The 288,358-nt window shown below is 38.0% G+C and overlaps 1 protein-coding gene across 4 annotated transcripts; it reads left to right on the forward strand.

Annotated features, from left to right (window-relative positions):
- The first annotated feature begins 32,697 nt into the window (after positions 1 to 32,697).
- On the forward strand, positions 32,698 to 241,102 carry LOC136856841 (DNA-binding protein Ets97D). 4 transcript variants are annotated; one of them, XM_067135016.2, is made up of 12 exons: positions 32,698 to 32,947; positions 71,586 to 71,642; positions 74,251 to 74,350; positions 92,344 to 92,513; positions 104,620 to 104,809; positions 114,970 to 115,099; positions 127,085 to 127,232; positions 176,640 to 176,768; positions 195,527 to 195,739; positions 209,393 to 209,554; positions 221,321 to 221,544; positions 240,656 to 241,102. In XM_067135016.2, exons 3-12 carry the CDS (start codon positions 74,262 to 74,264, stop codon positions 240,800 to 240,802), a joined length of 1,602 nt encoding a protein of 533 aa, XP_066991117.1. In that variant the 5' UTR covers positions 32,698 to 32,947; positions 71,586 to 71,642; positions 74,251 to 74,261; the 3' UTR covers positions 240,803 to 241,102. The 4 variants fall into 4 exon arrangements, with proteins under 4 accessions (XP_066991117.1, XP_066991116.1, XP_066991119.1 ...); XM_067135015.2 differs by lacking the exon at positions 71,586 to 71,642; XM_067135018.2 differs by lacking the exon at positions 71,586 to 71,642 and having other exon boundaries at positions 104,671 to 104,809; positions 240,656 to 240,945.
- Positions 241,103 to 288,358: the final 47,256 nt, after the last annotated feature.

Genomic DNA, 288,358 nt, shown 5'->3' on the forward strand with positions numbered 1-288,358 from the left:
TTTTCTTTCCCAACAAATTGACATGTATTGTGCGCTAATGTTTGTGCTGAAGATGCATATTGATGTACTATATACAAGACATTGTTTACAACTTATCACAAAATTCAATTAATATGCTTATAAACATACCTACTGAATGAAACTGCCGTTACATGTAGGTTTCTATTCCATAGTCTTCTACTTTTGTTGTGGAATTTTCTCATTGTTTAATGTTAGAGTTGTGAATGTGTTTATTTAGCATAATATATTTTTTTACATTGCTAGTCCCTTTTTATTTCTGTGTGTTTGATAGTTGTCATAATACATTTCTGCCTCATTATTCTGTTTGTATAATTGTTTGCCAGTGCTGAAATCCTATATGTCATGTTTGAGCACACCTCACAGGCTGGAAGCTGAATGATTCTATAATAATGTATATCTATGTATTTCCTGTGTCAGTGCATTTAATTCTGTTATTTTTATTTTCATGTGGTCCTTGTATACTGATGCGGAACCCCATTCTCTTGCATATACTGTGTGCTGCTGTCTTGCTTTTGAAGGGATTTATTATTTGTTATAATATCAGCCTTGTGTTAATATAAATCATACATTTGAAAATAAAGCTGTTTTGAGGTGTGAAGTTATGTTCTCAATAACAAAAAATTGGCGCATGGCTTTTAGTGATGGGAGTGTCCGAGGAAAATTTCTCTCGCCAAATGCAGGTCTTTCAATTTGTCCCCCGTAGGCGACCTGCGCGTCGTGATGAGGATGAAATGATGATGAAGACGACACATACACCAAGCCCCCTGTGTCGGCAAAATTAACCCGTTATGGTTAAAATTCCCGATCCTGCCTGGAATCGAACCCGGGACCCCTGTGACCAAAGGCCAGCACGGTAAACATTTAGCCATGGTGACGGACTTCTCAATAACAAAGTATGCCATACGAACTAGGGGTATCAGGACATTATTTACAACATAGTAAGTACTTGAAGAAAATAAGAATATATGAATTACAATTAATCGGGAATGGAGGTAGTAATGCTGCATTATAATCGACAAAATGGTGGGGCGATGGGCAGACGGAAGGGGGGGAGTGGGAGCTTTGGTAAGCATAACCGGATGTGCGTGACTACGCCGGATGTTGCTTCTCTGCGCTATATGTTTATAATAACAGATAGGTATCGCACACAATGCGCACTGTGGTGCTATCTCTCTTTCCGGACTGAAACTACTAGCGCCTTCTGGCTTGGCACCGAAATTCAGAATTGAGTTTCATCTCTATTCTATTCTATTCTATTCTATTCTATTCTATTCTATTCTATTCTATTCTATTCTATTCTATTCTATTTGATTATGCCGGCACCATTCAGAAGAGCGAAATAATGTTAACGTTAATACCACACTCTGCTGACTTGTTCGTTAAAGTTAACGAGGTTGTTACAGTGTTCTGTGAAACGTGATTTCTATAAGGCCACATTAATTAGAACAAGGTGGTGACTAATGCTCCGTTATCGGAATTTTAACAGTGGTTGATGCAACTGGCGCTAAGTGTTGTAATTGAATTGATGCCGTGAAATACAGCTTACATATTTTTTAAAACTGGTAAAAATAATGCATTCGGTATAAGCTCATAGATACATGTGATTCGATTATCTGCCATACATGCTCAAAAAAGTAATCTCTATATCTCGAAATTTCGATAACTCGACATAAAGGACGGGGGGAAAGCCTACTGTCGTCACACATCGATATACACCACGGCTCCTCGGGGCATCACAGCGCCACACATCTCACATTTTTGATCGGCCGGGTGGCCTCCAGCTCTAACTGTCATCCAGCCGAGCCATAAAGCATATAGGCCTGACACCAGAAAGGAAGTCGGCCTTCCCAACCATGCTCACCTGCATCATTCCCGATGTCGAACCTACCATCTCAGAAGACGACGTTTGCCTTGCACTCCGATCAGCTAACTTCGACGTCCACGATGTTTACCGGCTGTTGGATGGCTCCAGCTTAACACCGTCATCACAGATTCTCCTCTACCTACCAACGCGGGACGACTGGGAGCGCCTCCTCGCCACCGGAGTCAGTAAACATCAACGCATCTACCTCGTGGAGCCTACTCCTCTCCCCATCTTGGCCCAACTCGCTGCAGTTCCGACTACTCTGCCCATCGTAACCTCTACTCAACTTCATACACCATCACCACCTTCATCGCCCTCAGTTTACCTCACCACTACAACTGCCACCACCACCACCACTACTACCACTACGACGTCTGCCCATACCCCTTCCTATATTCCCGTCACTACGATCACGACTTGCCACCCCTTATCTACAATGTCATCATCCCTCCCTCTATCCTCGACTCCCACACCACCTAGTCTTCAACAGTTCCCCGCCACCCCATTGGATTCGATCGCAGCAGCACCACCATCAACTCTACAACCCTCATCAGACAACGCCGAAGCAGCCGCAGCCACATCGTCAACACCGCCGCCGCCACCTACATATCTCAACGGTATGCCTAGCTGCGTGCTCCGTGGCGTAGACCCCGGCGTCTCTGACCAGGGCATACTTCATACACTTCGAACAACAGGAATCCCCGCCCGAAGTGCGTCGCGGATACTAAAGAGCTCCGGCCCTACCTACATGTTTCGCCTCCAACTTTCAATGCCAGCTCCTCCTACCTTTCAACCTCGTCAAACCGTCTGTCCGCCCTTTCCCTCAACTACTATTTTCTCCCAAACCTTTCCAACGCCAGATATCCTTCGAATCCTCACCACTTCCCTTTGTAATCTCACCACCACCCTCCACCTCCTAACTTTGCATCTCTGCCCTAGAAACCTCAACTAAACATCCCACTTTCACACATCTCCTATCATTTCTCACTTCGTTTACCCACCTTCCTTCTCCCTCACATCTACTTGACCCGCCTGCATCTCTTGGCCAGAGAGAGGGCGTAACCCTCTAGGCGGCCCGCCCCAACCCTTCAGGGTGGGGAATGTAAACTTTGGTAAAAATCTCGAAATACACACACACACACACACACACATCTCATGAGAGATCCTCAAGCCTACTGCCGGGGACACACGCACAGGCTTCTCTTCTCCAAATTGGACTATGCTTACGTCCACGCATCCCTTCGTCATTTTTTGCGGCCGGGTGGCCATCACCTGTAGTTGCTACTCAGCCGACACCCAAAAACAAAGGTTGACGCCTCCTTGGCTGTCACATTGAACACCTGCGCCATCCTAGACATTGCTCCAGACATCTCCAAAGATGATATCTACACCGCCATCCGCTCCGCTGGCTTCCGCATACATGACGCCTACCGGCTATTGGACTGTACATGTTCATTGCCATCTCCACTGATTCTCCTCTACATATCAACGTTGGACGACCAAAAGCGCCTCATCGACGCCGCTTATACCCCGTGGAATCTACTTCTCCATCTATACTTGCCCAACTCTTCGCCCACACTACCACCCTTCCTGTCGTCCACACGCCGTCAACCTTAACCTCGCAACAACCCACATCGACTTCCTCTTCCCTTTCCCCTACAACAACTATCACCACCACGACTTCTGCCACGACGCATTTGTCCTCCTCTCACATCCCGGCTACATTTGTCACGACTAGCCACCCATCGTCCATTATAACCTCCTGCCTTCCACTTTCTACATTTTCTACAACGGTAAACACCATCCTCCTCATAACAACACCTTGGCATCCTCCGACTCAACGCCGCCATCACCTCAATCATCGCTTCAAGACAACGTCGCAGCAGTACCACCGACATCAACGCTCACGCAGCAATTCACATCTCATCATGGTCTCCCCACCTGTGTGATCCATGGGCTCGACCCTTACATCTTCAGCCAGGACATCCTACAAGAACTTCACGCCGCCGGAATCCCACCTGTCGTGCGTTTCGCATTCAGACCAGTTCAGGGCCAACATATATGGTACGTCTCTTCCTCCCGAATATCTCCGACGTCCAGCGCCTCATTGCCACCGGAGCCCCCATCTATGGTCACCAATATAGAGTGGAGCCTTCTCGTTAACTCCAGCACGCTCTTAAACCTACACAATCCGTCGTCTCCCCCGGCCGACCCCTCCTCCCGTTACACCTCCTCAACCCGTTAGTCCACCCCCTCCTCCAACTAATTTCTTCTTTTCGCCACCACCGTCCCCCAATGACCTTTTCCGACTCTTAATTACTTATCTTGTAACCTTCTCATCGGTGTTTCATCTCCTCGATCTTCAACTCCCTCATCACCCTCTTCCTTAAAACTTTTCTTCCTTCAGTCCCGCCATGTCTCTCTTAAGTCATATATTAAAACCGTCCACATGCACCTCCCTATTCCACAATTCTACTTCTCATCTATCTAACCTCTCCTCTTCGAACACACCCTATCATTTCTCACTTCGTTTACCCAACCTCTCTTTTCCACACATCTCTTTGAACCGCCCGCATCACTTGGCCAGAGCGAGTTCGTAACCCTCTAGGTGGCCCGCCCACCCCTTCATCTACAGTTGCTACCCATCCGACCCCCCAAAACAAAGGTTGACGCCTCGTTGGCTGTCACCATGTAAACCCACACTATCCTAGACATTGCACCCTTCACGGTGGGGAATGAAAACGAGAATACTAACAGTAACTCGAAATACGCGACGCAGCGCACAACACATCGCTTCTCGAGGACACACACCACTATAAAACAGGACGCGCGTATCTCAGCTCTTCGCAGACAATTCTCCTGATATTTTTTGCCCGGCCGGGTGGCTTCACATCTATACTTCAGCTCCCAGTCGGCTACAAAAAAGCAAAACGGCTGACACCAAAACTTGGAAGTCAGCCTCCCCAACTTACCTACCTCTCTATCCATTATGACCACCAGAACCACTACGACGACGGCTTCCATCTTCCGCTTTATCTACCCTCCCATCACGACTCTAAAGTATTCCCATCCTTCGCCTCTCCTTACGACTTCATGTCCCTTGCCTCCATACCGTGACTCGTCCAGCTACATTCAACGCCCGTCACCAGCAAATACTTCCACTTTCCCTAACCTTCAAACCCCTGCTCAACCTAGTCTTCAGCCACTCAACGCAGTTTCCGCCATCGGAGCAACCGCACCACCGCAGATAACATCACCGCCACCGCCATTTTCTCCCACCACAGACGAAGGACCTGCCACGCCTGTCACCACTTCAGCTGGCTCCGCACAACCACCGTTGACACCACCATCTTCTCAAGCAATGTATAGCTGCGTAATCCGCAGAGTCGATCCTAACCTGTCCGACCGGGACATACTACACGAACTACAGGCAGAAGGTGTTCCAGCACGGTGAGCCTTTCGATTCATGAATGCCTATGGTCCCACCTATATGGTCCAACTCCATCTGTCCACCGACGAAATGTACAGCGATTCGTCAGCAATGGTGCCTACATCTACCGCCATCTCCATAAGGTAGAAGCCTCTCGCTCCCCACCCCAACCTTTTCTTCGCCATCCTACCAACACACGACGTCGCACACTGCCAGCTTCTCCTCCTTTTCAACCTAATCCGTCCCTCCACCCCTACCTCCAACTAATTTCTTCTATCAACCTCCTCCGCAGTTTGAACTCCTCCGACTCCTCACCAACTCATTATGTAATATCACAGCAACCCTCCACCTTCTAACCCTTCAACACCATCCTAGTACTCTCAATTAAACCCTCACTCCTTCACACACATCCCCCAACATTTGCACCCTTTCCCTCTATCAACTTATCTCAGCCTCTCCCACCTTCTTCATTCCACACATCTCACTGTTCTCTCCACCTCTCCCGGCCGGAGCGAGCGCGTTACGCTCTAGGGGGCCCGCTCCTCCCCCCGAGGGAGGGGAATGAAAACGAAAGAAACTCGAAATATATACTTTAGCCAAGACCAACTACAATATTATCAGACCTGAATGCATATATCAATGCATGACAAAATGGCTGCGAGCCACGCGTTAGCCGGCGTATGGGGACATGTTTGTACTCAGTATGGTTTATACCACGCACCGTGTGGTTGGTTGAGGTTATCTTGTTACTGGATTCTTCAATTTAATTATTTATCCACCGAGTAAATGTGTGTGTTAAATAGTGTTGCAGTGTCATTTTATTTGTTATCTGGATATTTTTATTTTGTTAGGGATATTTTGAATATTTAGAGGTTATTTCAGTAAGTGGTGAGAAAGTGAACACATTATAGATTTTACTTCATTCATGTGAGGTTCAGAAGAAATGCGTTAAACCATTCCCTCTAATAGTGAAGGAAGATTATGTGTTGATTGTGAAGGTGGATGATAGGTCTGTTATGAACGTTGCATCAGTGAGTTTGAAAGTTTCAAATTCATTTGCAGTTCAAGAGTTTCACAAAAATTTGTGTTTGCCTACAGAGCATTCTGGGTTTATATTGAAATCTGATGCTTGTGAAGACCTGAAATATGACAGATGGACGAAGTTTGGTAAGCCACCTCACAAGTTAATCTGATGATAATATTGGTCTCACTGATAGACTTTCTCTTTTGATTAACTTTTTGAAAAAATGCTCTTGAGTTAGACTGTGAGCTTAATGCAGATTAGAACTAGTAAAATAACATTTGTGAATGTTTCTGATGGCACAATCCAGTTTCTAAAATTAATTCAAAAGTGGTGGTCTGTTTGTAGTGTGCATCATCCGATGAAAGGTACATGTACCTTAAATGAGATGCTAGTCTAATTACTGGTCCTGATAACATGAAGTTTTCATGAATGGAATGCCATATGGCTTTTAGCGCCGGAAGCGTCCGAGGACAAGTTCGGCTCGCCAGGTTCAAGTCTTTCGATTTGACTCTCGTAGGTGACCTGCGCGTCGTGATGAGGATTAAATGATGATGCAGATGACACATACGCCCAGCCCAGAGTCAGCGAAATTAACCAATAATGGTTACATTTCCGGACTCTGCCGGGAATGGATCCCGGGACCCCTGTGACCAAAGGCCTGCACGCTAACATTTTAGACATGGAGCTGGACGAAATTTTCATTGCTTACATGTTTAAAAACGTACATAGACTTATGACACACGTCATAATCAGAAGGAAGATTGACACACACACACATATCACAGTGATAGAACTGTGTAAATATATTTTCAATAAGTGCCACTGGTCTTATGTACTTACTGCCAAAGTGTTAGGTGTATTGAAGGTGTTGTCTGCGAAACTTGGTGAATTTTGCTTTGAAAGTCTTCGCTCGTAATGATTATAACAATAGCCATGATGGTATTATTGATAATGAAGATGCGTTAGAACCTGCATTAGAAGCAGTAGTTCATATCACAGTTCCCCCTGAAACACTGTGGTGTTTGGTCTGCATTGCTAGGTACGCCAGTTTAGAAGTGATTGAAATATTTAAAAAAAAGTATGATCTATGCGTTGAAATGTTGCAGATTAAAAAAGACTTGCTTGTGGATAGTGACAGGAAAATGATGATGTAATTTAATCTAGTGAAGAGGGGTGGTTTGAAATGTCCATCATTGATAGTCATGGCCTTGTGTTTTAACGTGTTCAGACTTTTCAGGTGTTAATTAGTGACAGTTGCAAACCATAATTTCTTAAGTTACAGAATCAAAGAGAGGCACTGGTAATATTAGGCCCGGTTTCATCAACACATGTCAGTACTTAACAAGGTGTTAAAAAATTTGAACACACAATTTAAGAAAATTTGCGTTTCATCAACAACTGTTAACGTTAACATGTGTTAAACTGCGTATTTAAGTTAACACCAGACATATCCCATGTAAAAAGGTTAAAATTAGCATTTAGCAACCTGTTCCAAAATGGCTGCTGTGAATCTCCCTTTAGATGCGGAATTGCTCTATTTAGATCTTTTACACAATAATCCTGATCGAAGAAGATTTCAGCGACGTAATGACTTTGAAAATTTGACGGATGCATAATTTATTCATAGGTACCGTACAGGTTATCGAAAATAGTCGTTGCTAAGGTTGTTGACGAAATTCGAGTGAGATTGGAATATCCTACGAAGAGAAACTTAACTCTTTCTCCAATATTGCAGGTACTGATAACATTACGATTTTATTCCTACTGGTTCTTTTTCACGTAATGGTCGGAGACGATGTTGGAATTTCTAAAGCCACTGTTAGTAGAGTTGTTTGTCGAGTGTCTGAAGCAATAGTATCCATGAGAAGGAGGTATGTAACATTCCCTTCAGCAGAAGAACGTCGGAAAATTATCCGCGACTTCTATGGAATAAGCCGTTTTCCTGGTGTTCTAGGTGCAATAGATTGCACACATGTCAAGGCCGGTCTCCACTGATTATCATTTAACACCAACATTTTAAATTTAACATTTTACAATTGACATGTATATTGTGATTGTGTCTTCCAATTAACTTTGCATGTTAACTCAGAATGTTGAGGTTAACACTTTTAACATGTTGGCGTGTTTTCCGCTCCAAGTGGAAAGCATGTCAAGTCAATTCGTTGTTCGTGAGATGTTGGCACAGCTTCGGCAACTTCCTCGCCGTTTCCATGTCAACAGATAGCCAAACGACGCAAACGGCGTGCTTCTTGTGAAGTGGGATTATAGTTACAACACTCATTCTCTTTGTTATAAGCTACAAATACAGTACCAGTACCGGTACGCGCACGTGTGTCGTTCTCTCTGCACTATACTAAAATTTATAGTCAGAAATGGAGTGGAGCAAGATTACTTTGGACTTAATTAATGATACAATAGAAATGCCTTCTTTGTGGGATGTCTCATGAAAGGAATACAGAGATAAAGCGAAAAAAGCCTACAATTTCCAGGAACTCTAAATTATATATAATTGTTCCCGCGAGTGCATTGAAAAGAAACCTGGCGCCCCTCCACTCCCAGTACAGTCGAGTATTGCAAAAAAAAGTCAGCAGTCGGGTGCGGGAGCGGACGAAGTTTATACTTCAAGGTTGTTTGCTTTTGAAGCAATGAGCAGGATGAAGGGAGGAAATGTGTCTAATAAAACTGCATTTCTAAGTCATAACAAGAAGCAACAGTAGCAATAACAAAGGGCCAAATCCTATTCATCTGAGTCCATTGTCCTTATTTGAAAATACTAGATACCACCTGAATGTATTACCACAAATTTATATGATGAACTACTTAGGGCCTATATATAAACAAAGCTTACGTATAGTAATGGTTAATTATTGTTACGGATTCCTTCTATTCCAGTAATAATGCCGAGGTGTAAAACGGGCAAGAAGAGAGATCCTATTGATGCAGATGCAATGAATGCAGCAGTGGCTGCTGTTACGGCATCACCAAGCAAATGTATTTCCTTGCGTGAAGCATGCAAAGTTTATGGTGTGAAACTGGGTGCTCTACTCAAGCATTTAAAGCTGTACAGGAACTCGGGATCAACCGATCCATTTTCATATAATGTTCGCTATTATACCAAGAAAGTTTTTTCTGAAGAGGAGGAGAAAGCTTTAGTTGACTATTTGCAGACATCTGCCAAAATGAATTATGGCTTAAGTAAAAACGCCGCTCTAGAATTAGCATACAAGTATGCAGTTGCTAATAAAAAACGAATCCCACGTCAGTGGAAAACTAATGAATTAGCAGGAGAAGAGTGGATGCGTCTTTTATGAAGCGTCACTGTGACAAACTTTTTCTAAAGAAACCGGAGGCAACAAATCTTTCACGAGCTACCAGCTTCAACCGAACAAATGTTGACCTCTTTTATAATAATGTAGTAGATTTACATGCTGTGTTTGGGCCAATACCTCCAGAAAGAATCTACAACGTAGATGAGACAGGTTTATCAACTGTGCAAGAACCATCAAGTGTTCTAGCTCCAAAGGGCATGAAGCAAGTGGGTGCTACCACTTCTGCTGAACGTGGAACCACCGTGACTATGATAGCTGCAATAAATGTCATCGGAAACCACATTCCTCCTATGTTGATTTTCCCCAGAGTCAACTTTAAGCATTTCATGCTGCAAGGTTCCCCTAGTGGAACTATTGGAGTAGTGAATCCCTGTGGATGGACTAATGAGGAGTGCTTTTTACGGTTCTTGGAGTATTTCATTAAACACACAAATCCCTCCAAGGAGAAGCCTGTTCTAATGATTTTTGATAATCACGAGTCACATCTAAGTTTACCAGCCGTTGAACGTGCCAGAGATGTTGGAATAGTTATGCTGATTCTCCCTCCACATACTTCCAATAAAATGCAGCCCCTTGATCGCAGAGTTTTCGGTCCCTTTAAGACTTTCTATTATCAGGCTCTTGATTCATGGCATTCCAATAACCCTGGGAAGACTTTTGACATTTATGGAGTTGCTGAGCTTGTTGGTAAAATCTATTACCGTGCTTTCAGCACATGCAATATAATCAGTGGTTTCAAAGCTACTGGTATCTTCCCATTAGATCCGGGTGTTTTCACAGAAGATGACTTCCTAGGATCATACGTAACCGACCGTCCATTCACACAAAGCTCTATGCCAGACACAACTATGCAGAATTCTCTCCCTGGCACCTCAAAAACAACCGCAAATCAGACACCCCTAGGAACCCAATTATAAATTCACAATCGCTTGGTAATTTTCCACATGAATCATCGGAAGGTTTTAACGTCCATCAAGTCCTGTGAGTCAGGTGTCGCATGAAAACCCAATCCCAGTTTCCCCAGTGGAGATTCAACCGTATCCCAAAGCTGCTCCAAGAAAGTCTAGCAAACGAGGAAGAAAAAGGGAAGAACACAGATAATCACCAACACACCAGAAAAGGAGGAGATTAGAATGAGAAAAGACAAACAAATGAATGCAAAAAACCAAAATCAGTGAGGTCAAGAAAAAGTTGCAAGAAAGTTTTACAGAGTGATTCAGAGGATGAAGATTTAGGTCCAGAGAATTTTAAAGACAACAGTGATGAGTGTGATGACATAGTGGCTGATATCTTGAGAGATATATATTATTTGAAGAAACAGGAGATATTCGAAATGAATAACTGCATTGTTGGTGAATTCATGTTAGTTAAATTTTTGAAAAAGAAAGGCAATCCTGATTATTTTGTCGCAGAAATAGTTGACTGTGACTCTGAAATTTCTGAATATCAAGTGAAATATTTGAAACGTATTAGGGAAACTAATCTATTCATTTACGAGGGGATGGGAATTTTTGATGTTAGTGAATCTGATATAGTAATGAAACTACCAAAACCAATGCAATTTGGCTCATCACGAAGACAGAATGAGCAGCTAGTTTTTGATGTTAATTTTTGTAGCAGTAAATATAATGTCAAGTGAGGATACATGACTTAAATTGTAAATTTTTTTATGCTTAAAGTTTCAGAGCCACTTGGTACTTAATTGTTTAAGCAACGTATATCATTGAGAACAAGTATTACATTTTCACTCTATTCCTCTCAATATCTGACTGATGACCAATGTTCAAAGGTACATGAGGGTGTGTTCAATGGTACACGACCATCCTGTACGTTTGAACAATTGTTCTCAATAATTATTTTTTTATTAATAGAAAATGTGTGGTCCAATATAATAATTGATGTATGATTTCATTAAAAACATGTTAATCTTAAATAATGAGTAATAAAATATGAAGAAATAAATAAAAATGTGATTTATTTCCAAAAATTACAAAAGTGTTCAAAGGTAAAACAGCCTCCCCTACCAGCATTTGTGGATTGTGCTGCCTGCTAGTTTGAGGTGTAGGAACCCGATGTTCTCTCTCCTGCGACATGTGATTGTGAAATGGTGCACTTTTGTACCGCGGCCATGTGGAGGTCTACCTGTGAGCGTCTGCTTGTGTTCGTCTTCGTTTTACAACTGAATTTCGAAGGAAATAAAGGATTTCTTACAGTTCCAAGTTATGTATCTTTTTGTTAAGGTAGATTACTATACAAGCGTATATAAAATAATATTATATTACTTACGAATACTGAAATACTGCAATATAAATACGGAGACGTACTTAACCTCAAATTTTAACTCCATGATATTACGTATTCTCACAATAAAATTGGGAGAAATAGTAACATAATTTATAGCATAATAGTGAAATCAGACCTTTATTGATAGATCTACGCATAATTATCTTTTGCAATTGATTGCTAAAATATAATACGATGAATTAAGTCAAGTTATGTCATGGAATTTTTCCTTTGGTAGCTCGTGAAGGGTCTGTCTAAAGATGAAATAGAAGATATTGTTCTCTATCTCCAAAACCAAGTCTTTGAGTCGGATGATGGAGAAGATGACGATGCTAAAGATCGTATGCCAGTAACACACCATCCCATTCACGATGTAAGAGGCAGAGAAACACCGAGATCATTGGTCTTATTGTGGAAGGTAAATATGAATTTTTTTTCTTAATACTGTGTACCATTGCCCTAGTCTGTCATTTTAGAATGTTATTTCTTCGTCCATCGACCCCTTTTGTGACTTGGATGATTAGATGTTGGATTTAACTGTCTTTTCTGGGTTCAAGTCTCGATCGGTCCATGTGATTTTTTCTGGAAAATGTGAAGGTCAGTCTCTTTTTCTCCAGACTATGAGTAAGTAAGTGAATGAACGAACGAACGAATGAATGAATGAATGCATGCATGCATGCACGACTGAAATAACTGATTACGGGGCTGAAATTGACTGAAATTGTAACCGAAGATCCGGGCCTCTAGAGTCAGCCCAGTTCAATAACTCAGAGCTAGAAGGGGTACTGTTTCACTCCTGACCTTTTCTTTGTCTGGAAGCAGGCTTAGACTTATATTGTTAATTTATTAGTTTACAGTATTAGTTACTATAGTTCAAACTTTTAATTCTTGTCTGCAGTACTAGAGGAATTCTAATGATTTGTCATGAGATGATTCTAAGTGAATTCAAACTTGAATGCAAACTGCTAGTTACACAACTAAGCCAGCAGGAACTACCATACCTGAGTCGTCATCTGAATCAGAGGAGGATCAATCAATCAATACTGATCTGCATTTAGGGCAGTCGCCCAGGTGGCAGATTCCCTATCTGTTGTTTTCCTAGCCTTTTCCTAAATGATATCAAAGAAATTGGAAATTTATTGAACGTCTCCCTTGGTAAGTTATTCCAATTCCTAACTCCCCTTCCTATAAATGAATATTTGCCCCAGTTTGTCCTCTTGAATTCCAACTTTATCTTTCCTACTTTTATAAAAGCCACTCAAACTTATTCGTCTACTAATGTCATTCCACGCCACCTCTCCGCTGACAGCTCGGAACATACTGTGCCGTTTCCATGTGGAACATGCGCCACAGCGAGAGTAAAAAACAACGAGCAGAGGTCCAGAAACATGGCGCCGGAACAGTCTAGGCGAGAACTCGAATACAAACGTTGAATACGCGAAGAAGTGATCGTGAAGAGAGAGACTTTGCTTCCATCTTTGAGCGGAAAGACGTGTAAATATTTGTAAATAATGTTAGAATTAAGTTAAATGTAAAATGTAGAGTGTATAAAATAAGACTAAACCAAAGATCGTACATATAGGGCAATGTTATATAATGTTAAACATCGATAGTTGTTAATAAGGATGGTGGCGATATCTAGGTATCGATAGATGTAAGTAGGTACTTAAGATAAACTTCCACATCTAGTGTGTAATTCTGTATTCCATGTCTTGTTTTAAAACGAAAAGGAAGATATTAAAAGCCTGTTCATTGTTCATTGTTGTTGGTGTCTTTCGTGACTGACGATAACACATGAGTCCAACCACACCTTTCAAGAAGAAGAAGAAAGTTGTTGGTGTCGATGTAATGGTAATGTGAAATTGATACACGGAAGCTTAAGACAAGTTGTTGCTAGATGAGCATGTTATCAGTGTACATGAACCGAATGTGAAAAGAAGTTATTAGGTGGTATGCACGCCGCAAATGAATGCAAACAGTGCGAAATAACGACGTAATACTCACAATCGTACAAGGCAAAGCCATTACAAGGGAAGCAACGCAATACGTAAAAGAAATTGTCTGTATCTTGCAAACATCTACATATAAGTGGAAGACTATGCATTGTTGGTTCAATAGTGATTGTGTGTGTATTGAATAATCTAATGTTAGCCATTTTCAGGTGTGATCTGCATGAAAGTAAAATAATAGTGTCAGAGGGATATCCAAGAAATACAATTACACCGGAGAACATGGAGAGCTAGATGAATAAAAGCACGTCCAGCTGAGATGATGGAGTGGTTACGAGGAAGGATAACTTTGGCCTAGTGCTTCCCAATACCCGGGCCATCCAAGTCAGTAATGTTACACACTCTTTAATAATAATAATAATAATAATAATAATAATAATAATAATAATAATAATAATAATAATAATAATAATAATAATAATAATAATAATAATAATAATAATAATAATAATAATGCCTTCTGCATTTTATTTTATGCAGCATTTATTTGCAGTCTATTTTAGTTACTAGTATCTTCAATGTAGATAGTAGTGTACACTGACTGACAGAGCAAATGCAACACCAAGAAGGAGTGGTTCGAAAGGGATGAAAGTTGGGGAAAAAACAGAGACGGCACGGACGAATAATTTATGTTTATTTCAAACCGATATGCAGGTTACACAATGCGCACGGCATCGACTCAGTAGGATGTAGGACCACCGCGAGCGGCGATGCACGCAGAAACACGTCGAGGTACAGAGTCAATAAGAGTGTGGATGGTGTCCTGAGGGATGGTTCTCCATTCTCTGTCAACCATTTGCCACAGTTGGTCGTCCGTACGAGTCTGGGGCAGAGTTTGCAAACGGCGTCCAATGAAATCCCACACGTGTTCGATTGGTGAGAGATCCGGAGAGTACGCTGGCCACGGAAGCATCTGTACACCTCGTAGAGCCTGTTGGGAGATGCGAGCAGTGTGTGGGCGGGCATTATCCTGCTGAAACAGAGCATTGGGCAGCCCCTGGCGGTACGGGAGTGCCACCGGCCGCAGCACATGCTGCACGTAGCGGTGGGCATTTAACGTGCCTTGAATACGCACTAGAGGTGACGTGGAATCATACGCAATAGCGCGCCAAACCATGATGCAGCGTTGTCTGGCGGTAGGGCACTCCACAGTTACTGCCGGATTTGACCTTTCTCCACGCCGACGCCACACTCGTCTGCGGTGACTATCACTGACAGAACAGAAGCGTGACTCATCGGAGAACACGACGTTCCGCCATTCCCTCATCCAAGTCGCTCTAGCCCGGCACCATGCCAGGCGTGCACGTCTATGCTGTGGAGTCAATGGTAGTCTTCTGAGCGGACGCCGGGAGTGCAGGCCTCCTTCAACCAATCGACGGGAAATTGTTCTGGTCGATATTGGAACAGCCAGGGTGTCTTGCACATGCTGAAGAATGGCGGTTGACGTAGCGTGCGGGGCTGCCACCGCTTGGCGGCGGATGCGCCGATCCTCGCGTGCTGACGTCACTCGGGCTGCGCCTGGACCCCTCGCACGTGCCACATGTCCCTGCGCCAACCATCTTCGCCACAGGCGCTGCACCGTGGACACATCCCTATGGGTATCGGCTGCGATTTGACGAAGCGACCAACCTGCCCTTCTCAGCCCGTGTAGGCTAAGATGGTGATGTTGTTGATTATTAATTGCGAAGCGATGTCGGCCATGGTTGTTCAATCGATTATCACGAAACTTCGGACGCCTCGTAAAGTCGTCTGTCTGCTGGAAATGCCTCCGTTGACGGCGGCCTGGCATTCTTAGCTATACACGTGTCCTGTGGCACACGACAATACGTTCTACAATGACTGTCGGCTGAGAAATCACGGTACGAAGTGGGCCATTCGCCAACGCCGTGTCCCATTTATCGTTCGCTACGTGCGCAGCACAGCGGCGCATTTCACATCATGAGCATACCTCAGTGACGTCAGTCTACCCTGCAATTGGCATAAAGTTCTGACCACTCCTTCTTGGTGTTGCATTTGCTCTGTCAGTCAGTGTATATACAGTACATGTCCTGAAGTAGTTCGTCAAGACGTAATAATAATTACACAATGAGCGACGTGATATTATGTTATTTGGCCTGTAGTAATTCATATACGCGTTTGGCGACTCGGTATTCGAAATTCTATGATATGTGAGCGAACGACTTGTTATGTCGGTAGGCGACTTCGGCATCGTTTATATTATGATTTGGTATCGTGATTACTGAAAAGCACGAGCTTATGCATGCGTATGTAACAGGCATTAGCATTGGATCAGCATATTTATTGTGAAGTTAACATAGGTAACGCAGGTAAATGGATACGTGATGTAATATAAGCACGGAGACACCGAACGTTGAAAATTTAGGCTACGTTGTTCTTCGGATAATAATTGCAGCATGTTTACTATAATTACGAGTATGGTTATGAAGCAACGGCATATCGGGGTATCAATGAAGATGTTCTGCAGGTAAGTGATACAAATGTAGTGAAGTTATAAGAAATGATATTAATGAGAGTCGACGTGAAATAAATAATGATAATAATGATGATGAGAATGCCAAGTATATTAAGTGCCTGCGATGGTGATAGTTATTGTGTTGATAAACAATATAGTGTGGGAGTGATATCGTGATATGCTATTGATGCGTGGGCGAGCTCACGTGAGGTTCCGTGATTCAAATAGTGAAAAGTGCTGCGCCGTGAGAATTATACAATAAGTTGAGATGTGACAGTGAAAATTCGTCCTAAATTCGTTACGTAAAACGTGCTATTTAACTGTGTTATGTTACTGTGAATTTGGATAAAGTATATGGGTGTGTGATGTTCATTTACAAGCTAATGCTGAGATTGTAATACCCATGTATGAGTGAATGTTGAGGTTGTAATATTCATACATGAGTGAATGCTATGACTGTTATGTTGATATATAAGTGTAGGCTAAGATGGTGATGTTGTTGATTATTAATTGCGAAGCGATGTCGGCCATGGTTGTTCAATCGATTATCACGAAACTTCGGACGCCATATTCGGAATTTACGTTCGGTTATTAGGATTTTCAGTTGGTACGGTGGCGATACGCTTGCGGGTGTAGAAAGCTTGCCACGCACATAACTACGAGGACACATGCCATGATATCGGTTAGGTTAGGTGTTTTACTTCATGGACATAGTAGTTAGGTTCAAGTAGTAGAGATATCGTGTGATGTTTTATTGATATTTGAGTGTACATATTTCTTGTTCTTACTTGTGTTGTTTCTTATTATTCATTTTTTTGCAGTAGCATTAAGTTAATACGATCCTCGAAGGTATGTGCGAGGATTGGCGTGTAGCTATTGTTGCGTCAAGACGAGCCTCATCAGGACGGCATAAGTTAGTTAGGATGGTGATGATTATTGATTTTTAGTTAGGATAGGTATCACATAAAAAAGGCATTATTATTAGCTGGACTTGACGCAAATGGGATTGAACTTCTCCTATTGTAAAACTGGTATCAATCAAAACAAACAAAAAAGGGTACCCAAAACAATGATAGTAGAAGAAAAGAATATGATCATGCAGGTGATACATTCAAACAGAACAGGTTAAAAAAAAAGATATCGGAAATAATTATTAATTTCAAGGCTCAGGTGTATTAATGAATAAATGTACACTGGTGTTCGTAATTATGAATAGCTCTTAGAAAATGATGATTGATTAATTCAAATTCACTGCATTACGTTGAAATAGGTCTAAATTAATTGAATTACGTCAACCGCTTTTGTGTCATTATCAATGATTCCAAATATCTAAAATTAGGATCACGCTTTGGTTACGTCTTAGTTAGGTAGGATCACTTAAATTAATAAATAGAATTCAATCCAGAACATCTCCATTATTTCATTATACAATAGATGTAAACAACCTTACCTGTTAATTTAATGGAAACTTCAAGGTCATATTGAAGTATGAGTAACTCTAACCCAAAACAAAGTCATGGTCGTTGCATGCATAGCACCAATCATAAGAGTAGATAATGCAAACTGAATAGCAACGGATTGAAAACCTTAAGACAGAAATTCAGAAACATTGCCGCCCGATAGGATTCCAAATCCGATTTCCACCACAGATGTGACACGTATTCATCTGAACACATTAGCTAGCTGCGGCACACACAAAGACCTGCGACTGTCTGAAATAGCCCCACAACAAGAAGAACATGTTAAGACCCTGAGTGTAGAGTGCTCCCCGTGCTAATCCATGGGGCCAGCCGCCCGTAAGGGTGCATATATTTTTGTCACCCAACAGTGCGGCTCGACGCGATTGCATGCCGCGAAGGGTGTAATACCACTTAGTCGAGCAGCTCTTCTACTTTCTCTCAATTCTTCCCAAACCAAACTTTGCAACATTTTTGGAACGCTACTCTTTTGTCGGAAATCACCCAGAACAAATCGAGCTGCTTTTCTTTGGATTTTTTCCAATTCTTGAATCAGGTAATCTTCTTGAATCAGGTAATGATCATCATACACCAGCAGATCAATATCACTGGGCCAAATTGTGTAAAACGTCCGATGAATTAAAAAATGCCCAGTTTCTACAAGATTATGAGCCAAAGGTTGATATAGAAAAGGTTTTTTTTAGCGCGATACGGAATGTCATGTAAAGTAAAATATCAATTCATAAAATAAAATTCTGCTTGAAAGTATTGTTTGATATTTTTCAATAAAATGATATGTTAACGAGTCATGATTCATTTTTGAGTTCCTTTATTATATGTGATAAAAGACTCATAATCTACTGTAATATTTTCAGGAAAATGAGGTGGTATATTATTGTACCATGCCCACTTTTGATTTTACATGACCGTTATAGGGCACTGGTACAATAATGTACCACCCATTTTGACTGATCAAATGGTCATAAATAATTGTAAAATAGAAGTCTACTAACAGCATGCTTTGTATTAAGTCATGAAAACGCAAAAGATAATTATAAGTTGCCAGAGGACCTTATGCCCTATAAATGATTATGTTAATCATCATCATTATTATTATCATTATAATTTTAGACCGTTATGCCTTTCAGCGTTCACTCTGCAAGCCTCTGTGAATTTCCAAAATGTCGCCAAAATCCTCTATTTGCAACTAACGATGTGGCCTCGTTTAGTTCTATACATCTTATCTTTAAATCGTTAGAAACTGAGGCTAACCGTCGTCGTCTTGGTCTCCCTCTACTTCTCTTACTCTCCATAACTGAGTCCATTATTCTCCTAGGTAACCTATCCACGTCCATTCGCATGATGTGACCCCACCACTGAAGCCGGTTTATACGTACAGCTTCATCCATCGAATTCATTCCTAACATAGCCTTTATTTCCTCATTCTGAATACCCTCCTGTCATTATTCCCACCTCTTTGTACCAGCAATCATTCTCGCTACTTTCATGTCTGTTACTTCTAACTTATGAAAAAGATATCCTGCGGCTTTCGCTCCCGTAAAGTTGGTCTGAAAACTGACCGATGTGAAGATAGTTTCGTCCGGGAGCAGACTTCCTTCTTACTGTTGAACGCAACTGCGAGTTCACTGCATTCGCTTTACCTCAGCTTGATTCAATCTCGGTTACTATATTACCACCCTTTTAGAACACACATCCTAAATACTTGAAATTAGCTACCTGTTGTAGCTTTGTATCTCCAATCTGACATTCAGTCCTCTCGGATTTCTTACCTACTGACATAAATTTAGTCTTCGAAAGGCTAATTTAAGGATTGACAGATTGAGAGCTCTTTCTTGATTCGGTGGGTGGTGGTGCATGGCCGTTCTTAGTTGGTGGAGCGATTTGTCTGGTTAATTCCGATAACGAACGAGACTCTAGCCTGCTAAATAGTCGCATCCGGTATCCGTTCGTGCTACCGGCGACAACACATCTTCTTAGAGGGACAGGCGGCTTCTAGCCGCACGAGATTGAGCAATAACAGGTCTGTGATGCTCTTAGATGTTCTGGGCCGCACGCGCGCTACACTGAAGGAATCAGCGTGTCCTCCTAGTCCGAAAGGACCGGGCAACCCGTTGAACCTCCTTCGTGCTAGGGATTGGGGCTTGCAATTGTTCCCCATGAACGAGGAATTCCCAGTAAGCGCGAGTCATAAGCTCGCGTTGATTACGTCCCTGCCCTTTGTACACACCGCCCGTCGCTACTACCGATTGAATGATTTAGTGAGGTCTTCGGACCGGTGCGCGGGATCTGCTTCGCGCAGTTTCCGATTTGTCTGGAAAGATGACCAAACTTGATTATTTAGAGGAAGTAAAAGTCGTAACAAGGTTTCCGTAGGTGAACCTGCGGAACGATCATTACCGAAATTGTTTTTAACAAAAAACATTTCGAGAAGGAGGGAGTCGGACGGCCCCGCGCGGTCCTCTCCTCCGGCGAGGCTCCCTCGAGGAGCGAGACTCCTGCCGAGCCCGCTGTTGCGAGCTCAGGCGAGTCCTGTTCGTACTGTGTAAGCGGCGGCCCCGGCCGTCGCCGACAGGGGGAGTGTCGCGGTCCGCGTCTTCCACGACGCAGACGTTCGGCATTGGGTACCTACCTCCTCGCTCAGTGGAGGGTACCCGTCGCGGCTTCGGCCCGGCGGGAAGGTTTTATGCACTATTTTCAAGTTCCAAGATATTATACTGCAAGCTTTCGGCACAATCTGCCATTAAGACCAAGTCGTCAGCATAGGCCAGAAAGTTTACTACATATCCACCTCACTGAATCCTTCCCTGCCACTGTATACCTTTCAGCAGATGATCCATGTATACTACGAACTACAAAGGTGAACAATTACAGCCTTGTCTAACCCCTGTAAGTACCCTGAACCAAGAACTCATTCTACCATCAATTCTCACTGCAGTCCAATATTCAATATAAATGCCTTTGATTGATTTTAATAACCTACCCTTAATCCCATAGTCCCCCCGGTATGGTGAACATCTTTTCCCTCGGTACCCTGTCATAAGCTTTCTCTAGATCTACGAAACATTAACACAACTGTCTATTCATCTCGTAACATTTTTCAATTACCTGGCGCATACTCGATATCTGATCCTGACAGCTCCTCCGTGGTCTGAAACTACACTGGTTTTGATCCAATTTCCTCCCAACCACTGATCGCACCCTCGCTTCCAAGATGCCAGTGAATACTTTGCCTGATACACTAATCAATGAGATACCTCGATAGTTGCTGCAATCCTTCCTGTTCCCTTGCTTATAGATAGGTGCAATTACTGCTTTTGTCCAATCTAGAGGTACCTTACCAACACTCCATGCTAATCTTATTATTCTATGAAGCCATTTCATCCCTGCCTTCCCACTATACTCTAGCATTTCAGGTCTAATTTCATCTATTCCCGCTGTTTTATGTGTATATACACAGCGGAAATATTTGCAGGTCATCAAGTGTTGTTACATATTAAACATTCAACTATCCAAAAAGCTCTCATATGTAACGATTCTCTCAGCGTTATTAAAGCATTAGAAAATCCGACAAAAGCGGAAAATTGGTATATAAAACCTAAGGAAACTACTGTATAATTTAACTATCCTAAATCGTTCCGTCTTATTTACGTAGATTCCAGGACATTCCGGAATAGAAGGCAATATCATGGCTGAAGGACACGGCTTAAGATACTATACTGCAATCCCACACAATGACGTCTGGACACTATGTAAGAAATTTCTCCGAGAAAAGTGGAATGAACAATGGCGCCAATCAGCACAATTTAAAGGCAAACATTTATACAATATCCAAAATACAATTGCTACTAAACCATGGTTCGCAAAAGGACAGTACCCCCGACGTCATATAACTACTATACTTGAATCATGCTTGTACACCGGAACATCTGTATTGTTTAAAGATTAAGGATAACAACTTGTGTAATTTTGGTAATTATGTCGGTACTATAAATCAAATCTTGTTTCAATGTGATACATATCCAAGACAGCAACAACGTTTCATTTCCAACTTAATATCACTCGGCTTGCAACTTCCTCTATTTCTTGTTTAGTGTATCATCTGACAGTTCCCTTAGCAGAGTTACTAACTTTTTTCAAGATTGTAATATCACGATATCCCTTATTTGTGGTCTGGTCATGTTGGTTTATTGTAGTAAGACGCCGTGATAGATCGCACTGGCGCGAGGATGTAGAACCCTGTGTCCCTGTGCTAAATACCTGTGCTCTAACAAATGTAGACTTGTTCATGCCAGTAAGATAGACGTCTAGAATATTCCAAATGTTTCTTTCATAAACAACCTCTCCCAATAAAATAGTTCGTACTTCCGTTTCTCCCTACCCCTCTAATCTGTCCTTTTGAACAGCCCCTTTGATTAGTAATACTTAAATCAACCCAGTGACTGGACGTATTGCGATAAGCAGAGTCCAAGTAAAAACGAAAATCGAAGAAGAAGGTGAACCTTCAGCATTCTTAAGGGCGGCTCCCACCTAGTGGAATGGAATGGAATCGAACCGAACAGAATTTGTTTCTAACATGTGTTTAAATGGGAGATAGAGATGGCGATCGCCACGAGTCGAATTGAATCGAACCGAACGGAACAGGTTTCTCTGCCAAGAATATTTTTCAACAAGTGGAGCGGAATCGAACAGAATTATCAAGATTCGTGCTACTTGGTAAACGGTCGGGTCAAGATCTTTCGGACGACCATTTGGCGGCAAATGTGTATCAGCTTCAGCTGGAAAGTCAGCTGTTTCTTGGATAGGTCGAGAACGTTCTTTTTGTGATAGTTTATTTAACTTATTATTACTAGACATCGACAATTTATCAGTTTAGTTCAAAAATATAATTTCCTCTACTACAAGACCCACGAGCATTACTCCAAGAACGTAAAAATAATGCCTGGAAGGAAATAAGCAAGGCTAAGGAAAACCGAACCTATTAGAATATTCAATTTTGTGGTAGGTTACTGTAGTCTATATACAATGTATTTCATAATTTTTGTTGACTTCATCACAAAATCTTGTTATGTTTAAGTCCACACACAGTATATTCGTACGATAATTGACATCACATCTCACATGGGATGCAACTTTAAGTGTTTATTATATTTACAGTGAACGATTTTATAAGTGGCATTCCCTAGGTTTCAAACTGTCGTATATGTGTTCCTAACAAGTAGTAGGCTACTCTATACGAAACTGCTCTGCTGTGGACAATAAATTCACTTTACGGCCTTTAATTAATGTTACAGAGAGTTGGCCGTGCGGTTAGGGTCTGAGTTCATATTCGGGAGATAGTGGGTTAGAAACCCACTGTCGGCATCCCTGAGGATGGTTTTCTGTGGTTTCTCCATGTTCATGAGAGGAAAATGCTGGGCCTGCATCTGAATTAAGGCCACGGTCCTAGCCCTTTCCTATCTCATCGTCGCCATAAGACCTATCTGTATCGGTGCGACGTAAAGCAAACTGCAAAAAAAATGTTGAGTCTACCTCGATTTTTAATTCATCTTGCCACGGGACGCAATCTACTGCATTAAAGTAGTTTTAAAATGATCACGGTCTCCCATTGCATCTGAGGCAGCATTTCCTCCTGTAAAATTGAACTTTTCTGTTAAATTCTACTATCTGTTGTTCAAATGGCAATACAGTACCGGTAACGCTGAAGTAGGCCTACCGTCGAGACTTAGCTTAATCGCTCAATAAACATTCAAATAAGTTTGAGTACTCTCCGTTGGTTTTCTTGTTAATTTCATGCACGCAGAAACTTCTCCGATCTCTCGTAATTTTCTGCCTCCTCATACCTTCTATCAGACCGTCCATAGCAAGCTTGAAGTTTTACGTAGAGTTCTGTTCGATTCTGTTCCGCTAGATGCAAGGTAGATGTGAGCGGTTGAGTGGAAATTTCGGCTGTTCGGTTCGAGTCGATTCCACTAGGTGGGAGCGAGCCTATACACTTATTTTTCAGCCATCTTTCCTTAGCTGTCCTGTACTCTTTATAGTGTGTTTGGCCTTAATTTCTTTGATTCACTTTAATATGGTGCTGCGCACCGGTGTAACTTTGCCATCAACGAGGTAGAATAACATAGAGGGGCTGCATGCCTTACATCAGTGCTCCCTGCGGAAGCAAGTTGATAAGGGGCAGCCATGTCAACGGTTGTCAAAACAAAGCGAATTGGCACGAGAACATATGTTGAGGTGACAGCGAGATCGAGTATGCCGATTTAATTTCCTAAGTTTTCCTAAGTTTTCGTAAGTTTTAAGAAGTGAAAAGATAGATTCGCCCTTTCAAGAATGCCAGCTTAATGTTCAGTGTACGTTTGTACTAATCGGAGTAATAAAACAAAGGATATATCGTATTTTAAGTAAGTATTATGAATGATAGCTGAGATTCATTTTTGTAATTTCTTTTTGCAATTAAACCCATTTTATTGTTTACGCAGCGAAGGTACGGATAGCCACGGTAATTATTTGTCGGATTATGTTTCGGATTTCCTTTAAAGAACAAGGATTTAACGGGTCAATGCGTTTGAGGACAAAAAGAGAATAATGGTATCCTACTCAATACATGCTTATGCTCTGTACATTTCGAACATAAGTGCATGTATGAAACATATGACCAACGACGATTACTGGCAAATGCCGTTCCAACCCTATTTAATTTGCATTCACATTTACACACACAGAAAATGGAGCGCCTAATGCCAAGGAAACGTATCCCCGAAAAGTCACCTAATTCGGTCAAACGTACACCAAGTATGGTACATACAGTACTTTACTGCTATTTGTGAAGTTTATGCAGCCTTTATTGTAGATGTCAGTTACATTGGTATTTAAAACTAGGCTACACTTTTTAACGGACAACTTTCAAGGTTACCTTTCAGCGAGTAATTCCCGTATGATATGGTAATGGGAAAAACATGATATGCCCCCTATATTATAATCAATAATTACATTAGACAATAGGGATGTATAGAACTAGAACCGATAGAGCGCACTGCTGTTGTACTGGGTAAGCGCAATGCGCTCTTCATTTGTCTCCTGTGTACTCATGCCGCTAAATAACCACGAATTTAAGTTGTTTAAATTGTTATTATCGTGACTATGCCGAGCCATTGCAGTGTTCCTCTTTGCAAAAATCAGGGAAGCCCAGTTTCGTTTCACCAGTTTTCTACAAAATAGAGAAATGGTTATTAGAAGGAAACATATCGGTGAGAAGAATCTGACCGAAAATATTAAAGTGTGTTCCCATTATTTTCAACCCGGTGACTTCACGAAAACTTTGTTGGGTAAGTGCGACTTACGAAGGGAAATAATTCCTATGTTCTACCTGTAAACTGAGTAGGCATTTCGATAACAACCACCGAATTTATGCGTTTGTATTTAAAGGTGAGAGAGTAAGATTAAAACCAGGCGCTGTTCCATTGCTTTTTCCGTGGACCATGAACACAACAAAAATAAGGAAGAGGCCATACATCAGAAAATTGCCGGATTACCAAGATAAGCCTACAATCTGCAGAAATCACATTCTTTGAAGTACGGGAAGAAATAATTAATTATACCCGAAGAAGTGAATGTAACATTTGTAACTCCCATTTTCAAAGACATCAGCACTCAAACAAATACTACAGGTAATTTGGTTGTAGAGCAAACAATGCGTAATTCTGATGCCATATTGCTTTATACAGTGTATGTAGACGTCTAAAATTGTAATTTGGTGTTTGCTGTTCCGGGAGAAAACATACAATTTACAGATATTCCCTCTTGAATCCAGACAGTGTTTCTTCTTGACAGTTATGAAGCTGCAATATGCCCTGGAGCCTGCTCCAGCAAAACATTCACATTCCCCTCCTATAATGTCACCAGGTACTCCTAAAATAAGCTTCACATTATAGGTCTCACGTTTTCTGTACTCGGATTTCACCGCACTGCATTTTAGAATTTCTTTTTTTTTTGCTAGGGGCTTTACGTCGCACCGACACAGATAGGTCTTATGGCGACGATGGGATAGGAAAGGCTTAGGAGTTGGAAGGAAGCGTCCGTGGCCTTAATTAAGGTACAGCCCCAGCATTTGCCTGGTGTGAAAATGGGAAACCACGGAAAACCATTTTCAGGGCTGCCGATAGTGGGATTCGAACCTACTATCTCCCGGATGCAAGCTCACAGCCGCGCGCCTCTACGCGCACGGCCAACTCGCCCGGTTTTTAGAATTTCACCCGATTGAAATTAACCTTTTATAAACGAAACAAACTTTTCACTGAAAAGTCTGTATCTAGCATAACACAATGATTTGTAGTTGGAAACAGGTGCTCCATCTTTTGCCGATTTTATAAATACGAAAAAATCCATCAAATGCAAATTGTGATAATGATCTTCACCTTATGGCTGATGGTCAAATCTTCAAAGGAACCGGCACTGGGAAACTCAAGAAATTAACATGCCTTTGGTGGTGGACAAGGCTGTATTTGCAGTTTCATGAAAGCCTTCATCCTTAAAAAAATACAAAAATCGAAGTCTATAAGCAAGGGGAGAAAGGCGTATTTAAATTTCTATTTATGATTTAAGTCTTGTGGAGGTATATTTATATATTTATCAATGTACAATACTGAAGTAATTGTAATCTTTAGGAAAAGGCATGCTGACTCCTATTCATTATTTGGATAATAAAGCGTGTTATTATTTTCTAATTTCCGCTGTAACGTACTAATTCTTCCTTCCTCCCGCTAGTTTTAGCGTCTCTGGTCTGTAGCTCATTTTGCAGCTGTTTAACGCTTAAACGCTGAAAATCTTCCGTAATATACTAGGGGATATACCTATACAACTAATTAATATAGTCTTGGAGTAAAATTAGAGAAGATACAATCGGCTTTAGCTCAGAAAACTCGGTCGCATTCTATACACTGCGCGCAGCTGACTGGGAGAAACATAAGACGATCGCCTTGCGCTTACCCAGTAGTACACGGGCGCTATCTGGCGCGAACTTTCTCTGCCTACATCCCTATTATAGTGGTACGTTACTCATGGGCCACCTCTGTGATGTAGTGGTTAGCGTGAGTAGCTGCCACCTCCGGAAGCCCAGGTTCGATTCCCGGCTCTGCCACGAAATTTGCAAAGAGGTACGAGGGCTGGAAACGGGGTCCATTCAGCCTCGGGAGGTCAACTGAGTAGATGAGGGTTCGACTCCCACCTCAGCCATCTTCGAAGTGGTTTTCCGTGGTTTCGCACTTCTCCTCCAGGCAAATGCCGCGATGGTACTTAACTTAAGCCCACGGCCCCTTTCTTCCCTCTTCCTTGTCTATCGCTTCCAATATTCCCATCCCCCATCAATGCCCCTGTTCAGCATAGCAGGTGAGGCCGCCTGGGCGAGATACCTTCCCTCCTTCCCAGTTGTATCCCCCGACCCAAAGTCTTATGCTCCAGAACACTGCCTTTGAGGCGGTAGAGGTGGGATCTCTCGCTGAGTCCGTGGGAAAAAGCAACCATGGGGGGTAAACAGATTAAGAAAGAAATACAGTACTCATGGGGATGCAATACTTTTTAAAATATGATCAGAACGAGGTTGTAACCTATTGTGGGTCCCTATCATTTTTTGGCTTTCTGTCAAAAATACTTATGTCTACGGTTTTTTTATTGTAATTTACGCTTAAACACAACAGCCAAGCAGGGTAACGCTCTTGTTCCGATTTCAAGGCCTATTCATATGTCACTGTGCGATGATTTCGAACTACCCTACAATAAACTGATCGTGATGTTGGCATCGTGCCGCAATATGGTGAAGTGGCGGTATTTGCAGTCTATGATTTTTAATGCTTTAAGCATTCGGCAACGGTCTTTAATTCTCCCCTATTGATTCTAAAATGCGTATTTTCTACACTTTTCGTCATTCAAGGGCCATGCCCTCTTGCTTGTGTGATCACAGGAAACATGGCGGACTTTCATTCTATTTGCTTCACCCAACGAGCTAGAATAACATAGAGAGGCGGAAGCGCTGCCTGGGTGAACCTAATAGAACGAACGTCCGCCATGTTTCCTGTTGTCACACAAGCAAGGGGGCATGGCCTTTAAATGACGAAAAGTGTAGAAAATGCGCATTTTATAATCGCTGGGGGAGAATTAAAGTCCATTGCCGAAAGCTTGAAGCATGAAAGTGAATACCGCCACTTCATCATATTGCGGCACGAGGCCAACATCACGATGTTGATTGTAGGGTAGTTCGAAATCATCGCACAGTGACATACGAATAGGCCTCGAAATCGGAACAAGAGCGTTACCCTGCTTGGCTGTTGTGGTTAAGCGTAAATTAGAATAAAAACGATGGACATAAATATTTATGACAGGAAGCCTTAAAATCATTGGGACCTACAATAGGTTACAACCTCATTCTGTTCATATTTTTAAAATTATTGCATCCTCATGAGTACTGTGAGGGAGGGCTGCACCTGCTATGCTGAACAGGGGCCTTGTGGGGGGGAGAAGGAAGCGGCCGTGGCCTTAAGTTAGGTACCATCCCGGCATTTGCCTGGATGAGAAGTGGGAAAGTGGGAAACCATGGAAAATCACTTCGAGGATGGCTGAGGTGGGAGTCGAACCCACTTCTACACAGTTGACCTCTCCAGGCTGATAGAATCCCGTTCCAGCCCTCGTGCCCCTTTTCAAATTTCGTGGCTGAGCCGGGAATCGAACCCGGGTTTCCAGGGGTGGCAGCTGCTCACGCTAACCAGTACACCACAGAGGCGGCCCATGAATACTTTACCACAATAATCGTTTAGTGTAATTATTTATTATAATATAGTGGGGATATCATGTTTCTCCCATTACCATATCATACTGGGATTACTAGCTGAAAGGTAAGCTTGAAAGTTGTCCATTATGAAGTGTGGCATAGTTTTAAAAACCAAGGCAACAGACATCTACAGTAAAAAAAAAAAATAGTAAAATGCTGTATTTATCATACTTAGTGTACGTTTGAACGAAATAAGTGTTTTTTGTGGTTACGTTTTCTTGGTGGTGGGCGCTCCATTTCGTTTATTTGTAAATGTGAATGAAAATTAAATAGGGCTGGAAATGTACAGAGCATAAGCAACTGAATTGAGTGGGATACCATTTATCTCTTTTCGCCCTCACAACGCATTGTTCCGTTAATACCTTGTTCTTTAAACGAAATCTGAAACAAAATTCGACAAATAATTACCGTGGCTATCCGTACTTTCGCTAAGTAAACAATAAAATGGATTTAATTACAAACAGAAATTACAAAAAGGAATCTCGGCTATAATTCAGTAATACTTACTTAAAATACGACATATCCTTGGTTTTATTTACTCCGATTACAACAACCATACGCTGAGCTTACGGCTGGCATTCTTGAAAGCGAGAATCTATGTTTTTACTTCTTATAACTTAGGGAATTAAATTAGCATGCACGATCTCCCTGTCACCTGAACATATGCTCTAGCTCCAATTCGCTTTGTTTTGACAACCGTTAACATGGCTGCCCCTTATCAACTTGCTTCAAGCAGGGAGCGCTTATGGCAGGCATACAGCCCCTCTATGTTATTCTAGCTCGTTGGCTTCACCCAGGAAGCGCTTCCGCCTCTCTATGTTATTCTAGCTCGTTGTTTGCCATCTAGCGCTTTTTATTCCTAGACCCTTCGAATGTTTTTTTTACAAGTGGTTTACCTGAAATGTCCCCTCTTTGGTTCAGTCCAGGGGGGTGACACTTCATGGGGAGCGTCCGAGGCAGTTCTGAGATGGGCCAATCGATCTCCGCCAACTAATGAAAACTAAAATTCTCTTTTAGAGGGTTAATTTAGAAGGCAGAGGTTGGCATTACACATTCAGTTACGTGGTACAGCAAATTCAAAACACAACACCGTTATCGTTGCGCGCGAAGGGACCTTGGTCGTACGGTATGTAATAGTGCTTGTTAGACGAAAATTTGTTGAGATTCTTTCGCATTGAACGAGATTTTTGATCCAGTTTTTTGAGAGTATGGTGTGAAATTATAATTATGCGCGTTCTTAATGTGAAGAAATAGTATTATGATCATGAACGTACTTCACATTGAACTACCTAGCTGTTGCGAGTAAACGTCTGTGTAATTGTGCTTCTTACCTGCTGTTTGGAATAAATAAATTCAAAATATAAACTGTGTGCATTATGCTGTGTTTTACTTTCATCCTTTACTTATCGTGTTTTCCATTACCATACATAAAAGTCGTGGGAAGGGTTCAACGAACGAACGAAAGAATGAGGTTATGTTAGATCGTGATTTAGGTAAGTATGGGCGTTTTGGGGTTTTATATGAATTGCATTAACATTTCCAGTAATCAATGTTGCATTTATCACTTAATAGATGTAAATTTACATTAAAATGCGAACGGTGAAACAACGATACAAGCTAGCGTTATAACAGTATTGCCAACATACAAATACGGTAATTGCAATTTACTTTTCAAGTAAAAGACACGAGAGAAGCTTTAGATACAACTTTCCTACCGAAATACAATCATTATCTCTATCACAATTAAAATTTTAACAAAGTAACAACTATCATCATCGTGTTTACTACGAGGTACTAACGTGGGATTTATTTCCTTATGTTGGCAGAGAGAAAGTGGCCACTGTAGCTTCCATGACCTGTTTTCTCAGTCAACTTATAGGAGCACCGCCGTCTCGATCCTCCTATACTGCCTGCTCTATGCGAGCCTTTTTGCGACTGCGCTGCGACAAAATTTCTCCGCTAGATGGCAGACATAGACGCACAATGTTCTAAAATTATTCTAATGACGACAGCCTACAAAACGCTATGCAGTTTGGTCATATGTTCACTAAAGCTCGTAAATTACATCAGTGATATTAAATATCGGCAATATTACCTGTATGAAGTCGCAGTTGGCCTCTTCATGCACAATTTAAAGATTTTCCTGGACGAAGGCTTGGAGTGGTACCGCACTTTTTGTGTTCTTGCCAACGCAATATCAAATAATAGAGGTCTTACAAACTTGGTTAGGATAATATCACTAACAGTTTGCTGATGTTCTTTGACCTCACACTGTAACAAAACACATTCTGGAAGGTATTTTTTCTATTTGTTTTACGTCGCACAGACACAGATAGGTCTTATGGCAACTATGGGATAGGAAAGGCCTAGGAATGGGAAGGAAGCGGCCGTGGCCTTAATTAAGGTATAGCCCCAGCATTTGCCTGGTGTGAAAATGGGAAACCACGGAAAACCATCTTCAGGGCTGCCGACAGTTGGGTTCGAACCCACTATCTCCCGGATGCAAGCTCACAGCTGCGCGCTCCTAACCGTACGGACAACACGCCCGGTATTCTGAAAGGGCAGACGTCGCAAGTCCTCGTATTACGATCGTACGTTTGAAGAACTTCGACAATAGGGCACAGCAGCTTAAACAAACTCCTAGAGATGCTTCACCAGAGCGACAAAACAAGGTTTTGGGTATCGAACTCCTCCTCTGTCCTAATGCATAATCAGTTCTATTTAGTTGTGTCGAAGCTCTAGGCAGTGAGATGTTGCTGACACAAATGTCACACTCCATCCTCTCTTCTTCAACACGAACCGAGCACCCGCAAATTAGGATCTGATTTCCTGTTTCTAATTTGATTAGAATATTATCGTCTGGATACCTGATGTTGTCCAAAATGTGTAAACATGAAGACGTTTGTTGTGTGATTGCCCGTCACAATTCTTATCACAAGGAATCCACCATCCTCCACGGCGTTAATCACCTTCTGAAAAAAAGCAGCCTGTTTCCAGTCATTCGACCGGGTCAGGAATGGAGTGAATGAAGCCCCCATCTAGCAGCGAGGATATGAATCGTGCCGGTTGCCGAAGCCTGTCGTACTCCTCCCGGGCAATGATTAATGAATAACAAATGAAATGAAATTATATTCGAGGGTGTTGCTGGAATGAAATATGACAGGGAAAACGGAAGTATCCGGAAAAAACTGTCCCGCCTCCGCTTTGTCCAGCACAAATCTCACATGGAGTGACCGGGATTTGAACCACAGAGCCCAGTGGTGAGAGGCCGGCGCGCTGCAGCCTGAGCTGCGGAGGGTCCATCACATTCTGAAACAAGGTGTAAAGGCACAGGTGCGAGAGTAATCTGAGAATATCCAATTACTTCCTTTATTAGGTCCTAGCCTAGATAAAGCCGACACCCGCTTTTCTCTTAATTCCCGTCTAGACGGTATTTCATGGAGTGGTATCTTCTCTGGCTGTGAACAACCTTGCCTAGACTGGCAAAATGGTACACAACAGTTGAATATTGGGGGGAAAGAATCTGAAGTTTCAGTTCTGCGAAAAATATACCTTACACAAACGGAAAGAAACAAGTACCAACACCTTAAAATCACTTTTGAAATATCTATAAGCATAACATGATTAATTCATTTCACTGTTATATACAAAATATCGCTTGTACGAACGGAAGTGACCAGACACGTTTACCCGTTGTACGAAATAACTCAGGTTTTCCACACATTCATACACCAACAACACGGTGCTACCCCCCACATTGACAGCGAAGATTGTGCGTCTACTGCTGCACTCTTACGGCGACTTGGAGAAATATCGGTAGTCGCGCCTTCCTGTGTTAAAATAGTGGCATAGAGCAGGCAGTATAAGAGGATCGAGACGGCGGTGTATAGGAGTGACGGATCTATTTCTCTTATATGATCCTTGGTTCAGTCTAGTAAATACTTGTACTCTATCCTCTTTGTACTTGTACTCAGTGCCCGTGTATGAAGTTTTGTACGTTGTGTCAAGGATCTGATGACAAGCTGTGCAGAGCTGGTGTTCAACGCAAATAATGTGTTAAATAGGGTACATACATAGTTATTCAGTATTTCTTGTGCGGTGGAGCAATGTTCGCGGCGATTCTTTTTACGTTATGGACGTACTGTCTCGAGTGGAGTTTTCCAGTGCATGACATTCTGTTTGAAAATTAGTGTTGGTCACCGATATATCAAATTCAGGTAAATAAATGCTACCTAGTTCACGATCAGAGGTCGAGAGCCCTGTTGCTTATGTGTGAGGGACTGAAGGTAATGCGATGTCTTGTTTTATGGAGATAAGGTTAAAGTTGTGTAGGGCCAAAGTTTACCTCAGCATGGTAAATAAACAACGTAAATGTCAGTTCACCTGTTGCAACAGTTATTTATATCACCTAGACAATATTTCCGCCCATGGACTCATGATCGGAGCTCGAGGCACAATCCCTAAATTTCTTGTACAGGTACGGGATTCTCTCGGTCTCAACCGGACACGACTTCACGACATCGCTATCGCCACAATACGAGGTTCAGTAACCATACTCCGCAACCATCTATATAACTTCTGAAGGACAACACATCATGCCACATATAAAATTCGTTCCAAACTTATTCCTGGGCCTTGTGATGGGTATTTCTATCTGGCATACTAGCGAACTTAGAAGACAAAATACTGTGTAGTTGATATACTTTGTCCTTGTGGCAACCTCCTCATGGGGGAAGTTGTATTAATAAAAAACGATTAATAACGTAGTGAAGGAAAGACGTATGGTATACAGGTACCTACGTTTAACTGCAGCTGATTGTGCCGGACGTGTGGAAGCAGTGTCATTTTAACTGTGCCTATCATGTGATCTTTACTCACCACACATGGGCCGTAGCAACAGTATTACTCACCACACATGGGCCGTAGCAACAGTAATATCTGAGGGAATGTTTTAGTTGAACTGATCGTTACAGGTGAAGAAAATGGAATGTAGATGGTGTGTTATGTGGTCAGTTTTATCTTGGAGTTGGGGCCATTTGGATGTGAATTTCTTTTACCGCTGGAGGTTAAAGTTGAAAGCTAACAATGATTATTAAGAAGGTGGGTAAAAATATAGAAACCGGTACTCAAGGATTATTACATAGAACGTTACTTGAAATGCTTCCAAGTTTACCTTATAATGATCATGGAAGAGATATGTGTTCACTACGCTTGCCAGGGACCATCCCGCCCGCCATTAGAAACACATTTACTTTTATAACCAGAAATACTGTTTTAGGTGCCATACTCCATTGCTTAGAACGGTGATTGGTTCACGTAACTAAGAGGATGACGTCACTGACACCTAGGATGAGGCCGAGAATTTGTTACCAACCATTGCCACACTCTCTTAGAGAGGCTCTTTTCTATCGACGCGGCGTATACTGTCCGCACGGCAGGGAAAAAGGTAGTTTAGTAGTTGTTACCTATGTTTGCACATCCAGGCCAATCTTTGTCATGAGAACAGTGGCCCCTTTGGGGCCACACTCCCTTCAACAGGCTCTTTTCTATCGCCGCGGCGCATACTGTCCGCATGGCAAGAGAAAAGGTAGCCAAGTTTAGTAGTTGTAACCTATCTTTGCACATCCAGGCCAATCTTTGTCATGAGAACAGAGCATTCCCTTCGAGAGGCTCTTTTCTATCGCCGCGGCGCATACTGTCCGCACGGCACGAAAAAAGGTAGCCAAGTGTAGTAGTTGTAACCTATCTTTGCACATCCAGGCCAATCTTTGTCATGCGAACAGTGGCCGTTTCGGGGCCACACTCCATTCGAGAGGCTCTTTTCTGTCCGCATGGCAAAAAGAAGAGTATAGTCATATCAAACCAACAGCTGGCAGCATTGTCGTTCCTCTCAGCGCTCCTTCTCAGTGCTACTAGTGCGACAGTGAACTGGCGTGCGCCACCTAGCGGTGGCTCGTGTTACTAAACCTTGAGTACCGCTGTCTATAGTTTTGCCAGAAGGGGTTGAAAATTGTAGGCCCAAAACGTTAGGAAGAGATGAAATCACTGTAAGTTGTCAAGGAGCATATTATGACTGCAGAATTGAAGCGGATGGGTATTTCAAGCAGGGAACTCTGTTGTTTTTATTTTTGAGCTGAAGTGCTGCAGGTAGAACTGTACTAACCGGGCCTCGAGGATTATAATATAAAATGTTACGTTAAATGCTGCTATTCTCACCTTAAAATGATTGTGGAAGAGGGAGATATTCAATACACTTGCCAGGGACCAACCCGCCCGCCCCTAGAAGTACATTTACTATCTGCGCACTTTTTAGTGATAGATTTACACCCTAGTGCTGAAGTGGTCGACTTCGGTTATCTTCGAGATTCGTATTGGCAACCTTTGAAACACAAACTAAGAATCGCTTATCATCGCTGTGCGACATCTGGCGTACACTTTAAGTACTCGTACTGTTGTTGTTTACACAGCAAAGCCAAACTATAGAATTCATGCTAGGAACACGTTTCGCAACGGGAAATGTTATATAGTATATATTGTGTGTGTGACACAGTTGTTAGCTTAAAATAATAAAGGTTTATAAAATTCATATCGATCGATCATATTATCGATTCAATTCAGATTTCATTTCCATTCAGTTGGCAGTATTAACGGAACCCTTCTTACTTCTCCAACGAGTACAAAAATCTATCACTAAAAAGTGCGCATACTATACTTTTATAACCAATACTGTTTTAGATGCTGTACTCCATTGCTTATAATGGTGATTGGTTCACATATACAGTAGAAGAGGATGACGTCATTGACACCTAGGATAAGGCTGAGATTTTGTTACCAACCATTGCAGAAGAAAAAAATTATGAAGCGGCCAGCTGCGCATCTCTTTGTTTGGTTCTTGCTACATCTTTTGACCATCACCTTTACCTCAAACCAGCTAGCTCATTTATTATTGTGCTTAGAAGATAATGTTTTGCACATTAGAAAAGACACAGCAAATGCAGTGTAGGTCATAATTGTACAAACACCAACTAGCGTTTCCAAGTTCAAGACTTTATGTGGAAAGAAAGCAAAAAAACTTCCATTCATCTTTAAAAGGGGATGGGATGAGTTGAAGCATTTGTGTTCAGAATCAGCTTCTTCAGTTTTTGAAATCTGACTGCATTAAAATGGCACAGATTAATCTCTTGGATACCTAAGGTTCAAACTTTTATTCAAGAAAGCTAAATTAAATACCTAGTTATCAATACTGGTTAAAAAAGTTTTGTTGTTGAACTGCTTGCGATTTTAATGTTCCCTTGGATTATTACTGACTGATGAGAGAGAATATTATTGTTTTCTTATATGAGTGTACATGATTCAAAACTTGGCCACTGCATGTGAGAGTTTTCAAATAAAAAGTCATACTCCTTTAATACAGATGTTACATAAAATTGGAGATCCAGTGTGACTGTACATGAGCAATACCTCATCCCACAATGTTCTTCCAGTCTGTTATCCTCCATGGATATGCAGTCCATCAGAACAACGTTCATTGTGTTAATTTTCCTTTGCTTAATGTGTAAAGGAAAATTAATCTTAAATACATTATACTGTAGGAGTGCTTAAATACTTCATGAACATACACAAGGTTCATTTTCCTTTACATTTGGTCATAGGTAAATGAACACAAGGAACATTGTTCTGTTGGACTGCATATTCATGTGTGGCTGGGGGCGTTCAGTTTTAAGGAAGACAGTGAGTGGGAAGATCATTGTGGGATACGAGGTATTGCTCACGCACTGTCAAATGACTGATACCAAGAAATACACATGGTTATAAGTTTGCTTGCTTGCTTTCTTTTATTATGTTGGTCTAGGCTAACATATGGGTAGCGATTCAGTTACAAGTACTCATATGTCAGAAACAGTAAAAGTATATTAAAAATATGTAATGCTATACATGAATTAGCAGAGAAGAGAGATCCTTCCTTTGTTCTTGCCTGGGACCTGTCAGTCTGTCTCCTTACTTATGTAGAAGAATTAAAACAAGACTGTGTTGCTATTGGTCAGATGTGATGAAGGCAAGTTTGCTTTCATCTCCAGTAGAGCTTGCATCAGATCTGGTGTCAAGGTTGCCACTTTTGGTCAAAATAAGGGAAGTGTCCAATTTTGATACTGTATTACAGACCAATGGTCTAAGCAGATCAGTGTCTAACCTAATCAGACCATTGGCCTAGCAGACCGATGCCGTTTTCCAGGGGATACTAGGGGCCTGTAGGCTGCTTCGTGGCTCAGACACGAGGGTTTATGGCCGAAGATCCCCTTTTTTTGCTTGTGCAACAAATGTTCTTGGCACATTCTTGTCTTTTGCCATCCAGATGTAATGCTACTTTGGCCCACTCTTGAACATAGAATGCTTTGTTGTGTAGGTTAATGTGCCAATATTGGCTGCACTTTTTGATGAATTCTGCCCCCTCTAGAGACATCATGGTCTTGATGTTGGTGTGGGGGCTTGTGTGCTTGTTGATCCCGAGGGCTGTGCCAGCTGAGGGTTACCAGTGCTGGACTGGCCTGGGAGTAGGACCAGACTAACAAGGTGTCCTCTGAGTTGTGTAAGAGGTGCCTGTGCTCCGTCATCTTCATTTCTGTTTCTGCTGTACCTTTACTATCGTAACCTTCTTAATTTTCATTTCTCAGTTCAATACGGACAAAAATGAAATTCTTAGATTTAAATAAATTTTACCGTGTAGCCAACGTCTCTGCCACTGATAGTATAAGTTTGTACGAAGGTTTCATCCTCCCTCGATCACAGGTTTTGGGTTGTGGTGAGGTGATGCAAGGCTACTGGGAGAGTAGTCGCTAGTGGCCCACCTTCAGATACCATGCATCTTCTGGAGTATAAAGCCTTACCTCGGTGTGCAGGGCTCTGCTTACTTCCCGAGCTACTTATGGGATCAAAATGGAAATTATGGTTAATTTAGATTTTGATTCATCTAAGGCTGTCGGCCCTCATACGGCGTCTTTAAAAAAGTGTTGTGAAGAAATGTAAATAGTTCAACAAGGTTGACCTGAATAGAAAAGAAGTAGGCTACCTGGTGTGACGTTGGTGATCAGGTTTGTTTTTGGTGAATAGCACAACATCAGCATAGAGAAGGAATCGGGGTATCGGTTGGTGCAGGTCTGTTTTGACAATGTGAAGGTGATGATAGGGCTGAGCTTTGGTGGATGTCAACTTCTTTGCCAAAGTTAGTGGACACTCCTGCAACAGCTTGGATGTACCCTCATAGCCCTGCATAACGTGCTGCACCCACCCGACAAGCTACTGGGACATCAATTTGTGGAAGTGCTCATCAAATCAGGTCATGTGACAAGTGTTCAAATACTTTTTCGAGGTTCAGGAAAGGGAGATGGAGTGATTGTTCTTCTCATGGTGCTTCTCAGCTAGGAGCTATACAACTTAGATCGCTTCAAATGTACTGGGGAGCCCGAGTATGTACTCGGGCAGACAGCAAAGGCGTTAACAGTTTCATTCCACCATCTTGTCAGTTTTTGCATTCCACCTACCACTCTTATCCCACAAACTTTTTTGGCTGTTTGTAATATGGCATCCTTAAATGATTTCCATGCTGCCTCTACATTTTTTAATATCTGTAGTTCTTTCTGCCATATGCATTTGATTATTTACTTCAGCCGCATATAATTCTCTTTTCATTCCTTAAATATTACCAGTATTTATTTTGGAGTACTACTTCGGGTTCTCCACCTTTGGTGTCCTAAATTGCGTCTTCATGACCAGTAATTGTGTTGTGTACCGAGTTCTGCACTGCAGAATACTCTCATATCTTTTATAGCATAATGTGTAGATGACATATACGTGAAATAATCTATTGAATCTCCTCTCTCATAAGCAACAAAATTTGTCATTTTGTGTGGAAAGAAGGTTTTTCCAATCAATAGCTGGTTCTCAATGCAGAATTCTACCATTCTGTTACCATTCATGTTTTGTGTACCTTCAACTTTGTGATTTCCCATACAGCCAAAATCTAAGTGCTGCATCAGTACTGATTTGTGAGCATTCCAATCTCTCATTAATACAATAAGGTCATAGTCTCTTGCTTTGTATACCCGGTTTTCTGCAAAGTGCAATAGAAGTTATCCTTTTAAGCTCTTCCTTCAGTCACTCAACGATTTGCATTTAGGGCTCTTGCCCAGGTGGCAGATTTCCTATCAGTTGTTTACCTAGCTTTAAAAAAAATGTTTTCAAGGAACTCAAAAATTTATTGATCATTACCCTTGATAATTTATTCCAATCCCTTACGCCTCATCCTGTAAATGAATATTTGCCCCAATTTGTCCTCATGAATTCCAACTTTATCTTCATATCATGTTCTTTCCTACTTTTGAAAGCTCCGCTCAAGCTTATTAGTTTACTAACGTCATTCCATGCCATTTCTCCACTGACAGCTTGAAACATACCATATATGATATAGATGTTGATTTCCATAGGGAACCTGAAATATTTGTCCCGAATGAGTAAATTTATAATAGGCTTACCAATATAAATGGTCCGTTATTGGAAATGTCCAATATCCTGGAAAACGATCTGCATTTAGGGCTCTTGCCCAGTGCGTCTTGGTGGGTGTGCTGTTTAGCACACTGGGGCGAAACGCTGGCAACCAGGAATGAGTTAGCTGAAAAATTCATAATGTCCAATAACGGACCATTTATATTGGTATTACATACCATATAGTCGAGCATCTCATCCCCGCACTCCCAAGTCTTCCCAGCCTAAAATTTGCAACATTTTTGTAACACGACTCCCTTGTCGGAAATCATCAAGAACGAATCATGCTGCATTCCATTGGATCTCTTACAGTTCTTGTATCAAGTAATCCTGGTGTGGGTCCCATACACTGGAACCATATTCTTATTGGGGTCTTACTAGAGACATATTTGTCCTATCCTTTACAGTGATCTCCCAAGAAATTTTCATCAGCCGGGTGGCAGGAATGATTAGCGGGTCAGAGAATTGTATTTCAAAATTGATTATGATAAAATCTCAATGAATCCCCCCCTCCAGGCATTGACAATGATATCAGACAGGTAAACATTAACTGCAAAATTGAAATATGTTAGTGTTATTATCACAAGCAAGACATAAGAGTATTTTGAACTAGTGTTCTACTGCTTGTCCATAATCGTGTAACTCTGGGGCTTATAACTCTGAAGTGCCATACGGGTTTGTAATATCATTACATAAAATAAATATCATGCGGAATAGAGTGCTCGTGTCTCTTGTGCGATTCCACGGTAATCCATACTCCGCTCACGCTCGACACTAAGCTATAGTCAAGCTAAACATTGAAACTCTGATGTAATTGATGCAATTTTGCTGACAATAATGAAGATTATTAAATAAAGAGTTTTACAGTATTTACGTTTTAATTTGGAGCACAGACGACTCAAATATGTATTAATGTTATGTAATGAGCAAATGTCTATGTATTGTTAGCTGGGCGCTGTGTAAAAACGGCAGGGCTGTGCGCCTGTTAAAGAGATCCTAGGGAGAAGACTGCTTTACATCCGTACTACATCTGTCTACATCTTACTACATCTGTTTCTATTTTCTAGAAATTTAGCCACCTATTCAGCCACTCTTTTGTCTAGTGCAATAGTCCTCATTTTTGACAGTAATCTCCCATGGTCTACCCTGTCAAAAGCCTTGGATAGGTCAACAGTGATACAGTCCATTTGCTATATCTTGCTGGAGTCCTGCATTTGAGCTTCACTGAAATAACCATTCCTAAACACGAACTGCCTTCTATCAGTCCAGTTAGTGATTTTGCAAACGTGTCTAATAATTTCAATCTAAGAATTTCATTTTTGTCCGTATTGAACTGAGAATGGAAGATAGGAAACTTAAAAGGGTCCACCTTTACAATACAAAAATGTTATAGTTTATTTACAACATATATTTACACTTGGAACTAGTTTCGAGGCTGTTTGGCGTCATCTTCAGCCAAAATGTGGGAAATAGGCTAGCATGTAGACATTTATATTACACAAGGCGTTACATTAAACAATACACATCTTACGAGGAGATAAAAACAGGGACGAATGTAGAAACAAATGAATCGTTGAGAAAGCAAAAGTTATAAATATTAAAAATAACCTTAACCACACATCTTGCAGTGCGAAAATATTCGCCTTGAATGATTCCCGTTTGCCTACCATCAGTCACAATCCGATTGGGGACTTTTCATTATAATGGCAAACACTCACTCTCCACCTGCCTTTTTACATCCTCAGAAAGACTGTCTTATTGGTTTTCCCAACTGAAATCAACATAGGTCATTACAATGACGTCAGTAGGAATGGCACAATGATTCCGAATCATTCAAGGCAAATATTTTCGCACTGCAAGATGTGTGGTTAAGGTTATTTTTAATATTTATAACTTTTGCTTTCTCAACGATTCATTTGTTTCTACATTCGTCCCTGTTTTTATCTCCTCGTAAGATGTGTATTGTTTAATGTAACGCCTTGTGTAATATAAATGTCTACATGCTAGCCTATTTCCCACATTTTGGCTGAAGATGACGCCAAACAGCGTCGAAACTAGTTCCAAGTGTAAATATATGTTGTAAATAAACTATAACATTTTTGTATTGTAAAGGTGGACCCTTTTAAGTTTCCTATCTTCCGTGTCTAATAATGTTACAAAGAATGCTTTCCCACAGCTTACAAACAACACCTGTCAAGCTGACTGGCCTGTAATTATCTGCCTTTTCCTTTGTACACTGGGGAACTATTGCAACTCTTCATTTGGTATTGCTCATTCATGCAAACAGTAATCAGATAAGTATTTCAGACTAGCTGATGTTCCCGTGCTTCGCTGCGAAATTCTCAATTGTATACAGAATTCTAGGTTAGGTAGTGTACACATTGTGAGCAAGATTGCATTAAATTGCATAGCTCTTAACGTTACCCTAGAAACGCGCCGGGGATGTCACTAAACGTCTTTTCTCATATGAAGACTTGATTAGGGAATTTTCATTGTAATGGTAGGCCCGTTTGCCTACCAACAGTCACAATCCGATTGGGGACTTTTCATTATAATGGCAAACACTCACTCTCCACCTGCCTTTTTATATCCTCAGAAAGACTGTCTTATTGGTTTTCCCAACTGAAATCAACATAGGTCATTACAATGACGTCAGTAGGAATGGCACAATTAAAAGCAATGCTTTCATATGAAATAATCAAATGAAAAATGCGACGTAAAGCCATTAGCAAAAAAAAAAAAAAAAATCCTTCACAACGATGGTAGGGTATTGGTTTGGAGGAGACAGAGTACTGAGGAACTATGTCAGCCTCCAGTCTTGAGAAAATTGATGGTGACATGGGTAAATTTGTGTATTTGAATATTTTCCAAAAGTAATCACAGCAGTGTTGATGCCTTGGGTCTTGCGAGAAATTCTTACTTTCAACAAGACAATGATCCAAAACATATAACGAGAATTGTATGTCTGTTGTTGCTGTACCACACTCCATACATTCTCAAAACCCCAGCTCAAAGTCTGGACCTGAACCCGTTCGTGCACCTGTAGAGTGTATTTGAAGCAAGGTTTAGAAAACACAAAATTCGTAGTAAGACAGCTTTGAAAGAATGTCTCTTACGGAAAGGCAAAGTATTGCATCAGAGACTACAAGATGATTTGTCCATGCTAAGCCAAATGGTTTGTGGGAGGTGATACATAGGAGTGGTATCCATACAAAATATTAAAGCAATTTTGGCTGTTATATGTTTTATTATCAGTCAGTGTATGAATACTTATTTTACAGTGCAAAAGGATACTTGACAGTCTGTATCATCATCATCATCATCATCATCATCATCATAAGTTCTGCCATCAGGTCCAATCATGCCTGTGACCTCCATATCTCTCGATCTTGTGCCCTTTTCTTCACTTCTGCATAATTTTCCTTTCTTTTTCTAATGCTGTCTAATAACTGGTATTGTCTCCTTCCCCTTCCCCTTCCTCGTTTTCCTTTTATCATCCTTTCAATTGCTACTCATAGTAAAGTGTTGTGTCTTAGATTAGGCCTATGCCCTATCCAATTTTTCTTCCTATTTTGGATTGTAGTCAGCATGCTCCTCACTTCTCCCACTCTCTCCAGAACTTCCTCATTTTATATTTTATCTTCCCACTTTACACCTTCAATTCTTTGCCAAATCCACATCTCAAATGCCTCTATTCTTCTCTGTTCTTCCTTCCTTGATGTCCATGTTTCAGTGCCATATAGAGCTATACTCCATACGTAACACCTTGCAAGTCTCTTCGTCAGATCTTTCTCTAGCGGGCCACAAAGCAGTTTTTTCTTCTTGTTGAAGCTTTCCTTGGCTAAAGCCATTCAAGCTTTTATGTCTGTTATAGAGTGAAGGTCTTCGGTCACAATACTTCCAAGATACTTAAACTTATTCAACTGTTCAGTAATTTCTCCCCCATCTTGATTGTCGCTTTTTCACCTTTACTTCCAAGTATCATTAATTTGGTTTTCTTTTTATTTATGCTCATTCCATACTCTTCACACTTTTTGTTTAATTCTCTCAGCATTTTGCGGAGGTCTTGCACATTTTCAGCTATTACTGCCATATCATCAGCAAATCTTATACATTCAATTCTCTTACCTCCAATGTTGACACATCTTTTACCATCCAAGCATTCACAAATCATTTCCTCCAAGTAACTGTTAAACAAAGTTGGTGATAAGCAGCAACCCTGTCTAACACCTTTTCCCAGTCTGATTTCTTCTGTTAATTCTCCTCTTATTCTCACTCTTGCTGTTTGGTTGTAATATAATTGCTGGGCTGAGTGGCTCAGACGGTTGAGACGCTGGCCTTCTGACCCCAACGTGGCAGGTTCGATCCTGGCTCAGTCCGGTGGTATTTGAAGGTGCTCAAATACGCCAGCCTCGTGTCGGTAGATTTACTGGCACGTAAAAGAACTCCTGCAGGACTAAATTCCGGCACCTTGGCGTCTCTGAAAACTGTAAAAGAGTAGTTAGTGGGACGTAAAACATATAGCATTATTATTTATGTAATATAATTCCTTGATTAGTCTTCTCTCTCTCTCTCCATTCCACCCCATTGTTTTTTGAGTATCTCCAAGAGCTTATCCCACCTCACTTTGTCTCAGTCTACAAAGACTGTGCATACCTTTCTCCTATGACTTTCAGTAAGCCAATGGCATCCCTTGTGCCTACTCCATGCCTAAATTCATATTGTTCTTCACCAATATTATTCTCCATTCTTCTGTAAATCCTTCTGTTTATTGCTCTTAATAGTATTAGCTGCATGAGAAATTAAACTTAGTGTCCTGTGTTCTTCACATTTCTTACTATTTTTCCTTTTTTCTATTGGTATTATATTTTCCAGAAAATCTTTTGGCCATTTCCCCTTTAAGTATATTTCTTGACAAAGTTTTACAAATACATCTTTTCCTTTCCCCTGCAATACTTGAGTGGTTCAACTGGTATTTCATAACTGCTTTACCATTCTTCATTTCCCTAATAGTTGCCTCTATTTCCTCTTCTAATATACTGAACCCAATCTGATCTTCATTTCATTTTCCTTCTCCAAATTTATATTACTCTCGTCTGGTCTGCTGTTCCAATCATATAACTATTCTATGTACTCTTTCCATCATTCCTTAACTATTTTAGGCTCACTCACTAACTGTCCATCCAATGTTTTAATCTCAGTCATTCCACTTCCGTTCCTTTTATCCTTGAATGTTAATTCCATAGCTTCTTTGTACATCATGTTATATTTACCTTCACTTTCCAACTGTTCTATTTTGCTGCAGGTTTCTCTGATTCACTTTTCTTTAGCATGTTCATTCTCCCTTCTTAATTCATTGTTTAATTTTCTATACATCTTTCTTCCTTCTTGAGTGTTTACATTTTTTCATTTTCTCCTTTCTTCCATTTTGTCCAACATTTCTTCAGTTACCCATTCCTTTCTTATTTTCCTCCTCCGTTTTGTTCCTAGAACTTCTTTTGCTGTCTATTTAAGATTGTTTCTAAATCTCTCCCATTTTTCATTAACACAGTTAGCCTCATTCTCAGTTTGTAATCTTTCAATAAGCCTCTCTTCTAACTCTACAATATTTTTGTTTCCTTTCAAATTTTGAAGGCATATCACTTCATTCCTCTTACTTATCCTAACTCTTTTTAATTTAATGCACAGTTCTGGAACAACTAGGTTGTGATCAGAACATATGTCTACTCCTGGATAATATTTTGCATTTTTTAAGCCATTCCTATATCTTTGTTGTATCTAAATATAGTCTATTTGGTACCTTTCATTTGTAGTTATTGACGATGGTTATGTACTTAAATGAATAATAGAAAAGGGATGGTGTATTTATGTGTTTAATTAACACTCCAAGTATCGTGGGGACGAACGTGAACATGAATAATAATCAGAGGGAATATAGATAATATTAGAAACACAGAACATCAATATATAGAAGTCTTCAAAACATAAACAAAGTTCAAGGAGTTTATAAACATATATGAGTTTATATACACATATTAATACTCGAGGCCGCCACACACTCCTTCCACGGTGACAGCGTCCATGTATTTTCGAGGGAAGGTGACCCTTCGACCTGATCTGGCGATCCGTGGTGCGGGTGTATTGGGTTGAGTGCTGCCTGTCTTCTGAAGGCTGACAGTCTTTGGCATGGAACTCGACGGAATGTCCAGGGTAGTTTCTCCAGATGTGTCTTCCTTGTTGTCCGATGATTGGTCTGCCAGAAGGAAGGCAGGTTTCAATCTGTCAATGCTAATAGTTTGTTTCCCTGTTTGCATCTCCACCTCGAAGTGTTTGTCACTGCGAGACAAGACTGGATATGGCCCGTCATATGGTGATTGAAGAGGTGTTCTGATCGCATCATGTCGAACGAAAACGAACTTGCTCGTCATCAGCCGTGGGTGAACAGAGATCTTTTTGCGGCTGTGATGTTCTGTTGGGACTGGTCTTAGGTTCCTCAACTGTTCCTTCAATTTGAAAACGAAGGTTGGGATATCGGTTACTAATTTCTGTTCGTTGAGAAATGCTCGTGGTAACCTAATTGTTGAGCCGTAAGTTATTTCCACTGGCGAGGTGTTGACTTGCGGAATTATGTAGGAATGAAGTCCTAACAAAACCAGAGGAAGCTTTGAAAACCAATCATCAGACATCTGTGCCTTCAAAGCAGATTTTAATTGACGGTGCCAGCGTTCAATTTTTCCATTTGCTGCCGGATGATATGTTGTCGTTTTAATGTGGACGATGCCCAGTGTGCTTGTGAGGCATTTGAAAAGTTGACATTCAAACTGCCTTCCGCGGTCAGTAGTTATGATACGAGGCACGCCAAAACGAGATATCCATGTTGAGACTATGGCAAATGAAACTGCTTCTGCTGTGATGTCAGTTAATGGAACTGCTTCTGGCCATCGGGAGAAACGATCAATAATTGTTAGTAAATAGCGATATCCGTGTGATGGAGGTAGTGGTCCAACTACGTCCACGTTAATGTGACTGAATCTTGGTGCCGTTGGAGGATAATGTCCCACTGCACTGTTAGTGTGTCTCCAGACTTTACTTCGTTGGCAAGAAATACATGCTGATGTCCAGGTCTTTGCGTCCTTTCTTAGTGATGGCCAAATGAAGTGCTTTTTTACTAAATTAATGGTTGCTTGAATCCCAGGGTGAGCTAGATTGTGAAGCGAGTTGATAATTGCTTGTCTTAGTTGTTGAGGTACATATGGACGAATCATATCTTCAGTCATGTCACAAACGAGTTCTTTACCATTGGGCAACATTATTGTTCGAAGTGCAAGTGACGTATTCTTAATGTGTAGAAGTTCTATGTCACGTTGTTGGCTTTCTGCTATTTCTTCCATGGTAACAGTTGGAGGTATAGTGATTGAAGCAATTCGTGAACAAGCATCAGCTGCGATGTTCTCCTTCCCAGTAGTGTAACTTATGCCTGTGGTGAACTGTCCGATGAAACTAATGTGTCAGATCTGACGTGGAGAAGCTTTGTCTGAACGTTGCTTGAACATGAAAGTGAGTGGCTTGTGGTCGGTGTAAATCGGAAAATCGCGTCCTTCAAGCATGTACTGAAAGTGCTTCACCGCTGAGTAGGCAGCGAGGAGTTCTCTGTCGTAGGTAGAGTAATTCCTCTCTGCATTTGTCAGTTTCTTAGAGAAGAATGCTAATGGTTGCAGATTATTGTCTTTGATTTGTTGCAGGGATGCACCAATAGCATAATCTGAGGCATCCACCATTAAAATTAGTGGTAAATTTGAAGATGGATTAGCTAGAAGTGCTGAATCGGCCAAGCTATTTTTTAGGTCATTAAAGGCTTGTCGAAGGTTTTCTGTCCAATTAATTTTTGTTGTTGTCATTTTTCTTAGTCCCGTGGTGAAGGTTCAAAAGCTTTGCTTGTTTACTGGCTGAATTTGGCAGTGCTCTTCGGTAAAAGTTAATGAGGCCAAGAAACCGACGCAGTTCTTTTATTGTGTTAGGTAGCGGATAGTCAACAATGGTTTGTACTCGCTCTGGTAGTGGTCTGATTCCTTCTTCAGTTATCATATATCCCAGGAAAGGTACTTCTGTTGAACTGAAAATGCATTTGTTCAGATTGATTCTGATGTTGAACTTACTGAGGCGTTCGAAAAGCATTTGTAGATGCTTCTTGTGCTCTTCATCATCTTGTGATGCCACTAGGATGTCACCTATATAACAGTACACGAAATCGAGGTCTCTGAGTATACTGTCAATATATCTTTGAAAAGTTTGAGCCGCATTACAGAGTCCAAACGGGAGTCGCAAAAATTCAAACAAACCAAATGGAGTTATCACTGCTGTCTTAGGTACATCGTCCAGATGTACCAGGGATGTGATGATTAGCTCTGATAAGATCTATTTTTGAAAATATTTGTTTTCCAGGTAGTTGGCTGTTAAAATCTTGAAGGTTAGGAATAGGATATCTGTCAGGCTTGGTGATGTTGAGAGCACGGTAATCTCCGCAAGGTCTTGAGGATCCGTCTTTCTTGGGAACTAAGTGAAGGGGACTTGCACAGGCGCTCTTTGACGGCTGGCAGATTTTCATATTGATCATTTGTTGAAACTCTGCTTTAGCTGCTTTGAGTTTGTCTGGTGGTAGTCGTCGTGCCTTTGCTGCTACAGGATGTCCTTCTGTGACAATGGTATGATAAACAGAGGTATCTGGTATGTCAGAATGAACGTTTTCATGGAGCAAGTTGGGAAATTTCTTTAGAATGTCAGCACGTTTTTGATCTGGTGGCATTGCATAAACTGTTTCTTTAATCAATGTGCCAGGTGTCTCTGCTGACGTTAATGGGTCAATGACACGCCTGTTCTTTAGATCTACTATGAGGTTGTAATGGTGAATGAAGTCTGCTCTGATAATCGGTGATTGCACATCTGCAATTACGAAATTCCATGTGAAATTGCGCCGTAAGCCCAAACTGAGTACTAGTAGACGCTCTCCGTAAATATTAATACCAGTGCCGTTTGCTGCATAAAGTTTATGATCTTTTTTTTTTTTTTTTTTGAGCGATCACTATCCGAAGGCGGAATCACAGAAATATCAGCTCCGGTATCGACCAGGAAACGACTTCCGCTACTTCTGTCTGTGAGAAATAGGCGGCGTGAAAAATGACTCCGATCACCTGCCGCCGCTAGTGTGGAGCGTTTGAGTTTGAATGCTTGTTGGAATTCTGAGCGGAAGGTGGTTGATATGAGCATGGGCTCTGACATTTCTTTGCCCTGCTGCGATATTTAAAGTGATACCAACATAGTGCTCCATTAGGATTAAAAGAATGGGCTGACCTGGACCTGTCTCGTGATCTTCGTGGTGAGGAACGAGATGAATGTGATCTACTTCTTGAAGAACGTGATGTTTTCAGTTCATTGATTGTCAGTGTTAATTCAGCAATCTGCATTTCTAGTCTTGAGATACGATCGTTACTAACATCATTTATTTTATTGACTGCAATGGTGGATGGTGCCTGCGCGGTTTGAGCACAAACATTTAACCCCGGTTGTGAAATTTCAACTGTTTTGTCAGCCATAGTGGCTATGGTGTCCAGATCATCTTTACTCGTAGCTAATATAGAACGTGCGGTAACAGGAAGCCGCTGCATAAATATGGTTTTCAAAAAAATCGTCCTTGACTTGCATACTGGCTAAAGTTCGCATCTCACGCAAGAGCTGAGTTGGCTTCTTATCACCTAATTCTAATTCTATTAATAATTTCGTCACTTTCCTATTCTCTGACTCTTCAAATTCCTGAATTAGTCTTGCTTTAAGCTCTGTGAATGGAGTGGTAGATAATGGTCGAGATAAAAAGTCGGAAATTAATTCCACAATATCCGCTTCTAATGACGCAACAACGTGATTAAATTTCATGGTTTTGTTAGTGATACCCAACGTAGTAAACTGTTTCAACTTGAAGAAACCATACCTTTATGTTTTTCTTCCAGATGGGCGGAATCTTCACTGAAATGCGAGCAATACCCCCCTCGTTCCATACTGTTGTTGGCGGTGGATTTGTTTCGTTGCTGGCATCGGTCATTTTCACACTTGACTAACCACAAAATGTGTTCCGCACCGTATTTTAATATCACGTCGGGAGTCACCAATGTAGTTATTGATGATGGTTATGTACTTAAATGAATAATAGAAAAGGGATGGTGTATTAATGTGTTTAATTAACACTCCAAGTATCGTGGGAACGAACGTGAAACATGAATAATAATCAGAGAGAATATAGATAATATTAGAAGCACAGAACATCAATATATAGAAGTCTTCGAAACATAAACAAAGTTCAAGGAGTTTATACACATATATTAATACTCGAGGCCGCCACACATTATTCATACTGGATGTCCAAGTATACCTCTGCCTTTTACTGTTTTCAAACAATGTATTGCCAATAATAATCTTGTTTCTTTTACAGAAGTCAACTTACATCTGACCTCTGTCATTTCTAACTCTGAGCCCATATTTCCCAACTATTTTGTCTTCACGTCCTTCTCCAGCAATGGCATTCCGATCTCACATTATCACCACACATGCATTCTTAATTTCTCTTCCACTAATCTCTTCTATTTGGTCATAACATTCCTCTACCTCCTCTTCTGGGTGTTGAGTGGTTGGCATATAAATTTGAATTATTACTAAATCTTTCTGATCGCCTTTCAGTCTTAGCATAATTATTCTCTCATTTACATATTCTATCTTCAACACTTTTGGCTTTATATCTTTTTTCTTAATTAGTATTCCTATTCCATGTTGTCCACTACGCTCAGCACCTGAGTAATATAGTGTTTCTGTATTATGTGTTGTAAATGCTTGTTTTTATACCTGTTGTGCTATGGTTGTGAATGAACAATGTATATATTACAAATCTAATGAGTATTTTTGTTTTCATACCAGCAAAAGTACAGTTTACTTCTCAATACTTCTGCAGTTTAACACTAACAACTTAATGTCACCCCTACTTGTCTTCATGCTTCCTATATTGTCATCACCACTTCCTAGTCCACCCCGTTTCCGTGAATGTGCCTCCATATAGCTCTTCTAAACAAGCCCTCCTAACTTATATGTATCATTGCGGTTGAAGTGAAGGCCATCTGAGCGTAGATCCCTATCTCCTACCCACTGAATAGGATCTATAAATCTCACTCCCAATGTCCCACATACCCATGCCATAGTATCATTTAAATCTCCAATCACCCTCCAGTGAGTATCTCTCCTACACAGTATGCCACCATTAACAATCTCTGCTTCCTTAAACTTCTTCCGTGGTGCTGTAACCAGATCCCACCCATCCCCAATTATGTTGCCTTACGTTACTGGTACCAACATGGAACATTACCACCTTCTCCTTACCCTCTTCCTTCCCTTCTATTTTTCTCAACATCAGCCTTAACTTAATACCTGGTTAACATTCTACCATAGTTTCCTTTCCTCCACGTGCTTACTCCAAATACTTGACAGTTGAGTCAGTCATGACCAGAGCCTCAACCTCGCCCTCTTCATTAGATCCCCTCCTTCTCCTGGTCTCGCGAACTTCTCTGACACCTGCAGAACCCACTTCCTCCTCTGTTTTCTCCCTCTCACTAGCCTGTTCTACCTCCCTCTTCCTATCCTTTATACTACATTTCCCTTCCTTACCCATCCTTTTCCTCTTGCCCCATCCCTCCTCTGTAACACTTCCCTTATTTCCATCTTCACTCTGCTAAACTGAAATGACGTATGGCTTTTAGTGCCGGGAGTGTCAGAGGACATGTTCGGCTCGCTAGGTGCAGGTCTTTTGATTTGACTCCCGTGGGCGACCTGCGTGTCATGAGGATGAAATGATGAAGACGACACATACACCCAGCCCCCGCGCCAGCGAAATTAACCAATGATGGTTTAAAATTCCCGACCTTGCCGGGAATCGAACCTGGGACCCCTGTGACCAAAGGCCAGCACGCTAACCATTTAGCCATGGATTGATCTATCTGCAATGACTTATATCGATTCCTCACCAATACCTCTCCTTTTCATTTTTGTTGATCTTTAAACATTAGTCTGCCTGTCTTCCACAACTTTTCCTCTTGTTTCCCCTCCCTCTTGCCTACCTTCTGTTCTGTCCATTGATTGTGGAAGATCTATCTTCATTCCTGTCCTTCGTTACAAGTCTAATTATCTGATCTCCCTCAAGCTCACTATCTCATTCCTCATCTTCCTTCCCACTCACACCCACAGTCCTTACACCTGCCTCTCTCAGCCATTCTTTTATCTCTTCGATGAAATGTAAAATAATATGGAAATATCAACAGAAATCAAATAGTGTAGGCTTGTTCTGTGAATAGGTATAGCTATACATGTCAAAGGAAGGAAATAATGAATACTACAGAAAGACCACGATAATAATGCAATCAGGAAACCAGGTGATAGAATAACTACACTGCACTTCAATTTATTCAAGTTAAATGTCTTCTGATTATAACATTTTTGGAATAAGAGACTAACTATAGAAATGTATAGCTACACTAAATATGTATACAATAGTTAGACATATTTAACTACTACTACTTGCAAACAGGAAATAAAGCAAGATGCTATCTAATAAGAATAATTATGCTACTATTCTAAACTGCAGCTAAACCTATCCTAATTACAGCAGTATAGCTCTAAAAGAGCTAAATTTCTAGAAAGATATTTACCCTACTACATAAATATTTTGCAGTATTAAAATAAGCCTAATAAATTTTATGTTTTCTGATTACACTATACCCTTTCTTCTCAACAGTGGCTACCATTGCAATATTTGAATACAAAGAGCTGAAATAATCGAGGACAATACAACTGTTAACTATTTGCCAGGTAAATACTGTATATTGTTGAATTTCTGTCTAAAAATACAAGGGTATTGTCCATGCCATGGGGGAAAAGACAAAGGCATGAATAAGGGACTGCCTGTAAGGGTGAACTATAGTGGGGACTTAGAGTGCTACATTAGCTGTGAAGTCTCTACAGGAATCCCGCAAAATGATGGCAAACGGGACTCAGGTAAAAGGACTTCGGGTCAACGGCTCTAAAGGCAGATAGATTAATGCCCAATGGCTGAGGAGATGAAAGAAGAGACATCCACTGCCTTGTGCTTTCCGGTAACACCTAAAAGCTAAAGGTGAGTTCCCTGAAAGATCAAGCTCCAGCAAGTTTGGAGGCTGATTCATCGTAGGGCTAATAACTCACTCGAGTAAGACAAAACCATTCAGAGAAAACATGAAAGAGAAGCTGGACAGACTTCAAAATGGCAACTAAGCCAGAATAGGACAATGAGAATTGGTACATGGAATATCACATCACTAACAGGAAAAAAAATTGTACATGAAATGGAAAAGTATAATTTGCAGATATTGGGAATTTTTGAGCTTAAAAGGAGAAGGAATAGGTGATCTTCAGCTAGAGAAAGGATGTACTCTGAAGTAAGCAGAGATCAGAGAGCCAAAGGAGGAGTTTGTATCATCCTACATGAAGCACTGATTATAGGTGGTGAGTGGTGGTGATTGTTTTAAGAGGAAGTACAACTGGGCAACCATCCTCTATAACACTAATCAGAAGGAAAATATGGAAGGGATCCATCACTTCAAAAAAGGAAGATATCGGTCAAAGGAAGACAAGGGCCATGAAGGGCGTGAAAATGAAAGACTCCCTAGCCCTCGCAAACCTAATAGCGTCAGGGTCAGAAAAGAACAGGAGTTGACCAAAGGAGGTCAGATAGGATACATGAAAGTGAGGAGCCTGGCACAAGTAAGTGAAAGCAATGCCAGGAGTCAGCTAAGGGCCCCATGGTCGCCATCCCATGCTCCAAATTTCAAAGCCCCTGGGGCCTATTTTAGTCGCTTCTAACAACAGGCAGGGGATACCATGGGTGTTATTCTACCGCCCCCATCCACAGAGGGAACTGATTATAGGCCCAAACATAATATTCTGGGAAGCTGTAAGCACCAGAATTATAAGAATAAGCCTTCAAATGGAGGACAGAGTCTCATGGATCTAGATATATGCTCTGATTAAGGATGTAATCTCTACACCAATAAATACACATTTGATATTTAAAATCAGCCCTGTCAATACTCAAGAGTTATTACTCTAAGCATTGACAACGCTGATTTTAAATATCAAATGTGTATTTATAGGAGGACAGATTGCAGTCAATACGAATCATTATAAAATCAAACCACAATGGTTAACTTAATAAACTGAGGATGTAATGTTGGGCATGAGTGGTTGGCTGGTTGCTTGTTCCAAGAGCTCTGTATTACCTTAGTGATAAAGTACTTAATACTTTTTGAAATTTAGTTAATTGTGTGTGTGATCAATGTATAAACATTGGCATTTAGTGTTTATTTAAAATAACTGAGATTACTGATATTTAGTTAGATTTCACATTGAGTAGTTCCGTAGGTGTTCAGTAGATTACATGTTGTAGATTAGGTTTCACTCTGTTTCGATTTTGGACTGGAAGGAAGAAATAATATTTTTTAAAATATTGGAAGGTTTGTTGGTAGAATACTTACAAAGACATGATATAAGCAGTTGTAACTTCCGCAGCATTTACATTCGTACACACAATAGACATAGTATCTCCACAAGCAATTTGCCGGTTCCACCTATCACTTATGGGGGACCAGAACAAATTCAGAATATAATTAAATCAGAAATGACCTGGAAAAGAAAGCAAAAAAGCAAGAAAATTTAATAACGAATCATACATGAAAATGTTACTATTAATTAGACACAACAGACACTCAGCTTCTGTGAACACATATATGACAATGTCCACACTTCATAGATATTAGTGCAGATATTAAAATATTACTAACTGAAAACAATAGACAATCATTAAATATAAAGGAGACAATAGAAATACACATCCCAAAAATATCCAACCGGAATAACAGCAATGGTCACATGTATCTAAAAGATTCTCCAATCTTTCCTGAATGAAATAACATTTCAGTAAAGCACATCAATTTAAATTCCCTGCAAGTATATCATTTATTAGTTCACTAATGCTCATTAACTCATTAAACATTCCCTGAATTATTTCCAAAGCTATTACAAATATAATAATAATAATAGACTATAAGTACAGTTCCGCAAAAGCAGTAACATCGCCTAAGTTACTGATAAACAAACCAGCTGGTGTAACACCATCGAAGAGAAAGGAACCAAAAGATGAGTACTTCATTAAGAAAACTTCTAACATTTCAACAGTTATTTTTTGAAGAGTATACACTGAATTTTAACATGATTTTTTTTTTACACCTTAATATTCATCAATTCTTCATCATCATCTCATTGTACAGTTCCAGTTTCCCGGGTACTGTTAATGAGCCTCTTCCACTTCTTCCTGTCCATATACAACTTGTCATGGAGAACATCATCCACTGTCCATCCTCTGGTAACTAGATAAACCTTGATCATATCCCTCCGTCAGGTTTTAGGTCTTCCTGCAGGTCTTTTTCCCTCCACCTGTCTTTCCAAATTTATTCTGGCTGTTCTTGTACGTTCCATCCTTATCACATGCCCTACAGGAATTATCAGTTCATAATATAGGTAATAATTACAAATAATAATAATAATTGTGTGATTTCATAGAATAGTGGCCAAGAGGATTCATTGTGCTGACTCCACGTCGCCATGTAATTACGTTAAGCAGTGGTCACTCCATAGGCCAAGGCCTGTTTGGTTTGGTATCGCTGCAATCTGTAGTTAGATAATAATAATTAGCTAATAATAATAAAGTTCATATATCCCAGTAATTGCAATTCAAGTTCCTGGAGTAGTAGGAGTAGTTTTGACAGAAATATTTTTGAGAAATTATCGTAGACAACCTCGTATTTTTCAGCAGGCCTAATTAAGGACAATTTTATTCTCCATCCCGTGGAGTAGGGAAAATAATAGTAATCCACCTGCTGTAATAATCACATATCCGCATTTCAGTTGAAAATTGTAGTGAAGATAAGGTATATTAGATAGTATCTTGGGTGTTGTATTTGTGTTTTTCTTTGTGTACGGCACTGCTTTTGATACTTAACCATTCAACCAAATGCAAGGTTTCATTTCTATTAGAGAATAGTAGGATAAAGTAATACTAAAGAAATAATCTTCTGTCTTCACGTTTAACTTTGTTGGTAATCCTTGAGTACGGTAGTTCTTGCGAATTTCAAACTTTAGGCCTAATTGCAATTTTCATTTCTATTTGTGCTTAATAATAACCTATTGTAATTAGGATACTTCTGAACGTAGTTTTTAAACTGTTGTAGTGTATTGTAGTGACTTATTAGAAATTAGAGTGCTTATTCTATTATTTTGAGTACCTAACTTAGTCTTGCGAATTTCAAACTTTAATTGTAATTTCCATTTCAGTTTGTGCTTTGTAATAACCTGTTGTATTATAATTTGGATACGTCTGAACTTAGTTTAAAATCGTAGTGTGTTATAGTAGGTATCTTATTATAAATTAGTGTGTTTATTCTATTACTGTGAAATATTTGTGTAGTATAGTATCTGTAGTATCTATTGTATCTGTATTAACTCTCTTACTCGAATTCAGTTGCAGTAATTAGGGTAGACTTGACTGCAGTTTAGAATTTTGTAGACCTAATTCTTGTGTATACTTTCGTTTTTCAGTAATTAACAGCAATTTTCATTCTGTTAGGGTGTTGAAGAAAAAAAAAATCTTACAACTAAGTAGTATTGTAGTGTAGTAGTAGCTTATATTAATTATCTTGTTGTGTGATCTTTGTGAACTATCCTAGACAATATTTCTTTCCTTTCATTTTTATAGGCAATATTTCTTTCCTTTCATTTTTATTTGCACATAATAAGTTATTTTATATTTCCTTTACTTCCCATTATTCCGTAAATAATGGCTATGCAGTGCAAGTGTAGGAACTATGGGTGTGACCACGCATTAAGGAGTATGAGGGAGGAGTTGGAGAGTTTGAGGGAGATAATTAGGATTCTGTCAGAGGACAGGAAGAAAAGTAGACCTCCCTCAAATAATGTACAAGATATAGTAGGTGTAAAGGAGGGATGGGAAGGAAATGGGGGAATTGTAGAAGACAGGTGGTCTAATGTTTTAAGGGGAAGGAGATTGCAGGCTAAGGGCTCTGTTCAGGATCAGAATTCAGGACAGGTGTCTGTGAGAAATTGGTACGAGTCACTGCAGGTAGAACAACTGAGGGAAATGAGGAACAGGGCACTGTTGCTGACGTGTGGAAGTAGGAGGAAGGGAAAAAGTAGGAAAGGGAAATGTAGTGTAATGGAAAGGAAAAGACAGGTGGAACAGGGTCATGGGAGGGAGAAAAGGGAGGAAGAAGTAGCTTCTGCAGCAGTGAGAGAAGATAGGGCTGACCAGGAGGGGAAGGGTTCAAATGAGGTGGGTAGGATTGAGGCTCTGGTCATGGGGGATTCCATCGTTAGACATGTGGGGAAAGTGTGTGGAGGAAAGGGAACCAGGGTAGGGTGTTATCCAGGAATCAGGTTGAGGCAGATGTTGAGGAAAGTAGAAGAGAAGGAAGAGGGAAAGGAGAAGGTGGTAGTGTTTCACGTTGGTACTAACAACGTAAGGCAAGCAGGTATAAGTACCAACATAGTTGGGGATGTGTGGGATCTGGTAAATGCAGTACGGATGAAGTTTAAGGAAGCGGAGATTATCAGTGGAATACTGTGTAGGAGGGATACTGACTGGAAGGTGATTGGGGATTTAAATGAGACTCTGGAGTGGGTGTGTGGGAAACTGGGAGTGAGATTTCTAGATCCTAATGGGTGGGTAGAAGACAGGGATCTGCGCTCAGATGGCCTTCACTTAAACCACAGTGGTACATATAAGTTAGGAAACTTGTTTAGAAGGGTTATAGGGAGGTACATTCAGGGAAATGGGGTGGCCTAGGGAGCGGTGTTAAGCAAACAGGGAACTGGAAATCAAGTAGGGATGACATAAAAATGTTAGTGCCTCAACTGAAGAAGGATTGTAAACAAAGGAATCGAATTAAGTAATTTAATAGATATATACTTACCAGATATTGTAATAGGAGTTAAATCATGGCTGTGAAAAGATATAATGGATGCAGAAATATTCTCACGGAACTGGAGTGTGTATCGTAGAGATAGGATAGGAATGGTATGAGGGGGAGTATTCATACTGGGGGAAAGAAGAATTTGTAAGCTACGAAAAAGTTATGGATGAAAAACATGAAATTCTGGGTGTAAGGCTCATCTCTAAAGATAATAGGCAACTTGATGTCTTTGGAGTGTACAGACCGGGAAAGGGTAGCGCTGATGCTGATTCACAATTTTTTGATAAAATAATCAGCTATGTGGGAAACAATAAGGAAAGGAACGTGATTGTAGCGGGTGATCTCAATTTACCAAATGTCCGTTGGGAAGGTAATGCAAATGACAGGAAGCATGAACTACAAGTGGCAAATAAGTTAAAATGGGAAGGTCACCTGATTCAGAAAGTGATGGAACCAACTAGAGGGAAGAATATTTTGGATGTGGTGCTGATAAAACCAGATGAGCTCTATAGAGAAACCGAAGTAATAGATGGTATTAGTGATCATGAAGCTGTGTTTGTCGTAGTTAAAAATAAATGTGAAAGAAAGGAAGGTATTAAAATTAGGACTATTAGGCAGTACATTATGGCTGATAAAACAGACATGAAGGAGTTTTTAAAAGTAACTGTGATTGCTGGAAAATGGTAAATAAAAATGTAAACAGACTCTGGGGTGGATTTAAAGCAATTGTTGAGGAATGTGAAAATAGGTTTGTTCCTTTAAAGGTGGTAAGGAATGGTAAAGGTCCCCTACTGTATATTATAACAGAGAAGTAAAGAGACTAAGGAGGAGGTGCAGGTTGGAACGAAATAGTTAGAAATGGTTATGGAAGTAAGGAGAAATTGAAGGAACTTGCTGGGAAATTGAATCTAGCAAAGAAGTCAGCTAAGGATAACATGATGGCAAGCATTATTGGTGGTCATACAAATTTTAGTGAAAAATGGAAGGGTATGTATAGGTACTTTAAGGCAGAAACAGGTTCAAAGAAGGACATTCCAGGAATAATTAATGAACAAGGGGAGTGTGTATGCGAGGATCTTCAAAAGGCAGAAGTATTCAGTCAGCAGTATGTAAAGGTTGTTGGTTACAAGCATAATGTCCAGATAGGGGAGGTGAGGAATACTAAAGAAGTATTAAAATTTACCTATGATGATAATGACATTTACAGTAAGATACAAAATTTGAAAACTAGAAAAGTAGCTGGAATTAATAAGATTTCTGGGGATATACTAAAGGCAATGGGTTGGGATATAGTACCATATCTGAAATACTTATTTGATTATTGTTTGGTTGAAGGAGCTATACCAGATGAATGGAGAGTTGTTATACTATCTGCGCACTTTTTAGTGATAGATTTACACCCTAGTGCTGAAGTGGTCGACTTCGGTTATCTTCGAGATTCGTATTGGCAACCTTTGAAACACAAACTGTGCGACATCTGGTGTACACTTTAAGTACTCTTACTGTTGTTGTTTACACAGCAAAGCCAAACTATAGAATTCATGCTAGGAACACGTTTCTCAACGGGAAATGTTGTATAGTATTATATATTGTGTGTGTGACACAGTTGTTTGCTTAAAATAATAAAGGTTTATAAAATTCATATCGATCGATCATATTATCGATTCAATTCAGATTTCATTTCCATTCAGTTGGCAGTATTAACGGAACCCTTCTTACTTCTCCAACGAGTACAAAAATCTATCACTAAAAAGTGCGCATACTATAGTAGCCCCAGTGTATAAAGGAAAGGGTGATAGACATAAAGCTGAAAATTACAGGCCAGTAAGTTTGACATGCATTGCATGTAAGCTTTGGGAAAGCATTCTTTCTGATTATATTAGACATGTTTGCAAAATTAATAACTGGTTTGACAGAAGGCAGTTTGGGTTTAGGAAAGGTTATTCCACTGAAGCTCAGCAAGATATAGCAGATATCCTGGATTCAGGGGCCAAATGGACTGTATTGCGATTGACCTATCTAAGGCATTTGATAGGGTAGATCATGGAAGACTGCTGGCAAAAGTGAGTGCTATTGGACTAGAAAAAAAGTGACTGAATGGGTGGCTATATTTCTAGAAAATAGAACTCAGAGAATTAGAGTAGGTGAAGCTTTATATGACCCTGTAATAAATAAGAGGGGAATTCTTCAAGGTAGTATTATTGGACCTTTATGTTTTCTTATATATATCAATGATAGTAAAGAAGTGGAGTCAGAGATAAGGCTGTTTGCCTTTGCAGATGATGTTATTTTGTACAGAGTAATAAATAAGTTACAAGATTGTGAGCGGCTGCAGGGTGACCTCAATAGTGTTGTGAGATGGACGGTGGGCAATGGTATGATGATAAACGGGGTTAAAAGTCAGGTTTGGAGTTTCACAAATAGGAAAAGTTCTCTCAGTTTTAATTATTGTGTTCATGGATGAAAGTTCCTTTTGGGGATCATTGTAAGTACATAGGTGTTAATATAAGAAAAGACTTTAATTGGGGTAATCACATAAATATGATTGTTAATGAAGGGTACAGATCTCTGCACATGGTTATGATGGTATTTAGGGGTTGTAGTAAGGATGTATAGGAGAGGGCATATAAGTCTCTGGTAAGACCCCAACTAGAGTATGGTTCCAGTGTATGGGACCCTCACCAGGATTACTTGATTCAAGAACTGGAAGAAATCCAAAGAAAAGCAGCTCGATTTGTTTCGGGTGATTCCCGACAAAAGAGTAGCATTACAAAAATGTTGCAAAGTTTGGGCTGGGAAGTCTTGGGAGAAAGGAGACGATCTGCTCGATTAGTGGTATGTTCCGAGCTGTCAGTGGAGAGATGGTGTGGGAGGACATCAGTAGACGAATAAGTTTGAGTGGTGTCTTTAAAAGTAGGAAAGATCACAATATGAAGATAAAGTTGGAATTCAAGAGGACTAATTGGGGCAAATATTCGTTTATAGGAAGGCGAGTTAGGGATTGGAATAACTTACCAAGGGAAATGTTCAATAATTTTCCAATTTCTTTGCGATCATTTAAGAAAAGGTTAGGAAAATAACAGATAGGGAATCTACCACCTGGGCGACTGCCCTAAATGCAGATCAGTAGTGATTGATTGATAATCATCTTCTTTGATTCTGGAGACTATGGAGTGATGAATTTAATGTTTTGATTTGACTGTGTTATCTTGGATGATATACCTTATTTAATTAATTACCCTAATAATAATAATAATAATAACAATAACAACAACATTCTGTTTTACTTTACCAGATGACAGAGTAAAGTGGAACTCTCTTGGGCGATCTGTGGCTGAGTTTTAACTAATTAAACTCATTTCAGTTGTGTCAGAATAACAACAAACAACATATCTAAAAGATTCCCTGTAAATTAAATCACATATCAGTAAAGTACAGCAATTCAAACTCCATTAAATTATGGTTTTTGCCAGTTTTTTTTAACATTGCACCAACATATCAAAGGTTTTTGGTGACGCAAAGATGGGGAAGTGATAGGATTGGGATGGTGATGTCCATGGCCTTAATTAAGATACAGCATTCTCATTTACCTGGTGTGAAAATGGGAAACCACAGGGCTGCCGATGGTGGTATTTCAACTCTCCATCTCCTGAATACAGGTTAAGCTACGCACCTCAAACTGCATGGCCAACTTGCTGATGTTCATTAAACATTCCCTTTCCAAAACATTTTAAAATCTATTGAGTATTAAATATTTATTACCAGGGGGGATCAAATATAAATGGGATTTTATTTAAATTCATTTATTGAAAAACACAAGGCCATTACAATTTTTCCCCCCCACATAGTTTCCTGCTTTGGAAATGCATTTGTCCTAGTGTATGGGCAGCTTTTTAATGCCCTTATCACAAAAAGAACAGGGTCGTGTCACCAGCTAGTCGCGCACAAAGTCTTCCTCACTCTCATCATCTTCAAATTGTTGCCCTCCTAGAGCTTCTTTAAGCTGTCCAAACAAATGGAAATCACAGAGCGATAAGTCTGGGCTGTAAAGGGGATGATCAAGTGTAGTCCAGTGAATTTCCTGTAGCTTGGAGACTGTTAGGTCTGCAGCATGGGGCCATGCATTGTCGTGGAGGAGGATGACGTGTTGAATCGGTTGGTCCTGTCTTTTCCGGTGATATGCAACCCTCGCCTTGTTCAACAGCTCGTAGTAGTAAGCAGCATTGATTGCGCGTTGCTCATGCAAAAAATAAATCAGCAAAATGCCTTATAATGGAAACTGAACACTTTAAAAGTATTTGAAAGATCGCCTCCGTAATGCGCTAGTAGTTCTACGGGTGTCTACCATAAGCACTAGCCTCCAGGGAACCTGTTGTGCTACCATCTTGCAGCGTTTAGCTGAGCTAAAACGACACGCGATTGTCTTGGTGGATAACAATAATAAGCGATCGTCAGCTCGGAGCCGTGAAGAGATTATTGGAAGAAGCTAGCTCTTGCTGTTACTGTTGGGTTTTTAATTATATTCCTGAGTTAAAGCAGAAAGAAGATGATGTATCACCTTGATACGGGGTGATCCGATCTCCGTGTGGCGAGGGCCACAAAATGTTTGTTTGAAATTTATTTTAAAATTTCCTGCAGAAACTGTGAGTAGCCTTTTCAATTCATTCAACCCGGAGGTACATGAATATGCGAAGCACTAAACGTAGTGGAACTTAATTGTGTTGTTCGGTATATCTTCATCTGAATTTCTCTAGGTGTTATTTAAACATCTCCATGAGAATTTTTATTATCAAAGTGACTATGTTAAAATTACCTTGGATGTGATTAATTATCAGATTCTTATGGGGGCGTATTGTAATAATTTAGGAAATTATGTTTGTCCACCTATCACTCCGGAAATGTCTCCTTTAAACCAAGCTATGTTTTAATGTCTTAAAAGGTGTTGTCATAGAGAGTATGTTTTACTACGATACTTAAGAAAGTGTATCATAACACCTCCTGTGTTTTACCTCGTATCTATTCTATTGGGATAATTCTGTTAACTAGTTGAACTATCATGTAAAGGTAGATGAAAGCCAGAGTGGAAAATTGTTTCTTTAACGGCTAATTTTTCCTTTGAAGGTTATCCTTTGGATGGGGTGCCATTTTGATTTTTGATCATGTGACCCGGTTTCCATGGCGACCTTTTCTATACATGGGTGGGAGTTTTCTGCGCTACGTTTGTCATTTGACATTTTGGTGAACATCTGACGTACTGAAAACATTCTCGGGTATCTCTGTGTTTTGAGTTTTCGGAAGTATTGATTAGACCTTTCTGGGATGTTTTAATTCTGACAATCTTGTAATCGACTTCTCATTCATGTTTTGATTTGGTTCCCGAATCGTTCTTGGTGGAACTTTGGAACTAATACTGATTTTCGTGATTCCTAATGGATCATTCTAAAGCCGTCATTAGAAACATTTCTCTGCTCCGCTCTCATATTGCAGGGTAGAAACAAGGCCTTAAATTTAGGATTTAAATTAATTAGAGCTATTTCTTTTCTTCTTAAATGAAAAGTTATAACTGAATTTAAGTACCTTATGGTGAAAACAGTTTCTACTTTTTCAAAACTATTAATTTTTAATGGTCCCATTTCACTTAATTCTTGTTTTCCTTTGATTTAATTTGGGACTTACTATTTAATTGGTCTGTTCTGTTTCTTAGTTTTCATTAAAGTTCTTTGAGTTTTAATACCTGTTTTATTTTAGTCAGTAGTAACTTATTTTCTCGGTTATAAAATTTTTTCCTTATCCACCTGACCTTGGTGGGCCCTAGCATTTTCCACGCATTGGTACGACCTTCTGTTGGGAATTTCCTTGTTCGTACTGCCCAGGGTTGTCCAACAACTGTCGAGTTATACCTCCTCGAAGGTACGCGACAGCCTCGCCGATCGAAAAACGGTTGCAAGAACATTTCCAGCTGACAGTCGAGTATTGGCTTTCACTGGTGCTGCCTCCCCTTTCCTCTGCCACTCCTTGCTGGCTTGTTTGGATTTGGGAGTGTAGCGGTGGTCCCATGTTTGGTCACAGGTGACGATCCGACTCAAAAATACATCCCCTTCTTCCGCAAATCTTGCTGTAAGCTTGTGACAGACCTCCAAACGCCTCAACTTCAGATTTTCGGTCAAAAGGCGAGGGACCCATCTGGAACACACTTTACGGAACTGTAGGTTGTTTGTGATAATTGCTTGACAGCTCCCATAACTGATTCCGATTTGTTCTGCAATTTCTGAAACTGTTGCCTGTCGATCATAGTCAATAATGTCTTTAACCGCACTAATGTTGTCGTCTGTAATGCTGGTCCAAGGAAGGCGGTCGTGTTGCTTATTTTCCACATGATCTCATCCTTCCTTGAACTTTTTATGCCAGGCAAACACATGTGTCCTTGACAATGTTCAGGGTGTCCACCCGTATGGAAAACCTGGGAAACAGGGAAATGTCAGGGAATTCAGGAAAAAATCTGGAAATTCATTCTTCTGCCAGATAAAATTTACATACCATATTTATCCGTGTAATACAAACACATTTTTCAGTTTTTATAACATTAATCTAGGGCATGTCTTTTATGCCAGGAATAAATTTTAATGAATAGTTAAAGTGTGATCTCGAATGTGAAGTAATCAATAATATCAATAGCTATATGATTGATCGATCGAATTTTCATTGTTTTGGTCTGCTTACTATTGAATATTCTGTGTTGTTGGGGAATGGTGAGCTCGATGAATTAGAGCTATATTGGGATCTCAGTTTTTTTCCAGTAATGTTTCCAGACTCTGAAACAGCTTCGAAAGTTCAACTGCACGGAACAAAAGTTGCATATACAATCACTCATGGTTTGGCTCTCTATTTCCATAAACAAGTTCTTGAGATGGGTAGTAAGTGCACACATTTCACCGTTGGGTTTGATGAGTCACTGAAGAAAGTTTCTCAGATAGGCCAGATGGATCTTGTAGTTCATTGTTTCAATCCTGATAGTAATGAAGTATGCACTTCTTACTTTGATTCCATGTTTCTTGGTCACTCTACCTCCTCAGATTTGTTAAATGGTTTTTTGCAAGCACAGCAAGGACTCTATCTAAAAAAATTACAAATTTCAGTAGATGGTCCAAATGTTAATAAAAAGTTCCTTCAGGATTTTGGTAATTTATTAGATGATCTAGATGCTCTTATTTTGTTGAACATTGGATCTTGTGGCTTGCATACTGTACACAATTCATATAAAATGGCAGTAAAAGAAACCCAGTGGAATATTGCAGAATTTCTTCGTGCTCTTCACTTCTTGTTTTGCTACGCTCCTGTAAGTCGTGCTGATTATATACATTATTCAGGTTCAAATGTATTTCCTTCGAAATATTGTGCTATAAGATGGCTTGAAAATTTTCAAGTCATTGAACATGCTATAGATATCCTACCTAATGTCGAAAAATATGTGGAAGGAACAAACAGAGACAAGAAAATCCCAAGCTGTAACAGCTTCAAAATAGTATCAACTTCACTTAAAGATAAGGTTCTTAAGGTCAGGTTGTCATTTTTATTATCACTTGTTGGAGATTTGGAACCATTCCTAAAAGTTTCAGACAGATTTCCCATTTGCATCACTCCTTTATGAATCTTTCATTGATGATAAATGTCATGACAAGGTTTGTTAAGTCTGAGTCACTGCAGTCTTCAGAAAATCTCCTAAAACGTATTTAGACAGTAAAGAAAATCTTCTGCCTGCATCTAAAATTGACATAGGTTATGCTGCTAAAGCAGCACTTCGTGGCAATCCTGGATTAAATGATAGAGATATATTAGTGTTTTGCACAGATTGTCTAAGAGGAATGGTTGCTTTGTGCAAATAGTTACTGGAAAGGTCACTGCTGGCATATCGTCATCATCTGCAGTTTCCAGCTGTTGGCCACATCTGCTCACCGCTAGCATATAAAACAGACTGAATTAATTTCTTTTTTCGATCCAAGTGTAGCCAAGTAGCCTCTAAGCAGCAGACTGCTAAGGATAGCTTTAAATGCCTTTGTTGAAAACAAATGGATCTCGGGTAATGAAGCCGTTCATGTACAAAGGGAGTTCACTTCTGTTTGTGAGAATGATACTTTGAAAGAAGTGAATTCTTTGTATTCTAAAGACGAGAAGTTAGATCACTTTTGGCTTTACACTGTTCTTCCAATAGTAAATTTGAACACAGAAAAGTTGGCTTCATTTCTCAAAATTATACTAATATTGTTTCATGGAAATGCTTCACTTGAATGTGGTTTTCCTGTTAATAAAAAAAATTATAGTAGAGAACATGCTACAAGTATCCCTTGTAGCACAAAGAATAATATATGATTCTATCCCAAACCCTGGTGGAATTGAAAAGGTCTCCATTAATAAGAACATGCTCCATGCTGCAAGGAGTGCTCATGCTTTGTACATTCAAAATCTAAAGGAGAAACGTGAAATATTGGAAGTAGAAGATTCTTTTCAAAAAATAAGAGAAAGGCCGCTTTGTTGCTGAAAGAATTAGAAAAGAAGTGGAGGGTGATGGCAGAAGCTCGAGTCGTTGGTGGCTACAAAGAAGTTTCTTCGCTGAAGCAGTAATGGTAATACATTAAAAAAAAACTTAAAGTGAATTTAATCAGACTAAATTAAACTTCCAAGTTTTAATATGCACATTAATTGCTCATTTATTTTTTTGGATGTTAAGTTTTAAAAATGTATTTTAATATTACTGACACTTCCTTTATAATTATGTTTTTTGTTATGTGTCAGGGAAAAAAATGGTTATGTCTGGAAAACAGGGAAATGTCAGGGAATTTTAAAATCTGGATTTGGTGGACACCCTGATGTTTGATCACCGAATTGTGCAATCTCTGACTAATTTCCGCTGCTGTAACTCTTTCACGAGCAAGAAATTTTAAAATTATGCATTGCGCACTGGAGGGTGCACCTGTTGCTCCAGCATCGTGAATGTTACTGACGAAACGGCAGGAAATATCTAACAGCACGCTCTCCCCAATTCTAACGGTTCCACCTAGGCATAGCAGAAATGGGGGGCCATTCCTACCAATGGTTCATGTTCAGGAACTAAAATCCTGTTTATATTTGATCGACCGTACATATTAAAGTATAACTATAGATGGCAGTGATACCAAACCTGATGGGTTTTGACCGCTGCTCAACCTGAAGATTACAGCACAGTGAATCCTCTTGGCTGTCATTTTGTGGAATCACACCTTTTTCTTGGTGCCTTATGTGTTGCGGATGTCGGCGAACATCATTGTGATCTCTTTTCATATGTCAGCCCTGAAGGGCTCCTCGGATGTCATCTTGCATCATTTGTGAACATTATCCAACCATGAAATCCTCCTACTCCCAGGTCCTCTTCTCCCATTGACCTTTCCTTGCAAGAGAGCTGCAGAAGGCAATGCTTTGATTCGTTTCACATTATATGGCCTGGACACTGCAGTTTCCTCTTCTTAATGGCAGTGGCGTATCCTGGAGTCACCACCGAGGCATGCAGCTAGTAACGATGCAGTAGCACAATGTAGTACCCATAAGTAAATTCCAATTCCACTGACCCTAATTACATGTAGGTGAACTCCACCCTGCGATACTCTTTGTGTAATTCCTTTGTGGCGTCACTACAGAAGTCCTCACGTGATTTCATTTCAACAAGAAGATCCTTTTTTATATACATAATTTCTAATGCAGAGAGACAACTCTGACATATAAAGCTCGATAAGACCACTGGTCAATAGGAATTTCTGGATTTGAGCCACAGTCTTATCTTTGAACTGTTCAGAAGTGAACATTGCCCTCAATTTGGATTTAAGTTATACTATATCAAAATATTTCCCATAGACTTTGATCGGTTTGCTGAATTGCTTTTTAGGAAAATCGCCAGAAAAAATAATAATTTCGTACACTCAAGCATTTCAGTGAAGGACAAATCTCCCAATTGATCAGAAGTGATATTTTAACTGTGCTAGAATAATATCATGTATTTCCAGGTAAAACCTCCTATACTCATCTTTAACCGAAAATGAAGTTTCTTCTTTTCATTGGTGGATCAAATGTCTCTTCTGTTCTGTCCCAGACATTAGCAAATCCACTGTTTCGCATTATTAACACTTTAGTTTCTAATGAATTCACTTCGCGGGTGCAAAATGCGATGTCTACGGTCTTAGATTGAAGGATGTTAGGTCTATATGTGACATCAGTCAATGAAAACATTTCATTAAACAAATTCAGAAGAAAATTGAACTGAAATTCTGTTAACTTCGCAAGAAACCTGCTTTCCTCATTGATTGTAATGTTATTCCAGTTCCCAGGTTCCTCCAAAATACTTTCGTAAAGCTCTTGGAGAGGAGCACGATATTCTGCGATGGTCTGTACTAATCGGCTGGAATAGTTTCACCTTTTTGGAGCTAGCTTAGGAAACCTTTTCTAGAGGACATTGTCCAGCAGGTTAGTTCTCTTAGAAGAACTGCAAAAATGTGTCGCAAAACCACTCATCGTTGCGAAGAACATACGGCATTCTTTCGTGCATGACAAAGCCTGAGAAAGAATTAAATTAAGTTTGTGCGCGTAGCAGTGGGTGAATAAAGCTTCAGGAACCATTTCTTTTAATTTAGCTTGCACACCATTCAGCTGACCTGCAAGCACCGCTGCTCCATCGAAAGTCTGCGCAACTAATTTGTCACGGCAGTCAAAGTTATCCAGACACTCAATTGCAAGTCTCACCAATGCATCCGCTCTCCTATCAGAACTCACATTATAGGAACCAAGCAATCTTTCAACAATAACATGAACATATCTGAGAGCCAAGTAGATTTACTGTAAGTTTCTGGATTGAAAGTGCGAACATAATTCTCGTTTTCAGTTTTTTAAAATTTAAATTTAAGGCTTTTCAGAGACTCTTTCTTTCTTTCTTTCTTTCTTTCTTTCTTTCTTTCTTTCTTAATCCGTTTACCCTCCAGGGTTGGCTTTTCCCTTGGACTTGGCGAAGGATCCCACCTCTACTGCCTCAAGGGCAGTGCCCTGGAAAGTGAGACAGTTAGTCGGGGGATACAACAGGGAAGAAGGAGTAGTACCTCATGTAGGTGGCCTCACCTGGTATGCTGAACAGGGGCCTTGTGGGGGGAAGGAAGCGGCCGTGGCCTTAAGTTAGGTTCCATCCAGGCAATTGCCTGGAAAACATGGAAAACTACTTCAAGGATGGCTGAGGTGGGAATCAAACTCAGTTGACCTCCCGAGGCTGAGTGGACCCCCTTCCAGTCCTCATACCACTTTTCAAATTTCGTTGCAGAGCCGGTAATCGAACCACCTGGTCCTCTGGAGGTGGCAGCTAATCTTACTAAGCACTACTCCACAGAGTTAGGCCGTTTTAGACTCATCCATAGTTAATACATAACACGTCGAACACAAGGAATAGCACAGAAACAACACACAAATAATGAATTCACTAATCAACAAAACACAATGAATGAACTCCCTAGTCAGCCACTACTTAAGCACTGGAAGTAAATCACCCCATTGACAGGAGTCACTTTCATCACGTTGGGCTCTCGCTTGCTGTAAGCTTGGACATGCCGACTTTCCCCAAGTTCTTAGCAGATGGCAGAGGATAGCACATGGATGGTGACCAAATTTCAATTGCAGCGACATCATTTGGAGGGTTTCAGAACTATGTCTGCCACCGAATGCAATTTAAAGATTGAATGCGTTACGTCCTTTCTCTTTCTCTTGCTTTCTCTTTCTATCGAGAGTGGATTAGATGGCAAGACTACACCAGCACCACACGTAGTCAATCAACGGAACTAGTGCAGTTGCGCAGAAACTTTGAACTGCTGTGAGATGAAATTGTCAATACCTGACTTGAAGCAACCTCAAATCGTACTTCAAACAGTTTTTCGCCCTATCATAACGCATACAGTGAATGCCTTGCATGCAAGGAGAATACGCCCCTGCTTAATGGTAAACAATATCTACGTTGAGGTACTTCTTCGTCGGACACATGTTGGACCCATGTACTCTTGAGCAGGCACGTGTAGATCCACGTTTCAAAGGCTTGTATTTTCTTCTCCATAGCATCGATTAGTGTCCAAGCTTCGACACCATAAAGAAATGTGGAGTAGTCGTATCACATCCCTCTTCACATTTAGGCTGAGGTCATGACTGTATAGCATTTTTTCCCATCTCAGTGAAGATGTTTCTTGCTCACTCTGTGTAGGTAATTAGTTATTCTTTCAACAGGTCAACTGTTAGCCTTGAGTATACAGAGTGGTACTTCATGTTCGCTGCTGACCCTGTATTTTGTCTTTTTTAAATTTTCATTAAGGCCTTATTGAAGGCTGGCATGGCACACCTTGTGTGAGAGTTTTTGCATCCCTCGATACTGTCAGCTATGAGTCCAGTATAATCTGCATGTCGTATATTCTTAACGACTTTATCGTTCACCTGTATTCTATCCGAAACATCATCAAGCACTTACCTAAAGATTTGCTCAGAGGTTGAACAGCAGTAGCGAAAAAAACAAAATCCTGTCGCCAGCCTCTAGTGATCTTGACTGGCTCCGAGAACTTGTTCTCAAAGCATACAGTCTCTTCTCAACCTCAGTAGAGGTTTTGAAATATACAAATGTCTTTTCCATCCACCCCTGTGCTCTTCAGCGCATTGATCTTTTTGTCATGAAGACTCCTATCAAAGCCCTTTGAGAAGTCCAAGAAACAGCCATACGCACCCTGGTTGATGTCCCTACAATGCTGGAACAACGTTTAATTCCAAACAAGGTCTCATAGTTGCCCAGACCTCTGTGGAACCCAAATTGATATTCGCCCACATTCTTCTCACATTTCTGATAAATTTGACTGTGAATAATTTTTTGGAATACTTTCAAGGTGTGACTCATAAGGCTGATTGTTCAAAAGTTACTGCATTCTTTGTCACTCACTATCTTTGGCAAGGTAATGAATGTAGATATCAGCCAGTCTCTTGGGATGATGCCAGCCATTAGCATACACTTTATTGTACAGCTTTGTTAATGTTTTGACACAATCCTTCTCCATGGCCATGGCCTTCAATATTTCCATACGGATGTTATCTGGCCTTGCAGCTTTTCTGCTTTTGGCAGGTTTGATTGTTCTCTTGACCTCAAAAATGGTTATTTCAGGGCCTGCAGTGACATCCAGTTTTGACTGCTCGATACGATTTTCATCCTTGAAGAGATTTTGAATATGTCTCCCAAACATAGTTTTTGCTCCGCTTATAAGACAAGGTTTCTATGTTCATCCATGTTTATCTTTGAGCTCTTCTATTTCCATGCACAGTTCACTCATATAGTTTGCTTTGACTTCTCTAATTTTATTTCTAATTTAGTTTTGAATGACTCTATAGACAACAGGTATCAGCTTCATTTCCCTCCTTTGTTCCATGAATTGGAGTATCTGTCTGTCATGGAGGGCTTCTTTTTGTACTGAATAGTGGTTCCCTTCAACTGTTCATCAGCAACTTTAGTAAGCACTTCACTGAAAGTATTCCACAACTTCTCGGGCTCCATATCTTCGGCATTTAATGCCACCACCTCACTGTTTATTGCTTCTCTTACTCGACTCTGAATGTCTTCGCACTTGATTTTCATTAAGGGCCATTTTGTTGAAAAATTATACGTTTTGCTTTTTATGCAGAAATATTATTTGGAATTTGCTGATTAATTTGGTAGATGATTTATTAAATTTGATTGACTGGAGCAATATTTAATTTTTCATTTTAATTAGCTGCATAAGACATTTTTAGGATTTCATAAACCATTGGTTAGTTAAAATGAATATCTCAAGAACTATAAGGCCCCGCAGGGCTGTGGTTTGATTTAATTCTAGTCGAAATCTTGCTGCATAAGTTGGTAGGACTGGCAGAACAGTTGTGGTTCTTGTTTTATGTTGTACAAGCAATATTCTTGGTATAACATATGTAATTTTTTCATTCTTTGTTCTGTTGTGCTTGTGTATTATTGATCTTGTGTATTAATTATGACATTTCATTATGACAGGAGCAAAAGGAGTGTTCAAGAAAATAAAAAAACAAAGGAAATCTTTAAGTTAGCAGTTTTAACATTAGTGGGATAGGCCATTCATACTTCCCTCAAGTCATGTATGTGCTCATAATGTTTGCTTTTTTTTTCTTTCCACAGCTTTGTTGCTAGTTGACACTCTGCAGGGTTGTGGTCCGAATTCACATCTGCTCCTGGGTATGTCTAGAATAAAATCAATTGGTTTATCAACACGTTATCAGTGCAATCTGATGGAGCTTTCCAGTCTTCTGTCTGGGTGGTAACTTAAACAGTATATTTGTGATGATTAGCTTTTTCTCTCTGCAAAATTGCATCTATTGATCCCCTCTTGGGTTTCTGAAACCAAGACGAAAAGTGTCCATGTATTATCTTCTTACCCCCAACCTACTTTTGCATTGAGGTCACCCCCGATGAGCGTTAATTCATTCTTTTTTATGTTCTTTAAAACTTCTTTGAATTGAGCTTGAAAGTCCTCACCTTCATATTCACTATTGTTGCTAGTCGGTGCATAAACTTGGATGATATTAATGGGGTAGGGTTTTTTGCTCAGCTTAATAATGACGGCTCTGTCTGAGTGAGGTATGCAGTAGTTGAAAGATGGCTGCATTCATTGGTGGGCAATGAATCCCACACCATAACGATTATTTCTGTCATCATTCCTAGTGTAGTCAATCTTCCAGTCATTCATTTCACATTCTCTGCTGTCCTTTCCACCACATCTCACTGATGCTCAAAACATCAACATGCAGTTGCCTCATGTCTTGACTCGTATTATGAATCTTTTCCACTTCATACATATTCCTTGACATACCACATGCACATTTACAAGGCTGGCCGGGAATTTTTTAGCACCCTCTGACCATTTAAGGTCTGCCTGGAACTGAGGGCCGGTGGTTATTGGTTTTCCAACCATGTCAATTGTACTAGAGATTTAGTTATGCAGTGGTTTCTTCCGTTGTCTTCTGTGTTGCAGCGTCCTGACCATACTGCTTGATTCAAGCTCTGCCCAGAGCTGTCCAGTCTCCGACCCTTGGGAATATATTCTCCTCTTCGACCTGAAGCTGGTACTGATTGGGTTGTTGCCTCGAACCAGATGGTTTACAGTGGCATTTCCTCCAACTGCGGGACCATCACCCTCCCTGAGACGTTCATCTGTCCAAAGCCGTTGGACCCCAGCGGTGACGAGTTATTTATTGTCTCTAGCAATACATTCTACTCCATTCTGTATCAGGATTACCTAGCTAGACACTACTATTAATTACCTATTATTATGAATTGCTGAATATTATTGAGAAGTGTAAAAACATTTATGTTAAAATTCAGTGTATACCCTTAATTATTGAAACATTAGAACTTTTCTTAACAAAGTACTTCTCTTGTGGTTCCTTTCTTTTTCCTAACCTTCTATATGCCAACATTGTACATCGAGTTTCAAATGGACTTTTTTCTGTCTTTCAAAACAGAATTTAAATTAAACTATTGGTACTTCTGCTGGGTTTGAAACTGTGATGTTGGAATCGGGAGGCTGACACTACCATTGATCCTCGGAGGGAGCTATTTGCCATGACAAAGATCTTAGCAGTAATACAGAAATGTTGTTGTTGTCCTAAATATATATATATATCCAATATCTCTCCATTATCCTGATTCATTTTATTGAGCTGGAAAAAAAAGATTTATTAAACAAATCTGGGTTTTTTTTCCCAGTCGCCTCACTTTTTCAGTCCTACTGTATGAATTAGATACATGGACAGGTAAAGGAATTCGTTGTCGAAAAGTCTGTGCCTTGAAATTATGTACTGTTGTAAACATTTCCACGTTCTTTGGACAGTTAAGAATTAGAATGCATCTATAATAAAGGAACTGAAAGGGGCCGATGACCTTCGATGTTAGGCCCCTTTAAACAACAAGCAGTAGAGAGCAAAGGAACTGAAAATTAGAAAATGAATGTGTGACACTATCATTGAGAGGTTCTTGCATTGTTTTGACCACATAGAAGGGATATCAAACTCTAAATTGTAGAAGATAAAAAAATGTTTCTTGACCGAGAGGTAGAATTACTCATCAATTATTTGCCCAAATCTGTAAAATGACTAGCAGCCAATTCCATCTAACAGTCCATCCACATAGAAAAAATTCCAAAAGGTAGAAGAGGAATGTTTTTCAGACAGTTGCTATAATAACTGTGAAGAACTCAAATTGAAAGAAGAGATTTTTAATTCATTCCTTTTATAATCACCTCTGGCTATTAATCTGCTCTACTGGAACTGGTTTAACATTTCAAAATCCTTCGACATATGAAGCTAGTTAAGGTCTTAAAACACCATTTTGATTGTGTGTTTTCACTGGTAGGTTAGATGGTTTAAATTGATGTTAAGGCATGTATCACTTTTTGTTGTGATGCACAGTTGTTGCAACTAGTATAAACACAGATAAAAGTAAATTATAAGAAAGTTTTGTTCTGAACATTTCTAGTTAAGAGTATATCTGACCTACAAGGTTATGTCTCGTAAGATGTGCATTAGATCTTCTATTTTCAAGGTGTTTCCGAAAGCCAGTAACATATTTTCAAAACTTAGTTATATCTTCATTAGGTCTGGAAAAGCAGTTTATTGATGTAATTTTTTCTTGATAATTGTGTGGATATAATTTTGAACTAGACCCTATAGTATATTAGCTCATTACAAATTTAATTAAACATGTTGGAAATTTGTTGTGACTGTTTTACTTCTATCATTAAGGCATAGAAGGGAATTGCTTAGTATTTTATGATTTTGCATTTTAGATGGAGTAAGAATGGATGACCAGGGTCATGCAGTTTTTATTTTTAAAGTGGATGAAAATGGAAGAAAGATATATACCCTTGAGTCTGATGGCAGGAAAAGGTAAGCAAGCTTATTTGTGATTCTTTCTGATATTGTTGATTTTGTTGGATTTTTTTTTAGCATATTGTGGGAACTGAAGTAATTGATATAAGATAGTGTAATTTTGTAAGAAAGTTGGTAGTGTTTATGTATACTTTTCATGCCTTTGAAGAGACACCAGCTTTTTTTCTGTCATTGCTATTGAGTCATGCAGTTAACTTTATTAACAAACCATGAATGTTGATAGCTGTTTTTAGGGACAAAGTTACAGGATTATCAGCTTTAACTAGATGTGAGTGGTCACAGCATGCCTGTCGAATTTTTGCAAATTTTGTCTTCCTTGTAGAGTTCCTATGTGTGAGTTACTGATGCTGTGGTACTGTGTTAGAGTACTAAAGTTGGAAGACATTTTAAGTCGGTTTTTGTTACGATTTTGAATGGATTCATGCTTCAGAATATTCCCAGAATACCTTGATTTTCCCTTGTTCCGATTTCTACAGTGCCTCAGGGTAAGGCTGTATACAAACGTCTGTCATTTCATTGCACAGGGACTGTACTTGCATCGACTTCTTTAGTAACTTCTGCTGTTGAGTCCTTCCATCTTGCCTTGTAATCCAGCCATTGTTTTTATGAGATCTTGCTTCAGAATCCTCTTCTGACATTGTTACCATGTGTCCAAGCGAGTCTCTGATGTCAAGTATCACTTCAGAGCTTAAAGAGCAAATCTGCAGACGTAAAGCAAATTGAAAAAAAAAAGGACCATTGACTGTGATGAGTTGGAAGAATAGGCGGATGAAGAATTGATTTCTGAGTTTGAAGATCGTGTCAGTAATGCATGTGAAAGAGTGCCTTCTGTTGACAATTACAACTGTCCACAGCCTGTACGAAATAGTGTAGGCACTTTTCTTTCTAAAATTGGGAATATAAAATGGCAGTTGCATCCAACAGCACGACATGGTCACTTCCCAGCTTCGGACATCATCAAGAGTACCTCTGGAGTTAGCAGGCAATTGGAGTAGCACCAGAAAGAAATCTCGGAATTGAGGGTAGTATCTGATCTCACTTTTGAGTTACATGGCCAGAATATTGCGGGTGACAACTTTTTTACGTCGTACAATTTGGGACAGCTGCTTCTGAAAAGGAAATTGACTATGTTGCAAAACGCATGTCATCTACTTATGTCCAAACTGCATTCAATAAGAAGAAATGTAAGAAAAGAACTGTAGTGTATTCTAAGATTATTGTAATGAAAACTGTCTGTTATTTCAAATTTATGTGAGTATTTAAATAGGAAATGTTCCTTAATAGTTTTGTGTATTATTATTATTATTATTATTATTATGTCTGACTCGGCTGAACGGTCAGCGTACTGGCCTTTGGTTCAGAGGGTCCCGGGTTCGATTCCCGGGTGGGTCGGGGATTTTAACCGTAATTGGTTAATTCCAATGGCAGGGGGGCTGGGTGTATGTGTTGTCTTCATCATCATTTCATCATCACGACGCGTAGGTCGCCTGCGGGAGTCAAATAGAAAGGCCTGCACCTGGTGGGCCGAACCTGTCCTGGGATATCCCGGCACTAAAAGCCATACGACATTTCATTATTATTATTATTATTATTATTATTATTATTATTATTATTAGAGTCTCCGTGGCTCAGGCGGCAGTGTGCCGGCCTCTCACCGCTGGGCTCCGTGGTTCAAATCCCGGTCATTCCATGTGAGATTTGTGCTGGACAAAGCGGAAGTGGGACAGATTTTTCTCCGGGTACTCCGGTTTTCCCTGTCATATTTCATTCCAGCAAAACTCTCCAATATCATTTAATTTCACATGTCGGTCATTAATCATTGCCCCAGATGAGTGCAACAGGCTTCGGCAGCTGGTACAATTCCTGTCCTTGCCACTATTTCAGAAGATTATTTAACACAACGCTTAAGAATAGATTCTGAAAGGAGAACACAACACAAAAATACATATTTCGTTATTTATTGCTAAATATGTATTATGGGAATGTAATAACAATGCCGTTAATCCGGTGCCTCTATGTCCAACCATTCTCAAGTTATGTGCGGAAGTAGTAACTGGTCGTGTCGTCACTGCGCTGTAGAGTCTACCTGGCAGCCTTGACGCTGGGAGTAAACTCGCGCAATATTTTCCCGCACTCCACCTGCTACTGCCGTGTTCTTCTGTTGCCAGTGTTAGTGGGTTTATTTTTATTTATAATGGATGTCAATATCATTTGTCCCTATCAGTATGAGCCAGGGTGAACGACTTTTGCTGATGTCCATTCAGATAGCGATCTTGACATGGATATGCTAAACACTACAGGCCGTGCCGGCACGCGAATTTGGTGTAAATGTAATGAATGTACCATCATGGATACGGATGAAGAAAGCGTATGCTGTTGTGAATTAGACAGTGTAAAAGCAGTGAAATCTGAGAAGTTTATGTGTATAACAAGAAATCCCTCGTTTACAAGGCTTATCTTAGACCGTGAAGTATTGACAATGACAAGGCATAACATGAGCTTAAAAACAAAGAACATGGCAAGGAAACATTTACTGACAGCTTTAAATCCATCAAATAGAACTTGGGCGTTTTATTTGTTACAAACACTTCACTTCGTGGGTAAATTCATGGACTGCGATTGGTAAAAAGAACAGAGTTGTCATACCATCATGTGTTAACACCATAAGGAACACATTTCCGGAACCCAATGACACCTATGTAGGCTTCAAGCTGTAAATGAAAAAATGAAATTAAAACAGTAGAATTATGTAAGAGTTTCCTAAGCTTGTTTGTATGATAAATATAGATAATGTATTATTTTGACATGAAGTACGGTACCTCATTTATTGTTACGAGTGAAATCGTGAGAAGTGCTTCTTGGTCAGGTTGTCGTTGGAAGGTCGAGGTATTGGAGTGATGTTTTTAGGCAGTAACAGATCCATTGCTTGATCGTCAGGTGAGGCTCTACTGTAGTTAGTTTGCAAGAGATTTATTTTGTTCATTATTGCCTTCTTCCATCCATCGCTTGACGCCTCATATTTCTGTTTTACCCAGGCTCCTGTTGATTTTGAGTACTGAGTTTTGATACCAGCTTTCAATTTATTGATGTTCCAATTATAGTCCAATGCAGCAATCACTGACCTGAGCTTTAAGTCTCTGTACGAGAAATAAACTCTTTTAGGAGCGTATTTCAAACGAAGGTTGTGATGACTTTCTAGGCTTCTGGTGTGAACGTAGTATTTTATATGTTCCACATCTTAAAAAAAAAAAATTATCTGAAACCTTTTCTTCAAGGCTTCATATGAACTTGAATTTCCTTTAATCCACATTTTCTTTCTTTCTTCCTTCTCCGTTAATGTATTGTGCTCACAGGATTTCCATTCACCGTTTTCTAACCACTTATGCTCATTTTTACGTGGTGCAAAATTGACGTAAATTTATCGATTAACACAGAACTATTTCCATTACATGTTTGTGCTGCCCACCATAAATGATTATTTATACTGGCCTTCCACACTTGAACTTCTGGATGATTTTTATCAAGAGCTTTCATCTTTTTCATTAGACTTTTTGATATGTGCGAAACATCAAATTCATGTTCAATATCAGGATACTGCATTCTCAGTAAATACGTTACTCCTTTGTGTCTGTCGGAAAGGAAGAGTTTTATATTACAATTTTCTTCTTGTACAATTTCACACGAATCCCTTTCAAGATCACCTTTCACCATCACTCTCTGAAGAAGTTCCAAATGAGCTATGCGGCCTGTATTTATATCCATTAGTGAATACACTAAATATTTGGCTGAAAAGCCGGGATAATCGTACTGCCCATCTCCGGTTAACCAAATGGCTTTGGCACTGCTTTTCAAACAATCGATAACATTAGTCCTTTCTTGATCTCAAGCACCCGGCCCGAGGGGCTCTAAACTTTGGAGCGTGGGTTGGCGACCACGGGGCCCTCAGCTGAGTCCTGGCATTGCTTCCACTTACTTGTGTCAGGCTCCTCACTTTCATCTATCCTATCCGACCTCCCTTGGTCAATTCTTGTTCTTTTCCGACCCCGATGGTATTACGTATGGAGGCCTAGGGAGTCTTTCATTTTCACGCCCTTCGTGGTTCTTGTCTTCCTTTGGCCGATATCTTCAGTTTTTGAAGTGTCAGATCCCTTCCATTTCTTCCCTCTGATTAGGGTTATATAGAGGATGGTTGCCTAGTTGTACTTCCTCTTAAAACAATAATCACCACCACCACCTTCCAAGCACCCTCCACTATCGGACCATTTACTCTATGAATAATTCTATCATATACAGTTTGTGACATCATATGTAAGTTAACGAACTTGCAGAATGACCGAAAAGGTTCAAACAGAATGCCTGACAACAATAATGCTGATGATATTGGGACATTTGCTTCCGGTAGCACACAGTGGCTCCCTTACCTGGAGAAAAGTGTTTTCTCTTGCAAAATTGTACTCAACTGCTAAACCTTCGAGGTGACTTATTTCGATTTGGAAACCTATGGAAATGTATGTCTTTCTCTCTACACTTTCGGTTTCTACTCGCTGTGTTGTTACAGCCGTACACACTACAGGAAGGCATTTCAACAAACAGTCACCGCACTATTATAATAAACAACACTTCAAGTAAACGGAAGAGCGGCTTAGCGCGTACTGCAGTAATCAACTGGTTGGCTTGCTCAGCGCTTACAGCGCAGTGACGTCACAGCTACTCGTGTTTCCTTAGTTCACCGGCCTGCGGAGTGGCGCACAGCAAAAGCAAATATATAGTTGAACACTGTCCGATACACTCTTTGATTCTGAGGCAACTTGTTTTTTTATACGTAAATGAGCGAAGGGCGTGAAAATGAAACTGGTACTCTAACGTAAAAAAGGTTGTAAGTACCTGATAATAAATAGTATTGATTAGGTGGAAAGTCCAATCTTTATATGTTTGTATGTTGGGTATTCAGCCTGAAGGCTGGTTTGATCTTCTGCAGCTCCGCCAACAGCTATCATAAATAACCTAGGCGTTACTGAAGAGGCGTACTAGGGAAATGAGGAGTGAGGTATTTTCCCGTTGCTTTCCTCACTGAGCCAGCCGCTGCTATTACATATCAGTCTGCCAAGCCCACTGAAATGCATATTTTCACACCATTCATAACAGGGACCGGCTGCATAAGCAATGGTATTACTAGCATCACTCATACCTCAGTCACTTTCGTATTGTCAAAGCCAAGGATGAGACTGAGACAGGTCAATGAAAGTAACAAATTTGATATAGCCCATACCAGAAGACATAGTGCACTGTAAACACTACATCTCGCCAGCAAAGGCATCCAATCTTTATATTTTTGATAATTGGAATACGGGACATGAAACTAATAGATTAAGATATTAAAGCCAACCAGGCAAAATGCACAACTTACAGTTATCAGAACCTAAAGATTAAAATAACAAATATAATAAAAAATATGGCTTTTCTAAGAGAACACCTATCATATAATCTAACACCAAATTTTCTCAAAAGACATATTAATACACCGGAACACCACTCAAACACATAGTACACTGATAAAGATCAACAAAATATAGTTAAGAGACGAGATTAAATTCCTCCATAGGAAGAAACAATTTCTCGATACAGAACTCTACGTAACACATCTTAAAGCATCCTATGATTTGCCCCAAAACTATTGGGACAATTTTTAACAACTTACTCATGATAAACTAATAGATTTAGCAATTCGTAAACAGAACACATTAAATAAAAAGCTAAATGCACTGAGACGTTCACGAACCCAACATAAACAAGAAAAACTCGCCAACAAAAATTAAACCATTAAAAATTAACCCCATTAAACCATATGAAGACAGTAAACATATTCCAGCTGCCCATTAAAAACTTAAGTCATAAACTTTAACGAAACAGAAACCAATATATTGAGTAAGGGGCCAAAACACAATTGGAAAAACACTTCAGTTATCCAAAATGTCACCACCATTATTGCAGAAACTAAAAATGCTCTAAACAAAATTCCATCCGATCTGCAAAACGAAATCAGATATGAAGTCAAGAAAAGATTAACACAATACATTAACAAACTCAATAACAACAGAAATACCATCGACGGCATTCCACTTAAGAAAATTAAAGATAAAATTAAGAATAACAACCTATTAATAACAAAGGCAGATGAAGGTAACACTACTGTCATTATTGACAAAAATAGGTACATTACTAAAACCAAACACTGCTTCCTTGATGACTCATTTCAAATAAAACAAAAAGATCCAACCACTAAAATCCAGAAAAACCTAAAAACACACATTTCCTTCTAAACAAACAAGAAATCTCAGAATTAGCCATAATTAATTCCAAAAAATCATATCTTAAAATTCACAAGGAATATGTTCCTGTGAGACCCATCATAAATTTAGGTCAAGTCCAACATACAAAATATCACATTTCATTCAAATTTTCCTTAAGAAGCACTACATATGTTTAGCTAAAAAGGCAATTCGGAACTCAATAGAATTTTGCAAAATCACAAAAGAATTGAAAATGAGGACTATCACAGTTTAGTACCGCGTCATACGGTATTATTAATATATACCCCAATATACCCATACGAGAAACAATAAAACTAATAGAAAGCAATCTAATAAATTATAGTGGCTGAAGTATTTAAAAAATAGAAGAATTTGTAAATGTGGTAGAATTTGCTCTTAACAGTTATTTTAGATTTCACAATACTATCTACAAACAACAAAGATCAGCAAAATAGAGAATATTTTCTTTTGGTGTAGGTTTGTGGACAACATTTTCACAGATGAGGAAAACATACTGGAACAGATAAACAAACTGGGCCCTCACACAGAATACACAATGGAGACCGAAATAAACCACATTTTAAATTATCTAGACATATGTCATCAGTCATGAATATTACCTAATGTATAAAATACACTATACAGAAAACCCACACAAACATCAAACACAATAATACGAGATTAAACTCACCCCAACGTCCATAAGAAAGCAGCCTACTACAGCATGCTATACAGAGCCTTTAATATACTCTTATCACACGAAAACCTAAAAAACGAACTAAACTTAATCCATGAAATAGCTAAACAAAATTGATACAACAAAGATTCGATCAAAAAAATCATCCAAAAAATAAATCAGCAGCCAAAATCAAAATTAATCAAAGAAAACAAATCAAAGAAAGACTGTAATTTTTACTTCTAACAATGCTAATATGCATCCCATAACCAACATCTTTAAAAGACGTAATTTAAGAATAGCCTTTAAAACTTCATGCAATAATGCCACTATCCTGCATAATACTAAATCTGTTAATGAAAACAACAAATACAACCACTCAGGAGTATACCGAATAAAATGCAATAAATGTGAGGCCAGTTATGGACGCACTGTCAGGAGTTTCTTCATCCGGTATAATGAATATGTAAATGCTGCTAAACACAATTGTTTATCACCCATAGGACAACACATAGAAGAATATAAACATAAACTTTCTGACATTGAAAGCGATATGGCAGTTCTAAGTATAAATTGTAAGGGCCCTTTGCTCAATATGTTGGAGGAATATGGTTGCTAACCCAAATTTTAATCTTAACGTAATAACAGAAAAAACAAACATCCTTTTCACTGCCGACTTCCTTCCCTTAAAAAAACATGCACATAAAGAGAGTTAATAAACAGAAACAAGAACACACAACCAAGAATATGCAGGACACACACCCTCTTACCCCAGTCCATCCCCATGCCCTTTCCCTTGCTTCACCACCTTTCCCCTCCACTGACGCAATAGCTAGCCACTGTCGTACACGAGGCAGTGCACGGCGTGCTTCCGACAAGTATACAGGTGACAGGCTAGAGACAGCAAGAAAGTAACATGCACTTACAATATTTTTATAACATGCTTCATTGATATTCTCTAATAGGAAATCTTTTCTTTCTTCTATATTGATAATCCAACACAGCACAATTCTCCAACAGATTGCAATTATGAGGAAGGGAACATTTTCACCATCCCACTTCTGATAATGAGGCATTAAACTTAGACAACTTGATCTTGAGCAAAAAAACATGAAGATTTTAAACTTATTCACCCCTTCAAAACACAACAACTCGCACCTGTTTTATTGTAGAAGTCAAAGTATGTTAAAAACATCAAGACATGTGATACTTTATTATTAAAATTTTAGAAAACATAGACTTCCTACTTACGCAAGTTTTATAAAAACACGTAGTACCATTTACATTAGAAATAAGACATTTTTAGCACTTAAAATAATAGTGTTTAATATAGTAATACAGAAATAAAAAGAATGTGTCCGTGATTGAACATCAAGATCAGTGACATCATAATGAACTGTTGAATAATTTTAGACTTTTACATTTCTCATCCAACAAATTTTAGCACTACAATATATCAATGTAAGAATTAGTTCTCTAAAATAAGAATAAGTAGTGTTTTAATATTATATGTTATTTTTGAAAAAGATCAAGGTTCTGTTAAGTACATACATTATCAATATAGACCATTATGCCTTTCAGCGTTCAGTCAGCAAGCCTCTGTGAATTTACTAAACGTCGCCACAATCCTCTATTTGCAACTAGTGCTGTGGCCTCATTTAGTTCTATACCTCTTATCTTTAAATCGTTAGAAACTGAGTCTAACCATCATCGTCTTGGTCTCCCTCTACTTTTCTTACCCTCCATAACAGAGTCCATTATTCTCCTAGGTAACCTACCCTCCTCCATTCGCCTCACACGACCCCACCACCGAAGCCGGTTTATGTGTACAGCTTCATCCATCGAGTTCATTCCTAAATTAGCCTTTATCTCTTCATTCCGAGCACCCTCTTGCCACTGTTCCCACCTGTTTGTACCAGCAGTCATTCTCGCTACTTTCTTGTCTGTTACTTTTAACCTATAAAATATCCTGAGTCCACCCTACTTTCGCTCCCGTAAAGCGAAGTTGGTCTGAAAACAGACCGATGTAAAAATAGTTTCGTCTGGTAGCTGACTTCCTTCTTACAGAATACTGTTGATTGCATCTGCGAGCTCACTGCATTAGTTTTACTACACCTTGATTCAATCTCACTTACTATATTACTATCCTGCGAGAACACACAACCTAAATACTTGAAATTATCGACCTGTTTTAGCTTTGTATCACCAATCTGTTGAATTTCTTACCTACTGACATCAATTTAGTTTTTGAAAGGTTAATTTTCATACCATACTCATTGCATCTATTTTCAAGTTGCAAGATATTAGACTGCAGGCGTTCGGCACAATCTGCCATTAAGACCAAGTCGTCAGCATAGGCCAGACTGCTTACTACATTTCCGCCTAACTGAATTCCTCCCTGCCATTTTATACCTTTCAGCAGATAATCCATGCAAACTACGAACAGCAAAGGTGAATGATTACAGCCTTGTCTAACCCCTGTAAGTACCCTGAACCAAGAACTCATTCTACCATGAATTCTCACTGAATCCCAATTGTCAACATAAATGCCTTTGATTGATTTTAATAATCTACCTTTAATTCCATAGTCCCCCAGTATGGCGAACATCTTTTCCCTTGGTATCCTGTCATATGCTTTCTCTAGATCTACGAAACATAAACACAACTGCCTATTCCTCACGTAGCATTTTTCAATTACCTGGTGCCTCTGAAAATCTGATCCTACCATTCAACTCAACTACTGGTCGCACCCTCCCTTCCAAGATGCCAGTGAATACTTTCCTTGGTATACTAATGAATGAGATACCTCGATAGTTGTTGCAATCCTCCCTGTTCCCTTGCTTATAGATAGGTGCAATTATTGCTTTTGTCCAATCTGAAGGTATCTTACAAACACTCCATGCTAATCTTATTACTCTCCTATTTCTTCCTTGTTATCTTCCCTGCCCGAATATCACTTACTCCTAGCACATCCAGATGCATCCTCTTTGCTGACTCAGCCAGTTCTACTTTCTTCCATAAGCCCCATTAATATTGATAGCTCCCCATGAAATTCCATTTCGTTCGCCAAGTTGTTTCCAAGGAGTCCCTCACCTGTCAAATGGGAGTTGGACTCCGTTACTCCCATAGGTCCGAGGCTTACTTAAAATTTCTGAGCTTGGTAAATTCATGAAGCAGGATGCTACCCTACATACCCATAGTCCAAGTGAGGATCTCTCCTCTAACGGGTTATGGACCATCGGTGGATTGAATAGTCCTAGGGCCGCGACACAGAATATGTCCGAGATGCCCACTACCATTCCATAGTAACTGGTATCCCCTACTCTCAGGACCACTTACTAGGCCACTCATCCGCTGCCCAGGGTTCACGAACTAGGACGTGACAACAGTAACCCACACATCATGTAATGTAAAAGGTTTTAAGTACCTTATAATTAATAATAGTATTGATTAGGTTGAAAGTCCAATCTTTATACTTGTGATCATTCTGAGACTACTTCTAGCAACTAATATTCCAGCGTGTGATTGGCGAGTACGAACTGGTACAATTTTTTCAAAGATGATAGGTTCATTTTTGCAGTGGTTGAACAAAACATTACAGTTTTTGTAAATACCGTAATATTTAGTCAGGCACATCAAAAATTAATCTACCGTACTGTATACTTTTCCATATATAGGCATCCATTTGCCTTAAGAGGCAAGTTTGGTAGTACCATATTTTAATACAAAACTTTATATTTATTTACCTCTTGAACATGAGAGGTTATGTGATATTTAAAGGAGAATATTTTTTAATTTCATCATATATTTTTAGGTTTCTTAGCCATACAAATAATTATTTTTCACGTTTTAGAACATAAAAATCTGCTCTTTAATAATATCAAGAATGATGGTAATAATAATATTTAAAAAAATTATTGGTTTGAAAATTGCTTCTTAGTACCAAATTAAAATTTACATACATTGCTGCTCTTAACTTGTATACTGTAATGTGTTGGCAGGGCAGATAAATGAACACACAACTGGTAGTGTTTAGGATTTATTAATTAATGCTAATTCTTACAAAACTACTCAGGCACACCAGGACCACAACTTACACTGCACAGTACACACAGTTACACAGTTCATGCTCTATCTGTTCTCACTGTCCAGTCATACTAATTGTTCACACTCGCTTATAGACTAACACAAATTAAATGTAGTTGATTTGTCAATGTTCATGATTTTGATTTTAAGTGACTTGAGTTTTTTGACTTCATAATTTACCTGGCTGGCCAAATAATTTAAGAAGGAAGCCATACTTTCCAGTCTGTCAAACACAACAATTTTAGTATAAATTATAACATTATAAACTTGCCTGTAAATAATGCACACTATTACACAAAGAATGACATGTTTCGTTTTACAAGAACCTCCTCAGATTCTACCAAATCACTTAAAACAAGTGTGTGTGTGTGCGCGCGCCCGTGCGTGCGTGCGCGCGTGTGTGTGTGTGACCTTTGCAATGATAGAGAGTTAAGTGATAATATGAACAAGTAGTGACAAATAATCAATTTACAAGTATTAACATAATGAAAAAAACTTCTGTATTTATCTAGACTGCCGATGCTAAGTCAGTTGCCACCAAGCACTATTTTAGGACTGTGGTTGTGGGGAGTCAAATGGAAAGTTTTAGGGCATAGCACATTGCTCGTAGAGAGGGGAGGGGAATCAGAGGAGGAGCGTGTGGAACATTGTGGATCTTTCCTATTGGATGTTATAATCTAGTAAATGTAGTATACTGTACCGAGAAGAGAGGTGGGGGGGGGGGGGAATAGGGCCAAAATTAATCATCATACAATTACACAAAGCAGAAACAATGAAATGCATAATATGGTGGAGCATTATCCCTGCAAACAAAACAATAAATACACTTCACTGCTTCCAAAATCTGTGATTCCACAGAGGTCTTATGGGATCAATCCAAAGACCTCGATACCAGTCGGGTATCGAACCATGCCTTCTTGACTTTGGGGTGCTATCTGAAATTCCTTAACTATGACTTTATTTTAAAAGCCTAATTCAACTGCTGGCTTATTAAACACAAGCCTTACGATGGTACAGACCAATTACTACACAAGCGAATATTTAAGTACTGTGTTCTAAATGGGCGAGACTATCCCTGCAAATCAGAAGCACCTCATGTTTGAGGACAAAGACCTTAAGAAACAAACAAGGGGTCTGGAGATTTATCTCCCCCTCACCCCTCTCCTCTGGGGCCATAAATCACTCGCCTATGAAAATGTGACTGACTAAAAACTGATGAGCTGAGATACACAATTCCATCTGGAATAAACGATTAATAATAATAATAATAATAATAATAATAATAATAATAATAATATATGTACTGGCTTTAATCCAGTTCATTTATTTCTTTAGGTTAATACAATGAGCCACAAAAACCTACATTCGTTAATTAGTTAAAGTATTGTTTATCTGACTTCAAGATAAATGCAATAAATGGTAGTGACCACTCATAGGCTTGAGATGGACTACCAATAGTAGCAATTAATATCCCTGAAGATCACCACTCGCGCCTCGTTCATTACATATAGCGACAATTGATCATTTGTCTATCCCTAGACTGAGCGTCACTCTTCAATTACTCATTCCTGGCTAATATGACTACATTTATTTTGTAACGTTTATAAAATCTATTACAAGATATTAGAATCGTTCTGTATTGACGGTTTTCACTTTACAAAGGAAAAAATTAAATGTATCCTCCTAATTCTATACATAACATAATTCCATCATTAGATGGAGTAATAAAATTCAAACATGTTTAGACTTGTTTGAACCATCTTCGGTGAAATAAGGGGGGTTAAAGTAATTTACATAATACAAACTAAAAATGTGCTAAAAACATAATGAAGGAATGAATGAAATACAAAAGGGACATGGCGGAGATAAAAACAATAAATATACAATACTTACATCATTAGATGGAGCAATAAATAACCCGTTGAGACAAATTCAGTGAAAAAAGGTTAATATAAAACATGATTGAATCTAAAAAGTGTGTTAAACCTAAGAAGAAAAGAAATGAAAACAAATGATACAGACAGAAACAAACAATAAGTGCTCATAGTGAGGTTGCAGACTTCTTAGTCTAAACATTTTTCATTTTGATAATCCAAAAACAGGACTAAATCACTGTGTTGAAAATTCAGGCTGAGTCTGTCTGTAGAAACACCATCACCACGAATGACTAGGAGGGGAGCAAAAATGCTTGAGAAACCAAGTTTGAGAGGAGACAGCGTGTCAGGTGAAATGTATGTGACAAGTAATGAAAAAATGCAGATGAATTTAAAATTTTAGAATAGTAGCATTCTCAATTTCTTCTCAATTTAGCGGCCCCGTTCTTGACGATTGTTTTCAATGTTGGCTAAATGTGTTTGCCTTATTTGAAGTGTTTATTGTTTATTAGGGTTTATTGTCACACCTGCTCAATACATTATAAATTTTTTAAACACTTAGGAATTTATTATTAATTCCATTTGAGACATGTTTTGCCCTTCATTGAGGGTATCATCAGTCATAGTACCTCCTCAAGGCATAAATCAGGTATCTTATTAGTAAATAAATTTTAAACATTAAGATACATTACAAAAAAAAGTTAATCAAAAAAGAAAAACATGTTCAGTGATGGTACAGTTAAACAGTATGAGTTTATATACACAGTAGTCAGCACCAATGCATAAAATCACTGGGTATTTTAGCAGAGTCCAGTAGTGGTGGTCCGAAGAATAATTGACACTACTCATTAGAAAATTATAGGAAATTATGTATATATATATTTACATTCAAACAGTTAGGGGAGAAAGGGTATTAAGTATCTGGCGTCAATGTTCATGACACTAATTACTGCCGCTGGTTGAACGATTACGGGTTGACAGGGTAACTGTACATCAAATTTACAATATCCAATTGAACAGTTGAGAAATTAAGGTTATATACATATTTACAAGAAAGCACCTTGGTGAGAAAGGATATAAAGATGTCTGGCATCAAGTGCATCCCGTTGTTTTAGTCGTTGGTTGACGATTGCAGCATTAACACAACAGTAAAATGCAGAGTGGTCCAACCTTGATTTATAACTACAGAGGGCAGGGAAGAATATTCCACCGTTTTTTTTTTTGTAGTTTTTTTTAAAAGAATGTTAAATGAAGTTCTATAGGCGTAGTCATACTGGAAGTTGTCTGATTGAAGTCCCGGGTTCTTGAATATGGCTTAATAAGTACGGTGAATTTGGTCGGCATGGACGGAGACTCATTGGGTGTCACTGAGATACACGGTGCATTTGAATGGCAACAGTGATGGCAGTTATTTGTTGATAATTTTATTTACTGGGAATATGCTGCGGGTTAGAGTCTTTTGCTTTTTAGTTCTGCTAACTTCATGAAGCTTTGAATACTATGTGAAAACATCAGAGTGAGATGCTAGTGAGACTTCAAAATGATATTATTCCGTAAATGAAAACACGAAGGACCTCGGGACGAAGTTATTGTTTTGTGCTGCTGGCCTGGTGAAATAGAATGGAGTTGCTTGTGGTAAAATCCGCAGTGGAGGGATTAAAAATATATTACTACAGAGTCAGAGCGTCATAGCTGGGACGAGGCATCTTCCTTTTTCTGTTTGTGAAGAGGAGCCGTAGTGGCACGCCATGTTTGTGCCAGTGTGCGCTGGATTCTAGCGAGCTGAAGAAAAGTTGTGTTGTATGAAGTGGAAGTTATCTGTAATCAAGATGTTATTGTTATTAATTGGTGTGAAAGAAAAGATCTTGGTAAGTAAAGAAGAGTAAACGTTGTGTTACATACCTGATGTGTCACTGAGAAGCTATTTGCTGGTGAGTGTTGATTGACTATGAAGGAGGCTCAGTCAGTAATACACACATGTGTTTGGCGTTTGGCGGCGGGGGGTGGGGAGCGTTGGGAGGGAGGAGCATGGGCGGAACTCATGCGCAGAGGAGAGCTGACACATCTCAGTGACACGTCAGGTATGTAACACAACATTTACTCTTCTTTACTTACCAAGATCTTATATTTCACACCAATTAATAACAATAACATCTCGATTACAGATAACTTCCACTTCATACAACACAACTTTTATTCAGCTCGCTAGAATCCAGCGCACACCAGCACAAACATGGCGTGCCACTACGGCTCCTCTTCACAAACAGAAAAAGGAAGATGCCTCATCCCAGCTATGACGCTCTGACTCTGTAGTAATATATTTTTAATCCCTCCACTGTGGATTTTACCGTAAGCAACTCCATTCTATTTCACCAGGCCAGCAGCACAAAACAATAACTTCGTCCCGAGGTCCTTCATGTTTTCGTTTACTGAATAATATCATTTTAAAGTCTCACTAGCATCTCATTCTGATGTTTTCACATAGTATTCAAAGCTACATGAAGTTAACAGAACTAAAAAGCAAAAGACTCTAACCCGCAACATATTCCCAGTAAATACAATTATCAACAAATAACTGCCGTCATTGTTGCCATTCAAATGCACCGTGTACTCAGTGACACCCAATGAGTCTCCGTCCATGCCGACCATATTCACCGTACTTATTAAGCCATATTCAAGAACCCGGGACTTCAATCAGACAACTTCCAGTATGACTACGCCTATAGAACTTCATTTAACATTCTTTTAAAAAAAACTTTTAAAAAAAACAATGGTGGAATATTTTTCCCTGCCCCCTGTAGTTATAAATCAAGGTTGGACCACTCTGCATTTTACTGTTGTGTTAATGCTGCAATCGTCAACCAATGACTAAAACAACGGGATGCACTTGATGCCAGACATCTTTATATCCTTTCTCACCAAGGTGCTTTCTTGTAAATATGTATATAAGCTTAATTTCTCAACTGTTCAATTGGATATTGTAAATTTGATGTACAGTTACCCTGTCAACCCGTAATCGTTCAACCAGCGGCAGTAATTAGTGTCATGAACATTGACGCCAGATACTTAATACCCTTTCTCCCCTAACTGTTCGAATGTAAATATATATATACATAATTTCCTATAATTTTCTAATGAGTAGTGTCAATTATTCTTCGGACCACCACTACTGGACTCTGCTAAAATACCCAGTGATTTTATGCATTGGTGCTGACTACTGTGTATATAAACTCATTTTGTTTAACTGTACCATCACTGAACATGTTTTTCTTTCTTGATTAACTTTTTTTTGTAATGTATCTTAATGTTTACAATTTATTTACTAATCAGATACCTGATTTATGCCTTGAGGAGGTACTATGACTGATGATGCCCTCAATGAAGGGCGAATCATGTCTAAAATGGAATTAATAATAAATTCCTAAATGTTTTAAAAATGTATAATGTATTGAACAGCTGACACAATGAACCCTTTAGCATCCTACATTCAGTATCTTCAATACGGATTAACAATGATATTTATCACTTATTTGAAATGGTCGGGAGGTCAACGACAAAATTGATAAGCTGTGTTAGAGAAGATAGCAGGTGCGTGGTAAACTGTAAGTGACCATGGTGGAAACCGTCAATGAAGTTCCAATAGTACTTAATGGTACTTAAAAGATGGTTCGAGTTCGATGGTACGAACGGGACCATTGATTTTGAGAAGGCCAGGCTGTTTCGAGATGACAACCACATTGTAAGTTTCAATTTCAGTTACCTGCAACCTTTATTTTTAAGGGATGAACTAAATTGGGGATGCCTAGGCCTCGTAGCAGTGTGAGAGGCCCCCGCTCGTACAGCGATAAGATAAAGAGATAACAGACTTTGGTGTTATCTACAACATGTGTACATTGTATGTTTAATGTTGTAGTGCAAGAAACTTCATTAGAGGAACCATACCTTAAGTAATTCCCATTGTGACCTACAGTAAGGTATGGTTTCATTAGTGTGCATAACTTTCGTCGAGGATCTTTATTTGGAGATTTTTCCACTGCACTAACATATCTATTGATGCTACCATTGTGTAATGTAAGGGTCAGCTAACAGATGTTTTTGAAATTGAAAAATCAATATATTTCACCTCACCATGTGTTTTGCTTATTCTGTAAAGTCTTGCGATGTGACTTAAGGTATGGTTTCTTGGAGAGTGCCATATTTGAATATTTTCAGTTTCAACATGTTCCTTAGCTTCAGTAATAAATGCTTCTATTTTCACTTTTTCTTCTTTATTATTCTTAGATTAGAGCATAATTATGAGGTGAGATGTTATTCCCTTTTCAAGTTATCAACAAAATTTACTGAATCTTTGACATTGCTACTAATTGACCTGTTTTGTAAAATTCCTTAAATTTATTCTTAACTCAGATGTAAAGATATTTTGTTCAGCTGTTTTTGTTTAAACATTTCATAACTTGGAAAAACATGCTGTTAGAGTGAATAAGTAAGAGTCTGATTTATGCTTTCATGACCTAAAACACTAGACATCATAGTCTTTTGGAATGGGGGCTGATGACTTTAGATGTTAGGGCCCTTTAAACAACAATCATCATCAGTCTTTTGGATTGATGTGTAAAAAGAAGACCATGCTTGCGGACCTCAAATAAATGTTTGACATGCCTCACTCGACTGCCTACATTTAGCATCCATACAATCACATTATCTATTGTATCCACATCCATTATTGTTGTGAAGGTACTCTTTGTCTTTGGGCAATCTGCAGCTGTTGCAGGAAGATTGTATAATAATAATAAAATGGGGAAAAATTGAAGAAATATTCATTACTCACTTTGTTTCATTTCACACACCATTTGCCTGAAAAACTTTGAATTATCTCCATAGTGTACATTTCTTGTGATCTGGTTTAGAACTTTTGTTGACGTCAAACCTTCACAGTGCAGAAAGCTGTGAATGACTTTGAATTGGAGTAATTTGTGGTGAAAACTACATCTCAAACTTGTCACAACATCTCTGTTATAACCGTTAAATATTTAATGTTGTTAGGTTTGTAACCAGTGGGGAGGAGCTGATTGCCGATGACCCAGAGGTGGCAGAGTTGCTGTGCAAGCGTATCAAGCTTGAGCAGTCTGATTTGGAGGAAGAAGGAACGGCAGTAATTCCCTCAGCAGAATGTGTAGTAACAGAACTACCGCAGGATCAACCAGAAGTGACTGGTGAAGTTCTTGTCTTTAAAAAATCTTTTAATTTATGTTCATACCTTTCTGAAAAGAAAAAACACTCGTAGTTTGTGTCTTTTCATGCTTTTCATGTTTTTTACTAGTTTTCAGAGGAAGATACTTACAGAATGTTGGTATCTTCTTATTTCCATTTATGAAGTAAAACAGTGAAGTTCATTGAAAGAGAAGAGAGATTTGCTTTGTATAACCAAGAGAGGACAAGTTTGTGCACAATTTCACCTCCTGCCATTATTGGAGACTTGTCATGAATGACTGAATGATAGGGAATGTTGTCCATTATCATTACTGACTTCTCAGGGGAATTATTAATTGATAAGATTTTTTTTTTAAATATACAGTTTGCTTTACGGCGAGCCGACACAGATAGGTCTTACGGCGATGATGGAATAGGAAAGGGCTAGGAGTGAGAAGGAAGCAACCGTGGCCTTAATTAAGCCCCAGTATTTGCCTGGTATGAAAACGGGAAACCACAGAAAACCATCTTCAGGACTGCTGGCAGTGGGATTTGAACCCACTATCTTCCGAATGCAAGCTGATAGCTATGTGACCCAAACCATGCAGCCACTTGCTCAGTTTTGAGAGTTCAAACCAGTTATGAAATGTGGCACTCTTCATTTTCTCATGGGTATCACACAGTTTTTTAGGACTGGAACAAATGCAGACAGGTGGGTAGGAATATATTTGCTGTGCAAGCATGTAGCACAACAATTCCTATTCCATTTTTCATTGGGCTCAGCCAAAGAATAATCTGCTTGGTATTTTTGCATGGTTTGGTTCGTATTGAGCCAAAGTTCATCAAGCTGTTCTCATTTGGTGAGATAGGTTCACTACGCAGTGAGTTGGCAACTAGGATTTGAGATCGCATCCTATCAATATGTGTGGCACCTTGAAATCCATTGGAGGTCTCGTGGCCACTAGACAGCACCAAAATGTCAGTTAAGAAATCTTTTTTCGACCACAGTTTTATTCAGAAACTTACAACTGACATATAATTTCATTTTGAGTAATAAAAGCAATAGGTTCATTGTGTTATTAATTTAAGATTAAAGTTCAAATGTAATATAACTCCAGCTCAAATAAGATATAGTCTATAGCCATACTCACTCACTCACTCCGTAGGCTTCTGAGGGTCGTGAAGTTCCTGTGCCAATCTCAAAATCCTCTTCCATCCTTTTTGATCTTGAGCCTGCCCTTCCCAGTTATCTATTTGGACGGTCCGGCATACCTTGTTGATCTTCTTCCAGGTGCTTTGGGGTCTTCCTGAAGATCTTTTCTCATTAAGAGATCCTTTGTATAGATCTACTGGTGCTCTGTTATCCTGCATCCTCAGTACATGTCCACCCAGCACAGGCTGTTGGATTCTATCACACCCATTATAATGTGTTGTTGAGAGAGGGTGTAAATCTCATAATTAGATCTTTGATGTCTGTTTGAGAGGTAGGATCGAACCATGGTCCAAATATTTTTCTATAAACTTTATTCTCAAAGACTTGCAACTGCTTTCAATGTTTGAAATAGTATACTGGTACATATTGTGAAAAACATTATGAATGGTTTTATAAAACTTACAAGGAAGTTTGTGCAAGTTGTGGTCGTGATGGTAGGAGGATTATGTTTTGTGTGAGCATGCATGATGTGTAGATAAGAAATATGCAAAAATTGAGTGCCATAGTTGACTCTGCACTTCATGACCATGTACATCTTCACTGGTGGCTCTTGATAAAAGAATATGAGGGTGAACATATCCACAGAGTACAAAATGCCAGAAACAGAGTTGCTGATCATAGTATGAGCACTTCATGAATGTTTGCTTGAGGCATTCTTTTGAAACACTTCGCATTTCAACATAAAAAATCCGTTCTGGCAGTGTTTTAATTTTGCAAGTCTGAAATCATCCTATCCAGATGTATTCCACGAGTATCTGATGAAGTCTGCAAAGACAGGAAAGCAGTACTGATTGTTCATAATGCACATCAGCAATGAAATAAAATCCCTCGTCGTTGGTGTGAACAGAAGGTTTTGAACAAATGAAAATACTCTATAGCATATAGAGAGGCAGAAGGTAAGGTGTGCATCCAGGAGGGATTATCTTGAACATACACACCATATTGTTAGGTTTGATGGAGTCGATATGTGTTCTGTCCCAGTATGTGCTGAGTAAGTCAACCAGAAGAAGACTCCTTTGCTGCATATGGGAAGAAAATATCTTGAAAGAATTGTATCATGATGGGCTTTATCATAGGCAGAACTTGGAAACCACTTGAACGATACTTTGTGATTTCAGCATGTGTTGCGATTCACTCCAAACTGACCTCTTGGTTCTTGATAAATAACCAGCATCTTTCAAAACACGTATCCATTAGCTGCAGTAATGAGCTGTATGGTGTAAGAATGAGTTATCTCTAGCTCACTCCGCGCCAAACTTTTACAGATTCCGCACGGTTATGCACAGTTCACGATAAGTGAAACACTTTTCATATACCCCGTTGATCGATCTTATATAGCTGGTTACGACGAATTATGTTCATTAAGGACATCACATTGTTACAAATCTCTTTGCACCTTTTAGTCTCATTTCATTATTTGTCCCAGGTGTTAGTTGTTACACATTTTATCACCCATGACCAGAATTGTGTCACTGTTTGAACCTTGCCACCCATCCACAGAGATACAGTGAACGTGGTAAGTCGAGTGTTGAGCTTTCTCCAGACTTCAAGTTCACCGCTTGTTGTCTTGAAAAAACACTTGCATCTAAAGTACAGTAGATCTTGGGGTCCTGAAATTTTCAGTCACATAAACGTCAATTATGTGAAATTCTGAGTGTCAGTTTTCCTATCCTTTCTCTATCAGGTGATGTTGATATTATAGATGATGTATGTTTTGCATGATATGATAGCTTTTATGAAGCTCATTCATTTTGTTTCCCCAGAATCCTTTAACGCAGGAATCTCCTTTCCTGTTTCCAATGGAATATCACCTTACTTCTTCCTCTTCTGTGGATTTGGCAGAAAATCAGACGACAGCTTCCATTACTTACAAACATCTCTTTTTCAAGTTCTGGATCAGCTCTTATATAGTCATCAGTTTCTTCTGACAGATTATCTGTGTATTCATATTCTTTGATGTCGTCTATTGTATATTTATGTTATGTCCATCTTTTGCCATAGTGTCTTCAGTCACATTGATTATGAATTCAACTGCTTTTCTTTTCTGTGCTGTAATTTCTGTAATTTGCAGGATTCATAGCATGCGAGTCTGTAAGTGTGGGTTCACTGGCTTGCTACATAATCGGTCACAGAACAAACAGAATGATTTTGCAGGTGCGCCAGTTGATTCGTCAGGATTGGAGAAGCTAGATGTCACTCCAGCAGCTTTAACATGTGACCTTGGATGATGCCTATTTTGACTGCAAAAGAATTATATTGAGAAACACCTCATGATGAAATGTTGAAATGACTATTGGAACTGCAGTTGTTGTGGTATGATTTTAGATGCTGTCTCTTGTGAGTGGAACATCAAATGTTTGTAACTAACAGTGTAATTAATGATGGCACTTATGTTTTGCTCCTTTGTTATCTACACATCATGCACATTCACATGAACCAAGCAATGGCAATTTGTGTAAACTCTGCTGTTATTTCTACCTCAACAAGAGTGACAAGGGACATTTTTTATACTCTGGAGTTCAGGTTTATGATCAGAAATAACACTCAGAACACTTCATATTTATTTTCATGCTAGAAGAGACAGAGCTCAGTTTGGTTCTTTCTGTTATGATTTCTGCTGTTACACTATTATTAGGCAATTGTGGGTGTATTAAAATATTAAGACCATTAGTTTTGTTCATGTAGTACATGAATGTCAGACTATGTCAGCCGTTTTAAGTGTTTCTTGAAATCTGTTAAACAAGCATTCAACATAATTGACACGCAGGTTTATTATGAGGGACAGAAGTGTCTTCTCTGTGTAACAGCTGAACAGATGTTAATGAATAGGGCCCGGATTATTTAAAATTGCATATGCAAATGCATGTTTCGAACGTTAGTGCATATACAGATATATTTTTGTCTTATGTGTGATCGATTATCTAAGATTTCTGAACGAAATGAAAATCTAATGAACTCTATATGTTATATATTCCTTGGCAACACAAGAAGCCTTCCCTGATCAATGAAAATGCTTTCAGTGTCACAATACAAACAGCTATACGGATAATGATCCTTTTCATAACCGCTATTTCCTTTTTTCTGACAATCCTTCCTCCTTACAGTAGTCTTCCAAGGTTTACTTAAACAAGTGCATTCATCTGTTAACTTGCTCTTCGTCTATTATGGTGTTTGACCAGATTAAACTGTTAATTAAACTGCGGATATCAGGCAATAGTGACTATACAAGTAACGGTGATGTAGTGTACTGTCAAGTGTGCAACAGGAGTGTAAAATGTGATAAAAAAATTTCAAACTGAACAGCATTCAAAAATTACTTCACATCTCAGATCAAAGGAACAGAGCAAGAATATGCAATACTACTTTTAACCGATGTGGAAACATGGTGTTAAATTAGTACATTTTCCGCTGATATTTGTAAAACTTTTGTATGAAGATTGAATAATCCACATCTATGCTCGTTTCTTGAAAAGTATTGTGCTAATCAAAGGATACCAGATCAATCTACCCTTACAAAGAACTATTTACTTTCAATGCACGCTTCTGACATGGATTCGATACGATCTGTCATAGGAGAGAACTGTTTTTGGATATCAGTATGTGAAACAACCGATTCGTGTGGTTGATACATTGCGAACTTCATAGGGGAAAAATTATGTCCAGAAGGACCTGGCAAACCTCATTTACTTCGTATATGATGGAAGCTGGTCAGTCTCTTTGAGTATTTTCTCCACATCGCATCAATATCACATGTTTAGCCCATGGATGGCATTGTATTGCAGAAAAGATACGTACCTTCTGTCCATCTGTCAACAAAGTAATTTCAAGTGGGGGAAAAATCTGTCCCTAAAAGCACCGTCTTGTGTACAATTATACAAAACTCATCTGCCTCAGGTTTCTCTTCTGTCGGAACCTGTTCTCACAAGACAGGGAACTTGGTTATCCGCAATATCTTTCTACCAGGAGAACTTTAATCAAGCGAAAGGTGTAGTTAAAAGTATTGATGATAGTCATACTGTATGTGTTCGTGAAGCAAATTCTGCATTTGAATCTGAAACTGTATGTAAAGAGATCAGTTTTGTCTGTGTGCATTATTCATCACTTTCAAAGGCAATTAAGGGCCTAGAAACTCGCGGTGCATCCCTACACGAATCCCTTCAGTTATTCAAAACACCCATTCGTTCTTTAAATGGTGTCCGTGGTGAAACTTTAGAAAAAGCTAAAAGGAAACTCAGTGCGGTGTTGGACTCAAACCCAGGACTGAAGAAAATTCAATCCATTAGTAGCTACATAAGTGGAATCTGCCAGTCTTTGCCAGAAAAATGTTCCGAGCAGTCGGTGCCAGTGTACAAGTTATGTCCGTCAACATAGAACAATCATTTTCACTGTATAAATTAATTCCGTCCGAGAACAGAAAGTCATTGATCCCTGAAAACACTGAAAAAACTGTAGATAACCTGCTGCCATGCATCTTTTTGCAAGGAATGAAACATGTTTATCAATTTAGCACTGAGTTGGAATTAAATAATGCTTTTGGTAAGTGTATTTTGTTTTATTTTTAGTGCATATTTTCAACATTTTTAATGCATATGTGCATGCATATTTTTGGAGTTTTTAGTGCATATTAATCCGGGCCCTACTAATGAACTTTGAACTGTTGTTATTTAACTCATCAGTCTATAACCTCTCCATACCACACTATCCTGTGGTTATCTGTTCATGTTAATGTAACTGTTTCAAATTACATATGGTATATTTCTTTTTTCATATTCATGTTTTAGTCTCCCTCAGATTCTTACACTCTATACCTTCCCTCCAAAACCAAATGAACAAATCCTGGGTACCTCAAAATGTTTCCTACCAATCTATCTCTTCCCCTTGTCCATTTCAGCCACCTCATTTTCAATATTATTTAATAACAGCTTATTTCGAAAGGTTCTTTCTTTCTTTCTTTCTTTCTTTCTTTCTTTCTTCAGTACAGTAGCTATTGCCTAGGTTTCTCTTTTGTAGAATGCTATGCCTCGCACAAATGTCTTCAAATATTTTTTATATTCTTAATCATGGATCATATGCTGAAAGGTATAAAATGGCAGGGAGGGATTCAGTTAGGTGGAAATGTAGTAAGCAGCCTGGCCTATGCTGACGACTTGGTCTTAATGGCAGACTGTGCCGAAAGCCTGCAGTCTAATATCTTGGAACTTGAAAATAGGTGCAATGAGTATGGTATGAAAATTAGCCTCTCGAAGACTAAATTGATGTCAGTAGGTAAGAAATCCAACAGAATTGAATGTCAGATTGGTGATACAAAGCTAGAACAGGTCGATAATTTCAAGTATTTAGGTTGTGTGTTTTCCCAGGATGGTAATATAGTAAGTGGGATTGAATCAAGGTGTAGTAAAGCTAATGCAGTGAGCTCGCAGTTGCGATCAGCAGTATTCTGTAAGAAGGAAGTCAGCTCCCAGACAAAACTATCTTTACATCGGTCTGTTTTCAGACCAACTTTGCTTTATGGGAGCGAAAGCTGGGTGGACTCAGAATATCTTATTCATAAGTTAGAAGTAACAGACATGAAAGAAGCAAGAATGATTGCTGGTACAAACAGGTGGGAACAATGGCAGGAGGGAACTCGGAATGAGGAGATAAAGGCTAATTTAGAAATGAACTCGATGGATGAAGCTGTACGCATAAACTGGCTTCGGTGGTGGGGTCATGTGAGGCGAATGGAGGAGGATAGGTTACCTAGGAGAATAATGGACTCTGTTATGGAGGGTAAGAGAAGTAGAGGGAGACCAAGACGACGATGGTTAGACTCTGTTTCTAACGATTTAAAGATAAGAGGTATAGAACTAAATGAGGCCACAACACTAGTTGCAAATCGAGGATTGTGGCGACGTTTAGTAAATTCTCAGAGGCTTGCAGACTGAACGCTGAAAGGCATAACAGTCTATAATGATAATGTATGTATGTTAATCGTGTATGATTTGGGTAAATTTCCTTTCTTGATTTTATATCCTCTTTACTTCTGCCATAATTTGTTATTCAACTTTCCAAATAACAGTGTTCGTTTACTCTTTCAGACTTCCCAGTCTGATTTTTCCCATATTATCTAACTTATCTATATTCCATTACTTCTGTTTTAGATTTATTTTCATATTGTAATCTATCAGTTTCATGTCCGTATTGATACTTAGTATCTATAATCACAAAGAATGGGTACTGTTCACCTAATCAATACTTTATTATATCTTGTTACTAAGCAGTACCGGTTTCGACCTTCACAGAGGTCATATCGCACTCTGTTCTCATACCATTAAGCATATACAGTGGAATTTCTCGTAACGCACATCTGAATAGCAAACACCTACATAATGAACACTTCATAACTCTCCAGCAGAAATACAGGGTTTTAAGTAATAATTACTTAAATAATGGACAATCTCAATAACACACACTGACACCACAAACTACATATGAAATGAAAATCCACAGCCTGTTTCCAGTCATTCGACTGGGTCAGGATTGGAATGAATGATAATAATAATATTTGTTTTACGTCCCACTAACTACTCTTTTACGGTTTTCGGAGACACCAAGGTGCCGGAATTTAGTCCCGCAGGAGTTCTTTTATGTGCCAGTAAATCTACCGACACGAGGCTGATGTATTTGAGCACCTTCAAATACCACTGGACTGAGCCAGGATCGAACCTGCCAAGTTGTGGTCAGAAGGCCAGCGCCTTAACCGTCTGAGCCACTCAGCCTGGCTTTGGAATGAATGAAGCCCCTATCTAGCGGCAAGGATAGGAAATGTGCCGGCTGCCAAAGCTGTTACACTCCTCTGGGGTAATGATTAATGAAATGAAATGATATTGGAGAGTGTAGCTGGAATGAAAGATGACAGAGAGAACCAGAGTACCCGGGGAAAAACCTCTCCTGCCTCCGCTTTGTCCAGCAAAATTCTCACATTGAGTGACAGGGATTTGAACTGTGGTATCCAGCGGTGAGAGGCCGGCGCGCTGCCGCCTGAGCCACGAAGACTTCTGACACCAGAAACTATACCCCAGCTTTAATTTAAAACTTCTAAATAACGGACAGCATGAAAGAAAACAATTCCGATTTCAGAGGTAGCTGTAATAGTACAGTTTGTATTGTCGTGGAGTAGATATTTCAATTTGATGGCAAAAATATTTATTGCATTGCAAGAGTACCTAAATGTTGCAGCTTTGTTTAACCAGAGCCTGCTGTTTAACAAAGTGCATGCTGTACTGTATCTTGTGAAAGGTATTGAAATGGCTCAGAGATGCAAACAATTAACATTAAATGTAAAGGTCAAAACCATCTGGATTTATCCAAGACTAAATAAAGGAACTTTTGAAGAATTTCACAGTACATTTAGAAGGAAGTGTCGAAGCTTCATCTATGGTGAAAATGGTGAAAAAATTGAAGAAGTTTTTTTTTGATAAAAGTGAAATGTATTTTTTAAATATTGTATTGTGCAGTATATAGATATCATTATTACTAAGCGCACCAGACAAAAAATTAGTCACCCTAGTGTGCACACACACAGATGAATCGTTAAGCCTGTACAGAAGGCGCAGCAAATGAGTCCCATGCTCAACCGCACACGCACTGCCTCTACGTGAGCATAATGCAGAAGTGTTCAGTGAGACAGTGATGTTTCAAGCAGACAGGATGTGACCAAGTGGCAAAAAGGGACAATCATATTTGGCCATGCCCATGGCCATATGGTGCGTGAAGTTGCTGGGTTTGTTGTTGTTTCGCAGCAGACTGTTCAACATGTCTATAAGCAGTGGTGTACTACACGTGGCCATGAAACAGGACGTCAGAATTGTGGTCAGAAAAAGATCCCGAGAGGGACCAGAGATGTCCTCTACTTCCCTTCTCTCCAGAGCTTTGCATGAACTGTCAGACTGTGTCACATCGTTACTTCACCAGGTCACGCTCAAAGACAAACCCTCTAGACAGCGCGGAATAAACATCTTTTCCAAACAAGAACGAGAGGCAAGATGTCCTGTTCTGATGACCTCCATTTTTTAACAAAGGAGTCTCCAAAGAACTTTTATTATTTGTGCTTATTGTCCTAATGTTTTTTCTTCTCAGTTCTTTCTTTATACAGCTAAAGAGGACCACTAAGTGGTCGAAACATGTCCTGTAAGTGCTAATTTATATTCAATTTTGCCTGAGGCAATAATAAAGTATCGATAAGGTGGTTATTTTACTAACTTCTTGAGGGACCAGAGACGCGTTTCATAGCTTGTGAATAAAAATCTCTTCCAAACCCGACAGGAATTGCTGCAGTCAGTAAATGAAGGTCCATCCCAACCTGTTAGTGAGAGAACATTGCGACGGGCACTGCATGCAATGAACATTTGGAGTCGATCACCTCGCAAGAGGCCATTGTTCACACAGGCACATAAAGCTCCGCATCTTCAGTGGGCTACAAATCATCCAACGTGAACAGTAGCTGACTGGCAGACCGTAATGTGGTCTGACGAATCACGTTTGTGCCTGTATTCCAATGATGAACATCGAGTGGACCGAAGGCCAAATGAAGCATTTCATCCTGGATGTGTGCGAAGTCAGGTTAAAGCTGGAGGTGGGTCTTTGATGTTTCTGGGGTGTTTTTCATATCATGGATTGGGACCATTTACTGAGGTGACCCCTAACATGAACTAGCATGTTTATTTAAACATTCTGGATGATCAGATATTGCCTTTCATTCAACATCTGGATGATGAGTAGGCTAATGATACCCTAAATTTTCAAGGTGACAACTGCAAAGTTCATCAGGCTGGAAGCATAATTGTGTGACTGGTTTTATGAACACTCCCCCACCCTATTACATCTCGATCGGCCTGCAAAATCACCTGACTTGAACCCAATTGAAAATCTGTGAGACATGCTGGAACGGCAGGTGAAATGCCGACATCAGCATCCCCACAATTGGGTGAAATTGCACAATCAAATCCTCAGTGAGCGGCTTAACCTGGATGCAAAGTGCGTGTACAACCTTGTGGACTAGCTTCCCAACCGAATCCAGGCGGTTATCAAATCCAGAGGCGGAGTTACACGGTATTAAATGATGCTTGTAATGCTTTCTCCTGGGTGACTAAATTAATGTCCATCGAGCTTATAAAACATAGTGTAATAACATTTTGTTGTGCAAAACTAGTTCTCATAGCGTTCTAAGCTTTTTTTAAAAATAGTTGATACTTCTTAATAGTGGACATTTTTATGTTCGCCATCAGTGTCTGTTATTGGGAAATTCCACTGTATTATAATTTTTGTGGTGATCCCTCACTGGTTAAGGGAGATATTCATACTGGGTCTGTGTGTACATAGGAAATGCACAGTTTACAATGATTGAAGCACTTTTCATATACTGTAGTTAGAAATAGAGGATTGTGGAGGCATTCAGTTAATTCTATCTGGATAGTGCTTCTCTTTCATGTCCCTCAATTCCTGTCCCTGGAGTTGGATTGTTGTACAGATTTTGGATAACCCTTCTTTCTATTTACTATTATTAAAAACTCTTTCAGTGTCTAAAGGATGTTTTTGTCAAATTGTGTGTAATTATCCTCCTAGTCAATACATAATATACATCTAGTTAAGATGAGCTTTTAATTTGACATGTTTCAACCCAACATAGGGTCATCCTCAGTAAAATACATATTAATAATCTAAAAGATATTAGACATATGATTGTATAAAGTGCTTGTTTAAAAAAAAAATTCTTCAAAAATCATGATGAAATCAAAATATGAGGTGATGGTTATTATAAAAGGTTTTGTGCTGGAGGTTATTTTGTTGTTGTAACTTCCTCGTTGCCCCTTGATGCAATTCAAATATATTCATACACTGTTGAATCTCAATTATTGTATTAAGTCAGAAGTTAACCTTATGTAAGTTGCTAGTAAAGTTGAACCGTCTAATACATAACCTGTAATGTGGATAATGAAAACCAAATTAAGATTTGAAAAGAATGTGACTAACAGGAACATTTAAAGCGAGTTTTTGATGGTGAAAATAACTTACGTTATGTGGCCCGCCTGACTTTCCCACGTTTGCTGACTGTAACTTGCATGATGTTAACCTCTACTTCATAAAATAATTGAGATTCAACAATGTACAGATGTATTTGAATTGCATCAAAGGACAACGAGGAAGTTACAACAAAAAGACCTTCAACACAAAATCTTTTATAACGACTATCACCTCATATTTTAATTTCATCATTATTTTTAATGAATTTTTTTTTAACAAACACTGTATACAATCGTGTGTTTTTTAGATTACTATAATGTATTTTGCTGAGGATGACCCTTTGTTGGGTTGAAACATGTCTTATTGAAAGCTCGTCTTAACTAGATGTATATTATGTATTGACTAGGAGGATAATTAAATACAATTTGTAAAAAGTTCAACTGTTGTATGGGCTTGTCACTTCTTTCTGAGGTCAGATGTAGTCAATATTGCTTAGTGCATTTCTGTATATCTTTGAAACCAAAACTGATCTTCACCCAGTACAGCTTCAATTTATAATTCTATTTTTGTTATGTCTGTGGACCCTACTGCAGTGTCTCTGTTTGCCTGTTTCTTGAACTGCTTATAGATCTTTCCATATACCCAAACACATTAAACCTGCATTTGAGACACCTGGTGTATTTAATATTCAGTTTTTGGGCTGTTTTGGTTGGGGGTTTTAAAATGTGGTGATGAATGGGTACTCTTTAAAATTTCTTTTATGGTACTGTCTCTTATTTATCTTCATAGATATGGGGTGAGGTACTTGAGGCCCTTTCTATTTCTGAAAAATATGTAGTATATTGCGTTGCTTTTTTAAAAAAATGTGTAACTTGTAAAAGGGGCGGGTGGGTCCCCATCATAACATTTCACAGGCGGTGACGTGAATGTTTTCGTTACGCATCTGCTTGAACCTCCACTGGTAGGTGAGGAGGTACTTGGAGTAGGAGAGGAAGTAGTCCTGGAACAAGCAGAAGAAGTGGTAACATCAATGAGAGGCTCTACGGGCTCTGCAGAGGCTGTAGAAGAGGAACTGGAAGCCGAGGAGAATCTCAGTTCAGAAGTGTGAGTAGCTTTCTGATACACTAGTTCTTGCTGTTGTAGACACAAATGTTTTTGTTTTTAAGCCGGGCTGCGTGGCTCAGATGGTTGAGGCAGTGGCCTTCTGACCCCAGTGTGGCAGGTTTGATCCTGGCTCAGTTTGGTGGTGTTTGAAGGTGCTCAGACACATCAGCCTCGTGTCGGTAGATTTACTGACACGTAAAAGAACTCCGATGGGATTAAATTCCGTCACCTCTGTGTTTTCGAAAACCACAAAGAGTAGTTAGTGGGATGTAAAGCCGATAACTTATTATTATTATTATTATTATTATTATTATTATTATTATTATTATTATTATTATTATTATTATTATTTCTTTTAAATGTTATATTGCAAGGTTATGTGATGGGTATTTTAGCATTTATGGGCAGTTTTAATTTCTGTTAGCACATACTAGGACAAAAAAAATCTACTTACATATTTGGGTGATTTATTTTTAACTACATCACTGTTGTTTCTGTTAACTTATTATTCCTATTAATTTGTAATTAGGGCACGCTTTAGTGCAATTTAGAGTTAACAGTGTAGTTAATTTATTAGATAGTATCTTGCTTTCGTTCTTATTGTTTGATCCCTTCAATATTTCAGCATTTAATGCCATTTTCATTGCTGTTAGTGTGTAGTAGGATAAAATAATAATAATAATAATAATAATAATAATAATCATCATCATCATCATCATCATCTGGCTATGTATTTAAATATTTAGTTAAAATATATTTGGTATGAAAAATATTGAAAGAGACACAGATTGGGAATGAAACAATGCAGATGGTAATAGCATTGTATCAAAATTGCAAAAGCTGTGTTAGAACCAAAGTGGGTCAAACTGAATGGTTCAGAGTTGATACAGGCTTAAGACAGGGAAATGTATTGTCTCCCTTACTCTTCATTATCATCATGGATAGAATTCTACATAATATCAAGGAAAAAATGATGAGCGAGGAAGTGAAGTCTATGCTCTTTGCTGATGACCTTGTAGTTTGGGGAGATGATGAAGAGGAAGTACAGACACAAGTTGATTTATGGAATGAGGAGATAAGAAATTTTGGAATGAAAATTAGTACTGCGAAAAGCAAGACTTTGATCATGACGAGAGGTAACAGAAAATCCAGGGGAGTGATAAAAATAGGAAATGAACCTCATGAAGTAGTGAAAAATTTTAATATTTGGGCAGCATGATGTCACAAGATGGAAATTTGGATGGAGAAATTGATTTAAGAATACAGCAGTCTGTAAGTTTCTACCAGTGTGTGAGACATTGTATGGAACAAAGATGTGCCAATGATGTGCAAAAAGGTTTTATACTTGTCCTATTATAAACCTATACTGACCTATGCTTCAGCAGCCTGGACGTTGACTAAGCGGAACCAAAGTATGATACAAGCAGCTGAAGTGAGGTTCTTGAGGATCATACAGGGAAAGACAAGACGAGATAGAATGCAAAATGAGGAAATAAGGAGAAGTGTGGGAGTGTGTAAACTTAAAGAAAAGATTGATATAGCAAAGCTAAAATTGTTTGGACACATGATGAGAATGCCAGGAGATAGAATACCAAAGAGAACATTCATGGTTACAGAGACTGGAAAGAGGTCAAGGGGACGGCCTAGAATGAGATGGAGGAGCTCTGCTGTGGACTGTACTGCAAATAGAGGAGTCGATAGCAATAAAGTACTAGAAGAAGAATGGTGGAAAGATCGAGTATGGTGGAGGGCTTTGGTACACTACCCTACTCAGAGAATGTTGAAAAGGGAATGGATGATGATGATGATGATGGTGAATATATTATAGAAATTATTTATTTAAAAATACATTTCTATATTTTCAGATAACCTGTTATTCCTGTTATTTTATAATTAGGATGCTTCTAAGTAAAACTGTAGTGATTTTATTAATTAGTATCATGAAGTATATTTTGGGATTGAGCTGTGTAATTAATTATAAACACACACTACGTGTTTCAAAAGGAACCTTGCCTTTCTTCATCAGGAGACAACAGAGAAATGAAACGACGCATTAAATGTTGCTAGGAGAAAACAACAAGGAACTTAAAATGGTACGCTAAGATGTAAAAAGGATGCCATTTTAGCCCCATACTAGACAACGAATGGTAACAGTAAAGCATTATTCTCTAATGGTTCTGATAATAGGTAGCCATGATTCACTGAGGTTGTAGCCTGACAAGATACAAGCAGCTGGAATGAGGTTCTTGAGGAGCATACAGGGAAAGGCAAGATGAGATAGAATACAAAATGAGGAAATAAGAAGTGTGGGAGTGTGTAAACTTTAAGAAGAGATTGATATAGCAAAGCTATATAACAGAAGAGAAGCTAAGGACTTTCAGCTAATATAGTATGGACACATAAAGCAAATGCCTGGCATAAAAACACCACATGCATGCCTAGAAGGAAGGGTTGAAAGAGTTTGCATTTCCCGTGTGGTTATGGGCACGTAGCTGTGAGTTTGCATTCGGGAGATAATTGGTTAGAACCTCACTGTCGGCAGCCCTGAAAATGGTTTTCCATGGTTTCCCCATTTTCACACCGGGCAAATGGTGGGGTTAAAAAAAGAGAATCTTCTGTCGAGTCCACTTCCAGTTCCATTCTGATGTCATCGTTCCTTACATGGTCCTTGTGTGTGTTCTTGAAGGGTAGTTCATAGAAACTTCATTTCATATGCTTGCAATTTACTAACTTCTCTCTTTTTCAGTGTACATGTTTCTAGACTGTATGCACGAATGGGCACTAAATATGACTTATACAGAGTCATCTTGGTTCTCATGGGCACTTTATTCCAAAGTAGATGTCTTATGAGGTTTGGAGAAGTCATAATGGTTAGCCACTCTGTTTACTATTTCTTCATTTGCAGTACCCCTACTGGAAATCATATTGCCAAGGTATTTGAATACCTGTACACATTGAATATATTCACCTTCATGCTTTATGTGGCAGCTGATATTTTTCCTACTCATTTTCCAACCTAATTTCAGCTTCTTGTATCTTGTCAGGAAGGGTAGGAAGGGGAGAAGTTGTGGAAGACAGGTGGGCCTATGTTTTAAGGGGAAGTAAATTGAGAGTTAAGGTATCTAGTAATGCGGAGATCTCGGGAGAGATATCTGTGGGGAATTCGTTTGAATCACTGCTGATAGAACAACAGAGGGAAGATGGGAAGCCGGGAAGTGTTGTAGAGAAAGGGGAGAAGTAAGAGAAAAGGGAAATGTAGAGGATAAGAAGAGGAAGTTGGAACAGCATCATGAGAGGAAGAGAAGAGAGGAGGAAGTAGGGTCTGCAGCTGTCAGGGAAGATACGGGAGAGGGGCGGAGGGGAGGGGATCTGAGATGGATGTGGTTGGGGATCTAGTCATGGGGAAGGGGGCGACACTTCAGTTTAGGCACGTGGGAAAAGTGTGTGGAGGAAAGAGAATCAGGGTAGAGTGTTATCCAGGAATTAGGTTAGTGCAGATGTTGAGGAAAGTAGAAGGTGGTAGTTTTTCACGTTGGTACCAACAGCGTAAAGCAAGCGGGAATAGATACCAACAAAGTTGTGGATGTGTAGGATCTGGTTATGACAGTTTAAGGTAGTAGAGATTATAATTGGGGTACTGTGTAGGAGAGATACTGACTGGAGGGTGATCGGGTTTAGATCCGACTATGGAGTGGGTATGTGGGTAACTGGGAGCGAGATTTGTAGGCCCTAATGGGTGGGTATGAGGTAGAGATTGGTCCTCAATGACCTTCACTTGAAATGTAATGGTGTATATAAGTTCAGAGGTTTGTTTAAAAGGATTGTAGGGAGGTACATTCTGGGAAATAGGGTGGACTAGGGACCGATATTGAGAGTGTAGGGAGCTGGTAGTCAAGCAAGGATGTTTATGTTAAACTGTAGAAGTATTGTTAGGAAATAAATAGAAATATGTGATTTAATTGATCATCATCATCACAGTCATCATCATAGAACCCCTCCAACGTGCTGGGTAGGGTGGTGTTGAAGAGTCTTGCCATCGTTGTCTGTCCAGAAATGCCTTCTCTCTCACCACTTACTCCCAATTTTCTACTCTTCTCATCCTCCTCTCTCAGCTGGTGTAGCCATTTCTTCCTAGATCTTCCCACTGGCATTCTTCCTTTAACCCTTCTTTCTAGGTATGGACGTGGTGTTTTTATTGCCAGGCATTTGCTTTGTGTCCATACCATGTTAGCTCAAAGTCCTTAGCTTCTCTTCTATTGAGACCGAGCGAGTTGGCCGTGTGGTTATGGGTGCGTAGCTGTGAGTTTGCATTCGGGATAATGGGTTAGAACCCCACAGTCGGCAGCCCTGAAGATGGTTATTTCATCTCCTTTTGGTCTTTGTTCTTATACTGTTTGGATGAGCTTCGGACTTGTTTGCATTGTCATTATTTCCAAAAGTACTTGAAGGTTGGTCTTCAGTTGAGTTATTTTTCGTTCCAAGGCTTGTTCTTTGGTTGAAAGCAATTAGCACAGTACTCTTCCAGCTGACTTGCTAAGCCTATTGCCGAAGAGGATTTTTCTTTTGGTTTTTTTTTCCCTTAGCCTTTAGCAGTCCCCTGCCATATTTGCAAGGCAGCAGGTCATTGATGAATTAGTGTCATTTCCTCCACAAAGATTTCATCAAATCTCCTTACAGGAACTCTTCTGCCTGTAGCTGTTGGTTTACCCTCAGGTTGTCAGGTTTGGTACTGGCCGCCCAACTCTCGGCCAGACAGTCGCAGATCGTACCATGTACTGACGCATCTGGTAGCAGGATTTCTCCTGACCTAACATCACAATTTAATAGATATACAGTATATTTACAAGATATTGTAATACTTGATAGGAAAGACAAACAGGTCAGAGTAAGAAATGAGGATGACAGGAAGGAAATTGGAGTGGAAAAGCTCTTCATCAGAATGGAAAGGGATAAACTTACATGATTCGGACATGTTACGAGGATGGAAGAGGGAAGGATGCTGAAGCAGATGATGGAAACCCAGGTAGGAGGAGGGAGGGCAAGATGGAGACCTGACTAAGGTGGTTGAAAATGATCAAGAATATTATAATTAGAAGCAACCTGGAATGGAACACAGCTACGGAGAAAACATTGGTGGTCTGATAGAGAAAAATGGAAAGGTGCCATAAACATTCCAACCCAGTGGGAGCTGGACGATGTAAATGGATGATGATGGTGATGATGTTAATAGTCGAATTATGGCTGAAAAGTGATATTATGGATGCGGAAATTTTCTCTTAGAACTGAAGTGTTTTATCACAGAAACAGGATAGAATGTACAGGAATGAGTTAAAGAAAATTAGTTAACTATGATAAAGATAAGGATGAGAAACATGGAATTCTAGGTATAAGGCTCATCTCATGATGATGATGATAGGCAACTTGATAGTTTTGGAGCGTGCTGACTTGAAAGGTGTGATGCTGACACAGAATTACTTTTTCTTGTTCTATGCAGCACAGTTATCGCTCCATACAATAAGATTTTTCTTGTTTGTAACCTCTGAATTCCACCTCTTTAGAGTGCAGGGTGCTATTTCATTTCCATGGCACATTTTACCATTCTCTTTGCACCACTGCCATCTCTTAGTGGTCTTGGGAACCCTTTAAAGTCTTTTCTGGACCTAGCACATATGTAATGCTCTTTGGTCCTTTGCACCTTTCCATCAAAGAAATCCTTTTTTTTTTTTTTTTTTTAATTTAAATTTGGAACTTTGTATCCTTCTGCTGATATCTACAAGTAAATGATATGAGTAAAGAAGTGGAAAATCACATATAAAGCTTTTGGCAGATGTTATATTATAGCGAGTAATTTAGAGGATTGTGAGTGACTGCAAAAAGACTTAACAAAGTTGTGAGATGAAAAGCAGACAATATGATGGTAAATGGGGGTGAGAAGTCAGGTTGTAAGTTTCACCAAGAGGAAAAGTCGTCTCGGTTTTAATTACTATGTTGATGGAATGGAAGTAACTCATGGAATTACTGTAAGTATTTGGTTGTTAATATAAGGAAGAGATATTCGTTAGGGTAATAACATTAAAGAAATAGTAAATGAAGCTTACAGAACTTTTCATATGATTATTTAGAGATTTTAAAGAGGATTTAAAAGAAGGCATATAAGTAGTGGCAAGAAACCAGTGTTTGGAACCCTCACCAGTATTATTTAATTATTATTTAATTTGAGAACGGGAAAACATGCCAAGGAAGGACCCCAATTTCTTCTGAACGATTTCCGACAAGAATGCAGTGTTATGAATATGTTGCAGACTTTGAGTTGGGAAGACTTGGGAGTAAGGAGATGATGTACTAGACTAATAGGTTATGTTCCAAGCTGTTAGTAGAGAAATGGTATGGAATGACATAAGTTTAAAACAGGAACGATCATAATAAGAAGATGAAGTTTGAATTTAAGAGGACAAATTGGGGCAAATATTTGTTTATAGGAAGATGAATTAGGGATTGGAATAATTCACAAAAAGAGATTTTTGATAAATTTCAGCCATTCCAGTTGTCACGGATGTTACATTTTTACTAATTCAAAGCCCTTAACATTAAACTGTAAATGCATTTTGCGAATTTTTAAAACGTGAAACACGGTAATTCAAAGCCCTTAACATTAAACTGTAAATGCATTTTGCGAATTTTTTAAACATGGAAACACGGTAAATGCTAATGAACTCCCTACAGAAGAAACTATGTTTAGTAAAACGTATTACTATTCCGGAAACTGAAGAAAATGTTCCGTCACAGATGTTACAGAATTTGTGAACTCACCTTACAGGCAGTGAACTAAAATTAAAAATTCAGGTTACTGCTGTAGACATCATTCATTTTACACACATTGTGTTGATCTGAAAGCTTTAAAGAACCTACTTCAGATATATTAATTTAAAAAATTGAAAAAGGATTGATTTTATAACTGCTTTATTCTTGTCACGGATGTTACATGGAATTTGTCACGGATGTTACATCTGACATGATACATTATATATTAATAAGATTACATTGTATAATTAACACAGTTATGCAGTAATAAATTATTAGGCCTCTAAATAGAAATCAGAGCAAATTATTTTATTTATTGGATGGAAGAAACCATGGACTGAAGAAAAGGGTAATGTGTGGTCATTAACCAATTTATAGTTATAACATGAATAAGACTTTAAAGACTTTTCTAAACAAATACTACTCCTACAAGCAAACTTTGCTTCCGAAATAAAAAATTCAGGCACTCCCGCTCTTCACAAATATTGCAGCACTTTTTCTGTAGCAGTGCCCTTGGTGTTAAAATATTTCCTTGATAATCAAGACAGAAACGAACTAAAAATCTGAAATTTTCATGCTTAATACAAACACATACATTGTGGGGAGTGTCTTTTTTCTGGCCTCACATGTCTGGGACATGTTTCAAAGAATTTTGAAAGAGATATCCTTACTTCAGGATGTATCTCCAAGAATCGGTTGGTAAGCTTCTGCATCATTCGTTACAAGGTAGCATTTCTGTCTTTTCTCCTTCTCTGTGACTTCATCTTTTACTGCAATGCAATCTCTTTTGCCAGATGTTTGCCAGCTGATGTCATCATTTTCAAAAAATGATTTCACTGTTTCCAAATCTTCTTTTCAGTATTATCGTCCCCTGCGAGACACTGTAACTTTCGTAATGTGGATGTCGGACTTTGGGAAGGCTTCTTTTAAAAGTTGCCTGACAACAGCCTGTTTTTTTGTTTTGTTTTTTATCTTGAAGGGCTGAACGGCAAAGACTTACATGCGTTGTGGACAACTTTTCGAAGTGTGCTTGTTGAAGAATATGAGCCCAAAGCTGAAGGGTTTAGAGATGTATTGTTCTTTATTGCTTCTGGTTTTTTCCTCCTCCACTCCTGCACCCTCAGTCTAGCCTTTTCTCTCCTCAAATTCAGAAGGTTTTCGTCTTTTTCACATTGTCTTTAACTTGTTGCCTTTTTAACCTATTCCTTTCCCTATCCTTCTCCAAATATGCAGCCCATCTCTATGGATTTTTAGATTTAATTTTAGCTCTCATTTTTGCCATTCTAGGAGCAGACTTTGCAGGTGGCATTATCTACAAGAAAATACATGAGTTTAGACTAAATTATAGGTTATTTTATGTTTCTATTTACCTACCATTAATTTTTAGGACATTTCATCATAACAAAAAATAAATTATAGTTGGAATAAAGAAAATTAATTTCATTTTACTCTGTGACTTAATAAAATCAAATTCTACACATCAGCAATATAATGTAAATCTGTCTGAATTTTCCCGGTTATATGTTGTGTAACATGGATTATAGTTCATAAAGTTAGATAGGCTTAAACTACAAGTATCAGTGGTGATAGAAATGTAACATCCATGACGCCTATTATATTCTTATTTAAATATCTTCAAGATGGTAGGCTGCAAGTATTTTAATAGAATGTCAACATTTTCTACCTTTTACAAAAACGAATTTAGTTCAATGATGTATTTTTAAAAAGTGTCTTCTGTTTTTGTCACGGATGTTACAACATGTACATCTGACTACTGGTTTATATTTGATTAATACATTTGCTCACCTTGGTCTCTGAAATTCAGTGCGTAGAGTCTCAAAACATAAAATCAGCAGTAAACTTCCTGATAATGGAGTTAACAGTTGAACTGCATGTAAATAAGTTCTGCCAACTTCAGTGAATAAAACTGGCCATATACTACCAACTACAACCAGCTACTTCTGTTAGCAATAAAACATATCAAATATATATTATTTTTCAAAATATCTAAGCAGAATGCTTAAATTAGAAGTTTTATCTACTCACTGCATGAAAATAGAACATATTTATAAACAAATATTTTTTCCGTAGAATTCCCGCTTTACCCGGAATGTCTGATTTCCAGTTACTTTGAAATAATTTTTTTTAAAGACTAGATTAACAATCGATAGGGAATCTTCCACCCTAAAATGCTAATCATGGTTGGTTGGTTGGTTGGTCGGTTGATGGTAATGGTTAAAGCAGAAATGTTACCATTACATATTCAGACTTTCTTGCTTAGCCGGCTTGTATGAATACATAGCTGAATGTGAAAATTAATGACATATAGTGCTCAAGTATTTCCATTAATTCATACTTGCATTATGATGCACTAGTTCGCATACATCATTAGTCTCATGCGTTACTCTAGAACCAATGGTGCATACTATGTTCTAACTTACTTGTTGTTGTTTTTGCTGTTACTATTATCATTATTACCCACAGCCATTTAGAATTTAGTCATTATGTCATATTCCCCTGTTTTTTTTTTTCATTTGAGATTGAATGTTAATAGCTCTTCTCCTCTATCACCACCACCACCTGTCCGGCTCCATGGCTAAATGGTTAACATGCTGGCCTATGGTTACAGCGGTCCCATCATTGGTTAATTTCTCTGGCACAGGGGCAGGGTGTATGCGCTGTCTTCATCATCATTTCATCCTCATCGCGACGCGCAGGTTGCCTACGGGTGTCAAATCAAAAGACCTGCACCTGGCGAGCTGAACATGTCCTCGGACACTCCCGGCACTTAAAGCCACATGCCATTTCATTTTCACCACCACCACCACCACCACCACCACCACCACCACCACCACCTTCATTTGTGAAAATAGACTGTACTGAAATAAGTAATGCAGTTAAGTGTAAGAGATGGCCAAGAGCCTTAACTTTGTCACGTGTCATCATCTTCTTCCTTCCAAGTATTGGGACATGTGTCCCGTTACGGTCTTGCATTTTTCTTTTTGCAAGACTTGAAAGCAATCAAATGTCCTTCCGATGGGTTGCTAGCCTGAAGGAAGCCTTGTCACTTGTAAAAGCATATACTAAATGTATAGTACATGTTATAAAACAACACGAAAGATTTAAGGATTATTTGGGAACACCTCTGTTCTGTATGCCATCTAAATTTTAGAATGATATATTTACATTCTTTTTATTGCAGTTTTAATCTTTGTGATAGTTCTGAATTGAATTGGGAATTGACTTTGTTGTCATAAGTGTCCAGTTCTATATTTTTAATTGTAGTAAAAACATATATGTGTAATTGCAATGGGATTCATATATTCATAGTTGTATAAACCTGTGTTTGTTCTTGACAGTGATGAATCTGGTGTACTAGTGCAGCATATGGACATCCGAGAACCTCTTTCTACACTACGTACCCTCTTAGAGCAGCGTTTGGGCGTAGAACTCACGGGATACGAATTTTGGTTGCAGGATGCTCAGATGGTGAGTTATATTCTGGTCATCTTTCTTTTGATGTAAGAGGTTTTTTTCCTAATTTTTAGTTGGTAGATTTGTATTGTTCTGCATGTATTTACAGTAGTCAAGAGAATAACTGGACTATATATGAAATTATCTATGATTGCAGAATATTACACAAAATCTTGTGGATTTGGTCATTGTAAAAATGTTTAAATATAAAAATTGTCATAATAAACCTTTGGGCTGATTCCAGAGAATAGTCCACCCAAGTAGGAAAAAAAGTAAAGTTGAAAAAAAACTCAATTTGTTTTTTCATAGATAAAACATGAAATTGTACTGATTTTTTGATATGTATTAATTTATTAATGTCAATCAGTTTTTAATTGTGTGGTTAATTGAACCTTTATGTACAGTCTAAATTCATTTGATATTTCTCAATGGTTTTAAGAATTACTATTGATTATGATGAAAAGGTATCAAAATAATTATGGTAAATCTTAATTCTAATGCTCTTTCTCTTCATACTAAAGTATTTATTTAGGTGTAATAAAGTGTAATAAGGCGACAAATTTATTGCTGCAGGCCAGGCAAACACGCAACGAAAAACATATAAAAGTTTCTGTAGGCGAAAAGTGCGTGGCTCAATTTGAATAAAATTTGGTACGCAAAGCCAATACTGTACACCCTTCCAAGCTGCTATATCATTCATTTAAAATTTCAAATGGATTCACATGAAGGTGATAGTAAAATACATTGTGTGTTTACGACGTTCTCGCGAGCACGTTCCCCGTCTCATGGAGCCTCGTGTACAGGAATGCATTATGTGATGCAGCACGCTGCCCACAGGATTCAGTTTTGCATGACACTCACTTGTAAATGGCATATTTCAAACTAAGATGATTTTTAATAATACCGCTTACTCACAAGGAACGTTGTAAACGGTATCACGAAAAGAAAAAGAATGATGAGGATTTTAAAAGAAACGAAAGGGAAAGGCATGCAAGGAGAAGAAGGAAGATGAAACCTGCCGCCAACAGGTACAAGAATCTGTGAAGAAACAGAACCCAGAAGAAACTTTAATGGTTATCAACAGTTACTTCCAGTACTAAAAGTCCAACAACACAATAATCAACATCGATTACAGAGCCAAATACGCCAACATCTACTTATAAATGCAAACAAACATTGGGGAAAGCTGTAAAGCATTTGAAACAGGCTTTGCCAGTGAGTTCACGGAAGAAACGGGAAGTTGTTTCTGCACAGAGTGAAAATTTGATGCAAGTTCATCTACCTCTGGCAAGTGCAGGAAGTCTTTACTTCCAAATCAAGAAGTTCTTGAATTTCTCAATTGTGATAATATCAGTTGGCCATCTCCTGGAGCAAGAAATTTTGTCACTGTAAAGGACAGTTCTGGACAAATATTAAAACAACAGAAATGATTCATGTGCGCCACAATGCAAGAAACATTCCAAGTATGGGTATTATGTTTGTACCATAACTGAAAGTGATGGTGATGTTTATTTTGTAACCAATTTTTGCAAGTGCATTGATTGAGTTAAACTGTTTTATAAACCACTGACGAAAAATTAGTGCTATTTAAATGAAAGTGAAATCGAAAGAAAATTAGTGGTGCCTCATTTTACTCCTGGGAAATTTTATTTTTATGAGTCCATACCGGATGCAGAATGAACAAAAATTGAGGGATTGCTGGCAAGAACCCCACTAGGAAAAAAAAATAAATTGAAAAACGAGTTATAGGCGCCATCTTGTAGTGTTCAGCATTACTCATATGATTGCACAACCGATTCTGACAAAAACACCCCCAGTCGTACTGTATTAGCCTTTAAACATACAGCGATTCGGCAAAAACCCCACAACTCTGGACTGTTGCTAGTGAGAACACCACTAGTCAGTGGTGCTTCAGGCAGGTGCCGCGAGAATGCTCTGCTCAACGCCCGATAAACGACTGATAAGCTAGACTTTTGTTTACAACTGCCCACGTTCCTCTAGGTTGTACTCCTATTCTCCAAGGTTTTACGTTAATGGCACAAATGGTCCAGAGCAGCTGCGAAAGAGAGGAAGAAAGACGAAAAAGGAGGATAACATTCGTGATGCCAAAGTGCGTGATGAAGAACACGTCAATCACGTCAGGAAATCGGTACCAGCTCGCATGACTGGAGAGGACTGCAGGTTCGTAGTATTATATATTAAAATATGTTTCAAAATCTAAAAATAGTAGAAATCTAAAAATGTCATCATTGTTATTGTTACTTCCTTTTATTTCTTTGATTGTGTTATATCTGTCATTTCTAAGGAATATCCAGTCCTTAATCAGTTTATCTCTAAAAATAATCGTTTTTCTGTTTGTTTTTGGCTAGGTGTTTGAGGCTGCGCTGTTTTGAGAAAGTAGGGGAAGAAGCTGGTGCAAGATCATTGTAACAAAATGATGTCAAAAGACACCCAAGATAGTCATCTCACTGGTTTGATAGGCATGCATGTTATCGCGAACATCGACCAAGCACGGATAATGAAGACAATATGAAACTTCGGGCTGCGACATTCACCTACAAAGTGCTGGTAACAGGAGAAGATATTGTTGTTCGCAAAAATGCGTTTGTAAGTTTGCATGGATTTACTTGCGACAGAGTGAGAAGACTACAAAATAACTTAGTTCACTGTGGGAGCTTTCTTAGAGACAATTGTGGTAAACATTCTAATCAGCAACGCAAAGCGCCAGAACAGCTTGTACAGGTTTGTTGAGGCCAATATCATGCCCTTCCCTGTCCGGAAATCCCATTACTCACTCAGGGATTATCCCAACAGGTGCTATTTGCCAGAAGATCTCGCTGTCAAGGAATTGCATTGAGAGTTCCTTAACGCCTACCAAATAAATGTGCCCTACAAACTTTACTGGCAGATTTTCAAAACTTTCAACATCCATTTCGGATAACCCTAATCTGACACTTGCAAAGAATGCGATTCGCTTCAGGAAAAAACAAACGCAGCTAAAGAAAATGGGAAGGGACAAGCTTCTGAGGTTGAGAAAGCCATTCACCTCAGGAAAGTGGAGGCTTTCTTGGCTAACAAAAGAGCGTTCATTCGGAAAGCCAGACAGGGAAAAGTTAACTGCATCTCGTTTGATTTAATGCAGAATTTACCTCTTCCTCATTTACCAACGAGTGTTGTATACTACATGCGTTAGTTGTGGTATTATGTCTTTGGGATACATTATTTGGGAACAGGAAACGTCACAATATACAGATATTTGGAAAATGAGGGAAAGAATGGTCCTAGTGAGGTTATCTCAATGCCGCTACATTTCAGAAATAGCATCCCACACTCAGAGTTAACGGATGAACTGGTTTTAGTAAGTGACAGCTGTCCTGGGCAAAACAAATATGAAACAGTGGTTTACTTCCTCTTCTGTGTAGTGCACATTCTCAAACTTTTTAAAAGGGTTACATACCTTTTTCTCGTTCGTGGTCATAGCTACCTACCAAACGACCAAGACTTTTCACTTATTTTTGCTCTACGCAGGAAGACTACCATCGCCGAACTTCCTGAAGACTGGGATGAAAGGATTTTGAAGGTTTGAACGCGTCCATCTCCATTTGGTTTGGAGATATTCACCCACCATGATTTCATGGATTTAAAAAAAGCAACTGACAGTTTTTGTAAAAAACCAAAGCCAGCATTCAGGCTTCAGTGTTCAATCTATGCAGTGTGACTTCAAACATAAAGCTGTGTGTTTGCGACAAATGTACTGTGGTCCTAGGAGCCGTCACATCACAGATCCGAAGTTCAAAACTCTTGACAATCAACTTACCAGGAGCTTTCACATCCCCTCCTGCAGTAAAACCTGCGAAGGCTAAGGACATATTAAAACTTGCCGAATACCTCTCAATCCTGCAAGCAAATCCTGCCTCTTTGGCACAGTGGACCAGTTGTGACTATGAAACAGACAATGATGACAATAGTGATGGATGTGAAGATTAATGTTTTGAGTTGTATTTGTATGCTGTATATCATATTTTCCTCCTGTTTCATTAATAAATAATAATTTATATTTATGTGGAATATAAATATAATATTGCTATGCATTATCTTAGTGGTGTTGTATTGAATTCTGCAAAAACCCCAGTAGTCCAATCCATTTTCCTTCTTCAGGCCCAGAGAATATAATCTGGTATCACTCACTGTGTTCTGATAACATCCCTGATGACTACAGAGTATTTAGACAAAATAAAAACAAATTAGCTATTTATGGGACTAAGATATGCGGTTTTTCTTATTTTACCATAATTGTGATTTTCTGACTAGTGAGGTTCTTGCCGGCATCCCCTCAATTGCTTTTTTTTTAATTTTTTAAAAATATTTTTTTCTAAAATGGCTTTTATTCAAACTGTAGGCTACTTTAAGCATTGAATGTTCGGTTATTTTCAAACATTTTAGTTCATTCTACATTCACTGCTATTAGTGTTAAATACATGTGTGACCGTTCATAAAAACACTTTACTTTATTAAGTAGGCAATATGTCAGTACCATTATTATTATTATTATTATTATTATTATTATTATTATTATTATTATTATTATTATTATTATTTCTTTCTTGCGAACTGGCCAAACTTAGGACCACGCCAATACCACTTCACTTCCTTCTAATCATCCCTTCTTCCTTCCTCTTTCTCCACAGTGCCTTCATTCTTTCAGAATGTTGCGCTCTTCTCTCTTCAGTCCATCTTCCCCCTCTGCGCTCTTTCTTTTCTTCAACCAGAACTTTTATGTTGGAAAGTCTTTTCCTGAATTGGTCTCTATCACGACATTCTTCATCTGCAATTCCTAACCTCTTGAGTTCTTCCTTATATGCTTGGCATATCCCCTCTGGCTCTTCAAGTAGTATATTTTATTAAAAATTTGTTTATTTAACCTTGCTGGATTCATTCTGACCATGTGTCCATAGAATTGCAGCCGTCTTTTCCTTATTGTTGTTTCCAGGTCTTCTGTTCTTTTGTATATCTCCTTATTTGATCGTAATCTGTAGTTTCCCTCTACCACCCTTGGGCCGTAAATCCTCCTCAATATTCTCCTTTCAATCTTTAGTTGTTTTTCCAGGTTCGTTAGTGTTGCTGTTTCCACCCCATACAGAATCACTGGTTTTACCACAGCATCATAATGTCTTAGTTTTGCATTGATGGAAAGATTCTTTTTGTTGTAAATGGCTTTTGGTGGCAATGTTTAGCCTTTCCAACTGAAGTCTTGTATTTTCCATGGCCCTTTATCCATCCCGTTGCTGCTGATAATATCTCCCAGGTATTTAAACTGCTTTGTGACCTTCACTTCACCATATTTCGTCTTCATTATTCTCTTCACATTATTCCTGTCCGTTCTCATCATCTCTGTTTTTGTGAAGGAGATTTTAAACCTGTTTTCTCGGCTATCTCCTGTAGTTCATTTATCTGTGTTATTGCTTCCTGTTCTGTCTTAGCGAAGAGTGCCAAATCATCAGCAAAGGCCAAACACTTGGGTTTGACATGTTTATTTTTACTACCTATTATAGCACCTGAGTCATTATGTTTCCACAGTGTTTTCATGACCTTATCTAGAACCACGTTGAAGAGTGTTGGGGATAAGCTGTCACCTTGTCTCGGACCTGTTTTTATCTGAAAGGGTTTGCTGATCTCTCCTCGAAATTTCACTTTGGATATGGTGTTTGTTAGTGTTAACCTATTTTGAGTGTTTTTTGATCGATGCCATATTCTCTCAAAATCTCCATCAATGTGTCTCTATCTATTGAATCGTATGCTTTTTGAAAGTCAACGAAAGAGATGATGTTCTTTGGTCGTGCATTGTAATATTTGATTATTATTTTTAGATTCAAGATATGATCCTGACAAGAGCGCCCTCTCCTGAAGCCACCCTGATACTCTCTCAGCTTGTGGTCAATTTGCGGTGTCAGTCTTTTCAATAGGAGTTTAGAAAAAATCTTATACGTGACAGGTAAAAGTGATATTCCTCGGTAGTTGTTGATGTCTGTTTTCGGTCCCTTTTTATGTAGCGGGTGTATTAATGCCACTAGTCAGTCTTCTGGTATTTTCTCATCTCTCCAAATATTCCGGAACAGTTCTGTCACTTCAGTGATAAAGGCGTCATTGGCTATCTTCCACAGTTCTGCTATTACTCCATCTTCACCAGATGCTTTGTTGTTCTTTATGGAGTTTATTACTTCCCTTACTTCTTCCTCATCTGGTGGTTCAGAATCTGGGTTCTGGATTGTGTCCTTCTCAATCTCCAATATTTCCCGTGGTGATTCACAGTTAAGGAGGTCTTCAAAGTACTTTGCAAGGATCTCACAGTTATCTTTATTGTTGAGGGCAAGAGTTCCGTCCGTTTTCTTGAAATGCAGGCTCGGTGCTATATAGCCTTTGATTCTATTTTTAAAGGCCCTATGCAATAATCTGGTATTGTTTTTCTTGAAGTTTTCATCCATTTCTGTGACTTCTGCCCTAAGGTGTTCTCTTCTGACTCTTCTCAGTGTTTGGTGGGTTTGTTTCCTTATTTCTTGTGATTTTTTCAAATTTGTCACAGTCTTATTCTCATTCCATGATTTCCATGCCTCAAATCTTTCTTTGATTGCATTTTCACATTCTGCATTCCACCATGCATGCTTGCTTCGACGTTTTGTAGATGTTAATTCAACTGTTGGCTTCTGCATATTTTTTGTCACTTCATTCCAATTTTTTGGCACCTGTATCTTTTTCCTGTATTCTTCCCTCTTTTCTTGGATGAGCAATTCACAGTCAATTTTTGGCACTCTATTGCCACAGATATGTGTTTTTCCTCTGAGTATGAAATTCATCTTAATCTGTGATAAGTAATGGTCTGATGTTACATTAACCGCTTTTCTAACTTTGACGTAATGAATTTCCTTGTAATTGTTCTTGGATATCGCTACATGGTCCAGTTGAAATTCGCTTAGCAAGGGGTTTGGTGATGCCCACGTTTTCTTTTTGTTGGGGCGTGCTTTGAAATGAGTAGACATGAGTTTGAAGTAGTTCATATTGCATAAATTAATCAGTCTTTCTCCGTTTTTATTCGTCCTGTTGTGTGCCGGATATTGTCCAACTATTTCAATGTACTTCCTTTCCCGCCCCACTTGTGCATTGAAGTCCCCCAGGAGAATTTTGATGTTATTTTTTGGGATCTTCAGTATTTCATCCCCCAGTTTGTTCCAAAGCTCTTCAACCATATCAGGTTTCTTTTTATTATCCTCATTTATTGGTGCATGAGCATTTATCAGCATGTATTTCTTATTCGCTGATTCGATCGTGATGAGCGATAGTCTTGAGTTTACACTCTTGAAGTCGACTATAGTGTTTAGAAACTTTTTGTTTACTACAAAGGCTGTTCTCAGTTGTGGGACGTTTTTCATGATCTTTTTTCCGGTCTTTCCTATGAAGATTCTGAACCCATCTGATTGAAAAGGTTCTTCATCCATGTACCGCGTTTCCTGGAGGGCCAATATCGAGATGTCGAGTCTATGCAGCTCCGCTGTTATCTGTTTCAGTTTTCGAACCTGAATAAGGGAGTTGAACATTAATATCTATTATTATTATTATTATTATTATTATTATTATTATTATTATTATTGGGAGGAAGGAGGCTTGTAGTTTTATGTAACCGATAATATCACTATCATAAACCACTGTACCTCATTTTTGAGAAATCCGAACCACCGGACGTGACTTTCACCTCTAAAATCACACATGCATTAATCAGGATTAAAACCCAGTCCATCTTGATAGTTGCAAACAGCTTGGCCTCTGCGCCATCATGCCCCTTCTTTATTATTACTTACTGCGATATTAAATAAACATTTTATCATTCAGTGATCGTATTTGATGTGATGTTTAAGATTTATTAGCCCCTGATGCCATGTCGCCTTTTCACAGATTCGCGTGTGTAATCCCGCAACGCTGTCAAGTAAACATGCATTGATCGCCTTTAACTACAAACATTACTCAACTTACACATTTAGTTTTTTTTTTTCCTTACAAAATGTACATTTGTCCTTGTAAACAATATCTTAACATTACCAATAAAAGTTACCACAATTCGCAGAATTTCGAAAAATGTAAATGTATGTGAAGTTAAAAGTTCGTTCCATGTAAACACCGATTGCTACATTTAAAATGTTATAAAATTGGATACATCAGGTTTATAACAATGAAATTTGTGGGGGTATTAAGTATTATCTAGACATTATTATACGTAAATCTCAATTTGTTTAGGTGGTAAGTTTCATATATATGTTTAAAAGAAATTTACAAATGTAAAACACGTGACACTTGGAATTGGCCTCTGTGATAAATTTACATAAAGTTCTGAAAAATCTTATACAAGTGGCATAAAGGAGATAACTGGTGTATAGAAGTTGGAGTTGTTCTAATCTTCCAAGTTTATACATTCTTAGTTGATCATGCCATTTGGACATATAATTGTTGGATATGTGAGCAGTAGAACGGCTGGTAGCGCTTAGGATTGGCTGAGCCGCTTCCGTATTCTCAGTATTCGGACATTCCCTGCACTTCCTGACCTGTTCAGCCCCACTCATTGCAGAATTTTCAAGGGTTCCTTGATGTGCATTATCGATTTGCCTACGTTTCCTCGATTTTAATTTGGGTGAATCAGCCTTTGTAACATGATATACATTAATTTTTCCACTGCCGGGCTGAGTGGCTCAGACGGTTAAGGCGCTGGCCTTCTGACCCCAACGTGGCAGGTTCGATCCTGGCTCAGTCCGGTAGTATTTGAAGGTGCTCAAATACGTCAGCCTCGTGTCGGTAGATTTACTGGCACGTAAAAGAACTCCCGCGGGACTAAATTCCGGCACCTCGGCGTCTCCGAAGACCAAAAAGTAGTTAGTGGGAGGTAAAACAAATAACATTATTATTATTTATTAATTTTTTCACTAAATTTATTTATGCTCTTGTAATACTTCTACCAAGACCCTATTCGTTCAATAAAATATATTTATTTAATAAACGTATGCCATTTATTGTATCGAAATCTGACAATGCAGATAATCCCAGCACCTTCTCATACTTAAGTGATCAAAATTGTGCTTCAAATTCCTATTGAATATAATCATGCCAACTGTTTTTAACCTTCACTCCCACTGGCAGACCAACTTATGAGACTTCAAAATTGCTGGTATTGAAGTTCAGAAAAGGAAGTTGTAGCATAGCATATGGAAAGAGGAAGCGAGTGCTCTCTCGTAGTTAATAGGCAGTGGCGGCAGACTGCACTAGTGTATCTATGGATGAACCGCCCTGCTCGCGTTAATACAATAAGCGGGTGCGCGGCAATATACAAAACATACACGAAATAAATTCTCCAAGACTTGCAGTTGCCAGAATGGCCTTTGAATTATTCCCTTTCATGTGCCATGTGTGTGCAGTATTGAGATATAGTTGAAACTATTATGCATTTCACATTATCTATGACTTATACAAAAAGTTTTAACTCACCCTTGAAAGCGTTAGTTGTCCGAAAGCTTGAACAACTTCTGGGACGATTTCTGTGATTTGGACGATAGCAGCTCTTTCCTTATTTTCTTCGTACAGAAGAAGAATCGGCACTTAATGTAATGAAACACTAATTTTCCCACAAGGTCATATCTGTGATTACTGCTACATCCAAAATCTATGTGTCGGACAACTATTAGAGTCTATGCTGCCCAAACATACAAAACATATATCACCCCATGAATTTTGTTCTGATCGCAATTTTTCTGAGACGACCTCTTCTACTCGCAATAGCAACCAAAACACACACGGTGAAGGATACGTCAAGTATCGCAAGCCTTTCTTCGTGCCATAATCTTTAATGAGGGTAAATGTTGCCAGTGGAAGTTCAGGTGGCTGTTGACTACGAAGGGTGTGAACAAAATCTAAGCAGTCAACATACTCGTCACTTTTTCTTACTATGTAGCCTGCCGAGTGAAACACTAAATTCTGTTTTGTGAGGTTTCCCTCGTAAGGAAGAGTTATTTCATTTTCCCAGTCCGTGAGTACTATTTTTTTTCTTTAATTTTGAACTCTGCAGAATCTTTAATTTCTTTATTCTTACGTTCACTTTCTTTAGCCATTGCACGGATATGACTAACAAATGACGTGAGTGGGGGGGGACCTATCACTGACTTGCAATTTGCAGTGAAATATAAGACGAGTTTGGTAGGTATATGCACAGACTGCAGCATGTGTAAATGCTTTAATTTATCTTTGCATGCAACTAATTTCTTTTTGTTTCTAATTAAATTCCTACAAAGGTTTTTAACTTGTCTCCTCACATTTAGAATAGTTCTAGAAGCATCAACGTCACTATCAGCTACTTTACAGGGCAAACTGAGACCAGATTCTTTCATTTTTACATTATCGTCACTATTAAGTATTTTAGATGTGGAGGGAAAATTTAGTTCATTACATTCTAAGCTGCTACTGTTCATATTGTCATTGCCAACATGTTCTTTGAGTAACTCTCGTTTGAATGGGGGGTTTAGAATTTTCAGGGATTGCTTAAACAGGATGGTAAGTTTGGTAAAATGTGATTCGACAGTTCCTGGCTTTAAGCTCCACCTTATTCTCGGAAATTCAACTTTTTCCCCATTAATAATAAACGAGTCTACCTTTATAATAAGATCTTCCAAAAAATGACACTCGCAAATCCTGGACTTACGTGTAAGCTGCCTGTCTTTTCTTGGAATTGCTCTAGTCCACTCAGAGAAATACTCATTTTCAAGTGGTGAGAAGAAATGCTTACCTTCACCTGACCTGTAACCGGATTGACACCCCAGCACAAAGTACAGCAACATTTTCACACTTACTATATTCCAAAGTATAGTTACTATACTAAAATCACTCCTGCTACAAGTAAAAATGCGCGCACCCAGTATAAACAATGCCATCTGTTCATCCAAAGCGATCATTGCGCTGCAGTGGCAAATCTCCGCACTGGAGCCTCTAGTTTCTTCATTGCTGTAATAGGAAGCAAGTCGAAGTGCTCTCACTTCCTCTTTCTGTTCGCTATGTTTGTAGACTTACTTAAAAGAACATAGAACTATGGTAAGAGCAAGTCAAACAAATTACCTGCCTTTTCTTGTATCCATTCCTCTTCCTCCACTTTATTGTGTTGGATAATTAACATTCTACTTTATACATTTATGAAGGTAAGAAAAGGTTTTTCCTCTATTTTGGGGAAAATAAATGTTAATGTACATGCACACATCTTCAATTAACTGGGAGAAATAAGAATACGTAAGTAAAACAAAATAAATAATTACATTAAGTACCGTATTTACGCAAATAATCCCCACTGCCTAGTAATCCCTGCACCCTAATTTTAGGAAGGCTCATTTTGAAAAAATTAAATGCCAACATTGACGCAAATAAAACCCGCACCCCAATTTTGAAATTGAAAAAATATATATGTGGGTATTATTTGTGTTAATATGGTAATTATCATCATCACAGTCATCATCATTATAGAACCCGTCCACCGTGCTAGGTAGGGTGGTGTTGAACGAGTCTTTTCCATCATTGTCAGTCCAGAAATAACTTCTCTCTTGCCACTAACTCTTAATTCCCCCCCTCTTCTCTCCGCATCCTCTCTCGGCTGGCATAACCATCTCTTCCTAGGTCTTCACACGAGCCTTCTTCCTTCAACCCTTCTTTCTAGGCATACACATGGTGTTCTTGTACTAGGCATTCGCTTTACATGTCCATACCATGTTAGCCTCGAAGTCCTTAGCTTCTCTTCTATTGAGTCTACTTCTGGTTCCATTCTGATGTCTTCATTCGTTACATGGTCCTAGCGTGCTTTTTGGAGGGTTGTTCATAAAGTCTTCTTTTTGCATGCTTGCAATTTATTAACTTCTCTCTCTTTCAGTAATAGTACTAAGTAAAATTATTTAACTTTGTCCTTGCATATTATGTAATATTTGTTTTCAGTTAGAGAGCCACAAGAATCTTGTCGACCAGTGTGTTCAAGGTGAGGGCCTTGTACAAGTTAATGTACAAATTAAGGTTGATGGGGAGCACAAAAAAATCAACATCGTTGATGTCCTCAAGCCTGCTGAAGAATATCTTCCAAATGCTTGTAAGTAACTTACTTTCTTCCTTTCCTTATAGTAATACTATTAAATGACAGTGTACAGCATAACTTTATCCAGTTCTCTATTGTGAAGCACATAATAAGGTATTGTTCTTCACAGAAATATAGACTATGTTAGAACCTTGATAATTCAAAATTGCGCCTAATTCAAAGAACCTCATTCCTGGAAATATGAGGTGCGGGTTTTGCACGTTATTTAAATTGTTTATTTGAAATACGGATAAGTCGTAATTCGAAGAACGATATTGGTCTCTTTGCAGAAATTCAGACTTTTAATTCAAAATTATCTGAAGATTTTTAAAAAATAGCAGTTCACAAAATATTTCCGCCAATGATGTTGGGTCAGTGGAATATCTTGAAAACTATTACTAGCACTCTTGATGAAGTTTTCACTAAACCTGCTACAAACAGGAGACCTTGGTTGACTAAGGAAGTTGATTGAAAAGTAAGAAACTAAAACCTACAGCTACTCAGTTTGAAGATAGATTGAAATACAGTTCACTAAATTGTGAAATACACAAGAAATGTGTAGGTAGAGAAGATAGATCACAGCAGATCCATCAAACATGTGATCAGATCGAGTCACTAGTCCAGAATCAAATTTGTGATCTCTTCATCCAAGTTAAGGGAATAACGCAAATTTAAAACCGTGGACTTGGGCTGTAAAAGGTGGCAATGGAGTTCTTCTGAGTGAAAAAGAACAAGTCACTGAAAGATGGAAGGAATATTGCATGCAGCTGTATTCTGATGATATCCAAGAAAATATTAGTATCAACCAGATGAGCTGCAATATTGACCGTGAGCCTCCAATCTTGGAAAGTGAATTAGAGCAGGCAGTTCAACATCTGAAGAATCAGAAATCTGTTGGCAGTGATAAACTGATAATATATCTGGCGATATGATTAAAATTACCTACAGTAATTCAGTCTGCAGTAAAGTGTGGAATACAGGATTATGACCTCGAGACGGTTACTTCCCCTATACAAAAAGTGATCCACATTGGATTGCAAGAGCTATCAAACTACCACTTTGATCTCGCATGCCAGCAAAGTTTTATCACATATTATACACCAGCGCCTAAGGCCAATTGTCCAGAGAGAGATTCCTCCAGAACAGGCAGGTTTTATTCTAGGTCGAGGCACAAGGGGGCAGATACTTAACATCTGACAACTTATTGAAAAGATGTATGAATTCAACATACCAGTGTTGATTCTCTTTTTAGATTACGAGAAAGCATTTGACTGTGTTCGTTGGTGCAAGCTTTGGGAAGTATTGAATGAAATATTACTGCTTTGATAAAAAACTTATATGAAAACAACACCGTTCAAGTCAAGCTGGACTGTGGCTGATCAGAGGCCATCAGTGTGTCAGAAGGATTGAGACAAGGTGGCATTCTGTCGCCCCTGTTGTTTAATGTATGCAGGAAATATATCATGTGAAGGACTCTGGACAGCTGGCGTGGTGGAGTGTCAGTTGGAAGAAGGATGTTACAGAATCTGTGTTTTGCCAATGATACTTCATAAATCTAATATTTGCTGTTCCATATTGACACCAATATCATACAATAACCTCAAAAATTCTGTGGACGTAAAGTGAACATGGATGTATTTCCACAGTTTTGTTCACCGATATCTGGAAGTACAACTTGTTTCAATTTACGCTGCTAAGATGGAAGAATATTGGATGCGCATTCATTTCTGATTATGTTAGCACCAAGATCTTGTCTTAATGACTGTAGCATATATGCTGCTGAGTTCTTTGCCATCCTAAAGTTCTGCAGTTTGCACTGAGGCATGAACGAGGCCACTTTGTATTGTGTACATACTCCTCAGGAGGGATCTTAGCTTTCTTACATCCTAAAGAGAAAAAATAACCCATTGTGTTCATGTTTTGCTAAATCCACTGTGACCGACATCCTCATTGAGTATAGGCATAGATATCAAGGATAATTAAATAAAAAACCACCTATTCAATACTTCCACGTTTAATGTGGTTATTATCTACATGATTTTATGTAGACTCATTTGGTCAGGTACATGTTTCACCCATTATTTTGGGCATCTTCAGCCTGTAAACAACCTTTAGGTCAAGGTTTGGGACCTTTTTAACTAATATAAACATACTAATATATACACTATATACATCATATACATTATATACAATATATACAAACATAAGTCAATACAGTAAAGTTTTTTGGTCCTAATCTATTTAATATGGAAAATGTCCAAAACTAAAATGGATCTTCTTTTCGGTGAAGAGGATTGCAAATCGGGGTTTATGTGACCCCTATATCATATTAAGTACTTGACGTATCGTGTCTGGTGACAGGATGTGTCGTCAACAATAAGTGGAGATTTGAACTGATTGTAGGTTGGTCAAGATTGAAAAATAAATTTAAATTGAATGTGTTTTAACTTGGCAGTTCTGGTTAACTTAAAATGTTCAAAACTAAAAATAAAATGAAACGGATCTTCTTTTTTCTTCTTGAGAAGGGGTGATATTAAAACTGGAGCTTGTTTGACCCACGATTTTCATTTTCATGTTCTTGACGTAACTAATATTTAAATGTGTTGTCGTGTACAAGTGGAGATTCAAAAGCCGATTGTTGTAGGTAGACTGGTCAAAAACGTTGTGAATGAAACTGTTAGCGACTTGACTTTGGGTCTCATGTAACGTCAAGGAATTGACAAGAGTACAATATTTAGCTGTTTCATAGTTTTAGGCTGCTGCTTAATTGGGAAGAGACATCCTAGACACTTGATACAGTCTTGTGTGAAAATTGTTCCCGTTGATGTGTTGCTTGGTCTGTAATGAAGTAGAAAATAATTTTGAATTAAAAATTTTTTGAGCACGCGTTGTGATAAAATGTATTAAATTAAATTAAACCCTCTTAACTGTAAAATGACTTACTTGTTCAGTTAATACTAGATGGATCTGTCTGTTCCGGCAGCGCCTGTCTTGTCACCATTTCTACTCCTGGTGTTGTAATGGTGCGGTAATGGAGGGGCGGGGCATGGAGGGAGAGTGGGGGTAGGCTGGTCTATGGGCGTGTGTGCTGTTGCTGGAGGGGAGTTTCTAGAAGCAATATGGGCGGGTTTAACTTTTGGCATGATGGATGAAGCATTTGAGTGTGGAGATTTAAATAAATGAGGGATTTTGTTTTGATCTGAATTCACGATATTAATTAATCTAGGTGTTAATTCGTACAAAGGATTTTTAATTTCATTGACGTCGTTGAGATTTTTATTTTTATTGTAGGTTTGGTCTAAAAAGATGTGTAGGTTTTCCAGTTCATTCATTAATTTCCCTTTACCTATGCTTCTAATGATGGTAAGATCTTTCTCTATGGATGTAAAGTGATGGCCCGTTTCTCTCATATGTTGGCTCATCGCTGAGTACTTATTGTGTTTTTGAGCGTTATAATGTTCCAGATATCTCGTGTTAAAGCTGCGGCCAGTCTGTCCGATATAAGAAAAACCACATTGTGTACATGTTAGTTTATATATGCCGGACCTTGAATAATGGTTGCTATTGTGATTGACCTTGTTGTGGTTAAAAAACATGTTTCGATTAGTGTTAACTGTCCTGAAGGCTATATTGATATTGTGCTTCTTTAAAGTATTTGCGATCTGGTGGACGGCTGGGTTGTTATATGTAAATGTGGCGAAACTGGTTTTTTTAGGTTTTTCTGGGACGAGGTTAGTGGACAATTTAATTTTGATTTTATTAATCAAACGGTTGACCATATCTATTTTAAACCCGTTCAGTTGAGCAAGATTCCTTATGTACTTCAGTTCAATTTTTAAATTGTTGGGAGAAAGAGGAATTTTTAAAGCTCTATAAATTAAATTATAGAAAGAGGCTTGTTTTTGGGACTTGGGGTGTATGGATGAATTCATAATAGTTAAGGGAGAGTGTGTAGGTTTCCTGTATATTCGAAAATCGAAGGTATTATGTCCGCGTGTAATAGTTAAGTCCAAAAAGTTTAATGAGTTCCTAACCTCATCCTCTTTAGTAAACTTAACATTGGGGTCAATTTTGTTTAGGGACTCCAAGATCTCGTCACTATTAGTGACATTTTTGTCGAAAATTATGAAGGTATCGTCTACAAATCTCAGCCATAAACATACGCCTTTTATTTGTGTTATAATTTTTGTGTGTTCTATTGTGTCCATATAAATGTCTGCTAAGATGCCAGAAAGAGGGTCGCCCATCGCTAAGCCTTTTTGTTGGTAAAACTTTCCATTGAAAGAGAAAAAGTTGTTGCTTAAGACAAAATTTAATATCTTCATGAATTCTTCAATTTCCATCTTACTAAGGCCGCTGTGTTTATTGATATTATCACTGATAATTCTTACAGTTTCTTTGGTAGGGATGTTTGGGTACATATTTACGACGTCATAGGAGCACATTGAGTGATTGGGGCGCAGCTTAAACTTGTTTAAAATTTCGCAAAAAGTGAATGAATTTTTTAAAGGGTGTTTATTATTGAATACGTAATGTTTTTTTAGAAAGCCGTGAATGAATTTTGATACTTTATAGGTGGGGCTGTTTCTACAGTTTATGATAGGGCGTATTGGAATGTCCTTCTTATGAATCTTTGGTAAGGCTCTGGCTGTCGGAATACTAGGGTTCATGTTAAAAAGTTTTTGTTGTTCTTGTTCATTGAAAAGAAAGTTAGAACTTCTTATTAGAGTTTTTAGATTTCGCTGAATTCTCGTGGTTGGATCTTTGTTGACTATTGTGTATATTTTGTCCTTAAAAAAGTCTTCTGTTTTTTGAATGTATGTGTTTTGATCTAGGAGAACTGTGGATCCTCCTTTGTCCGCTTTTGTGACAATAATGTTGTTGTCGTCTATTTTCTTTTTTACGTTCTGGATCAATTTTTTGTGGTCGAAATTTGAATATGCGTTTATTTCTTCCGCTAGTTTTGGTAGTTTCTTTTTTACCTCAAATCTGGTATCATTTTGTGTTTCTAAAGGGAGTTTAGAAATGTTAGCCTCGATCTCAGCTACTGTGTTGATAATATCTGTTTCTTTTTTCTTGCTAGGCCAGTTATGTTTTAAGCCTTTATTCAAGATCCCCATTTCTTCTTCAGAGAACTGTACGTCTGTCAAATTAACTACTGTGGGTGTATTGTTCTGTGAGGGAGCCGCTTTTTGCGTGTCTGAACTGCGTTTTGGTAATCGTGATTGGGATGCTTTTAATTGAGATAGTTTCTTGTCGAGAGTAACTTGCTTCCTATCCAATAAAGCAATCAGTTTATTGTCCACATGTAGCTGGAAAGAGTTCCATTCTAACGGATGTAAAGCCTGAGCTAACGCTAAATGAACTCTATATAACTGCAGATTTAAAAGCGACTTCTTTTTATATGACGCTTTAATTTCATTTCTTAACCAAATGTCGTTGACCTTGTTTTGAACTCTAATCAAACTTTGGTTAGATAAGTTTTTTTGCTGTGTAGGTTTCAAAAATTTTGGGATCAATTTTAGTTCTAGACACTGTTTTAGAAAGGCTATGTCTTTAGTTAGTTTACAAATCTTGACCTTAAGGTTGAAGTACCTATTTAAACGGTATTTTGCCTGGTTGGCTACCAAATTACAAGTAACAACTCTCATTATTGTTCCGTATTGAAGATGACGTTAGGCATAGATATCAAGGATAATTAAATAAAAAACCACCTATTCAATACTTCCACGTTTAATGTGGTTATTATCTACATGATTTTATGTAGACTCATTTGGTCAGGTACATGTTTCACCCATTATTTTGGGCATCTTCAGCCTGTAAACAACCTTTAGGTCAAGGTTTGGGACCTTTTTAACTAATATAAACATACTAATATATACACTATATACATCATATACATTATATACAATATATACAAACATAAGTCAATACAGTAAAGTTTTTTGGTCCTAATCTATTTAATATGGAAAATGTCCAAAACTAAAATGGATCTTCTTTTCGGTGAAGAGGATTGCAAATCGGGGTTTATGTGACCCCTATATCATATTAAGTACTTGACGTATCGTGTCTGGTGACAGGATGTGTCGTCAACAATAAGTGGAGATTTGAACTGATTGTAGGTTGGTCAAGATTGAAAAATAAATTTAAATTGAATGTGTTTTAACTTGGCAGTTCTGGTTAACTTAAAATGTTCAAAACTAAAAATAAAATGAAACGGATCTTCTTTTTTCTTCTTGAGAAGGGGTGATATTAAAACTGGAGCTTGTTTGACCCACGATTTTCATTTTCATGTTCTTGACGTAACTAATATTTAAATGTGTTGTCGTGTACAAGTGGAGATTCAAAAGCCGATTGTTGTAGGTAGACTGGTCAAAAACGTTGTGAATGAAACTGTTAGCGACTTGACTTTGGGTCTCATGTAACGTCAAGGAATTGACAAGAGTACAATATTTAGCTGTTTCATAGTTTTAGGCTGCTGCTTAATTGGGAAGAGACATCCTAGACACTTGATACAGTCTTGTGTGAAAATTGTTCCCGTTGATGTGTTGCTTGGTCTGTAATGAAGTAGAAAATAATTTTGAATTAAAAATTTTTTGAGCACGCGTTGTGATAAAATGTATTAAATTAAATTAAACCCTCTTAACTGTAAAATGACTTACTTGTTCAGTTAATACTAGATGGATCTGTCTGTTCCGGCAGCGCCTGTCTTGTCACCATTTCTACTCCTGGTGTTGTAATGGTGCGGTAATGGAGGGGCGGGGCATGGAGGGAGAGTGGGGGTAGGCTGGTCTATGGGCGTGTGTGCTGTTGCTGGAGGGGAGTTTCTAGAAGCAATATGGGCGGGTTTAACTTTTGGCATGATGGATGAAGCATTTGAGTGTGGAGATTTAAATAAATGAGGGATTTTGTTTTGATCTGAATTCACGATATTAATTAATCTAGGTGTTAATTCGTACAAAGGATTTTTAATTTCATTGACGTCGTTGAGATTTTTATTTTTATTGTAGGTTTGGTCTAAAAAGATGTGTAGGTTTTCCAGTTCATTCATTAATTTCCCTTTACCTATGCTTCTAATGATGGTAAGATCTTTCTCTATGGATGTAAAGTGATGGCCCGTTTCTCTCATATGTTGGCTCATCGCTGAGTACTTATTGTGTTTTTGAGCGTTATAATGTTCCAGATATCTCGTGTTAAAGCTGCGGCCAGTCTGTCCGATATAAGAAAAACCACATTGTGTACATGTTAGTTTATATATGCCGGACCTTGAATAATGGTTGCTATTGTGATTGACCTTGTTGTGGTTAAAAAACATGTTTCGATTAGTGTTAACTGTCCTGAAGGCTATATTGATATTGTGCTTCTTTAAAGTATTTGCGATCTGGTGGACGGCTGGGTTGTTATATGTAAATGTGGCGAAACTGGTTTTTTTAGGTTTTTCTGGGACGAGGTTAGTGGACAATTTAATTTTGATTTTATTAATCAAACGGTTGACCATATCTATTTTAAACCCGTTCAGTTGAGCAAGATTCCTTATGTACTTCAGTTCAATTTTTAAATTGTTGGGAGAAAGAGGAATTTTTAAAGCTCTATAAATTAAATTATAGAAAGAGGCTTGTTTTTGGGACTTGGGGTGTATGGATGAATTCATAATAGTTAAGGGAGAGTGTGTAGGTTTCCTGTATATTCGAAAATCGAAGGTATTATGTCCGCGTGTAATAGTTAAGTCCAAAAAGTTTAATGAGTTCCTAACCTCATCCTCTTTAGTAAACTTAACATTGGGGTCAATTTTGTTTAGGGACTCCAAGATCTCGTCACTATTAGTGACATTTTTGTCGAAAATTATGAAGGTATCGTCTACAAATCTCAGCCATAAACATACGCCTTTTATTTGTGTTATAATTTTTGTGTGTTCTATTGTGTCCATATAAATGTCTGCTAAGATGCCAGAAAGAGGGTCGCCCATCGCTAAGCCTTTTTGTTGGTAAAACTTTCCATTGAAAGAGAAAAAGTTGTTGCTTAAGACAAAATTTAATATCTTCATGAATTCTTCAATTTCCATCTTACTAAGGCCGCTGTGTTTATTGATATTATCACTGATAATTCTTACAGTTTCTTTGGTAGGGATGTTTGGGTACATATTTACGACGTCATAGGAGCACATTGAGTGATTGGGGCGCAGCTTAAACTTGTTTAAAATTTCGCAAAAAGTGAATGAATTTTTTAAAGGGTGTTTATTATTGAATACGTAATGTTTTTTTAGAAAGCCGTGAATGAATTTTGATACTTTATAGGTGGGGCTGTTTCTACAGTTTATGATAGGGCGTATTGGAATGTCCTTCTTATGAATCTTTGGTAAGGCTCTGGCTGTCGGAATACTAGGGTTCATGTTAAAAAGTTTTTGTTGTTCTTGTTCATTGAAAAGAAAGTTAGAACTTCTTATTGAGTTTTTAGATTTCGCTGAATTCTCGTGGTTGGATCTTTGTTGACTATTGTGTATATTTTGTCCTTAAAAAAGTCTTCTGTTTTTTGAATGTATGTGTTTTGATCTAGGAGAACTGTGGATCCTCCTTTGTCCGCTTTTGTGACAATAATGTTGTTGTCGTCTATTTTCTTTTTTACGTTCTGGATCAATTATTTGTGGTCGAAATTTGAATATGCGTTTATTTCTTCCGCTAGTTTTGGTAGTTTCTTTTTTACCTCAAATCTGGTATCATTTTGTGTTTCTAAAGGGAGTTTAGAAATGTTAGCCTCGATCTCAGCTACTGTGTTGATAATATCTGTTTCTTTTTTCTTGCTAGGCCAGTTATGTTTTAAGCCTTTATTCAAGATCCCCATTTCTTCTTCAGAGAACTGTACGTCTGTCAAATTAACTACTGTGGGTGTATTGTTCTGTGAGGGAGCCGCTTTTTGCGTGTCTGAACTGCGTTTTGGTAATCGTGATTGGGATGCTTTTAATTGAGATAGTTTCTTGTCGAGAGTAACTTGCTTCCTATCCAATAAAGCAATCAGTTTATTGTCCACATGTAGCTGGAAAGAGTTCCATTCTAACGGATGTAAAGCCTGAGCTAACGCTAAATGAACTCTATATAACTGCAGATTTAAAAGCGACTTCTTTTTATATGACGCTTTAATTTCATTTCTTAACCAAATGTCGTTGACCTTGTTTTGAACTCTAATCAAACTTTGGTTAGATAAGTTTTTTCGCTGTGTAGGTTTCAAAAATTTTTGGGATCAATTTTAGTTCTAGACACTGTTTTAGAAAGGCTATGTCTTTAGTTAGTTTACAAATCTTGACCTTAAGGTTGAAGTACCTATTTAAACGGTATTTTGCCTGGTTGGCTACCAAATTACAAGTAACAACTCTCATTATTGTTCCGTATTGAAGATGACGTTAGGCATAGATATCAAGGATAATTAAATAAAAAACCACCTATTCAATACTTCCACGTTTAATGTGGTTATTATCTACATGATTTTATGTAGACTCATTTGGTCAGGTACATGTTTCACCCATTATTTTGGGCATCTTCAGCCTGTAAACAACCTTTAGGTCAAGGTTTGGGACCTTTTTAACTAATATAAACATACTAATATATACACTATATACATCATATACATTATATACAATATATACAAACATAAGTCAATACAGTAAAGTTTTTTGGTCCTAATCTATTTAATATGGAAAATGTCCAAAACTAAAATGGATCTTCTTTTCGGTGAAGAGGATTGCAAATCGGGGTTTATGTGACCCCTATATCATATTAAGTACTTGACGTATCGTGTCTGGTGACAGGATGTGTCGTCAACAATAAGTGGAGATTTGAACTGATTGTAGGTTGGTCAAGATTGAAAAATAAATTTAAATTGAATGTGTTTTAACTTGGCAGTTCTGGTTAACTTAAAATGTTCAAAACTAAAAATAAAATGAAACGGATCTTCTTTTTTCTTCTTGAGAAGGGGTGATATTAAAACTGGAGCTTGTTTGACCCACGATTTTCATTTTCATGTTCTTGACGTAACTAATATTTAAATGTGTTGTCGTGTACAAGTGGAGATTCAAAAGCCGATTGTTGTAGGTAGACTGGTCAAAAACGTTGTGAATGAAACTGTTAGCGACTTGACTTTGGGTCTCATGTAACGTCAAGGAATTGACAAGAGTACAATATTTAGCTGTTTCATAGTTTTAGGCTGCTGCTTAATTGGGAAGAGACATCCTAGACACTTGATACAGTCTTGTGTGAAAATTGTTCCCGTTGATGTGTTGCTTGGTCTGTAATGAAGTAGAAAATAATTTTGAATTAAAAATTTTTTGAGCACGCGTTGTGATAAAATGTATTAAATTAAATTAAACCCTCTTAACTGTAAAATGACTTACTTGTTCAGTTAATACTAGATGGATCTGTCTGTTCCGGCAGCGCCTGTCTTGTCACCATTTCTACTCCTGGTGTTGTAATGGTGCGGTAATGGAGGGGCGGGGCATGGAGGGAGAGTGGGGGTAGGCTGGTCTATGGGCGTGTGTGCTGTTGCTGGAGGGGAGTTTCTAGAAGCAATATGGGCGGGTTTAACTTTTGGCATGATGGATGAAGCATTTGAGTGTGGAGATTTAAATAAATGAGGGATTTTGTTTTGATCTGAATTCACGATATTAATTAATCTAGGTGTTAATTCGTACAAAGGATTTTTAATTTCATTGACGTCGTTGAGATTTTTATTTTTATTGTAGGTTTGGTCTAAAAAGATGTGTAGGTTTTCCAGTTCATTCATTAATTTCCCTTTACCTATGCTTCTAATGATGGTAAGATCTTTCTCTATGGATGTAAAGTGATGGCCCGTTTCTCTCATATGTTGGCTCATCGCTGAGTACTTATTGTGTTTTTGAGCGTTATAATGTTCCAGATATCTCGTGTTAAAGCTGCGGCCAGTCTGTCCGATATAAGAAAAACCACATTGTGTACATGTTAGTTTATATATGCCGGACCTTGAATAATGGTTGCTATTGTGATTGACCTTGTTGTGGTTAAAAAACATGTTTCGATTAGTGTTAACTGTCCTGAAGGCTATATTGATATTGTGCTTCTTTAAAGTATTTGCGATCTGGTGGACGGCTGGGTTGTTATATGTAAATGTGGCGAAACTGGTTTTTTTAGGTTTTTCTGGGACGAGGTTAGTGGACAATTTAATTTTGATTTTATTAATCAAACGGTTGACCATATCTATTTTAAACCCGTTCAGTTGAGCAAGATTCCTTATGTACTTCAGTTCAATTTTTAAATTGTTGGGAGAAAGAGGAATTTTTAAAGCTCTATAAATTAAATTATAGAAAGAGGCTTGTTTTTGGGACTTGGGGTGTATGGATGAATTCATAATAGTTAAGGGAGAGTGTGTAGGTTTCCTGTATATTCGAAAATCGAAGGTATTATGTCCGCGTGTAATAGTTAAGTCCAAAAAGTTTAATGAGTTCCTAACCTCATCCTCTTTAGTAAACTTAACATTGGGGTCAATTTTGTTTAGGGACTCCAAGATCTCGTCACTATTAGTGACATTTTTGTCGAAAATTATGAAGGTATCGTCTACAAATCTCAGCCATAAACATACGCCTTTTATTTGTGTTATAATTTTTGTGTGTTCTATTGTGTCCATATAAATGTCTGCTAAGATGCCAGAAAGAGGGTCGCCCATCGCTAAGCCTTTTTGTTGGTAAAACTTTCCATTGAAAGAGAAAAAGTTGTTGCTTAAGACAAAATTTAATATCTTCATGAATTCTTCAATTTCCATCTTACTAAGGCCGCTGTGTTTATTGATATTATCACTGATAATTCTTACAGTTTCTTTGGTAGGGATGTTTGGGTACATATTTACGACGTCATAGGAGCACATTGAGTGATTGGGGCGCAGCTTAAACTTGTTTAAAATTTCGCAAAAAGTGAATGAATTTTTTAAAGGGTGTTTATTATTGAATACGTAATGTTTTTTTAGAAAGCCGTGAATGAATTTTGATACTTTATAGGTGGGGCTGTTTCTACAGTTTATGATAGGGCGTATTGGAATGTCCTTCTTATGAATCTTTGGTAAGGCTCTGGCTGTCGGAATACTAGGGTTCATGTTAAAAAGTTTTTGTTGTTCTTGTTCATTGAAAAGAAAGTTAGAACTTCTTATTAGAGTTTTTAGATTTCGCTGAATTCTCGTGGTTGGATCTTTGTTGACTATTGTGTATATTTTGTCCTTAAAAAAGTCTTCTGTTTTTTGAATGTATGTGTTTTGATCTAGGAGAACTGTGGATCCTCCTTTGTCCGCTTTTGTGACAATAATGTTGTTGTCGTCTATTTTCTTTTTTACGTTCTGGATCAATTTTTTGTGGTCGAAATTTGAATATGCGTTTATTTCTTCCGCTAGTTTTGGTAGTTTCTTTTTTACCTCAAATCTGGTATCATTTTGTGTTTCTAAAGGGAGTTTAGAAATGTTAGCCTCGATCTCAGCTACTGTGTTGATAATATCTGTTTCTTTTTTCTTGCTAGGCCAGTTATGTTTTAAGCCTTTATTCAAGATCCCCATTTCTTCTTCAGAGAACTGTACGTCTGTCAAATTAACTACTGTGGGTGTATTGTTCTGTGAGGGAGCCGCTTTTTGCGTGTCTGAACTGCGTTTTGGTAATCGTGATTGGGATGCTTTTAATTGAGATAGTTTCTTGTCGAGAGTAACTTGCTTCCTATCCAATAAAGCAATCAGTTTATTGTCCACATGTAGCTGGAAAGAGTTCCATTCTAACGGATGTAAAGCCTGAGCTAACGCTAAATGAACTCTATATAACTGCAGATTTAAAAGCGACTTCTTTTTATATGACGCTTTAATTTCATTTCTTAACCAAATGTCGTTGACCTTGTTTTGAACTCTAATCAAACTTTGGTTAGATAAGTTTTTTTGCTGTGTAGGTTTCAAAAATTTTGGGATCAATTTTAGTTCTAGACACTGTTTTAGAAAGGCTATGTCTTTAGTTAGTTTACAAATCTTGACCTTAAGGTTGAAGTACCTATTTAAACGGTATTTTGCCTGGTTGGCTACCAAATTACAAGTAACAACTCTCATTATTGTTCCGTATTGAAGATGACGTTAGGCATAGATATCAAGGATAATTAAATAAAAAACCACCTATTCAATACTTCCACGTTTAATGTGGTTATTATCTACATGATTTTATGTAGACTCATTTGGTCAGGTACATGTTTCACCCATTATTTTGGGCATCTTCAGCCTGTAAACAACCTTTAGGTCAAGGTTTGGGACCTTTTTAACTAATATAAACATACTAATATATACACTATATACATCATATACATTATATACAATATATACAAACATAAGTCAATACAGTAAAGTTTTTTGGTCCTAATCTATTTAATATGGAAAATGTCCAAAACTAAAATGGATCTTCTTTTCGGTGAAGAGGATTGCAAATCGGGGTTTATGTGACCCCTATATCATATTAAGTACTTGACGTATCGTGTCTGGTGACAGGATGTGTCGTCAACAATAAGTGGAGATTTGAACTGATTGTAGGTTGGTCAAGATTGAAAAATAAATTTAAATTGAATGTGTTTTAACTTGGCAGTTCTGGTTAACTTAAAATGTTCAAAACTAAAAATAAAATGAAACGGATCTTCTTTTTTCTTCTTGAGAAGGGGTGATATTAAAACTGGAGCTTGTTTGACCCACGATTTTCATTTTCATGTTCTTGACGTAACTAATATTTAAATGTGTTGTCGTGTACAAGTGGAGATTCAAAAGCCGATTGTTGTAGGTAGACTGGTCAAAAACGTTGTGAATGAAACTGTTAGCGACTTGACTTTGGGTCTCATGTAACGTCAAGGAATTGACAAGAGTACAATATTTAGCTGTTTCATAGTTTTAGGCTGCTGCTTAATTGGGAAGAGACATCCTAGACACTTGATACAGTCTTGTGTGAAAATTGTTCCCGTTGATGTGTTGCTTGGTCTGTAATGAAGTAGAAAATAATTTTGAATTAAAAATTTTTTGAGCACGCGTTGTGATAAAATGTATTAAATTAAATTAAACCCTCTTAACTGTAAAATGACTTACTTGTTCAGTTAATACTAGATGGATCTGTCTGTTCCGGCAGCGCCTGTCTTGTCACCATTTCTACTCCTGGTGTTGTAATGGTGCGGTAATGGAGGGGCGGGGCATGGAGGGAGAGTGGGGGTAGGCTGGTCTATGGGCGTGTGTGCTGTTGCTGGAGGGGAGTTTCTAGAAGCAATATGGGCGGGTTTAACTTTTGGCATGATGGATGAAGCATTTGAGTGTGGAGATTTAAATAAATGAGGGATTTTGTTTTGATCTGAATTCACGATATTAATTAATCTAGGTGTTAATTCGTACAAAGGATTTTTAATTTCATTGACGTCGTTGAGATTTTTATTTTTATTGTAGGTTTGGTCTAAAAAGATGTGTAGGTTTTCCAGTTCATTCATTAATTTCCCTTTACCTATGCTTCTAATGATGGTAAGATCTTTCTCTATGGATGTAAAGTGATGGCCCGTTTCTCTCATATGTTGGCTCATCGCTGAGTACTTATTGTGTTTTTGAGCGTTATAATGTTCCAGATATCTCGTGTTAAAGCTGCGGCCAGTCTGTCCGATATAAGAAAAACCACATTGTGTACATGTTAGTTTATATATGCCGGACCTTGAATAATGGTTGCTATTGTGATTGACCTTGTTGTGGTTAAAAAACATGTTTCGATTAGTGTTAACTGTCCTGAAGGCTATATTGATATTGTGCTTCTTTAAAGTATTTGCGATCTGGTGGACGGCTGGGTTGTTATATGTAAATGTGGCGAAACTGGTTTTTTTAGGTTTTTCTGGGACGAGGTTAGTGGACAATTTAATTTTGATTTTATTAATCAAACGGTTGACCATATCTATTTTAAACCCGTTCAGTTGAGCAAGATTCCTTATGTACTTCAGTTCAATTTTTAAATTGTTGGGAGAAAGAGGAATTTTTAAAGCTCTATAAATTAAATTATAGAAAGAGGCTTGTTTTTGGGACTTGGGGTGTATGGATGAATTCATAATAGTTAAGGGAGAGTGTGTAGGTTTCCTGTATATTCGAAAATCGAAGGTATTATGTCCGCGTGTAATAGTTAAGTCCAAAAAGTTTAATGAGTTCCTAACCTCATCCTCTTTAGTAAACTTAACATTGGGGTCAATTTTGTTTAGGGACTCCAAGATCTCGTCACTATTAGTGACATTTTTGTCGAAAATTATGAAGGTATCGTCTACAAATCTCAGCCATAAACATACGCCTTTTATTTGTGTTATAATTTTTGTGTGTTCTATTGTGTCCATATAAATGTCTGCTAAGATGCCAGAAAGAGGGTCGCCCATCGCTAAGCCTTTTTGTTGGTAAAACTTTCCATTGAAAGAGAAAAAGTTGTTGCTTAAGACAAAATTTAATATCTTCATGAATTCTTCAATTTCCATCTTACTAAGGCCGCTGTGTTTATTGATATTATCACTGATAATTCTTACAGTTTCTTTGGTAGGGATGTTTGGGTACATATTTACGACGTCATAGGAGCACATTGAGTGATTGGGGCGCAGCTTAAACTTGTTTAAAATTTCGCAAAAAGTGAATGAATTTTTTTAAAGGGTGTTTATTATTGAATACGTAATGTTTTTTTAGAAAGCCGTGAATGAATTTTGATACTTTATAGGTGGGGCTGTTTCTACAGTTTATGATAGGGCGTATTGGAATGTCCTTCTTATGAATCTTTGGTAAGGCTCTGGCTGTCGGAATACTAGGGTTCATGTTAAAAAGTTTTTGTTGTTCTTGTTCATTGAAAAGAAAGTTAGAACTTCTTATTAGAGTTTTTAGATTTCGCTGAATTCTCGTGGTTGGATCTTTGTTGACTATTGTGTATATTTTGTCCTTAAAAAAGTCTTCTGTTTTTTGAATGTATGTGTTTTGATCTAGGAGAACTGTGGATCCTCCTTTGTCCGCTTTTGTGACAATAATGTTGTTGTCGTCTATTTTCTTTTTTACGTTCTGGATCAATTTTTTGTGGTCGAAATTTGAATATGCGTTTATTTCTTCCGCTAGTTTTGGTAGTTTCTTTTTTACCTCAAATCTGGTATCATTTTGTGTTTCTAAAGGGAGTTTAGAAATGTTAGCCTCGATCTCAGCTACTGTGTTGATAATATCTGTTTCTTTTTTCTTGCTAGGCCAGTTATGTTTTAAGCCTTTATTCAAGATCCCCATTTCTTCTTCAGAGAACTGTACGTCTGTCAAATTAACTACTGTGGGTGTATTGTTCTGTGAGGGAGCCGCTTTTTGCGTGTCTGAACTGCGTTTTGGTAATCGTGATTGGGATGCTTTTAATTGAGATAGTTTCTTGTCGAGAGTAACTTGCTTCCTATCCAATAAAGCAATCAGTTTATTGTCCACATGTAGCTGGAAAGAGTTCCATTCTAACGGATGTAAAGCCTGAGCTAACGCTAAATGAACTCTATATAACTGCAGATTTAAAAGCGACTTCTTTTTATATGACGCTTTAATTTCATTTCTTAACCAAATGTCGTTGACCTTGTTTTGAACTCTAATCAAACTTTGGTTAGATAAGTTTTTTCGCTGTGTAGGTTTCAAAAATTTTGGGATCAATTTTAGTTCTAGACACTGTTTTAGAAAGGCTATGTCTTTAGTTAGTTTACAAATCTTGACCTTAAGGTTGAAGTACCTATTTAAACGGTATTTTGCCTGGTTGGCTACCAAATTACAAGTAACAACTCTCATTATTGTTCCGTATTGAAGATGACGTTAGGCATAGATATCAAGGATAATTAAATAAAAAACCACCTATTCAATACTTCCACGTTTAATGTGGTTATTATCTACATGATTTTATGTAGACTCATTTGGTCAGGTACATGTTTCACCCATTATTTTGGGCATCTTCAGCCTGTAAACAACCTTTAGGTCAAGGTTTGGGACCTTTTTAACTAATATAAACATACTAATATATACACTATATACATCATATACATTATATACAATATATACAAACATAAGTCAATACAGTAAAGTTTTTTGGTCCTAATCTATTTAATATGGAAAATGTCCAAAACTAAAATGGATCTTCTTTTCGGTGAAGAGGATTGCAAATCGGGGTTTATGTGACCCCTATATCATATTAAGTACTTGACGTATCGTGTCTGGTGACAGGATGTGTCGTCAACAATAAGTGGAGATTTGAACTGATTGTAGGTTGGTCAAGATTGAAAAATAAATTTAAATTGAATGTGTTTTAACTTGGCAGTTCTGGTTAACTTAAAATGTTCAAAACTAAAAATAAAATGAAACGGATCTTCTTTTTTCTTCTTGAGAAGGGGTGATATTAAAACTGGAGCTTGTTTGACCCACGATTTTCATTTTCATGTTCTTGACGTAACTAATATTTAAATGTGTTGTCGTGTACAAGTGGAGATTCAAAAGCCGATTGTTGTAGGTAGACTGGTCAAAAACGTTGTGAATGAAACTGTTAGCGACTTGACTTTGGGTCTCATGTAACGTCAAGGAATTGACAAGAGTACAATATTTAGCTGTTTCATAGTTTTAGGCTGCTGCTTAATTGGGAAGAGACATCCTAGACACTTGATACAGTCTTGTGTGAAAATTGTTCCCGTTGATGTGTTGCTTGGTCTGTAATGAAGTAGAAAATAATTTTGAATTAAAAATTTTTTGAGCACGCGTTGTGATAAAATGTATTAAATTAAATTAAACCCTCTTAACTGTAAAATGACTTACTTGTTCAGTTAATACTAGATGGATCTGTCTGTTCCGGCAGCGCCTGTCTTGTCACCATTTCTACTCCTGGTGTTGTAATGGTGCGGTAATGGAGGGGCGGGGCATGGAGGGAGAGTGGGGGTAGGCTGGTCTATGGGCGTGTGTGCTGTTGCTGGAGGGGAGTTTCTAGAAGCAATATGGGCGGGTTTAACTTTTGGCATGATGGATGAAGCATTTGAGTGTGGAGATTTAAATAAATGAGGGATTTTGTTTTGATCTGAATTCACGATATTAATTAATCTAGGTGTTAATTCGTACAAAGGATTTTTAATTTCATTGACGTCGTTGAGATTTTTATTTTTATTGTAGGTTTGGTCTAAAAAGATGTGTAGGTTTTCCAGTTCATTCATTAATTTCCCTTTACCTATGCTTCTAATGATGGTAAGATCTTTCTCTATGGATGTAAAGTGATGGCCCGTTTCTCTCATATGTTGGCTCATCGCTGAGTACTTATTGTGTTTTTGAGCGTTATAATGTTCCAGATATCTCGTGTTAAAGCTGCGGCCAGTCTGTCCGATATAAGAAAAACCACATTGTGTACATGTTAGTTTATATATGCCGGACCTTGAATAATGGTTGCTATTGTGATTGACCTTGTTGTGGTTAAAAAACATGTTTCGATTAGTGTTAACTGTCCTGAAGGCTATATTGATATTGTGCTTCTTTAAAGTATTTGCGATCTGGTGGACGGCTGGGTTGTTATATGTAAATGTGGCGAAACTGGTTTTTTTAGGTTTTTCTGGGACGAGGTTAGTGGACAATTTAATTTTGATTTTATTAATCAAACGGTTGACCATATCTATTTTAAACCCGTTCAGTTGAGCAAGATTCCTTATGTACTTCAGTTCAATTTTTAAATTGTTGGGAGAAAGAGGAATTTTTAAAGCTCTATAAATTAAATTATAGAAAGAGGCTTGTTTTTGGGACTTGGGGTGTATGGATGAATTCATAATAGTTAAGGGAGAGTGTGTAGGTTTCCTGTATATTCGAAAATCGAAGGTATTATGTCCGCGTGTAATAGTTAAGTCCAAAAAGTTTAATGAGTTCCTAACCTCATCCTCTTTAGTAAACTTAACATTGGGGTCAATTTTGTTTAGGGACTCCAAGATCTCGTCACTATTAGTGACATTTTTGTCGAAAATTATGAAGGTATCGTCTACAAATCTCAGCCATAAACATACGCCTTTTATTTGTGTTATAATTTTTGTGTGTTCTATTGTGTCCATATAAATGTCTGCTAAGATGCCAGAAAGAGGGTCGCCCATCGCTAAGCCTTTTTGTTGGTAAAACTTTCCATTGAAAGAGAAAAAGTTGTTGCTTAAGACAAAATTTAATATCTTCATGAATTCTTCAATTTCCATCTTACTAAGGCCGCTGTGTTTATTGATATTATCACTGATAATTCTTACAGTTTCTTTGGTAGGGATGTTTGGGTACATATTTACGACGTCATAGGAGCACATTGAGTGATTGGGGCGCAGCTTAAACTTGTTTAAAATTTCGCAAAAAGTGAATGAATTTTTTAAAGGGTGTTTATTATTGAATACGTAATGTTTTTTTAGAAAGCCGTGAATGAATTTTGATACTTTATAGGTGGGGCTGTTTCTACAGTTTATGATAGGGCGTATTGGAATGTCCTTCTTATGAATCTTTGGTAAGTCTCTGGCTGTCGGAATACTAGGGTTCATGTTAAAAAGTTTTTGTTGTTCTTGTTCATTGAAAAGAAAGTTAGAACTTCTTATTAGAGTTTTTAGATTTCGCTGAATTCTCGTGGTTGGATCTTTGTTGACTATTGTGTATATTTTGTCCTTAAAAAAGTCTTCTGTTTTTTGAATGTATGTGTTTTGATCTAGGAGAACTGTGGATCCTCCTTTGTCCGCTTTTGTGACAATAATGTTGTTGTCGTCTATTTTCTTTTTTACGTTCTGGATCAATTTTTTGTGGTCGAAATTTGAATATGCGTTTATTTCTTCCGCTAGTTTTGGTAGTTTCTTTTTTACCTCAAATCTGGTATCATTTTGTGTTTCTAAAGGGAGTTTAGAAATGTTAGCCTCGATCTCAGCTACTGTGTTGATAATATCTGTTTCTTTTTTCTTGCTAGGCCAGTTATGTTTTAAGCCTTTATTCAAGATCCCCATTTCTTCTTCAGAGAACTGTACGTCTGTCAAATTAACTACTGTGGGTGTATTGTTCTGTGAGGGAGCCGCTTTTTGCGTGTCTGAACTGCGTTTTGGTAATCGTGATTGGGATGCTTTTAATTGAGATAGTTTCTTGTCGAGAGTAACTTGCTTCCTATCCAATAAAGCAATCAGTTTATTGTCCACATGTAGCTGGAAAGAGTTCCATTCTAACGGATGTAAAGCCTGAGCTAACGCTAAATGAACTCTATATAACTGCAGATTTAAAAGCGACTTCTTTTTATATGACGCTTTAATTTCATTTCTTAACCAAATGTCGTTGACCTTGTTTTGAACTCTAATCAAACTTTGGTTAGATAAGTTTTTTCGCTGTGTAGGTTTCAAAAATTTTGGGATCAATTTTAGTTCTAGACACTGTTTTAGAAAGGCTATGTCTTTAGTTAGTTTACAAATCTTGACCTTAAGGTTGAAGTACCTATTTAAACGGTATTTTGCCTGGTTGGCTACCAAATTACAAGTAACAACTCTCATTATTGTTCCGTATTGAAGATGACGTTAGGCATAGATATCAAGGATAATTAAATAAAAAACCACCTATTCAATACTTCCACGTTTAATGTGGTTATTATCTACATGATTTTATGTAGACTCATTTGGTCAGGTACATGTTTCACCCATTATTTTGGGCATCTTCAGCCTGTAAACAACCTTTAGGTCAAGGTTTGGGACCTTTTTAACTAATATAAACATACTAATATATACACTATATACATCATATACATTATATACAATATATACAAACATAAGTCAATACAGTAAAGTTTTTTGGTCCTAATCTATTTAATATGGAAAATGTCCAAAACTAAAATGGATCTTCTTTTCGGTGAAGAGGATTGCAAATCGGGGTTTATGTGACCCCTATATCATATTAAGTACTTGACGTATCGTGTCTGGTGACAGGATGTGTCGTCAACAATAAGTGGAGATTTGAACTGATTGTAGGTTGGTCAAGATTGAAAAATAAATTTAAATTGAATGTGTTTTAACTTGGCAGTTCTGGTTAACTTAAAATGTTCAAAACTAAAAATAAAATGAAACGGATCTTCTTTTTTCTTCTTGAGAAGGGGTGATATTAAAACTGGAGCTTGTTTGACCCACGATTTTCATTTTCATGTTCTTGACGTAACTAATATTTAAATGTGTTGTCGTGTACAAGTGGAGATTCAAAAGCCGATTGTTGTAGGTAGACTGGTCAAAAACGTTGTGAATGAAACTGTTAGCGACTTGACTTTGGGTCTCATGTAACGTCAAGGAATTGACAAGAGTACAATATTTAGCTGTTTCATAGTTTTAGGCTGCTGCTTAATTGGGAAGAGACATCCTAGACACTTGATACAGTCTTGTGTGAAAATTGTTCCCGTTGATGTGTTGCTTGGTCTGTAATGAAGTAGAAAATAATTTTGAATTAAAAATTTTTTGAGCACGCGTTGTGATAAAATGTATTAAATTAAATTAAACCCTCTTAACTGTAAAATGACTTACTTGTTCAGTTAATACTAGATGGATCTGTCTGTTCCGGCAGCGCCTGTCTTGTCACCATTTCTACTCCTGGTGTTGTAATGGTGCGGTAATGGAGGGGCGGGGCATGGAGGGAGAGTGGGGGTAGGCTGGTCTATGGGCGTGTGTGCTGTTGCTGGAGGGGAGTTTCTAGAAGCAATATGGGCGGGTTTAACTTTTGGCATGATGGATGAAGCATTTGAGTGTGGAGATTTAAATAAATGAGGGATTTTGTTTTGATCTGAATTCACGATATTAATTAATCTAGGTGTTAATTCGTACAAAGGATTTTTAATTTCATTGACGTCGTTGAGATTTTTATTTTTATTGTAGGTTTGGTCTAAAAAGATGTGTAGGTTTTCCAGTTCATTCATTAATTTCCCTTTACCTATGCTTCTAATGATGGTAAGATCTTTCTCTATGGATGTAAAGTGATGGCCCGTTTCTCTCATATGTTGGCTCATCGCTGAGTACTTATTGTGTTTTTGAGCGTTATAATGTTCCAGATATCTCGTGTTAAAGCTGCGGCCAGTCTGTCCGATATAAGAAAAACCACATTGTGTACATGTTAGTTTATATATGCCGGACCTTGAATAATGGTTGCTATTGTGATTGACCTTGTTGTGGTTAAAAAACATGTTTCGATTAGTGTTAACTGTCCTGAACTATATTGATATTGTGCTTCTTTAAAGTATTTGCGATCTGGTGGACGGCTGGGTTGTTATATGTAAATGTGGCGAAACTGGTTTTTTTAGGTTTTTCTGGGACGAGGTTAGTGGACAATTTAATTTTGATTTTATTAATCAAACGGTTGACCATATCTATTTTAAACCCGTTCAGTTGAGCAAGATTCCTTATGTACTTCAGTTCAATTTTTAAATTGTTGGGAGAAAGAGGAATTTTTAAAGCTCTATAAATTAAATTATAGAAAGAGGCTTGTTTTTGGGACTTGGGGTGTATGGATGAATTCATAATAGTTAAGGGAGAGTGTGTAGGTTTCCTGTATATTCGAAAATCGAAGGTATTATGTCCGCGTGTAATAGTTAAGTCCAAAAAGTTTAATGAGTTCCTAACCTCATCCTCTTTAGTAAACTTAACATTGGGGTCAATTTTGTTTAGGGACTCCAAGATCTCGTCACTATTAGTGACATTTTTGTCGAAAATTATGAAGGTATCGTCTACAAATCTCAGCCATAAACATACGCCTTTTATTTGTGTTATAATTTTTGTGTGTTCTATTGTGTCCATATAAATGTCTGCTAAGATGCCAGAAAGAGGGTCGCCCATCGCTAAGCCTTTTTGTTGGTAAAACTTTCCATTGAAAGAGAAAAAGTTGTTGCTTAAGACAAAATTTAATATCTTCATGAATTCTTCAATTTCCATCTTACTAAGGCCGCTGTGTTTATTGATATTATCACTGATAATTCTTACAGTTTCTTTGGTAGGGATGTTTGGGTACATATTTACGACGTCATAGGAGCACATTGAGTGATTGGGGCGCAGCTTAAACTTGTTTAAAATTTCGCAAAAAGTGAATGAATTTTTTAAAGGGTGTTTATTATTGAATACGTAATGTTTTTTTAGAAAGCCGTGAATGAATTTTGATACTTTATAGGTGGGGCTGTTTCTACAGTTTATGATAGGGCGTATTGGAATGTCCTTCTTATGAATCTTTGGTAAGGCTCTGGCTGTCGGAATACTAGGGTTCATGTTAAAAAGTTTTTGTTGTTCTTGTTCATTGAAAAGAAAGTTAGAACTTCTTATTAGAGTTTTTAGATTTCGCTGAATTCTCGTGGTTGGATCTTTGTTGACTATTGTGTATATTTTGTCCTTAAAAAAGTCTTCTGTTTTTTGAATGTATGTGTTTTGATCTAGGAGAACTGTGGATCCTCCTTTGTCCGCTTTTGTGACAATAATGTTGTTGTCGTCTATTTTCTTTTTTACGTTCTGGATCAATTTTTTGTGGTCGAAATTTGAATATGCGTTTATTTCTTCCGCTAGTTTTGGTAGTTTCTTTTTTACCTCAAATCTGGTATCATTTTGTGTTTCTAAAGGGAGTTTAGAAATGTTAGCCTCGATCTCAGCTACTGTGTTGATAATATCTGTTTCTTTTTTCTTGCTAGGCCAGTTATGTTTTAAGCCTTTATTCAAGATCCCCATTTCTTCTTCAGAGAACTGTACGTCTGTCAAATTAACTACTGTGGGTGTATTGTTCTGTGAGGGAGCCGCTTTTTGCGTGTCTGAACTGCGTTTTGGTAATCGTGATTGGGATGCTTTTAATTGAGATAGTTTCTTGTCGAGAGTAACTTGCTTCCTATCCAATAAAGCAATCAGTTTATTGTCCACATGTAGCTGGAAAGAGTTCCATTCTAACGGATGTAAAGCCTGAGCTAACGCTAAATGAACTCTATATAACTGCAGATTTAAAAGCGACTTCTTTTTATATGACGCTTTAATTTCATTTCTTAACCAAATGTCGTTGACCTTGTTTTGAACTCTAATCAAACTTTGGTTAGATAAGTTTTTTTGCTGTGTAGGTTTCAAAAATTTTGGGATCAATTTTAGTTCTAGACACTGTTTTAGAAAGGCTATGTCTTTAGTTAGTTTACAAATCTTGACCTTAAGGTTGAAGTACCTATTTAAACGGTATTTTGCCTGGTTGGCTACCAAATTACAAGTAACAACTCTCATTATTGTTCCGTATTGAAGATGACGTTAGGCATAGATATCAAGGATAATTAAATAAAAAACCACCTATTCAATACTTCCACGTTTAATGTGGTTATTATCTACATGATTTTATGTAGACTCATTTGGTCAGGTACATGTTTCACCCATTATTTTGGGCATCTTCAGCCTGTAAACAACCTTTAGGTCAAGGTTTGGGACCTTTTTAACTAATATAAACATACTAATATATACACTATATACATCATATACATTATATACAATATATACAAACATAAGTCAATACAGTAAAGTTTTTTGGTCCTAATCTATTTAATATGGAAAATGTCCAAAACTAAAATGGATCTTCTTTTCGGTGAAGAGGATTGCAAATCGGGGTTTATGTGACCCCTATATCATATTAAGTACTTGACGTATCGTGTCTGGTGACAGGATGTGTCGTCAACAATAAGTGGAGATTTGAACTGATTGTAGGTTGGTCAAGATTGAAAAATAAATTTAAATTGAATGTGTTTTAACTTGGCAGTTCTGGTTAACTTAAAATGTTCAAAACTAAAAATAAAATGAAACGGATCTTCTTTTTTCTTCTTGAGAAGGGGTGATATTAAAACTGGAGCTTGTTTGACCCACGATTTTCATTTTCATGTTCTTGACGTAACTAATATTTAAATGTGTTGTCGTGTACAAGTGGAGATTCAAAAGCCGATTGTTGTAGGTAGACTGGTCAAAAACGTTGTGAATGAAACTGTTAGCGACTTGACTTTGGGTCTCATGTAACGTCAAGGAATTGACAAGAGTACAATATTTAGCTGTTTCATAGTTTTAGGCTGCTGCTTAATTGGGAAGAGACATCCTAGACACTTGATACAGTCTTGTGTGAAAATTGTTCCCGTTGATGTGTTGCTTGGTCTGTAATGAAGTAGAAAATAATTTTGAATTAAAAATTTTTTGAGCACGCGTTGTGATAAAATGTATTAAATTAAATTAAACCCTCTTAACTGTAAAATGACTTACTTGTTCAGTTAATACTAGATGGATCTGTCTGTTCCGGCAGCGCCTGTCTTGTCACCATTTCTACTCCTGGTGTTGTAATGGTGCGGTAATGGAGGGGCGGGGCATGGAGGGAGAGTGGGGGTAGGCTGGTCTATGGGCGTGTGTGCTGTTGCTGGAGGGGAGTTTCTAGAAGCAATATGGGCGGGTTTAACTTTTGGCATGATGGATGAAGCATTTGAGTGTGGAGATTTAAATAAATGAGGGATTTTGTTTTGATCTGAATTCACGATATTAATTAATCTAGGTGTTAATTCGTACAAAGGATTTTTAATTTCATTGACGTCGTTGAGATTTTTATTTTTATTGTAGGTTTGGTCTAAAAAGATGTGTAGGTTTTCCAGTTCATTCATTAATTTCCCTTTACCTATGCTTCTAATGATGGTAAGATCTTTCTCTATGGATGTAAAGTGATGGCCCGTTTCTCTCATATGTTGGCTCATCGCTGAGTACTTATTGTGTTTTTGAGCGTTATAATGTTCCAGATATCTCGTGTTAAAGCTGCGGCCAGTCTGTCCGATATAAGAAAAACCACATTGTGTACATGTTAGTTTATATATGCCGGACCTTGAATAATGGTTGCTATTGTGATTGACCTTGTTGTGGTTAAAAAACATGTTTCGATTAGTGTTAACTGTCCTGAAGGCTATATTGATATTGTGCTTCTTTAAAGTATTTGCGATCTGGTGGACGGCTGGGTTGTTATATGTAAATGTGGCGAAACTGGTTTTTTTAGGTTTTTCTGGGACGAGGTTAGTGGACAATTTAATTTTGATTTTATTAATCAAACGGTTGACCATATCTATTTTAAACCCGTTCAGTTGAGCAAGATTCCTTATGTACTTCAGTTCAATTTTTAAATTGTTGGGAGAAAGAGGAATTTTTAAAGCTCTATAAATTAAATTATAGAAAGAGGCTTGTTTTTGGGACTTGGGGTGTATGGATGAATTCATAATAGTTAAGGGAGAGTGTGTAGGTTTCCTGTATATTCGAAAATCGAAGGTATTATGTCCGCGTGTAATAGTTAAGTCCAAAAAGTTTAATGAGTTCCTAACCTCATCCTCTTTAGTAAACTTAACATTGGGGTCAATTTTGTTTAGGGACTCCAAGATCTCGTCACTATTAGTGACATTTTTGTCGAAAATTATGAAGGTATCGTCTACAAATCTCAGCCATAAACATACGCCTTTTATTTGTGTTATAATTTTTGTGTGTTCTATTGTGTCCATATAAATGTCTGCTAAGATGCCAGAAAGAGGGTCGCCCATCGCTAAGCCTTTTTGTTGGTAAAACTTTCCATTGAAAGAGAAAAAGTTGTTGCTTAAGACAAAATTTAATATCTTCATGAATTCTTCAATTTCCATCTTACTAAGGCCGCTGTGTTTATTGATATTATCACTGATAATTCTTACAGTTTCTTTGGTAGGGATGTTTGGGTACATATTTACGACGTCATAGGAGCACATTGAGTGATTGGGGCGCAGCTTAAACTTGTTTAAAATTTCGCAAAAAGTGAATGAATTTTTTAAAGGGTGTTTATTATTGAATACGTAATGTTTTTTTAGAAAGCCGTGAATGAATTTTGATACTTTATAGGTGGGGCTGTTTCTACAGTTTATGATAGGGCGTATTGGAATGTCCTTCTTATGAATCTTTGGTAAGGCTCTGGCTGTCGGAATACTAGGGTTCATGTTAAAAAGTTTTTGTTGTTCTTGTTCATTGAAAAGAAAGTTAGAACTTCTTATTGAGTTTTTAGATTTCGCTGAATTCTCGTGGTTGGATCTTTGTTGACTATTGTGTATATTTTGTCCTTAAAAAAGTCTTCTGTTTTTTGAATGTATGTGTTTTGATCTAGGAGAACTGTGGATCCTCCTTTGTCCGCTTTTGTGACAATAATGTTGTTGTCGTCTATTTTCTTTTTTACGTTCTGGATCAATTATTTGTGGTCGAAATTTGAATATGCGTTTATTTCTTCCGCTAGTTTTGGTAGTTTCTTTTTTACCTCAAATCTGGTATCATTTTGTGTTTCTAAAGGGAGTTTAGAAATGTTAGCCTCGATCTCAGCTACTGTGTTGATAATATCTGTTTCTTTTTTCTTGCTAGGCCAGTTATGTTTTAAGCCTTTATTCAAGATCCCCATTTCTTCTTCAGAGAACTGTACGTCTGTCAAATTAACTACTGTGGGTGTATTGTTCTGTGAGGGAGCCGCTTTTTGCGTGTCTGAACTGCGTTTTGGTAATCGTGATTGGGATGCTTTTAATTGAGATAGTTTCTTGTCGAGAGTAACTTGCTTCCTATCCAATAAAGCAATCAGTTTATTGTCCACATGTAGCTGGAAAGAGTTCCATTCTAACGGATGTAAAGCCTGAGCTAACGCTAAATGAACTCTATATAACTGCAGATTTAAAAGCGACTTCTTTTTATATGACGCTTTAATTTCATTTCTTAACCAAATGTCGTTGACCTTGTTTTGAACTCTAATCAAACTTTGGTTAGATAAGTTTTTTCGCTGTGTAGGTTTCAAAAATTTTTGGGATCAATTTTAGTTCTAGACACTGTTTTAGAAAGGCTATGTCTTTAGTTAGTTTACAAATCTTGACCTTAAGGTTGAAGTACCTATTTAAACGGTATTTTGCCTGGTTGGCTACCAAATTACAAGTAACAACTCTCATTATTGTTCCGTATTGAAGATGACGTTAGGCATAGATATCAAGGATAATTAAATAAAAAACCACCTATTCAATACTTCCACGTTTAATGTGGTTATTATCTACATGATTTTATGTAGACTCATTTGGTCAGGTACATGTTTCACCCATTATTTTGGGCATCTTCAGCCTGTAAACAACCTTTAGGTCAAGGTTTGGGACCTTTTTAACTAATATAAACATACTAATATATACACTATATACATCATATACATTATATACAATATATACAAACATAAGTCAATACAGTAAAGTTTTTTGGTCCTAATCTATTTAATATGGAAAATGTCCAAAACTAAAATGGATCTTCTTTTCGGTGAAGAGGATTGCAAATCGGGGTTTATGTGACCCCTATATCATATTAAGTACTTGACGTATCGTGTCTGGTGACAGGATGTGTCGTCAACAATAAGTGGAGATTTGAACTGATTGTAGGTTGGTCAAGATTGAAAAATAAATAACGTAAAAAAGAAAATAGACGACAACAACATTATTGTCACAAAAGCGGACAAAGGAGGATCCACAGTTCTCCTAGATCAAAACACATACATTCAAAAAACAGAAGACTTTTTTAAGGACAAAATATACACAATAGTCAACAAAGATCCAACCACGAGAATTCAGCGAAATCTAAAAACTCTAATAAGAAGTTCTAACTTTCTTTTCAATGAACAAGAACAACAAAAACTTTTTAACATGAACCCTAGTATTCCGACAGCCAGAGCCTTACCAAAGATTCATAAGAAGGACATTCCAATACGCCCTATCATAAACTGTAGAAACAGCCCCACCTATAAAGTATCAAAATTCATTCACGGCTTTCTAAAAAAACATTACGTATTCAATAATAAACACCCTTTAAAAAATTCATTCACTTTTTGCGAAATTTTAAACAAGTTTAAGCTGCGCCCCAATCACTCAATGTGCTCCTATGACGTCGTAAATATGTACCCAAACATCCCTACCAAAGAAACTGTAAGAATTATCAGTGATAATATCAATAAACACAGCGGCCTTAGTAAGATGGAAATTGAAGAATTCATGAAGATATTAAATTTTGTCTTAAGCAACAACTTTTTCTCTTTCAATGGAAAGTTTTACCAACAAAAAGGCTTAGCGATGGGCGACCCTCTTTCTGGCATCTTAGCAGACATTTATATGGACACAATAGAACACACAAAAATTATAACACAAATAAAAGGCGTATGTTTATGGCTGAGATTTGTAGACGATACCTTCATAATTTTCGACAAAAATGTCACTAATAGTGACGAGATCTTGGAGTCCCTAAACAAAATTGACCCCAATGTTAAGTTTACTAAAGAGGATGAGGTTAGGAACTCATTAAACTTTTTGGACTTAACTATTACACGCGGACATAATACCTTCGATTTTCGAATATACAGGAAACCTACACACTCTCCCTTAACTATTATGAATTCATCCATACACCCCAAGTCCCAAAAACAAGCCTCTTTCTATAATTTAATTTATAGAGCTTTAAAAATTCCTCTTTCTCCCAACAATTTAAAAATTGAACTGAAGTACATAAGGAATCTTGCTCAACTGAACGGGTTTAAAATAGATATGGTCAACCGTTTGATTAATAAAATCAAAATTAAATTGTCCACTAACCTCGTCCCAGAAAAACCTAAAAAAACCAGTTTCGCCACATTTACATATAACAACCCAGCCGTCCACCAGATCGCAAATACTTTAAAGAAGCACAATATCAATATAGCCTTCAGGACAGTTAACACTAATCGAAACATGTTTTTTAACCACAACAAGGTCAATCACAATAGCAACCATTATTCAAGGTCCGGCATATATAAACTAACATGTACACAATGTGGTTTTTCTTATATCGGACAGACTGGCCGCAGCTTTAACACGAGATATCTGGAACATTATAACGCTCAAAAACACAATAAGTACTCAGCGATGAGCCAACATATGAGAGAAACGGGCCATCACTTTACATCCATAGAGAAAGATCTTACCATCATTAGAAGCATAGGTAAAGGGAAATTAATGAATGAACTGGAAAACCTACACATCTTTTTAGACCAAACCTACAATAAAAATAAAAATCTCAACGACGTCAATGAAATTAAAAATCCTTTGTACGAATTAACACCTAGATTAATTAATATCGTGAATTCAGATCAAAACAAAATCCCTCATTTATTTAAATCTCCACACTCAAATGCTTCATCCATCATGCCAAAAGTTAAACCCGCCCATATTGCTTCTAGAAACTCCCCTCCAGCAACAGCACACACGCCCATAGACCAGCCTACCCCCACTCTCCCTCCATGCCCCGCCCCTCCATTACCGCACCATTACAACACCAGGAGTAGAAATGGTGACAAGACAGGCGCTGCCGGAACAGACAGATCCATCTAGTATTAACTGAACAAGTAAGTCATTTTACAGTTAAGAGGGTTTAATTTAATTTAATACATTTTATCACAACGCGTGCTCAAAAAATTTTTAATTCAAAATTATTTTCTACTTCATTACAGACCAAGCAACACATCAACGGGAACAATTTTCACACAAGACTGTATCAAGTGTCTAGGATGTCTCTTCCCAATTAAGCAGCAGCCTAAAACTATGAAACAGCTAAATATTGTACTCTTGTCAATTCCTTGACGTTACATGAGACCCAAAGTCAAGTCGCTAACAGTTTCATTCACAACGTTTTTGACCAGTCTACCTACAACAATCGGCTTTTGAATCTCCACTTGTACACGACAACACATTTAAATATTAGTTACGTCAAGAACATGAAAATGAAAATCGTGGGTCAAACAAGCTCCAGTTTTAATATCACCCCTTCTCAAGAAGAAAAAAGAAGATCCGTTTCATTTTATTTTTAGTTTTGAACATTTTAAGTTAACCAGAACTGCCAAGTTAAAACACATTCAATTTAAATTTATTTTTCAATCTTGACCAACCTACAATCAGTTCAAATCTCCACTTATTGTTGACGACACATCCTGTCACCAGACACGATACGTCAAGTACTTAATATGATATAGGGGTCACATAAACCCCGATTTGCAATCCTCTTCACCGAAAAGAAGATCCATTTTAGTTTTGGACATTTTCCATATTAAATAGATTAGGACCAAAAAACTTTACTGTATTGACTTATGTTTGTATATATTGTATATAATGTATATGATGTATATAGTGTATATATTAGTATGTTTATATTAGTTAAAAAGGTCCCAAACCTTGACCTAAAGGTTGTTTACAGGCTGAAGATGCCCAAAATAATGGGTGAAACATGTACCTGACCAAATGAGTCTACATAAAATCATGTAGATAATAACCACATTAAACGTGGAAGTATTGAATAGGTGGTTTTTTATTTAATTATCCTTGATATCTATGCCTAACGTCATCTTCAATACGGAACAATAATGAGAGTTGTTACTTGTAATTTGGTAGCCAACCAGGCAAAATACCGTTTAAATAGGTACTTCAACCTTAAGGTCAAGATTTGTAAACTAACTAAAGACATAGCCTTTCTAAAACAGTGTCTAGAACTAAAATTGATCCCAAAATTTTTGAAACCTACACAGCGAAAAAACTTATCTAACCAAAGTTTGATTAGAGTTCAAAACAAGGTCAACGACATTTGGTTAAGAAATGAAATTAAAGCGTCATATAAAAAGAAGTCGCTTTTAAATCTGCAGTTATATAGAGTTCATTTAGCGTTAGCTCAGGCTTTACATCCGTTAGAATGGAACTCTTTCCAGCTACATGTGGACAATAAACTGATTGCTTTATTGGATAGGAAGCAAGTTACTCTCGACAAGAAACTATCTCAATTAAAAGCATCCCAATCACGATTACCAAAACGCAGTTCAGACACGCAAAAAGCGGCTCCCTCACAGAACAATACACCCACAGTAGTTAATTTGACAGACGTACAGTTCTCTGAAGAAGAAATGGGGATCTTGAATAAAGGCTTAAAACATAACTGGCCTAGCAAGAAAAAAGAAACAGATATTATCAACACAGTAGCTGAGATCGAGGCTAACATTTCTAAACTCCCTTTAGAAACACAAAATGATACCAGATTTGAGGTAAAAAAGAAACTACCAAAACTAGCGGAAGAAATAAACGCATATTCAAATTTCGACCACAAAAAATTGATCCAGAACGTAAAAAAGAAAATAGACGACAACAACATTATTGTCACAAAAGCGGACAAAGGAGGATCCACAGTTCTCCTAGATCAAAACACATACATTCAAAAAACAGAAGACTTTTTTAAGGACAAAATATACACAATAGTCAACAAAGATCCAACCACGAGAATTCAGCGAAATCTAAAAACTCTAATAAGAAGTTCTAACTTTCTTTTCAATGAACAAGAACAACAAAAACTTTTTAACATGAACCCTAGTATTCCGACAGCCAGAGCCTTACCAAAGATTCATAAGAAGGACATTCCAATACGCCCTATCATAAACTGTAGAAACAGCCCCACCTATAAAGTATCAAAATTCATTCACGGCTTTCTAAAAAAACATTACGTATTCAATAATAAACACCCTTTAAAAAATTCATTCACTTTTTGCGAAATTTTAAACAAGTTTAAGCTGCGCCCCAATCACTCAATGTGCTCCTATGACGTCGTAAATATGTACCCAAACATCCCTACCAAAGAAACTGTAAGAATTATCAGTGATAATATCAATAAACACAGCGGCCTTAGTAAGATGGAAATTGAAGAATTCATGAAGATATTAAATTTTGTCTTAAGCAACAACTTTTTCTCTTTCAATGGAAAGTTTTACCAACAAAAAGGCTTAGCGATGGGCGACCCTCTTTCTGGCATCTTAGCAGACATTTATATGGACACAATAGAACACACAAAAATTATAACACAAATAAAAGGCGTATGTTTATGGCTGAGATTTGTAGACGATACCTTCATAATTTTCGACAAAAATGTCACTAATAGTGACGAGATCTTGGAGTCCCTAAACAAAATTGACCCCAATGTTAAGTTTACTAAAGAGGATGAGGTTAGGAACTCATTAAACTTTTTGGACTTAACTATTACACGCGGACATAATACCTTCGATTTTCGAATATACAGGAAACCTACACACTCTCCCTTAACTATTATGAATTCATCCATACACCCCAAGTCCCAAAAACAAGCCTCTTTCTATAATTTAATTTATAGAGCTTTAAAAATTCCTCTTTCTCCCAACAATTTAAAAATTGAACTGAAGTACATAAGGAATCTTGCTCAACTGAACGGGTTTAAAATAGATATGGTCAACCGTTTGATTAATAAAATCAAAATTAAATTGTCCACTAACCTCGTCCCAGAAAAACCTAAAAAAACCAGTTTCGCCACATTTACATATAACAACCCAGCCGTCCACCAGATCGCAAATACTTTAAAGAAGCACAATATCAATATAGCCTTCAGGACAGTTAACACTAATCGAAACATGTTTTTTAACCACAACAAGGTCAATCACAATAGCAACCATTATTCAAGGTCCGGCATATATAAACTAACATGTACACAATGTGGTTTTTCTTATATCGGACAGACTGGCCGCAGCTTTAACACGAGATATCTGGAACATTATAACGCTCAAAAACACAATAAGTACTCAGCGATGAGCCAACATATGAGAGAAACGGGCCATCACTTTACATCCATAGAGAAAGATCTTACCATCATTAGAAGCATAGGTAAAGGGAAATTAATGAATGAACTGGAAAACCTACACATCTTTTTAGACCAAACCTACAATAAAAATAAAAATCTCAACGACGTCAATGAAATTAAAAATCCTTTGTACGAATTAACACCTAGATTAATTAATATCGTGAATTCAGATCAAAACAAAATCCCTCATTTATTTAAATCTCCACACTCAAATGCTTCATCCATCATGCCAAAAGTTAAACCCGCCCATATTGCTTCTAGAAACTCCCCTCCAGCAACAGCACACACGCCCATAGACCAGCCTACCCCCACTCTCCCTCCATGCCCCGCCCCTCCATTACCGCACCATTACAACACCAGGAGTAGAAATGGTGACAAGACAGGCGCTGCCGGAACAGACAGATCCATCTAGTATTAACTGAACAAGTAAGTCATTTTACAGTTAAGAGGGTTTAATTTAATTTAATACATTTTATCACAACGCGTGCTCAAAAAATTTTTAATTCAAAATTATTTTCTACTTCATTACAGACCAAGCAACACATCAACGGGAACAATTTTCACACAAGACTGTATCAAGTGTCTAGGATGTCTCTTCCCAATTAAGCAGCAGCCTAAAACTATGAAACAGCTAAATATTGTACTCTTGTCAATTCCTTGACGTTACATGAGACCCAAAGTCAAGTCGCTAACAGTTTCATTCACAACGTTTTTGACCAGTCTACCTACAACAATCGGCTTTTGAATCTCCACTTGTACACGACAACACATTTAAATATTAGTTACGTCAAGAACATGAAAATGAAAATCGTGGGTCAAACAAGCTCCAGTTTTAATATCACCCCTTCTCAAGAAGAAAAAAGAAGATCCGTTTCATTTTATTTTTAGTTTTGAACATTTTAAGTTAACCAGAACTGCCAAGTTAAAACACATTCAATTTAAATTTATTTTTCAATCTTGACCAACCTACAATCAGTTCAAATCTCCACTTATTGTTGACGACACATCCTGTCACCAGACACGATACGTCAAGTACTTAATATGATATAGGGGTCACATAAACCCCGATTTGCAATCCTCTTCACCGAAAAGAAGATCCATTTTAGTTTTGGACATTTTCCATATTAAATAGATTAGGACCAAAAAACTTTACTGTATTGACTTATGTTTGTATATATTGTATATAATGTATATGATGTATATAGTGTATATATTAGTATGTTTATATTAGTTAAAAAGGTCCCAAACCTTGACCTAAAGGTTGTTTACAGGCTGAAGATGCCCAAAATAATGGGTGAAACATGTACCTGACCAAATGAGTCTACATAAAATCATGTAGATAATAACCACATTAAACGTGGAAGTATTGAATAGGTGGTTTTTTATTTAATTATCCTTGATATCTATGCCTAACGTCATCTTCAATACGGAACAATAATGAGAGTTGTTACTTGTAATTTGGTAGCCAACCAGGCAAAATACCGTTTAAATAGGTACTTCAACCTTAAGGTCAAGATTTGTAAACTAACTAAAGACATAGCCTTTCTAAAACAGTGTCTAGAACTAAAATTGATCCCAAAATTTTTGAAACCTACACAGCGAAAAAACTTATCTAACCAAAGTTTGATTAGAGTTCAAAACAAGGTCAACGACATTTGGTTAAGAAATGAAATTAAAGCGTCATATAAAAAGAAGTCGCTTTTAAATCTGCAGTTATATAGAGTTCATTTAGCGTTAGCTCAGGCTTTACATCCGTTAGAATGGAACTCTTTCCAGCTACATGTGGACAATAAACTGATTGCTTTATTGGATAGGAAGCAAGTTACTCTCGACAAGAAACTATCTCAATTAAAAGCATCCCAATCACGATTACCAAAACGCAGTTCAGACACGCAAAAAGCGGCTCCCTCACAGAACAATACACCCACAGTAGTTAATTTGACAGACGTACAGTTCTCTGAAGAAGAAATGGGGATCTTGAATAAAGGCTTAAAACATAACTGGCCTAGCAAGAAAAAAGAAACAGATATTATCAACACAGTAGCTGAGATCGAGGCTAACATTTCTAAACTCCCTTTAGAAACACAAAATGATACCAGATTTGAGGTAAAAAAGAAACTACCAAAACTAGCGGAAGAAATAAACGCATATTCAAATTTCGACCACAAAAAATTGATCCAGAACGTAAAAAAGAAAATAGACGACAACAACATTATTGTCACAAAAGCGGACAAAGGAGGATCCACAGTTCTCCTAGATCAAAACACATACATTCAAAAAACAGAAGACTTTTTTAAGGACAAAATATACACAATAGTCAACAAAGATCCAACCACGAGAATTCAGCGAAATCTAAAAACTCTAATAAGAAGTTCTAACTTTCTTTTCAATGAACAAGAACAACAAAAACTTTTTAACATGAACCCTAGTATTCCGACAGCCAGAGCCTTACCAAAGATTCATAAGAAGGACATTCCAATACGCCCTATCATAAACTGTAGAAACAGCCCCACCTATAAAGTATCAAAATTCATTCACGGCTTTCTAAAAAAACATTACGTATTCAATAATAAACACCCTTTAAAAAATTCATTCACTTTTTGCGAAATTTTAAACAAGTTTAAGCTGCGCCCCAATCACTCAATGTGCTCCTATGACGTCGTAAATATGTACCCAAACATCCCTACCAAAGAAACTGTAAGAATTATCAGTGATAATATCAATAAACACAGCGGCCTTAGTAAGATGGAAATTGAAGAATTCATGAAGATATTAAATTTTGTCTTAAGCAACAACTTTTTCTCTTTCAATGGAAAGTTTTACCAACAAAAAGGCTTAGCGATGGGCGACCCTCTTTCTGGCATCTTAGCAGACATTTATATGGACACAATAGAACACACAAAAATTATAACACAAATAAAAGGCGTATGTTTATGGCTGAGATTTGTAGACGATACCTTCATAATTTTCGACAAAAATGTCACTAATAGTGACGAGATCTTGGAGTCCCTAAACAAAATTGACCCCAATGTTAAGTTTACTAAAGAGGATGAGGTTAGGAACTCATTAAACTTTTTGGACTTAACTATTACACGCGGACATAATACCTTCGATTTTCGAATATACAGGAAACCTACACACTCTCCCTTAACTATTATGAATTCATCCATACACCCCAAGTCCCAAAAACAAGCCTCTTTCTATAATTTAATTTATAGAGCTTTAAAAATTCCTCTTTCTCCCAACAATTTAAAAATTGAACTGAAGTACATAAGGAATCTTGCTCAACTGAACGGGTTTAAAAATAGATATGGTCAACCGTTTGATTAATAAAATCAAAATTAAATTGTCCACTAACCTCGTCCCAGAAAAACCTAAAAAAACCAGTTTCGCCACATTTACATATAACAACCCAGCCGTCCACCAGATCGCAAATACTTTAAAGAAGCACAATATCAATATAGCCTTCAGGACAGTTAACACTAATCGAAACATGTTTTTTAACCACAACAAGGTCAATCACAATAGCAACCATTATTCAAGGTCCGGCATATATAAACTAACATGTACACAATGTGGTTTTTCTTATATCGGACAGACTGGCCGCAGCTTTAACACGAGATATCTGGAACATTATAACGCTCAAAAACACAATAAGTACTCAGCGATGAGCCAACATATGAGAGAAACGGGCCATCACTTTACATCCATAGAGAAAGATCTTACCATCATTAGAAGCATAGGTAAAGGGAAATTAATGAATGAACTGGAAAACCTACACATCTTTTTAGACCAAACCTACAATAAAAATAAAAATCTCAACGACGTCAATGAAATTAAAAATCCTTTGTACGAATTAACACCTAGATTAATTAATATCGTGAATTCAGATCAAAACAAAATCCCTCATTTATTTAAATCTCCACACTCAAATGCTTCATCCATCATGCCAAAAGTTAAACCCGCCCATATTGCTTCTAGAAACTCCCCTCCAGCAACAGCACACACGCCCATAGACCAGCCTACCCCCACTCTCCCTCCATGCCCCGCCCCTCCATTACCGCACCATTACAACACCAGGAGTAGAAATGGTGACAAGACAGGCGCTGCCGGAACAGACAGATCCATCTAGTATTAACTGAACAAGTAAGTCATTTTACAGTTAAGAGGGTTTAATTTAATTTAATACATTTTATCACAACGCGTGCTCAAAAAATTTTTAATTCAAAATTATTTTCTACTTCATTACAGACCAAGCAACACATCAACGGGAACAATTTTCACACAAGACTGTATCAAGTGTCTAGGATGTCTCTTCCCAATTAAGCAGCAGCCTAAAACTATGAAACAGCTAAATATTGTACTCTTGTCAATTCCTTGACGTTACATGAGACCCAAAGTCAAGTCGCTAACAGTTTCATTCACAACGTTTTTGACCAGTCTACCTACAACAATCGGCTTTTGAATCTCCACTTGTACACGACAACACATTTAAATATTAGTTACGTCAAGAACATGAAAATGAAAATCGTGGGTCAAACAAGCTCCAGTTTTAATATCACCCCTTCTCAAGAAGAAAAAAGAAGATCCGTTTCATTTTATTTTTAGTTTTGAACATTTTAAGTTAACCAGAACTGCCAAGTTAAAACACATTCAATTTAAATTTATTTTTCAATCTTGACCAACCTACAATCAGTTCAAATCTCCACTTATTGTTGACGACACATCCTGTCACCAGACACGATACGTCAAGTACTTAATATGATATAGGGGTCACATAAACCCCGATTTGCAATCCTCTTCACCGAAAAGAAGATCCATTTTAGTTTTGGACATTTTCCATATTAAATAGATTAGGACCAAAAAACTTTACTGTATTGACTTATGTTTGTATATATTGTATATAATGTATATGATGTATATAGTGTATATATTAGTATGTTTATATTAGTTAAAAAGGTCCCAAACCTTGACCTAAAGGTTGTTTACAGGCTGAAGATGCCCAAAATAATGGGTGAAACATGTACCTGACCAAATGAGTCTACATAAAATCATGTAGATAATAACCACATTAAACGTGGAAGTATTGAATAGGTGGTTTTTTATTTAATTATCCTTGATATCTATGCCTAACGTCATCTTCAATACGGAACAATAATGAGAGTTGTTACTTGTAACTCATTGAGTATGTCGATCTCTCTGGCTTAAGGCAGAACCTCAGCATGCAAATTCATACTAGCCGATGATAAGAATACTGCTGATATCATAATTTCCTTTATGTGTCATAGTAGATTAATAAGGCAGATTTACATTTCAACTGTTACGTTCACTTTTGATGAGTGCATGTCCATTTCAGCCTAATTTTTGTTTTGTTTTATTACTTTTTCAAATTCATTTGTCGAATAAATAATTTACGTTTATTTGCTCTTCATTTTGTTTCCATTTAGTGATTTTCTTGTTTTACCAGAAGGTGAAAAGGTGGTTGGTAGTCTTTTAGAAGATTATCTTGTCACATAATCTGTGGCACTTCAGTGATTCAGCAGTTTTATGGTGATCATGTGAGCCGATGACATGTCGATATTCATACAGCAAAGAAAACGGTGTTCACACAAGAAAAAAAATGTGCAAGAGGGTTTAGAACAAAGACATGGATGGTACATATAAATAATTTATATGCAGTAGAAGTCCGCTATAGCGAGTACTGCATATAACGAGAACCCCGCTATAACTGCAATTTTTGTATGCCGCTGCAAATTCCTATATTAAACTGTGTATCATCCTTCGGTTAAAGCGAGAGCCTTATCACTGATGCATCCGTTATTACGAGCGATTTGTCCATGCCGATATTTATGCACCCCAACGATTATGTTGTATGCAATCGATCACCTTCGGTATCGTTTCCTCACACCGCCCCCTAGCGAGTACTCTCGTCGACATTCAAAGGTGATTAGTAATACCCGTCAACTGCTGTTCTGTAAAGAAAATTCAAAATGAAAGAGAACAGTTTAGCGTAATAAATGCGTAAATAACGTGTCCGATAACAGTTGTTAACTCGTTAAGAGTAAAGGCTGAGTAAACAATCGCTTAATTTTAATGCTAAATACTGCAATTAGTAAGGATGGAATACACCTCAAGATATGGCAGCGTGCATACTTGATTTCAGAGCTTACCAGCAGTTTATATTTTCTCTCGTCTGTTAAATTTCAGAAAGGCTATATCATGTAAATTTATAGTGAGAAGGGTATTTCTCTACTGGTGCTGGAAATTTGTATTCATGATAAATATAGTACGGTTAAGTTAAGTTAGGTGACGCTGTTTGAATAAGAAAACTGAAATGTTTGCCACACAATGCGATTGATCGTCGGTACGGTATAGTTTTCTCGCAATGTGCATTTGCGAGCTCTCTCGTCGACATTCGAAGGTGATGTTGGAGTCGATTAGCAATACCCGTCGACTGCTGTTCTCTGAAGAAAAATCGAAATGAAAGAGGATAACACGTTTTCGTAATAAATGCGTAAATAACGTGGCCGATAGCAGCTGTTAATCAAAAAGTTAGTAAAATAACCACCTAATCGATACTTTATTATTGCCTTAGGCAAAATTAAATATAAATTAGCACTTACAGGACATGTTTCGACCACTTAGTGGTCCTCTTCAACTGTATATAGAAAGAATTGAGAAGAAAAAACATTAGGACAATAAGCACAAATAATAAAAGTTCTTTGGAGACTCCTTTGTTGAAAAATGGAGGTCATCAGAACAGGACATCTTTCCTCTCGTTCTTGTTTGGAAAAGATGTTTATTTTGCGCTGTCTAGAGGGTTTGTCTTTAAGCGCGACCTGGTGAAGTAACGATGTGACACAGTCTGACAGTTCATGCAAAGCTCTGGAGAGAAGGGAAGTAGAGTTTTGTCGTCATCTAAAATATCATGTGAGGAGGAGGGAGATTGGGCTGTGCTTCTGCGATATCATGTTTGATTATATCTCTTGTCTGTCTTGTCTGTTTTAAGTCTACCCATTCCAAGTATTTACTAATGTTCTCATATGTCTTTTTGTTCGTTGTTTTCGTTAAGATTCTCTTCACCGTTTTCTAATTCATCAAGAACGATGTGGATGTTTTCAAGGTGGTTCATTAGATTTCCTTTATTTATCATACAGATAATTTGAAGGTCCTGTCTGATATTGGTGAATTTGTGGTTGGACTCTTTCATATGGGATCCCATGGCAGAGAATCTTTTGTATTTTTCAGCATTGACGTGTTCTTGATATCTAATTAAGAAGTTCCTTCCATATTGTCCCACGTAAGTTTTTTTTACATTGAGTACATGTTAGCTTATAAATACCAGATTGCTGGAATTCGTCATCTTTAAGTTTATTAGCTTTATTGTGACTAAAGAACCTATGTTTCTTGTTGTTGTTGGTTGAGAAGGCTACTTTGGTGTTGTGTTTCTTTAATAAGTTGGTGATTTCGTAAATCTTCGGGTTATTAAAGGTGAATTTGACATATCCTTTTTCTTTTTCTGAATGCTGTTTAAGTTTAATTTGTTGTTGGTATTTGCATTTAGTAATGATTTTATTGATGAATTTCAAACTGAAACCGTTATGTAGAGCTTGCTGACGAATGAAAGATAGTTCCTTCTTTCTGTCTGTTTCTGTTAGGGGAATTTCAAAGGCTCTGTTGACGAAACTATAATAAGCAGATTTCTTTTGTGAGATGGGATGTAAAGAATCACTTTTGATTGTGGTCGGTGTAAAAGTGGGTTTCCTGTATATTTTAAATTGGAAATGGTTGTCTTTCCGAATTGTTTGGATATCTAGAAAATTGAGTATGCCATTCTCTTCTTCTTCAGCTGTAAATTTTATGTTTGGCTCTAAATTATTCAAAGTATCTAGAATACTGTGACTGTCGTTGATTTCCTTATTAATTATGGCATAGGTATCATCAACATATCGAAGCCATCTCATCCCAATAAGATTCTAATTAAATTTGGTCTAATAATCAAAAATATTATTGATAATACAAATATTAATACCAAAATAATAAATCGATTAATAGTTAACCACCATGTATATATTCATCACTGTAAAAAATTACTAAAGCTGAGATAAACAATACAAACCCTATAAACAAAAGCGATATTCAATCAAATAAAAAGGTTATAACAATTGAACTTCTATTCAAATTTAATACTTCTCACTCAATAAAAATCACTAAATCATGTATAATAAAATAAAATCCTATAATAACCAAAATTATCGCCACAATAAATAAAAACAAAAAACTCAAAAAACAGATAGACAATGATCATAAAATGGTTTAAAGTAGTTACCTACATCATTGGAATCACAAACCAACATTTTATATTAAGCTATTTAAACACAATCATAATATACATAAATCTCCCTAAATCAATGAAGTAATAACAAAATAAATTCACAACTATATCCTCTTGAACAAGAGTAAATTCCAGAATGTATTATACCATGTTGACTATAAGCATATAAATATAAAGTGTATACTGCTCTAAAAAATAACAACATTAATATAACCATAGACACTCATGATCATGCAACTAGTCTATTAAACAGGCCGATCTCGGCTAGTAAATTTAAAGAAGGAGGTGCAGCCATGTTAGAAGAACTAAGAAGGAATCACCATATAGCCATTGAAGGCATAAAATTCATCAAACCCTTACTTACTAACATTCTTCGTCTACCAAGACGTTCATATGTAATATTAGCTAATGCAAACAAACCAGAAGAACGTAATCCATGAGCAATTATAAGTGTATAACTTCCTCTAAACCCTCAAACACTTAGTGTTATCAAACCCCCTAGAACGATCCCTATATGAGAAACCGAAGAATAAGCAATTAAAGCCTTTAAAATTCGTTTGATATAAACATACCAAGCTAACTAATACACCTCCAACTAAACTAATGGCAACTCAAACTTAATTATACTTTAACCCTAAGGAAATCATTATTGAATAAACACGTAATAACCCATAGCCTCCTAACTTCAACGATACGCACGCCAAAATTATAGACCTCGATACTGGGGCTTCCACATGTGCTTTCGGTAATCATAGATGAACAAGAAATATTGGAATTTTTACTAAAAAGGCCAAGATTAAAACCAAATAAAACATAACATTAAATAAATGTACATTTTTTAACAAGCTTAAATCCAAATCACCATAAATTCTATATACATTAAATAACCCTACTAACAAGGGCAAGGAAGCTAATAGAGTATAAAACAATAAATATACTCCTGCTTGTAACCGCTCAGGTTGGTATCCTCAACCTAAAATTAAAAACAAAGTAGGAATAAGTCTACTTTCAAAAAATAAAAAATAAAATATATCATTCTTCTAAAAGTACAATATAACATTAACAGCAAAAACAAAATGTAAATTTGAAATCGATTATAAAATTTAACTCGATAAATTGACTCTCTCGCCGTCATCATTAATTCACAAATTCAAAAACTTAATACAATAAGTCCATAAGATAAAATATCACCCCCAAAGCAATAACTCAAATTACCAAAATCGCCAGATAAGATGCAACCCATAAAAAAATATAAAAGTTATAAAATATGTTAAAGACTGAACCACCCATCAATAATCAATAAAAAAACAAGGGGGATTAAAAATACAATTATAAATATAAACTTTAACATTGTAAAACTCTAAATGTTTGAAAAAAATCATTACCATGAGTTCGAATTATAGAAACCAACACAGATAATCCTAAAGCCCCTTCACAAACAGAAAATGTCAAAAAAACCATACTAAAATACAATTCATAATCAAAAAATTTTAATTTAAATAAAGCAACCCAAATAAACTCAATACAATAAATTCCAAACTCAACAATATAGATAATAAATGTTTACGCTTGGAACAAAAAGTTCACACTCCTATTAAAAATACTAGAATCAAGATAACTCAACTTATATTTATTACCATTGTTTTAGTAGTTTAATAAAAACACTGGTCTTGTAAACCAATATTAAGATATCTCTTCTAAAACTCAGAGGAAAGAAAAATTTTTCTCACTAATCCCCAAAATTAATATTTTATACTAAACTACCCTCTGAATCATAAATTTAAGAATCCTTGTTTTTAATCTTCTTAATATTCTAATTTTTATACGAGCTAACCACCCTCTTGCTATAACCCTTATTATCATTGTACAAACATGTATTATCTCTATAACTGCTGGATTAATATCCTCCTTCTTCTGATTTTCCTACATCCTATTTTTTATTTTCTTAGGGGGTATATTAGTCCTTTTTATCTACATTACTAGTTTAGCTTCTAATGAGCTATTTTATACTTCTATAAAAACTCTTGTCATTACCTTGTTATTTATTAGTCACCTTAATTTTAATAATTTCATCAATAAGAGATCCATATTTTACCAACATACTTACCAAAAATATGGATCTTACACCCATTGATCTAATACATAATTCTCTAAATACAGAAGCCACCCCTCATTTAATCAAACTCTATAATAAACCTAATCACCTAATTACCTTGATGTTGGTAAACTATTTATTTCTTACTTTAATCGTAATTGTAAAAATCACAAACATCTTCCAAGGTCCTTTACGACAAAAATTTTAATGGCCAAACCTATATGAGTATCACACCCTTTATTTAAAATTGCTAACAATGCCTTAGTAGACCTTCCAGCCCCTTCCAATATTTCCGCTTGATGAAATTTTGGATCCCTTCTCGGCCTTTGTCTAGTAATTCAAATTGCCACCGGCCTTCTCTTAGCTATACACTATACTGCAAATGTAGATCTAGCTTTCTCTAGTGTAGCTCACATCTGCCGTGATGTCAACTACGGTTGACTTTTACGTACCTTACATGCTAATGGAGCATCCTTTTTCTTTATCTGCCTTTACCTTCATGTAGGCCGTGGAATATATTACGGTTCATATAATTATACACACACTTGATCTACAGGTGTTGTAATTTTATTTCTAGTAATAGGAACAGCTTTTATAGGATATGTTCTCCCTTGAGGTCAAATATCTTTTTGAGGAGCAACAGTAATTACAAACCTCTTATCAGCCGTTCCTTATTTAGGTATCGACTTAGTTCAATGGGTTTGAGGAGGGTTCGCTGTCGATAATGCTACTCTCACTCGATTCTTTACTTTCCATTTCGTTCTACCATTTATTGTAGCTATAATAGTTATAATTCACCTCTTGTTTCTCCATCAAACAGGATCAAATAACCCTTTAGGTTTAAGCAGAAATTCAGATAAAATCCCATCCCACCCTTATTTCTCCTTCAAGGACATTTTTGGTTTTATCATTATAGTAGCTATCCTACTATTATTAACTCTTCTCGAACCTTATATATTAGGAGACCCTGATAATTTTACTCCTGCCTACCCTTTAGTCACACCCGTTCACATTCAACCCGAATGATATTTCCTCTTTGCATATGCAATTTTACGATCTATTCTTAATAAATTAGGAGGAGTAATTGCATTGGTAATATCTATTACAATTCTTCTCATCCTTCCTTTTACTGCAAATAACAAATTCCGTGGAATCCAATTTTATCCAATCAACCAAATCCTATTTTGATCTATAGTTTCCATTGTTGTCCTTTTAACATGAATTGGTGCTTGACCAGTAGAAGACCCTTATATTCTAACTGGCCAAATCCTTACTGTCCTATACTTTCTTTATTATATTTTAAATCCTCTAACCTTTTACATTTGAGATAATCTAGTAAACTAGTTATTAAGCTTATGAAAGCATATGTTTTGAAAACATAAGACAGAAGTTGAATTCTTCTATTAACGTTACTAAATAAAATCCATTAAATAAGTAAAGAAAACACAAAAACCCTTAATCCAAAAAAGAAAAAATTAAGTGATAAAGGTAAATAAGCCTTCCATGCTAAATATATTAACTTATCATACCGAAATCGAGGAAGAGTTCCTCGAACCCAAATAAATATAAAAGCTAAAAAAGTCAACTTAAAAAAGAAATAAATTGATAATACATCCCCCCCCCAAAAAATTATACAAAACAATATTCTTATAAACAAAATACTAGTATATTCAGCTAAAAAAATTAATGCAAATCCCCCACTTTTATATTCAACATTAAATCCCGAAACCAACTCCGACTCTCCTTCCGCAAAATCAAAAGGAGTCTGATTAGTTTCCGCTAAACATGATGAAAATCACGCTAATATAAGGGGGAAAGTTAAAAATATGAATCACACATAACGTGAAGACTTATAAATCTTATTAAACAATAATTATCTACTAAAAAAATAAATCTTAACAAAATCAATGCTAATCTCACTTCATAGGAAATTGTCTGAGCAACAGCTCGCAATCCCCCCAATAATGCATAATTAGAATTAGATGATCATCCAGCAATTATTACAGTGTATACTCCTAAACTTGTACACACTAAAAAAAAAAAAAAAAAAATAAATAAAATAAAAAATTCCCAAGTTAAAAGTAAACAAAATTGTTATAAAAGGATAAATCATTCAAGTCATTAAAGCCAAAAACAATCTAAAAACAGGAGAAAAATAATATATCAAATAATTTGACGCTACAGGGTATGTACCCTCCTTAGAAAATAACTTAATTGCATCAGCAAAAGGTTGCGGCAATCCAATAAATCCTACTTTATTAGGCCCCTTGCGAATCTGAATATAACCTAAAACCTTCTGCTCCAATAGAGTAAGGAAAGCTACCCCAATTAATACACAAATAATCAACATAACAGCCCCCAGCATTCTCATTAAAATCTCTATTAACAATACTACTTGTAATACCCTTACATTTTTGAATTCTAAATTCAATGCACTTCTCTGCCAAAGTAGTATTAATATTTATCACTTATATTAAAAATTATTTTGAATATTTGGTCCTTTCGTACTAAAATATTCATCTACTATAAAGATAGAAACTGACCTGGCTTACGCCGGCCTGAACTCAGATCATGTAAGGATTTAAAAGTCGAACAGACTTATTAATTAAACTTCTACACCTAATCATATTCCTTAATCCAACATCGAGGTCGCAATCTTTCTTGTCGATATGAACTCTAAAAAAAAAAAATTACGCTGTTATCCCTAAGGTAACTTTATCTTATAATCATTATTAACGGATCAAATATTCATAAATCAATGTTTGTATAACAAAGAGTTACATTTATCTTTGTGTCGCCCCAACAAAATACGGTAAAATACATACTAACAATACCACTAAACAAAATATGTATAATTCCATATAAAGATCTATAGGGTCTTCTCGTCTTTCATATTCATTTAAGCCTTTTGACTCAAAAGTTAAATTCTATTCATTACATGGAGACGGTTAATGTCTCGTCAAACCATTCATTCCAGCCTTCAGTTAAAAGTTAATGATTATGCTACCTTTGCACGGTCAAAATACCGCGGCCCTTTAATTCACTATCAGGGGGCAGGCCCAACCTTAAATACATCTCAAAAGGACATGTTTTTGATAAACAGGCGAACATTAGATTTGCCTAGTTCCTTCATATAAATTAACATATATTAAATATCTTACACTTTTATATACTAATTTTATCATTATTATAATTACATTTATGTTTTGCAATTCACTCCAATATTCAACTTAATATTATTATAAAATTATATTACACTAAAATAACTTATAACATTATTCAACTGATGGCTAATTTAAAGCCTACAATTCTTTACAACTCTTATAATAATTATAATCTCTATTCTAAAGCTTATCCCTTAAAATATTATATTCAATTAACAGTTAATATATCAATATAAAAACTACCATTAAATACTGAATTAAATTCATTTCTTGGAGAACCAGATATCTTAAAAACCGACTAATATTTCATTACAAATTCGTTATTCTTGATAATAATATTACATTAACCAACATAACAAATTAGCTCTTTTTAATTTGGGAAAAATAAATCTCTATTCCAATTTTAATAAATCCTGATACACAAGGTACAATATTAATTTACTTTTCTAAAAATTTATTTTCAACCTTTTTCAATTTTCCTTCATAGTACTACTCCATTATAAATAAATATGTTCTATTCCTATACTAAAACATATATAATTAATGTTATTTCAATTAAGCAAGCTCTCCCATTCACTAATTTTAAATTGATATTTTTCAAAATAATTCGAATCGCACGAACATCCTCTCAGTGTAAATGAAATGCTTCACTTTAAGCTTTATTTTGCATTCTAGATACACTTTCCAGTACATCTACTATGTTACGACTTATCTCACGTTTTTGAAGTGTTTTAAAGTTGTTTTTTAGATGTGATGTAATTAGATTTTTGGACTACTGTAATTTTAATTTTGACTATTGTCTTTTTAATATGTTTACAACTGTTCTAGAACATCATTTTAAGATTAAAATTAATGGCTGAAAATGCTCTTTATTAGAGCGAAACATGTCCCTTAGAAGAATTAATTGTATAAAAATGTAAACACCAATAAAGGTGATTTGTATTGAATAGGTGGATAAGAAATACTTCTTATTATAATTGCTGTGATCAACATCATTCAATATGGAACAAACATGAGGATAACGTCCTGGTGGTATGTTCCGAGCTGTCAGTGGAGAGATGGCGTGGGAGGCCATCAGTAGACAAATAAGTTTGGATGGTGTCTTTAAAAGTAGGAAAAATCACAATATGAAGATATAGTTGGAATTCAAGAGGACAAATTGGGGCTTTAGGATTTTCATGAAGTCTTCTAATTCAAGTTTGCTGAGGTTGCTGTGTTTTGCGAGGTTGTCTTTGATAATATTTACAGTATCCTTTGTTGGTACATTAGAATACATATTAGTAATGTCAAAAGAGCACATAATGTGGTTTGGTAGTAAGGTGAATTTTTTTTAAATTTTGCAGAAGTCTATTGAGTTTTTTTAAGGGGGATTTATTGTTAAACCTGCAATGCCTTTTCAGAAAATAGTGGATATATTTTGAGGTTTTATATGTCAGACTATTTCTACAGTTGATGATTGGGCATATGGGTGTGTTTTTCGTATGTAAATTAGGCAATGCTCTGGCTGTGGGGATTTTAGGGTTCATAAGGATTAGTTTTTGTTGTTCTTGTTCATTACTATTCATTATTATGAATTTGCTCATTTGGGACAAATATTCCAGGTTCCCTATGGGAATCAACATCTATATCATCTGATGACCAGACAGGAATTTTTGGTAATGAGACAAAGTCTCTCATAGTGCATTGGCACTGCCGGTGGCTCCAAGTAGCCTATGCAGTGGCCTCCATGATATGCACTAGCGTTGCGTCTTGGTGGGTGTGCTATTTACCAACTGATGAGCCCAACTTAGCATACTGGGGCGAAATGCTGGCAACCAGGAATGAGTTAGCTGGAAAATGTATAATGTCCAATAACAGACCATTTATATTGGTATTAGACCATATTTTATCGAGACTGAGAAAAAGTATGTCAAAGGAATGGAAGTAAAATGTACTAATGGACTATAACTTTTGTAAAGGCATGAATCTGCTTGACCACGACTACATCAATACATCCTTGAGATTTATTGAGCGAATGTTTTGCAGAACTGTTCTTCTTGCAGGTCATTGTACCAAGTTTATCTTAGCCGTATCATGTTATAAGTATTAATTTATCTTGTTATATCTTTGCAGCTGAGTTGGATGAAACCCAGACTGATAACAAGCCAAATTTTCCTGCTCAAGAAACTAAACAGAATGTGGTCCGATGGATAGTGGATAGTCAATTTAAGAAGGATCAAGAAAGATTGAAGATTCCATCAGGTAATTTTACAGTAAAATATTATACTATACAATCAGTTAGGCAAGAATTAAAGTTGGGTTTTTGTTGTTGCTAATTTGTTAAATCTACAGCCTGATTCCAGTCATTCGACCGGGTCAGGAAAGGAATGAATGAAGCCCCCATTTAGCAGCGAGGATCGGAATTGTGCTGGCTGCTGAAGCCTGTCACACTCTTCTGGGGTATTCGTATTTTTATTACTATTTTACATTTGATGGCCTATATTGGACCACTCTAATCAATTATACAAGAGGATTTTTTTGCTTTTCTGTCAGTCCAATAGTCCTTTCTTCAGTTGAAAACACCCTTCCATTAGACCTTTTTTAATCGTGGTGGGGGGTGGGGGGGGAGAGAGAGAGAGTGTGTGTGTCCTTTCTTCATTTGAAAACACCCTTCCATTAGACCTTTTTTAATCGTGGTCGGGGGGGGGGGGGGGAGAGAGAGAGAGAGAGAGAGATGGCCTATATTGGACCACTCTAATCAATTATACAAGAGGATTTTTTGCTTTTCTGTCAGTCCAATAGTCCTTTCTTCAGTTGAAAACACCCTTCCATTAGACCTTTTTTAATCGTGGTCGGGAGAGAGAGAGAGAGAGAGTGTGTGTGTGTGTGTGTGTTTTATTTGGAGTTCTTTAATACCACCTGAATTTCTATACAGTGGAACTTTGATTCTCTGTTTTTGGGGGGACCACAGAAAAAACTGTACAAAACGAAAAATCTGGAAACAAATGAAAACCATCAACAGTTTGGCTAAACATCACAAAAAAGAAATGTGTATAATTATAATCTTACTAACACTCCTAAACTAAACCAAAATACATCCTCAATGGGCCTTCGCCTACCAAGCAACCGCTGCTCAGCCCAAAGGCCTGCAGATTGAGGTGACGCAGGATCAGTGTTACGATTCCTCTCGGCTGTTATTCCTGGCTCTCTAGACCGGAGTCACCATCTCACTGTTAGATAGTTCCTCAATTAAAAGTAATCATGTAGGCTGAGTGGACCTGGAACCAGCCCTCATATCCAGGTAAAATTGCCTGACCTGGCGAGGAATCGAAGCCGGGCCCGTCAGCTTGGAGGCAGGCAAGTTAGACCGCGTAGCCAGCTTCAAACCTTAATTACCAGTAAGTGAGTTTAAAATCTCCATACTGTACATTCAGTTTTACCGGGGAAACTTGGCCGGTTTGCTGTAAACACTTCTTTCAGTACGGCAACTCTGATCAGCCAAACTCTTCGAAATGTCTAATAATGCCAAGCCAAACAACAGTCGACCACAAGTAGTTGTTAATTCTGTAATACATTAAAATAAAGTGCATTAGGTAGAAAAGTACCGAACATGATGGCTTTTAATCTTCCCTTTGTAATTGTCACTGTTATACTGTTCGTAGTCAGTTTATGGAAATCTTGTACTGTGTAAATTAGGCCTACATCGACTTTTATAAAGGTTATGTTGAACTCAAGAATATGGTTTCGAAGTCTTGTTTTTACTGTAATGTAAGTATCGATAATCAAAAATTCTCAAATGTATTATATTCAATTGTGTCTGTCACTGTTACCTCAAAATGAAAATCTACAGCCTGTTTCCAGTCGTTCGACCGGGTCAGGAATGGAATGAATTTTCATTTTGTTTGTCACTACAGTGAAACCTCAATTCTCCGTTTTTGGAGGGGCCTCAGAAAAAAAACGTTCGATACGGGAAAACGGAAAATCGGGGAACGAATTAAAACCGTCAACAGTTTGACTGTACTTCACAGTAATGAAATATATATAGCATTTTATTTGTACAAAAATACCTGCATTAAATACAATAGTTAAAAACTTTATATTTTAAATTCAGTTTTACCGAGAAACTTCGTCACTTTCCCGTGAAAACGTCTTTCAGGCCAGCAACTTTCATCAGCCAAGCTCATCGAAAATTATTCTACTAAATAGGTTATCAGAATTATATTGATATCTAAGAAATTTTAAACCACATCTGAGACTCCAATTTTCTCTATTGCTGCAAGGAGAGTGTATCGGAGTAATTATGCCGATCGGGAAAACAACATTATAATCCAGTCACTTAATTGACGACTTAAAAACGTCTACGGTAGCTACCTCTGTTTTTTACCTTGAATAAATCTAACTGGAAGAGATACAGTTATTTACAGTAATCGTTATCTGACGACAGTCTCATGTAAATTAGAAGACTTTGTTCTAATAACCTAAAAAAGAACAATGTAACTTGTTTATCAGTAAATGTTTTCGTGCTGTATTATGAACTTACGGCGCGAAATTTAACTTAGAGTTCGCCCCTGTTTTAGGCCTTGGTACTTTCCATTAATGATTTTTTGACCAAAAACAGGCGAGAAATATGGCTTTCATGATAGGCATAATTACTGGTGCAGTTCACATGAACCTACCTGTGGTATTATAGTTAAGGAAGATCGCTGAAAACACGTAAATAAGCATAGATTGTAACAGGTCCAGTCACATAATCGAGTAAGCTAAACACAACGCACAAATACAAAAATAATACCAAAATACATTAAATCCCAGAAGATGTAATGAAACAGACTCGCACTCACAAAAATAAAGAGTCACAACACACACACACAAAACACTTAAATTGTCATTTCTTCAGTCACAGAATACAGTAGTCACTTTGTAGTGAAAAAGTCTTTAATCGTCAGTTGTGTTTTGTTTTGTCGTGCCTTAGCACGGTACAGTGCTCCCTCAATATTTAAAATGTTCTGTACTTCACTGCTGTCTGTGTCATACGCAGTAATATAGTCGTGAATTTTGTCAAAGGCGGCTAATGCTTCTGCAAACGTTGGCAGGGGTTCAATTTCATCTTCGTCTTGCCCCTCGCTCGCGATCTCATGCACGGCGCTTGCACTGGCTGTGGCAGTAGCATCATCACACAGCTGTTCTATGCTCTTTACACCACAGGTTGCAAGCTAACTATCGACTGTAGCGTACGTCTCGAAGTTAACATCTCTCGGTGCGAGCTTCTCCCAGTCCTTACTGATAAGTTGTTCTTCGCTGCCGGTGTTGGTGTCGTTTGTGTCTCTGCTTTCGCCAAAGCCACATTTATGAAAACAATTTTGAATAGTGGAGGGCGAAATGTGGAACCGTGCTGACACAACAAAGTGGATTGCCTGTAGAATACTGAACTTCGTCTTCACTACTTTTCTGGCGTCCAACATACACACAGCCCTTTGCACCAGCTGCTTGCGGTAGTACCCTTTAAAGCACTTTATCACCCCCCGCATCCAGAGGCTGAAGGACACTGGTACTTTCACATTTCGTAAGAAAGAAAGTTCCTGCGGGTGGGCGGTACAGTTATCTACAACAAAACTATTTTTCTCGCTTGAGCACCCATAGAAGCATCCAGTCCATGAAGAAAATTTTAAAAAAATGTCTGTTGTCATCCAAGCTTTACCGTTTGCATAGTATCGCACTGGTAACTTCTTGACGTTCTTAAAGCATCTCAGTTTCGCTGCTTTGCCTATAACGATAGGGATACGTTTGTCGGACCCGTCACTGTTGCAGCACAACAAAACAGTTATGCAGTCCTTTGCATTTTTGCCTCCGTGACAAGATTCTCCTTTAAGAGCCAGCGTGCGATCCGGTAAACAGTTGAAAAATAGGCCAGTTTCATCTGCGTTATAGATATTCTTCTGTTCATATCCTTCAAGCAGCTCTGGGAGATTTTTCCCCCAATCTTCGACAGCCGAACGGCCAACTGCAGCAGTCTCGCCGGCGAGCTTTTTATACACCAGCCCGTGATGCTCCTTAAACCGGGAAATGCATCCATTCGAAGTGGAAAATTTTTCGACACCCATTCTTGCAGCGATGCTTAGAGCTTTTACGCGCAAAATGTTACCATCCACAGGAATTCTCGACGCCCGAGCTTGCTGATACCAACAAAAGAGAACTGCTTCCATTTTGGAATATCTTGATTCCTTCCCCGTTTTTCTATTCTTTGCAGAGGATCCACATTTTTTTACTTGTTCATGTATCTCTTGTTTTTCCCCCCTATTATTGTATTCAGTGTCGAAGCAGGTAAGCCTAAACGTTTCGCGGTGTCAACTTTTTTTCTGTTGGATTTCTTTCAACTTCCTCTATAATCTGAAGTTTTTCTTGCAGGGTTTTCACATGCTTTACAGGTCGCAGCATTTCAATACTGTACTGTGTAAGCAAACCGAAACTCTACTGCGTAAATTGTTGGTTTTCACCAGCTAGTAACACAGCCAACTGAACGAAACATTCAACAGAAATCTCTCAACAAAGCGCAAGTTGGCGGAGGCCTTCATTGTTAGCCTGGTACAGAATGTTCCGTTAGTATGATCGCGCAAGATATCTGACAAAATTAAAATACGCTGGACTTGCAAGTTCGATTCTTGCCATCCATTCTTGAAATCCTGAAAAATGTTTGATCAAGGATTTAGCGTTGATGGGACTGAAATTTCTGGATGGTTGATGCGGGAAATCGTTTCTTCGAGGAACAGATAACGCAGGATTTTTAATATGTAATTTAAATAGGATGCTCGCGGGACCATGTAATTTGAACGAATATTACGGGAAAACGTAGTTTCGGGGAACGGATAATCGAGGTTTCACTGTAATCGGAATCAAATTGGAAAGAGAAAAAATACCATCAAAACTTCAGAAATGGCGGTTAATCATGACCTTGATCTACGTAAGCTGCAAAGCGCATTCGCTGCACATTAATACGAGTGGGAAATGGTACAAACTTTTTAAATGTAACATTGCACAAATAAAACGACTGTGGTCTTTATGATATTTAAACACAGAATCGTAAAATTCCCAGTCTTATATTAGGACGAAAACAGAAATGGGCAATCACAAGACCTCTCATAGCTTTATGTAACGTGAAACGGCTGTTCTGGTCTTGATAACATACAGTAATCTTATACGATAATATTAAAATACTAGATTTGTGTTAAGAAGGTGCAGTTTCAGTTGCTGCTTGAAAGCCCAGTGATTGTAGAGTGCCCTGAGGGAAGTGCCAAAAACCTGATCGGTGATGCAATCAAAGAAAGTTTAAAGAAAAAACATACATTACATACATTACCATTATAGACTGTTATGCCTTTCAGCGTTCAGTCTGCAAGCCTCTGAGAATTTACTAAACGTCGCCTCAATCTTCGATTTGCAACTAGTGTTGTGGCCTCATTTAGTTCTATACCTCTTATCTTTAAATCGTTAGAAACCGAGTCTAACCATCGTCGTCTTGGTCTCCCTCTACTTCTCTTACCCTCCATAGCAGAGTCCATTATTCTCCTAGGTAACCTATCCCCCTCCATTCGCCTCACATGACCCCACTACCGAAGCCGGTTTATGCATACAGCTTCATCCATCAAGTTCATTCCTAAATTAGCCTTTATCTCCTCATTCTGGGTACCCTCCTGCCATTGTTCCCACCTGTTTGTAACAGCAATCATTCTTGCTACTTTCATGTCTGTTACTTCTAACTTACGAATAAGATATCCTGAGTCCACCCAGCTTTCGCTCCCGTAAAGCAAAGTTGGTCTGAAAACAGACCGATGTAAAGAAAGTTTTGTCTGGGAGCTGACTTCCTTCTTACAGAATACTGCTGATCGCAACTGCGAGCTCACTGCATTAGCTTTACAACACCTTGATTCAATCTCACATACTATATTACCATCTTGGGAGAACACACAACCTAAATACTTGAAATTATCAACCTGTTCTAGCTTTGTATCACCAATCTGACATTCAATTCTGTTGAATTTCTTACCTAATGACATCAGTTTAGTCTTCGAGAGGCTAATTTTCATACCATACTCATTGCACCTATTTTCAAGTTCCAAGATATTAGACTGCAGGCTTTTGGCACAGTCTGCCATTAAGACCAAGTCGTCAGCATAGGCCAAACTGCTTACTACATTTCCACCTAACTGAATCCCTCTCTGCCATTTTATACCTTTCAGCAGATGATCCATGTAAACTACGAACAGCAAAGGTGAAAGATTACAGCCTTGTCTAACCCCTGTAAGTACCCTGAACCAAGAACTCATTCTACCATCAATTCTCACTGAAGCCCAATTGTCAACATAAATGCCTTTGATTGTTAATAATCTACCTTTATTAACATATTCCATAGTCCCCCAGTATGGCGAACATCTTTTCCCTCAGTACCCTCTCATATGCTTTCTCTAGATCTACGAAACATGAACACAATTGCCTATTCTTCTCGTAGCATTTCTCAGTTACCTGGCGCATACTGAAAATCTGATCCTGACAGCCTCTCTGCGGTCTGAAACCACACTGGTTTTCATCCAACTTCCTCTCAACGACTGATCGCACCCTCCCTTCCAAGATGCCAGTGAATACTTTGCCAGGTATACTAATCAATGAGATACCTCGATAGTTGTTGCAATCCTTCCTGTTCCCTTGCTTATAGATAGGTGCAATTACTTCTTTTGTCCAATCTGAAGGTACCTTACCAACACTCCACGCTAATTTTACTACTCTGTGAAGCCATTTCTTCCCTGCCTTCCCAATATACTTCACCATTTCAGGTTGAATTTAATCTATTCCTGCTGCCTTATGTCAATGGAGTTTATTTACCATCCTTTCCACTTCCTCAAGCATAATTTCACCAACATCATTTTCCTCCTTCCCATGAGCTTGGCTGTTTGAAACACCACCAGGATGATTTCCTTTTACATTAAGAAGATGTTCAAAATATTCCCTCCACCTCTCCAGTGATTCCCTGGGATCTATTATGAGTTCACCTAAATTACTCAAAACACTGTTCATTTCCTTTTTCCCTCCATTCCTAAGATTCTTTTTTACTGTCCAGAAAGGTTTCCCTCCTGCTTGACCTAGCCTTTCCAGGTTATTACCAAAATCTTCCCATGACTTCTTTTTGGATTCAACAACAATTTGTTTCGCACTGCTTCCTTCATCTATGTACAGATCCCTGTCTGCCTCGGCCCTTGTTTGGAATCACTTCTGATAAGCCTTCTTTTTACATTTACAGGCTGCTCTCACTTCATCATTCCACCAAGATGTTCGCCTTTTCCCATCTTTACACACAGTTGTTCCTAGGCATTCCCTTTCTGTTTCTACTACAGCATCCCTGTATGCCACCCATTCACTTTCCATATCCTGAACCTGCTTACTGTCTACTGTTCGAAACTTCTCACTAATCATATCCATGTACTTCTGTCTAATTTCCTCGTCCTGGAGATTTTCTACCCTTATTCGTTTGCAGACAGATTTCACTTTCCCTACCCTAGGCCTAGAGATACTTGGTTCACTACAGATCAGGTAGTGGTCTGTATCATCGAAAAATCCACGAAAAACTCATATATTCCTAACAGATTTCCTGAATTCAAAGTCTGTTAAGATATAGTCTATTATGGATCTGGTACCCCTAGCGTCCCATGTGTAGCGGTGAATAGCCTTATGCTTGAAGAATGTATTCGTAACAGCTAAACCCATACTAGCACAGAAGTCCAGCAAAAGCTTCCCATTCCCATTAGCTTCCATATCTTCCCCACATTTACCAATCACCCTTTCGTATCCTTCAGTTCTATTCCCAACTCTCGCATTGAAATCGCTCATTAGCACTATTCTATCCTTGCTGTTGACCCTGACCACGATGTCACTCAATGCTTCATAAAACTTAAAGGGTTATAAATTTCATGTTGTTGGTCCGTATTGAACTGAGAATAACAATAATATTGTGAATATATTTTGTATTGAATAGGTGGAAACCTTTACTGTGTTGTTACTCATATGTCATAAAACTTGTCAACTTCATCCTCATCTGCACCCTCACATGGTGAATACACGGACACAATTCTTGTCCTAATTCCTCCAACTGACAAATCTACCCACATCATTCGCTCATTTACGTGCCTAATAGAAACTATGTTGCATCCAATGGTATTCCTGATAAAGAGCCCTACCCCAGACTTTGCCCATCCCTTTCTAACACCTGTCAGGTACACTTTATAATCTCCTATCTCTTCCTCATTATCTCCTCTTACCCGAATATCACTTACTCCTAGCACATCCAGATGCATCCTCTTTGCTGACTCAGCCAGTTCTACCTTCTTTCTTCCATAAGCCCCATTAATATCGATAGCTCCCCATCGTATTCCATTTTGTTCGCCAAGTTGTTTCCAAGGAGTCCCTCGCCTGTCAAATGGGAGTGGGACTCCATTACTCCCATAGGTCTGAGGCTTGTTTAAAATGTTCTGAGCGCGGTAAATTCATGAAGCAGGATGCTACCCTATTTGCACATAGTCCAAGTGAGGATCTCTCCTCTAACAGGTTATGGACCACCGGTGAATTGTATAGTCCTAGCCGCCTGAGCACAAGGAGGGCCAGGACTCGGAATATGTCCGAGATGCCCACTCCCATTCCATAGCAACTGGTATTCCGACTCTCAGGACCACTTACTAGGCCACTCAGCCGTTGCCCATGGTTCACGAACTAGGACGTGACTACAGTAACCCATAAACATGAACCATAATTTTTTTTTTTTTTAATGCTTTTATCCCTGGACATAATGTGGACTGTTTACAAGTATGAACATTTCACGAAACTCGTTCAGTCTTCAAGGAGAGCTGTCGAAGTGCCCTGTATGTCCTTCCAATTGTGGCCACTCTAGCTTTATGATTTCCAAGGATGCTCTTAACAGTACCTCCCGAATGCAATGCTAAGATGGTCCCTTATGCAAGTTCAGCGCCGATTGCTTTTCCAGTACAGTACTTTCTTTAATTATCATAATGACGGGGCGTTAACACCAAGATCCATAGGTATGCCGTAGCCGCCTTTTCGTGAGATACATTTTCTTGAAAAATGCTTCATCAAGGATTTAGCATTGATTGGAATGAAATTTCTGGACGATTGATCCGGGAAATATTTTCTTCGAGGAATGGATAGTGCGGAATTTTTACAACATGATTTAATTAGGTTGCTCGCGGGACCATGTAATTTGAACGAATAATCTGGGAAAACGTAGTTTCCGGGGATGGATAATCGAGGTTCCGCTGTAATCTGTTTAAACTTGGTCTTGCTATTCCACAACTTTTCAATTATTCTTCTGTTAATTAATTAATAAATAATAATAATAATAATAATAATAATAATAATAATGTTATTGGCTTTACGTCCCACTGACTACTTTCATGGTTTTCGGAGACATTGGGGTTCCAGAATATAGTCCCATAGGAGTTATTTTAGGTGCCAGTAAATCTACCGGCACAAGGCTGAAGTTTTTGAGCCCCTTCAAATACCACCGGACTGAGCCAGGATCGAACCTGCCAAGTTAGGGTCAGAAAGCCAGTGCCTTAACTGTCCGAGCCACTCAGCCCAGTTCTCCTGTTAATACTGGTCTCAGATGTTCTGAACAAGATGTCCAAAGAATGATATACACTGCCTGACAAAAGAAGTTAAGCACCCAGGAGGAGTGGTTGAAAGTGAATGAAACTACGTTTGCTGAATGACCAGTGTTTTTATTGACTTTCTGACTCACAGCAGCTGACTCGTAACAACTTATCCACGACAGGATGGTGCTATCACGAATGCACTCGGATGGGCGTTCTACACATTACAGATCCTTGTAAATCTAATTATTTACTCGCTCTTCAATGGTATGCATGTATACCGAAATTGGATAATATTGGACCACTTCTTCTGGGTGCTTAACACTTTGTTAAGCAGTGTATGTTTTTTCCTAGTAGTGCTCAATACTGGTTCAATTTCCTTATAAACTGTTTTATTTTGGGCTATTCTCCATTGTCCATTGTCCATTAACTTGATGTAGGTCATTTATACACTAGCTGATGTACCCGTGCTTCGCTACGGAATTCTACAGTGTATACAGAATTCTAGGTTAGGTAGTGTACACATTGTGATCAAGATTGTGTTAAATTACACAGCTCTTAACGTTACCCTAGAAATGCAACGGGGAAGTCGCCAAACATCTTTTCTCATATGAAGACTGTTTTAGGGAATTTTCATTGTAGTGGTAGGCCCGCTTGCCTACCATCAGTCACATTCAGGTTGGGAAGTTTTCATTATAATGGCAGACACTTGCTCTCTACCTGCCTTTTTTCATCCTCAGAAAGATTGTCTTAGTGGTTTTCCCAACTGAAATGAACATAGGTCATTACAATCACGTCAGTAGGAATGGCGCTATTTAGAGCAATGCTTTCATATGAAATACTCGATCAAATGAAAAACCACATATTTTCTCACTTTTAACGAACAGTACTACGCTGCCAATCTAACGGTCCAAAGTTCCAGAGCTGAAATGACCAGGCTGCAGACAGCTGTGATCCATGAACACTTCTTTTTTTTTTTGGCTTGGGAGGGGGTAGGGTTCGAATAGTGGAGAGTCCCAAGGCAAAATACTATGCCCTTTTACTAATCCCTTTCCTAGGAGTACCCAATGAGTTGGAAAATCTCAATTCACTACACTGACGGGAGCAAAATCGATCTAACTTAGAGGCAAATTTTTCCTCCAGACCAGAGGAGAAACCCCCTCTTCACTGCTAATTTGGAATAAAATTAATGCAGAATCTAATAAAAGTAAAGAGGAAGAAGCTTTACTTAAGAAACACCTCTCTTCATTGTTGAATTTTGAGTTATTTAGTTAATTGTGGTGCTATAATTTGGAATAGGCCTAAATTAGGACTGCTAAAGAAGAAAGTTATCTAATCCCCCAGCTATTTCCTGCCAATATTTAGTCAGGCTATTACACTCGGTACGCAGCAATAATCCCATCTATCAGAGTTGAGTGGCAGCATAAGAGACAACATCACAACAAACAATGGTTAATGTAATGTTATTGTTGATCAATTGTTGATCAGTGTTATGCACTTTCGATATTGTAGGCCTTCACATTTAGTTTTCTTCTGACTCTGAAATACTACTCTTATCATAGTCAGTATGGTAAAACCAAATAAAACATAAATGATTGGAAATTGTATTCTCTATAACTTTTGTTATGTAGTACTTCTTGATAGGACCAATAACATAGGTTGTAAAATTTAAATTTTAGGCTCATTCCCCTAAACTACCATTTCATCCAGGGTAAATCAAATTATTTATAGCTTAGACTATAGTTATTTATTTCCCAACTCTATATACTGATTTTCATTAAATTCTGTTTACCAATTTTCTTGTGGTTCGGCGTTGGTATGGACTTAGCAACAAAAATACAAATTCATAAATATCTTTGTTATAGCCAGTACAGTAAAAATGTATAGCACATACATGTTCAGAAATTTAATTCTATATAACTTTAGTTATGTAGTATTTATCGATAGGACCTCTAATAATGTATATATTTGAGAAATAAATTTTAGGCCTTTCCCTAAACTACCATTTCACTCACCGTGAGTAAAACAATTTACAGCCTTTACGTACCAATTTTCATTAAAAGTCTCTTCAGCCATTTTCTCGTGATGCGCTTACAGACAGGCAGAAATTACAGAAAAGTAAAAAGTTCATTTCCTTGTTACTATGGACATGACCGATAAAAATACATCATTCTTTTCAGTTCTGAGCAATGTTCTAGAACCATATTACCATAACTCTCCTGACCCAAGGGACCATACGTCAGCAACATTGCCCCAAACTGGGCTACAGCCATATGGGACCATACGCCAAGGCAGTTGATGGTATGGGAACTTTTCAGTCTAGAGTCAAATGCCACCTCATCTGGAAAGAAAATATTAAATCCATACTGATGGGTGAACAGATGCTCTTCCAACCGTGCGAGGGTCGACCGCACTTCCCTCCGTTCCAAGAATAATACCTCCGGCCTCCCAGAGCCATAGTGCGTTCGTGGCATATAATCAGATAAATACTAAACTAACTTATAGGCATAAGAGAACGGTGGAAACTAGGATGCAATTAACTACGGCAAATGATAAGCAAACAGCCTTTTAATCTCTCTTGTTAAAGCACACAATTATTCAATGTAACCCTGTATAGCAATAAAATGAAATCAAAACTGTACAATGTCGGATGGACTGAATACATAATCTTGGAGATAACACTCCATTCATAAAAAATAAAAATAAAAACTCTCCTGATTTGATCGTTCCTTTCTTTTATGACTCGATGATGAGATCATTTAAAATACACTCATTTGAAATCTACATTATACAGGACTATCTTTGTAAATGCGAAGGTTTTTCATCAAACTCATTCTTCACTATCAGAAGAAATACACTACTTCTGCAAAATCGGCGACAACTTTGAGTTAACTACTTTCCTAATTGACAAAAAAATATAAAACTTGCACTAGTAGAAACGATCATAGGGTATAAACTACATGATTTTCTGTTTTACTTGGTTGGCTACGTTATCATAGGCTATAAACTTCATGGTTTTGATCCGTATTGAATTGTGATCACAGTAATAATTATTAAATTAATGTCGTAATGGTCCACCTTTTCAATGCAATGTTCTTGAATTACATTATAAAACTAGGGACTATTTTTGGCCTTGGCTGGCCATCTTCAGCCTTAATGTAATACATCTATTAACTAAACAAATGTACAAACACACAATTGACATAAAAACAAATGTACAAAAATACAATTGAGATTAAAATCTAGTAGACATGACATACCAAACAACAAAATTAAACAGACGGCGGGTCCGGAAACGAACCCACATCTCATTGAACACGAAGACCAAAACCATGGGGCAGAACCCGTACTCGAATTCCGACATACAACATAAAATAATCCTCAAAGAACAACATAGAAAATAAAATATGTACACACACTACAAAACTCCACTTGGAAAGCATAAAAAAAATAAACAAACAATAAACAAAATATGACTGGCTGTATTTCATGGGACAAATAAATTTGTGTGTGACGGAAAATTCTGTTTCTGCCCTGGCACTTGAACCGGCGGTATCCAGTACGCCACCGAAGTTGGGTCTCTGGAAATCCCTATCTACAATAGTCAAAAAGATTAACAAACATACTAAACTGGCGTTCCAGTTACACATATCTTTAAAACAAATGGGACATTTTAATCTGCGATCTTATTTCGTAAACCACAGAAATTCTCCATATTTGTTTGCAGGTTAGAAGCATATCTTTGCAGAGCTCTCTTACAAAAACAGTCAAGTTGCTCCTTCCCAGTGATCATAAATTGCTCAGCATATGGTCTGGTCTCTTGTCAAGCCAGTACCCTACTCTTTAAGCTCTCCTTCACAGCGGAGCATACTGTCTAGAAATATCGTGGTAAATCTCATTTCACTCGTAATCATCATATCATATATTCAAAAGCTTCATTTGCTCATACATTCTCTGCACATTTATTTCTCTTTAATCATGCCAGACCACTATTCATCTTTTCACTGTCACAGCCTTTACTCATGGAGGACCCGGGTTCGCGATTAGTCGATCGCACCGAAAAATCAGCGTACGGTTTTCTTAAAATCTGAATGCAAACAAAAAATCTCAAATTGATTAAACGTAGCCATTAAATTTATTCTAAATAAAGAAAATCTACCCTTCTTGACAAGAAAGAAAAACCGTATCTAAAATGAGAGGACGTATGTTCGAGTCCAGGCATGTCACACATCACACAAATTGGTACAGCCATCTTTGCACCTTCATAGTCCTGGGATCGTATCCACTGGAAAAAGGCTAATGTAAGTGATGTTCAATTAAATCCTGTCTTCCTTTGACACAGTTTATGAAACTCCAACTATGGTGGATTCTACTTACAATTTCACCAACACAATTTATTTACGGTAGATTCTACTTATAATTTCACAGACATAGTTTATGAAACTCCAATTACGGTGGATTCTAGTTATAATTTCACAGTTTTGTAAATGCGTTACAACCCTGCGGTCGTCTTTACAGCGATATGATCGTCTGTTAGTCAAATTTTTACATATTTTCAGTAATCTTGCTTTATCTTTAAACTCGAAAATAGTCTTTACTACCGCGTACCGACCGAATACACATTTGCACTTCCGCACAAAGAAAAGGCTGAGACACCAATGGATTGTGTGTCTGCCTCCAATACTTCACGACAAGTCCCCTCTTTCCCAACAGGGCGGTCTCTTATATAATTTCACCTTGACACGAAGAACGGTTGGCGGGTAGTCCCCATCACATTTTGCATATCACCTGTTCTAAGAGTCCTCCGACATCGGCGATGCAGTCATACGTTTAGTTCAGAATTCTATGTAATTTGGTTATGCTCAGAAAACAAATCGATCGGCGATTTATCTGATATTTACAATTAAATACGCTGCCTTTTCAGGGATTCCACGTCTGAAGTCTGAGTTCACTGCTAGCGTGGGTACACTACTGATGCTTATATAATCTTCTTGTGGCGTAATTTCACACACGTTGAAATTCTATAATCGATTATTATTTTGGCAGAGGTCTACTACGTAAACAGGTGACATGCCGAGGTTTCCCTTAGTAATTAGTGCTCTTATCTAGAAATATTATGACTCAAATCAAGCTCGCACGTTGGCATTATCGTGTTTCGCCCAATTTTAGTGGGCGGAGTTATCAAAATGTGTCTTCCCTTCTTGTCCTTTTCTTAGCTAGTGTTCTCTCTCTGGGGGTTCTTCCAGCTATGACGGATTATGTTGGCGCCACCAAGTCGGAAGTGTTGTGCAATCTTATGCAACTTGACTTCGATATGGACAAAGAAGCTCAACAAAGGTTTCCATTCCCTTAACCAATTGCCAATTAATTATATGTATGACCGATACGGTTATGGTACAGACAAAACTCTTTCTGTCTTAAGTATTTTATCTATTTCAGCCCGTATTAGTAGTTTAAAAAATTGTTTCACTAGCATAAGTTATTTCAGGCTCTGCAACTGTTTTATAATGTCTTAATTTTGCTGTTATCAAAAAGCTCTTTTTGTTGTATGTAGTCTTGGTAATATAATTTCCTTTGTCCAATTTATTTATTCTATTATGCAAAGCTGGTTTCTCATTAAGATTATAATTAATTTCTCCTAAATACTTAAATTTATCAATGATTTTGAGTTTTATTACCATTGGTGAATCAGTAGACATGATCTCAGTTTTATCAAAGGGCATTTATTCTAAGACCTATTTTTGTGCTATTTCGTGTAGAGATTTAATCTGGTATCATTTTCCTGAATATTGTTGGACAATAGAGCAAGGTCATCAGCAAATCCTAAACTTAAATTTTATTTGGGACGTCCAATTAATATTTCTTTGGGATGACCTTGTACCATTCTTCTTCTTCTTCTTCTTCTTCTTCTTCTTCTTCTTCTTCTTCTTCTTCTTCTTCTTCTTCTTCTTCTTCTTCTTCTTCTTCTTCTTCTTCTTCTTCTTCTTCTTCTCCTCCTTCTTTTTCTTCTCTTCTTCTTTTCTTCCAACATGTAAGGTATAAAAAATTGAATACCTCCCCAAAATAATTTTGCATAATTCATCTTGGAAGCAGAAAAACATTGTGTGCCCCATCCCTGTTAAAAGCTATGGTGACAGAATACAGAAATACAACCTACATAGGATATTACGAAGCTTTTAATTGGGCAGTCCCTAAAATAATGTTGCACATGTTCAAGAACATGGCAGCCATAAACAGCATTTCAGCATGCAGCACAGTATATAATTTAAATAAAGGAAGACATCAAATGCTAAACATACGAAAGTAGGTAGAAGGATGTGAAAAACGAAATGCTAAGGAATAGCAGGCAGGAATATAATGTATGGAAGAACATAATTACATCAGGGAGTATGGAAGAACGTAATTACATCTGGGAAGAAGCACCTAAACAAAGTTAATGTTTAAATGTTACATATCCAGTAGGCTGGTAGGAAATGTGATAAAAGAAAATAAATTTTTTTAAATGTAATTTAGTGCCTATAATGTTATTTTATATTAGTTAATATAGAATATCGATGTTATATTCATATGATTGAAGTATACTGTATAATGGATTTTTTGCATTGCACGACACAGATAGGTCATATGGTGACGATGGGATAGGAAAGTGCTAGGAGTGGGAAGTGACTGTGGCCTTAATTAAGATACAGCATTTGCCTGGTGCAAAATGGGGAAACCACAGAAAACCATCGTCAGGATTGCAGACAATAGAATTCAAATCCAGTATCTCCCAAATGCAAGCCGATAGCTACGCGTCTCAAACTGCGCGGCCATTTGCTCGGTAGTACAGTCGACTCTTGATCATTTGAAACTCAGGGAACCAGAGAAAAAGTTCAATTTACCGAGAGTTAAAAATAATAGGAGTTCAAGTAACCAAGAGGGAGGGAGGGAAAAATTCAAATAAAATAGAGTTTCACTTATACTTATTTCTTTCACAACATTTGTACAATTATGAAATGTTCATACAGAAATGTTCATTTGAATGTTCATAGAGAAATGTTCATTTTGAAAAAAAAAGTCTATAATTTTCTTTTGAGTGAGCGACTTTCATCTATCATTGTCCAATGAATTTTCGATAGTGGTGAGAGCTGAGAAGAAATCGTCACTTGTGTCCGTTCTGTGGGCATAGGAGTGTGGGGTAGTAAGAGATGTCCTTGTCTTGCTCAATGTGACTGGAATTGGCGGTTGTTCTTCGTTTTCTTCCTTGTCCTCATCCAGAGAGGCTAAATCCAACAGTTCAGCATCTGTTAGGGCACTGTGGACACCGATGTCATCGTCAACTTGAATGTAATCCTCGAACATTAACTCTCCACAGTTAGGTAGAAGTCCCCATCCTGAGTCAAAATTCATAAATTTTGATAGCTCTGATGACTGTTTCACGTTTTTGATTTGCTTAAACTCACTTTTTGAAGCAGTTATAAATGGTGGTAGGGTTGACATTTTTCCAGACCTTATCAATCATGATTATAGCGGTCAAAACTGTTATGTTAGCCTTCTCACCTTTTTTTGACGCTATCCAGTACAAGAGAAACAATTTCTCTGGGGTAGAGAGATTTTAAATTTTGAATAATGCCTTAGTCTAATGGTTGCAATCTTGATGCTGTCTTGGGTGGAAAAAAATCAATTTTACGTGGTCTAATGGTGGTGGGTTATTATGCACGATGCAGTGGTCCAAAAACAGTAAGATTTTGCGTTTTTCCTTTTTCAAGTCACTGTTAACCGAGGTCAGCCATTCATTAAACAACTCTCTGGTCATCCATGCCTTTTTCGTTTGACCGATAAGCTGTGGGCAGCGATTTTATTCCTTTGAAGCAGCGTTGTTTCACAGATTTCCCTATTAGGGGTGATACAGATGTTGATTCCCAAAAAGGAATCTGAAATATTTGTTCTGAATGAGTAAATTTATAATACCAATATAAATGGTCTGTTTTTGGACATTATAAATTTTCCAGCTAACTCATTCCTGGTTGCCAGCGTTTCGCCCCCGTGTGCATTAAAAAATATTGCTACCTGCTTGGCCATCAGATGATACAGATGTTTATTCCCAAAGGGAATCTGAAATATTTGTTGTCCTCCGCGGTATGCACTAGCCAGCGTCTTGGTAGGTGTGCTGAGCAGTGGTGCAATATTCTGTTGGGTGATGAATCTAAAATCAACATTGACGGAAGTGTTTTTCGATAGGCAAGTGAAGCTCTGAATCCAGCCTATACTCTGAAGACTGTAAAGGCTCCAGCTAGTGTTATGCTTTTGGGGGTGTTTCTCATGCAGTGGTGTTGGGCATATTGATGTCTTAGAATCCACTATCAACAGAGAGAAGTAGAAGAAAATTTTGGAGAATATAACATTACCATCAGGCAGCCATTCATTTTTCAGGATGATTCAGCACCCTGCCATCATACAGAAGTGGTCAAGAGTTCCTAAGTGAGCAAGAAAATGTCACAGCATTGTCTTGGCCTGGCAGTTCACCAGATCTAAATCCAATTCAAAATTTGTGGGTGATTTGGAAGAAGAAAATAAGAGAAATGAAGCTTCAAACAAAATTGCAATTGATTGAAGCCACTGTGAACATCTGGTATACTATGCCCATTGATTCCCTCCAGCATCTAGTAGATTCCATGCCAACAAGTTGTGCAGAAGTTGTGAAGTCAAAAGGCTGTCCCACCAAGTACTCGTGCCAAAATAAAAACTAATCCAAAAAGTGTAAAATATTGCTATTGTGCTTCCCATTAACAAGTCCTACAAAAACTGCCGTGTAAAACAGCTGTAAATTGTTACATACCATTAAAAAGGAAATAAAACATATTTTCAAAAAATATATAGATTGTGTACTTTATAAACACCCTTCACTTTCAAACATGATATACCTTAATCTGAAGGAAAAAATTGAGTTGCTATTAATTTTTTCCTTTCTATAAAACCAGAAGTTATACCTTTTGTAAAAACCTGTAATCTGGCATCCCTCCAATCCCAAGAGTGATTTCTAAGATTACAGTAACTAGTTTTCACTTTAGCCAAGTCTGAATGTCATGACTTGTTTTAAAATTTCTATTATTGTGCTGGAAAAGAATAGTAGCTAGACACTTCCTAAGATTAGGACATGCTAGATTCATAGATTTATGGGGAATAAGCTAAAGAATACTGGTAAGTAATTTCATGTTTGAACTAAAGAAGCCAGTATGGTGTGCATTGGTAACTTAGCATGTTACAGAATTGAATATGCTGAGTTGTATATGTCAATTATCTCCTTGGGTCACTGGTTTCTCCCTGTTCCTTTATCTCCTCAAAACATATTACTGGGTTTTCTTTTTATTAACACAGTATTCTTTTACTTAGATCCATATGAATGGGAGATTGCACATGTTCGTCACTGGCTACAGTGGGCAGTACGTCAGTTCAACCTAGTCGGAATACGGCTGAGTGACTGGAGTATAACAGGCCAGGAACTTTGCTCTCTGACACTCCAGCAATTTCAGAGCAAAGTACCCATGGACCCTGGGGACTTCTTCTGGACACATCTGGAACTCCTACGGAAATGCAAGTTTGTAGGTAAGTGACATGTTATCCAGGTGGTTATTTCTTCCCTACTGACATAACTTCTTGAAAATGCTAATTTTCATTATCATACTTTCTGCATCTGTTTTCAAGCTCTTAGATAATAGATTGCAGGCTTTCGGTTCAGTCTGCCATTAAGAAAAAGTTGTTGGCACAGGTCAAACTGTGCACTACATTTCCACTCTACTGAATCCCCTTCTGCCATTTTATACCTTTCACTAAATGATACGTTGTCATCAGTTGTGACTGAGTATATATCCTCCCTCCAGCAACCTTCTTCATACTCAGTAGTTTACTGATATGCTTCTGATGACTGAACAGGCCGATTTTAGCTTGAAACTAGCATCTGCATAAGTTGCTCTAAATGGTTGATGGAGACTACTATTGAATTTGGTGGAGTGTTAGAGTTTGTCATCTAGTTTCTTTGTGTCTGCAACATTCTTCTTCAAATGTATTGATGACAGTAGACAGTGTGATTCCAGGATTGTGGGTCGAAACCTGTCAACTTCATGTTAGCTGGGCTGAATAGCTTGGACTGTGGAACGGTGACCGTTTGACCCAACTTGGCAGGCTTGATCCTGGCTCAGTCTGGTGCCTGTCTAGGTTTCAATCTGTGAACAGCTTCATTGAATTCTCGGTATGCTGGTAGAACTACCAATCATGGTTTGTAGGGCTGCTGTGGCACAGCACGAAGAAAGTCTTCAGCAGCGGTAGTATTTCTGTTTAAAGGTGCGACCTGAAACTACACTGATTTTCATCTGACTTACTCTCCATCATTGATCGCTCTGCCCTTTCCAGAATGCCTGTGAACACTTTGGAATTACCTCAATAAATTACCTCAATAGTTATTATAATCCTTTCTGTTCCCTTGCTGATAGACTGGTGCAATTACTGCTTTTGTCTAATCAGAAGGTACCTTACTGACATTCATGCTAGTCCTATTAATACATAAAGCTATTTTATCCCTGCCTTCTCACTATAGTTTACAATTTCAGGTCTGATTTCATCTATTCCTGCTGCTTTATAACATTGTAGTATATTTTATCATTTCCACGGGTATCGACACCTTGTAGAAGCCAAATTATATTTTGCAGGGTGTTTTTTTTTTTTAGACTTGAGTGTTCAAATGATCCTAAGAGTTGTACTGGTAGGAGCTTAAGCTCAAAGAAATAAGGGAAGAAAAGGATACGTATGGAGTGAAAATTGCAGTGCTACAAGAACTACAATGGAAAGGACAAGGAATTATATCATCAGGTGACTATATCCTGATGTACAGTGGAGGAGATACAAGTAAGCAGTAATGGGACTGGGTTTTTCTTTAAAAGTTTGTGAAGCCCAACATAATTAACTTCAAACAATGAAAGAATGTGTTCTTTGGGACTTACAGCAAAATTGTATAACATTACAGTGATTTGTGTGTATGCTTCCAACAGTGGAGGCAAAGGAAGAAAGATGAATTTTACTGAAATCTGGAAGAAGAAATGAACAAAGTCCAAAAACATGTGAAAATGATTCTTGAAGACCGGAATGCAAAAATAGGAAGTACACAGTTCAAAAAACTTAGGGAAACATGTTCTTGAATGTATGCCATGCTCCACAAAACAATACCTTACACCCAGGTATCTTCTTCTTATTTTCGTACCGCTTTTTCCCACACCTGTGGGGTTGAAGGCGCAAACCGTATATGGAGGGATGTAATCACTATTGCGTGTTTCTGTGGTGGTTGGTAGTGTGGTATGTTGTCTGAATATGAAGAGGAGAGTGTTGGGACAGACACAAACACCAAGTCCCCAAGCTAGAAGAATCGATCAGAAGCGATTAAAATCCCCAACCCAACCAGGAATCGAACCCGGGACCCTCTGAACCGAAGGCCGGTACGCTGACCATTCAGCCAACGAGTCAAACACCTTACACCCAGGTATATTACCAACTAATCCTTTGTTCTTTACCGTTGAAGTATACAAAAGAACATCGATGGATTCGCGTTCATTTTCAGAGCACAAATGGAAATGTCCAAATAGGGGCAAAAACAAAGTGATAACAGTCTTCCAGGGTGGTTTTTTATCACAGTTGGAGAGCTTCAGTATGATGTATATCCTCCACGAGCATTTATCACACCTTGGCACCTACGTGGCATGCTCCGTATAAGTCAACGGAGATCATGTTGCGGTATCAGGTCCCATTCTTCAACGAGAGCCAGAGCGAGGTCTTGGAGAGTCTGTTGTGGAACAGGACGCCCACGAACACTTCTGTCAAGCCTATTCCACACATGCTCGATGGGATTAAGGTCGGGACTCACTGCTGGCCATTCCATCTCTTGAATGTCCAGTTCTTGCAAGACAGTGCTGGTGATGCGCGCTACATGAGCCCTGGCATTGTCATGCACGAGTACAAATTCAGGGCCAACTCCGAATGCAGCAACCAACACATGCTCTAGCAGTATCTATTCGATGTACCCTGCAGCGGTAAGACTGCCACGGACGATGACAAGATCCATACGGCCATAAGTACTGATGCCACCTCACACCATCACAGAACCTTGTCCGAATCGGTCGCCTTCCTGGACAACATTTGGCATGTACTGCTCACCACAGCGTCTTCATACACGTTGACGTCCATCATGCTGTGTCAGGGGAAATCTGGACTCGTCTGTGAACAACACAGGTCTCCATTGGCGAAGTTGCCAGTTGACGTGGGTACGGGCAAACAGAAGGCGAGCTGAACGATGTTGCTGCGTTAAATGGGGCACTTGTACAGGACTCCTGGGTCGTAAGGACACTTCTCTTAACCTGTTCCTTACTGTCTGGTCAGACACCATGACTATATTGACCCTCCTGAGGTCTTGTTGCAGTTCTCTGGCAGTTGCTGAACGACGCAACGCACAGATCATCAGATAACGGTCATCCTGTCGGGTTGTCATGCGTCCATGACCTTGTCCAACCCCGCTTGTGAACTGGCCTGTCTCATTGTAGCGATTCCATAAGCGTTGAATAACTGATGGAGAGACATTGAGATCCACAGCAACACGACGAAAAGTCTATCCTTTCTCATGGGATGTGCTGGTTTACGTACAAAGTGCTCAAATGACCGCAATAGTCTGTGTACCTCTGGTTTTTCGTACAAAGTGCTCAAATGACTGCAGTAGTCTGTGTACCTCACAACAACCCATGGATGTACTGCTATTCACTTTGTTTTGAGGGGTCACCTGACAGTTTAATGCATGGCTATGCCTACAGATGGAGTATAACTTCGATTTGACATACCCTGAGTAGCTAAGGTCTCAAGGTATGCTGTACAACAATTGGAACCCCATCTACCAAATCAACGTTCACATACCAGACGTTACGAAACATATTCCCCAAATTATTTTGAACTGTGTATAATAGGAAAAGATAACTTGCATGAAAAAGATAATGACAATGGGTTAAATGGTTAACTTCCTGAAACATGTTTGGTTGAATAAATAATTTTCTTTCATTAATAATTGTATTGACAAGGCTGATTCAAATATAACTATTTTAAATATTTCTGTACTACAATGGCTTAAGACTCATAGGCTTTGCCGTTGGGAAGGAGATGGTAGTAAAAAGTACTTGACACCATGAGAGGACATTAAGGAGACTTGGGTATCACCAAATTGGGTTAAGAGAAATCAAACAGGCCATGTGATTATAGACAGGCAACATGCAATTAATATTATAGATGTTAGGAGTTGCAGAGGTGGCAACGGTGGTACAGATCACTATCTAGTCTAGTCAGACAGAAAATTTATATGATTAAGTTTAAACAAAGAAGAAAGAAACAGAAACATGATGATATTGAGTGACTCTGAAATATTGAGCAGAAAGAGAAAAATAGGGCGATACTTACAGAGACTTCGGAAACCAAAAAGGAATTGTGAGACAGTGGAAAGAGAGAGCGAGTGCAGTAAAACCTTGATTATCCGTCCCTTGATTAACCGTTCTGCGGATTACACTGTCCTGCGATGGTTTCATTGCCGCCATCCTGTATTGCTTTTTAGGATGCCTTCTGCATCCTGCATCAGGATCTGATGTTAATTTTTCCCCATCACATCACATTTTCTCAAAAATCCTATATTATGTTTATTTCATCACATGTACTAATGCACTTCTTACGTTGTTAGGAAGAGTGTTGCTTTAATTTTATTTCCATATTCTTTTATTAATTTATTTTATTATTTTATTAATTCAACGTCCTCCAGCCATCTATGTACAACATAGCCGGCAACGCGCAGTTTTGGCTATGGCGTAATTTTCTCATTGTGCTTCATCCGCAACAGTCCGAGTTGTGTTTCGCTTGCTAGTGAAAAGAGATTTTTGTCTTCATAAGCGTTCTATATGTGTGTGACATGCTGTGTTAATACTTTTATTGAACTTACATCTATCAACATGCCATGCCATGACGTGGCTGCAAGAACAATCGAGATACATTCTGCTATGTATATGGAAGTTTCGTGCTGATGAGACAGCGGCGCAGTATAACAGAGTTCGTAAGAAAGGCCTACTATGCCTACTTTGGCTTGAAACTTGGAGACCAAGACAAGCCACGGGCACCACATAAGGTTTATAGAACTTGTATAGAGCAGTTATGGCAATGGGTGAACGGTAAGTGAACTGCGTTGCCACTCGGTATTCCAACGGTGTGGCGAGAACCCCCAGACCACAGTACTCACTGCTACTTCTGTTCTGTGAATGCGAAGGGATTTAACAGCAGCAACAAAGGTAACATTGTGTATCCAAGCAATATTCGATCTGCAATTTTACCCATTCCTCATGGCCTGATACACCAGTACCACAGCGCCCAGAACATTTATAGGATTGTCCCTCTTCTGAATCTGACACAGAAATGGCGGGCACTAACTCTGACTGTGATTTCTTCCCTGAGTGTGTTGAAACAGAACCGAGACTGTTTAAGCAAAGTGTATTAAATGACTGTGTTCGAGATCTTGTCCTTACAAAGGAATCTGCCGAGTTACTCGGGTCTAGACTTCATGAAAGGAACGTGTTGGCACCAGGGACGATGTACTGTTGGTACAGACATCGCGAACAAGAATTTACACCCTTCTTTTGTGAAGAGGGAGCCTTGGTTTACTGCAACAACATTCCGGAGGTTATCTTAAAACTAGGAGCATCACAGTATGACCCTATTGGCTGGAGACTTTTCATAGATGCCTCCAAGCGTCCTTCTTCACAATGAAAACAAACTTGCATCCATTCCCATTGCTCATTCAGTTATTATGCGAGAAACATACGGAAATCTCGAAAGGCTGTTGTATAAACTGAAGTACCAGGAACACAAGTGGCAAGTGTATGATGATTTCAAAGTGATAGGTATTCTGTTAGCTTTACAAGGTGGTTACACAAAAACACCTCTGCTTTCTGTATGAGTGGGACAGTCGAGCAAGGTTACATCACTGAACTCAAAAAGAATGGCCACATAGACAATAGATTGTAGGGTCGAAAAACATAAAACAAGAAACTCTTGTTCACAAGAGCAAAATACTGTTACCTCCGTTTCATATCAAACTAGAATTTATGAAGTAATTCATTAAGGCCCTAAACAATAAAGGTGAATGCTTTCAGTACCTGTGTCATCGATTCCCAGGCATCAGTAATTCCAAAATCAAAGAGGGTATTTTCACAGGTCCAGATATCAGAAAACTTCTTTCTGATGCTAATTTTGAAGACTTTATGTGCGGTGCAGAGTAATTGGCATGGACAGCATTCCGGAATGTGGTCAAAAACTTTCTTGGAAACACAAAGGATTCAGACTACAAAATGGTGGATAGATTGCTTGTTTCTTTCCAAGATTTAGGCTGCAAAATGAGCTTGAAAGTGCACGTTACATTCACATCTGGACTATTTCCCTGAGAACGGAGGAATGCTGAGCGAAGAGCAAGGAGAAAGATTCCATCAGGAACTACAGGAAATGGAATGCAGATATCAGAGGAAATGGAACAAAAACATCTTGGCAGATTACTTCTGGTTACTAAAGAGAGATGGTCCAACTACTCCTCACACACGAAAAGCAAGCTAAAGACGTTTCTTATACTAAGGTAGGACATTATAAGATTGAAACCGTAGACTTACCATTCTCAGTATGTTATGAGGCTTAATGTGGTAAATTTTAGTCCATTCGGCTTGTTTTTCTGCAGGTCTGTTAACACAATACACTACATATCTTTATATTACGTTCATAAGTATACCAGTGTAAAATAGGAGTGTTCAAATGGGTGAAAATAGTAAGAAAGAAGCGTTCTTTATATGTGATAATAGTAATCTTGCATGTGTGCGTGCTGCTTATTTATCAAATTTTCATTTTGAATTTGCACAAAAACCTGATGTGATAGGGGAAAACTGACTTCAGTTCCCCAATCAACATGCCTGAAATATAAAAGATCACTATGTAAACTTCATGCAGTGATCGGAAAGTTTGAATTCGCAGGTCGGTGTTATCCGTCGCAAAATAAAATAAAAAACTCTATATTTTAAAAGCAATGTACAGTCTTTCCAAAACTGAATGAGCGTGCTCTTGATCTCAATAATAATAATAATAATAATAATAATAATAATAACAACAATAATAATAATGTTATTGGTATTACGTCCTACTAACTACTTTGACGGCTTTCACAGATGCTGAGGTGCCGAAATTTTCTCTCACAGGAGTTCTTTTATGTGCCAGTAAATCTACAGACACGAGGCTGACGTATTTGAATACCTTCAAAAAATACTACCGGACTGAGCCTGGATTAAACCTGCCAAGTTGGGGTCACAAGGCCATCGCCTCAACCGTCTGAGCCACTCAGCCCGGCTCTTGACATCATGGTATCTTCATACAGTATTCTGTTTTGGAGCGACTGTACGTTGACTCTCTGACTCCTGAGTCCACAATCATAACATACAGTAACTACTGTACGTACACGCACATAGACTGGGAGTCGGCATTGGAGACATGACTTCATACATTTTTTTACTACATAATTTTATGTTGTGTAAAATTATTTAACTTTTAACTCTTACGAAAGGAGAGGGATGCTATTCAAATTCAGCCGTCACAAGCTTTATTATCCGTTCCATTGTTGATGAATAATGTACTGTAATGTGCCCTCTCCCAGCCCACGGAGCGTAGAGTATTGCTTGCTGGTTATTTCTACTTCAGAATGATACAACTTATTTGGTAGCATGAAACATCTCTGAATACCGTACATAGATCTTTCATATTGTTCTCTGTCAAGATAAAATATTTTCACCACAGGCTATTGCATCGTAAATAATTTACTATGCACAGGAATCGGAAACCAGCCAAGCGGTCCATCATAGTCAACCTCCACTATTAGTAGACAGGTAGGCTACATTCTGTACTGTAGTGCAAAGTAAAAAAATGTGAGTGTGACTGATAAAGTTGAACATTTATTTTCCATTCTAACAGCCGAGAAATGTTGAGATCGAAATCTGCAATAAAAAGAAAACGTATAGTTTTAACCATACAAAATAAAGTTAATATAATCGAACGGTTAAAGAAAGGTGAACTAGTCTCAAATTTAGCATCAGAGTTTGGTGTGGGTGTGACAACAGTGCGGGATCTAATGAAGAATAAAGACAAAGTGTTGCAGTTTGCGGTGAGTTCTGACAGTTCGCATGGACTGGCTAAAATAAAAGCAATGAAAGCATCGTCTTTAAAAGAACTGGATGCTGCGTTATTCACGTGGTTTCAGCAAAAAAAAGAGGCGAAGGTGTACCTATTTAGTGGTCTTATGATAACAAGGCAGGCACAAATTTTTCATGAAAAGATGGGGCTCTCAGGGTCTTCACCAGCGTACAATGATTGGCTACAGAAATTTAAGGACATGCATGGCATTCAAGAATTAAACATCGAAGGAGAAAAACTGTAGTGACAGCAGTGCAGCAGAAAACTTTAGATATGAGTTTGCTTGTTGATGCTTGTTGTTTTAAGGGGCCTAACATCGAAGGTCATCGGCCCAGATATGAGTTTAAGCGCATAATTGAGAGATACAATTTCATTCCAAGTCAAGTGTACAATGCTGATGAAACTTGACTTTATTGGAAGTGCTTACCCAGTAAAACACTAGCAGCTGCGGAAGAGAAATCAGCTCATGGTCACAAATCTAGTAAAGAGCGCATTACCATCTTGTGCTGTGCGAACACTAGTGGTGACCATAAATTAAAATTAGCTGTTGTTGGTAAAGCAAAAAATCCGCGTTCTTTCAAAGGAGCAGTGATGAAATGTTTCTCAGTAGATTATTGTTATAACAAATCTGCATGGATGACACGAGATATTTTCAGGACTTGGTTCCATAATAAGTTCATTCCGCGGGTTCAAGATTTCTTGGCATCCAAAGGCTTGCCATTAAAGGCCGTCCTCTTTTCTTGATAATGCACCCTCTCGCCCTGTTAATACAGAGTTGAAATCAGAGAATGGAAACATTTTTGTTTCCTGTTTGCCACCTAATGTAACTTCATTAATTCAGCCAATGGACCAAGGCATCATTGCAACCTGTAAGGCGCATTATAAGCGGGAATTGCTAGGCCTCTTACTTTCCGAAGAAACATTGATGGTTGAGTTCTGGAAAAAACTCAATCGTAAAGAGGCACTTTATCTTACCCAGAAATCATGGGATCTAGTAACCGCTCAGAACATCACTCATCCTTGGAGAAAATTGTGTTGATGTCAAAGAGCTCGCCGATGATTTTCATGGGTTCATTGATGAAGATGAAAATGAGGGATTAATGATCAAAGATATCCTGAAGACTATTGAAAATAACATTCATTTAGGAGAAGTGGATGAAAGTAACATTGAGGAGTGGCTTCATACTGACGATGTATTGCCTGGGCATCACATTTTAACTGACGACGAAATAGTACATAAAAGCGCAAACTGGAACTCGGCAGTCAGCTGCTAAGTGACGAGTGAAAGTGAGGGGGTTATGCGGAAGAAGAGTGCATCACAAACAATCGTGTACCGCTTCAGACCACACTGAAGTCAGCTGAAACGTTAATAGAATTCTTGGAGCAAGAGGGTGATACGGATTTTTCAGACATTCTTGTAATTAGAAAGCTCAGAATGGACATAAAGAAGAAAATAAGTTGTAGGGGAATGCAAAAAAAAGTAACGGACTTTTTTAAAGCAGTTTAAACGACACCAGGTACATTAATTATTTATGGTCTGCTGGTAATTTAGGTGAATATTTAGTATGTATTGTTGTAGCTTTGACTACATTTTGGTTTTAAAGAGGGTTTAAATTGTAAGGTTGTACGGTATGTAATTTATGTACTTTAAAGTCCATTCAAATGAGTAGTATGGATTATCCGTTTTTTTAATTAACCTTTCACCCTTTCCTGCGCATTAGAATGGATAATCGAGGTTTTACTGTAAAAGGTAAATGCTGAGAACAGCAATCGCTGAAGCTGGGGACATCACACTGGGGCAAATGAAATTTAAAAAGGGTGCACGATGGTTTTATGGGAAGTAAATTTAATTATATTCATAGAGAAACATTTAAATTTGGCACAATTCTTATAGGTTAAATTCAAGTCTGTTGTTTTACAAATATTTGTTTTCATAATACGGTAGTTTGAATTTAATGGGTTAAAAAACCTGTGGGTGCTGTTTAAATTTTTCAAGTTCATTTTCTCAGTGTGCGGAGGGGGGAGAGCAGAGATTGAACTCCCGAACCCCGCCGCCTCCTGTACAGCAACAAACATTGTACTTAGTCTTCAAGATTTTCCTCTGTCATGAAGTGATGTGCCAGAATCTGTTTTAAATTCATGACTATCTTGAATATTCTTTTATGGCTGGGAGTGGTTCAGAAGAAAATCAGACTTTTTCAAACAATGAAGTCCTGAACATGTAAAATTTGATATGCTGAAAATTTGCAGAAAACTTCCTGCAATTACTATATATCATTACTTTGTGTGTAAATAGCCTGATTTTCCTATCATCTATTATTATTATTATTATTATTAACTTCATGGTCACATTGGACCACTTGAGTCTTCAATGTACACTTTTTCTTTGAAGATTGTACTGTTTGATTCTTCTTATCTGCTCAGTACTTCTTCATTTGTTCTAATCGCAGTGTTCTTAATTAGTCTGAAATCTCTACAGGCCTTCTGTTTATCATTACATTTGAAAATTTGTGATTCTTAAGAAGGGTGGTAATTTTATTCTTGTTCTCTGCATCTGTAATTTCGAGTCCATTTTTTAGATTCTCTTGAATCTTTGATCCAATGCCTTTCCCAGACTTCTAATCACTAGTCTTAAAATCCTGTATTCTGGTAATCGTAAAAAGTGAAAGAAATAAGAGATTCTTTTGTTCTTCATCATGCTAGTAAGTGGGTCATCTCTCGATAGTTTCATTGGGGAGGATTCTCCAGATTCCTTTGACCTGGTACTTTTTATTTATACAAGTTCTGATAATTCTTCTTTCAGTTTTGAGGAGCTATCAGTTCTTCTTTCATTTTTAATTTAGAACAAGGTTAAGATTTTCTGTTTTATGCATAAATTCAAGTTGAAGTAATGTAGATCCTATAGTGGACATAACAACGGGTGAGTTCTTAAGAGTTGACTTATTTCAGTATAACAATTTAATTTCTGAGGCACCCAAAATTGTGTTATACTGGTTATTTTACTGTATGTAGTTGAGGGAGGAGAGTTGGTGTGTAGCTTCTTCCATGCTAGGTGCAAGGAATGCAATGACATCTGTGAAGACCAGGCAGTTAACTGTTAGCTTGTCTTTTGTGAAACCAATTCTCAACCGGGAGCCATCTGTTAGTGTGTTCGTCCATTCACAAATGACTTTCTTCAATAGGCAGTTGAAGAGAAATGAGGACAAGTCATCCCATTGCCATCTTTTCTGATCTCAAAGCTCTTTTATAGTTCCCCTCTAAATTTGATTTTGGATGCTGTGTTGGTCAGAGTCTCTTTCTCAAGATTTAGGGTCTTGTTGTCTAGTAGAGGGACTGCCTATCTACTGAGTCACAGGCCTTCTGGAAGTCGCGAAAGGTTGCTATGTAGGGTGAGGCACTTACGTTTTTGTAAGTGAGGATGTTTTTGATATGACCTTGATTTCCTGAACCCGGCTTGGTATTCCCCTATGCAAGAGTCCAGTTGAGCCTCTACTTTCATGAGTAGTGCCTTCGAGGGGATGTTGTAGGTCACCGATAGGAGGGAGATATATCTGTAATCGTTAAGTTTTTACTTGTCTCCCTTTTTGTGTACTGGGGTGATGATAGTTGAGTTACACTCTTGGTATTTTTTCCTGTCACGCAGATATGGGATACGATGTTGTGATCACTTTGGATTAACTCCTCATTTGCATGATTTCACAGTTCATGACGATGTCATCTTTGCCTGCTGATCTATTAAATTTTAGTTCTGAAAATGATCTTTCTGATCTCCTCCTTAGTTGGCAAAAGGGAGTCTGGGTTAGTAACATTCTTGGGTTCGAACTGTAGTTTTTCTTTGGGTTCCTCTGAGTTGAGGAGGTTGTTGAAATACTCTGCTAGGGCTATGGTACAATCCTTACTGTTCAGTTTCAACTTCCCATCTGCTCCCCAGAGATTAAGTTTTGGGGCTGAATAGGGGATTATGTGGGATCTGAAACTTTGGCGGAAGTCACTGTGTTATTCCTGTGAAAGTTTCATTGCTTGGTTGATGATCTCCTTGGTTTTTTAAAAATAATTCAGGCTTTGATTTTCTTGATTGTTAAGAATTCGTTGTTAGCCGTAGTCTTGTTAGAGTTCCGTTTGAGCTATACTTGCCTTCCTTCTTTGATTGTCTTGTCACATACTGTTGTCCTGTATGGGAGTTTGTTGCTTCTGATTGCTGGATTGGTGACTGTTGTTGCATCTGTCAGTGTCCTCTATAGTTGTGGGGCCAATTGTTTTTGTCCTTGTTAGCTAGGGTCTTCATGAACTTGTCTTTGTATCTCTGAACTCGTGACTTCTTGCAGATGTTACTGCTGTTCCTTGTGAGTGAGATGAAATTAGTTTTAATCAAAGAAAGATAGTGGCCTGAGTCGATGTTGAGATTTCTCAGTACTTCGACATTTAGTTTCTCCTTACTCTTCCTTCTGCTAATTGTTATATGGTCCAGTTGGAACTCCTCCTAACACAGGGTTGGGAAATCTCCTTGCCTTGGCTTTTCTGGGAATGTATTTGAAAGCTGTAGAATTAAGGTAAAGTTGTAGTTTCTGCACAAGTTGAATAGTCTCTCTCCATTCCATTCGTCCTCATGCTGGCTGGTTGTTCCCCAACCATGTTCTTGAATCTTTGACGTTGAAGTCAGCTATGAATTAATCGCAATTCTTGATATCATACATGGAGTTTACTAATGCTGATTATGAAAACTATACCTTTCCTTACATAATTTAATCAAATTTAGGATGCAAGAATATGTTTGGGCAAAATATGTTTGCACAGAATGGGAAGCCAGTATACAGCATTATAATATTTGTAATCGCTTACTCTATATTAAGGATTTCCATGTACAGTACATAAGGAAGTTACAAGATGTGGCACTCCACAGACTTGAAATACATAAAGAAAGTCTTCCCCCAAAGCTAGACGGGAGAAAACTACGTGAGATTATGAGAAATTGTTCCTTTTCAGTCGTGGTGCGAGTTACCACATAAAGGAAAGGGAGTAGTGTTATATTCAGACTGCCCGAAACCAAACTCCTCTATTGGGGTGTGCCTGAAAAGAGCTGCACCACCTTGGGACGAGGACACTTTACTGTGGATGTTTTTTGTTTTTAAGAGAATTTTTAAAATCTCATACCAGGCAGTTAAATAAAGGTCTGTTCCAGGGCTTTTTTTTTTTTTTTTCATAATGTTAATACATGAAAATAGCTAAACATAATATTGTAAATCAGTGTTGATATTGATGAATGCAAGGGTTGGAACTTGGGCTGTAAATTATTTAATTGTGAACGATACTGTAGTTTAGAGGAAGGTCTGAAACGGAATTCTCCGTTACTATTAATCGTACAGAAAGTGTGTACTGTAAGCAACAAATTTCTGAATTCATGTCATTAGAAATAATGTGGGGTATGTATTGAAAGGAAGAGGGACCGTGAAGCTTCATTCTACTTAATGTATTCTGTGCACTTGCTGTTGTAGATTGAACTGTTATTTTATTGTTCCTTGGTTGCCTATTATAACTCACAGAATTACTGAATTGTCTTGAATATATGCTAACAGTTTTGAATTCTTCGTAGAAAGTACCTATGATCATCTCCAACAGAACCATTTTGACACAATGAGCCAACTTACTCCATCAGAGATGGTTAATAGTTGTAATATAATCATGTTTCTTCCTGCTTCTTGGCTCCTTAATGGTAATCACAAATTCTACAATAGTATTCTGTAAGTGAAGCAATGCCATTTTCTCCTGTTTTTCTGTTTCTTTTTCATCTGATATCCACCTGATTGTTATTGTCTTTTGCGTGTGTTCTTACCTTAGAGAGTTGCTCAGTCTCCCCTTCCTTACCCCTCATGCTTGATATTGTAGGCAGTACTCTTCTCTTTTTGTTACGAATGAAAAATATATTATGTGATCTTTGCACTCTGTTACGTTCTTCTCATCTTTGTTTGTTTTTCCTAGCGGTTGTTCAGAAGCAAGCAGAGGTGCAGTATGTTGTCAAACCTGAGGCTCAAATCCGAGGCCGTTCACCAAAGCAAAACAAGTTGGGCAAACTTCCACGAATCATTGGGTTACCTCTTAGCATGATGGAACCTGGAAGTCTGGGCTGTGGAAACAGGACAGGTATGCTGGAAAATTTCTCACAGAAACCATACAACTCAAAAGTTTTGTTTGTTATCATGGCCATCATACTTATTTATTCAGCATATGGCTTTGTTGCAATGTAAAATCTCATTGTTCTGTATTCTTTTCAGTAAAGAAAGTATGTAATTTCAATAGTCCACCTTATTTTAAATTTTGATTTTAAAAACACCATTAAATATGCATATTTTGCCCTATTGGGCCTGTTTTCAGCCTTGAACAAGAATGTGTAGTTTATAGAAATGCTGTAGTAAAACACCTCACTAAGCCCATAAAAAAGAATCGATCTTGAAAAGGTTTTAACTTGTCCTAACATAAAAACACCAAACATTATAAAGAAGGATATATAAAAAACACTTTTTCTTGAAGTCTTCTTGAATAGTGTCAATAAGCGTCAGAAATATCATGCTTTAGAAAAGTTAAGAAATTGGCAATTCATTGTACAAGATACATAGACTCCAGACATACGTCATAATTTTAATGGCTGAGACTTGGCCAGTGATTAAGGATACTTGACCTCAGTTTTGTAGTTGGTTAATAGTTGTCCTTCTGTTCCTAAAATGCAGGTTTAATCCCAGCTGAAGTCCATGGCATTTAAGGGTGTTTAAATGAAACAATTCTGTATTGGCTTCCTGCACAATAAAAATCTAGGACATTTGAAAGGAAGTTTAATAAATAACACTGTTATTGTCAGTATGTCCGGTTGCAATACATGGAGTTGAATGTTGTTTGTCCAATAAAAACAATGCCAATTGGACAGCATGGAATTGCAAATGCTCCGCTGGTCAGTGGGCATCACCTTAATCTACCACATCCAGAATGGCATATTTTGGCAGCAAATTGGTATCACACTGATAACAGAGAAAATGTGAGAAGGGGCATCTCTGATGGTATGTCAGTCTTTGTCATTTGCTTTAGATGCAGCAGAAAATTGTGACCTAAGCTGGTAAGGCACCCCTACTGTTTATGTGCCAGCCATGGACAGCTTGTTCTCGATGGTCTTCCAGTTTTTTGTTGCTTTCTTCATTTGTCCCATTGCTGACCTCACACTTGTCCTCTGGTTCTACTTGGCTGATCCACTTTATTCTTTGGAGCACTGTGCACTTTCTAACCAGGAGGATGGCAGTAATCCATCCTGCGGATGTGTCCAAGCGAATGGAGTCGCAACTGTCTAATTTTATACTTGATGACCCGTTGATTAAACTTTCCTTTCCAATCTGCGAGTTCTCCCAACAGTTTAAAAGTGAGATGCTGAGAATTCTACGTAAATGCTGCGCTTGAAGAACTTCCAGCTTATGCAAGTCTGCAGCAAACTATGTCCAAGAATGGCAGTATTCTACATGCAGCAGCTGGCCTAGTCGACAACCTCGCCTTCTACTTTGACGCCTGTGACCTTGACGGTGGTGTTGGGGCTTGTGTGCTCGATCCCAATGGCTGTGCCAGCTTTTGGTTACCCATGCTGTATTGGTCTCAGAATAGAGCAAGACTAATATGGTGTCCCCCAAGTTGCCTGAGGGGGTGTCTATGCTCTTTTTCTTCATTTCTGTTTCTTCTTTTTCTATCCTGAAAATGAAAACCTACAACCTGTGTTCCAGTCATTGACCGGGTCAGGGATGGAATGAATGAAACATATATAGGCTGTTATTACAATGGGGTCGCCACTCCCAAGGTGATTTATTAATGAGTGATAAATACTATGAAATGATAACGGAGAGTGTTGCTGGAATGAAAGATGACAGGGAAAACCGGAGTACCCAGAGAAAAACCTGTCCCGCCTCCGCTTTGTCCAGCACAAATCTCACATGGAGTCACCGGGATTTGAACCACGGTATCCAGCGGTGAGAGGCCGACGCGCTGCCGTCTGAGCCACGGAGGCTTCGCCTTTTTCTATCCTAACCACCTTAAATTTAATTTCTCCCGCTGTCTAACCACATCTCTGCCTTGGGTAGAATATTAGTTTTCTGAACATGTGTGGAGTCTCAAGCTTCAGGCCATGACAAGGTGATAAATGGCTACTGGATGAGTAGTCGCCAGTGGCCCACTTCCAGATACTGTGCACCTTTCAGAGTATCCAGCCCTACCTTGGCATGTGGGGCTCTGCCTAAGAGTGACTGAATATTTCGTGAGCTACCCGTATGACCAAAAAACAGAACCTTCAACATTTTTTTCCTGAAGGTGGCACCCTCAAAACGGCATGATTTAAAGAATTTCAATCGTGCTATTGATCTTATCATTCAATAAGTGTGTGAGGATAATTTGCCTTGATTCCTGATCACTTCCTGGTTTAATGGACACAGCTTACTTCCAGAAAGACCCTCCTTAAGTAGTAATGCTATGGGAAATATTGTTGGTGAGGTGGATGAAATGCGGAAAGTACTTGATGGATTGGTGCTTATCAAGACCAGTACAGTCAGATAGCAGGAAGTTATTGGAAGCTGATATGTTCAGACCAGTAGCTGTCAAGGTTGAGAAGCACAAGTCCCGTCTTTCACATGGACATAATCAAAGCCTCTGATGAAGGCTCGTCCAGAACCTTGTATGTGGGAAGTCTCTTACGTCAAGCGGCTCAAGACGCGTGTCAATGCCAGTCTTCACCTCATGGGTGCTTTCATACTTACCTTCGATTCTCGGACACTGTCTGAACAGATTAAAGTTTCCATATACTGCCTTTAACAATTCTCACAGTTGAGTAGTGCATAGTGCACTGGGGATATATTGTTTGGTTCTTCATTGATGAAGAAAGATGTAAATTTTAATTTTTAAAAGTGACTTCTTTTTATCTCCTGAAGCATAAGGTATGAATTAAGCATGTAACATATGTATAAAGAAGTTAAAGTTAGTTGTGACTAACTTGATTGGGCTGATGACCTTAGATGTTAGGCCCATTTAAACAAGCATCACCATCATCATCATCATCATCATCATCATCAACTAATTTTATTCCTGTCTTATGTAATTTGTATCATTCCACCATTCGTGATCATTGTATTTCATTCGGTCTAGGTCCCATTACCTCGTGCTCTCATAATATGGATTTCCTTCACTCGTAATTCTGTTGTTGATTTGGTGTTCATTCTTTATTCATTGTTCATCTCTTTAATACCAAGTTATTCACAAGAAGAAAAAGTCAAAATGGACAATGACCAGATTCAACCTTTTCTTTAGGGGCCGATGACCTTCGATGTTAGGCCCCTTAAAAGAACAATCATAATCATCATCAACCTTTTCTGCCTATAGGACTGATAGTCTTGTGAATAGTACTGAAAGGTTGCCTCAGTATCATAGCTGTTGTGGAATATTTTCTGTGTAATTTGCATATATTATTATTATACAATCTTCCTGCAACAGCTGCAGGTTGCTCAAAGACAAAGAGTACCTTAACAATAATGAATGTGGATACAATAGATAATGATCCATACATTCAAGGAATTTGCCTGATTTCAACTACAGTAGAAGTCTGCTATAGCGAGTATGGCACACAATGAGAAGCCCGTTATACTGACAATGTTTTGCTGTCCCTTCAAAAGTCCTATATTAAACTGTGTATTATCCTTTGGTTACAGCAAGAGCCCTATCACTGACACATCCGTTATTACGAGCGATTAAGCGCGCACGATTTTTTTCGTTACCAATATTTATGCACCCCAGTGATTATGTTGCTTGCAATCAATTATCTTCGGTATCGTTTCCTCGGTTCATCCACTAGCGAGTTCTCTCGTCGACATTCGAAGGCGATGTCGGAGTCAATTTGTTATACCCGTCGACTGCTGTTCCATAAAGAAAATCCGAATTAAAAGAGAACATATTTTCATAATAAATGCATAAATGTGTGTGATAACAGTTCTTAACTTGTTAAAAATAGAGTCCATTTTTTTTTGCTAGTGGCTTTACGTCGCACCGACACAGATAAGTCTCATGGCGACGATGGGATAGGAAAGGCCTGGGAGTGGGAAGGAAGCGGCTGTGGCCTTAATTAAGGTACAGCCCCAGCATTTGCTGGTGTGAAAATGGGAAACCTCGGAAAACCATCTTCAGGGCTGCCGACAGTGGGATTCAAACCCACTATCTCCCGGATGCAAGCACACAGCTGCGCGCTCCTAACCTCACGGCCAACTCGCCCGGTAAAAATAAAGGCTGACTAAACGATCACTTAATTTTAATGATAAATACTGCAATTAACTAAAAATGGGATACACCTTGAGATATGACAGAGTGCATAATTGTTTTCAGAGGTTAGTTTTTATTTTCTCACGTTGGTTAAATTACGGAAAGGTTATTATCATCTAAATTTATAGCGAGAAGGTTATCATTTCTCTACTGGCGCTTCAAGTGTGTTTTCATCATATGTATAGTACGGTTAAGTTAGGATAGGTGGTGCTATTTGAATAAGGAAACTGAAACATTTGCCACAAAATGCAATTGATCATCTTTGGTACGGTATAGTTTTCTCGTTATGTACATTTGCGAGCTCTCTCATCGACATTAAAAGGCGATGTTGGAGTCGATTAGTAATACCCAACGACTGTTGTTCTCTAAAGAAAATTCGAATGAAAGAGGATAACAAGTTTTCGTAATAAATGTGTAAATAATGTGGCCGACAGCAGTTGTTAATTTGCAGTTGATAAATATTGTTAATCCGTATTGAAGTTACTGAATGTAGGATGCTAAAGGGTTCATTGTGTCACCTATTCAATACATTATAAGTTTTTAAACACTTAGGAATTTATTATTAAATCCATTTGAGGCATGTTTCGCCCTTCATTGAGGGCATCATCAGTCATAGTATTTTTCACTGCCCCCTGTGGTTACAAACTAAGGTTGGACCACTCTGCATATTAGTGATGTGTTAATGCTGCAATCGTCAACCAATGACTAAAACTACGGGATGCACTTGATGCCAGACATTTTATATCCTTTCTCACCAAGCTGCTCTCTTGTAAATATGTATATAAGCTTGTAATTTTTCAACTGTCCAATTGGATATTGTAAATTTACTGTATAGTTACCCTGTCAACCTGTGTCATGAACATTGACGCCAGATACTTTATACCCTTTCTCCCCTAACCGTTTAAATGTAATATATGTAGAAACTTTATAATTTCCTATAATTTTCTAATGAGTAGCATCAATTATTCTTCGGACCACCACTGCTGGACTCTGCTAAAATACCCAGTGATTTTATGCTTGGTTCCGACTGCTGTGTCTATAAACTTACATTGTTTGCTATAACTTTCCCATTGTAATGTATCTTAATGTTTACAATTTATTTACTAATCAGGTACCTGATTTATGCCTTGAGGAGGTACTATGACTGATGATGTACTCAATGAAGGACGAAACATGTCTCAAATGGATTTAATAATAAATTCCTAAGTGTTTAAAAATTTATAATATATTGAATAGGTGACACAAACCCTTTAGCATCCTACATCCTAAGCAGTTGTTAACTCGTTAAAAATAACGTCTGAAGTAAACTATCTCTTAATTTTAATGTTATATACTGAAATTAATTAAAAATGTGACACACCTCAAGATATGGCAGAGTAGACCTGCATCACTGATTTCAGAGGGTAGTTCATATTTTCTCACGTCTAGTTAAATTTCAGAAAGGCTATTCACATGCAAATTTTTAGTGAGGATAACTCATTTCTCTACATTCGTTTCAAATATGTTTTCATGACACATATACGGTTAGGTTAAGTGACTCCATTTAAAGAAGGAAACCCTGGAGTAATACCGCATTTTTCTGAATCCAAGATGACGACTTTTTTTGTTCCCCCCCCCCCTCAGAATCTCGTGCGAAAAATCAAGGATTGACTTTCATTCACGGTATAACAGTAATGAATACCACTGGCAACTACTGCGGTAACCAAGCTGCTCCTTTTCACCCTTGCACACACGCACGCACACACGCACACACACACACACACACAACATTCATTGACAATAAACGACCGCCACTTTATTATACATCGCTAGCCGTGACAGCTGGTTGTAGGGTGCCTGCGTGTAACATTACTGGATCTCTAGAAATAGTGAAGAGAGAATGACATTCTATTAGCCTCTAAAAAAAAGTTTCTCAAATCTGCAGAATGGCATCAAAACATGCGAGCCTTCAAATTCTTAGAAGGACCACAGCTACTCAGTGGCAGAGTTATAACGCGTCTACTGTACCTGACTCATAGTAAAATTAAGTTTTATAGACAGCAGGAATATTTTCGTGATGAATACTGTAGTCGTAAAGATACATGGAACAGGTATTGCCAGCAAATTCAACAGGTTCTCGTAGATATTATGATGCCAATTTTAAGTTAATTCTTATTAAAAACTCGGAAATGTAGAATAATTGTGCAGCTGCAAGAAAATATGGCATAGGCCTAAGTAAAGCCAATACTTGGTGTCGGTGTGAAGACAAAGATAGCTAAAAAAATGTGTACTGAGCAAAAAATTCATTCAGTGGTTCACAACAAGGACACTAAGGAAGCTGAAAATGAAACTGTGAGGTATGTGCACGAAAAACGCAAGGTTCGAATGGCGATACTGTGGCGCAATAAACTCGTTCGTTGACCTTCAACGTCCTCGATCTGAAGTTGGCCAAACCCGGCAAGCGAGACATGCGTGTATCGGTAGCTGGTTATATCAGACACTGAGTAAAAGTACTGTAACAGCTTTATAGACAGGAAGAATATTTTCCTGATGGATCGCCGTATTGTAGAGACGCATGGAATAGGTATGCCGGCAAATTTTCAGCGGGTTCTCTTCGGTATTATGATGCCAATTTTTAGTTAATGGCCATTAAACCCACAGAAATAAAGCATTATTGTGCCGCTGCAAAAAATAGCAAAAGCCAATGTTCGGCATCTGAAAATAAACTTAAAATGCGCAATGTACAACAAAGGCATTCATATGATTTTACAAAGCACTTTTTGAGCCTGAATAAATATTTTGAAGGATAAAATGAGGTTTGTCATGGATTCGGATAGTACGGTACTGTGGTTTTTTTTCTCAGAATGAAAGTAAACATACACTTTGACGTAGTATCTGATTTCGATAAATTTCTAACAAGTAAGCCATAGTGTGGATATCATCTGCGGAAACGCACGTTTTGAACAAACTGATTGCCATTTCATACCAATTTTAATGTGTATGGGGGATTTTCCGACTTTTATACAAAAATCTGATATAACGTCAATCTGCTATAGCTATAACAGACTTCTACTGTATTTCCAAAACTTAAAAGCAAATTCGGAAAATGGATAAAATAGGACTGTTAAGTACATCTGACGGAGCATCACAGACTGCACCAGATGGATATCTGCAATTAGCTATTTGTTTGTCACCTGAATGAACCCCCCACATGGTTGTATTGTTGTATATTATGTAAAGTAGATTGTGTTCAATTAAAAGCAGGTTTGATCCAGGCTCAGTCCGTTGGTATTTGAAGGTGCTCAAATATACCCATACATGCGCCATAATGATGTGTACGAGGCTTAATGAGGGGTGAAGTATTTTGCCATTGCTTTCCTCGCTGGGCCAGAAAGAGTTATTGCAGCACAACTGGCCTTACAGGGTGCGCACAAATGTTTGGAGCTGTTTCAAAAATTCCTGTTTATTGTTTGTTGTAACATTACAAACTTATATAGACAGACAGAAAAACTTGCAAAGTTTTTTTATGAGCCTTCAAGTGGTCGATATGTGCTCCATGAGTGACTCTACACACATCAACTCTATAGTCAAGTTCGTCCCACACCCGACACGGCATGTCGCTGTCAATTTGAGCAAAGACGTTGATGCGTGCCCACAGTTCTGTTAGATCAGCCCGTAATGGTGGCGTAAAAACTGCGTCTTTCACATAACCCCATACAAAGAAGTCGCAAGGGGTGAGGTCACGAAAGCGTGGAGGCCATGACATGAGGGCATGATCTTCATTCGCAATACGACCAATCCTTCTTTCTGGAAGTCTGCTGTTCAGAAAGTCACGAACATCAACATCGAAATGAGGGGGAACACCATCCTGTTGGTAGATGAAGTTCATGCTACAGTCTCCAAATGTGCCATGAGCCAATTCTCCAGCATATCCAGGTAGATGTGCCCTGTAATGGATTTTTCAGCAAAGAAGAAGGAACCGTAAACTTGAAATTTTTAGATGGCAAGAAAACATTGAGCTTGGGAGAGTCACGAACGTGCTGCACACAGGTACGGGAATTTTCAGTCTCCCAAATTCGTACATTGTGCCTGTTAACTTTACCACTCAGGAAAAAAGCTGCCTCATCACTGAAGACAAGGTTGTCGCAAAATTCATCATCTTCCGTACGCTCCTGAAAACTTGTACAAAACTCAAAACTGTTCACTTTGTCAGCCGGCGACAATGCTTGAAATGTCGTATGGTCCATCTTTTCAATATTATATTATGCAATATTATTGAATTACATTACAAAACTAGGGACTAGTCTTGGCCTTGCCTGGCCATCTTCAACCTTAATGTAATACATCTATAACTAAACAAATGTAAAAAACACACAATTGACATGAAAACTAATGTAGAAACACACAATTAACATTAAAATCTGGGACAAACTAAGAGTAAAATCTGAAAATAAATTAGGCTCTAAATTCTTAGCATCTGAGTATGCTCATCATTGATATTCATAGAATTGTTAGTTCTATCACTGGTATTTATTACAATTTCAATTCCAAAACAGGAACTGGTAAATGTTGATTCTGTAGTCAGATCATCAATCACCAAATCTATTTGAGTGGTGGTTGGCCATATGCGAGCCACTGGATGCCACTGTAAATAATCACCAGCTGACGCAGAACTGCTAGATAGTGTTTCCACATCGGCCAACATAATAAAATGAAATGTTCCTGTAATGCTTGTTAAAATCATGCTGAAATGCTGTTGGACATTGTCAGGACGCACATGAAGATAAGGTTAAAACTGATACCACTTAATTTGTGGCTAGTATGAATTCGCAATTCATTCCAGTGTCCATGAAGTTAACCCAAATAAATGATAGATAAAATGAATGAATAGAAGGGGGGGTGCGGGGGAGAGAGAGCGTGTTAGTCAAATGGCATAGGTTATATGAGACTTACCTCTCGTTGTGGCATGTGGTGCGTGGTATATTGTTGTGCGCCTCATACTAACAGTTGTGAGATTCGAAGGAAAAAGAAGGGGTGGGGTAAGGGGAGAGAGGCTGGGCAAGGGGAGAGGTCAGGGTTAGGAGAATTGGGGGTGGAGGAGGGGAAGGGGGAATTAAGGCGGGGCCGAAGGATGTGAGAAAAGAAATGGCTGCTGAGGAAAGTGTGCTGTGAATATTATGAAAAACTGAATTATGAATTGGTGTGACATTTCTAAAAATGGGAATGAGAAGGTCAAATAAGATATTTGGCTTTTCTGAAATGCCATTAATTCAGTTTTTCATAATATTCACAGTACCTTTCCTCAGCAGCCATCTCTTTTCCCACATTCTTTGGCCCCGCCTTAATTCCCCCTTCCCCTCCATCCCACCCCCACTCTCCTTTCCCTGACCTCTCCCCTCGCCCCTTGCCCAACCTCTCTCTCCTTGCCCCGCCTTCCTTTTCCTTTGAATCTCACAACTGTTAGTACGAGGCACACACAATGCACCACGCACCACATGCTGCAACAAGAGGGTAATTCTCATATAACCTATGCCATTTGACTCTCTCTCTCTCTCTCTCTCTCTCTCTCTCTCTCTCTCTCTCTCTCTCTCTCTCTCTCTCTCTCTCTCTCTCTCTCTCTCTCTCTCTCTCTCTCTCTCTCCTCATCTCCTCTCTCTCTCTCTCTCTCTCTCTCTCTCTCTCTCTCTCTCTCTCTCTCTCTCTCTCTCTCTCTCTCTCTCTCTCTCTCTCTCTCTCTCTCTCTCTCTCCTCTCTCTCTCTCTCTCTCTCTCTCTCTCTCTCTCTCTCTCTCTCTCTCTCTCTCTCTCTCTCTCTCTCTCTCTCTCTCTCTCTCTCTCTCTCTCTCTCTCTCTCTCTCTCTCTCTCTCTCTCTCTCTCTCTCTCTCTCTCTCATCTCTCTCTCTCTCTCTCTCTCTCTCTCTCTCTCTCTCTCTCTCTCTCTCTCTCTCTCTCTCTCTCTCTCTCTCTCTCTCTCTCTCTCCATTAATTTTATCAGATTTTATTTATCAATTATTCGGGATAACTTCATGGACACCACAATGAATTGCGAATTTATACCGGCCACAGATTAAGAATGTGCCAGTTTTAACCATATCTTCATGTGCCGCCCTGACAATGTCCAAGAGCATTTCAGCATGATTTTAACAAGCACTACAGGTACATTTAATTTTATTTACGTTGGTCGATGTGGAAACACCATCTAGCAGTTCTGCGTCAGCTGGTGGTTATCTACAGTGGCATCCAGTGGCTTGCATACAGCCAACCCCACTCAAGTAGATTTGGTGATTGATAATCCGACTACAGAATCAACATTTACCAGTTCCTGTTTTGGAATTGAAATTGTAATAATTACCAGTGATGGAACTAACAATTCTATGAATATCAATGATGAGCATACTCCAGATGCTAAGAATTTAGAGCCTAATTTATTTTTCAGATTTTTACACTTAGTTTCATCCAGATTTTAATGTTAATTGTGTGTTTCTACATTAGTTTTCATGTCAATTGTGTGATTTTATATTTGTTTAGTTATTAGATGTATTACATTAAGGTTGAAGATGGCCAGGCAAGGCAAGACTAGTCCCTAGTTTAGTAATGGTAATTCAATAATATTGCATAATATAGTATTGAAAAAGGTGGACCATACGACATTAATTTAATTATTATTATTGTGATCGCAATTCAATACGGATCAAACGGATCCTATGACCTGCAATCTTTTCCTTACGACTTTCCAAATGGTCGAACGAGGCATGTTCATTTCACTGCTCACTCGGCGAGTTTACTTTCGCAGGCTGCGTTCGAAACTGCGTCGCTCACGCTCAACAGTTTCTTCAGGCCCACTAGTTCTGCCTGTTGATTTTCCCTTGCACGGACGTCCTGTGGTTTTGAACTGTTCATACCATCGGCAAATGGAGTTGGCACTGGGTGGATCTTTCCGATACTTTGTTTTAAAATTTCGTCGCATGGTTGTCACAGATTGGCTGGAATGAAATTCCATAACAGCATAGACTCTTTTTCACTGTTAGTCGCCATCTTTGCAACTGTTGGAGTAGGGGACGTATCATGTCTGCCTGATGTTGCAACTGTTGCGCTCTCGCGGGCGTTGGGGGAAGCACAATGTATGAAGGGCTATTCAAACAAAACAAAACTTTGAGGAATATTTGCTTTACAGCATCAAACACCATCACCATATATCTAATAATATGGCTAGAAATAATTGACAAAACTGCTCAAATCATTTGTGGGCACCCTGTACTTGCTGTACCTTTTATAATATCCAGATGCTCTGAATGTAATCACTAAACTCCACCCATATCTCAGCAGCTTCCATCCTCTCACAGACAGAAATGAGACTTTGATGGAAGCTACATTTTGCTATGGCCTGTAGCAAGAGACAGATGCAATGATACTACATCCATTAATAAATAGCAACAGGCATATACAGCTTTATATAAAATTAATATCTACTGTTAATAATTATATGGGAGTGCTTGTGAAATTTTTATTGATCTGCCCTCCTCTTTATTTAATTTGTGCAGTTTTGAATATTGTTAGAATCTGGATTTCTGTTGTTCTGATGGAAATTTCTTTTATTTTCAGGTAATAATGGTCAGATTCAACTTTGGCAATTCTTACTGGAACTGTTGACCGACAAAGATCATAGAGATGTCATCCAGTGGCTGGGCAATGAAGGAGAGTTCAAACTGAATAATCCTGAAATGGTGGCTCAGTTATGGGGAGAACGTAAGAACAAGCCTACCATGAACTATGAGAAACTGAGTCGGGCCCTGAGATACTATTATGATGGAGATATGATAGCTAAGGTAACGATTCCTTCAGCTTTTAGGGAATGAAGGGATGTGTCAATACATTAATACAAACTACATTTTTTGTTAGAATTTTTTGGAACAAATTTTAAAACCATAATTCTGTATGAGTTCTATGTTAATATCTGTAGGAGAGGGTCTTTTCTTAATGCTCATCAGTTTTGAGAATAGAGATGAGTTTCTATGTGATTTAAGAAGCTGTGAAGAAGAATTTCAAGCCACGAAACCATTAAGATTTTGGGTATCCAAATTCTTGAAAAAATAACACTTCTTGAAACTAACCAGAAGACCATTGCTACTCCACAGCATTCATTATAAATAGGTCAGATAACCTGTCTTGATATGAAATTGCTCCATACACTGCCCAGGTACTTTTAGGATTTGTGTTATCTCTTACATTACATGTCAAGTGAATTTTTGTAAATTTCTTTATTGTCACGTTGATTGATATTTTATGAACTGTTTTGTAGTTTTAGCCATGTATGCACAATTGTGCGGGTTAGATGTTTATTTTGTTTATTTATTTCTGAGCATACTCTATGCCTTCTTCACGTTAGTCCGGGCTGCACCATTCGTGTGGGTTGTGCAAAGCATTTATTGAATGTTTGTTTTGTTGTTGGTGCTTGGCCAGCAGATTGGGGTAAGAATCTACAGGGACCATTTGGTAGGTCCCTGGTTACCTTTTATGTCTGAAAGGGTTAGAGTTATTGATGTGGGTTAAAAGTTTGTTTTAGATTACTTAGTTTCGCATTAAGCTTTGCCCTTGTTGCAGGCCATGTTGTCTGGGAAGTAGTTGATCCCTTCAAATCTATAATAATAATAGTAATAATAAAAATAAAAGGAAGTGTTTGTGTGTGTGCAATGCACAGCCAAATCTACGGCACGTATAGACCAGAAATTTTGGACATAGGTAGATGGAAGTGGGTCTGAATGCACCTAGAAGCCGGATTTTTCATTTTCGCTTCCGGTCGCTGAGAGTGGAAGACGCTTTAAAATTCAAGTTTCATCATCATCATCATCATCATCATCATCATCATTTCCCTTTATCCATATGTAGCCGGATAGGGGTGGTTCCTCTCCACTTTTTTCAGTCTTTCCACCACTCCTCCTCCAACACTGTGTCCCAGTCCAGGTTTCTCTCTACAATACTGCATTGGATTGTGTCCTTCCATCTCAATCGTGGTCATCCACGGCCTTTCCTTCCTTCCTTGCATTTGAAATTCCATCACCTTTTTTGGTATTCTTTCATCACACATTCGCTTTATATGCCCAAACCATCTTAATGGGCTCTTCTCTATACTATATCATTCATTTTTTCCACTCCAATTTCTTCCCGGATTTTCTCAATCCTTATTTTGTCTCTTCTACTCGTCTGTTTCATACTCCTCAAGAACTTCGTTTAGGCTGTCTGTATTTGACTCTCATCCTTCTTCGTCATTGTCCAAGTTTCTGCTCCGTAAGTTGTTGTGGATATGTAATACATCTCGTACATAGTTTCCTTTGCTTCCATTGGCACATCTTTGTCCCATAACATGTTTCTTACACTATGATAGAAACAGCTTCCAGCTTGAATACTCTTACTAATCTCAGCATCCAGTCTAGCATTCTCCATTAATTCACTCCCCAGGTATTTGAATGTCTCCACTACTTCCAGGGGCTTGTCTTCAAGTCTAATCTGACCTTTCCCTTCTTTCTCCCCTCTGGTCATAACAAGAGTTTTACTCTTTTCTGCACTTATTTTCAGTCCACATTCTTCGATCTTCGCATTCACCACATCCAACTGTTCCTGAACCTTCATGTCCTCTTCTCCTCAAATCACAATGAAAATGAAAACCTACAACCTGTTTTCCAGTCATTGACCAGGTCAGGGATGTAATGAATGAACCATATATAGGCTATTATTACACTGGGGTTGCTACTCCCAAGGTGATTTATTAATGACTGATAAATGCTATGAAATGGTAATGGAGAGTTTTGCTGGAATGAAAGATGACAGGGAAAACCGGAGTACCCGGAGAAAAACCTGTCCCGCCTCCGCTTTGTCCAGCACAAATCTCACATGGAGTGACCGGGATTTGAACCACGGTATCCAGCGGTGAGAGGCTGACGCGCTGTCGTCTGAGCCACGGAGGCTCTTCCAAATCACAATATCATCTTTAAATAACACGATGTTCAATTCTCTTTCTCCATATGTTGCTTTTGCTGTTCTCATAATGTCATTCATTACTATTGTAAACAGGATTAGCAATAGAACACTTCCCTGTCTCAGCCCACTAGTGATTTTGAACCAGCTTGTCCTGCCAACTTGTGTTTGCACACAACTGCAACATTCCTTGTACATTGCCATGTTCATTTTTATTAATCCCTGTCCAATTCCTTTTTACACCAGACTGTTCCAAACTTTAGTCCTGAGGACACTGTCATATGCCTTTTCAGTGTCAATGAATGTCATCACCATATCATTCCCATACTCCCATTGCTTTTCCATTAGTTGTCTCATAATGAAAATGGGCTCTATTGTTGACCTTCCACTTCTGAAACCAAACTGATTTTCTTGTTGTAGGCCTATATGATGGCCTAGGAATGGGAAGGAAGCGGCCATGGCCTTAATTAAGGTACAGCCCCAGCATATGCCTGGTGTGAAAATGGGAAACCACGAAAAACCATCTTCAGGGCTGCCGACAGTGAGATTCGAACCCACTATCTCCCGGATGCACGCTCACAGCCGCGCCACTAACCGCACGGCCAACTCGCCTGGTCTTCTTTCTTTCTTTCTGCCATTTCAATTTCATTCAATTGTAATTTCTTCATCAACTAATTGCTTTTCCTGCTTGTCCATTGAATGACTGTCATTAGTTCTCATGTTCAGCAACTTCTGAAAATACTCTCTCCATCTATTTCTTATTTCTTCTGGCTTTGTTAATATTATGCCACCTTCATCCTTCACAAATCTAGTGTTTACTTGATCTCTCTTTTTGTTTCTTAAAATACCATACAGTAATATTTTGCTGCCCTGCGTATAGGCCCAGCTTTTCCTCTTTCCTTCCTCCATTACTTTCTTGGTCAAATTCTTTGCCTCCACATATTTTCTACTTTCTTCAGATGCTTTCCATGCCTTTTTCTTTTCCTTCACTTTACTCTTCACCCTATCATTCCACCAGTGTGTCTCTTTGTCTTTCACATTTCCTGATGTTCTACCACATACCTTTTCTGCACACCCAACCAGTGCTTCCTTAACCCAATGAGTGCTACGCACGCCTATAGACGGGCTGACGCGGCCGGTCCACCAGTGCTACGTCCGTCTATAGACGGTGCGCTAGAATTTCAATTTTTTTGACTTTCCCGGTTCACTTTTGAGTGTGAATTTTATCTCCGACGTGTTCTGCCGTCTGTTGGGCTATATGTAGAACTGATCAGAGATTATAGCTTCGGGAAGTAACTTACAGAGCTTTTTGTAGACGTCTGTGGAGTTCATCTGTGATATAAAAACACATGGCGGAACAACAATTTAGTTGCTCTTGCTGTGATGTTATTTCGGATCACAGAATCTTTCAGTTATTAACCACAGCGGAAAGCGGTGATGGAGATAATCATTTTAAGGAATTGTTAAGCGATTTTGAAAGTGAGAGTGATCGAGAGAGTTCCAGAAATATTGTATGTGAGAGAGAAACAGAGCCTCCTTCTAAACGAAAGAGGAAAAACACGGTGAGTACAAAAGCTATTTTTTCGCTAATTTCGTGGCGGATGGATTACTTTTCTTCACCAGAGTATCAGGTAACTGTGAAAGGCTCTAAGGGCCAATCATCGATTTTATGGAAACTTTTGTGCCAGTGGAGTTGGTGCAGATAGTTGAACAAATCGGCATCACAAACAACCAGTAGAAAACATTTAACTATCACCACATTCCAGGTTTGGAAAGTATTTTAAAATATCACCTTATATACTTCTAAGTAGTTACATGTATTAATTGTATGCAGATTTTAGGAAATAATATTATTTTGGGCTCTTTACTTTGTATAAAGATAATGCACGCATGGGCACATAAGTGTAACTTTGTTTTCTCTCAAAATAATATTGAACATAAGTGTAGGATTTTCCATTTGCATTTAGATTTATAAACAACCAACATTTGTAAACATTTTAAGCTAATCACCCCCATTGATAAGTTAAAAATTGAGGCTTCTACAATTTTTTTTACATACGGATGAAAAAACTCAGCACTGAGATAGCAAACAGTCAACTGGTAACTCAGCACTTAAAAGGTCAAATCTTTTCCATTCATCTTCAACATTCTCCATCTCTGCCCTGGGTACCAAGAGTATTATTTCCCTTTGAAATTCTTCTTGTATGCTTTTCTCCTTCAACTTCCATACTTTATTTCTTTTCTATCTTCTTAATGAGGGTTTTTCAATTTTTCCCACTTTCAATTTTCCTATCACAACTCTATGATCTCCACCGCAGGCTTCTTCAAGCATGGCTGTAACATCTAAAAGGTTCTTCTGGTGACCTTCCTCTATGATTATATAATAAATCACGGTCTTGATCTGTCTCCCCAACCATACCTTGTAATCTTCTGACTGTTCTTCTTCCTAAACTAGGTGTTTCCAACAATCATTTGGTTCCTCATGCAAAAATCCACCAACAACTTGCCTTCGAGATTTACATTTCCATATCCAAAGGACCCTACAACATCTTCCTTTCCTTGTCTTTCCATTCCAACTTGTGCATTTAGATCTCCCTTCAATAGCACTTATCTTATATCTGTGTCTCCACTTCTTCTAAAAAGTCCTCTAGATGTTCATCTGTGCAACCCATTTGTGGGGCATACAACTGAAATAGATCTTTCATGCCATTTTCAAACTGGAGTCTCATCACCATTATCCTATCGCTGATGCATTTCGTATATTCCACATATTCTTGGTTTCTTTTCTAAGTATTATACCTTTCCAAGGCATCAGTACATGAACCAGTTACCATTGTTCATAAATATGACGTTAGAATGGAGCACCATCGGTGAGCCTCGAACTCAGCCCGGTTGTCGAAGCTTCACCCTCCCCTACTAGAATAATTCGCTAGCCGAGCCGGTATTGCATTTTCGGGTCTGTGGACTGTCCGATGGGGCGGTAAGTTCTTTAGTAATAGTCTCTATAGTAGGGGGAAAAGTTAATTATGAGAGGAATACCATTTCATTACTAATGAGAAGAGAGACAATATCTTGTATAACAAATTTTTACTTATACTAGTGAAATACATTATTTACATGGGTATGCCATACAAACACCTTACATACAGTAATTTGAGTGATCTTGATGTTTAAATGTTTGGTAGTCCCTTTTCTACACTTCATCATACGTTCATTTATTCAACTTAAGAAGGCGTTCCCTCTCGAACTATTACACTACCTCAGACTTAGAGAGGCGTTTTCTCTCTAATTATTTCACTCTACACTTACATTAAATCACACACATATTTAATCAGTATGGACACACCCCGCTGTAAATCTGTTTACCTGCCAAGAATTAATATATTCAATTTGCATCAAATTATGATATAAGTTTGCTAGTATCGTATGAACTGAAATAGGCAATTTACACTCCCAATCCTTTGAAAGTCGCGTTACAACACTTCCTTAAGTTAAACGTTGCCAAATATGCAGTATAATAAACACGCTCATTTCATTAGGATTTTTATCAATACCTATATCAGGACATTATTTACACAACGTTGCTACCTATGGACAAGCACTTAGCGACTTCAATACCAAAACATTATAAACATAGCATTATAACACTTCCTGCAAGAAAAGGGGCAAGAACAAATACATTTCACATACACACAATGAATCACAGGTGGCCCTAGTCACCTGCCACTTGTGTCAGTAAGCTTTACTGTCTCCTGCAATGAACTCAGGACCTTCTGAGACAGGGTATATCTGACCTGGAATTCCCTACACGCTGTGAATAATTAAAGAAATAAATTGGAGGGGTCCTTCATTTAATGCTCATCTGGAATCTCTGCGACGTTGGCTCTATTTAAATTAACACACGTAATCTCTGTGCCGAGAAACTCTGTGGAAAGAAACTCGCCACTTGTATCTGTTCTATTTCACTGAAGAAAACGCCTTCACTCCCCCGTTTAAAGGGGCTCATAAAACTCCAGCTGTTAGCTGTCCGTGACACACTTTCAAGGGGCGGCCTGCCGAGCACTTCCCAGACAGTTATTTCACGGCAAATAATCTATTCACTTCTTTCAATACTGCCCACAATGGCATCACAACAAATCCCGGCTTTATATTCAGCCGTACTCGGTACATTCATATCGCGATATCCATATCGCGTATCTTAATAACAGATTCCACGGGAACTTCACATTTTCATTTCACAATATATATTATGGCTACAGCCTGTCCAGCCATCTCGTTTCCTCTTGGTACATTGACCACGATGCAGATTTAATGATGATCTTCTGCCACCAGGGTCCAAATTAACTTGCGCATTCGCGAACTAATTAATTAACGATGTAATATACCCACTGTCTCGATGCCTTGTTCCAGGTGCCTTAGTTACTAATTAGGAGGGATCTCTACCAGGTGAAGCGCACCAAAAAAAAAAAAGAATTACTGAAAAATCTTGATGACTCGTATATGCTATGGAAAGATGATAACTAGAGTCACTTTTACAGAATATCTAAGCCTTCTCTACTTGACAGCGCTTCACACTTAATTAAGCCAAGGTCCTTATAATTACGTCATGCATTATCGAACCCTTATACAAGGATGGAAGTAAAATAGGGTCGTCCCAAAACCATGATGAAAGTATTCTATAAAAGACCCAAATAAAAATGAAATTATTATTATTATTATTATCCCTCTGAAATGGCGTGCTTGCAGTCTACGTTACATCTAAGTGAAAAATCTACATGTTTACAATGGGACACGACCTTCAAAGATATAAATACTTGGAAATGTACTCAGTCTTCTGGATACCACGTTCACAGCTTTACAGGAGGGCACACCATGGGCTTAAGCTGCTTGCATCACGTCATCCGCGATGTGAAGACCTTTGATGACCTCCCGGCAAATCACGAACATGACGGCTTGATCTGGTATGACGTTCTCAACGTTCTCTGCTACACCAGGCGAAGACAGCTAGGCGTCTGGTTCTCTCTAATATACAGGCAAAATTCTGGCATTCAGCTGGACGTCGGCGTTCACTCCGGCGCTCTCGTAGACATGTAAATGAGGGGAAATTATCTCAAGTGAATGTGTTAGTTTATTACACACCACAATTTGAACATATGGTTGGATCTGCTCAATAGCACGAGCATTCCAACCCAATGCCGGTATTGTCTCTGTAGCCCGACACTGCTCCCTTCTCATGTACTTATTCTTTTATAAACAGCATAAAGCTATTCTAGGTCCTGAATAAAGAATGTCACTGGTTAGGCCACTACTGGGTTAAAATTTCTCGTCTCACACGACCGCACTTCATGCATATTCTATTTCACCTAGTCATGCGTAAGTCAGGCTCTCAACTGCATTATGGATTTATAGACGTGACACTACCCTTAATTATGCCGACTCTGAGCCGTTCACTCACTTTCTTTGTATCTCTCATTTATGTCGAGAACACACACACAACTCCACGTATTGAGATACGTGGCTATTGAGGTTAATTGAGCCGTATTAGTTTAGGCATATATGAGGCTCGACGCACGACCTCTTCAACACACGGACATCGGTTATTGCGGTTTCGCACCGTTCCTATTTTATTAATTAGCGGCACACTGTACACGCCAACATCTCACTCAGATTGGGATTATTTCACATATATTCACAGACTTTAATGAATCACTGCATTACACTGCTCAAATTACAAGATTATTTCTTCACAAACGACTCACACACAAACCACGACGAAATACTACCGTACTGGCGTTACACTGAAAATGCACTGGATGATGACTGTTCTTCAGCTCGTTCCTATATAGGCGAGCTGTCGGGATGCTGAGAAAGGGGGGAAAATGCAATCCTTTCTCACACGATGGTCCGTTAATACGCAACGCAGCGTGACGAACAGGATATCAAATTGTAGCTCTGGTATTCCTATTTCCACTGAATGAATGTTATTAAAATAACTTCGTAGGTTCTCAAGCAATCTTAAAAGCGTCCTTTTGTCTCTGGCGGTGAATGATGACGAGCACAGGGGATTCCTTGTGTTCGCTGTCACGGTTAGGGTCCAACATCTGTTAGTCATTAAGACGCGCCCTTGTTTACAGCGTAGTTACCGCTCTGTCAGTTAAGTAGAGCACTTCTCGGTCTCATAATTATGCGTAAAATTCCCCGATTCAAATGAATGTTTGCGCTTAATTATCCATTGGGTATTTTGCGATTTATAAAAATTAACAGAAATAAAACAGTTGAATGCGTTAAGTTGGCAGTGGTGAATAAGCGAGGAAAACAGGGTATAATGTTAGTTTTCACGTTGGATATACTCTCTGGGCTCAGCTAGTGACCTAGATTCTCCGTCACGTGATAACGCGTCTCTTTTCATCTCGCTCGTGGTTGGAGTGAGAAAACTTCGAGTACAAGCGCTCTTGCACCGCCTTGCTGCTAATTACCAGCAACTAGAGCTGGGTCGCGCGACTCTGGAGACTGCAAATCGAGTCCTGGAGCGGGTGGAAAAATTCTAACTTGGGCAGTTTTTATCGTAGAATGACGCGGAAAACGGCATATTCCATCTCCTGGATATCATGACATACCATAGGTGACGTTGTGAACGGTCACAGTATGTTGGCCACTCTATTTTTTGCCTCAGGTCCTCCACTGTAATACAGCTTGTATCTTCTCAGAGGAATCTCTCCCCTACCCCTCTTCTTGGTCTCACACTGTCCAAATATGGCTATATCTTTTTCTTTCATGAAGTCAACCAGTTCTTCTGTCTTTCCCGTCAGTGTCAGGACATTTACACAGTCTTGATGTAATTCAAGTTTATGAACTGTTCCATAAATGTGCAGAAGAAACCCTAATCTTCAGTCTTGGCTAGTATAATTGTAGTACAATTAATTCTGGAATCATTTAGTTGAGAGATTACATTGAATGTGACATGATGTTTGGCATTTAACAGATTCTTTGCTTGATTTTATGTATTATTAAAATATGGTGTGTAATAAAGAACTACTTTGGCCAAAAGGGCATCATAAAACTGGAAACATTAGATCAAAGAAGTCCGGATGATAACCTGTTTTTTTTTTTTTAATCAGTAAGGATCAAGTTGGACATGATAAATGTCTGAAAAAAAAAAAGGGATTACCTAACGCAATAAAGGGAATGGAATGAATTATATGTAGCATTGTTTGAGACTAATTCCCTCAAATTGCATGTATCTTACAGTTTTGTTTAATAGTGTGTATTTTTATTCCTTGTTTAATAATGTGTTGTTTTTTTTTTTGTATGAAAATCTTTTAAGTTACATTTAACTGAGTCAACACTGGAAAGTATGGCTTCCTTCTTAACACATGACTTGAAAAAGTCAAGTTAGAAATAGCTTAAATTCTTCAAACTTTCCAGTTCCAATATTGTACACAGCACCAGTGATATGTTCGCGTTTGTCTTGAGCACATCAACTAAGCAGATTTAATCATCCGGCACTGTTCTCAATGTAAAATCAGTTTTATAGTTAATCATAATGTAAGTTATCTTAAAAACTATGGTAATCTTGAGGTTTCAGTGGTTTCAGTTGCTGGAGATCCAGATATTTGTCCTTCATTTTTAAAGGTGCGCCGTAAAGATTTTTTTGCTGTCCTCACTGAGTAACTTCCACTGCTCTTTCATTGTCTTTGAGGAAGTTATTCTCAGTCACCTGAAAAAAATAGCAGAAATTTACAATGGAGAAAATCACATTTAAAATATTTCACCACAAATGAAATGCATCTTTGAAATCTGTCTTGATGCTTTCTTTCAAGTCTGAGGAGTAGCAGATGCAGCAGAGGTCAGGAACTGTAGGGTCCCCTTTTTGGTAACCTGGTCAGATGGAAGAGACTGTCTTCATGGAACTGTAGTCCTTAAACCGTCAGCGTGGAGTGACGTGTAGCACACGTCATGCAATAGCATTCTGCTGTTGTGGAGTGACGTGTCTGACACGCATTGTGCCGCATCTGCATTGTCTTTCCGTCTCGTGAGTTTCCTTCGAACTATGTCTGAGATTTCTTCACATCCATCTAGATAACACTTCATTCTTTCGTTTCGTATATCTATCGACCCATTTTAACGATTTTCACCTCATTATCGATGTGTAAAATTCAGACTATTCACTTGTGTACTTTTCCCGCAATGGCGTCTGTAAACAAGGATAATTTTTCTAGCGATGCTGTACAAGGCACATTAAATGAATGTTTTAGTGATTATGAGGACAGTAGTTATAATTTTAGTGATGATTCTGATGACAGTGATATTGATATTGCTGAATTAGACAGTGATGGGGCTGAAATGATACAGGAGAGACTGTTGTTTCCGACACTATTCATGCTAGATGTGGTAGTGCTGTGTGTAATTATTACTGGGATAACTTGGATAATTACTTAAGAAATAAACATTTTATGAGGTCTTTTCACCCCAAGGTTTAGGTCTAAATGTTGTGCCACCAGGAAAGTCTTTGAAAATTTTTTTTTCACTTGAACTCGTCCAGCTTTGTATAACGGAAACAAATCACTACACTTAACAGTGCATAAATTCCGAAGGAATGTTATTTCCATTTCAATCTAGGGTAAGGGAATTGATTCCAGACTGGGCGAGTTGGCCTTCAGTTAGGGGCACACAGCTGTGAGCTTGCATCCAGGAGATAGTGGGTTCAAACTCCACTGTTGGCAGCCTTGAAAATGGTATTCCCTGGTTTCCCATTTTCACACCAGGCAAATGCTGGGGCTGTACCTTAATTAGGGCCACAGCCGGTTTCCTCACTCCTCGGCCTTTCCTATCCCATCGTTGCCATAAGACCTATCTGTGTCGGTGCGACGTAAAGAAAATTAAATTTTTCCAGTCAATGAAAATGAGATGTATGTTACCTTAACCCTCTCCATATTGACAGAAATAGTACAGAAAATACATTTTCAAAACACGCTATATATGGTTGACCGAAAAGCTACTTCCAATATACTGTAATCAAAATTGATTTGAAATTAACAGAGATATGGTATCATAAGACAGTTTGGTGCACAGGTATGTTAGCCTTTAAATGCCCTGTAAAAGATCCTCCTGCATCTAGTGAAGTCTAGATTTTTAAATGCTCCCGCTCAAATGTGTTGAAGAAGGAATGCGTCAAATATGTAACGTTATGTGGTTTGGGTTTCAATCTTGCAGGCTTACATGGTGACAGGTACTTAACAGGCATATAGACTTGTTTATACCTGTTTTCTTTCTATTGTCACACTATTTGTGTAAATCCTTTAGCGAGAAATTTTGAGCGATGGTGACATTCTTTTCTTTAGCTAATAACAAAAATGCATTTGCCAGTATACTGTTTCTCTTTTGGTAGCCACAGCCATCGCTGTAAAATATGATTCATCTCCTGATTCATAAGCAACATTTTTCGGTATGAAGTCACACATAATACTTGTTTGCAATTAATCCCCCTTCACCTTCATGCCATAAATAGTAGTATCATTCTTGAGTCTTGAGATCGTACAGTTATGAACTTTAAGCTTCATATTTTAATAGATGGCAGATCCTTGTAGATATGGACAGAGTAAAACAGACTACAAATCTACAGTGAACATATGCTTAGCATTGTCTTCATCAAAGGCCTTTTCGTCTCTGACTTAATTCCTTTTTGAGCCCGTGTATTACAGTATATAGTCCTCTTCTGACACATTTCCTGCTTTGTAACTACAGCACATATCACATCTGTCTTTCTTTTGGCAAAAGAGACCTAGATTCATTTCATGAAATATCTCGTGAAATGTCTTTGTAAACAAAGCCTGAACTTTCAGCCTTTCACAGTAGAGCTGATATTCTCTCTGCAGGGCAGCTTTTGAAGTCTATATAGATTCTAGATATTTTTTCGATGTAGTTGTTCAGCGGTAGTGAGATTCCAACTTTGGAATCTCATTGAAGAACACAACTAAATTAGTTTTGTGTTCTATGTGCTCCGTTTTGTTCAGATGACGTTCTAATCCATTTCTTGACGGACGTACCATGGATTCCTTAACCAAAGGATGTTCAAGCTCATTCGTATTACCTTCTTCACTGCAGTGTTCTTTTATTCAGTTATTCACTGACCATTCATCAATAAACAAGGTATTTAGAAACAGTCTTTTACATACTCTCTTCCTGGCCCCATTTTGTTATAAATGGATATAGAAGCTGTTGGATCTTCGAAGCTCAACATTCTTCTGATGTTTCTTGTCTTTTGAAGCCTGTACATCTACCCGACATTTTACCATAGGAACAATCTTTCCAGAACTTGTTGAAGATCTGCCTTCTGTCACATTCCATGAAACTCATACAGTGCAAATTGACTGACTTTGTACTCACAAGATAATTGCAGTGTGGTTTCATTTCCCTCAGCGGTCTTTCCACGTCGTATTCCCAGCTCTTGTCTATGGATTTCATTGTTCCCTTCTATGAATTACCATGCATTCTATTAAGTTTATTTGCCGTAGATGTTCAGTCAGGGTCCTTTAATAATCTTTTCCTTTTTTTGTGCACAGTGTCCATTATTGTTGACATCAACATTTTCAGGGGTTTCAAATAGGGGTTTTGAGGAATTCATAGGACTAAATGTTTGCTTCAGTACTATTAAAGGGGTTTGGGTTCTATTTTCTTCCCTTTTCTGAGCCTCAATTGCTTCTTCAGGGTCTTTCTTTAACTGGTGACATACTGTCTGTAGGAGGAGGAGGAGGAGAACAAGAAATTGGAAGGGTTTGGTCTGATGTCTCTGTAGTAGCATTTGCAGTGCTTCTGCAGACTTTTCTATGCCTTGAAGATGACCATTATCAACTACAAACTTTCTCAGAGATATCTCACTGTTTTAATTAACATCGAAATCCATGTACAATTTGATTACCTGAGTTTGTGAATACAAGTCTTCTTCGTCAGTCTCAAAAGAACCCATCTTCTTCCGAGCCTTTCCTGTCATCTGTTCCCTTTATGTAATCCCCACGTGCAGGTCTTGCCCTTCCAGATCAATCCCCAACATAAACATCATTCTCGTACTTCTCCAACTCATTTTCTCTGAAATGAAGAGACCACGAAGGAGTGTTTACCTCAGACTCTAAGGACAAACGATGAGAAAATTATCTGTACAAGGGAGCCTGGGAGACATTACTGATATATGAAAGACATGTTAAATTACTTTTTGGACCATACTGCTTTACAATCTTCCCTTTGGCACCTTGCTTATAGGTACTTACCGTGTTTGTGTAACTGCAGGCAACTCACCTTCACAGAATAACTACCGACACAACACAGCTTTAGTAGCAATAGGCACCAGTAGCAACTCACCAGATACTTCACATGTATTGTAACACTACGGCAACCTTAGCACAGTTTTATTTGAATCAATGCAACAGGCAATTACATTAGAGTTCAAATGTTGTTTAATTCGTTGTTAGAAGTGGTGCACAAACAAGCAGCTCTATTAAGAGCAGAGTTACATAGTTTTAGGTAAACTTTGTGCCCTTGCCTGCGATATAAAAACATGTATGTCTAACCAGGAGAGACAAGGTTTTACAGTAACATTTAAGGTCAAGAATGATGCAAGGTTTAATTTATTTTAAATAACTCTTTTAATAATCCGAGATAGACATGAGGTTTTATCCAGCAGAAGAGTAACATAAATCCATATAATGATACTTCAAACCTAAAAATCAAGAAAATCGGACTTACGAGGTTTTAGAAGCTAGCCGACAAAATGTACGGTAGTATATATTCAGAGCAGAAGCCAAAATCCAAGCCACATTAAGGCAAAGCCCCATAACAATGCCAATTTTTTTTTTCTTTTTTAAGTAAAAGGAAACACTCCCACAGACAATGGGGGTGGTGATAGAAACAAAATACTGATATGTTTCGAGCAAGCAGGATTATGGAAAAGAAAATCGTGAAGCAATAATTAGTTTTCAGTTTCCACAGTTAAATGCTTAAACAACTATATAGTTTAAAGTCTTATTGCTTGGATATTACTAAAATGAGTCTCTCAGAACAAAACATACGAGACTTATGAAAGGATAAGAGAATGCAGCCACAAAAGAATTACAGTAACACAGACCCAAAAGGGAAAGGAAAAACCACAGAAGAAAGAAAAAGAACAGAAACAAAGGATACCAGCCTAGCAATGAATACCGGGAAAAAATAATCATAAGACTCTTCAGGTATGAAAATACAAACCCATAACCCACTACAAGGACAGAGAAATAAGAGAGAGTACATCAAAAATAAGGGATAAAAATTTAGCACAGAATGTGAATGCAATAGAAACTGTGGTCATGAATAAATTACATTAATTCACTTTCATGAACCTACACAAGCATTTTCCAAAGAAGTACCCTCGTAATTACTTAAAAATGAGTCAACAGGCTTCATACATTCCTAATACCACTTGTATTTTTACTTCAAAGAAAAATTAGAAAATGTCAATAAAATATAAGAAAGCTACCAGGAAGTGAGATAATTAAACTGGAGGAAAACACACGATGAAACAAAACATCTGAAATGCATGGTAGACTGATATACATACTTTTCGTACAATGTTAGTAGAGTAAGAGTGTTGATTTAGAATGAATACATTGAATTAGGACACAGAGAACACTACTAGAATCTTATAGTTCTTGTAGATAATTAAAATATAAAACAAACTTGAAATTCATATTGTCCTATGGTTCTACTAATAAATTTCACTATTCATTAAATTATTTTAAACATCAGATCTTCCAAACACTTAGTAAGTCGACAATATTTGTCATTTGGTTAAAGGTTTCTCAACAGCACTAAAGTCATTAGGAATTTCATTGAACCAAACCGTTCCCCAAAATAATCAAAGATGTCATTGAACGACCATGCAAAAGATGCCATTAGCATGATTTCCAAGTAAAATATTTATTGCATTGTTGATTCATTCTTGATGTCTTGATGACACATCCAAATGACTGAAGAATTGGATGAAAGGAAAATTTTAACTTCATGTTTTTGTTTTTTTTTTTGCTAGTGGCTTTACGTTGCACCGACACAGATAGGTCTTATGGCGATGATGGTATAGGAAAGGCCTAAAAGTTGGAAGGAAGCGGCCGTGGCCTTAATTAAGGTACAGCCCCAGCATTTTATGGCGTGAAAATGGGAAACCACGGAAAACCATCTTCAGGGCTGCCGACAGTGGGATTCAAACCCACTATCTCCAGATACAAGCTCACAGCCGGACGCCTCTAACCGCACAGCCAACTCGCCCGGTATACTTGCATTCTTGCAGCTCGAGTACAGAGATGAAGTTTCATACATATGTGCTTTCAGGTAGATTCCCAAAAATCACAAAGTCACCATAGTCAAATAAGAGAAAGGCAAATCAACATATCCTTGCTAGTATCATACAGAATATGAGTAAATATCAGACTTATAGACCAGGAAATCCTAACCCAGGTCTACATGCTTGGATACAAGAGGCAGAGACATAGTGTCCATGCTAATGGCAAGCAACATAGTGCAATGAGTAGTTACACTCGTAGACCTCACGAACAGTAATGCAAAACAATCAGTTGTCTCCCTTACTCTTGTGATTGTGACGTGTACACATGTCCACTGCTCACAATACCAGTGCAGTGCGCAACTTCTAAATGTCATGAGGCTTTGAAACATCAGTGTAACAGGTCGTTGGGCAAGTACGAGTTCGATAATTGAGAACAGGTATGCAAAGCAAGAATAATACAATACAGTTATAGCAAGCATGTGCAATGGAAAAATCATAAACCCAGAGGGTTCCGAGAATGTAGAGTGGCAAATGTTGTTAGATTAAAGGGAATGATAGTTTCAATAATAACAGTTACTTTTACTCCAATAAATATTATGTGTACTTTTCTGGCCTGTGGAACATAACAACTAACAATACCAGGAATAATTTCCAATGTGAGTATAAGATAAGTTACACAAAAAGGTTTGGCCAAAATGATTAGGTGATTACATCATGAAAGGTCGGTGAAGACAACTTGAGTAAAGCAGTTGACCTAGGTCATACGTGTATATACATCTGTGCTGGAAATTTTTACAAACAAACACTAATGTGCCAAGGGAATATATTTGGACAGTAAATAAGTGCTATATAAATTTAGGTAAGAAAATAAGCTAATTCAACATGATTAACTATGAAATTCACTGAAAATTCCTAGACAAATAATAAAGTAGAAGCTAAAGTTGATAAATCCTTATACAAAGTATCTTAGGGAGCTATATACTGTGAATGATGCAAAAAAATTTAGCAAGATATAGGATAGGGTGGGGGAATGGAGGAAGTAAAGGAACTGAAAGATACGACCAGAAAATCTTCTTGTTAGATGCATGAAGCAGAGAGTCCAAAACATACGAAGATTTCCATAATACATTTAAGATTAGTAGAGTTCGAATGCACTAAGTGAGAGTAGTTCAGAAGTCTACAGCCCGTTGACACAGAATGAAAAATAGTGGCCTGTAAGTCGACGACTCCCCCAAATCCGTCAGCAACCGAAGAAAAATATATCACATTATTTGCTCTCTATGTTTCACCTGGAAAACAATTGCAGTAGATGGAACAGAGAACCAGCTCTGTCCAAGATAACAGGAGGGAACGGGCTCTCGTTCAGCCTGCCAGGTTAGGCCGGTGGCACGTATTTATATAAATATAAATTCGTTGTGGAAATTATGAGAAATAGAACTGATGTCAGGGGAGTGAGAGAGTCAGGTGATTGACCAAGATGCCAGCCAGTATGTGAAGAACAAGAGGGGAAGAAGGTAGTTTTAGAATGAAGTACTGGGGATATGCAAAGTAAGTCTGGAATATTTGTATCCTAGGACATCAGCAATGTCTTAATCATTTAAATAATCACACAAAAATATATAATTTTGAACATAGTTCAGAGTAGAAGATTGGCAATGAAAAGAAAGTTCTTAAAAATGACATAGATTTCCATACTCTTGAAGCGTAGAGTTTTAAATAGGGAAATACATCCCTAATTACTTCTCAAAAAGTTTATATGAATTTTGTTCGTAATTGCTTTCGAAAATATAATGCATTTCTTTGTTTTTTCATGTGCTTGCGAGGTTAGTGTGTGATGTCCTTACGTTGCATGAATAAAATAAACCACATAATAGCAGAAGCTGCACCATTTAATTTGAGAAAAGTTACACACGTTCGTGTGTAATTCAAGACGCTCTCTGACACTCTTTGATGCTCTTGCCTTTTCTTTACTTTTCGCAATAACCAAATACAAACCTTATACAACTGACTAGGCTTCAATTTGTGGGCTGTATATTAGCAGCGTGTGAAAGTCTAATCTTATTTTTATTCCTGTGATTGGCAAGGAACATATACGATGCATGGATGCTCATAGATTACTGAAACAAATGTATCATCTAAGGAGACAAAAGACCAAGAGGGTAACAAAGACTAAGATACAAGGACATGCTGAAAACCAACAGTGAACAGCGAGGACATACCTTGGAAAGCATCGAAGAGATTTAGAGACCGGAATTGGTGGAGAAGGTTCATTCGCTGACCCACCGCTTAAGATGGAACAACATGGGATATGTATGTATGTATGTATGTATGTATGTGTGTATGTATTAATCATTAATAGTTTTTTTTTAAATTTGTACTTGAGCAGATACTTTTTTTTAAAACGCTTTATTGCGTTAATATTGCTATCATGTTGGTTTTCTGCCAATTGGCATATCTTTTAAGACTTTGGGAAAACCACAGAGACCCTCTATCTGAGGATATAAAAAGGCAGGTGGAGAGTGAATGTCTGCCATTATGATGAAAACTGCCCAACTCGATTGTGACTGGCAGCAGGAAAGGTGACCTGCCATTATAAAGAAAACTCCCCGGCTCAGTTGTGACTGACATAGGTAAGGGGTCCTGGCATTACTGTGAAAATGCCCCGACTCTGTCTTCACACAAGAAACCATGTATGGCAACCTCCCAGTCGTGTTTCTCAGGTAACTCTGAGATTCATACAGTTCAACAAAATCTTACTCGCAATGTGTACACTACTTCACCTAGCATTCTGTATACAGTGAAGGATTCCGTAGCAAACCATGGGTACATCAGCTATGGCTAGAGCAATGCTGGAAAATGTTCAGTATGCTACTCAGGAATAAAGATGTATACTTCAGATAAATACATTTTAGAATAATGAAATGAAATTGAAATATATTAAAAATATTTAATATACATTGTAACATGTTCTCCATTGCTTTCATAAGAAGATTAAAGAATACGGAGCTCGATAGCTGCAGTCGCTTAAGTGCGGCCAGTATCCAGTAATCGAGAGATAGTGGGTTCGAGCCCCACTGTCGGCAGCCCTGAAGATGGTTTTCCGTGGTTTCCCATTTTCACACCTGGTAAATGCCGGGGCTGTACCTTAATTAAGGCCGTGGCTGCTTCCTTCCACTTCCTAGGTCTTTCCTATCCCATCATCGCCATAAGACATATCTGTGTCGGTGCAACGTAAAACAAATAGGAAAAAAATTAAAAAATAAAATAAAAAAATTAAAGAATAAATCAAGCAAAAGAGCTTTAACTGCATGAACTTCCCAGCCTCTAGTAAATAATAACAATTTCATTCTGTTGTTAAGGCATTAATAAAACTCACTCTAGGTAGCTTTGGTTATGATTAAAAGAGCACCATTAGCCTGATCTATCAAAGGTTTCCAATACCTCTTGATTTTCTAGGTTGAATTCAACTACACTCGTCACATATCTATTTAAAGATTAAAATTTCATAATATTCCGTATTGAACTGTATCACAATTAAATTGAAACAAGAAATAAGGTGGTTCAACCTATTCAATACAAGTATTACTTCAATTTAACAGTATATCTAACCATAACTCCACAATCTGTCTTATTTACAAGTGTTATTTGTTTCATTGCAGGTTCATGGCAAGAGATTTGTATATAAGTTTGTTTGTGACCTGAAGCAACTTCTTGGATACAGTGCAAGTGAACTGAACAGATTGGTGGATGAATGTGCCAATATGCGGGTGCGTGGTAACTCAGACAATGCTGACACACTCATGTGATGCAGAGAGGTGTTTCGATTTAAAAGAAAAGTGAACATTGTTTCCTTTGTATGCAACTGCAATAGCAAAATGTTATATAAAAGACAAAACTCTGACTTAATGGAAGTACATAAAATGAAATATAATTTAATTTACATTTAAAATATTTTCTTTATGAAGTATAAAATGTTAAAGCTGCATAAAATGTATTTGAAAGCCCCAACCAGGCTAAAACTGGGTATAGCGAGAATGTCCAGATGATTTTGTTGCTCCTTTGAACGTACAAGTTCCAGAAAAAACCTGTGAAAATGTTGGCTGTTACCACATATTCTTCATTATCCTATACTTTTTCCTACAGTATGTATGAATTTTATTTAGAACTACTTCCAGGTTTATCAGTATCTGCCTCTTTTATTTAAGTTACATCGTTTCAGGTCAGCAACACATGTAGTTTCTGGTCTAGTTTTATGGCCAGATGCCGTGGAGGGATGTATTCAACCATCTCATGTTTCTAGTGGCTGGTAGTGTTATGTATCAAGAAAGGAATTTGTTAAAACAAAGACAGACACCCAGTTTTCATTCCAAGATAATTAACTAGGCTCAGCTAAAATCCTCATAGTGGCCAAGAATTGAACCCAGGTCCACGGAACCGAAGGCCACTGTGCTGATCATTTAACCAAGGATCTGAACTTCACCTCTTCCACACTTGAACTTTCCAGACATCTGCGTTCATTTTTTAATCATTACTTTGTCGTAGATACGACATCCTAACTGTTGTAAAACCTTCAATTTTTATGTTTAATATATTTTAGTTATATTTTATTAAATGCTAAATTATCTTTTATTAAATGTTAAATATGACTAATACATCGTTTCCCTGTAAATGTGTATTATAAATTTGTATAACCTCGGATACGTATTGTGTATAAGTTTAACCTCAAAATCCATATAGTCGAAAGCTGTAGAAAACTCTCTAATGTTCGTATATTAGGTGTATTCTGCTATAATTTGGTTCGTAAGGATTGGTTCTGGAAACTTACTGTAAGGTTTATTATTCAGATCCATGCAGAGACATTAGGAATGTTGGAGAGATTTCCATGTGTATTGGTAAACAGTAATCAAAAGTTCAAACTGGATCCATTACTGGAGTACCTCGTTAGACTAGCTGGTCAATCGATGTTTCGAGTGTGTTCCATTTAGAGTGTTGTAAGAACCCTTCCATAAATCAGTAATTCTAGTCAGTCAGTTAAAGAGAGTGTGTGTTATAGTGAGCGAGTCAGTGTTGTTGATATCTGTACTTGTCAGAATCTATGTACTTCAGGGTACTCCGCTATTAAGTGTTGTAGTGTCACTTGCTATTGTGTGTAATTACGTGGTGACTTTCAATGACAATTAAGTAGTTTACACAAGGAAGTGAACGTGTTCTTATGCGATATTTATTTACGTCAAAATCACATTTGAGAGCAATAACTTCTAATTGAATAGTTACCGAGCTTGTTAGCAACAGTCACTTAAGTGTGGCCAGTATCCAGTATTCGAGTGATAGTGGGCTCGAACCACACTGTCGGCAGCCCTGAAGGTAGTTTTCCGTGGTTTCCCATTTTCACACCAGGTAAATACTGGAGCTGTACCTTAATTAAGGACACGGCCGTTTCCTTCCCACGTCCTGTCTCTTCATCACCATAAGACCTATCTATGTCGGTGCAACGTTCTTTCCTACTTTTAAAAGCTCCAGTCAAGCTTATTCTTCTACGTATTGTACCATTACGTTACATTAGCGGCCGTAAATGTCATGGAAACAGTGGACAAATATGGCATACAATAGCTTCAGGCAATGTGCAAATGCACAGAATAGACATATAGTAAATCGATATCGACCGGTCGCAAAGAAAAGAGTTTCAAGATTAAATAATGATGGACCATAAAAAAAATTGAATGGAACCGATTCTTGACTACCTTGAGAAATGTTACAAGTTGAAGAGGATCAGCACAACCTACTGAAGGAGAAGAAAAAGATTAGCGCAACGTTAAATATTAAAATAATAATATACAGACATCGTTGAAGACTTTATCTGCAAAATATCGGCAGGAAAAACGAAGATTTGAAGAAGAATATTTATTATTGCAACAGCCAAATTCAGAAGCAAAAAGAGACTACAGCCGAGTCGAACATTGCCGAAATCAATATTATAGCGGCCAATTTATGCTAAGGAAGGCATAATTTATTGTTTCCAAGTGGGAAACAATATCTGTTTAGGCTAAAGAATTAACAAAAAGTAGGCCGAGTTAAAGAAATTATCAAATTAAGAAAGATATTTACGACCAATACGAGAATCACAAGGCAATTAATACGTACTGAATAACCTACTGATCACCAGTGAAATATGCATTCTACCATGTATTTGTTGTTTTATCATTTCATGAGAACTGGTGACAAGATGGAGTCAGCCTAAACAGATGGATTGATCGCTCAAGATGAAAATAGCTCAAGCCAAGATTCCCAGCCGGAGCCGCAGATGACGTAATCTTTGGACTGCAAGGGCTGCCTGTTCCAAGATGTCCTAGACCAGGAGAAATCCAGCAGCAAAATCCCGTTACGAGATAAGTATTATGAGTTGCATCGTATTGAATTTGAAATTAGTTGATGAAAAATATTTCGTATGAGTGCAGGAGTGCTAGAAGTAAGAGATTTAGTGCCAATGAACGGATACTAGAGTATAAATGCCAATTATTAACCGATGATATGTGCCAATTTCTGCAGTATAACTATGGTGCTTATGAGATAATTTTTGCGAGATACGAGACGTAACCTAATATTTGAGGTCAATATGAGTTGCAGACATGGCCAGTACGATAATTGTATTGTAAGGAAATGTTGAAATATTATGGAGTTGCAGTGTGTGAAAGAATATTCAGGCTATTAAGTATTTCTACCGTAACACAGAGGTTATTTAAATGGAGTTAAATGAATATGTTTTTTTTAAAATATGGAGGTATATAAAGGAAATGGAATAATAGTATGGCAAGATGTTGTTAGTATGAGGAGATACGTTTTCTGTTCGTCGCATGAGTAAGGGATAGCTGATTGAATTGCGAATTCCTGTGTTACATATAATATTTATATTAGGATTAGCACTGCAAGTGAAGGATTCAGGCCATGTTAAGTTGAGTGTATGACTTGAGCCAAACATAATATGTTTCGTAGTGACTTTCAAGCTGAAGGTATTGATAGGTTACTTGTTTATTATACGTTACGTAATATAAATATACAAGAATAAAATGGAGTCTCGCATATATATATATATTTGAAGTTCAGCGCGTCAACGCTAATATGAAGAACGGTTTTCTTTGACAAAATCTTGGCACAGTGAAGAGATATATGAGAATATAAATAAATACATTGGCATATGATTAGGAATTCGTGGCACGATTTTTGCAGGTTAGACTGATTTACTATTATATCTATGGCACTCTGTAGTAAGGATATTTGGTTTATTATGTACATATGATGGTGTACAGTTTTAATTTACTCAATTTTGGCTATGACAGGAATGTTAATAACTATATTGGTGTTTTTGAACCCAGATTTAAACAAAGTAATACTTATCTCGTGACGTGATGAGTCAGAAGTGAGAATCCAAACAAGTATCCAAATAAATTCAGACAAATAGACCAAAAGGAAAGATGAAAACCCAAATGATGCCCCAAAGACAGTCCCAAACAGTAATAACAGGAAGATGTTCCACTACCCCTTGATGAATAAAGTTTTAGTCCCTACCTTTTCCCATAAATCAACTTAAATACTGAAAATATGATATATTATTGAAGGTTAACGTAAAGGTAAACAAATATAATGGTAATTTAAAGATTTTCAACTATGTTTATTTCAGAAGTCAAGAATTTAAGAATGATTTTGTGATTTCGTACGACTTTCTTTTCTTTATTGCCGATAGATGCATTGATATTCCACTTTATAATATTTTAGCATGCTAATAAACTAGATATAGTATTACTATTGCGTTTCTATTCTTAAAGTAACTTATAGTACGTAGTAATAAGATAATATATGGATCAATTGAATTTGTTTATGCCGAATACTAAGCGTTGATCAGGCAATTACCTAAATGTATGGAAACTGAATGACTGATTGAGCATATAGCTACTCTTCAACGGAACCTGCGACTTATCTAGAGTATATGGGAACACAATGGAAGTAATTTACCCTGAGAAACGAATATGCACCTTATTGTTATTGCTCGTGTTCATACATGATATCCCCGTTTTCATGTAAATTATCCATAAATGATATAATACAGAGTCTAGGTATGATTCTTGACCCTATGTTGTGAATTTCGTAGCCGGAGCAATGTTTAGACAGGTGTATATTTAATTAATGCTCCAACGCAGCGCAATAGAGGAAGTCTCCGCGGGAACATTAATAAACCAAATGGTGCAGTATGTTATTCCACACCAACTTACCACTGACAGCTCGAAGCATACCACACACATGCACTAACCATGCATCTTGGTAGGTGTGCTATTTACCAATTGATGAGCCCAACTAAGCACACTGGGGCGAAACACTCGCAACCAGGAATGAGTTAGCTGGAAAATGTATAATGTCCAATAACGGACAAACTATATTGGCTTACCACGCAGTCGAGCATCTCGTCTCCTTACTCCCAGGTCTTCCCAGCCCAAAGTCTGCAACATTTTAGTAACACGACTCCTTTGTCAAAAATCACCCAGAACAAAATCGTGCTGTTTTCCTTTGAATTTTTTTTCAGTTCTCATATCAACTAGTCCTGGTGAGGGTACACTGGAGCCTTACTCTCACTGCAGTCTTACCAGAGACTTATACGCTCTCCTTTACATCCTTACTGAAAATGAAAACCTACAACCTGTTTTCCAGTCTTTGACCGGGTCAGGGATGTGATGAATGAAACATATATAGGCTGTTATTACAATGGGGTCGCCACTACCCCAAGGTGATTTTTATTAATGGGTGATAAATGTTATGGTCCGCCTCTGTGGTGTAGTGGTTAGTGTGATTAGCTGCCACCCCCGGAGGCCCGGGTTCGATTCCCGGCTCTGCCACGAAATTTGAAAAGTGGTACGAGGGCTGGAACGGGGTCCACTCAGCCTCGGGAGGTCAACTGAGTAGAGGTGGGTTCGATTCCCACCTCAGCCATCCTGGAAGTGGTTTTCCGTGGTTTCCCACTTCTCCTCCAGGAAAATGCCAGGATGGTACCTAACTTAAGGCCACGGCCGCTTCCTTCCCTCTTCCTTGTCTATCCCTTCCAATCTTCCCATCCCCGCACAAGGCCCCTGTTCAGTATAGCAGGTGAGGCCGCCTGGGCGAGGTACTGATCATTCTCCCCAGTTGTATCCCCCGATCCGATGTCTGAAGCTCCAGGACACTGCCCTTGAGGCGGTAGAGGTGGGATCCCTCGCTAAGTCCGAGGGAAAAGCCAACCCTGGACAATAAACAGATTAAGTAAGTAAGTAAGTAAGATAAATGTTATGAAATGATAATGGAGTGTGTTGCTGGAATGAAGGATGACAGGGAAAACCGGAGTACCTGGAGAAAAACCTGTCCCGCCTCTGCTTTGTCCAGCACAAATCTCACATGGAGTGACCGGGATTTGAACCACGGTATCCAGCGGTGAGAGGCCGACGCTCTGCCGTCTACATCCTTACTACAACCCCTAAATACTCTTATAACCATGTGAAGAGATCTTTAGCCTTTCTTAACTACCTCGTTAATATGATTACCCCAATGATGATTATTCCTTATAATAACACCTACTGTCGGCGCAGAAAGTATATGCAGTCGAGTTTAAATGCTAATAACATTTGAACTAGTCCACCAACCTAAAATATAATCACACCATTGTAAAGCTTGTTTTATTCTGCGTTCTTTGGCAGTATTTGCATATTTTTATTGTGTTTCTTGTCAAAGTTATATTAGCTTGAATACAAAAAGTCCCTATTTTCTTGCTCGTTTTTGTAAACATTTTTATAGTACCATTACACAAAAACGCACTGTCCAATTTTCATGAAATTTATGTGGATTATGGAATGTGCTATTATAAATATATTTCTGAAATTTAATTACTTTACACATTTTGGCAAAAAAGTTACAGTTTTTGTAAAAGACTGTCCATTTGATCCTGTGTGCTCTTCCAAAATCTGGATTGAGTTCATCAGAAAGGTCTGAAGTTTTCGTTTCAAATCATTATATACCGGAAACATACAATGGTTTCTGTATTTTATACCGATTTTTATTTGAAAGTGAGAGGTAGGTGCTCCGGCATGAAATCAGCTTGCTTTTGCCAGGGGTATTACAACTAAAAGATTAGGCCAGTTAGTGCAAACCTGAACGTGTTCACTTATATTCTGGCCCTCACGTGTTACATTCGCGAAAGTTTCTAATTGACTTGTCGCATATTTAGCTTTTCACACGAGGGCTTTGGACTTCCAACGGCAGCTTTAAAAAAAATTTTATTTAATTTTTATAGATTTTTTCCTTCCATATTTTGTAGATTTAAAATATTATGTACTATATAATGGTTACTATTTACAATGTAACCATCTGTTTGCATAAGTCATTTATTCATCTACATCTGATATATCATCACTGAAATGGAAATTATCATTGTCACTTTCGGAATCCAAGTCCTCAAGATCAGTAATTAGAGGCTGTGCCATTAACGTATTTTCTGAGTTATGATCTTTCTCCCAATAATAATTCTCAATTTTCTGTACGTACATTACACACTTTTTCCAAAGTTCACGTGTCACAGAATATAAAGTTTCCTCATACAGATCTCTGATTACAGTTTCACGGTTCCCTTTTTCTTGTGCATTTGCCATATTAACACTTGTATTTTTCGCATAAGCCCAGATGAGTTCATTTAACTCACAATGCATGACAGGCAACCACACCAATTCAACATCTTGGCGCAATTCTTTTGTAATTTGGTCGTCTCTTTTGTGGAATTCCAAAATATGGCTTAGCGTGATCAATGAAGGTGGCTTTTGTTAATATATTGGAGTTGGAGACATCCAGGAAATGATATTAGTCTTCAGCCAAGCCATCATTGGGTTTTTTGTTTCTGGGTCAAGCATCGTATGATAAGATGCCTTATCAATCACAATAGCCGACTTCAGTGGGAGTTTCTTTAAAATCTTGCAAAATCATTCCTTAAAATTCCAAGAATTCATCACCTTGTCTCCAGTTCCTTTCTTTCCTACAAAGCAGAGATCCACCCCCTTCCAAAAGGCTGTCTTCACTACCTATTTCTAGTATAATTACATGTTTTCCGGCACCAGATGAGGTTCTAAATCTCCCTCTCCATCGAAAAACCTTCTGTAGATTACCACAATAGTAGTCGTAGTTTGAGGAATTACAAATCAACGCTTCTATTACATTTTCTCGCCAGGTATATTTAACCATGTGATTTTGACTGCACCAAGTCTCATCTGTGTAATACACTTTATACCCAGTTTCCCTGAGTCGTCGTATTTTTCTTAAAAATGCATGCCGTGAAGCAGCAGTAGACACTGATTCCATAAGGACAGGCTCTTCTTTTTTTTTTTTTTAAACCTAAAACCCATGCCTTTAATCGGTTGATGAAGCTTTGTACACGATATAATTGGGAAGAGCGGCATATTCCTTTTCAAGTTTATCCTTCATTGTTTTTAATAATTGGAAACAGTTTCTCCAGAAAGAACTCTTGAATAGACCTGCGAATTACTCCAATAGTGAACTGATCAGTTTGCATACTCGGCCGTCCGCTTGATATCCTCTTCCTCTTAGACGGGGTCAATAAATCAGCACACATATTTTTTGCATTTTCCGCTTCAAGTTTCTTGACTGATTGGAGCGAAATACCAAGACAATCTGCCACTCATTGGCACACAGGATATCGATTTTCACATAGTCTTTCTCCTTCTAGCGTGAAAAAGCAAATTGTATTTACCATCATACATATTTCACCTTCCGTAAAACAACTCGGAGTAATACAGTCTGATACTGAAAGCCCAGATGAATGCAAATAACTACACCACAAATAAGCCTGGAAATACCATGTTTCACCTGCTTGTAATCTTATCGTGAAAGGGAGCTCACGCAACAGGGTTTGCCCGATTACTGGACAACCCTTCGCTCAAGCTGCTTGACATGCGTGAGTGCATATCGCTTGCTCGCTTTCAAATTAAAATACAGAATATAAAATACAGAAATCATTGTACGTTTTGGGTATACAATGATTTGAAGCAAAAACTTCAGACCTTTCTGATGAACTCATTCAGTATCAAACGGACAACCTTTTACAAAAATAATAACTTTTTTCCAAAGTGTGTGAAGTAATTAAACTCCAGAAATATGTTTATAATAGTACATTCCATAATTCACCAACATTTCATGGAAATCGGACAGTGCGTTGTCATGTAATGGTACTCCAGAGTTGTTGTTTACGGAAAAAAAAAAAAAAAAAAAGAAAAAAAAAAGGGCAAGAAAATAGGCATTTTTCGCGTTCTGCCTAATATAACTTCTGTCAAGAAACATAATAAAAATATGCAAATACCACCAAGGAATGCAGAATAAAACAAGCTTTACAATGGTGTGATTATATTTTAGATTAGTGGACTGATTCAAATTTTATTAGCATTTAAACTCAACCGCACATACTTTCTGCGCCGCCAGGTACTTACATTGTTCCTCATGAGGTGCTATCATCCCTTCAACACAATAATAAAAAACTGAGAGGACTTTTCCTCTTGGTGAAACTTACAACTTTACTTTTCATCCCATTTATATTCATACCATTGTCTGCTGTCCATTGTTTAAACCCTCCTGCAGTTGGTCACAATCCTACTTTACACATATAACATCATCTGCAGATATGCTTATCTGTATACTTTAACCTTCTATGGCCGAACCATCCAAAAATTCACATCGAGGTACCTCTTAGTACACTGGAAGCTTATAAGCTTTTACACCACATGACACTCGCTGCCCTTAATTCAGAGGGAAGCAGCATCACAACTAATGGATCTTAGGGATCTCAAAAGAAACACGAGCAGAGGCTCATACTATACGGCCAAAAATGACATGAATGAAGGTAATAGAAAAGGCCCAAAACAAAATAGAATGGGATACTGAGCTCGCTTAAGCAGTCCCGAGACTTGATGCATAATTTATAGATAATTGGTATGTGTTGCATTGCAGCTGTTTTGTACGATACAACTATTGAGTTTCAAACATATTTGAAATCTCAATGTCTGACAAGGATGTTGTAGGTTTGTGTTGTATTGTTTAATTAAATGTAATGTAACCACATGTTGCTAATGACATGTTTTTGTGCATAACCAAGAATTGGCTGACTATTTGTGTTCTTTTGTTTTACTCGCCCTACCAAAGTCCTTTGTCTCCACCAAGTAAAATGTTCAGGTCTTACACTCACAACACTGAGCTGGGGCCCCATATTTACAATTAAAATTCTTTCAAGAGTTGGGTTGCTGCACAGCACTACAACACTGGTGTTTAAACTACAAATATATCACTGATACATTGACCCATACAGTACCATGACCGAATCCATCAGTTAAGACATGTATAAGACAATAACAACAATAAACTAGGATCATTTCAACAGCCCATCCATTATAACACTTTAAAAGAAATAGCTATATTGTAACTCACACAAATGTCCATAAGTTACTGCACTTTTAAATAACAGTATAGTAGCAGCATATCAACATCATCACACTACCCTTTTAAATAATAACGATAAACTAGCAACACACACAGCAGTTCATCATTTACAGCTCATATTTCAATAAGAACAACAAAGTAGTATCACATCAAGAGTACATCAGTTAAAGCACCTTTAAGTAATAGCAATAAACTAGTGGGACGTTAACAGTCCACCAGTTATAGCTCATATTTAAATAAAAGACATATTCCCAATACATCACAAATCTAAAATCATTGTAGGCAAAAAAACAACAAAAAAAAGCTATGGGATGCCAGACGGAAAATATGAAAGAGGTGCAACACTAGAAGCACAAATATCAGTCATTCAAATGCTACCATGGCAACTAATTAACATTACAACAGTTGAAAAGATAAATGAAATTCACACACAATTTCAGCTCACCTTATATTTAACCAAATTAACATCACAACTGTCGAAGGGGTAAGTAATCTTCACACACATTGTTTTTTCTTCGTTTCTCCTTCTCCTTTAAGTTTATTCCTTAACATTTCACTCTCCTCTTATTTCAGACATAACATCACAAGCTCTACACAACCTCGCATATTTTCCTTTTGACTTTTAATACAAGAAGCTACAACCACGTCTACCAGCTAATTATAAATATAGCTACGTTTTCCGACAAACACCTGTCCTCGCTCCTAAGTGCTTCAAGAAGTTTGTCGTATTATCTTTTCATATAATAACAACTTACTACCACTAAGAGTGACTTTTATCGTAAATATTAAGCTATTATAAACTCCTTACGCCATCTCCAGAATAAGGCACCATATTTACCAAATTTTATTTCAACGCAGCAATTTACGTATTCTTTTTGAACTTTTAACTAACCACTTGTTACCACATTTTTAAAAACGATACATTCGTAAAGATCTACAATAAGGATTGATTATAAGACTTTGTCATAAGAGTACTTATAACTAGTATATTCTACTTGCTAGTCATTTTATGCACATTTGTACCAAAAACAGTATCCTCTTATTTAGGTATAAGAACAATCAGGATCCTGATCTATCTTTCTTTCAGGTATGAGATTTTTAGGCTGATGATGCCCTCATTATGGGTGAAACATGTCCCTATATCTAATATGTTAATAACTATTTATGTATTGAACAGGTGGAATTTATAATCTAGTATTATTATTTGAATGTAAAACAACTTGTAATATATATATATATATATATATATATATATATACATACCCAATAAATGAATGTTACAGATTTTTCTACAGGTTTAGACTACACAGATTTTGAGGTTATACAAGTGTACAATACATGTTTACAGAATTTGGTCATACTTTACATTTAATAAAAGATAAATAAAATATATTAAACATTATAATTGAAGGTTTTACAAGAATTAGGTTATGAATAGGATGGCGTACATATGACAGGATCAAATCAAATAAAAATCTCTCTGCAAAATCTCTGCAAATGAGGTGTCTACCTCGTTGGCAAATGGTACACTAAAATACATTATTGTCAAGCACTAAATTTTAAATTAACAAGAGAAGAAGAAAATATTCCTAGAATACAATATTATACAAATTACACTAACAATTTTTTCTATTAAACACACACCTCGTCCTTAATAAATTTGTATTGTTTGCAAAATTCTACTTATAATATCTCTTGTACTTACAAACATAGTCAACTCATATACAGTATGTGAAATTACTTCTAATAATACTATACAACTGGTATAAGATTAAAATTAACATTGCATTTATTTACTTATTTATTTTTTACCCATTTTGGAACCTAAGTAGCATAACGACCTGCTGCATCTTAACCAGAGCCCCTTTTGCCACCACTTTTCAGAATTCCTGAAGGGCCTTCACAGCTATCATAGCGGTCCCAGGGCCCTCGAAGTCCCCACTGTACTTCACCCCAACAGGCAGTCCCCTACTTTGGCTGTCCAAACTCCTTAGACCAGGGGATGGAATTAATTTAATCACACACATTTTTTATTTACAATATCCTGCACTGGTCGAATGCCCTCTAACATTTCATTTATTTTCTCTGTTGCTGTTTATTCTCTTCTTGAATATCTGTACAGATTTTAGAAAAGGATCAAACACAACCCCTGGTAAACTGTTCCACTCCTTCACGCCCTTCCCAATGAATGAAAATTTACCCCAATCGCTTCTGCTAAAATTCCTTCTAATTTTATACTTGTGGTCAGTTCTGCAGATATAATTATTTTCCAACTGAAGCCTCTCACGGATTTCTCCCCATGCTTCTTCTCCTGTATAGGCTCTATATAATCCTATAAGTCTAGTTTTCTCCCTTCTCTTTCTTAAAGTTTCCTACCCAAGTTCCTCTAACATTTCTGATACACTACTTTTTGTCCTGAAATCCCCTGTTACAAATCTTGCTGCATTCCTCGGCACACTATCTATTTCTTTTATTGGGTATTCTTGGTGAGGATCCCAAACACTGTTTGCATATTCCAATAATGAACGAACCATAAGTAACTTTTTTCTTTTAATTCTTTGTTGCATCCTTTAAGTAGCCTCATTATGACATGTAACGATCTGTATGCTTTCCCAACAATGTCATCAACATGACCCTTCCAGTGCAAATTACTTTCAAATCTCACACCTAAGTATTTGCACTTGCCATCTTTTGGGATAACTACCTCATCCAAAGTATATCCAAACTCAGTTTTAAAGCTCTTGTTTGTAAATGTTGTAGCAGTTGATTTGCCTCCATTAACCTTCATATTATTTTCTTCAACCCACTGTTGGATACTCTCAAGGTCCCTTTATAATTCTGAACAATTCTCAATGTTATTTATTTCCCTATAAACAATTATGCCTTTTGCATACAATCTTATTTTTGATGTTATATTATTCCCTAAATCATTTGCGTATATTAAGAAAAGTAACGGACCGATTATACTACCCTGTGCAATTCCCTTCCAAACTTTTTCTTTCTGGGATATATTATTTCCTACTTCGACTTTCTGAACCCTTGAATTTAGAAATGTTCTTATCCAACGTATAACCCTTACGTCCAATCCTATTCCCTCCATTTTCTTTAATAATGTTCCATGTTCCACTCTATCAAAGGCTTTGGAAAGATCTATGGCTATGCAAGCTAACTGGTCTCCTGAGTCCAACTGATCTGATATATCCTGCTGAAATCCCACCAGTTGTGCCTCACAAGAAAATTTCTTTCTAAATCCATACTGGCTCCTCATAAACCAATTTTTATCATCACATATCCCTCTGATGTGCTTTGATATTAAACTCTCCAGTATTTTACAAACTATACTGGTCAGGCTAATTGGTCTGTAGTTCTCTGGTTTCCTTTTATCGCCCTTTCCATTATAAATTGGTATTATTATAGATTCCTTCCATTCCTTTGGTATTACACTATTATTTATGACATAGTCAAAGAGAAATTTTAAATAAGGCACTATGTACCACCCCATTGTCTTTAACACCTCCCCAGTAATTTGATCACTTCCTGCTGCTTTTCCTTGCTGAAGCAGTTGGATTTCTCTGAAAATATCTTCATTTGTGAATGAGAAGCTTCTTGTTTCCCTATTTGTCTCTCCCTCTCTATCTTCTGTTACGGTTTCCAACTCCTGACAATCTTCTACTGAATCTCTGAATTCCCTACTAAATAGATTTGCTTTCTTGGTATTTGTTAAATAGTGTTCACCCCCTTCTCCCACCATTGTAGCAATTTGGATTCCTTTTCCTTTTTCCATTTCCCTTTGTGGTCATTACCCTCTTGAAGTATGCCATTCATATAATTCTCTTTTGCTTCCTTTTTCACTCTATTCAGTTCCCTCATTAGCTGTTTTCTAGTTTCTCTATTCTCCCTACCCTCTTTGATTTTCCTGTTTACTATACTACATTTTCTTTTTAATTTTCTTATTTCCCTTGTATAATAAACAGGGTCTGAGGTCATTTTTCCCTTCTTAACAGGTACAAATCTCTTCTCTCCCTCCCAAATGATTCCTTTGAATGTAGCCCAAAGTGTATCCACATTACTCCCTTCACTTATCCAACAACTGAATTGTGATTTAAGGCAAGTCCCAAATTCATCAACTTTAGTTTTTCTGTATGTCTTGTGTGACCCTCTTATTAAGCATTTTTGGTACGAGTCCTACATCCACTATTACAGCCTTATGGTCACCTATTCCTTCAATTACCTCAGTTTTATCAACAATTTCCCATGGTTTAACCAAGAATACATCTAGCAAGTTATTGAGACGAGTCGATTCTTGTACTACTTGTGTAAATCCTCCCTCCCAAATTAACTTATTTGCCAGTTTCTGTTCATGGGCTTCACTTGCAGCTCCATTTCATTCAACTTCAGGCAAGTTTAGATCTTCCCCAATTATTACCATATCATTATTATTGTTTTTATGAATTTAATCTATTATTTTCTCAAATATTTTCATGTCTCTTTCCTCTCTTCCAGGCCTATATGTTCCTATAATTCCCACCTCCTTCGTATTATCAGAAACTAATTTTATCCCTAATATTTCATTCCTTTCATCAGTAAACCATTCATGTGAACAATAAGTTTCCTTCACCAGAATAAACACCCCCCCCCCCCTCCCATTTTATCTCCTTGTTCTCTGCGATAGACTGTATACCCTTCTGGAAATACTTCTCTATTACCCACCCCTTCTCTCAACCACGATTCCACTCCTATCACCACATCAGTCTCATAAGATTCCATCAATGTATCAAATTTTAATTGTTTATTTACTACACTCCGACAGTTTACCAAGAGCAATCTCAGACCCCCTTCCTCCCTAAAACTTGACTGTTGTAATTGGGTAACATTTGACTCATGAGTTGAGAACTTCCCTGGAACCCAGATCCTTGTACATAGATCTTGATTTAAGGATCTGGGTTTTCTGGCAAGTTTCCCTGTATGTGCCAGTTTAGTGTTATGGGTTTTCTTAAGTGCAGATTAGTTAAATCTCTGTTGATAATTGTAGCAATTTGTCTACAGAGAGTTGTTTTTTCCATTACCATTTAGATGTAACCCATGCCTATTGAACATTTGCCTGCCACGACCTAAAGTATCTACTACATAGACATTTAACATGATAACCACTTAGCCGTGGAGCGGGACTCCTAGTCAGTCAAACACCATTTATAATATACACGTAGGGGTAGGGGCTGAAGGTAAAAGTTTCCATTATCCGTAACCTCGGCACTTGATGTGGCGGAGTGGTTAGCTCTATGCCCGGCCGCCTTTGCCCCCAGGAATTAAGCAGGTACTGATTTTTGGTAAAGGCTGAGTGAACATCAGGACCACGTGCACCTCCGGAAGTAGAAATCTAGTTTCTTAAATTTTACGACTTCCTGGCGGAGAATCGAACCCACGTCCTTACGAGCAAACCGAGCACGCCTTTACCGCCTCGGCTAGGCAGATCCATGGTAGTATACCATGAGAAATTTAAGCCTAATACAGTAAACTTGTAGTTGGACCAATGTTAGTTTATTGTGTAGACATGATACAGGCTTTTGGGCTTTTGCCGTGTCAAGAAAACAAGGCGAAACTCTTGAAACTCTTTACTTTTCTCAAAGAACTTTGCTCCGCTTCTTCAGAAGAAAATCTGGACTGTTCAGAAGGAAGACTTCTAGAAGACACGGCATATGCACAATTGCCTATATCATGTCTACAAGTAAGGGGCATGAAAGTATCAATGTTAACATTAGTTTATTTTGTAAGAGGAATGAGTGTTCACGGTCAAAATTATCCTTTTGCAACTATTTTTAGACCAACAGATTGAAAGCTGAAATCAGGGATATGCAAATGGAAGCATATGTCTATGTTGTATCCTCAGACCAAGGGGTGGTTGGATCGCATACAGCTGCCATAGAAATATTGGGCTTTGATAACAAGGCATGCTAGGGAAATGAAGTGAGGTGGTTTCCTGTTGCTTTCCTCACTGTGTCGGGAGGTTATATTACGCATCAGTCTGCCAGGTCTTCCAAATCATATACAGCAACTGACCAATAATTATTATAGGACTGGCTGCAAAAAGTTATGTTACTAGCATACCTCTATCACTTTCATGTTGTTTAACCCAAAGATCAGATCGAGACAGATAGGTGAAAACAACAAACTTTCCTTAGTGTTTACCCCTTAGTCCCATTTCTTGATGTGGGGTCGGTGATGAGGTGAATTTATATGGTATGTTTTACAGCCGGATTATCTTCCTGACACCAACCTCAACTGAGGAGCTAATGAAGATGACATGAATGTTGGTGAATGAAATTGGGTAAGGAAAACGTAAGGAATGGGCTGTGGCCTATGAATAGGAACTGTCCCGACATTTTCCTGGAAGTGAACGTGGGAAACCACAGAAAACCATTTTCAGGACAGCCGAGAGTGGGGTTCGAACCCACTTGTGTTCCAAATGCAGAGCTTGGCTCCGTTGCTGCAGTGCATTAACACATGTGTCCACTCTGCTTGTTAACAAACTGTCCTTAGTCCATACCAAAATATAGGCTTGAAAATAGAAAGATTGATTGGTAGTACAAACAGTTGGGATAGAGATGCATGTGCATTTTAGATGAAACTGTCCATATGAACGATTTTTTATGATGGGTTCATGAGAGGCAAATGGAGAAGGGTAGATGCCTATGGCTGATAAAGGAAGTAGACTGAGCGAGTGGTTGCATGGTTTGGGTCACATAGCTGTCAACTTGCACTGCAGTTCCACTGCTGGCAGCCCTGAAGATAGTTTTCTGTAGTTTCCCATTTTCACACCAGGCAAATGCTGGGGTTGTACCTTAATTAAGGCCATGGTCACTTCCTTCTCGCTTCTATCCCATCATCGCCGTAAGACCTATCTGTGTTGGTCCAACGTGAAGCAAATTGTAAAAATTTAAAAAAGGTAATAAAATAAAGGAAGTAGAGAAATATTTATGAGTTCCTGGTTAGACTATGCACAATGATTTCAAGATAATAGACAAGTAGAAGAGGTCATTAATCTGTAATAGAGGTAACACAAGCAAAGAATACACTCGTAGAGGTTTGTAGACTGATAACAGCATAAGAATTTATAATGACAATATGTATGTTTATGATCCTTATAATTGTACATAAGACATTATGATTAGAGTTTGTGGTTTATAGCATTTAGAAAGCAAAGAGATAGCATTTTGATATTCAAATTTAGTGTTTTGTAGCATCTATACTTCTGAAATTCAGCGTTTTGTAGCAAATTGGTTAAAAATAGGCATAATTTGATTGCAAAGTTGGCACATAAAAATATCTGTATCGCTTACATAAAATGTTCCAATTTGTAACTCTTGGCACGCTGTTTGATTGTTACTTGACTTCTACCCATGGCTACCAGACAATAAATTGCTACTGTACTTTAAAACAGATCTAGTACTCAACACCTATGTCCAGAATAACTGACTATGATCAAGGGTCAGCACAAAGTGAACCTGAACGTGTGCTTGAAAGTGTATTAAGCTGTTTGATTGGTTGTTCTTTTGCACTTCTCTTCTACACATTGAAAGATTTAAACTGCCGTAATAATTCCTTCACCTGAAATAAATAACATATATTTTATTTTTAAGAAAATGGATCATATTTTAAAAGATATGTTTATTTTGCATGAAACCGAGTATTTTGCATCTATTTTGCATGCTCTATTTTCCAGGCTGAACGGTGGGCGATCAAGTCTGCGATCGAATGGTGCAAATCTAACAACAAGAAATCTCGGTTATTAAGTGATTCGCAAGCTGAGTTGAATGCAACAAATAATAAATATAATCTGAATCCAATAACTGTAGCTATTAGAACCACAGCTCAACAAAGTTCGCACATCTGTTTTGACTGGTTTCATGGTCATTGTGGAATATCTGGAAACGAGAAAGCTGATATTCTGGCAAAAGCAGTGGCTACATCTAATTTGGAAAATACTTATGACAAAACGTCACCTAGCTACGCTAAAAAAATCATAAAGCAGCACGTAATCCATCAATGGATCATTGGACTTCTTCCACTAGAGGCCAAGTCACCAGAGAAATATTGTTCAATGAGGTTTCAACCGCCTGCAAAGTAACGTGTTGGTGCCAATTTTTGAAATTTGACTGGTCATGGCAAATTTGGTTATTTTCATTGATTTGGAATCAATTGTCCTGATAGCTACGTGTGTGTCTGTGGATCCTCACAAACAGTGGACCACCTACTGTTTGAATGTGCTGCATTTGAAAGAAGAAGGCATTACTTGAACTCTCATTTGAATTATTGCAACATTGCCGATTAGATATATGAATTCATTTTCATTGTAAAACTGAATTTGTATTTTAACTATAACCCTAGTATACTATGTAAAATAGGGTTCCAAATTGCTTTGGATATTCTATAATAATAATAATAATAATTTGTATAATTATGCATTTTCAACCAAATTCACATTTTTTTCGTTGTCACTAAAAATCACTTGTAGGGGTCGTGTAAGATGAAGGTACATACACTGACAAAGTTTCAACATCGCAAATGCTAAAAACCACAAACTCTAATTATGATGTATGTATTCCAGTACATTTAGTATTTCCTTTGCTGATTGATTCATGAAAAATTCATGCAAAAAATGGTTCTAGGCAATGTCTTTTTAGAGTACATGCTGATAAGAAAAAGCAGTGAACATTATTTTTGAAGTCTCGTAGTGCATCAGTGTTTTGGTCCTTTTTTATTTGAGCGAGAAGAATATCGGTTGATACTTGCAGGAAGAAACCCAAATGAGATTGTCATTGGCCTCTTGATTTTTAGATAATGTTCCATGCGTGCAGGAATTGCAAGGAATATTCAGTAGAACTGTTTATTGATATTAAAATCAGTTAGTTCTGGCTGAATAGCTCATGGCAGAGGATTTGTGATACTGTGCTCAGCAGATATTGATATGTAATTTTAGATCTGAACGTAGGAAAACACTAGTCGAGAACATAAGGATAAAAGAACCATTAAGGAGGACTTGTTAGCAATTGGATACAATGCAGGATTTCAGTTTATGAAAACACATTGCTGCAGTATGTAGAATTAAGAGTCCGTGTGTAGGCTGGAGCCATTGAAATTATAATGATCTTGGAACAACATACTAGCAATAGTATTTTGATGCAAGCTCATAACTTTGTCAACTTCACCTCACACCTTGAATCTTCTTTCCAAATATTTATTTGCTTACCAAATCTCACTCGCTTTGAGCCATAAACTCGCATCTCCTTGTTGCCTGCAAGACTTTTTGATCAGCATGTATACAGTACAATATTCTCTAGCAATACCACCAAAACGGCTGGCCTCATGTGAGGCAAACATGGCTACAGAAAGTGACTATGCATGCTCTGTAGTACGTACCAACTAATTTACAAACACTGATCTTACAAAGTCCCAAATATTACCCTGATTTCCTGAGGGATTCTGAGACTCTGGTGCTCAGATTCAGGATCTCCTATTTATCTTACTCTTTTCTCCCCAACCTCAACATCACGATCCAGGTGCACAGTAATCCACAGAGCCACTTGTCTTTTTGTCTTCATCAGCCAAAGCTATATGAACCAGTTTGGACCAATGTGATATTTTTCTTCTGTGTTTGTAACCGTAGGCACAATCTCTTATGGTAAGTCACTATACACTTAACATATATTTCCAGGTTTGCTTGTTGTCTGACCTAAGCGAGCCATTTTGGATGTTCTCGTATGAATATCTTTTGAGTCCTAATATTACTTGGACTGAATTTGTTTTTTTCATTTATTGTTAGTTATCTTCTAGTTACATGCTGCTGTGACATCATCTCACCAGGATCTAGGCCTATATATTTCCGTATTTGTATTCCTATTGGCATTTTAAGGATATCACATCAAAAATCATATTTGAATTAGTTGTAATTGCTAATAGGTGGACTACATCAGTTCTTACTTTAAGGATTGAGCCGTACTTGAATAAGACAGGAAAAAAAAGTATGAGCCTTGTACAGTGTAATAAATGTCCTTATATTTCCAAGCAGGGCGAAGGTCATGATAAGAGTACCATATATGATTTACTAAACATTTTCAAAAACATAATTTATGGTTATAGAAATAAGAAATAGAGGAAGCCATACAAAAGATGAAGAGCGGTGAAGCAGCAGGAGTGGATGAGATAACTACAGAAATGATAAAAGCAGCAGGACCAATAGGGCTACAGTGGTTGTATAGATTATTTAGAATAATCTGGAGGAAGAAAGAGACCCAGAAGAGTGGGGATAGGGTTTAATTATCCTATTATTTAAAAAAGGTGATAAAAAGGAATGTAATAAGTACAGAGATATCACCCTTATTGCCCTTTTCGCTAAGATATTTGAGAGAGTATTGGAAGGAAGACTGAGGAGGAAGCTGGAAGGAGAAATGGAGGAAGAACAGTATGGTTTTAGGAAAGACAGATCAATGTTTGACCTGATCTTTTGTACCTTACTGGGTCAATGATAAATAAAAAGGTGGGTCACAGAGTGAGAAGGCACATCTTACCAAATTATTCCTGTCTTCTTCCCTGGCTAGTCAGCGGCGAGCCCGCAGACGTTTGATGACTTGATCAAGTAAACTAAAATACAACTTAAATATATAATAGGACAGGAATTGCAATTGTGTGAGTGAAAGAGGATAAGATTTTCACAAACTAAACTTTAATGATCGAAAACATAAGTCGGTTAAAATAACAATCTTACGAATTTATACACACAAAATACAAGTTCACATAGGCCCTAAGTGGCCAAGAAGTGGCAACGTGATCAAATATCGTTGGAAGCCGTGTGAAAATTACATAAACACTTATTTACATCTTGATAAGTTTGAACAGATTCACTCCTGAAATCGTCGTATCAAACGTCCTGATTCGGGATACAAATACACATGAATACAAATACAGTACTATCTGTTACCCCCGAAAAGCACTGAAGTTAAGATGAGCCCGCGCTCATTTTCACAGACGAGTCTTGAATTCACGACCCCTAGCTAACTTATGTCCTCTTCCTTCTAACAAAACACAATCAAATGACAAACATAGAAAAAACAAAATAAGACAACAAGAATAACACAGCACAAATCAAAATATTGCTGCACCTGAAAGAAAATTTACAAGGAAATACACTCATCTTGCGGGCTTGCGGGTTTCCCTCCGTCATCTTGTATGGGTAAGAGTGTTGACCTTTCTTGGTGAGAGAGGGGTGGCAAGGTCGCCTGTCCCTCGGGTACAAACAAAATATTACATCATCTGATGTCCCGCTACACGGTCGATTCTTACATCTGGGATCTGTCGTGTGGCTGACGGGCCTCTCACCCTACTCTACTGAGTTGTCAGCTGGGTAAACATTCATCCCTTCAAAGCATGGGCATACTACGGGCGCTCTCAGCCTTCCGATAATATAACAAATCATTACTTCTCATATGGGAGTAACTTTCCTCAGACTCTTAATTAGGCTTATATGCTGGACCTCATTTCAGGCCATTCAAATCAAATGGAATATCATCCGTGCATTGCATCTCTTATACAACAGTCCCAAGTTCAAGCCACGTGCACAGTCATGAGAAAACTCGCTGGAAACATATGGATGACCCTCTTTAATACAACATTGGGGATACATGACCCTCAGCCTCTTCTGCACCCGTGAAATTCACACACAAACTTATAGCACGCAAACCCTATCCTTAGATTGTCTGGTCTTCCATTAAGGTTCTCCCACTTGACGTTTTAAGGCATCTGCAAAACTACTACACAAAGTAACCTAAAGAAATAACATAACATTACTAACACTAAATCTAACCTAACTCCCTCATATTCAAATAAACAAAAGATACCAAGCTACTACACTTACTATAGATGCAAAAGTCCTGTGTTAAAATACATGATTGCCATAGGGGCTTATTAAATGATTATTTACAAGTAAAATATATGCAAAGCTAACTATCCCTATCTCATGCTAATAAAATCTGTTCAAACTTATCTTGTCACAATGACCTCACGGCTCCCCCATGCTGGACTCAGCTATTGGACTTAGCCCAACATCACTCTATTGATGTTCTGGGTCTATCTATCTATCTAGGTATTCTGCCTTATGGCAGGTCTTGTCATGGGATGAACCTCTTCCACTGTTGCCTGTCCTGTGCCAAGTTTTTCATGTCCGAATATTTATTTCATTGGATATTGTCCAACATTTGATATTTTTTCCTTCCTCTTCCTCGTTTGCCTTTCACCATTCCTTCTATTCCTTCTTTCAGTAAACAGTCCCTCCTCAACCAATGTCCGATCCAGTTCATTTTTCTCCTTCTAATGGTTTGTAACATACTTCGTTCTTCTCCAACTCTTCGTAATACCTCCTCATTCCTTACTCGGTCTTCCCATTTCACTCGTTCTGGGTCGATGGTCCTCAGTTCAGCTCCTGCAGTTGATTCATTGTGATGCCGTCTATTTGACGCGATGTCGTCTACTTGACACAACGCCATCTGCTTGATGAGATGTCGTCTACTTGACTAATGATTGTTGGAAGGTCTCGTGCTATTGGCAGCTCTTGTCGTAGTTTCCAAACCGCTCTGACTGCAATTAGACATTCAGTTACACGTCTGCTGGCTCCTTCCAAACACTCCTACGTCTCTATTAATTCGTTAGGGCTGAAAGTGCTGCCTAACTTAGTAAAATACCGGCGAGTTGATCATGCGGTCAGAGACACGTGGCTGTGAGCTTGCATTCGGGAGATAGTGGGTTCGAATCCCACTGTTGGCAGCCCTGAAGATGGTTTTCCATGGTTTACCATTTTAACACCAGGCTGTGCCTTAATTAAGGCCACGGCAGGTTCCTTCCAACTCCTACGCCTTTCCTATCCAATCGTTGCCTAAGACCTATCTGTGTTGGTGCGACGTTAAGCAACTTTTAAAAAAACATAGTCGAAAAATGATTTGACGGATTCTTAGTGCTCAACCACACACGAACTATGAGTTAAAGTCTATTAATTCGTTAGGGCTAAAAATATTGCCTAGTGCTCAACTGCACATGAACTATGAGCTGAAGTCCATAAATTGTTCCCTTCCTAGTTTGGATACTAACAAATAAGCAAATGATTATGTCTCTGTGTAGTTTGCAAAATCACGATGCAGCCCCCTACATAGTTGACTTCCACAACGGGCAAGACCGAATATTTTATTGTTTCGTCCACTGGAATATTTGTATACATGTCCTTGATTATTCCTATTTTCCTAATTTCGTTTCAGAAATTGAGACGAAGCTCCCTTCTCAAAAAGTGACCGGCAATGAGCTTCAAAGTTCCACATTAGACTCAATTTAGGGCACATTAAGCAAGCTCAAAATAAATAACAGCCTACCTGGAAGGAGTGAAAGAAATGAACATTCAACAATAATTAGAACAGTGTCAAGAAGCCAATCATTTTTTTTAAAACCTTTTAACTGGAAGACAAACGGATATTTTTAGTGTAACAGAGTTGAAACTTTTAACAACTATGAATAGATATAGTTTTTAAGCAGGCTAACTATGTATTCATCCTGTCTCATTTCATCAACCCATTAACTCCCACATTGTTTTAACATCATTTTAATTTAATTTATATTCAGATAGTCTTTAAGAGGAACAATGTACCTGAAAATAATGTATTCAGGAACTTAGCGATTCACCTAAGCTTAACAACAGCTGAAGATGTTCTCAAGTGAGAACGAAACATGTACTGTTTATAATCAATAATTTGCTAAAAAGCAAATAAAAAGTATCAAAAATGTGGAAGATTTTCAATTATTGTAAGTCTCTGTGCAAGACCGAATATACGAATGATTATGCCTTTGTGTATAATGCAAATTCATCCCACAGCCTCCTACATAGTTGATATTTACAACACAAGACTGAACACACGAATGATGCTCTCTCCACTTAGCGCGCTCCTTTGGTCCAGCTAGAGACGCCACACCAGGGGACTCGCCAAGATACACACTTCACTTCTTTGTGCAGAGAAGAGTTTGGTTCCCACGCAAGTTGTATAATGGAAGGCAATGACTACTAATACCACAATCGATTCTTAGCACTCAGAAAATTATGACCAATTTTTCTGTAGTTTCCATTTCCCTGAAAATCGACCCTAAGTGAAGATATTCTCCTCGTTTAATAACTTGCCAGACCTGCTTTCTGCTGCCTTTCTTCTTATCAAGGTAGCACATGTGGTTCCCCTAACAGTGTAAGAGTTGCTCCATCCTTTACATGCGATTCCCTTGCTCTCTCTCACAGCGAGCCACGCCCATCTTGGCTTGTTCTCCCGTTTCGCGCTCCAAGCTACTTCTTCGCGCCTTTCTGAACTTTGACTCCCTGATACCACATTTCTGACGCATTAAATATTAATTTTCTCTCACCATAAACAATATGGTTGGTAGCCATCCCACAATGTTAAAACAAATACAGATGTATTTTTTTTAAAAAGGTCAACTGGATATTTAACGCTCTTAATTTAATTCTTCACTCTTCCCTTCACTATCATTAGATTTCTTGACTGTATCAAACAGTTCTTCATGCTCTTTCCTTTGGTGGTAGTAGGCATCTAGTAAGGTAAGGAATTTTCTCTGGTTTCCTTGGCAAGCGTGACAGTCACTCTCTTCTCTTTCCCTTGTTCTCCTGTATGACGTTGTCTGGTGTTATAATGTTTACAGCCTCTCTGTTGTCGCCTTCTCCCTCAGTTTCTCTCTTGTTGTCATCAACAGGCTCCTCTTCTCTTGCTACATCACCTTCTTCTTCTTCTTCTTCTTCTTCTCCTTCCTCATCTGCCTGGCCTCCAACTGCTTGAAACTATCCTGGTGGGTAATATACTTTCAAAATTGATCAGTATGATTAATTCTAATTAATATTTCGAATTGGTACATGAGATTCACAGCTTTTGGACTTATCCATCAGGTTTGGACACATGTTCTCTCGTCTCTCTTCCTCCAGGACTCGTCTATTCCTCTCGGATTCTTCTGTATAGTGTCTTGGTTCTAGGTCTCTTCCGTCCACTCCGTTTTTGCATCTTCCAGGTCCTACTCTCATATCTCCTGCTATCCAATTACTGCTTCTCAAATACTGTGTCTTGTGTATACTACAACATTACATGTCGCCTCTTTTGACTATCTGTTGGACCTCTCCTCTTTCGCTTATGACTCTGATCAGTGTCTTACTCTGAGGGTTCTCGTTCGACTCTCTTGTAGATGTTTCTTGATTATCGTATGGAGTTTGTAGGCTCTGGTCTGCATAGAGGTTAGTGTTAAATTCCAGCCTCATTTATTCCTTTCCTTCATGAAGGCCACTACCATCGTCTGATAACAATGACATTTACAATAAGATACAAAAGTTGGAAACTAGAAAAGCGGCTGGAATTGATAAGATTTCTGGGGATATACTAAAGGCAGTGGGTTGGAATATAGTACCATATAGAAGTATATATTTGATTATTGTTTGCATGAAGGAGCTATAATACCAATATACCAATTTACTCATTTGGGACAAATATTTCAGGTTCCCTATGGAAATCAACATCTATATCACATGAAGGAGCTATACCAAGTAAATGGAGATTTGTTATAGTAGCCCCTGTGTATAAAGGAAAGGGTGATAGACATAAAGCTGAAAATTACAGGCCAGTAAGTTTGACATGCATTGCATGTAAGCTTTGGGAAAGCATTCTTTCTGATTATATTAAACATGTTTGCAAAATTAATAACTGGTTTGATAGAAGGTAGTTTGGGTTTAGGAAAGGTTATTCCACTGAAGCTCAACTTGTAGGATTCCAGCAAGATATTCAGATATCCTGGATTCAGGAGATCAAATGGACTGTATCGTGATTGACGTGTTTAAGGCATTTGACAGGATGGATTGTGGGAGACTACTGGCAAAAATGCGTATAATTGGACTAGACAAAAGAGTGACTGAATGGGTTGCTATATTTCTAGAAAATAGATCTCAGAAAATTAGAGTAGGCAAAGCTTTATCTCAGGGGAATTCCTCAAGGCAGTATTATTGGACCTTCATGTTTTCTTCATCTATATATATAAAATAAGAGTTTTGTCTGTACATTGCTCAGAATTTGAAAATAATGGTATTTCTGTATCGGTCATGTCCATAGTAAAAAGAAAATGTATTTTTTACTTTTCCGTAATTTCTGTCTGTCTGTCTGTCTGTCTGTCTGTCTGTATGTATGTATGTATGTATGTATGTATGTATGTATGTACACGCATCACGAGAAAACGGTTGAAGAGAATTTAATGAAAATCGGTATGTGAAGTCGGGGGATGAGCCTCTACAATCTAAGCTATAAATCATTTTACTCACGCTGAGTGAAATGGTAGTTTAGGGAAAGGCCTAAAATTGAATTCTCAAATATTGTTATTAGTAGTCCTATCTTGATGAAAATCGGTATGCAAAGTCAGGAAATAAGTCGCTATAGTCTAGGCTGTAAATTATTTTATTCACGCTGAGTGAAATGGTAGTTTAGGGGAAGGCCTAAAATGTAATTATCAAATATTTCTTATCAGAGGTGTAATCGATGAATGCTACATAACTAAGGTTATATAGTATTAAATTTCATATTATTCATGTCTTATGCATTGTTACCGTACTGGCTATGATCACAAAGATATTCATGAATTTGGGTTTTTGTTAATAAGTCCATATCAGCGCCGAGTAACGAGAAAATGGGTAAACAGTATTTAATGAAAATCGGTATGTAAAGTCGGAGAATAAGAAACTACAGTTTATGGTATAAAATATTTTACAAATCACAGAGTCAAAAGAAAACTAAATGTGAAGGCCTACAATATAGAAAGCTCATAACATTGATCAACAATAACATTACATTGACCATTGTTTGTCGTGATGTGCTTTGTGTCTTCTGTTGCCCCTCATCTCCGGTAGATAGGATTACTGCTGCGTACAGAGAATTTTTTATTTGATTTACGTTGCACCGACATAGATAGGTTTTATGGCGACGATGGGATACGAAAGGGCTAGGAGTGCCTTAGGCTTTAATTAAGGTACAGGCCCAGCATTTGACTGGTGTGAAAGTGGGAAACCACGGAATACCATCTTCAGCGCTGCCGACAATGGGGTTCGAATCCACTATCTCTCGGATGCAAGCTCACAGCTGCGTGCCGCTAACCACACGGTCAACTCGCCCAGTCATACAGAGTGTAACAGCCTGTCTGAATATTGATGGGGAGTTAGATAACTTTCTTCTTTAGCATGCCGTTCCCCTGGTTTATAATTTTTCTGATACTACTGGTACGTAACACACTGGATCATCATAGCATTCGGGCTATTCAATCCCTACTCTGGGGCACTGATTGGAATGAACAGTGTGCATATTTAGCGGAATAATGGCAGATGAGTGTTCATGGCAATCTGCGGCCTGATCATCCCAGCTCTGGAACTTTGGACTATTAAATTAGCACCACAATCTAACCGCAGCACTGTTCGTTAAAAGTGATAAAACGTGCGGCTTTCCATTTGATCGAGTATTTTATATGACAGCATTGCTTTTAATCGCTACATTCATACTTAAGTTTTTGTAATAACCTATGTTGATCTCAGGTTAGGAAAACCACAAAGTCAGTCTTTCTGAGAATCCTGTAGCAAATATAACAAATATATATATGATATGAGTAAAGAAGTGTAAACAGAGATAAGGCTTTTTGCAAATGATGTCATTGCTGTATAATGTAATAAATAAGTTACAAGATTGTGAGCAACTGCAAAATGACCTTGATAATGTTGTGAGATGGACATAAGCCAATGGTAAGATGATAAACGGGGTTAAAAGTCAGGTTGTGATTTGCACAACTAGGAGAAGTCCTCTCAGTTTTAATTACTGCATTGATGGGGTGAAGATTCCTTATGGGGATCACTGTTTTAAAGTACCTAGGTGTTAAAATAAGGAAAGATCTTCATTGGGGTAATCACATAAATGGGATTGTAAATAAAGGGTACAGATCTCTGCACTTGGTTATGAGGGTGTTTAGGGGTTGTAGTAAGGATGTAAAGGAGAGGCATACAAGTCTCTGGTAAGATTCAAACTAGAGTATGGGACCCTCACGAGGATTACTTGATTCAAGAACTGGAAAAAATCCAAAGAAAAGCAGCTTGATTTGTTCTGGGTTATTTCCGGCAAAAGAGTAGCGTTACAAAAACGTTGCAAAATTTGGGCTGGGAAGACTTGGGAGAAGACGACGAGCTGCTCGACTAAGTGGTATGTAATACCAATATAGTTGACCCGTTATTGGACTTTATAAATTTTCCAGCTAACTCATTCCTGGTTGCCAGCATTTCATCCCAGTGTACTAAGGTTGGCTCATCAGTTGGTAAATAGCACACCTACCAAGACGCATGGCTAGTGCATACCGTGGAGGCCACTGTGAAGGCTACTTGGAGCCACCGGCAGTGCCAATGCATTATGAGACACTTTATCTCATTTTCAAAAATTGATGCCTGCCTGGCCATCAGGTTCCCTTTGGAAATCAACATCTTTATCATAAGTGGTATGTTCCAAGCTGTCAGTGGAGAGATGGCTTGAAATGACATTTGTAGACAAATAAGTTAGTGTGTTGTCTTCAAAAGAGGAAAGATCACAATATGAAGATAAAGTTGGAATTCAAGAGGACAAATTGGGGCAAATATTTGTTTATAGGAAGGGGAGTTAGGGATTGGAATAACTTACCAAGGGAGATGTTCAATAAATTTCCAATTTCTTTGAAATCCTTTAAGAAAAGGCTAGGATAACAACAGCTAGGGAATCTGCCACCTGGGCGACTGCCCTAAATGCAGATCAGTAGTGACTTATACGCCTCAACCTTTGAAAGCTGTAACACAAAAATTGTAACGTGCCAGTTTTCTTTGAATGCATAAATACGAGAAAATAAAATTAACTGTTTATATCAAGCACAGTATAAATCAAACCAAAATATCCTGAAAAAGTATTTTTTCTTTTAATACTGTACGGTACTGCAATCAACATTTCTCTGAATGCTGGAGGAGAGCTTCATAGACACAATCAAATGTCAACTGCTCCACATCCCTTTCAATTGTGTTGGCTCTTTCGCTTCACCGTGATGTATGCTTGCTATGTAAGCTGTCCACCAGGCTAGACCGGCCGCGCTGGGCTAGCCTCAATAGGCACTGAGCTGAACACCTCTGATTTAGATTAAGAAAAACATCTACATTGTGCAATTGTTGAAGCTTCTTGGAATTTGTCCTGTAAATTATGAATACACTTTAAAAATTCTAAAAAGCTCCGATTGCCTTTATAGACAAGTAATTTCACCGTTTTTTTCAAAATTTTAGTCGGTAAAAATGTACAGACATTCATGATACAAACAAACTAGTTTACAAATACGTCGTTGGTGAATTACCAAATGTTGTATTACATTTGGTCAGTCAAGTTTATGTTCAAAAGAAAAACTATTGTTGACACCAATGACACTTGGTTTTATATTGAAGAGAGATGCCAGTGGGACCTTATGAAAGGGAGAGTATCCTTACGTCAGAATGGAAACTGAGTGAAATTGGGAAATCAAGGTGTTTGGTGAATATAGCCACCCTTGTAATTTATTTGTATTGCACCAAGAAGAACCTTGGTTCAGTTGCCTGTATTGAAATGAAATAAAAAAACTTTCTGGTCCCCACATCAAAAACCTATTCTACGAGATTCACTTGGTTCTCCTTTTCATCCAAGTGAGAGTACAATGTTTTCAAAGCAGTAATTTTTGCCCAACAAACAAGTTAATATCATCAACCAATAGGTTCTGAATAGCTTGAATGATGACCAAATAACCCACATTACCATTGAATAATGAGGAAATCCGCATACAGGCTCAAGTTGTAAGACTGCAGGACAGAATAGCACAGCGACTGAGATGGTATGGACATATGCGACGCATGGGAGATAACAGATTACCCAAACAAATGTGTGATCTAAAACTTGAAGACCAAGAGGGCGACCAAGACTCAGGTACAAGGAGATGGTGAAGATTGACATTCAACAGCGAGGTCATACTTTTGAAAGCATCGAAGAGATGGAACGACGTGGGATTTGTATGTATGTGTACCATTGAGTCCATAGTGTGCAATGATGTTATTGAAGTTAATGAAGCTAGTTTGTGCAATGGAACGAGATTGAATCTATGGTAGCTTGACAAAAATATTGCTCGTGCAGAAGTTCAGATGGACTCAGCTTCAGGAAGAAAATGTTTAATTCCAAGAATAGGTTTAACACCTGTGAATGCGGGAATACCATTTGTTTTTAAATGGAGGCAATTTTTTCTAAATTTAGCCTTCTGTCACAATGAATACATCACCAGGACAATTTTTAAAGTTGGTATGAATCTCCCCAGTATTTTTGACAGTTGTATATAGCTTTTTCAAGAGTACTGAGATCCATAACTCCAAGGTACAACTGCACTCATATGGTTTGTAAGTAAATACTATAATACCTGTTTTGATTCCATTCAAATGCCATATAAAACCTGGAAAGTGTAACATTTATAAAAGATATATTAATAGTCCATTTAGAACTTCCAATTATTTTATAGATAGTAATTTTGACTGTCAAAGACAGGCTTACAGTACTAGTTTTCTATAAAATGATAAAATATATACAAATTTTAGCCCATCTCTACCCCTCCTCCACATCTGTAAATTTTGATTTTCGTGATTCCTTTATTGTTCAGCAATTTTCATAAACATTAGTGTACACAATTCTATTTCATTTGTAAAGTTTATAAATAAGTGTATGAATAAAAGGTGTTGAAGAAAAATTCTGCAGACAAATCTCAAAGGGCTATAAAAGAGACCAAATGAAATGTTTTAATCAAACAACTGTGAATTCCTGGAATTACAGATAAGGCATAAAGATAGGATTGTGAGCGACTGCAAAATGACCTCGACAATGTTGTGAAATGGACAGCAGACAACAGTATAATCGTAAATGAAGTGAAAAGTCAGATCTCATAGGGATCACTGTAATTACCTAGGTGTTAATATACAAAAAGATCTTCATTGAGGTAATCGCATACACAGGAGTGTAAATAAAGGTTACAAATCTCTTCATATGCATATGAGTTCAGGGACCACAACTGGTGGAGAAGCCTCGTTTGCCGACCCATCGCTTAAGATGGAACGACGTGGGATATGTATGTATGTATGTATGTATGTAGACGACGAACCTTATGATTTTGGCAGCACAAATACCACTACTCTGACTTGGTTGGAAGTAGAGACAGCAATATCTAAGCTGAAAAACAACACATCAACCGGATCAGATGAATTAAGTGTTGAGATGATCAAAGCACTAGGAGAGGTAGGACAACAGTGGATGTACAGGGTACTAAATAGAATCTGGAAAGAGAATGTAATATCCAATGACTGGAAGCAAGGATTCATCATCCCATTGTTGAAAAAAGGTGATAGAAAGAAATTTACCAACTACAGAGGTATAACTCTGCTGTCACATGGCCTCAAAATCTACAAATCCATCCTTGAGAGCAGGATTAGAAAATATGTTGAACCTACACTTGAGGAGGAACAGCATGGATTTAGACCTCATAGATCAACTATAGACCTCATTTCTGCCACCAGAATGCTCGAGGAGAAGTACTGGGAGAAAGGTAAAACACTTATAACTGTCTTTCTGGACATCGAGAAAGCATATGACCATGTACCACGCAGGCATATATGGGAATGTTTGAGACATAAGAAAGTGCCCAATGACATCATAGCAAGAGTACAACGATTATATGATGAAACCAAGTGTTGTGTCCAGGTCCAGGATGGAAGGTCAGGTTGGTTTGAAACGAAGAGTGGAGTCCAGCAAGGAAGTTGTCTTTCACCACTTCTCTTCATAATCGTAATGGATGAAGTTTTAAAAGCGGTAAAGAGGAAGAATCCAACAACTAATGCCCTGGTTTTTGCTGATGATGTAATGGTATGGGGTGAGACAGGAACGGAAGTACAAACTAGACTAGATCTCTGGCATGAAGCTTTTACAACCTTAGGTCTCAAAATCAGCAAAACGAAGACAGTTGGCTTGGTGATGAGTAGAAACTCTCCAACTGTTCATCTAAGAATTGGAGATGAGGAGATGGATATTGTAGACAACTTCCAGTATTTAGGTAGTGTTCTGTCATCAGACAATACCATACATCAAAAGATTAGTAACAGAATACAGAAAGCTTCCAAATTCTATCACGCTGCACATCAAATACTTTGGGATGAAACATTTCCAAGATCAGCTTGTACAAAATATATCTAGTACCTATATTGACGTATGGCCTGGAAGCAGCAACACTTACTGGACCAGCAAAAAGTCGTCTTCAAGCAACAGAAATGAAGTTCCTCCGTTCTTGTCTACAAAAAACAAAAATGGATAAAATAAGGAATGTGGATATCCGACAACAGCTTGGATTGGAAACAAGCTTGCTGGAGACTCTAGAAGTGAAGAGATTGCAATGATGTGGTCACATGAAAAGAATGAACACTCACAGGACTCCTCGAATATACTTTGACCACAATGTTCCTGGGAAGAGACCAAGAGGAAGACCTCGTGATGTTTGGGGAAAACAGATAATGAAGGACCTTGAAATTAGAGATGTGAATTGGTGTAGCATATATGAGTAGCATCTGTGGATGGATAGAACAAACTGGAGAAGGCTCGTACACAACCCCACCCGGCTTGCTGGAGCGAAGAAATGATGATAACTTCCTCCAATAAATTCACTTCCATCTGTGGATGTACTTTTGATGATTGAACAGACCAATTCTGCTGCAATGGTCCAAGGACACAGGAAATTAACACAGTCAAAGCAACAAAAAACAACATCAAAGCACAAAGTTACTTACCTTGGGTGCAGCGACTTACAAACATAAAATGTGCAAGGGGTCCAGAAAGATGAAAGATTTAAAGACCAGGATCTTAAATTTACACTTAAGAAGTTGCTAGGTCAATGTGACTAAGTATACCAAAGAAAACACCAAAGTAAAATTGGAGTGAAACATTTAATTAAAATATAATAATTAAAAATTCATGTATAATTACACAATAAAATACTGAAAAGCTGATACCATCTTAAATTCTTACAATAAATTGAAACATAAGAAACATTGAGAAACTGATACCCATAAATAAATTAATAATTAATATTAAATAAAACCTTTTCTTGAAAAATTAAAATACTGGTCAGTAAGTTTACCTAGGTACAATTAATCTAATTAAATTGAAATTTGTTTCAAGTAACTTTCATGTAAATCTTTTTTTGCTATTTGCTTTACATCGCACCGACACAGATAGGTCTTATGGCGACGAATAAAAAAATATTACACTGAAAAATAATAAATTAATGGAATGATAAACCAATAAATAACAGAAAAATTCCCTTAAACAATCACAAAATAATAAAGGGGAAATATATTTAAGTTCCATAAATTATACAGAACAACTACACATGAACAAGAAAATGCAGCTTGCCAAGCCAAGCTATCAATAATAACGGCCAAAGCCAGCTGAATTAATGCGTACAGATACGCAGCAGGACCAGTAGGGCTACAGTGGCTGTATAGATTATTCAGAATAATCTGGAGGAAGAAAGAGATCCCAGAAGAGTGGGGATAGGGTTTAATTATCCCGATATTTAAAAAGGTTATAAAAAAGGAATGTAATAATTACAGAGGGATCACCCTGATTGCTCATGTAGCTAAGATATTTGAGAGAGTATTGGAAGGAAGACTGAGGAGGAAGCTAGAAGGAGAAATAGAAGAACAATATGGTTTTAGGAAAGACAGATTAATGTTTGATCTGATCTTTACATTAAGACATATGATGGAGAAAAGATGGAAGTTTGGAAAAGACATAGTGATGACATTTATTGTAGTGATGGGCAGTCTGAGACGAGGTCTCGAGATTTCTCGAGACTAGCGCAGGCACTATTTCTCGCAAGAAATTTCGAGAGATCTCAAGAGCGTTGTGCGGCGAGCAGCGTGTCGTAGGCGTACAGATAGTCAGAGCTGAATGTTGTTTGTTCCAAGTATGCGAATAGCCAACCACGGACCTAATCTATTTCGTAAATACATGTCAACATGTGACTAGAGTGTTCATGTCTCTCATTTCTATCCAAGTCTATTTTGACGCAGTATAACATAAGTATAAAGGTTACACATTCTGGCATTGTATGCAGTGGTATTGTAAGTACATGAATGGATAGGCTAAGTACAGAAACTGACGGCTACTGTAGGTACACCGACCTGGATACTAGAGGCGTGCATTATTCGAACGTGAGACGAGGCAAGATGCGCCCTGCTGCCTATGCAATCACCATTACGCATGAGTGGAATGTGTATTCAAAAATGCTTGAGTTTGCTCCAGTTCTTTCGACAGGTTATCAGGTTATCGTTATCAGATCCCATATTCAATATCATATTATGACCACTGCTTTTATTTACCGATATTTTGGTGACGAAGGAAATAATTCCTTAAAATGTTATGGAGTATTCGCGTCATATGTAAAGTTAGCATAATTACCCAACAACAACAACAACAAGAGTACAACAAGCAATTCCATGGAGAGAAAATATTAGAAGAAATACTACTAGTTTAACACTCTAAATCCAGCAGAAAATCACCAATTCAGTGTCCGTCGTTCAAAGCTTTTACTTTCCACTTTACACTAGCGCTAATCATCTTCTTAAACGATATGATACCGGAAGAGAATCTATCAAGTACTGCTGTAGGTAATTTATTCCAATCCCTTATGGTCCTGTTTACGAAGGAAAACTTGCCCACATCAGTAATTACGCTACTGTAAGTGATCATTGCCACCGGGATATTTCCCATTTGCGATGTATTTGTTAATAATAATAATAATAATAATAATAATAATAATAATAATAATAATTAGGTGCTTCGGTATATGACAGTGCAATATGTAATTGTGTCTAGTTGTACGCGACAACTTGAAGACGATGTCCAAAATGCAACGTAAGTCGTGGATGTCGGTTATTTTGAAGAGATGCCACATAGCACAGCCCGCTGTGTTGTTTATTCAAAAGAAGTAAAATACGTCGGCAGAAATACTTCTGGGATGATCTGATACTTAAAAACATACTATAAATGAAGAGGAATAGTCACAGAACACTTCCGGCCCAGCCTGCATCACAGGAAGCTACCCTGCCGACAAAGATTGCGAGGCATCCAGGTAGGTTTTCATCCTAATAACAGTTATTAACAAATTATACAGGTTATTCAGCTATGAAGTCCACCTGAAATAACTCTTGAACAGTTTAAGATACTGGCATTCTGTCTTCACTTTCGTTAATGCTATTAAGGAGCTCATAGTTCAACATGCAGTGCTTTCCAAGGTTTTTGACAGAATTTGTCATCACACATATTTCTATATGAGAACTGCTGATGATAACTATCAAGCTTACACTCGTAGTAACTGGGACGTAGCACACGAGAATCGGTCTCGAGAGCGTTACCCATCACATCTGCTGAAAGAATTGGAGCAAAGTCGGGCGTTTTAGATTACACGTTCCACTCATGTGTAATGAGAGTTGCATATGTAGCAAAGTACACCTTCCCCGTCTCAAGTTCGAATAATGCACGCCTCTAGTATCCAGAATAGGTATAGGCCTACATCGTATCTACAGTTATTCACAAATTTTGCAGGACTATTCAGCTAAGATGTCCACCCCAAATAAATCGTGAACAGTTTAAGACACTGACATTCTGTTTTTTGTTTTTTTTTGCTATAGGCGTTGTCACATCGACACAGATAGGTCTTATGGCGACGATGGGATAGGAAAGGCTTGGGAGTTGGAAGGAAGCGGCCATGGCCTTAATTAAGGTACAGCCCCAGCATTTGCCTGGTGTGAAAATGGTAAACCACGGAAAACCATTTTCAGGGCTGCCGATAGTGGGATTCGAACCTACTATCTCCCGGATGCAAGCTCACAGCCGCGCGCCTCTACGCGCACGGCCAACTCGCCCGGTACACTCTGTTTTCACTTTCGTTAATGGTATTAAGGGGTTCATAGTTGAACATGCAGTACTTTTCCAGGCTTTTGAAAAATGTATTGGCTCACACGTTTTCATATGAGAACGTTATTTCGCGCAATAACTGCCCATGATATACTATCAAGTTTACAGTCATAGTTACTGATACGTCGCACAGCTTGCACTTCAGGAGGATCGGTCTCGATTCTCGCGAGAGCGTTGCCCATCACTAATTTATTGACACTGAAAAAGTTTGACAGTGAGCCCAGACAGTTGGTATCGGACACATTAAGGAAAAAACAACAGAGTGGAAGTGCAAATGATAAAAGCTATGTAAATTGTGTTAGTAGTGTGAAGACTAGTATAGGAAAAACAAAATGGTTTAAAATTGAAACTGGTCTCCAACTGGGAAGTGTACTATCCCCCATACTATTCATCATTGTCAGGATGAAATTCATAAGAACATTAAACAGAGATTGGGAAGACAGGCAACAAAAGCCATGTTGTTTGCAGATGATATAGTGATATGGGGTGAGGATGAAACGGAAGTGCAAACACAAGTAGATCTATGGAATCAAGAGATAGAAAAATTTGGGATGAAAGTAAGCACAGAGAAAAGTAAAACAGTAGTGATGACAAGGGGAAGGAAGAAGAAATATAAAACTGAATGGTAAAATTCTGGAAGTGGTTCAAAGTTTCAAGTACTTGGGAAGTGTGATCACAGAAGATGGAAAGATAACCTAGGAAATTGGGAAAAGAATACAAGCAAACAGCTTCTACCAGAGTGTAAGGCGTATTTTGTGGAATCAAGATATCCCGAAGAAATGTAAGAAAGTAGTATTATATTCAACATATTATGAACCCATACTAACCTATGCAGCTGGATCGTAGACTACAACAAAATGAGAGGAGAGTAAAATACAGGCAGTGGCAGGGTGCAAAATCAGAAAAAAATGGTGGTGGGGGGGGGAGGGGGAGGATCTTAGGGCTTAACTACAAGTGTTTATTTCAGGCAGTCCCGGCGGGGGAGGGGGTATTTAATTCCCTGTAAGTAAATTACCCCCTCTCACAGGAAAATGTACATTTTAGATCTTTTTTACTTGAATTCTGTTGTTATAACAAAATGATAATTATTGGAAAGTTGTTCCTTGTAGGCAATTACATTTTTTCTGTTAGTCATTACACAGTTCAATAAAAATAATAGTAACAAGAAGGCATTTTGAAATAGGTGCAATTTCATTGAATCACTACATATATATTTGATGGAAAAAGTCGATGTGAATTTTGGAAGTCTAGCCCCCCCCCCCCCCCCTTCTCTCTCTCTCTCTCTCTCTCAGTTTATCTGTGACAGATGCTGGATCATTGTAACCATGGAATCCTATAGCAACAAAGGGAGTAGAACTGTAAACAGAATTTAACTTAATAAACTAAATATTGTATAGTCCATCATTTTTGTCCTGTCTTTGTGCCTCAGTTCCAAGGTACGAAATATGCCCACAGAAAATTTTTTCTAAAATAAATCCTGCCAACTACCAGTGCACTAATTTGGAAAATCATAAGTGAAAAAGTGAATGAATGAAGCACGTAACTGACACTAAGGAAATAAAATGTGCCAGCTGGTGAGGCCTATTGCACTTCTCTGGACAATGATTGATGAAAAAAAATGAAGAAATTGTGGAAGAAGGTGTTGCCGGAATGAGAGATGACAGGAGAAACCTGAATAAAGTTGTTCCTGGTCCGCTTTGTCCAGCACTAATCTCGCATGGAGTGATCAGTGCTTCAACCACCGGAGCAATGATTGGAGGCCGACGTTCTATCAAGTGTGTCACAGAGGTATCTTGGAGAATTTTAAGTCATTTAAAATCTTTAAAATAAAAATGCAGGCCAATTTTAAAGAAAAGGAAATTATTACAAGATAAAAAGATAATAAAACAAAACTCACCTCAAAAAAAAATTCTGAGATTGTATTTCTCCTTGCTGCTGTTTTTCAATGAGTAGCGTTGGTCTGCCAAGTGATGCCCAAAGGTGACCCATTTATCAGCGACGGTAACTGCTTTCCACAATCTCAAAGTGGGTCCATTGAGTTTAATCGTCATCAGAGCCTGCAAAGTATTTACCAACAAGCGATTTCTTTCGGTTGTTTTGATGTTATGAGCAACGCTGAAATCTCGTTCACAAGCGGCGGTTGACATAGGCACTGAGCGTATTAATCCTTTCAAATCTTATACTCCCTCCATTGCGATACCACAGTATCACCATCCAAACCAAACAACTCAGCAGCTTTATATACATCAGAATTGCCATACAAACCACTCATCACTACTTGTTTCTTTTTCAAACACTGCAGAGCACTTCAGTACTTCACTTGAAGGAAATCTTCTTTCTACTTCATCTACTAAACCCTGAATTATTTATCCTCTTACTCTGTCAAACTCTCTCTTTTCATCCTCCTCAGAATCGCATTTGCAATATGTTAAATACTATTCCTTGGAAATAGTCAAACATTGTCTTTCGTGCGCATTTTTCTTTAAGGGTCTGTATTGTAGAATTAAGTTTGTTTTCGATTTCACCATAAGAAACCGAGTCCTTTTGCATTATTGTACTTAAAAGGGACAGTACACACGATACATCTAACAGGAAACCCAACAATATAATTTTTTTCTCTCCGACAACTTTCTGTACAGCCCTGCAAATTTACAACGATCTTTACTCAACGCTTCACGGTTTTCAGATTCACGGATTACGTACTCCATGATGCAAGGGAATTCTTTGAAAACTGCCAATAAACAGTCCTTCTCACTTGAAATTCAATGAACTTGGAAGAGTTTTTTGACTTTCAAGAACCCTGAAACACCTGTGACTGCCGCAATATGTCTCAATTTAGCAGCTGCAGAAGGTATACTGAAAAGTTTATAAAGTTCATCTTGTTCGCATTCAAAATTATGAACAGCATTCACAACACTAAAAACTTGTTCTGAAACAAGGTCCATTCTATGAGCCATACAATGCACGCTGATCAAGTGCGGAGATATGTTCCTCCTGATTCTAGCAACAACACCATCATTTCGGCCAGTAAACACTGCAGATTCATCCGAACCAAACCCCACAAGTTTGTTTTTGAGCATTTCTACATCTATATCATCTTCAGAAAAGGCTTGGACAATTTTCTCTTCCAGCGACTTAGCATCAGCATTTTGAACAGGTACTAGCTTATAGAAACAGCAGCAAGCGTCATTCTGTTCGTCAACGTACGTAATGTACAAAATCAAATGTTTTTCAGAAAACCTATTCGTAGACTCGTCCACAGAAATTGAAAAACCGTCAGTCACTTTGATAAAATTTACTTATTTTAAATGCAATTGTTCCGCAATAAAATTGGTCATTGCCGCTGCAGTCTTGTCTGTATTAAGATGTGTCCCCATGTCTAAGCCATTTGCGATCTGTGGATTTACAAGCTCCGGATGATCAGGGAAACTCCACTCTCTTTTCGCTGCTACATAAACTGACCTTAACACTTTAACAGTTGTATCTAACTTTTCCTTTCGACTTTTCATAAACAAATCATGAGCACTCGCTGCACACGCTTCTAGAACCTGTTTCTTACACATTTCATCCTGATGCACACAGTGAGAATGAATTATACTATTTTCATGTTTATAAACAACGTCCAGATTCTTCTTTTTATTTTTCCTCATTACACCGTCTTTTGCCCAAGGTAAATCATTAGATGAAGTTCCTACCATTTTACACACGTGTTGCGAATGTTTAACACACACACTACACATCTTTCTCATTGGTAGTAAACAACAACCAGGCTCGATTTTTCTGCCAAGACGTTGAAAACTTCTCGGTTGCCACCAGCATTGATGATCCTAGATTATCTTCATTGCTGCATTCAACATTGTGCACGCTGTGTAAAGGACATTCCGCAGCCACCTTATGTAACACTTCATCACATTTAGGTTTTTTATTGGATTTTTCCTGCACATCATCTTCATGGGTCACTGATTGAACTTGCGTCGTCACTGGTAGTGACTGTATATTATCATTACCAGTTTTAAAGAAGTTGGTAATTAAACTATCCTTACTTTTTACCGCGCGTTTCATTTCTAGATTCTCGACCTCGACCGTTCGTTACCATGTACAAGCTTGCAGACTGCAGACTGGTGCCAATGGCAGGTTTGGCAGCAGTAATGCTAGCAAGTTCATCTAAAATCCAGATGGGAGGGCTATTCTACGGAGTAAGAGAGAAGTTGGTGCAGCGAAGGAGAAAGAAAGAAAATCGTCCGAGAGGTTTATGAGAGACTGTCCCTTTCCTGAGAAAGGCCAAGCGCAGCGCGGTTTGTCCTGATTTATTGCTTTATTAGTGGAACCTTCCTCTACCAGGGCTAAATTCTGACTGAATAAATTTGTCAGTTTGTACACTCCTTAAGTGTACATTGTCCTATTGTCTACCTATCGGAAACACATCCTCTCCAAGAAGTACAGGAGTGGTGTATGCTCGAGCTACTTATTTTTGCCCGTGTTTCAGATGGTCCTGCCAGATTGAAACAGGAACAAGAGGCTGCAGGTGCGGAGTTGCCACCGCTATGTTGCTTTATTGCTCAAGATCTGGCAGTCATTCTATTATTTCTATATTATGTGTATTATTGGAGAGGTTTTTATGAAAATATGTACAGCAAGAATGTTCATTTCAGTAATATATGTGTTATATACTTTCCTCATTACTTTATAATGAAAGATTCCCTCCCGGTCAATTTTAGTAGAGGGGAACCTCTGAGATAAAATTGATGGTGGGGGAGGAACCCCCCATCCCCCTTGCGATTTTGCACCCTGGGCAGCGGAGATGAAATTCCTAAGAGGTATCGAGGGCATGACCAGAAAGAATAGAATTAGGAATAAAGAGATAAGGAAAAAGACAGGAATCTTGAAACTTCAAGACAGGATAGAAACAACAAAGCTAAAGTGGTATGGGCATATGGGAGAAGAGAGAGTGGCAAAAAAAAAAAGCTTTTTCAGAGAAGTTAGCAGGAAAAAGACCACAAGGAAGACCCTGAAAAAGGTGGACAGATTTATTGTGGGTGTGCATAGAGAGGAGGAGAGGAAAACCAGAAGATGTACTTAAAAAAGGAGGAGAGTGGTGGAGAGACAGGCAGCGATGGAGGTCCTTGATTCACAACCCACCCCAGGAAGCTGGAAACGGGAAATAAGATGGAGATGATGATAAGATAAGTGATGCAAGAAATAATGCAAAGAATAAAAACAAAACATGGGTATGAATAAGTAGGGTGAGCGTTAAAAAAAGGAAGATTTGAGAAATAGGAGAAACAAATTTCAATTTCCTACAAACCGCAGAGTTACAGAAGATAAATGATGATGATAATAATCATTATTGCATTAAATGGTGTAATATAATCTGATTGACGAGGGAACACATACATGTGTTTCACTCGGATTCGGTTGAAATTTGGTAGGAATATTCGTGGGAGGCAGTAGAATGCTAAGGTGAAAACTGCATGTGCCCAGCACAAGTTTAAACACCAAAATAGAACAAATAAATAGTCATAAAATTAGAAGTGTCGCGGGAGTATCGGGGTGTGGCAGAGAGGTAGGGAGGAGCAAAGCAGTGGATGTGAGCCAACCGGGCTGTGTCGAGCCGCGCCAGCAGCCAGGCAGCATACAGTTAGCACGTTTCCCTTAAATTCCCGATCAGATGTGCAAAACGTAAATATGAAAACAGCACATGAAACAAGTGTACAAAGGATGATGTTTGAACAACAATGCCAATAAGGTTTGAAAAATTCATGCCCAAATTCTTGTTACTCGTTGTAATTAGTTCAATAGTGATTGTTTACAAAAAATGGACTAGGCACAGATACTGTGTGCACCATGCATATCTTACAGCGCTGTCGCTTTCACAAGTATTACATTGATTATAGGAAGGCTCTTCTTTGAAACAATAATCGATTGGATTAACAAATTGTGAAGGTTTCTTGTTAACGGTACTGCCACATGTTACGAAAACGCAGAGAGGAGAACTGGTTGTGCGTCAAAGATTGCACTTTTAAAAGGTTGTTCCTTAAATGTACCTTCATGTCTAACGAGTTTAACAAAATTAAATCGTACAAAATATGTATAAATTGCTGGATAAGTCCAGTGGCTCCTTTCGGAATTGTTTGAACATTAATGATTTTCTTACTCCCAATTTTACCATTTAAAATATTTTCTTCTTTCTGTCCGGTCCAGGAATCGAGAACTAAAACACTGTACTCTGGTACTACCTCACAATAAATATCCCGTAACCATTTCTGTACAAGTTCTTTGGTCAGTTTCCAGACTTTGAAGGCAAAGTGTACACATTTGGTGCGGTAAATAGGTTTTTTCTATATTAGGACCAAATTTGCCATTTTTTTTCTTTCAACACCACTAGCAACTTCTGGCTGTATTGTGTAGCTATGAGTTAGTGAATTCATAGTACAATCATACAATCAATACTGATCTGCATTTAGGGCAGTCGCCCAGGTGGCAGATTCCCTATCCGTTGCTTTCCTAGCCTTTTCCTAAATGATTTCAAAGAAATTGGAAATTTATTGAACATATCCCTTGGTAAGTTATTCCAATCCTTAACTCCCCTTCCTATAAATGAATATTTGCCCCAGTTTGTCCTCTTGAATTCCAACTTTATCTTCATATTGTGATCTTTCCTACTTTTATAAACGCCATTCAAACTTATTCGTCTACTAATATCATTCCACGCCATCTCTCCACTGACAGCTCGGAACATACCACTTAGTCAAGCAGCTCTTCTTCTTTCTCTCAATTCTTCCCAACCCAAACATTGCAACATTTTTGTAACGCTACTCTTTTGTCGGAAATCACTCAGAACAAATCGAGCTGCTTTTCTTTGGATTTTTTCCAGTTCTTGAATCAGGTAATCCTGGTGAGGGTCCCATACACTGGAACCATACTCTAGTTGGGGTCTTACCAGAGACTTATATGCACTCTCCTTTACATCCTTACTACAACCCCTAAACACCCTCACAACCATGTGAAGAGATCGGTACCCTTTATTTACAATCCCATTTATGTGATTACCCCAATGAAGATCTTTCCTTATATTAACACCTAGATACTTACAATGATCCCCAAAAGGAACTTTCACCCCATCAACGCAGTAATTAAAACTGAGAGGACTTTTCCTATTTGTGAAACTCACAACCTGACTTTTAACCCCGTTTATCAACATACCATTGCCTGCTGTCCATCTCACAGCATTTTCGAGGTCACGTTGTACTTGCTCACAATCTTGTAACTTATTTATCACTCTATAGAGAATAACATCATCCGCAAAAAGCCTTACCTCCGATTCCACTCCTTTACTCATATCATTTATATATATAAGAAAACATAAAGGTCCAATAACACTGCCCTGAGGAACTCCCCTCTCAACTATTACAGGGTCAGACAAAGCTTCACCTACTCTAACTCTCTGAGATCTATTTTCTAGAAATATAGCAACCCATTCAGTCACTCTTTTGTCTAGTCCAATTGCACTCATTTTTGCCAGTAGTCTCCGATGATCCACCCTATCAAATGCTTTAGACAGGTCAATCGCGATACAGTCCATTTGACCTCCAGAATCCAAGATATCTGCTATATCTTGCTGGAATCCTGCAAGTTGAGCTTCAGTGGAATAACCTTTCCTAAAACCGAATTGCCTTCTATCGAACCAGTTATTAATTTCACAAACATGTCTAATATAATCAGAAAGAATGCCTTCCCAAAGCTTACAAACAATGCATGTCAAACTTACTGGCCTGTAATTTTCAGCTTTATGTCTATCACCCTTTCCTTTATACACAGGGACTACTATAGCAACTCTCCATTCATCTGGTATAGCTCCTCCGACCAAACAATAATCAAATAAGTACTTCAGATATGGTACTATATCCCAACCCATTGTCTTTAGTATATCCCCAGAAATCTGATCAATTCCAGCCGCTTTTCTAGTTTTCAACTTTTGTATCTTATTGTAAATGTCATTGTTATCATATGTAAATTTTATTACTTCTTTGGCCTTAGTCTCCTCCTCTATCTCGGCATTATCCTTGTAACCAATAATCTTTACATACTGCTGACTGAATACTTCTGCCTTTTGAAGATCCTCACATACACACTCCCCTTGTTCATTAATTATTCCTGGAATGTCCTTCTTGGAACCTGTTTCTGCCTTAAAATTCCTATACATACCCTTCCATTTTTCACTAAAATTTGTATGACTGCCAATTATGCTTGCCATCATGTTATCCTTAGCTGCCTTCTTTGCTTGATTCAATTTTCTAGTAAGTTCCTTCAATTTCTCCTTACTTCCATAGCCATTTCTAACTCTATTTCTTTCCAGTCATGGGCGCCCGCAGGATCTTTTCCAAGGGGGGGCACATTAACAATTTTCTTGAATATAAATACCAATATAACGTCAGCAACATTAAATTTTTTACAGAAATTTGCGAATATAACAGATGCTAGATGACTGTCAGTAAGTTCAGTTTATGAAATAATCTGGTATGATATTAAACAATTGAACATCAACTTTTTAGAATTCCAGGGGGGGGCAAGCGCCCCCCCTTGCCCCCCCTTGCGGGCGCCCATGTTTCCATTCTGCACCTCCTTCTTAGTCTCTTTATTTCTCTATTATAATAAGGTGGGTCTTTACCATTCCTTACCACCCTTAAAGGTACAAACCTGTTTTCGCATTCCTCAACAATTTCTTTAAACCCATCCCAGAGTCTGTTTACATTTTTATTTACTGTTTTCCACCGATCATAGTTACTTTTTAGAAACTGCCTCATGCCTGCTTTATCAGCCATATGGTACTGCCTAACAGTCCTACTTTTAAGACCTTCCTTTCTATCACATTTATTTTTAACTACCACATAAACAGCTTCATGATCACTAATACCATCTATTACTTCAGTTTCCCTATAGAGCTCATCTGGTTTTATCAGCACGACATCCAGGATATTTTTCCCTCTGGTTGGTTCCATCACTTTCTGAATCAGCTGTCCTTCCCATATTAACTTATTTGCCATTTGTTGGTCATGCTTCCTGTCGTTCGCATTTCCTTCCCAATTTACATCTGGCAAATTCAGATCTCCCGCTACAATCACATTTCTTTCCACGTCATTTCCACATAGCTGACTATCCTATCAAATAATTCCGAATCCGCGTCAGTGCTACCCTTTCCCGATCTGTACACTCCAAATATATCAAGTTGCCTATTATCTTTAGAAATGAGCCTTACACCTAGAATTTCATGTGTCTCATCTTTAACTTTTTCGTAGCTTACAAATTCTTCTTTCACCAGAATGAACACTCCCCCTCCCACCATTCCTATCCTATCTCTACGATACACACTCCAGTGCGGTGAGAAAATTTCTGCATCCATTATATCATTTCTCAGCCATGATTCAACTCCTATTACAATATCTGGTAAATATATATCTATTAAATTACTTAATTCTATTCCTTTCTTTACAATACTTCTACAGTTCAACACTAACAATTTTATGTCATCCCTACTTGATTTCCAGTTCCCTGTTCCCTTATCACCGCTCCCTAGGCCATCCCGTTTCCCTGAATGTGCTTCCGCTAATACGACTTTTTCTCCTCGTTCATTATGGGTCCTGCCAGAATGGAACTCTTCATGAAAACCAGACTGATCAGTATTAATCACACACTCTGGGCTGTGACTTTCTATTAATTGCGACACTTCTTCCACAAACAGTGTCACGTTACAATTAGTATCTTCTTGTTCAAATTGATACTTTTTAGATACAAATTTGCAAATCTTTCTTGATCCAATTTTGAATTTCTTTTTAAAACTCATTATCCAGGAATGAGACGCTCGAAACGTGTCGTAGCTAACTAGACGAGCGTACTTTAAGGCCCATTTTTTTATATTTATATCGTGAACAATTTTGTTTCGTTGTCTACTTTCTTTGAACTTTTGATAAGTCTTCTTCGTAACAAATTAATTTTCTTCTCTCATTGTGCCACCGTTTTCCAATTGTTTCTCCCACCTGTAAAGCTCTTCCCGGAACTTTAATTTATGAAACCTCTGTTTCCCACCTTTGTTTCGCCAATATTCGACGATCTTCTTCTTATAAGTTATTGGGATTAGGCATCGTTCAGCTGTTGTTGTGGATGCAGGGTTAGGAGCAACATTTTTGGAGACGAGGTCAATTAACGGTGTTTCAATATTGTCTTCCTCGAAATCAAAGTCATCATCTGACATATCCAATGTGCCATCCAGTTCGACTGTCACATCGGTATCCAAAACCCTGTCAGCAATTAGACCTGTAAAACGGAGACAAGAACGCAATTCCTGTGAAAGCTTGTTTTTCTCATAAAAGTAAATATATATAAATAGATTGATCTACTTCCGATATAATTCCAATCCCAAATTCCTTTCATCTTCAGAAAATGGGGTGTCCTTTTTGTCACACTCTGCAAAATAATTCTGAAGGCACACTACTACATTCCACGGATTGAATGACTTCTGTAGTGGGCGTTTGGTTGTATCTAGGTGTAAAAAATCAATTATTACCATACATGGTTAAAGTAAATATACAGTCACCATTCATAAAAATGACTATAAGAACGTCAGATTTTACCTGTCATTGTAAGAATGTTGTCTCATCGGATGAATAATCAGTGTGCACCTCTTGATCTGCTTTGACGTTTCTAATCGGGAAGATACGAGGTATGTGTGAACTGCGGTATAGTAAAGAAGAGTGGCTGGGAAGGGGGTTGGGTGGTCATTCATTCGACTCGAGCTAGATGCCCGACTATACGTTGCTCACGTTCGCTGCTTGGCTCCTCTCTACCCCTCCTCCACACCCCGATACTCCTGTGGCACTATTTTACGACTATTTATTTGTTCTATTTTGGCGTTTAAACTTGCGCTGGGCACATGCAGTTTTCACCTTAGCATTCTACTGCCTCCTAGGAATATTCCTACCAAATTTCAACTGAATCCGAGTGAAACACATGTATGTGTTCCCTTGTGAGTTAAACTTTTCATTTAACTGTGGATTTGCAGAGGACCAAAATCGATGGTATTAAATTTAATATGAGTTGGCCTTGGAACCACGACAATGCTCATATGAGATAGAATTGAAACACAAGACCAAAAAATACAGACAAGAAGAAACAATCCCATTACGATAAATCGCCCAGCACAGGGCATCACACAAAATTACAGTACAATGATCACATTACAAGAACAAGGAAATATAATCAGAATGAAATACACCTCCCCCTCCAAAAAAAATAATATATATCCAAAAAATTTATAGGAGGAGAACATTAAACACAATGATTATCACAATAAAATTAAACATACCGAAAGACTTTAACACTCATAGACCCAAATAGCACATTTCCAAATTACCCATAATTTAATCACTGTTACATTTTAAAAAAAATCTTAATAATAATGATTTTTGTGCATATTACTAAATTTTTGGGTGCTGAAGAGAGTGTTCATTAAATTGACGCAAAAGTCATTACCGGAAAGGAGTTTCGAATTGATAGGCCTAATTTGAATAATGTAACATGGTGAGCGATGGCTTGTTATTTCTTCAACTAATTCACGGCCGTAGAAATGTTCCCAGATTTGTTAGGAATGTATAATTACTTACATTGTCTGTTGGGAAAATCCAAATATACGTAATCCAAAGACTCGCACTTAAAGACATGTTTGACAGT

This window comes from Anabrus simplex, chromosome 1, assembly GCF_040414725.1.
Source record: "Anabrus simplex isolate iqAnaSimp1 chromosome 1, ASM4041472v1, whole genome shotgun sequence".
Classification (NCBI taxonomy): Eukaryota; Metazoa; Arthropoda; class Insecta; order Orthoptera; family Tettigoniidae; genus Anabrus; species Anabrus simplex.

Bases quoted from the DNA above. Each gene is read 5' to 3' on its own strand.
- LOC136856841 (XM_067135016.2), top strand. From the start codon at position 74,262: ATGGATGACCAGGGTCATGCAGTTTTTATTTTTAAAGTGGATGAAAAT. The intron at 209,555-221,320 runs GTATGCTGGAAA...TTTTATTTTCAG, and splicing joins GGGCTGTGGAAACAGGACAG to GTAATAATGGTCAGATTCAA. The intron at 221,545-240,655 runs GTAACGATTCCT...GTTTCATTGCAG, and splicing joins ATGGAGATATGATAGCTAAG to GTTCATGGCAAGAGATTTGT.